We start from the raw sequence: 281,555 nt of genomic DNA on the forward strand, positions 1-281,555 counted from the left end.
CGTGCGTCTGAGCCCTGACAGTGCTCAGGACCCAGAGAGGAGCAGGACGAGTGGGTGCAGGCAGAGGAGGCAGGGGTCATTCTGGCTGGGGGTGGGGAGAGAGGATATTTCCTGGGGGGGGGGGCCCAGGAGGACAAGCAGAGACAGTGTGTAGAAGGAAGGGTATTCCTGACAGAGGTAAAGGTAAGGGCAAAGACAGGCAGGTGGGAACAAAGGGCACAGGGCAGGGAGCTGGGAGGCTCAGAGGGCAGGAGCCTGGGCTGCAGAAGGCTGGCTGGTAAGGGCACCAGATGGTGGGCAGCTTGGAGTGGACTCAGGCTTTGTCCTTAGTGCCGTGAGGCTAGACAAAACGCAGTGTTTTCAGAATTCTTTGGTCGGAGAGAGAGGTTTGGCAGAATGGACAGAGCCTGGAAAGTACAGTCAGCCTAGGGAGGAGGTGAAGGGGCCAAGCAGGCTGCTGGAGGGAGGCTCTGCTTGTCACATGCTGTCTTTGGCGTGTCACTTGTATGTCCCCAGCCTGCACAGCTTAGTCCTGCAGTGCCGGTTGGAAGAGGAGCCACACACTAGCCAGGAGGGGGCAGTGTTGCCTCACTGTTGAGTCCAGTCTTGCCCACCCACCCACCAGTTCCGACTTGGCTGTTTTTGGGCCGACAGGTGCCAGCATTTTTGCCAGTCTCTGGGGAGGTTGGGGTCTCTGGGGCTGGCATTTGTCCTCCTTAAATCTTGGCATCCGGGTCCCCCATTCCGACTTGCATCCACTCTTGGGACTGGCCCCTCTCCCAGCTCCTCTGGCCACAGGAGGTGAGAGGACTTCTATCCCTGCTGTCAGCCTGGGGCCAATGGTGGGAGGGAGGGCAGGGACTATGGAAGGCTTGGGGGAGGAGGAGAGGAGGCGGAATGTCCTCAGTCCCCATGGCAGAGGCATGTTCTGCATCACTGAGCCTAGGGAGGCAGGAAGAAAGGGCCACTCAGAACATTTCTGATGTGTCTGCTGGCTCATCCTTTCAAATCTGAGAAATATTCATGTTTTAATTGAAAACAAAAATTGAATTGAAGAACTGACTTTGGCCAGAAAGCAGCAGAGAATATCTTTGGAATAAACACACACACACACACACACACACACCCCAGTATTTTTACAAGGGGCTTGTAGAAAACTCCACTGGGGTCATACCTGACTCTGGGCCCGAAGTCCCTCCCCATCCGCCCCCATGTCTGGGGTATTGTGTCCCGTCTTCCACTCTCTCCAGCTAGGCTGGGCTGGGCATGCTCAAGAGGGAGTGAGTGAGCTGGGGACCCATCTGTCTCGCAGCAGATTAGAAAGATGTCATTTTGCTGACAATGCCGTTTATCACAGAGGCTGCAAAAATTAGTAATGCTTGGGTTGAAAGTGTTGGGTAGGGGTGGGGGCTGGCAGGTGGCAGTCGCTAATGCTGTACTGTGTCACCAGGTCAGGGGAGCTGCAGGGCAATCTCTGAATAGGGATTTTCTGATTTAGTGCTCAGCCCCTCTGAAGACCCTCCAGTGGAAAAATGAACTGGCCCAGAACCAGGGAAATAACTTTGGCCATATGACAAATTAATGCCCAGTCTCTAAAGAAAGGTCTAGGTTCAGGGCGTGACCCTGGTTGGAGTTCAGCATGTGAACGGGGTTAGGGCTCAGTGTGAGCGGGGTCAGGGCTTAGTGTGTGAGGAGGGTCGGGGTTCAGTGTGTGAGGAGGGTCGGGGTTCAGTGTGTGAGGAGGATCGGGGCTCAGTGTGTGGCAGGGTCGGGGCTCAGTGTGTGAGGAGGGTCGGGGTTCAGTGTGTGAGCAGGGTCGGGGCTCAGTGTGTGAGGAGGGTTGGGGCTCAGTGTGTGAGCAGGGTTGGGGCTCAGTGTGTGAGCAGGGTCGGGGCTCAGCGTGAGCAGGGTCAGGGCTCAGTGTGTGAGCAGGGTCGGGGCTCAGTGTGTGAGCAGGGTTGGGGCTCAGTGTGTGAGGAGGGTCGGGGCTCAGTGTGTGAGGAGGGTCGGGGCTCAGCGTGAGCAGGGTCGGGGCTCAGTGTGTGAGCAGGGTCAGGGCTCAGTGTGTGAGCAGGGTCGGAGCTCAGTGTGTGAGCAGGGTCGGGTCAGTGTGTGAGCAGGGTCGGGGTTCAGTGTGAGCAGGGTTGGGGCTCAGTGTGTGAGCAGGGTCGGGGCTCAGTGTGTGGCAGGGTCGGGGCTCAGTGTGTGAGCAGGGTCAGGGCTCAGTGTGTGAGCAGGGTCGGGGCTCAGCGTGAGCAGGGTCGGGGCTCAGTGTGTGAGCAGGGTCGGGGCTCAGTGTGTGAGCAGGGTCGGGGCTCAGTGTGTGAGCAGGGTCGGGGCTCAGTGTGTGAGGAGGGTCGGGGCTCAGCGTGAGCAGGGTCGGGGCTCAGTGTGTGAGCAGGGTCGGAGCTCAGTGTGTGAGCAGGGTCGGGTCAGTGTGTGAGCAGGGTCGAGGTTCAGTGTGTGAGCAGGGTCGGGGCTCAGTGTGAGCAGGGTTGGGGCTCAGTGTGTGAGCAGGGTCGGGGCTCAGTGTGTGGCAGGGTCGGGGCTCAGTGTGTGAGCAGGGTCGGGGCTCAGTGTGTGAGCAGGGTCGGCATACAGTCTGGGGGTGAGACACTTGACTTATATTAGGACTAAATCTTAGTTTTTGCCTCCATGACTCAGTCTGGGACAGACCTCAACTTGACCTCAGCTTCCACGTTATCTGGGTAGCGATTGGCAGTTAGTCTTAGAGTTAGAACCAACCCTTGGAGTGGGTTTGTGCTCCCAAGGGAAGGAGAGGAGGTTGGAGGGTTCAGGATGCGTCTTCAGGGGATGAAGACGTCCGAAAAAGAGATGGTTCCGCCAAGAAGGGGACGCAGCCTCCAGGGAAGATGAACGGGGCTTGCCTTGCACCTCAGCATAGGATGATGGGGTCATTTAGCTTGGGAGGGACCTTTTGACAAAGCAGTTCCCATCTCTTGGCCTTGCATCCCTGTGGAGATCACTGGATAGATGGCCAGCAGAAGGTCGGGTGGGCGTGACTTCCCAGGCCTGGCTGAGTGCTGCCACCTGGCTGGAAGCCCTGGTCTTATAGGACTTAAACCTGTTCCCTCAGGTACTTAGGCCTGGAGTCTGGCACGTGATCACACAGATAAGATCATTTATTCGTTTAGCAAACTTTTGCTGAGCTGCCCTATGCCAGGCTCTGGCTGTGACTGGGTGAACCAAAAGATGGTAAAGGCCCAGCCATGCCCTCCAGGAGTTCAGAGGCTGGCTTCCTGGGAGGGTGAGAAGCAGCTCTCTCCAACCCTGAGTAAACACTCGGGGGTGGGTGAGGCTCAGGGTATGCTAAGGTGCCCACCAGAGCTGCCCCCTTCTTTCCAGGGAGCCTAATGGATCACCCTCACCAAGGCCCTCCTGGATGCTGGCTAGTGGGCTGGTCTCTGTCATTCTGTTGTTGCTGGACAGACATGACAGACCCTGAAGGCCAGTTGTCACTCTGGCTCCCAGGACCTGCGGGATGGCGGCCCTAGGCCAGGAGCCAAAGTGGAGACCTGACTGCAGGGACACATTGACGCACCACAGACAGACATACGGGAAGGGGCTTTGCACAAACACATGTCCCTTACCCACATGTACATGGGGACAAGACAGATACACCTATAGCACATGCTCACATGTGTGTGTACACGCATGCTCAAGCACAGACACCACGTCTTACTCTGCACTCAGACCCCCCAATACCAGACACACTCAGATGCGTTTACTATACTCACAGGGAAAGTCAGATGCAGCACACACACCGCACGTGCACAGACACCACAGCATACACTATATACACCTGTCACTACTACATGCCCGTGTCTACCCAGGCTCCCTCACGCCGCCCGGTGCCCTGGAGAAGGTAGTAGAAAAACCATGAGAATGCCCCCCTCCTCCCGCCACCAGGAAGCAGTTGGGGCGTGATTCCCAGCCCTGAGGACAGAGGAGCCCCTGGGTAGCTCCCAGCCCTCCAGCCTGGGGTCCTGCCTCTGGATGGGGTGCACTTGGCTGTGGGGCCCTGCATACCAGGATAAGTCGAAGTCTTCTTGCTGCCCTAGCGCTCAGAGATGCCCATCGAGGGGCCACCAAGGACTGGTGGACTAGAGTAGGAGGTCCTGCCACCCAGCCCTCCAATTCCTGTCCTTGTCCGGGGTGGGTGTGGGGAGCTGATTGGAGGGCACAAGCCCCTAGATTCCTGGTGGGGGTTTGCAGCTGCGTCTCCAAGCTCACCAGGGCCAGAGTCCTCTTCCTTCCGGCTTCTCCTCTCTCCTCCCTCTGTGTCCATGGTCTGCCATCTGGCTCCTCTCCCTCCAAGTCTCTCTGCCTCCCTCTGGCTTTCATTTTTTTCTCCTTTTACTCTGCCTCTTGCTCCCATGTCCCTCTACCCTGTTTATCCTCTAGAGTAAATATCAGCATTTCATTACCCTGCAAATGACAGAGCTGTTCTTGGAGGCCCTGACAGGAGGGCTGTGTGGTGGCGTGGCTTGGGCACCCACAGTCTCACTGTCCTTTGTTTGCTTTTCTCTTCTGAAGCTTCATTTTTCCTCGGAGAGTGGAAGCATGTTTCCCTTCAGGGGAGGAAGGGAGACAAAACAGAAATAAAAAACTGTCATCGTTGTCTTGTAAACATAGTGTGTAGTCCAGAGTGGGGGCTCAGCAGGAGAGAGGGACCGAGGGAGAGGCAGGGACAGAGAAAAGGGAGCTGAGAGATGGGAGAAAGGTGAGCTGGGTGAGCAGCGCTCCTGCCTCAGGGCCTGGTGGGTGTGGGCACCAAGCCAGACTGCCAGAGGGAGGAGACCCATGGGATGGTGGAAAGGACTCAAGGAGAGAGCCCCTTACGCGGAGTTCCAGGCAAGGCCCAAGAGGGACAGGGCCTCCAGCTCTGGGGATGCCAAGGTGAGTAAGATAAACAAGAGTCTGCTCCTTTGGGCTGTAAAATCTACCAGAAACAAAGCTTCGTGTGTTCAGCGCTTGCCAAGGGCCAGGTACTTCCATAAGCTGAAAGAAGGTGGGTGACCTGCCCAGTGGTACTCAATCAGGGGTGGGGAACACCAGGGTTCCAGCCCGTCTATCTGCCTGCAATCCTCCCTTCACATAGCCTCTGCTGGGGAGCTGGGGCTGGGAAAGAGGGTTGGAGACTTCTCTGGGCCTCAGTGTCCTCATCTGAAAAATGGAGAGAATGTTGGCTGCTCTGCAGGGCTGTGGGAAGGATCAAATGTCTGGATGCGGGTGGTCACCCAGCTGGGGTTCCCTGGAAAGTCAGCTGAGGGTGTGGGGGAAACAAAGAACACCCGGTGTTGGGGGAGGGACTGGCCAGCAGCAGCCACATCAGCAGCTGGAAGGAGGGGGACTCCAGCTTCATTCCCTGCTGCCACCCAGTGGCGACATTTGGGTACTGCAGGTGATGGGTCTGAAGGGGAGTGCAGAAGGATCAGAGCTGGAAGATACCTCTAGGGAGTGCTGTCTGGTCTTCTCTGGCTGTGTTTTGCAGAAAGGGGAGGAAATTACCCACAAGTCACCCAGGGCAGAAGCTTGGTCTGAGATTGGCTTTCACCCAGGGCAGGGTGCTTCCCCTTAGCCCCGTGGTGCTCAGGAAGCTCCCATGGGGCCTCAGAGCAAGACAGGTGGAGCTCTGCAGCCTCCCCTGGAAGCCACTTTCTCCAGGGACTCCTCCAGGGTTTCCTCCAGCAGGAAGTGGACTCACTGATGCCCTGCAGCTCTATACATGTCCTCTCCTTGTTCCTCCTGCTCCACCTGCCCTGAACTTCTCCCCTGCCCCAAGCAAATCAGGCAGTGAGCCCCTTGAGACATTAGGGATAACGAAGGACCATCGTCACTATGCAGAGGTTACCTGACAGGGGCCCAGCTCTGTCCTGGGACTTTCCCTGCATAGTCTTATTTAGCCTCCTAATGCCTACAGGAGGTTGGGGTGATTTTTGAGCCCCAATTTTAGGGTGAGGAAATAGACACAAAATGGTGGAGCAGGGATTCAAACCCAGGTCCATCCGTCCTCGGGGGAGGGGCCCACATTTGGTGATGAGAACTATCCGCATGGCCGTCTGACAACCAGCTGTGACCAGACACTGAAATGACTGGTACAGGGTCCTGTGGGCTCAGGTCTCAGCCACAGCCCTGTACTGCTGCTGTGTGACTGGGTAATGCCCGTTGCTCTCTGGGCTTCTGGTTCCTCCTCTGTGAAACATGTGTGTGTGTATTCTGGGTTTCCTCAGAGATCCATTCTGGCTCTGGAATTTGGCATGTCCAACCTTGGCTTGGCCCTAGGATGGATGCTTCTGAAGGGTACTGGGGAGAAGGGGTGAGTGAGCTGCAGGTCTGGGAGGGCTGAGCTCTGGCTGGCCCGTCAGGTGCCACAGCTTGGGTGTCAGTGTTGGGGACTGGGGGTGTCCTGGGGATGTGTGAGCTGTGAGGGTAGGAGGGGTCCAGATTGGGACAGGTATGGGGGATGGAGGCTTTCCCTCTGCTGCCTGCTGGGGAGGGGGTTTTTCTTGGCAGGAAACAGCCTCATCAATCAGGGGCAAAGGGGGGCTGACAGGCGGCCACTCCCTGACAGCGGCTTGAGGCACACTCATAAATCCCACTCGGGGCTGAGCTGTAAATTCCTGTGATTCACGCCTGGCCTCTTGGAGGACAGAGACATTTAGTCTGTGGGACAGGCTACTCTCCTCTGGGCAGAAACAAGGCAGGAGGGGGCCCGGGGGCCGGTAGGGAGTAGTCTATTCACAGGCCTGGAGGGCTCAGCTCATAGGCTCCATGGGAGATACAGCTACTGAGCACCCCAGGACACCTCAGGCCCAGCCTGAGCCGCCCACCTCAGCCTTCAGTCTCAGCCATTCCTGTGTCCCAGCCTCAGTCACCCAGGAATCACATGTGTGGACACTTTCTATGTCCTCTGAGGTCTCACGGGGCCTGTGGCTAAGAGGGACCGCCCACTCACCCCCACTCCTCCTGCCACTCCATGTGAGTCTGTCTTGGTGATGATGAGGAAAAGGTGGGAACCAGGGCCTGGTCTGTGTATTGGTCATTCCAGGAGGCCTGGGCCCTGAACCCACTGCCTCTCAGGGAGGGAAGGGCCTCAGTGACCCTCGGGTACAAGGCTGTGGTCATGTGTCAGCTTCTACCAGGACTCTTACCATGCTCAGATGCCAGCCTTTCTTACTTACTTAAAAATTTTCTTTAATCTGGATCACTTTTAAAATTTATATGTGTGTTTTAGCCTTGTCTTAAGCAATATTTGTGAAATAAGACGTCTGATGTGCTAGTTAAACACACACACACACACACACACACACACACACACAAGAATAGATACATGAAAACAAATATATGGTTAAAATAGCAAATGCCCATCGCTGTGTATTAAAATAGTCTTGGGTCTCACCAATGATGCATATACGATTCTTCGAGAAAAGTGGTTCTAGTTTTCTTCTTTCATTTTACAGACAAGGCAACCAAGGCCCAGAGAGGTATAGGAACTTGCCCAAGGTCACACAGCACTGGGATTGTTGGCCAGCCCACCTGTAAAATGAGCTAGGCTCATACAGAAGCATGTTACATAATTGTTTGTGGAGGGGCTGGTCAGGGTGTATAGGCCTTCCTTCCCCCAAAGCACCTTTGCATCCTTTGAGGACTTTTGGAGAGTGTGCCTTAACATGGAGTACAGTGGGCATCCTGGCAGCAGAATGATGGGCAGGCAGGCAGGCAGCCACCCTGGGTCTCCTGGTGAGATGAGGCATGGCCCTCTGCTCTGACTGCCCTTCTTGGTGCCCATGGCTCCTACAGTGTCTCAATACTGGAAAGAGGTGAGGAAAGGAGTCCCAGGGGAGGTGGAGAGCAGGGCTCCTGCAGCAGCCCTTCCCTGGAGAGCTGCTTACTGAGGCGATAATTAGTGGCACCAGCTCCTGGCTCACAAGAGGAGTTGCCTCATTAGTGAGTGCCTTTCCTGTCCCACTCTCAGGCTCCTGCCACCAGCTCTACCATGGCTAACACTGTCATCACCCCAGGGACATGGCACAATGACTCTTGTTGGGGAGCCAGGAAGGAGGTGTGTGTGCAGGATGGCCAGGGTGTGTGTACACTACACACACACACACACACACACACATACACACACACACAGAATGCAGAAACACATGTGTCTAATGTAAACACACCAGCACAGTAACGTGTACGACCCGACATCCCACACACTCACAGAGTCGGTACAGAGACGGATGTGCACAGAGGTGGACCTAAACGCAGACATGCAGTGCACGCCTGCAGACACCCACGCGGAAGGTGGACACGCACCCACACCAATAGCCTCGAGGGTGTGTCCACACAGACAGCCTGACCTGTGTCTCCAGACTCAGGAGTGTGCAGAATCGTCCACAGATGTGTCCGTGCTGGGGAGCCTGCTGACGCACAGCAGCACACGGTGTGCCCTGGGGGTGCAGGGACACCCCACGCACATGCACATCAACAGCACGTGTGTTAGGCTTTTCTTGGACTCTAACCAGGTGCCAGGTGCAGGATGGTTCATTTCCTGGGGGACGTGAGGACATATTAACGAATTGTCGTCATCCCTGACAGAGGGAGAAAGGGAAGAAAGGAGGGAGAGAGGGGGGTATGTGTGTGTGTGGGGGGAGGGTGAAGGTGACCAGGGACTGGGAGTAGGTTCGAGAAACCCTCAGGGCCCAGGGCATCAACATTTTAGCTCAGGGCAGGCCCAGGGTCCCATCACTCGGCCCCAATCCCAGCACCAGATGGACCCTTCAGGGCAGGTGGTTGGGCTGGTGTGGAAATCTCTTTGCAGATCTCCCTCTGCACAGCTTTGCAGGTGGAGGACCCGCCTGGTCTTTCACTGGCTTTCGCTCAGTGGAAGTCTGTCCCCCAGAACCTCCCACTCTCAGCCCCACTTCTGCTGAGATCCACTGGCTCAGGGCGGAGGGAGCTGTTCTGTCACAGGACTAGGGTGGGGGGACATGACTGGTAAGGAGGCGTCCTGACACCAGGACAGCTCCCCTACCCTTGCCCTGATCTCCGCCCTGAGACAAAGCCCTGGAAACAGGGGTGGACAAGGACCAACCCTGAAGGAGACAAAGGTGTGAGCCAGGTGAGACGCGAGCTGGGCGGGCAGGAGTGCGACAGATATACCCAGGGACCAGAGGTGGACAGAAGGGACTGGTCTGTGAAAGCCAGACAGGCCCAGAGACACAGCGGGAGGTCCAGAGAGAGTCACAGCCGGGTTGAGACAGATCTTAAGGGAAGAGATACAAAGAAAGATCCAGAGATTGGGGGAGATAGCCCAACTCTGCCACTTTCCCTGGTTGGGGGGGAGTCACCCCACGTGAGGGGCATGGGAGGAGGAACCCTGGCCTAGAGAAAATGTGACCATTCCTGGGCCACCCAACCTCTCTGAGCCTTGGTGGCTGGTCAGTGAAGTGGGGGCTGGGCTGAACCTGCTTCTGAGGGGCCCTGAGGCTCAAGGGGAGGCTGGCCTGGCCCTGGTTCCCTCTACTTCCCCCTTGGGCACGTGAGCCTGTAGATGGGGGTGGGGCCTCTGTAGCGGTTCAGGGTGCAGGACCCACTTGGGAGCCCCAGAGTTGGCAAATTGGGTGGAGGAGGAATGTCTCGGGGCCTGTGGTGTGCGGCAACCATGGAGTACTGCGTGATGATGCGTTCACCCTCAAGATTGAAAACGCATAAATATCCACTGTCAGGCACCCAGGCAGACATAACTACAGAGTTGCGGATGCAGCCCTCAGTGATGATTTACTGGCTTGCTGCTGGCACTGGCAGGGGCACTTTTGCTTGGCTCTCAGAAGCGTTTTGGGGATGGCTGTATGACCACCAGCTGCCGCCTGTGTCCCTTCTCCTGGAGAAGTGTTCTTTGGGGATTGCTGCCTGTGCTGGAGGTGGACCAAGGTAGTTATTCCTGGGCTGCTCCATCCTGGGCTTTTGGGGCTTTTTCCACCTTCCCCTCCTCCAGCATCTCCTGGCTCAGGAGGCACCACGTCTGTGTCAGACCTGGCGTGCACCCAGCCCTGGTGCACTTGGATAAAATGAGAAGAGCTCCAACCCCACTATGAGAGCTTCCAGACTGGGCCACAGAGCAGCCACCCCAGGCCCTGCCCTCAGGAGCTCACCCCAGGGGAACTGAGGCCCAGAGAGGAGACCCACACGCTAAGGTGGCTTCCACACATTCCACCTCAGCCCAGCATGTCCACAGCCCCTTCGCAGGAAGGGTCCTTGCAGCAGGATGGCAGGAAGGCCATGGCATCCCCCGGATTGGACACAGGGCCTGCCCCATGCTGGCTTGTCACACCCTTCTCTCCAGGCTAGCGGGGAGTCATCTCCCTGTCTCTCCTCCCAGAGCCGGGGCATGCTGATGCTACGGCCTGCACAACCTGAGGGCTGTGTTTACTTTGAGCTGGGACGCCGGGCCCGTGGCTATGTTCAGGGGGCTGCGTCGTTCCTGTAGCACAGAAGCCATACCTGCATGGGTGGGCACAGTGTCCTCCACACTGCGGTCCTGCTGGGGTCCCTGAATCTCCTCTTCCCAGGAGAGGTGGGGCTGGGCTTCCCTGCCCTGGGCGAGACCTCACATGGGTCAGAAGTCGCTGAACAGGCACCTGCTGTGGGGGTTGCGTGAGCTGAGTGGACATCATGAACCTGCTGGGCACAGAGCAGGGGTGGGAGTGGGCCAGACGGGACTGGGTGGGGACTGGGGGTCTGTGGGCGGGGCTGAGGCTGAGTCTGGGACACAGAACTCATCTTTTGTTCCTTGCCTGGTTCTCATCTTTACCTCCCTAAGTATGTCATTGTCATCGAGGACCCCCAAGATGACAGCATCTCGGTGGGTGACACATGGTCCTGGCCCGTGCCGTCTAGGCCTTTCCTGCCAGAAATACCAATAGGCTTAGGGAATACCCATGTGCCTGGATAGATGGGCTGGACAACCACTGCTAAAGTCAGCTTTGGCTGGTTACTCTCACATTGACTCAGAAAGTAAGAAACGCTGCAAACAGCAGTCACCTGGTCTACTGTCACCCAGCTCTCTTCTCAGTCCTAGTTCTGGTGTCTAGTGTGTGGCATAGGCCAGAGCCGAATCTCAGAGTTTATTCCTGAGTGATTTTCATGCTGACTCTCAGTTGCACATGCCACTGCCACCTGCTCTTCTGTAGAGCCAGGAGGAAGCAGTCTGCAGCCCCACTCCTGGCCCCTTGACGTGCTGGTTCCACTTCAGCTCCTCGATGAAGAGGCACGAGCAGGATCCCGCACCTGCATAACAGGTTCCAGTGTCACAGCAGTGGACACTCCAGGGGCACAGAGGGGGCACGGGCTGTGGGCTCCAGCTCAGGGCACAGAGGGGGCACGGGCTGTGGGCTGTAGCTCAGGGCACAGAGGGGGCACGGGCTGTGGGCTGTAGCTCAGGGCACAGAGGGGGCACGGGCTGTGGGCTGTAGCTCAGGGCACAGAGGGGGCACGGGCTGTGGGCTCCAGCTCAGGGCACAGAGGGGCCACGGGCTGTGGGCTGTAGCTCAGGGCACAGAGGGGCCACGGGCTGTGGGCTGTAGCTCAGGGCACAGAGGGGCCACGGGCTGTGGGCTGTAGCTCAGGGCACAGAGGGGGCACGGGCTGTGGGCTCCAGCTCAGGGCACAGAGGGGGCACGGGCTGTGGGCTGTAGCTCAGGGCACAGAGGGGGCACGGGCTGTGGGCTGTAGCTCAGGGCACAGAGGGGCCACGGGCTGTGGGCTCCAGCTCAGGGCACAGCAGGGGGCACGGGCTGTGGGCTGTAGCTCAGGGCACAGAGGGGCCACGGGCTGTGGGCTGTAGCTCAGGGCACAGAGGGGCCACGGGCTGTGGGCTGTAGCTCAGGGCACAGCAGGGGGCACGGGCTGTGGGCTGTAGCTCAGGGCCGTGGCAGCCTTTTCACTGCTGGGTCTGCCTCCTCCTCTTCACCTCCCCTACTGCCCTAACCAGCATGGCCCAGCAGCTCCCGGGAGGCTTCTCAAAACACCTGTGAAGGCCCCTCTCCTCACTCTTCAGGATAGTGGGAAAGTGGGAAAGCTCTAGTCTCTTGTCTGGGAAAGCCCCGCCTTCCCTGGATGGAGACAGATAGGTCTCCCTGAATCCCAGCCCTCTGGGCCTCCAGCCGCAGATGCAGCAGGGGCCTGAGTGGGAGCTGCTCTCTAGTGTCTCCTCTGGTCCCTACCCCCTTCTCGGGGCTTCTTCAGCTTCCTGGGGCTCTGCTCCCCCATAATTGTGGTTGGTGTGTGCCCCTCACTGTGGCCCCAGCTCTGTACCCTGGCTCCTCTGGACACAGGCTCTTGGCTTCTGCCTTTGTTATGGACTCACTGCATGTCTTGGAAGGTCAAGTCACTCAGGGGGACAGTCTGGCCTGAGTCATGTTCCACCAGGCCAGAGGTCAGTGAACGGTCACGGGGGCGTGTCCTGTGGTCAGACATTCATGCGTGCTCCAGGGTGACCCAGAGGAGCCATGGGGCTCTGGAGTGGGGCCATCTTCTTCAAACAGGGTGGAAATGGGGGCAGTGACCACTAGTGGCTGAGAGCCTGCACTCGTCCTGGCCCCTCCACCTGGGCCCCGGCCATGCCTCCTGTATGCCAAACACTGTGTTGGGCTTGGGGGGACACATACGAACAAGACTGTCCTTGCTCTCTGGGCTTAGAGTCTCATGTGGGTGACACTGTGTCCATAAATAGCAAAACACAATGATATCAGAAGCTCAGGGTGCACAGAGAAGGAGAAGTTAGGTCTGACAGAAGGGTAGAAGTGTTTCAATGGAGGGGGTGATATTTGGTCTGAGCCATGAGCTGGGACTTTAGAACGTGGTTCTGGGGCTGCTGGAAACACCCCTCTGTGTAGCTGAGATGGTACAGCAGGAACAGTGGCTCTGTGGTGGGGTGGGGAGCTGACTACTAACCTGCCTAACTTGGTTGGTGAGAGAGCCCAGAGCAGTGAGGGTTTACCTGGCTCTGGAGGGCAAGTGTCTGGCTGAGGGTGTGGTTGTTGTTTGGCTGGCAGTGGGGGCCTAGGAGGATGCTGAGGGAGGGTGGTCTGGGTGACAACAGAAAGGCCCAGAGGGCGGTGGGTGGTGGGGCTGGCAGTGCTGGAGGGCCTGTTTAGCTGAGCTGCTCTGTCTGGGGTGGGGCCAGCCAGCCCTCTGACACCCCTGCTGGGCTCCCCGCCTGGCCTGCATTTAGAGGGGCAGACACACAGCCCTCTCCCAACACCCCTGGCCGCAGCCTTATGTCAGGGCTAAAATTAGTTTTGTGGGGGCAGCAGGAGAAACAGTCGTGGGAATCACACCTGCCTGTTCTTTCGGAGGTGGTTACAAGAGCTGCGAAAAGACAATGGCCACAGGCCTGGACCAGGCTGGAGTAGTGGTGGGGTTCCCTGGACTGCCTTCCTAACCTGGCTCTGGGAGCAGTAGCCATGGAGGGCAGATGCCTTGCCTCTCTCTCGGCCACCCTTTGCCACTGCCAGCTGCCTGGGGGAAGGGGTGGCCAGGTTCTGAACCCTGGGTGCACACAGAGGAGGCATCAGGCCAGCAGCCCCCTCCCCCCCCACCTGAGTGTGCAGGTGCTCCACTGCTTCGCTGTGCGGTTGCCATGGCAACCCCAGGTAGCTGAAGTTCGCATAAGCCTGGCTCCCTGAAGGGATGGGCAGTGGGTCAGGGCACATGGAGGAGACTGATCCCCAGCCTGCTCTCATAACTCCTCCCTTCCCCTGGGACTCAGAGCCTCTGTCTGGGCTCTGCCCGTTTAGCCCATGGCCTGGCTTCATCCTCACCGCCTCCCTCTCCTGCTCTCCCACAGTACTGCAGCCCCCTAGTCCTGACCATTCCCTCCATCCCCCACTCTCCACTCTGCCCCAGCTTCCATGCCTCTGACCCAGTCCCGTCTGCAGTCTGCTCTCCATGCGGTGAGCTCTGTGCCGTCATTTACTCCTGGCCCGAAACCCTTCAGGGGCTCCCACTACCCTCCAGACAAAGCCATGCTCCTGCCCAGCCTTTCCTTCCTCTCGCCCCCATTCCTGTGCTCCTGCTCCAGCCACCTGGGATGCTGAGCTTGAGACACTGGTACGTGTGGAGAGCCACCCTTCCAGAACAATATCTGTGGAGCAGTAGTGATGTCTCTCCAGAGTTAATGCTATACCTTGAAAATGGGTTTCGTGTGCAGCTCTTCTGAGAAGGTTGCATATGTTCTATCTCCTGGAAATTCACAAGACACTCTGTTACATCTTAAAGACTAGGACAAGTCCTAAGGTGAAAAAGTCTATTTTGCCTTACTTAACCCAGGGTCCCAGAGTCTTTGCCCATAAAAAAGGACATCCATGAACAGCTCTAGCAACTAGTTTCTCTGGAGCACTGTTTGGAAAATGCTGGATGGGCCCTAAAGTGTGGTGCCCTGTCCTCGGGGATTCTGAAACCTGCTCCCTGTTGTGGAGGGCCCTCCCAGGAGGCACATCCGGATATATGGCCAAGCAAGCATTGGGAGGCAGGGCCCCAAATCAGCACCCGATCCTGTCTCCTGGATCAAGCACGGTTCTTGATGTGTTTTATTGAAACTACACAATGTTCTTTTAAAATTTGACCTGATTGCCAACACTTAAAACACAACAGATTTTTGCATTTTAAAGTCCTCTTATAAAACTAGCAGCCCCATCAACATGGTGAGCACAAATCCCTCTGTGGAAGTGGAGAAGGCACAAACCATTTATCTGCAAAGCATAAAATTTATCTGGCTGGCTGAACCCCCTGAAAACATTTGCATTTCTGACCCCTTTCAAGGGAAGTGTGGGCCTCTTCTCAGTGGAGTTCCTCTTCATTGGGTGACCTATACCTGACCCACCCTGCTCCAGGGCGTTAAGTTCTGTAAAGGACTGAGGTAGGTGGAGCTTATGGAAGGTTTCTCACACCCCATGAAACACCAGGTACACTATGCATATTAAGTCAAGAAGTCCACTGGCCACCCCACTCTCTGCCCCTAGGCTCTCTTGACGTCAGGTGGCAGAACTGTAGAGAGGTGGGGGGAGGTCTGCCAGCAGCATCCTCTTGTGTCACCTGCCCGTGGTCTCAGTGGACAAGGAGACTCCATGCAGCCACCCAGGTCACTCTGGTAATCGGAGTGTGCTGGGTGAGAGATTCACTCCCAGCAAGAGCTAAAAGCTGAGAACAGTGTGGGGCCGACCTCACTGGCACTTCTGAGCTAGCTCGCTGCTGTGGAGAGCCAGCTGAAATAGCCTGATTCTGGGCTGACACTGGAACCTGGGGATATCCGGCTGTGGCCCAGAGGTGGGATGGGCTATTGAGGGCCCTGGCCCTGCCCTGGGAAGACAGCTGGGGAGGCTGAGCTCTGACATGACGGCTGCCGTCTTAGGGTGGCTGGGGGAGGCAGATAACTGAGGAACGGCCCTGTCGTGTTGAGACAGGGCACCAGGATGGGCTTCTGTCCTGGGTGGGCTTAGGGGGGTCCACAGGGCCTCTCCTGCACAGCTGGGCATCCAAGCTCTCTGGGCTCTGGCCCCAATCCCCACCAAAACCCTCCCTCAGGATGTCTGACTTCAGCTGTCTCCTGCTTTGCCTGAACATGTCCCGTTCTCAGCCCATCCCCTCCTCAGCCTAGTCAAACCTCCCTGCTTGAGGTTTCCACATGTATGTCTCCCCCCCCAGCCCCAAACCCCCTCCCTCCTCCCACTTGAAGTACCAGTCCCTCCTCCCCCCTGCCATCCAGGCCCCGGGGCTTCCCCTCCCTTAGAGCTGAGCCCACCGCAAGCCCTATCCCTCTCTCGGCCTCCCTGAAATCAAAATCTAGAGAAGGCCCTGAGGCGCGGCTGGCTGGAGTCCTTTGCATACCTTACTGTGCAGTCCTGTAAGTGTCACCAAGCCCCACACGGAATCCTAGATGGGGAGAGACTGAGACCTGGGCATGACTGCTGTGCAGGCCCCTCTCAGATGACTGGTGGTCCAGCCTCTGCTCACATGCCTCCCCAGGCAGCCCTGCCCTGCTGGTGTCCTGTTCCCCTGCCCCCTCTGCCGCAGTTCCCTAGGGGTGTGCTCCAGCCTGGCTGAGGGTCTCACACACTCCTGGGAGGGGAGGGGGCTAGACCTACACAAGACCTCCGAGGGCAAGTCCCAGTGGGCAAGAGCCATCCCCTGCTGAGGCAGGACTATAGGGAAATTGAGCTAAAGGTGCTGGGCTCTCCCCAGTGTCTACAGCCCCATGCTTTTCCTCAGCCTCAGATGGAGCCAAGGGCAGAGATGGAAGACAGGCCAGGGAGAAAAAAGGGCCTGGTCATTGAGGAAGGTGGGTCCCTGTCCCTGTGGTGAGTTAGCCAGGCTGGGGTGCCAGGAGCAGCTGGCTCCTGGTGGGTGGGAGGTCTCCCCTCCCCCATGCTTGCTTCAGCGATGTCCCAGATTTCCCCGACACAAACCCGCCTGCCATGGGCAGCGATCACCCAGACTTCCTACTGGGGCTGAAGGGAGCGCCTCAGAGAGTTGGGAGCACAGAGGCCCCCGCTGGCCAGTCTGTCTGCAGGACCTGGGGTGAGCCCTTCGGTGCCTGGGGGGGCCTCACTTGTCTATCTGGGCAAGTTCAATATTGGATCAGACCAGACTGGTTAGTGGTTGACACTCTGGGAACTGAGATCTCACTAACTGAGCAAGCTTCAGCCATTTGCTTAACCTCAGTCCCTACATCTGTAAAATGGGGATCGCAATAAAATGTTATCGTGAGGATTAAATAAGTGTGTATGATATAATTAAATGAGAATTAAATGAGTGCAGAGCCTAAAGTATAGTGTTATATAAATGTTAATTAATATTACCAGGTCACAGGTTCTTTTGAAAATTCAATAAAACATATAGACCCCCTTTTGGAAAAAACCTGCACTCACATGCCCATTTCGGTGCACAATTTCTGGTTATCAACTCCCTGAAGCTCACCTGCGTAAGAAGACACGCTGAGACATTGACTCTAATATGCTTTTGTTGTTGAATTTTGGGGTCAAATGAGTATATGTGTGGGGACAGAGCCCCAGAGAGTAGTTTACAGGCTCTCGGCCTCACGTGAAGGGGTACTGGCTCGGGGGTGAATGGCCGTCGGCTGTGGCTGATTGGCCGTCGGCTGTGGCCGGTTAGCCAATTGGCCGCTGGTATAACTGCTGCGACTACGGAGGATTGCCGAGGATTGCCGAGCAGAGCCGAGCAGAGCCGAGCAGAGCCGAGCAGAGCCGAAGACAGCAGAAGAGGAGCGCCAAGAGAGAGGAACAGAGGAGAGAGTGGAGAAGAGTCTTGGTCGGTTGGCGGAAAGGCGGACGGCAGGTCGGCGCCCGGTGGGCCCAGCCTCCAGTGAGACTGTAATGGTATGGCTCCCCTACCTATGGCTCCGTGGGTGTTCCTTTTCGGCCTCACCATGTCCTGTGTTCTTGTATGGGGAGCGGGAGCAGAGACCCCGCAGGCCGCCCCGCCTGAAAGATGGCGTGGCGAGCAGGGTCTCCCGCAAGACAATATGCAAATAGTTTTAAATCTCCAAAGAGAAATGGCTGTCCCGTCTCACCCCCACCTCTGGACCCAGGCTCCTCCAGAGGCCACTTACAGCCTTTCCCAGGTATTTCTCCTCCACACCCAACCTCCTTCTCCCAGCGTTGCTGGCAGGGGTGGGGAAGCCTTAGCTGTGAGCTGCGGAGCCTGGGATGGGGTAGCAGGCTTGCTCCTGTTTCCTCCCCAGAGACTGTGGAGTTGGGCTCTGCCCCTCTGACTCACTGCCAGGCTCTTGCCCAGTGCCCTCCAGCACCTCTCCCCTGCCCCAGTCTGGATGCCCTAATTTGTTGCTTCTACGGTCCCCCTCCCCACACTGGTAACCAGAGCTGCTTTCAAGTTGCAAATCCCACCACATCCTCTCCTCCTTACAACTCCCAATAGCTCCTCATTGAATGTGATGGTTTTAGCATCTAGGTTGAGGGAGGAAAATTTATGTAAGATTCATGATGCCCTGGGTACAGAAAATGCAGAATTCTTCCTGGTAGATAATGACATCAGCAAAGGGGCTTGGGGTTGGTCCAGGGGCCTGTGGAGTTACTGAGCCTGGGCCTGTAGCTCCTGGGGGTGGGGGCAGCTGGAGGAGGCTGGGATGAAACCACTTCATGCAAATATATTGAAATGAGGCTTTGGGGCAAGATTGACAAGCTGCTAAGAACAAAGGCTCTGTGATTCTGCTGTGTCCCACCTCCCAACCAGCTGGCTCAAAGGACCGTTTCCCTGCAGGGTGCTTGTGTGTGTGTGTGTGTGTGTGTGTGTGTGTGTGTGTGACGGGCTGTCGCCCTGCCCTCCCTCACACACTTTGGTGTGTGTCCCTTGCCTATAAAGTGACACATCAGCACCCTTGGGCTGGTATAGTGGCTGGGTTTCTAGCTCATATCCGAATAACACTCCCTTTTCATTTTTTCCTTTTAAATGGACCTGAGGTGCACAGAATGGGGTTAACCACCAACCCAATAATGACACACTCTCAGTATTGGCCCATGTAGGGCCGCTTTAATCGAGTGATTTGTTGATTTGCAGTGATACGTTTTCGTCTGCAGGACGTGGTGAATGTGTCGGAGCTCAGATGCACTCGTCTTGTGCCCCTCATGATAGCCACGCCTCCCCCTCAGAGTAATCACCGAATTTTGTGTTTATCAGTCCTTTGCCTTTTTAAATATAATTTTATAACAGTATCAGCCAGGACAAACTAGTTAGATGCTGGGTAACAAATAATCCCTAATCTCAGGGGTCAACCCAGCACAGGGTTATTCTTCATCCTGCTGCATGACCAGTGAGGATCGTGACCTCTGCCCACTGCACGCACGGCGGCCTGTGATGTGCTGCTCAACACTGAGTTCTGGGGTTTGCTTTGGCAGGGGAGGAGAAGAAGAACTCAGCACCACTTCTTAGATATTTCTGCCCCAAAGTGACACTAGCACTCTGGTGACCTTTCATCGGCACAGGCTCTCCCTAATTTCAGGAAGAATGTACTGAGGAGGAAGGAAGAGCAGAGGTCTTGCTGATCTTGGGGGCATTACCACAACCACACCTCTGTGGAGGCCTAAACAGTGTTTTTTTTGTTTTGTTTTTTTTAAGGCGGGTGCAGCTCACAGTGGCCCATGTGGGGATCCAACCGGCAACCTTAGTGTTATCAGCACCATGCTCCAACCAACTGAGCTAACCAGCCACCCTGCTAAACAATGTTTTTGATTTTAGTGGTTTGTGAACTTTCGGAATGGATATTGTGTAATAAATGATCTTCTGAGACTGACTTTTTCACTCCCTGTTATGTTACTAAGATCCACCTACACTGTTGTATGTCGCTGTGTTTCTCCCATTGTGTTGCTGTCCATTCGTCACAGAATGACTCTACCCCTTGTATCCATTTTCCTTTCACAGTGCTTTTCAATTGTCTGACTCTGTTCCCATATGAACCGTGCTACTGTGAACAGTCTCGAACCGTCACTAGGATTTCATCATCCCCAACTGCAGACTGTGAGCTACTCCCTTCTCAGCCTTCAAGCCCCAGAGCCCGTGCCTCTGGCCCCTCAGCCATGGAGGCTGCTTATTCTCCTGCCATCAGCCCCGCCCCACCCCGTGGACTCCCTAGCAAAAACACAGCAGCTCCAGGACACAGGGTCATCTCATAGTTTCACAGTTGAGGACAGCATGTCGGTGGTCAGGTCCTTTCTTCCTTTTTTTGAACAAGTTTTAAGCTTTGGCTGTTGAACCACAGACTGTGCAGGATGCTGGAGAAATAGAAGAACTCGATACACTACAAAGCAGACATTGATTCACTTCCTTTTATGTACAGACTCTGTTGCGCTGGGACCACGAACAAACGGACCTGTTCTCAAGGTGCTCGTAGTCTAGATGGGGAAGCGGATTTAGACACAGGACTGTACTTGCTGAAGTAGTTGTGCAGGTGTGCAAATCTCATCATGGTCATACCAGGACTTTACAAATCTAAGTGTTTTTAGTCATATATTTTTATGTCTATGTCCCTATGTATCTATGTATCTACCTACCTATTTATCTATCAAATGTGATTTGATTTATGTGAATTCAACACCCTCTATCCTAGAATAGAATAGGAAACCAGATCTTGATTGGTGGGTTATTATTTTTATAGATCATAGCGTTCCTGAGCTAATACTCTGTTTTCAGTTCTTCTAGTTGGGGCCACTTAAAAGTTCCCACAGAGAGATGGGAACAGCTTTTAGCTGCTCTTTTGATTTTCTCCAAATCCTTATCTTCTTCTTTTTCTTGGTTGCTGGTGGGCCAAAATGTCACTGCATCTCTGGGAAGTTAATATTGAGCTTGACCCTAATGCAATAGCAATGCCTGCACTGTTTTTGAGCCATGGTTACATTCACGGTGAGAATACTGGGAAAGTCACCCAAATTCCATCTCTGAACAGCGACGTGGCTTGTTGCTGCTGCTTCAATTAAGAATGCGTATGGAAGTGACAGTCTGTTGTGATGTCTTGGGCTGCCCCATTCAGCCCCCCCTCCAAGAGGGTGGCATCATCTTATGCAGACACCATTTCAGCGCAGTGTGCAGGGCACCGAAGCAGGCTTCCTCTGCATGGCCAGGGGAGGGCGGCTCTAACTCTGCTTGGGTAGGGAGCGTGGCGGGGGACAGGGAGCTTGAAGAACCAGATGGCATTAGGCAGGAGGAGAAGGGGGAGCTGGAATTCCAGCCAAAGGAGCACACATGCAAAGGCACAGAGACTGACAGGACACAGTGCTCACAGGGGCAGAGGGCAGTTCGCAGTGGCTAGAACAGAGGATCATTTAGGGGACAAGATATATGCATGTGGTGACCTTACCTGTGCTCAGCAAGACTTCTGGCTGTCTCTGCATTCTAGGTACGCGGCTCTCCTGCCGTTAGGGAAAGGTGGCAGGGGCCTTGCATGGCAGCATGTAATGGATTTTTTTATTGTATTATAGTAAAACAAATCTATATCTATATCTATATCTATATCTATATCTATATCTATATCTATCTATCAATCATGAAGTTTACCATTTTGAAGTGGATATTCAGCGGCATTAAGTACATTCACAATGTTGTGTAACCATCACCTCTATTTCAAGAATTTTTTCATTACCTCAAACAGAAACTCTTTCCCATCTAGCAGTAACTCCCCGTCTCTCATGCTTCCCTGCCCCCCAGCCCCTGGTAACCTCTCATTTACTTCTGTCTGTAAACTTGCCTATTCTATGTACCACATATAAGTGGGATCATACAGTATTTGTCCTATTGTGTCTGACTTATTTCACATAGCATAATGATTTCAAGTTTCACTCATGTTGTAGCACATATCAGAATTTAATTTCTGTTTATGACTGAATAGTATTATCATGTGATGGGATTTTGACTTTCTCCTGGAAGCGCTGGCATGCTGGGGAGACTGTCATCTAGAATGACAGCACGCTCTTGCTGCTTAGGAAGCTTTCCCATTCCTGTGTGGGAGGATGGGGGCGGGAAGGGCAGGGCCTCAGGAGCCTGTGACAATGGTTCAGGAATGGAATTCCGACCCTCCCAGCAGTGTAGCCTCACCTCTTCCGCTCTGAAACCCCCAGGGCCCTTTCTGTCTTCTGAGGATTCACAGCTGAACCACATAATCTCTGCTGTCCCTTAAACTTTTGACAGGTGAGGACTGTGCCCTAAGCACTCTCGGGGCCCTCAGGCTTCTTCTCTTTCTGTCTCCTCATGGCACAACCCATGATGGCTCAGGCCTCATTGGATACTGGAGTTGAGGCTCAGGGAAACGAGTCACCCCCAGACATCCATGGCAGGTATGGTCCTGGAGGGGTCAGTTTTTCCCATCTTGCTTCCCCTCTCCCAGCCCTTGGTGTTGGGGTGGGGTCAGGCTGCATCCCACCTGTCAGCACCCCCACCTGCTAACGTCCCTGGCAGGTTTCATCTCCAGAGTTGGGGTTGAAGGAGACAGAACAAGCCCCAGGGGTGTGGATAACAGGGTTATAATCCAGCGGGATGAGACTGAGCTCTCTGGAGTCTCATAGCATTTTTCTAGCCCTGGCCAGTTTATTACCGTATCTCTGAGTGATGGGGCTCGGGGGAGCTGTGGTTCCATCAGCTGCTCCCGCTGCCGCACTCACTTGCGATTGATCAAGCTACAATTGGAGTGAGCAAATTCCTCCTGCCCCCCAACCCGTGGTTCTGTTCCACTGTTCTCCCCAGTGTCTTCCTCTCTGGCTCAGCTGATGGGGGGAGATGCAGACTTGGGCTTCAGACTCAGGAAGCCCATTGTGTGACCTCACTGTGTGACCTTCATCCTCATTGTGTGACCTTGGGCCTCAGTGTCCTTCTGCGAACAATAAGGGCTGGAGCCGTTGTCCTCTGAGTTTCTGAAACCCCAGGCAATGAGGGCATCCTTCTTTCTCCTCCAGGGAAGCATGTGACTAGCCCGGGGCCAACAGGCTGGTGACTGTCCTCAAGGCTGCCTTAGAGTCCAACCCATTAAGCCAGAGCTGTGGGGCAATCAGATGCCATCTTGACTCAGTAAGCCCCCCTGTGGGAGAGAGTTGGCAGAACAGGCCCTGAAGAGAACCCAGCGGCCACCCCTAGCCATGTCAGATTACCGGATGTCTGTCGTTCTCCAGAAGTTCTTTGGGGAAGGACTTTTCACAGATGAGAGAATTTACCAGTCTAGGGTTTTATAACCACAATATTGGACCAAGTCATTCTAGTGAGAAGTTGTAAATGATTTACCTTCCTTCCAGGTAGGTGGAGGTATTAACTAAAGAATGGCTGGGACTCATTTTAAGCAGATCCGAAGAACGATGACTCGCTTCACGACTTTTTTTTGTCCACCTGGAAAACGGTGTCTCTGCTTTTGTAAGACTGCCAGCCCTTTTCTGCTGTCTGCCTGTCCACGTGAGCCCCACATACCAGGTGATGGAGACAGTGTCTGGCCAGCACATAGCTCTCCTGTTCGAAGATCTATCATGCTCCCCAAGGAGTGAGGGGAGCCTGGACTGCTCAGTGGTGGCCCCAGGGGCCCTGCGATTCTCTCTGGCCTCTCGATGAGGTCACATCCACAAGAATGGTTTGAATCAGCCCCAGGAAGGAGACTTCAAGGAATCATACTTTGAAATCCCTCTGCATCTTAGTGGGGTGGGGGGCTAGGGAGACATGAGGAGAATTGGGGTGATGGGGGAACAATGGATTCTATTTCTAGCTGTGCCACTAACCATTGCACACCTGTAGACAAATCTCTGCCTCTCTGCCCCTCTGTGATATCCCCACCCTTCCACTGCACTGGTGTTGAGAGGGTATAAATGAGGTAGGAATCCTTAGATATTGGCATAGATTTCTACCCTTACACCCTGGTCAGAATATTCAGGCCTTTATTACCTAAAGTCCATCAACAAACTGCCTGAAAACAAATCATATATAAGAGGACTACCCAAACAAGTTACAACTTGCAAAAATAGACAAAGTTAGAATGAAAGTTTCTGTAGCATGTAGATGAAGCTCTGTAAAGCAGACGTGAGAGATGAAATACTATTAATTGGGCTGCTACACCTCTCTGTTGCTTTTGTTTCTTAATTTAAAATTTTTTGACCTTTTCTTTATTGTTTTCTTCCTTGTACTTTTTAAAGGCTTATTCTTTTGTTCTTTTTCTTCCTTTTTGCATTAAATAACTCAGTGTGTTTATTTTAAATATTTTTTATATTTTAATAAATTCATTTAAAACTATACATTTACTTCTTTTTTTAATTAAAATTTATTGGGGTGACAATTGCTAGTAAAGTTACATTTACTTCCAAATATTGCTTTAGCTGCACCTCACAAGCTATAAATTGTATTTACAATCTTATCTGGTTACTCTTACATTTTAATATACATATTTACTTATAAGTTTTTCTAACAAAGTTCAAATATTATCCAGTATCTTTATGATCCTTCAGAACAAGTAAAGAATTTTTGAAATTGTCTAAAATCTTATGCCTTAAAAAAAATCACAATTGGGGGCAGTAGGATGGCTCAGTTGGTTAGAGCGTGGTGCTTTTAACAAGTTTGCCGGTTTGATTCCCACATGGGCCAGCGAACTGCGCCCTCCACAACTAGATTAAAAACAATGACTTGGGGGTGGCTCAGGAGGTTAGAGCTCCATGCTCCTAACTCTGAAGGCTGCCGGTTCGATTCCCACATGGGCCAGTGGGCTCTCAACCACAAGGTTGCCAGTTCAATTCCTCAAGTCCCGCAAGGGATGGTGGGCTCCGCCCCCTGCAACTAAGATTGAACACGGCACCTTGAGCTGAGCTGCCTCCCGGGTGGCTAGGTTGGAGCGCGGGCTCTCAACCAAAAGGTTGCCAGTTCAATTCCTTGAGTCCCGCAAGGGATGATGGGCAGCGCCCCCTGCAACTAAGATTGAACACGGCACCTTGAGCTGAGCTGCCACTGAGCTCCCAGATGGCTCAGTTGGTTGGAATGCGTCCTCTCAACCACAAGGTTGTTGGTTGGACTCCCGCAAGGGATGGTGGGCTGTGCCCCCTGCAACTAGAAAACGGCAACTGGACCTGGAGCTGAGCTGCGCCCTCCACAGCTAAGACTGAAAGGACAATTTGAAGCTGAACGGCACCCTCCACAACTAAGATTGAAAGGACAACAACTTGACTTGGACAAAAGGCCTGGAAGTACACACTGTTCCCAATAAAGTCCTGTTCCCTTTCCAAAAAAAAAAAAAAAGTGCACTTACTTGAAAAAAAACAATGACTTGACTTGGAGCTGAGCTGCGCCCCCCACAACTGGGTTGAAAAACAATGACTTTACATCCTGGAAAAACACTGTTCCCCAATTGAAAAAAAAAAATCACAATTGTAGCTATTATTATTATAATTATTTGGTCAATAGTTCAGTTAACTAATATTTTTAAACCAATTTCTACACTCATTGTTATTTTTAACACCCCACTTTTTCCCTTAAGTTCACTTTTCATTTTGCTGAAGTACATCCCTTAGGACTTCTTTCAGTAAAGTTCTCTTGGGTATAAACTCTCCTAGTTTTCACATGTTTGAAAAAAGTTTTATTTTATTTTTAATCTTGAGTGATTATTTAGCTGCAAATGGAATTTTACCCCCCATTCTTTTATACTCAACTTTGAAGCACTTGTTCTATGGTTTCCTGGCCTTTTTTCTTGGTGAGAGTTCTGCACATCTTGTCAATTCTTTGGTAGGTGAAAAGTCTTTTCCGTAGCTTTTCAATTTTTTATCTTTATCTTTAATGTTCTGCATAACTATGTCCAGTTATGATTAACTGTACTTATGATGCCAGGCACTTAATGTTTATTTTCACCCTGAAAACTTCCCTTTTTCTTTAATTCTAGGAAATAATCTGCTTTTATATTTTTGACTATTGCTTATTTTCCATCCCTTGATTCCCTTCTCCTGGAACTCCTATTGGGTATTTGTTGGGACCTTTCAACTTACCTTCTGTTCTTCTTAATGGATCTATCACATCTTTACCTTTCTATGCTGTGTTCTACATAAATTCCTTAGTACTAGCTTCCAATTCACTAAGTGTCTCTTTGGCCATGTGTAGTCTAGAATTTTCCCAGTTATTGAAGGTTTTATTTAATTACTTTATTTTTTCATTTTTAAGATTTGAAATTGGTTCTTTTTCATATCTATCTATTCTTGTTACATTTACGCTTATTTTTGTTTTATACATTCTCATTCCTTTTTGCAGATGCCAGTTTTTAAGGTTTCTAAACAGGCTTATGTTAAGTCATTTTAAGATTACACTATTATTTATTTTGTCTGCAATAAACTCCTCTTCTAACTGTTGATTTTGCTTTAGCATCAGTCTTCATTGTGTATTTTGAAATTGTGCTCTGTAAGCTTGTCTTGTGGGGGAGTTTTTCTCTGTTGTTTTGTCCCTACAACTATTGGTTTTACAGTTGTGCACTCAAGTCTCAAGTCTTGAGTGTAAAACCAGGTCTTAAATTCATTTTCTTATTATTGTCTAAAATTTTGGTTTTAGCCCTTTTTCTGTACCCCACTTAGGGCTCTTATCCTTTGGTGACTTTGTAAGTATTACAGATCCAGTCCCTGAAGCAGCAGGTGGCTTTGCAGGGCCAGCTTCCTCTGGCTTCCCTAGGTTCACCTTCATTTTCTTCTGGTAACATTTTCTGTCATGGTTACAGGTTTGCAGAAAAGTGGAGGGAGTAAATGGTAGGACCACAGAGCATGAATGGAGAGAAACTTCCTGACTGAAAGTCCACTGGCTTTAGCTACTGGGACTTTAGTGTCACTGTAATAACAGAAACTTATTCTCCCAGTATTGAACAGCAAGTGCCAAAGACCTTTGCGTGTTGTGACATGGTGTCAGTTCCTGCCTGTTCTGGGCTCACTGAGAGGCTTGATGCTGCAGGGTCAGCCCCACTCAGTGGCTAAGCTCTGGAGTATACTGGACGCTGCTCTGTCCTGTACCCTATCGCTAGGGTCAGCTCCATCCTGGGGCCTTAGCTTTCACCTCACACCCCTGCAAGGTGGTCCATGCCCACCTCGCTCTCTGTCCTCCTTCTATGGGTCTCTGTGGTTCTCTGCTGGAGATAAGCTCTGTCGGCCTCTGCCCAGGCCCTCGCCCTTCATCAGCTTCTCTTCTCCTGAAGCAGGGCCTTGTTCACAGGGTTCTCTGGCCATGGGATGTGGGCTTGTAGAGACCCTGGAAAACATTCAGCATTCCCTGGCCAGATGCATCCTCCTCCACCCCCATTATTTATATATACTTTTTTTTAAATATAGGTGAGTTTATAGCTGTTCTGTATCACACAGGATCTCATAAACATTTACTCGTGTCATTACAAGATCCTTACTACTTTAAAGTTCTTTACTACCATTTACTTAGTCTTTCTCTCAGTGTTATTTCCGGTTACTTGTAATTAGAGGTAACCTGATGGCATAAAGCTTTGTCTGCACTTTAGGTTGTGTCTTTAGGAAAGACCTCAGAAGGGAATGACAAAGTGGAAACTGGAGTCCTTGGCTGTTGGTACCTGTGTAGAGCAGACACATGCATCCATGTGGCGTTGGGACTTGAGCTGCTCTTCCGCCCAGCCCTACCCACCACCAGCAGCTCCCAGTGTGCTGCAAGCAGGGAGGGGCCGCACCACGCTTCGGATAGCAAGTCATTTCATTTCTTCTAGTCAAGAGCTCCTTGGTTACAAACTCTTTGATTCCTTTAAGAAACTCCTGGCTGGGCCCCAGATACAGGGAACAAGAAAGCAGAAAGTGTTGAGAAAGCAGAAGCCTCTGGGTGGCTGGGTGAAGGTCCCGAAATGCTACCAGCTGTGAGGTTTGACATCAGACAATAGAATGGCTCAGGGGGGATAAGTAGTGAACATTTTTTGAAGATTCTTGCTTTACAGTTGGCCAAACTGTTTTCATGTTCATCTTTATTATCCTTTACAAACTAAGCTGCAAGGCAGATGTTGTTATTATCCCCATTTTCTAGAGGAGAGGGCTGAGGCTCAGAGCCACTCGGCAGGGCTTCTGAAAATGTAATGTGCGTATGAATCACCGGGGATCTTATTAAAACACGAATTCAGATTCAGATGACCTAGGGAGGGGCCAAAATGCTGGCTTCCAACAGGTGATATCACTGCTGCTGGCCCGAGGACCTCACTTGAGTCAGGAGGTGCCAGGGAGCTTGGCCAAGTCACACATATCCCCAGGGATTGAAGAAACCCGTGTCTGTCTGACCCCAAAGCCTGCGCTCCGTGTCTGCTGTTCCCACCTGGCATCTTACAATCCATCCACTTCCTTTGCAGGTATCAGAGAGAGGAGGCTTCAGTTGGAGAGAGAAGAAACTTTGTTCAGGGAAGGGGGCTGCTCACGCCCCTCCTCCAGGCTTAATGAGGAAGAGATGGATGGATGGAAGGGCTGTCTCAGGGGTAGTGAAGCACCGCAGCCGGGCAGCTGTCAGTGGTTCTGTTGGAAAAAATTAATTTTTTAATTAAAAACATATTTTTCTCCCCCTCTTCTATCCCCTTTGCTTTAATGTCTCAGTCTGGAGTAATTATGAGTCGCTCTGGGGAGACTGAACCTTAGAAAAATTGTTAGTGTGACTGGCCAGGAATTTATCTGATTAACTTTGGCTCAGCCTTTGAAAGAAAGAAAAAGGGAGGAGGGAAAGCAGCAGCTCCCCACTCTCCTTCTGGCACAAACTTAATCACCGTGCCTGGAAAGACAGGTGGGTGCTGGGCTGGCTTCTCTGGGCCAGCCTGGGGCAAGGTGAGCTGGGAAGACCTGAGCTCATTCCCATTCCTGGCATTTCCTGTCCCCCAGGTTTTCTCTGAGGGGCAGGGATGTGTCATTCTGCCTGACCCAACACTGGAGATGTTGTCTTACTTAGGCTGGGTTCCTGAGAAGCAAGCTGGAAAAGGGGGTCCAAGTATTAGAGAGTTATGAAACAAGTGCTTTCAAGTGATGCTCATGAGAGAGTGAATACAGCGGAATAGGATGGGAGGGACCTAGGCAAGGATGTGGGGTCAACTGAAGTCTGGTCTCCCATCCCAGGGAGCTCTGCAGCTAGAACAGCACCAGGGTTGTCAGGGGGCGGAGAGCAGGCTTTTGTCCCTGGATCTGTCAGCTGTCGGTTGTGGGTTGTAAACCCCCAGGCATTTGCTGATAAGGTAGGTCTTTACCTGCTGAGGGTGACTTCCAGAGAAGTGGGGCAGAGTACTGGCCTGGTAAAGGGGTGTGGGTAAGGCCCCAACAGCACCTACTACAGATGGACTGGAGGGGGCCTGGAGGGGCTGGAGAGGAATGACAGGATTCATGCTAATTTAGGGGATAGAGTTGAATGAATGGGTGATAGAGGGTGAGGTGACAAGGGGGCTTCCAGGCTACTGACTGGGGCACCAGACTCTAAGATGGGCACCCAGAGGAGGGCAGACCTGCTGAGGCTGAGGGTGATTTGTTCCCCGGACGTCCCAGTGGGAGTGCCCAGCAGGCAGCTGTGTGCACCAGATTGAAGCAGAGATAGGCATGCCATCTGTGTGCAGTTGGGAGAGGGAGGGTGGGAAATGGGGAGAGAAGAGGCAAAGCAGAGCCCTGGGGACCCCCTATGCTTGGGGCTGGCAGAGAACAGGGAGCACCATGGCAGCTAAAGATGGTGCAGCCAAAACGGCAGGACCTGGTCCCTTGTGCCACCTCCCGTGCTCTGTCCGTCTCCTTATCTGTTCCCTCTGTGGGTGCATCCTTGTGGAAGGATGCTGTCATGCAGGGAGTCATGCGGGGTCTCCTGTCCCGCTCCCCACACAAGAATGCCTGACATGGTGAGGCCAAAAAGGACCACCCACGGAGCCATAGGTAGGGGAGTCATACCACTATACTCTCGCTGGCGGCTGGGTTGGAGACACAGGAGGCAGGAGCCTCACGATCCGCAACCTGCCGTCCACTTCTCTCTGCCAACCAACCTTACTTGCTGGCTGCAATCCGCCCTGCTAACCGCAATCCGCGCTTGCAGGTTCAGCCACCATCTGCTTGCTAGCCCCCATTTGCTGCGAGCGTAGCCACGGCAGTTATATTAGTGGCCAATGGCTCACTGGTTACAGCTGACTGCCAACTAGCCACAGCTGATGGCCATCTACTACCTGAGGCAGCACCTTTCCATGTGAGGGTGAGAGCCTGGAAACTGAACTCCTGGCTCTGTCCCCACATTCAGACATGTCACTGCGGCCTTTGGAGCCCCTGAGCTCAGAGGGGAACTGAGGCCATGCTTATAGGGTACAAGTAGAGAGCTGCGGTCAGACAAATCACCTCCAGTCTCAGCTCCGCCATGAAAGTGTGGCTTGGCCAAGTACCTGAGCCTCTTTGAGCCTCAGGTTCCTCATATGCAAATGGAACTAATTACACATTCCCAAGATTTTTGCGAGCATTAGAAATGCCATGAGGTGTCTGGCACACAGGGTACTCCTATAACGGCCCCACTACCACATGAAGCAGCCTCATGGCCCCATTTGTTACATTAGCACCTCTTTGCCCGTCATTGGAAATGTAACCATTGCCCTGCAGTAAGTGGAGGTCTTGTGACTAACAACTGCCTGGTGGCCATCAGGGTGTGCGGACATGCCTGGACTTGTGCAGCTGGATGGCCACTATCCGCTGGGGGGTAGAGGGGCGTGCAGCAGGGCTGGGAAGGGAGGCTGGGAGCTGGGAGTGTCCAGACTCCCCTGGGCAGGGACGTGGGAGCTGGCAGTCTTTAGTCAGCCCCCACCCATGACCACCACGAGGGGAACTGCCAAGGTGAGACTAAGGACTCCCGCAGGGTCCCTCATCGTCCAGTCAGCACACTACCCAGCTCCAGGCGCGCCACTGACACTGCAGTCTATGGGGTTGGGCTCCAGGGGACGCCGCGGATATAGAAAAGGACACGAATAATGCCCCCTGGAGGTGTGCAATGGAAACTTGTGAGCTCTTCAGGGTGGCAGTCTCAGAGCCCCACAGCTGCTGGGTATCCCTGCAGCCATGACAGCCCCTCCCAGTGTCTGCCTTCTCCTAGCTCCCTCTGGTGTTACTCCGGCTAGGGCACCGAGGCCTCTGAGGAATAGCCCTGAGCACACCGTGTCTGAAGCCTTGACGTCACACCCCTTCTGCCCTGCTCCAGTCTGGGAGCTCTCAGCGGCATGGCTGGGGCCTTTGCCTCCCTCTGTCTCCTGCCAAGCACAGGGCTGGCACATGGAGGCAAACTGTAAGATTAAAATACCAACGTCTTTCATTCTTCTACTGAAGAGGCATTCACTTCTCAGCCTCCAGTTGAGCCCTGGGTGCTGCTGGGGGGTGGAGACATGACGATAGAGCAGACTGACCCTGCCCTTGAGGGGTCCCAGCCTTGTGGGGCGACAGACAGTCAGAGTTCAGTGTGACCAGAGCTATGATACATGGCAGGCAGGCAGCCATGTGAGCCAAGTGATGGACAGAGGGGGCACCCGAGAAGGTTTCCTAGATGAAATGACCCTTGAGTTGAAAACTGAAGGGTGGGTAGTGGGGTGGGGCTTGTGTGGGGCAGAGGAAAGAGCGCTGGACAGACCGGGAGTCAGGAGACCTGCACCCAGTCTCAGTTCTATCTCTAAGTACCTGTGTGACCCTGGACAAATGCCCCCGACTTCCTCTGGGCCTCAATTTCTTTATCTCTTGTAATGGGGACTGGGTGACATCATCCCCAGAGCCCCTCTGGCTTGGAAGCTCTTGGCTTTCCTTCCAGGACCTTGTGTGGGAACACAGGTGGTGCCGGGACCCTCTGGGGCATGTTTATAGGTTGGTTATGACTAATCCAGACTTACCCCTTTGAGTGCCAGGAATGTTTGCTTTATTGTGAGTAGCTCTGCCTCCAGCAGCAGGCTGCATTTGGGCCCAGCTTTCTGGGAATGGCAAGGTCGGGGTCTGCTGGAAGTATGGCTGAAACTGGACACTTCCATGGGAGTGCTCCACTCTGGCCTGCCTGGACGGAAGGGGGATTCTGAGCGGCAGAGAAGGCCTGTTCTTCCAGCCTCCAGTGGCTCTCGGAGGACTGCCAAGCATCTCCCTTCACCCAACTTGCTTCTTCGAGGTCACTCTGCTGACTCTCCCTTTTATAAAGGAGCCAATTAGCACCAGCCAATCATCTCATGCCTTCCCTCCTGTGAGCTGGAACTGACCAATTACGCTTGGTATGGTCTGTCTGTTGTTAGGTGCTGAAAGCTACCTCCCTATTGCGGAGGGCTTGGGTTTTAAAAGTCCAGTCCTGGGTCTGGAGCTGATGTAGGAGGTTGGGTACTCCAGGAAGATGGATTTAAGATTTCCTCAGTGCAGTGTCCAGTGGGCTGTGCCCACCATCAGAGCTGTTGGAACTCAGGGGAAGGAGCGAGCACCTGGCCCAGGGCAGTCCTAGAGGACTTCCAGGAAGGGGTGTGGAAGAAGGGGTTTGAGGCCCAGCCTTGGCGCCCTTTTCTCCAGACAACGGACCCTCTCAGACCCCTGCCAACAGCCTCAGCACTGTCATCCTGGCAGCGTTAGATGTTCCCTGCCCCTCTGCCAGCCCTGGCACTGTCCTGGTCCCTGTGTGGCATCAGGCTCTAGGACCCTCCTCCTCAGCTCATGCACACCCAGGGCTCATGTGGGGTGTAGGACGTCTGCTTACCCCCAGGCCTGAGTCATGATCCACACTCCCTTCCCTGGCTCCACGGGCTAGGGATGGAGAGGACGCAAGCAGTGCCATGGAGGAGTCAGAGAGAAGGGGAGGCTGTCCTAGGTGTGAGTGAGTAAAGGTTTGGCGCTGGGTGAAAGGGTATGCATGTGTATCTGCCTGTGGATCTACCCCTCTTCAGCTGTGCAATCTTGGGAAAAACAACTTAACGTCTCTGAGCCTCAGTTTCCTCACTTGTAAAATACCTACTTCTATGGGTTGTCATAAGGATCAAATGGGGCCCAGTGTAAGGGAATTGCCTGGCACAGGTCAGGCACACTGGAGGTACTTAGTAAGTGTTTGCTGAAAGGAGGGCTTGAGAGCTCTCAAGTCTGGCAGTGGGGCCTGCATAGTTGCTCTGCCATGGAGCCGGACAGGGTCCTGTAGCTGGCTAGAGCTGGATACAACAAGAGTAACACGGGGCTTCTGCCTGAGACCTTGTCCCTTACAAGCTGGGGTAGCCGGGAAAGTGGGGGAGGGGGAAGCAAAGGGTGGAGAGGGTTAGCACCTTCTATTTCCCTATCCCCTACTCTTGTATCGGGGACACCGCCTTTTCTCTATGAGCGCGGTCCTTTCTTAAGTGGGGAGGGCCTCTGCCATCTGCAATCACTGGAATCTGGCTGCCTGGTTTCCTACTGAGATGGGGCGCCTGGGGGCCCAGAGAGGCAAGTGTGTGCAGGACCCCCAGAGCAATTGGTCCTGAAGTTACCTCATGGGGTTTCCCCATCAGGACTTGTGAATGGTGGGTGTGGGGACTGAGGAAGACCCTTAGCAGACTCTTGCTCAGTTTTAATTTGAAAGCACGGGTAAGACAAGAATATTTCAGGTCCCTCAGATTTAGGACTGAGGATTTGAGCAGCCCCTGAGGGCCCTTTTCCTCCTTGCCCAAAATGCTTCTCTCTGGCCATCTTTTGAACACAGCAGTGGAGACCACTGCCTTCTCCCCGGATGTGCATTCTGGAGCCACAAGCTGGGGGTACATATCTGGGTGTGGCTCCTGTCCCAGAGACGGAGGGCTGCCCAGGGAGGATGATGGTAATGGTGGTGATGATGGCAGCTGATGACATTTCCTGAGCCCCTGGCTGAACATCTCCTGTGGCACTCATCCCAGTTCTGGGCTACAGCCCATCTCATTGAAACACAACCTTTCCATGAACCTTCAGATGGGAATGGAGCCCCCCACAGGGAGGAGGGAGGGATGTATTAATTCACGAAGTTCACGGGATTCTCTGTGGTGGTGGTGAACCTATGCAATAGCTCCCCCTGTGTGCTCAGGGTAATAGTCCATGTCCAAATGCCAATTTACCTCCCTACTTTTAAAGAACATGTCCAGAGAACCAAGGCACTTTTGGGGTCTCCAGGCAGAAGAGGTATTTCAGGACCCTGGAGAGTACCCCAAATTCTTCAATAATGGGTGTAACAAGGAGTTGGGCTTTTCAGAACTGGTTCGTCCTGGGAATTCATCACAAAGGGTAGATCCTTGGAACCGAGGGCCCAGGGAACATGAGTTCCAAAGTCATTCATCAAATCAGTGCCTCATGTTCCACAGGGCCTGCTTGGCTGGGGCGGTGTCTTCTGGAATAGTGGCAAAAGCAAGGGCAGCCCAATTTGCTTCTCTAGTCTAAGTCTGCAAAGACACAGGTATCTCACTTTTTGCACTCTCAAGAGTGTGTGCAGGTGGGAGTGCTGTGAGCTGAGTCTGCCTGCAACACCGTCCTGGCGACTCTGGCGTGGGGGCAGTACTTGGCTGTTTTGACAGGCAGCGTGGTGCATGGTTAGTTGCAGACTCTGCAGTCTCACTGTTTGAAATTGAATCTTGGCTCTGCCTCTCCCAAGCTGTGCAAAATTGGGTACATGACTTAAGTTATGCATTATTCTACGCTTCAGTTCCCTCATCTGTAAAATGGGGATGACAAAGCTCCTACTTTACAGAGCGTTGAGACAATTAAACACATCAGGCACTTGAATCAGTTCCTGGCATTAGTTAGTGCAGTAACATAACATCATTACCTTTTAATTCCAAGCATTTCTGCCCCAGCTCTGACACCCCAGTTCTCCCCATGGTGCCCCGAGTCTTGCTTCCAGGGTTAGACTGGGAAGAGGTAGGCATTTCCTATTGGATCGCCTGTAGAGCTGTCTGAGGAAGCATTGGTTTAGGAATTGGGAGGCCCTACTGCCCTGGGACCTGAGGAGAGGTTGGGCCCTGGCACCTGCTTCCTCTCCGTTCCTTCTTCATGGTGGTTCTAAGCCAGAAAAGCCCAAGCTCACATCTTGGCTCTGAGCCTCAAAAGCAGTGACGTGGGCGAGTCATTATTAGCCTCTTGGAGTCTCATCTGTGTAAGGACAGAACAATACCCTTGACGTGGTTGTTTGGACGATGAGAGGAGGAAATGTAGGCAGAGGCCAAGTGCACGCTCTGTAAGTAAGTTGGCGCTGGAACACGCTGTCTTCCTGGCGTCTGGCTCATCTTGGGTCCTGGCCACTCCCCCACCTCCCCCTCCTGGTGGACGAGGTTCTCACCCCTTCTCCTTGACTTCCCGCTTAGTCCAATCCAGAGGATTGGGGACCTTCAGAGTTGGCCCATCCAGGCTGAAACCTCAGAGACAGAGGCTTTTAAGATAAAAGTAGGTTCTGACATCCTGTGGTCCACTTCTTGTGGCCTCGCCTCTTCTCTGTGCTTTGTCTTTGCCTTAATGCTCTGAGTTTCTAGACAGAGCTTTGTCCCATAGCTCTAGGCAGACACCCTTCTCCATCCTCAGCTTTGCCCCATTCCAATAACAAGTGGTAAAATATTTATTGTATTAACAGCTCAGATTTGACAAGCATGAACTGGGGGGTGGGTTCTAGGCCTTATCACATAAGTTATCTCATTTATAATTAGCATTTAATTAGCATCTAATTTTTATCTGGCACTGTAGGAAGCATTTTACATATCTTTTCTTATTTAATCACCCAACAGCCTCTAGAGATAGCTATTATTACTAATTTTATTTTACAGAGGAGGAAACTGAGGCCCGGAGGGTTTGAGTGATGCTTGGGTCACATGGTGGGGACCTTAGAGAGCCACAGGGAGGAAGCCTGTGAAGTCCTTAGCAGTGCCCAGCATGAGAAGGTGCTCAATAAAAGGTGACAGCCCTGTTCACCCTGGGTTCCCTCTCCAGGACCCCTAACTGAGAGGATTCCCCTTCATGCCGTCTCCCACCCTTGTCCCAGCTCTTCTGCTGGTCGGGAATACACAAATTTGCATTTGATGCAGGGGCAATGGTGGAATTTCAGGCACTGTGACCGTTCGGTGGGGGACACAGAGAATAGCCATTAGCTCTGATCATGCCTAAGGCCCCTTCCAGCTTGCTCTCGTGGCCACGTCCAGGGACTCCAGGGGCTGGGCTGTCACTAAGGGATTATTCATCTGCGTGGGGACTTGGACACAGCCATAGCCCCTCACTCATCCCCTGCAGCCTCTCTGGGCCTGGGGTGTGGAGGGAAGTGGGTTGGGACTTCTGGGGCTTCAGGTGCCCTTCTGCCACTGTCACGGGGCCTGGCCTTGACCATGACCTCTCTGAGATGCCCACATGGGCTGCAGAGGAGACCTAACTTCTCAGTGGCTCTGTTATGGGCAGTTCACCTTTGGGCCGAGGGCAGGTCTCTGTCCCTCTCTGGGCTTCAGTGTCCTCACCTGTAAAATGGGAGGGTAGGACTGGTTGGTCTCTGAAGGCTCCCCCAGCCCTGCCAGGCACCCCAGTAAATACCATGGAGAACCTCTCTCCTCCCCTGTGCCAGCTCTGCCAGAGGGTGTGTAGTGGAGGGTGGTAACAGAGGACCTGGCAGTAGGACGTGGGGAATGAGGCAGAAGAAGGAGTCCCAGGAGTTCCTAGCTCTCTGGCTTGAACAATGGTTGATTGGGGTGTTGTTTACTGAGATAGGGAAGAAAAAAAGCAAGAGTAGGTTTGGGGAGGGAAGATGAGTTCAGTTTTGGATCCAATGGATTGGAGGTGCTCAAGGGATGGGCCTACGCAGCCAGTATGGAGGTGAGGGTGGATTTGAACCAGGAATATCTGCATCAAAGGACATGTTCCCTCTGGCACACCAGCCTGTGCAGAGTGTGCAGTGTACTCAGTTGAGCTACTGAGGCCTAAGGAGGTGCCAGAGAGGGCTCATGTTCAGGGCAAGGCCAGCAGCTGGGAAGAGCAGCAGCTGGGAGAAAAGAAAGCTCTATCAGGGAAGGCTTCCTGGAGGAGGCCACTGAATGTTGCGTTCTGTAGATATCAAGAGAGGGTGAAGTCTGAAGGGGAACAGGAAGGAAACACAGTCACAAGGGTCCTTGAAGGCCATGCTCAGCAAGAATAGATGAGTTGTCCAAGGTCACACGGCTAATAAGTGGCAGAGCTGGGATGACCAGCAGGCCGGCTTCACTCCACAGTCTGTTCTCAACCCCACAGGGTAATGCTCTCGGGGCCTGAGGCCTGGTGGGAGGAGAGAGGGGGACAGGAGCTGCAGATTGCGATGGACTGAGTCTCTCCCAATTCAGACCAACTCTCCTCACCCCATATGTGGTCAAATTCCAAACCAGCAAAGAGACCACTGAGCTTTGACCCTTAAAGTCAGAGGATGTGATGCTGGGATTGTCCTAGTTTTAAGACAGCTCTGACTCCAGGTACAAGGGTGCCCACGCATGTAGGTGGCCTGGTAACGACTTAGCGCCAGTGAATGAGGTGCACCCAGGATCTCCCCTGCTCCTCAAACTGGTCTCACCATGCCCAAGAGTCTGTTAGTGCACCCTGACTTTGGAACAGACATGGTCTGACCACCCCCCTCCCAGGAGGGGTCACTTCTTTGGCTCCTCCCATTTCACACAGAGGGGACTCACCAGACACCTTCTCCTGGGCAGAAGGGGCGCAGCCCCTGCAGGGGACTCCCTCCAGGCTTTGCAGATGGCCAGTCTGCCACGTGAGGGCCTGGCTCTTCTGACAGAAGGGCAGGGAGCCACTGGGCCCAGCAAACCGCAGTGGTTCCAGCAGTGGAGATCGCCAGCAGTGCAGTGAGTTGGCAGTGTCAAATGGGGTGCACTATTCTCCATGCAAATTAAAAATTAAAATTAATCAAACACTCAAATTGATTTCCTTCCCGTCTGTTGGCTCTGCTGTGCCAGTCAGATGCCTGCCTGCCTGCCTAGCCTAGTACATCCCAGCTTCACACCAGGGCTGGGCAGCTCAGGCTGCTGCACAGGTCTCTGTGACAAGCCTGGGGTAGATGCAGGTACCTCATTCCAGTCTTGGGAAATTGGGAAGAGTGAATTAGGCTGGAAAGTGAACAGGAAGGAAGAGACACTACTCTGGTCCAAAGGAAACATCTGTGCTGGGCTGGGAGGCAGAACCCTAGGGAATACGCCTGTGGCCATCATTAATGACATTATGAGCCTGGGCACATTCTGAGCTCAGTTTCCTCATCTGTGGAATGAGGAGGGAGGCAGGTGGAGTAAGTCCCTCATGGTTCTAGCACTGGCCTATGGGTGGACTGGCTTTACCTAGGGTCTGACCGCCACCTCTCTCACCCCCACCTCACCCCAGCCAGCCAAGGGTCCTGGCCTCCTCCTGTCCCAGGCAGGCCCTGACCTGCCCCTTATCAGCTGTGCAACCATGGGCAAGACACTTAACATCCCTGAACCTCAATTTCCTTATGGGTAAAATGGGGGTCATAACACCAGTGTGTGGAAAGAGATTAGCATGCAAGAGGTTTAGTGGGAGGGATGGAGAGAGAAGCAGGATGCAGCTGAGGGAGAAGGTGGGCTGTGATGGGTTGGGACCAGAGTATCCTTTGAGGGGTTATTCTGAGTTGGGGCAAGAAGGATGGGCCTTTATCCCCTGCTTTGACTAGTCATTGGATACAGCTGCCTGTGGGGGGGCAAGGCCTTGGGCCAGGCACACCTCTCTCTTCAGTGAGGGAAGGCACTCACCTGTGACCTGGCAGACTCACCACCTCCAGCAGAGGGAGGAGTGTCCCGCCTGCAGGGTGTCTGGGCGGTGTGCCATGGTTCCCCCTACTCACTGCAGACAATCCAGGGAGGCTGGTGTGAGGGTTCTCTGGAGCAAGGTCACAAAGCCTGGTGGGGGTCAGCTCCCAGCAAACAGCAGTCACTTTGCTGAAAAGGCTTTGGGACCCTGCTTTCCAGCCTTCACACCCAGACACTCCCCAAGTCCCGCCTCTTAATTCTTTCCTTTTTTATTTATTTTTATTTTTGAAAATTTTATCGGGGAATATTGGGGGACAGTGCGTTTCTCCAGGGCCCATCCACTCCAAGTCATTGTCCTTCAATCTAGTTGTGGAGGGCGCAGCTCAGCTCCAAGTCCAGTTGCTGTTTTCAATCTTTAGTTGCACAGGGCGCAGCCCACCATCCCATGCGGGAATTGAACCGGCAGCCTTGTTGTCAAGAGCTCGCGCTCTAACCAACTGAGCCATCTGGCCGTCCTATTTATTTATCTTTTATTAATTAAAGTTTATGGGGGTGACAATTATTAGTACTACCTCTTAATTGTTATGTCTATCCTTGGACCCCTCTACCCCACTGCACCGCCTCTGCTGGGTGACCCCACAGCCTCCTCTCCAAGCGCCATCTCCAATTTCGCCCCCTCCAATCCATCCTCCTCATAGGAGCCAGACGGAGTGTCCACACATTCGGATCTAACTCTCCGCCTCCCTTAAACCCTTCAAAGTCCAATCATCTTCTGTGGTATTCATGGATCTCCGCGACCTGGACCTGACCCCCACCCCCACCCTCACCGCCCTGCTACCTTCTCCCAGTGCGCCCTGTTCACCATCCTATTTCTCCCTTCAGCGTGTGAGTGGTGACTCAGGCCAGCCCCTGCTCTTTGGCGCCTCCGTTTCCCATCTGTAAACAGGACCCATAAGCCTGTCTCTGCCTGGTGGCACCCATGAGGGTGATGCAGTCCTCTTGGGGAGGTGTGCCTTGTCTTTGAGGAGAGTGGGCAGCTGACTAAGGTTTTCCAAGAGGGAGGTTTTGTAAGGTCAGCTGGTGTATCTGTCTGGTCCAGGAGGATGCTTGACAAGGGAGCAGTACACCTGAGGTTACACCAAGAAGCCCAGTTTCCTTCATCCTGTCTCCTGCCGGGGAGACTATAGGAAGAAAGAATTATTCCCTTTCACAGATGGGAAAACCAAAGGCCCAAGGATCCAATGTAGCTCTTATAGGCCTGCAGAGACCCCACGACATCTGATGGGGAAGTAGTGAGTGAGGGTGCTGAGTGGTGGTGGGGTGTTCAGTTCAAATGCCACTGTCTTCTGCTTCAAACCTCCAGGGCCAGCCCAGAGCCACCAGACTAAATCCCCAACTCCCTGTGGGGCTCACTAAACCTGTTGTTCCGACCCCTTGCCACTGCAACCCCATCTGCAATTCCCTCTTCCTGTTCTGGCCACATGGCCTTTCCTCCTTCCTCCCACCACAGGGCGTTTGCACGTGCTAGTCCCTCTCTGGAGCTCCTCACTTCTCCAAGTTAATGTCTACCCAGACTCACGATACTACGTGAAATGGCACATCCTGCCAGAAGCCTCTCCTGACTTCCAGGAACAGAACGGACCTTGACTTAACGGCCCCACAGCTATTCATAGCACTTGTCCCAGTCGTCATTTTACATTTCTTTGAATGATGGTTGGATATCTGTTTCCTTCTTTAGACTCTGAGTCCTCTGGTGTGTATTCCCCACACCTGACACAGTGCCTCGCATGGAGTAGGTCCTCCATAAATGTTCATGAAAGAATGAAGAACAATGGCTCTCAGTTCAAATCCTGTAACCCCACACTAAACCTTGATTTTTCCCTTCTCTGAAATGGAAGCAATAACACCAGGGTTAGTGTGAGGATGAATCAATGAATGAAAACTCCTGACACATAGTAGGTTAAAAGTAAAGAGGAGGAGGAGATTGGAGTAGGCAGAGGGTAGTCAAGGAAGGCTGTTTAGGGATAAAAGGATTTGAGAGGTGAATGGGTTGTGTGGAAGCCAAGTGGTGGTGGGGGCAGGTGGGGAAAGACGTGGAGGTGGGCAGATCAGAAGAGAGACAGCAAGGAGAGCCTGGCTGGGTGGGGTGTTTCTCTGAATGCTTGGTGACCCTCTTTACTTTTCAGCCTTTCCCAGGAAGCCAGGGTTTGGCTGAGAAGACACGCAAGAAATGGCCACTGCCTCCTGGCACTCCATGTGGGCCACCCAGCCGCAGACTGGACCTGGTTTGGTGACTGGGTCTGGGACACTGCCAAGGTCTCCCCCACTGGCCTCTGGAAATGGCTGAAAATAGCAGAGGGGCCCCTGGTAGGCATCTGAAGGGGCACTGACCCAGTGCTTGAGGCAGGAAGCAGCCAGCTTTCAACTTCTGGTGAAGGGGCTCTTTCCTGGAGCTGCCCACACATACCTGGCCCCTGGCCCCCAGCCCCGCAGCAGCTGCTGCTGCTCTGCCAGTGGAGAGCGGTTCCTCCAAGTGGGCCTGTTCATTATCCATGCTTTGCCTTTGTGTAAAGCCTGCTGGGAGACAGAGGTCGTAATAGCTCCTGGCCCTAGCACAAGGGCAGGACACAAGGGGGTCTGAAGGGGACCTTTGCACATGCTTGGCTCTGTGCACAGAGGCTGGATAGCGAGCCAAGGCCTGGACCTGCTGAGGGAAAATAAATGACAGACTTCCATTCATTGCCCCTGTGGTGCAACAAGCTTGCCCCCATACTTAGAGAGGAACTTGAGGCTCAGAGAAGGTGTGCTATGTATCTGAGGTTGCACAGAAAAGCTGGGGGCATAAATTCCCAGTACAGACACGAAGGCTGTGTGGCTCCCAGAACAGGAGAGGGGGAGAAATGGACGGGATGTAGACTGGAACTGCTGCTCTGCTTGTATGTCAGAGACTCTGGGGAATGGCTGTTTGTCTCTGTTTGACTTTCCTAGGCCCCACCTGGGAGCCCTGGGAAGACTCCTCAGGAGGTGTGTTGATCCAGAACAGGCAAGAACCATGAGCTCATCTCCCTCGAGGCTCCCAGAAAGTCTGGGAGGAGGGCAGAAGAAAAATGGACAAGCAAGGAGGGAACAGGGAGATAGTAGGGGCCTTTGGGATGGCCCACAAAGCCAAACTGAGATGTGGGGAAGGAAAAGGCCATTTGCTGAATACCTACTGTGTGCTGGGTCATTCTTGTGCATTATTCCTCATGAATCCTTCACCAATTGCCTTAGTGGCTGAGTATTTCCACTGTACAAAAGAGGACACTAAAGCTGGAATTGGCCCTGATATGCTTAACAGCAAAGTCTGGGGTCTTTACAGGGCACCTGGATAGGTGGGTGCCCAAGTCTGGCCCTTGCTGCACTCATTCCCGCCACAGCCAAGGAGTGGGGGTGGGGGTGGGGCTTCTCCCACTTCCCGCTCTGGTCAGCAGGGGGAGACTGTGTGGCATCTGGCTGCAGAGACAGGGCGCTGAGGTTGGGACTGGGCCTCCGGGAGAGGGGGCTTCTCTCAAAAGCTCCTGGATTTGGGGAGCCCTTAGCTATGCCTCTGTGATGGGTGAAAGATGGAGAGGGCTTCTGCCTAGATTTGCTAAGGGGCAGCCTTGCTGCTGCCCCAGAACAAAGTGAAACTCTTCAATTCAGGGCTCTTACAGCCTCTCTTCTCCATCCTTCCGTTTCCCACTTCTAGGTCTTTGCACATATTCTTCTCTTGGCATGGGATGCCCTATATACCCCTTTCCTGTCTGGCCAACTCCTACTCACCCTTCAATCCCTGACTTCAATGTTACCTCCTCTAAGGAGCTCTCCTGGACCTCCCCCATTCCCCAATGTTCCATCATACCTCCGGCTTTCTCATTTTTCGAGGATGGGAATGTGTCCAAATCGTCTGTGTCCCCAGTACCTAGCACAGGACAGGGCACATAATAGATGCTTAGTGAATAAATGGGCAAAGGGTCTGTCTGGGGTGGGAGTAAGAATGGAGGACCAGGAAGAGGAAATGTTCATGTAGCAGCCCTATCCAGGATAAGGCTGAGCAGGAGTTTAGGGGTGCACTTTACTTCCCAGGGTTGTCATGACGATCTAGGGACATCTGGGATGTCAAAGAGTTCTGCAAACTGTAGTGTGCTGTCCCTGTAGGTCCCTGTACCTCTCAACTTTACCTTGCTCTACTGATGAGGAGAATGGAGAAGGTTATAGAATGAGGGAGCGGGCGGACCAGGCCTGGTGAGGGTGGGGTGGTGGTGGCCTCAGCACTCCGAAGCAAGGAGTGGGTGGGATTCGGGGGTCTGAGGGCCTGCCGTGGGTCTCCCTCTCCTATGGGCTCTAACCCCACATCAGAGGTGAGACATGGCCCCAGAGATGATGGAAGTCAATATCTTTTCAAGGAAGGGTAAACTGAGGCCCATAGAGAGGCAGACATTTGTCCAAGGTCACACAGCAGGACCAGCATGACAGGTGTTCTCACCCTGGGCTCAGATTCGGACAGCTGCTTCTCTGATCCCTCCTCCCCGGCCGCGCGCTCCCAGCGCCCATCGTGCACTGCCTCCACACCCCCAGTCGGCCCCTAGGCTTAGCAGCCGACAAGCACTGAGCGCCCCCTGGACGGCGTGGTCTGGGCGGCTTCCGACCGCCCTTCTCCTTGACTCACCTCCAGCTGGGAACGGCCCTGCTCAACGATTGCGGACAGGGCGCCGCCCACACAGCGCCACAGCCCCGGACTGTCCCGGCGCGACGAGGACGCCCTACTCGGTGCCTCCGGGTGGGGCAGGTCGAGCCCGGTGCATTATCCCTTTAAGCCTGGGAGAGATGGGAGCTGTCAGCGACAACCCAGGCTAGCGCGGGACGTCGCCGCCCGTCAGGCCGGAGCGAGGAGCCGCAAAGCGAGTGGAGAGCGGAGGGGACAGCGGGGCCGGGGCCCGGCGGGTACCCTCGCCGCCCACTGCGCACTCCAACCCTGGGCCCGGCGAGCCGCGGGCGGCACCAATGTAATGCGGAGAATGTGAGGCCGCGCAGGGCGGCCGGTAGCAGAGGGCGCGGGAGAGGGCGGCGGCAATGTAGCCGGAGAGACAGCGGGAGACACAGCGGACCAGAACCTGGGGGAGGGAAGGGATAGATAAGGAGAAAGGACAGGAGGTAAAGAAGGGGCAGTGACAGAAGAGGGGAAAGGAAGGAGCAGGAGAGCACGCGGCTGCGGGCGGTGGCGCGGGCGAGGAGGGATCCGGCGCCTTTGGGTGCGAGCGCCGGCAGCCCAAGTTGGGCGCCCCAGCCGGGGTTCAGGCTGGGAGCGTGACCGCGGCCCGGCGTGGCATGGTGGCGCAGCAAGGACGCCCGAGGGCTCCCCTCTGGGAGCCCCAGGGGACCTGAGACGAGGCCAGCCGGGAAGGGGGACGCAGGTTCGCTAGCGAGCACCGCGGGCCGCGTTCTGGGCTCTTTGTGGTCGCCCCAGGAGGGCGAGTGGGGCGTGCGGAGCCGGGGGTGCGGCGAAGGGGTGCACGCGCGCGCGAGTGTGAGAGCCCCGGAGGGTGGGAGCGCGCGTTAGAGATTCTGCTGGCATCGCTGCGTGGAGGGCAGGAGGCAGGAGCGGGCGCGCAGGGGAACGCGGGGGCTCTCCCGCGCACAAGCGCGCGCGCGCGCACACACGCCCTCCCTCCTCGCTGCTGCTGCCACCATCTCGGAGCCGAGCCCTGTGGAACGGGAACCGGAGCCGGAGCAGGAAGCGGAGCGGAGGCGAGCTGGGGATGCGGCCCCGGAACAGAGCTGCGCGCGGACTGCGCGCCCGGAACGGTGAGTGTGGCCAGGCCCGGACGCTGCGGCGAGGCAGGGATCGAAGGACGCAGGCCGGGAGCTAGGGTGTCTGCCCGCCGGCGCCGCGTGCGCGTCCTCTGATTGGGTGGGAGTCTCGGGGCAGGGGTGGGGGTTGGATGTTGGGTGCGCGTCCGTGGTGCGTGCACGCGCGGAGCGGGAGGGGGCGCGCCCGGCTCCCCAGTCCGTGACCGCGCTCCCACCCGCTGCGCGGCCCCGCCTAACCCTCGCCAGCCGCCGGAACCCCGCGACTTGGAGCAACTTTGTGTGCGCGATGAGCGGATGGAGGCGCGTTAATGGTGGCACTTGGACCTTTCTTTGCTGAGGAAAGAGCGCGAGGGAGGAATGGGGCGGGGCGCGGGCTGTGCCGACGGGTGGACCGAGGGATGCGTCTCTACCTCCCCGTCCGGACAACGACCGGCTCTCGGGGACATCTGTCCAGCCCTACGGCGCTGCGCTGGAGTCTCTCCGGGCGCCGGAGTCCTGTGAAGCCCTGCCAGGGTCGGGCGGGACCCCGCGGCGAGAGCTTCCAGGTCCGGGGGCCTCGAGGTCGTCTTTGCAGCCAGGCTGAGGACACGAGGCTTGAGGTGGGGGAGTGGGGAGACGTGACTAGTGTGTATGTGTGTGTCCTCGCGCCTTCTGCTCCGTGGGACAGGCGGCTAGAAGAAGGGAATTGCCCAAAATGTGCAGAGCTTCCCAGAGGCTGGGGATTGGAAGGGACACCCCTAGGCTCCCCAGGCCTGGTGCCCCGCCATCCCTGCTTCACTTGGAGCCATGCTTCTTCGTGCCTCACTCTGTGATGAGGTTGTGTCTGTGCTATGTCCCCAACCCCCATTCTGTAGTCTTCTGTCATATTCCTTTCCTGTGCTGGCTGCCTCAGGGGACTTCCTAGGACCCCCCCCCCTTCCCCCAAATGCCGGCTCCGTTCCTGCAGTACAAGATGGGATGGGGAGATGTGGTCCAGGATCCTGCCCCTGAGAGGGACAGAACCCTGTGTCCCCAGGAGTAAGAGACTCAAGGAAGGATCAGAGGTCAGGCCTCCTGCAGGCCCCTCCCCTTAACCAAATCCTTCCTGCTTCCAGGGCAGGTTCTTCCTTCTCTAGGAAGCAAGCCTTCTCTGATTGCTCTGGAATCCTTCCATCAAGCTTGGGCTTCTAGGTTGGAGCAGCTGGTTTCCTCAGCAGCCCTTGTCCATATGCCCTCTGTCCTGGCACTCAGCCTATCAGCCTGTGGGATCAGAAATCTTGTTCTAGGTGTCGGTGGAGGGATGTGATGTTGGACCATTCAGTATCTACCGAGGTCTCTAGAGTATGATAATATGTTGTTTGATCAGCTTTCAGGCTTAAAGCTTACTTCCACTTCCATGTCCCCCCTGGAGTCCCTCAGCCACCATGTCAGAACGCAGGGCCCATAGCTTCCTCTCCATTTCACAGGGGAGGGTTTTGAGGCAGAGATGGAGTTAGGAGAACTTCAGTCTCAGGGTGGCCCCTCCCTGTGAAGGTATCCTTTAACCCTGGTCTTTGGCAAGGTGGGGAGGGGGCAGGGAGGGCACCCAGCCCTCTTTATTGACCTGGCACCATGGCTCTGGGTGCCTGCAGCTGGAGGGTCCCCCCCGGGCCGCTATCCTGCTGCTTGCGACCAACACCAACCCCCCGCCCCCGATGGGCAGGGAGGTGGGCACAGCCACTCCCAGACTGATTCTCCCTGACTTGACTTCTGGTATCTCTTGATCGTGGCCTCATTAATCTCGCTTCCTGGATTTGGGGCCAGTGTCTGCCAGGGCTCTGCGTGATGGTTTGTAAATCCTCAGCACTGGGATGTCTGTGTCATTCTGGGGATCAGGGGCATTTCCCCACCCCCAGCCTGGCACTCTAGGCTAGGCTCTGGCGTTGTCCTCCTGTTTGGGCCTTGGAACCCTTCCCACTCTCCTGAGATCTCCATCCTAGAGCCAAAGAGCTCACCCTTAGGGGAATGGGTTCCACACAGAGTTCTAAATGTGCATTGAGGGGAGGGGGCCTGGTGGCTATTGAGACCACTTCCTTCCCAGGTGGCCCACGTGAGGCACAGGAGGCTAGAGTAACTATCAGCCCCAGGCAGGCCTCTGTGACCCCTCCAGTCCTGATGGCCGCCCACTCAGGCCCTTGGAGGCCTCCTCTGGGGTTGTGGAGGGACGAGCTCTTGCCCAGGAGTGACCACAACTCCTGGAGCCGTGGGATGGCGGGGCCTGCTGGGCCTGGTGGTGGCTCCTTCAGCCTCTGCTGGCTTCGTCTCAGGCAGCCTCTTGCTGACTCAATCTTTCTTAGCTGTTCCCTCTCTCCCACCCCTCACCCCTTTTGTCCCCTGTGACTTCCCGAGCTCTGGACTTTTGCCTCCTGAGTGTTGATGCTGTGTTTGACACCCAGGTGACAGGTGGTAGGAAAGTGGCCCCACCCCTGCCATCAAGGCCTGCTTGAACCCCTGGGGGGTCCTCCAGTCCAACTCCAGCAGGATGAGCCCTCTGTTTAGGGCCTCAAGCCATGGGGAGGGAGAGAGCAGGGTACCTCTTTGGCCCCTGGTCTGTGCTGTCAGGGGTGAAAATCCCAGCTAGATGCTCCCAGCCCCCACTGGCTACCTTTTTAGATTGACAGCCCCTCGCCCCTCAAACCTGACTGGTAAGGGTAGTGTCTAGGGTGACCCCCTTAATTTCCCTCTCCAGCCAGGCCCTGACCCTGCCATGTTTGTGTTTTAAATTATGAAAATATTACATTCTAACAAATTCAATGATAAGAAGCTGTTGAATGGGGTGGGCTTTAGGGTGACTTGAGGGAGGAAAGTACCCCTGACCACTCAGGTCTCCTTTTGGGGGAAATGAAGCCAGGCCACCCTGGCCAATCAGATTCTCTTCTGTGGACTTCCGGGGCCCAGACGTCTGCTCCCAAGAACCACACCTCGCTTTGCTCCTTGTTGCCTGGAGCCCCTACTTTGGGCTCACTCCACGTTTGGGGGTATCTCCTAGTTTGAGGCCTAGGCTGACTACTGGGGATACTGCTGACAAGCCTGGGTTCCTCCCTGAAAGGGGCCACAGCCACCCACTCACACCCCATATGAGGCAGAGTGGGCTGGGCAGCTACCGGGTAGGGGGAGGGGTGGGCAAAAGACTGGTTCAGACGGACTGGAGGGCAGGTGCATTGGGACCTGCACAGATGTTCTTGCACTAGGTAGATGCTCAGTAAATGTGCTGCATAAATGAATGAATGAAGAATGTGAATGAACGGGGGCTTTCCAGCAGATTGCACAGCATTAGCAAAGGCGACGGAGGTGGGAAGCAGCAGCCATGGGTGGAACGTGTTTGCAATGGAGTAGTTCACTTAGGGCCACCGCAGGCACAGAGCAGGTTGGCAGAAGACAGAGGAGGCCTTGAGTGCCCGCCTGAGGAGTGTGGGCTGATTCTGTATTCAGGGCCTGCAGGGTTGAAGTTCTGGAGGGGTGCGATCAGATTTGCAATTTAAACTGCTCCCTCTGGTGGTCGTGGGAGGGGTGACCAGGAGAGCCCGAGGGAGGGAGGCAGTCCTGAGGCTGCTCTGGGAATCCAGGTTGGATGAGGGCGGTAGCTGGGCTAGGAGCCTCGCCTGCCTTCACCAGGATGGCCAAGGGGCTGTGTGTGGCTCCCCCTCCAATGGAAGGTGGAGCAATTGGGTCCAGGTGGGGAGCCAGGTGGGGCGATGGAGGCTGTGAGTTGGGCAGGGCCTTGGGCTTCATTCACCATGCCCACTACCTGGGTGTACAGAGGTGGCAGGTAGCCTTTAGTATGGGCCTCCCAATGTTGCACTTGAGGCTGTGGTCCCTCGGGCCTCAGTTTCTATGGATAATGGATAAGCTTATTTGTTTGCCTGGAGACCTGGAGTGAGTTTGGGTGGAAGTTCGGGACCTCGGAAGTGGGATACAAAGGGAAGAGGTAGAGGGTTAGTCAGTACCCTATTGGACAGGGAAGAGTTTGAAGCGCAGAGAGATGTGGGGACTCTCACAAGGTCTGAAAACAAGTAGGGGGCAGGGCTTTCCTGGCTTCGCCTGAGGCCCGCTGGGGCAGTGGCTGGGCCTCTGCAAAGGACATCCTCAGACAGTTGCCTCGGCAGCCCAGCTGTCAGGGAGCATATGGGGCCATATGGCCACATCAGGGGAGGTGCCAGCTGCTGAAAGAGGGATAGTGGTTGCCACCCTGGCCTTCTGGATCTATGCTGGCACTGCCAGCCACCAGGGTCAGGGCGAGAGGAGGCCAAAGTGGAACCTTGGTGTCTGGGTTGCTTTGGATGTGGAGGTTGGGCCTTGGCAGGAGGCCCAGTTCCAGCACCCATCTGCCAAGGCAGCTGGACAGGCAGCTCCATGCCCAGGCCTGATCCAATTAGCTCAAGACCAGCTGTGCCAGCCATCCTCCCACTCTCCACTCAGCTCTGATGGCCTGCTGGTCCACAGGCCATGGAGTGGCACATTGCATCTGATGCCAGGGTCTTGTCCTCAGTGGAGTATGTGTATGTGACATGCAGCGTCACCCGAGCACTGATTCTGTGGCTTTCAGATTTGGGGGTATGGAAAGGGGACCTTGAATTAGCCTGTTGTGATCAAAAGGACCTGGGCTTGGATGCCATCTGGAAGTGGGTTTGAATCCTGGCTCAGCCACCTCTGAGCTTGGTGAGCTCTGGCAAGTCACTTCAGTTTTCTGAGCCTCAGTTTCCTCATCTGTATCTGGGAGAATGCTACCTACCCCGTAGGGCTGTGATTAGCATGCTTTGAAAGGGTACCTGGAAAGCACTCACTAGCCTGCTACACTGAAGAATCTTAGTAAGCGTCAGCTCACGTTGCTCTCTGCTAGGAGAGGGAGGTGAGTCCTGCTGGAGCTTCAGTGTCCATGCTGAAGTATGGAGGAGCCTTACTGTTATTTTCCAGGACAAAATTTGCTTTATAATCGTCCATAAATTTTTACAGTCCTTTCCTCCGTTAATCCTTACAGCAGTTCTGTAGAGCAGGCGGAGAACCACTGAGTTATAAAACTGGGAACTGAGTCTCCAGAGTTGCACGGGGACCTGGGCTCAGCCCTACCTTTGAACTCCGGGCCCAGGATTCTTGCTCCATGGGTATGCTCCCCAAACTCCCGGGGTGGAGGCCTGTCCAGACCAAGCTTGGGAACTCCAGAGATTCCCTGCCCAGCCCTGTCTCTGTCATAGGTGCAAAGATAGGCTGTCATGGTGACAAGCAGCCAATCCTAGCCAGGGTGGTATGGGAGACTCAGTGAACAGCCTTTGCTGCATTTCTATGGCTGCCCAGCCCTGGGTAGGGGTGGGAGGGGTGTCAGGGAGTAGGGAGAAGTGGGCAGCCCTGGGCCATGCCAAGGCGAGCAGGGCTTAGCCTTCTGGTCAGGGTGGGAGACCACTGGGCTCCACCCCTGACTAGCTGGGTGACTTTGGCCAGGCCACTGTCTGTCCCTCTTTGAGCCTTAGCATCCCTCTTTGTACGTTGGAGATAATGATCTCCCTGCCTGCCTCACAAGGCTGTTCTTGAGGCTCTACTATAAATATATGTTTTTATACAAACATGACATTCCACAGCTGGGTGTCCAGAGCCCGCGGTCCTCCATCTGATGAGCCTATAATCGCAGCGATTCACTTGTTGGGTAGTTCCTCTGGGCCGGCTGTGCTGGCTGCTGGGCGGACAGAGAGGAAGAAGAGCAACCCCCACCCTCTTGGGCTGTGCAGCCTGACATTAACTGTGGACTCCGTGGGTTTTAACTGTGCACCAAACACCGCTGGCTGTCATGCTCCTGGGCAGCACCCTGCACGGCTCTCTCCTGCCTGCAGGCTGGCGTCCGGACCCCTCGGGGCTTTGACAGTCTGACCCTGGGGCCCTCTGCCCCAGCTGGCCCCCTCCATACTCCTCTGTGCCCCCAGGCTCCAGCCAAACACCATGCACTCTCCCCTTTATCCTCCAGGGTTTGGCTGTGCCGTCCCCTCCGCCTGATTCCTTCTTCCATCTCAGCCATGTAGATCTCATCCACTTGCCAACACTTAGCCCAAATGCCATATTTAAATCCCCCCGCCCCCACCCTGTCTCCCTAGCTGGAAGTAGCTGCTCCTTCCTGAGAACTCTGAGAGCAGCGTATCTGCTTTACATTTATCAAACATTTGCTGTGCATCTGCTATGTGTGAGGCTCACTGTATTTGAGGCTTGTGACCTGTGGTGGTGTGTGTCTCTCCATGGCCTGGGGATGCCTTGGTGGCAGGGCCTGGCCTGATCCATCCTGGGTACCTGGCTCACCCAGGAACTGGGGCCGGCTGGGCTGAGTCGGGGCATGTGGCATGTCCCTCAGGGCCCCTGCGGTCACTGACACTTCCTCTTCCTCCTTGGGCCGGGGCTGTGGGCTAGGCCCAGGACATCTGTCTGAGAAGCTTCGGAGTTATGGGCGGCTTTTGTGCTGAGGTGCTCACCACAGACTGGCCCCGCCCCCGGAGCCTCGGCCAGGCCAGGGTGGGAGCGCCCAGTCTCTGGCCATTCATCTGTCTCCCTGATGAATTGCATGGCGTTCAGCAATTAGCAACTGATTATCTGGTACTGGTAGCTCTTCCATTGTCGACTGGCAGAGGCGGGCCTGGCCAGTGTCCATGGCGGTCAGCTAGACCTGGCTGGGCCATTGCAGGCGTGGCCATCTATTCCCAACCAGGAAGCTCGATAAATAGGAGCCAGAGAAAAGGAGGTGTAGTCCACCTCTCCGACACGTGCTGCCAGGGGAGGGATTGAGGGATGGGGAGTAGGGGGTTGGGGTGGCTCCCACTTTGGCTCACTCCCACTTTACTCTGTTCCCACCTTTCGTGTTCTGCTTCTAGCCTCTCCTGGTCCTGGGTCTCCGCTTTCCCATGTGTTTCAGTCTCTTTGTGGGATAACACTGTGCCTTTGAATGAGATGGCCAGGCAGTCACTGGTTTGTCGTCATTTCTGCTTAGCCAGTGGGGGCATTGGGAGGCTCAGAGAGGGTGGTCGCCACATGAGGGGGAAGCCAGCATTGCAGCCACCGGCCCAGAGCTGCTGTGCAGAAGGACAGGGAGCTGGATGCTGGGCTGCCGGGGGCGTGGGTCAGAAGACACCAGGTGTTTCACGAAAGCTCTGTGTCTGGCGTCTGAATGCGCTAAGGCTTCTGAAAGGGGAGCTCGGACTCAGTGGAATCTGTGAAAAAGCAATTTCTAGGGAAACCACATAAAGGAGATGGCGGGGGTGGGGTGGGGTGTTTAACCTACTTAGGAGACCCGCTGCCTTTCAGACGCACAAGGAGGGTGGGGCACACTGGTGCTCTGGGCTTATGTGACCAATGCTGAGTTTTTTAGAACAATTTTTTGTTGGGAACATTTTCGAACATACAGAAAGGTAGAGAGAATAGTACAAGAAACTCCATCGACCCCTCGCCTAGATTTAACAATTGTTGACATTTTGCCATATCTTTTTTTGCTGAGCTATTTTAAAGTAGATTATACACACCATGGCATTTTTACCCCTAAATATTTCAGCATCCATCTGTAAACAATAGGAGAAAATTTCTATCTAACCTCAAGTGGTCACATATTTATTTTCATTTTATCCTTGAGATTAGGAGAGTGGGCCCTGAGAGGCGGCCTGTCTTGTCCAAGGTCACGTAACAAAGAGGCCGAGGGGAGGAGAGGTGGGAGTACCGTGTTTCCCCGAAAATATGACCTAACGGGAAAATAAGCCCTACCTAGCATGATTTTTCAGGATGATATCCATCCCCTAAACATAAGCCCTACTGCGTCTTTTGGAGCAAAAATTAATATAAGACCCGGTCTTATTTTCGGGGAAACGGTCGGAGGCAGGCTACAGGTTTCCGCCCAGGACTGGCAGAGCTGGAGGAGGGAGAGCGGAAGTGCTCTGCAGCCGGGCAGGTGGCTGAGCGGAGTCCCCCTCTGGGAGGGTTTCTCTGGCTCAGGTCATGGAGGTTCCACCTGGAATCAGGAAGCGACTGTCTTTTAGGTTAATCGTCTCTTCCTTTTGTTTGCTGAGGGGAATTAATCGGGAACTGCAGCGTCAGGAAAATCTGAAACAACTTCTTGTTTATTGTTTAATTTAGGAGAATGTTATCAGGCTCTGACCATGCTGGGTGTGGGAGCCTCTTCCGGTAGGAGAATCAGGGCTGTCCCCCACCATCCACCTCCGGGGGCAGCACAGAAGGCGGGGGAGGGCTGGTCTGGTGGGAGGGCTTAGCACCCCTGTCTGCACAGCCAGGGGTCTGAGGCAGTTGGAGGTGTTGGGGGCTTGGGGCTGAGCCTGAGATCAGGACTGGGCCGAAGACTGTAGTCTCCCTGATGGGAAGTGAGGCACGGAGGCTGAGCTCCTGGGCACGTGCAGAAAGCGGGAGGCTCATGGCTGCCGCCAGCCTTACTGGGGAGCTGTCCTTTGCTCTTCTGCCCTGGCCATCCTCTCCCTGGGGAGGCTTCACAGGGCGGTGTCCACTGCCAGCCTAGGGCAGGCGAAGGTCCCCTGCACCTTCCTTGTCTCTTTGGGGTCAGGGTGATCCTGCCCCTGGCACCCACACCTGTTTGGACTCCTTATTCTGCCCTTAGTGATTTGGGGACATTTATTGACTCTGCAGGGGTCACAGGTCATGGAGCTGGGACTGGTCTTTGCTCTCATCTCTGTCCCCACAACAGAGCAGAGTTCTGATTAGTGCCAGGCTTACAGTTGAGCTTGTTTCTCTAGGACAGGATGGGGGGCAGAGGGCGGGAGAGGCCTCTGTGAGAAAGGCAACCAGAGGGAAAGCAAGAGACAGACATCGAAGAGCTTTTTGGTCCCGTCTGCCCCTGTGGAGACCCTACATCAAACCTGGTATTCTCCTCAGTTGGGGAAAGAGAGGAACACAGCCAGCCTCAGATGAGGGCGCCAAGGGGGTTGTGTGACCTGGGGCATGTCACCACCCCTCCTGGTAAACCGGGGTAGGGAGGAAATGGACCTCTTCTGCTCTCAAGTGAGGCAGGGAGGACCAGGCAGGTGGGGGCTGTTAGCCCCCTGCCCAGGGGGAAGTGGGAAGGGTCACAGGAAAGAAGGTGGGTGCTTGTTGCCACCCCCGCCCCCAGGCCTTTCCTCTGCTCTCCAGTGCTGCAGGGGGTTAGGGGGGGCTGTGCCTGAGGTCCAGGGCCAGGTGCGACAGAAGCACAGTGCACACGTGCTGGAATGTGGGCAGGGCACTGGGAGAAGCCTTGTTACCTGCGTTCGTGTGCAGATGAGGGAGCAGGCTCAGAAAGGTCACCCCGCTGGTCTGTGCTGGGAGAGGGATTTGAGGTCAGAACTGCCCCCTTTGACTTTGAGACCTGGTTTCTGCTCTCGGCTTTGAGACCTGGTTTCTGCTCTCGGAACACTGACTGCTGTTCCCTGGGCCTTGGGGTTTGCCTTCATCCCAAGGGGCTGGGAGGCTGGCTGAGGGCTGGGCTGCTGCCACAGGCTAAGCCTCCAGTCGCCAGCTCCTCCCGGCCTGGCAGGTTCTGAGCGTCGGGGCATGGTTGTTCTTGGAGAAATCATTCCTGAGCCATGCGACGTGAGAGCCATGCTGAGGGCTTAGGCTTCTGTGAATGTGCAAAGTCCTTCAGAGCCTCCCACACCCTCAGCTCTCAGCCACTGTGTGTCCTCTGTGCGTTTATCAGTTGACTACAAGGTGGCATGGGAGCCTGTGTGCGTGTGTGTGGCCCATCCTGAGAGTCACACTTGAGGCCTGAGCAAGAAGGAGGGCAGAGGTAAGTTTATTGAGCACCTACTAAGTGTTAGTCACAGTGCCACGTGCTTTACAGCATTACTTCATTTAACCCTAAACAACCCCATGACATATGTACTAGTACTATTCCCATTTCACAGATGAGGAAATGGAGGCTCAGCGAGATGGAGGGACTTGCAAGATCACACAGCTAGTGAATGGAGGAGCTGGCATTTGAATTTAGGAGTAACTGCTTCTGTGCCCCAGACAGAGGGGAGTCTGCTGCAGGAAGGAAGAAGCAAGTTGGGTTTCAGGAAGGGGCAGCTCTGTATTTGGAGAGAGGAGGCCGAGGGTCAGGTGGAAGGTCCAGGTAAGGAAGAGGTGGTGTAGCTGGAGAGACTGGTTGGGCTCAGCCTCTGGCCTAGAGCTGGTGTCCGGGCTCTGTCATGTGCTCCGGGTTTCTCCTCGAGCTCGCCGTACCCCCTGCCCGGGGCGTGATGCACACTCCTTCCAGCTCCTCATCAGGCGAGGCTCCTCAGAGCACAGTCAGTCCGGGCAGCCTCCGTGCGGGCCTCCTGCAGGTAAGATGGAGAGGGCCTCTGGCTCGCAGGCCTCGATTGCCAGCCTGCAGGCTGGGTGCTGTCCAGATTTTGAGCAGGGCCAGGTCTGTGGTTGGCACAGGTGGCCCTCTGGTGACTGTGGGTCATGGATGGTGGGGAAGGAGTGAGAGAGCAGGGGACTTCTCCCCTGCTGGCCCCAAACCCCCATGCCTGCAGGCTGAGGGGTCAGCTCACCTTTCCTGGTCTCCCATTCTCCGCCCTCCCTTTTCCTGCCTCCAGAACGTGAGGGGGGAGTGGAGCACGGGGGTCTCTGGCCCCTCCCAGGGTTCTCCCTTGGAGGCTGTAAGTATTTCATCTCTACCATCTCTGCTGCTGGAAATTGCTGCTTTTAACACTTTTTTCCCTGTTACTTGATACAAACAAATGCTGGAAAACTTCTGTGCTGGGCACTCACTCTGTCGCTTTTGCTCGTGCCCAGAGTCCCCCCACAAAACCTCTAATTGCTTTTAAGCTGCAATAGTTGGCAAAAGCAGTTTCCTTTACATTATGGAGAAAGGGGAAAATCCACCAAATTTATTCTCTCTCTTTTTTTTTTTTGACTCTACCCTTTTGTTTTGAGTTCTTCCTCATTTCTTCTAAGGTTCTGGAAGGCAAATGGTGTAGAAAGACATGTGGGCAGGGAGACAGGGCACCCTTGAACGGCATTTTGCCTCTCTGGGCCTCAGTTTCCCCATATGGTTGTGCGTCCATTCATTCATCCAACAGACATTCCCCGAGTTCATCTACTGGAAGCAACCTGAGGATGGCACCTGGCTCTGGCCTCGCGTCCCAGCCCCAGCGCCCAACACAGAGTGGGCACTTGTTGAAAATAAGGTGACTGGCTCCACGGCTCTACTGTGAGCCGGGCACTTGCCAAGCACTGGGAATGCACAGGACGAGTCAGACACATCCCGGCCACGAGAGCTCACTGATGGGAGGGGAGCCACTGCACAAATGTCAGGACTTGTTACCCAGTTGTAACACAGCTGTGTCCTGGGTACTTAGGAGCACAGAGTAGGGCGGGATGGGGGAGTCGGGAAGAACTGCGCAGAGGAGAACGTGAGCTGCATTGAGAAGAGGGGGTAGGAGTTTGACAGATGAACGGGGGGGGGGGGGGGGGGGCTAAGGAGGAGGGAATTCCAGATAGGAAATAGCTCAGTAGGCCACCCAGACGGCTTGAGTTGCCTGGGAGAGCTTTGCATGGAGGTGTGGAGTTGGGACTCTTTCCCTAGGATAACAGGGAGCTCTGGAAGGCTTCTGAGCAGAGTGCATGTGGGGGTGCTCCAGTCAGGGAGGAAGGATGCTGGCTGGGAGGCTGGTCCCAGGTGAGCCTGTGGGGGGAGGGAGGGTGGCAGTGTGAGTTTGAGACTGACAGGACAGGAGTGAGGGGATGACCCAAATCCCGGTGCTTATCTGCTCTGCTTGTGCTGTGGCTGCAGGCCTTCCCTGCACCCTGGGCTGGGGGTCCCCTCAAGATGGACAGCTCTTTACAGTGTATAAAGCCCACTTACCTCTGACCCTTAGTAGATCGTAGATATGGTCCCCTGAGGTGGGCAGAGCAGGGCGTCATTTCCCAGTGACAAGCATAGGCCAGGCATGCCCCAGGGCTCTGCAGACAGGTGGAGACTGGGTAGGATTTGAACCCAGGTCTCAGGGCCTCTAGCCAGCTGTCTGTACCACCTCTGCTGTGCCTCCTTCTGCCCCCAGTCCTCGCTTCCCCTCCCCTCCCGAACCCTGTGCTCTTTCCATGTTTGCAGAGCGTGTGGGGCTTTTCAAAAGCATTAATGATAGAAAATAAATTGGAATCGGAGAGGAATCATCGCCAGGCATTCTCGGAGGGCCGCCTCTGCCCTCCCGTCTCTCAGCCATTTTGAAGCCAGCAGCCAGACCAGAATATGAATGAGTCCAGGCCGGCATGCTCTTAGTCTGTCGGGGAGCCCTCCCTGGCCAGACGGCACTCACCAGCCCTGAAGAGCTTTGAAGCCAGGCCTCTGTGGTGCACTGACCAGGACGGGTTTCTCTGGGTGGGGGCACAGTCATGGCTTTGGAGGAGGGGTGGACGGGGCCTTGAGCCCAGGCCTCCCTCCCCCTCAAACCCCTTACTGGGGTCACAGCTCTAAGGTCAACCCTGGGTGGGGTCAGGCATCTCTGCCAGGGGAAGGGGCACATATGAAGCTGCCAGTGGCTTCAGGATCTGGATTCCTCATTTGAGCTTTCAGGCTCCTGTGTGAATTTGACCCTCTTTGTCCTGTCTCCCCCAGGAAGCCTTCCTTTATCACTATCCGGCTCACACTGGATTTTCCATTTTCAAGCCTTTCATGGCCCCTGAAGCCGGGGTGCAAACCTGGTGCCTAAAGGGGGCGGCAGGTCCTGAGTGGGGCAGGCAGTAGGGAGAGGTGAGGGCTGCAGCAACGAGGAGGCACAGGCCACACGTTTGGAGTCCGGCCAGGCGACTCCACTCACAGCTCTGCTGTCACCTTTGCTCCACGGCCACGGTTCCTAGGTATTTGCCAGCCACATGGAGCTCACTGAGGGCAGGTGGGCATGGGCTGGGCACTGGGCAGACTTCCCATAAAGCATCAGAGACTCTGGAGACCTGGGGAATCACTTAGGGCAACCTTCTCGCTTAGAGATGGGGAAACTGAGGACCAGAGATGGTGGCTGGAAAGGGCCTCGCTTTGCTCTAAGCAGACTGTATACCTGTGCTCTTAGAACCCTCACACTCGCGGAGGTGGGTGTGCCTCTGGTTTAGAGGAGGAAGCTGAGGCTCAGCGTGGCTGCATCCAGGGGGACACTGCACGCCTGCGTTTGAATCTGTCTGTTGGAGCCCCAGTGCCAGCCGCCCCTTCCTGGCAGGGGTAGGGAGTGCTGAGGCGTGCAGTCACCTGAGGGGGGAGAGTTCCCAGAGTAAGTGCAGCCAGGGTCAGGAAGCCTGGGGTCCCAGCCCAGAGCTGCCACCAGCCCCTGTGTGACCCAGGGCAGAGGGCTCTGTGCCTCGGCTTCCCCAGGCTAGGCTGGGAGAGGCCCATGGAAGGGTCGAGACTGGGGGGACCCACTGAGCTCGTGCACGTGGCCTGGCTACCAGCCTTGCTCAGGGCCTCTGTCCAGCCTGTGGGCTCCCTTGGCCCCAGCCCAGGCTCATAATGAAACCTCTCATTCCTGTGCTGTCCAGGGTCACTGTCCTATGGGAGGTGGTGACGGGGGCACCCACGCAGGCCCAGTGAACAGTGTAGAGCAGCCTGGGTAGCCTGTCCTCTATCCCAGGACGGAAGATGGCCTCAGGCCACCACCAGGTGGGAGGACGGCCCAAACGTAGGACTGTGCACTCAGCCCTGCACCCTGGAGCCTCACCCCTGCGTTGCCCAGCACTTCCTTTCACACACTCAGAATGGACCCACAGAGACTACTTTGTTTAGCCCTGGGCTGTAATATGGGGAAACTGAGGCCCTGAGAGTCCGAGTGAGGTTCAGGGTCACCCTGACATCTGCCCCGTGCAGCCTGTGCCCTTACCCCCAGATGAGGGACTCAGCACGGTGGCCGCCATCCAGGACAGCTCTCTTCCCTGCTCAGGACCAGCGTCTACTCCTTGTGACTCCACAGGGGCCACAGAACCTGTACTGGCCCCTGCCCCCAGTCACCCCTGATGTACAGGTGGACATGGGGTCCCTGAGCCTTCTTTCCTGGGGGGCTGCCTTGCTCTGTCTCGCTCCGTGGTTCTGAATCTCTTTGGTCTGGGGGCTTGTTGGGGAATCTGATGATAGCCACAGCTACACCTGAAATAGGCACCCCCACCTCGTGCATATATTTCCATCAGTGCTCACAGACCTCCTAAGTCCCTCTCCCTGGGGATCTGGGTTAGGAACGCTTGCTTCCATCATTTCTCAGGTGACGTGGCTGATGTTACCTGTTGTGTTGACCTAGGACAGGAAGCGAGGTGTTTCAATCCCCAGGCCCTGCTCTTTCTGCTTCGCTCTTTGCCTTATGAAGGCCCCACTGTGCAGCTGGCTGGGGCCAGTGCTGTGATAATCCACTCATTCTTGCCCCAAGTTTTCGTTTTCCGTGCCTCCTCTGTGCGGGGCCTGCACTGGGCTCTGGGTGCAGAGAAGGACAAGACCCACCCCTGTCCCTGCGGAGTCACACCAGTCAGCACTTGCAACTTGGGCGCTCAGGGCAGGACAGGGGTGACTCAGGGCCAGGATACCGGGGGGCTCCCGCTTCAGCCTGGAGGGACAAGTGGGGGAGTCCGAATAGGCTTCTTGAAGGACACTGGAAACTGGTCAGGGAGGGAGGGCACCCCCACAGAGAGGACAGCAAGAGGTCAGGGGCTGGTGCTGGAGGGGCGTTACTGGGGCCACTGGGCCTCTGGGATTAGCATCTGCTCCTAGCCTCTCCAGGTCTGCTGGCTGCCGGGAAGGAAGCCCTAACATACATTCTCTCTCTCTCCCTGCCCCCACATCCAGGCACGCCTCCACACTCCCCTCCACAGTTTACCTCCGCAGACCCACGTGAGCCTTCTCTCTGTGAGCGCTGACACCTGCACACACCAGGCCCCTCTTCTTGTACCCACCGTCTCTCTTTGCAGAGAAACACACCCCCAAGTTCCCCGTTACTTTTCCCTGTCCTCTTTCTCCCGCTCCTTCCCTAGCACCAGGGCCCTGCAAGAGCCCAGAGCTAAACCTCAAAGCCCCCTCCCCTGGAGTTTTCTGCAGAGGCCCCTCCCGTGTTGCCCTCACCCCTGGGCTCCCCTGAGCCTCAGCCTAGGGTTCCCCAAGACTGTGACATCCCAGGGTTTTCTGGATACCTAGGGAAACCTCCCAACCCAACTCTGAAGAGCTGGAAGCGGAGGCCCTCGCTTTAGCCCCGGCCAGTCTGGACTGCCTGTGACCTTGGGCAAACCCCTGCTGTGGGCCTTGGTTTGAGGCAGAAGAGGTTTGGCTTCACATCCTCTGGCTGAGGTTCTCTAACTGGGCCTAGAGTCCAGGTGTCCCTGAGGGGCCTGGGGGCCATGGGTCTGGGTGGGGCTCGATAGGCCCCTCCCCTTCCAACCACAACAGGGCTGTTCAGATTTGCATTTTACTGTAGGGTCTGGCAGGATTTGAAGAAAAAAATCATTAAGTCTTTATTGATTTTCCTTTTCTGATTGCAAAATAAATTCCAACAACACATTTGTGGGTGACGAGGACCATGAAAGCCCCTTTGCCCCCTCCTTGGAGGCCATCACTCTGCTGTCTGGTTGTTGCCCTCCAGCCTTGGGGGCGTGTACCAGCAAACTTATTTCTAAGAATGGGCTCATTCTGAAGTAGCCTCGTGCCGCTTGACGTGTTTCATGCCGCCTGTAGCAGTGCTTCCTTCTGTCGGGGGCTGCAGAGCTCCGTGGCGTGGGTGTGCTCTGTTCTATTTGGACATTCACTTATTGATAAACACGTAGGCCACTTCCGATTTCTGTTTTACTTGTACCAGCAATGCTGCTTGGAGCATTCATGAATATTTATATGTGAGGGCCTGTGCTACCATTTCTGCAGGAGAAGCTCCTAGAAGTGGGATCACTGGGATATAAGGTGTGTGGGTTTAAAATGTTACCCGGTATTGCCAAATTACCCTTCCGAAGGTTCAGCTTTCCCTCCAATGGGCCGTTCCTTTCCCTACATCCTTGCCAGCACCGGTTGTTATAAATCAACTTAATTTTTCCCAGTCTGATGGGCAAAAAATGGTATTGTGTCATTTTCATTTGCATTTGCCTGATTACTGGTGAGATAGAGCATCTTTTCAAATACGTTTATTGGCCAATTTAGTTCTTCCTCTGTGGATTTCTAATTCACTGCCAATTTTTCTCTTCTTTTGCCTTTTTTCTTATTGATTTGTAGGGGCTCTTTACATATTAGTGATATTTTCTTTCAGTGTCTCACTTGCCTTTTAACTTCGTTTTTAGTGTGTTTTGCTGTACAGATGTTTTATGCGTTTATGTAGTTGGATTTATCTAATTCTCTTTATGCTTTTTGGATTCAATGTCTGGCATAGAAAGGCTTCCCCCACTGCATACGATTTCATTTCAAATAAGAATTTTATTGCTGAAAAGTCTTTGCAAAGCTCTGGTTTTTAGGCTCCTCCTGGCAGCTGCAGCACGGCTCTGGGGGAGGTGGGCTGGCCATCTGTCCACCCATTTTCATGTCTGCTTCTGTCTGTCTGGCTTGGGGTCAGGTTGCTCTTTCTTGGGTGTTCTGCCCCTCCTTTCCGTGTCTCTGCTATTTTCCGTCCCCTGCTGGTTTCCCATTGGGCAGTGGTAACTAGGGATGTGAGGTGCAGCTGTGGCAGCCCTCAGTGGGTTGGGGCGAGATGGTGATCTCAGAGAATGTCCGCCTTGACCTGGCACCTTCCAGCCCCAAGTCACGTGGGCTGCCAGGCAGACCCTGGCCCAGTTCTCTCTCAGAGAAACTCATTTCCTGCTGGGAGCCTGAGAACAGGCTCTGAGCCAATCCAGGTCCCTCCTCCAACAAGAAGCCTTCCCAGACAGCTCCTTCGTCCACATCCACAGCCCTGGCCTGGCCCTTCCCTTCGGTCCTCACTGTTCTTTCTCTGTCCTGCCTTCTCAGCACTGAGTAACCGGGGGTCCACCTGTGCACAATAGGCCCTGGGAGTCTGTACCAGCCGCTGGGAGCCATGGCCCACATGGGATACAGCAGAGCTGGTGAGTCTTCCAAGCCAAGCTCTAGGAGGTGTCCCTTCTTGCCCTCTCAGTATTACCCCCCCTTTCCCCCCCAAGCAAACCAAAAAGGAGAGAATTGACGTGATGCTGACAGAGATGGGAACTTGAGTTCTATGAGGCGATGACTGATGAGCAGGGCTCCCTTCTCCCTGCCTGGCCTCGGCCAAGGGAGAGGAGAATGAACGATGCATCCGGGTGCTGAGCCTGGGGGTGGAGGGCAGTCCAGTCAGGGCAGCAACATTATTTGAACTCTCTGGGTAACAAGGCACTTGGCCCATGGTTCCTCATTTCTAGGGACGGGGGTACTACTGGGGCATACCCCTATTTCCTCCTGGAGGTGAGAGCCCCAGGTGGCCTCAGGGCTGTCCTCCACTGGCGGCCTCCATGTGGAGCCTGTTGGGGGCCTTGGGCTGGGAGAGCCGTTGGGGAAACCTGGAGGTCTCTAGAGGACGGCTCAGAAGCACATAGCTGCAATCTCTGAGGTAACTTCCCTGGGGTCCTGCAGCCCCCAGCACCCTCCCTCTCACCATGACGGCATCTTCTCTCTGAGCTCCTGGTAGGCAGGAGTGGTGTCCTTTACATCTCTTTCTCCCAATCATCAAGCACAAAGTAGGCACTTACCAAAAGTAGAATGAATGAAGGAATGGATGGAAAGCTGGAGGTGTTGGGTCGAGGGTTCAGGTCTGGGGAAGAAGAGACCTGGGTTTTGGGCCTGAATTTTTGGTTGACTTGCTGCGTGACCCCAACCCTTATTGGGCCTCAGTTTCCTCATCTATACAATGGATGTGGGTCTCTCAAGCTCTGTGATTCTGTGACTGTGTTGACCAGAGCAGGCCCACCCCTCTCTCTCTCTCTCTCTCTCTCTCTCTCTCTCTCTCTCTCACCAGTACCATCCCCTTTGATTACAGTGTTTGCTGAGTACCTACTGGGGGCCTGCCTCCCACAGTACTGAGCCCACTTTGGCAGTGTCCTGGAGTAGCTGTGTCTGTGGAAGTCTCACGCTCCTTGGGGCGCGTATTAATTCTGTCGAACACACAGACATTTGATTTCTAGAGCTCCCCGGACTCCAGTGAGGGGAAGGAGCCAGGAGGGCAGGGAGGGAGATTCCAGCTGTGCTGTGATTCCCTTCACGCCTTTGGCTGAGGGGCCTGCAGCTGGGATCTCATGTCCTTCCTGGACTTGGCACATTGGCAGGCCTGGTGTCCGGGACAGCTCCTGGCTCCTTCTGCGTCTCCTCCCTTGCTCCAAATCATTGTCATGCTCTGCCTGTGGTCCCATTTCCATAGCAACTCCTTGTGACGCTACTGAGGAGAGTGGGAGCTTCAGGAAGGTCTGGGGAGAAGGGAGCAGGGGGCCCGTTCATTATCTAGAAATATGGCAGCTGGGGGCTTGGAGTGGTGCTGTGGGGACGGCTGCCCTGCCGGCTCAGGTGGAACTAGGCTCAGGGCTACCAGCCAGGTGGTCTGGAGGCCTGCCAGGCTGGTGCCTGTGTACCGGGAGCCAGCTAGGGCAATCACTGAGGGCACCTTCCCTAGCTAGGCCTGGTCTGGAGGACCCCAGCCTGAGGAGCTGCCCAGGCCCTGGCGACCCCTCTGTCCCAGGTTGGTACCACTGTGTCCTATCTGCCCTCCAGGATCAGCAGCCAGTAGGAGGCACCTCTGCTGCCTGCTGAGAGGAGGGGCAGTAGTTTGCAGCTGGTGAAATGTGGGCTGGGCAGGCCTCTTACTGGGTCCACCCTGCTTTGTGGCTCTGTTGTCAGGACGGGATGGCCAGGGTGTGCCCTGGAACCTGCTTGCGGCCCATTGCCTCCTTCTTGGAGGAGAGGTTTGCACCTCCTGAAAAAAGGAGACTCTTGCCTCCAAAGAGTCTTCACCTGCCACGTGGCTAGAAATGCCACCATTTGGCCCTCAGACTTGGTAGAATGTTGATTTGGGGAGGGACTCAGAGACCTTAGCCGTCTTCTGCCCGCATTATGGCAACTGTCTCCGAGCCCTGCCCACCCGTGCTTCCATCTGTTCCATCTGAAGGGCTTGTGAGTGCCCTGGGGACCTAGGGCTGCACTGGAGTGCCACGGGGGGGGGGGGGGGGGGAAGGAGGCGCTGGCCTGGCCTCCCTGGGAGGGAGGGGGTGCTCACCCTCGTGTGGGCTGCCTGGAGCCAGGCCCAGGTGCCATGCCAGCTTTCCATGCTTCCCTTTCACCACCCAGGTTGTAGCCACCTCTGGGTGCCACCCACCTTTGTTTGCTTAATCCTGTCTGTACGTTGACAAAGGTTTGAGGGCGGATTACCCGCGCTCCCTGAGCTATACATCCACGAAATCACAGCGGTGACGTGCCTGCCAATTTTTTTTAATACCCAGAAAAATGAACACATACTTGTGGAACTAAAAACATTTGTATACCACCCAGGATCCCCCCAGTGATGTGTGTCCCAATCAGGAATCTCTGGGCAACATCTCAAGGGGATTTAGGTTTTTGCGACGCTGAGGAAGCTGAGGCTCCGTCCGGGAAGCTGTGCCCAGGGAGCATCTCCACAGCCAGCACGTGGGAGGTTTCCAGCCTGATGCCTGTGTTCTGGGGCCTTGCCAAGGAGACAGGACTCCCTAGTGTCCTTCCCAGTCACAGAGGCTGGGGGCGGGGTGGGCCCCAGTTACCCTTGGAGAACGCGGGGTGGAGGCATAAGCCAGAAGATGCATCGGGAGGGGTGGGGGTCGGAGCTTGGGCGTCCTGGGGAAGCAGGGGGCTGAGGCCCGGGCGCCTCTGCTGCCCTGGCTGCTCCCCTCCAGGGCCAGCCCCTGCCTGCATCCTGGTACAGGGCTGGCGAGGCCGGCAGGTGGGCCCTAGTGGTGCCTGACACCTGCTGTGCGTCAGGCTGCAAGTCCCACCTCTTGTTATCTTCCCAGTAGCCCTGGCAGGGAGGACAGTATCCCCATTTCATGGGTGAGGGAAGTGAGGCTCCGAGACTTGACTTTCTCGAGGTCACAGAGCCAGTGGCTAGGGGAGCATATTCAGACCCCCCTTTGCTTAGGGCCAGGAACCCCACCATTCCCAGAGCCTTGCTGGCCCCAGCTGGTGGCATATGAGTGCATAGGTGACAGTGAGAGCACATGTGAGTGTGTGCTTCTGTGTGTGTGTGTGTGTGTGTCAGCAAGAGAGAGTGTGTGTGAGATGTATGAGTGTTTATTGCCCTGCCAGGTGGGATCAGACCAATTGTGTGCATGCCCCCCACTTCCCAGAACTGACCCTTGCGGCCCCGCGCTGGCTGACAGCTCGTCTCCTCTTTTTCCCACAGCCTCCTGCACCCATAGGCCCTGAGGCTCTGGTGCCCACCGGCAAAGAGAGCAACTGAGTCAAGCCCAGGCTGACCCCCAGCCCAGTTGCACCCCCAAACGCCTGCCTGACGAGGTAAGAAGCCACTTGGCCACAGGGCAGAGTGCCATCCCCCAGTGAGGCCGTAGGGAGGCCATTGAGGGGTAGTCTTTTTTGGGGGGGTTCGCCCTCTCCCTCCCCACATGAAGTCCAGTCCAGGAGGTTTGAGCCTGTCGTGCCACCCCTCATAGCCCTTGCTATAACAGGGCTCTGGCAGCCAGCTCAGAAGCCTGGGTCATTCTGGGTGACATAGTTTCATGGACTCACCAGCTCATGAGTTCCTGTGTGGTGTGGGAGGTCTCTAGTGGGAGCTGAAGGACTCTGTCTTTGGTTCTGTCACTCTGTTGACCAAATGTGTGCCTGACTCCAGGTTAGGAGGGAGTGGGAACAGGTGAACTAGACAGTCAGGGTCCAAGAAACTGTCAAGAGGCTGGCACTGGCTCCAGTGTGTGGAGTTTAATGAGCCCGAGTCAGTGTGCAGGTCCAGACACTGTCAGGGCAAGGGGAGGCTCAGCCCAGGTGTGGATGTGGACATGTGACAAGCACTGGCAGCCAGGTGACCTTGGCTCTCTGTGAGCAAAGAGGATGGCTTCTTGGACTGTATCATGAGGAGCAGGACACCCAGACTGTGGGAGGTGACCGCCCCCACCATGTCCCATATGAGAGAATGTGGGGAAACTGCAGCAAGTTCTGAAGAGGCGGGGGAGGGGGAGGAGTGGGACCTGGTTGCTGCCTGTCTTGAGCCTGGTTGCCCCCTGGCTCGCTTGTGACCTTGGACAAGTGATTTCCACCCTTTATCTGGGCCAATCCCTTGTCCTTGACAGGCCTCTGTGACCCATGAGAAGGCTGCAGAGAAACTTTGCTAAACGGAAGGAATGCTGGGGGAAGACTAGGGGAGCAGGCTGGGTAGGAATGGTATCCCCATTTTTCTGGTGAAGGAGACCTAGAGGCTGAGCAGGGCTGCAGGCTTGAATCCCTCCCCCAAAAGGATCCGGTGACAGTGGTAAATGTGGCAGAGGCTCAGGCAACACTGTCCTCCCAACAGGGAAGCTGGTGGGTGGGGCAGGGGCAGACGCTGGATTTCCCTCCCGGGCAGTAGACTTCACTTGGAAGTCCACTTGTCTCCATCCAGGTAGTCCTGCTAGCCAGTCACTCCTGGGTGGGTGGGCTGAGCAGCTAATTAGCCCCTCCAGTTTGGCCTGTACTTGCTGCTGGGGGAGGGGGGAGATGATGCAGTCAGGGGTGTCTGACCAGAGTGATGGGAGGGCCAGGGGCAGGGCCTCATGGAGGCTGGGCCCTGCCCCCACCTCAGCAGGGGCTGCAGGGCCTCCCAGCTGCCCAGCTGCGGGAGACAGAGGAGAGGGGGAGTTCAGCCCTCTCAGCTGGGGGCTGGGGGCTTGGAGGACAGGACGCCTGGGCTGAACCTTGAAGGCTGTAGGATTCTTTCAAAATCTTCTATTTTTCTGATTATTAAAAAAACATGCGTGTTCTCTGTAGAAATTGTGAGCACTTGGGTGTTTTGCCTGTCAGTCTTTTACAAAATATGTGTTTATGACATAATTGGGATCAAACTGTACTTACTGTTTTCTAACCTGCCTTTTGCACTTAGTACAATACTGAGGTCGTTTTCCATCATTAAATACTTTTCTGTAATGTGATTTTTAATGGCAGTGTAACGTTCTAGCCGCTGTGTGCCATCGCACGTTTAAGCGGTTCTCTGGTGTGTATTGTCATTGCTTCCAGTGGTGTGTCACTGTGAATTCTGCCTGGGTGAACAAGGTGATGCATGTGGGGTTATGATGGGCAGAGGTGCTTAGGGGAGGCGCAGGCCCCTAAGTAAAGGCCTAGAGGCAGGGGAGTTGGGGTGTTTGGGAGTGATGTGCCAGGAGGGGGCGGGCTGGTGGGGGGGGGGCTTGGAGCCTGCTGAGGACTGCAGACCTGACTCAGCAGAGCTCTGAGCCCCCGAGGACCCCAGGTTTCCCCTTGCTGACTCCTGCTTCCACTGCCTGCTCCTCTCGTGCTCCTGTGCCTGGGGGTGGGGGGCAAAATGGAGAGAAGGGGGAGGGCAGGCAAAGTCGGGGTTCCCGATGCCCCAGCCTTGAGTCTCTGGCAGGATCACGCTTCCTCTCTCTGACAGCCCTGCCCAGGTCTTCTCGCAGGAGGACGAAGAAGCCTCTGGGAACATTCACTGACACCTGAACCAGTGTGGCTGGGCACACAGGCCTCCCTCATCCCCTTGGCTGGGAGTGGGAGGTGGCCGGGCCCTGAGAGCCAGGGAGCGGAGCTGGGCTGGGGTGTCTCCCCCGGAGCTTCCCTGCCCTCTGGGCCCTGCCTGTGCACAGGTGCCCACCCAGCACTGCTTGCAGCGAGTGGAAGTGCTCCTTGGTGTGGGTCTCTGTCCCCAGCGGCCATGGGCGCCTGGGGCAGACGCAGCCTGGTTCGCCGCTGTGTTCCCTGTGGCACGCACCAGGGCTGCACGAATGCTCGCCCAGGTCAGGCCCTGGCTCAGTGGCTCGTTCATCCTCCCCTGGCACACTTACTGAACCCCTGCTCGTGCCAGCCCTGTTCCAGGTGCCCAGATCCCATGGGGGAGTAACTTAGACAGGTCATTGTCCTCCTCAAGCTTGAACTCTAACGGAGTAGAGAGAAGAAAACATAAGTAATTCATGATATAAGGAGTAATAAGTGCCGTGGAGAAGAACAAGGCAGGAAAAGGGAGTGAGCACATGGGGAGCGGTCTTCTGTAGGGTGGTCAGGAGAAGGCCGCTCAGGGGAGATGCCCTTTGAGCAGAGACCCGAGGACGAGGGAGGTCCAGACAGGCTCTGAGCTGGGAGCGCCTGTGGAGAAGATGGAGAAGAGGGCGCAGGGTGTGAATGAAGCAACTCATGTCATAGGCTCTCCCCCCTGCCTTGTGGGGAGGTGGGGCAAGAGTAGAAGCTGGCAGCTGGTTAGCAGGCTCTGGTGGGAGGGCGTGCTTGCATGTGGGCGACTGCAGGGCGGTGAAGGATGGGCTGGGAGAGGCTGGGCTGAGAATGGGGGGGGGGGAACCTTTGAGCTGAGCAACAGGGGCCCAGGACAGGTTTGGAGGGGTAGGGAGACCTATTTGGAGGGGTTCCATTGAGATGCCCTTAGGCAGCAAGGCTGCAGCTGAGGCCGAGGGTGCTGAGCGTGTCAGGGAGGGTGTCATCAGCGTCTAGGGTGGTGGCAGAGGTCGGGTGAATCTGGCCCCTGGGGCTCCTGCCCATGGATGGGCCTGTTACTCCAGCCTTGCACGCAAGCCCTCTGGATTTGCCAGCCTAGAGAAACTGCTGCCAGCTCTCCATTTCTGCTTCTCCTCCCAAATAGCCGGATGGTTGGCACCGTCATTCTGTCACCTTCTTCAGGGCTGGTGTGGGCAGATAGTTGGGTGCTGACACTGGGCCCAATTATTGCACCCTCCGTCCCCAAAGGGAGCTTTGTTGGGTGCGTGTGCTATAGCCCAGACCCCTCTGAGCCCCGCTGGTGGTCACACCACAGGCCTCCCTTCCTGCTTGTGCCTCAAAACCCTCAGCAGTCTTGTGACCTGAGCCTGAAGTCCAAACTCCCCCTCCTGGTTATTCAGGGCCTTGCACGGTCTGGTGGAAGCCCACCTTGCCTGCCCCCCTTTCTAACAGGCGAGTCCCCCTCCGTCCCCTGCACACCCCAGGCTCCCTCTCACCTTCCCTCACCTCCCTCCGGAATGCTTCTCTCACCAGCAGCCTGATCCCACCTGCTCACCTTCTGTCCCTCACAGCCTCGCCTGCCCCCCACCCCCGCCCATTGTCAAAGCTCTTCCCCAAGAAATCCTGCTCAGCCCCCGGAGCTTTCTGTCCAGGGTGCCCAAGCCTGGCTTTGCCTCAGAACCACCAGAGATGTTATTAAAGAGAAGAATCCTCGGAGGCCCGGCAGCACCTTCTGATTCAGAGTCCTTGGGGGAATCCGGGCATCAGGATGGCTAACAGGTCCCACAGTCACCTCTGATGGTCTGCTGGCCCATCCAGACCCACGCAGGAGGAGTGCAGCTGTCCCTGAGAGCGTGGCCTCTGACCTTTTGTTGCACACTTGCAGGGATGGGGCCCTCACTCTCTTCAGGGCAGCCCAGGCCCTGGAGGCGGCTCTGATGTGCACAAAACTCTTCCTTGTGCTGACTGAGCTCGATGTGCCTGCTTGCAGCCTCCATGAAGGTCTGGGCTCCACAAGGCAGGGGCCACGCTTGGTACCCGGCAGCCCTCCTTTCCTATTCCCAGGGCCCAATGGGAGGCCTGGCATGTGGTGGGAACTCAGGCAGTATCTGTGGCTTGATGGATGGAAGACTTGCCTCCCTCTACCTCTGCCGGCCTGGAGCAACTCCCTTTATGCTCAGGCCGTGGCTGCAGCCAGACCAGCCAGCCCTCTGTGTGTCTGTGGATCCAACCATCACTTTGGGTGTCAAGGGCTTCAGCCTTTCCAGAACGTATCCCACCCTTCATCTCATCTCATCTCATCTCATCTCATCTCACCTCACCCTTATCACGGTCATGTGGAAGATGGATGCTGTTATCCCATTCATTCTTCCAATAAGCATTTATTGAGCACCTACTGTGTGCCAAGCAGTGTGCTGGGATGATGAGAGCAAGCCAAAGTGTACAGAGGGGCGAGGGCTTGTCCGATGTCACATATCTACTGAAGGCCCAAGTCAGCACTAAAACCCACGTGTGCAGATGTATTAGTTTGCTAGCTCTGCTGTAACAAAATATCACAACTTGGGAGGCTTAAACAGAAACTTACAGTCTCACAATTCTAGAGGCTCCAGTCTGAGCTCGGGGTGTGGACACGGCTGGGTTTCTGGAGGCGGTGAGGGAGGCTGGTTCCAGGCCTCTCTCCTTGACTGGTAGATGGCCATCTCCCATGTCCTCCGTTGCCCAATGGGGTTCTCCCAAGGTGCATATCTGTCCAGATTTACTCTTCTATTGTATAAGGACACCGGCCACATTATGTTAGGGCCCACCTTACTCCGGGATGATCTCCTCCTAATTAGCTGATTACATCTGCAGTGGCCCGATTTCCAGATAAGCTGACATTTGGAGGCAATGGGGGTTGGAACCTCAACATATGAACTTTGGGTGGGGGGGACACAATTCAAGTTCTCAGCGTGGAGTGTGTGTCCAGACCTGGGATTTCCGCAGCAGTGCGTGGATGGTGGGGAGCATGTCGTGCCATGGGGTGGGAAAGGGGGAGGCCAGGCGAGCCCTGCATCAGGGCCGGGCTGGGGCCCTGCGAGGGGTGCCTCAGCTGGGATGCTGACTGGGGCCCAGGAACATGGAACCTGTGTGTGAGGATCACAGCCCTGTCCCTGTGCACTCTGGTGGGAGGCAGGTCACAGGGTCAGGCCAGGAGGAGGCGCTCCTGGGCTCTGCACCCCCAACGGGGTGGCCTGGGTCCTTGCTGTCCCTTCTGGGCCTCAGTCTACCTGACTGACTTGGGACCCACCCTGCCTGCCTGGATGCTTCTGCTCATTTTCATGTCTACACAGTCTGCAGGCATTTGTCAGTGTAGCTGTTTGCTGGGTCCTGCCATCCCCAGGGACATAGAGATGAGGTGCTCAGTGCCCTGGCCCTCAAGACAGGCAACAGGCCGTGGGAGGGGCAGGCGGGTGAAAGTGGCACTTAAGGTTAGGCCCACTCTGGAGCCAGACTACCCGATCCTGTCCTCGCTTCCTTCTCCTAGTGGTGTGAATTTAGGCCATTTACTTACGGTCTCTGGGCCTCAGGATCTCCAGGGATGTTATTAGATAGAGGGCTCCGCGGGGGCCTGGCAGCACCTTCTGATTCTGAGTCCCTGGGGAAACCCAGGGGTCTGGATGGCTAACTGGTCCCACAGTCACCTCTGATGGCCTGCTGGCCCATCCAGACCCACACACGAGGAGTGCAGCCGTCCCTTCATCAGTACACTGGTAACAAAAGCAGCAACTCTCTCGTGGCTTCAGTGGGTCGGTGCACGTAAGGGGCTCAGAGCAATGGCTGACTCTAGGAAATACTAAGTCATCAGCTACAGGACAGTATGAGGGAGGGCAGCAGGGGGTCATGGGGAGTGGTCCCTGCCCTGCTGGGTGCCCTGTCAGCCTATTAACCATTTAGCCATTTGCCACCTTTGCTCCTAGGTCACTGCAGGTGTGGTGTGGTGAGAGGGTATGGAGTGGCATGCTCCAAGGGAGAGATTGGAGGCTTTCTCACAGTCGTGGGTGGGGCCTGGGTGTCTGCAGGTGGGCTGGGGCAACTCTGCACTTGGGGAAGGGGTGCCCTGGTGCAGGGCTGGGGGCTTGGCTTGTTAGCCTTTGTGTTTAGTGGGCAGGTTTGGGGAGAGGCGGTGGTGGGGAAGCAAAATTAAAATTCCTCTTTGAGAAGTTAACAACTTTCAAATTAAAGGATTCTTATTTGTGAGATGCCCCAGGGGCCTTTTCAATCAAGAGGCTCTTCTGAATAATAAACGGGCTTGAGCTGGGGTTGGAGTCCAAGCTGCAGATGAAGGGGGGGGGGGGGCACTGAAGGTGGCTCTGGGCCTTGAGAACCATGGCTGTGTGATGGGGGTTGGGCGTACCCCAGGTCCTTTCTGCTCAGGTTGGCGGGGGTGGGGTGGGGTGGGGGGTGTCGGGATGAGGAGAGCAGAGCATGGGTGTTCCCCACCCCCACTCCCAAAGCCTGTAGCCCCTCCGGCCCCAGCCTGAGCTGCGAACACCGCGTCCTCCACGAGAGACCCTCTGTCCTCCACAGCTGACCATCTGCTCTTCCACTCAAGCCAGGATGGAGTCGGGAGGAGGCTGGGGTGTGCTAACGACAGTTTGTAATGGTGGATGTGGCCTGGCTTTGGGCTCAGGACGAGCCCATCTGGACGGGAGGCAGGGTCCTTGTGGCTTCTGAGACCTCAGGCTCCTGGTGCCCATGCTGTGCCCATTGCTCTGACCCAGGTGTTCAGGTGACATCCTGGGCATGGTTTTGTTGCTGTTTGCTGGGAGTGTCCACCTGCATTTTAGCCTGGCATCTCCACCCAGTGCTGCCCAGCTGGTTTCCTGTCCTGCTTGGGGCTGAGTATCTGCTGTGTCCCAGGTAAGGTGCACCCTCAGACTTTGCCAGGGACGCTGGCCTGTGTAGCTGGGTGCCTAGAATGTGGAGGCAGCTATTACTCGAACCCCACTTACAGATAAGGGAGTAGAGGCTCAGTGAAGTGAAGTGACCCCTCAACGCAGAGAGGGATTCTTGCCAACAGGGGTGTCTTTTCCCATGTCCCCGAGGCCTTGCAGTTCACCAAGCAGAGGAGCTGGAGGCGACATGGGTCCAGGCCCTCTGCTCAACGGGCAGTCCGGCCTTTTCCCCAGCCCCCAGGCTCTGCGCCCAGGAGGTGCCAAGGTCATCTGAGGAGACCTTGCCCTAGTCCAGGCAGTGGCTCTGCTGCCCAGGTGGTGGTGGTGGTGGGAGGGGTGGCTGAGTGTTTCCAGCTCACACCCCTCAGCCCCTCCTCCCCCTGAGTGTCCTACTTTCTGGAGCCACAGGCCGTCTGTGTAAATACCCAGAGCTGTGAGAGCCTGCCCCTCCAAAAGGTCATCCGACCATGCAGGCCCTCCCAGGAGTCCTGGGGTTGGGCTGATGATTAGGAGAGGGAAGGGACAGTCCATCGGCCTGGGTGAGGGGGGCCATCAGGTGGGCAGGGTGAGGAGGCTGCCTCATCAGGTGCTCTGATCAGGCTGGAGCTTAGGGACTTGGGATTTCGGTTCCAGTCTTCACCGGTTGTCTGTGTGGCCTTGAGCAAGTGACCCCATGTCCCTGGACCTCAGTTTCCTCCTGTGGGGCTGACGTGGTGAGGGTCCCATGAAATGGCGTGTGTGCACTACCGGGCTGGCGGGTCATGGGTATGCACTGCCACTGGACAGTGCTTCACTTCTCTTAACCTCAGTGTCCCCATCTGCACAATGGGCACAATGACACCTATCTCACAGAGGTATGGACTCCATCAGTGGGAACCCTTTCCCCCTGAATTGTTTGATGAGCCTGTCCTTCCTGAGGACCCAGTGGGCTTAATGGCCACAAAATGATAGCAAGCTGAAGTGAGAGGGACCAAGGAGAAATGTGAGCACAGGAAAGGGAAGGAGATACAGGCTGGAGAGTCAGGGAGGGCTTCCTGGAGGGGGCTGAACCTTAGTGGTCAGGGGGATTGAGGGGGGCGGGTAGGAGTGTGGAGAGGGCATGCCTTGTTGGGGATCTGTAAGCAAACGCCAGGCAGGAGTAAACACAAGGTAGGGTGTGAACCCCCAGAGTGGGGCAGTGGGGGTGTGGGGTGTGGGAGGGTAGGTGGAGTCAGAGCCCAGAGAGGTCCTGGCTCTGGAGCCCTGGTGGGGTGGGGACCTAGGACTTGGGAGTGGGGCAGCTGTCTCCTGCTGTCAGGCGGAGGGTCAGCAAACGTGCAGCTGGCATGGGGCCAGCGGGGAGCCGGGGTTCAGTGCAGGCTCGATGCACACAGGACTTCCCCGGTCCAGGGCCTTGGGTGGGAGGTGTGGAGGTCTCTTGCAGGACCTGAGAGAGGCAGGTGGCGGCCGCCCACACTGCAGGACGGTCCGTGGGGAGGCTCTAGGTGGAGGGGGAGGTCAGCCTGAGAGCAGCCTCTAGACGGGATGAAGGAGGCTCTCTGACCTGGCTTCTCCAGCGCCAAGAGACAGAGAAGCAGGAGGGGCCTATGGTGGGCTACGAGGGCTGGGATTCCTGCTTATCCAGTACCCACTGTGCCAGGCCCTGAGTCAGACTCGCTCCGAACCCCTCCACTTACACAACAGCCCAGAGAGGGGGTGGCACTTGCCCTCACCCTAAGGAGTTGGAAATTAGGCTCAGAGAGGCTAATGCCTCGTCTGTCCTGGGTCATATTCCAAACCTGAACTCCAAACTTCTTGCCTTTTCAGAGACTCCACATTACTCTCCAGGGCTGTGGTTTATAGAGGCGATGGCCTCCTGTTCCTTCCTGGGTGGCTCAGTAGAGGGACACTCAAATATGCAGTCTTCTTGGCTTTGCCTATCTTGAGGAGGCTCAGAGAGGTTGAGGGTCTGACCCAGTGCCACACAGCACAGGGGTCTGCAGTCCTTGGCTCCCTGGAAAGGAGGTGCTGTGCTCCCTTCCTCCAAGGAGTATAGTCAGGTCTGAGGACAGAGGGAGTCTTTCCAGCCACAAGTCTACTCATGTCTCTTAGCCACTGAGGGAGGCTTTAAAATCTAAGCCCCTAATTAAAACCTATGAATGCTTCAAAACAATGAAAAATTTCCCTAATAAAAGAGAAGGCACACTCAGGCATGTCCTAAACGAATGGAGTGACTTCTGGGATTAATCCAGGATGTATGGGCAGATGCCCAGCTAGGGAGAGTGTGAGATGGATACTGTAACAAATCCTCTGCCTGTGCGGATTGCTGGCGGAAGTCACCTTGGCTCCCTCCTGGAAGCAGCGTTCCCTCCTTAGCTGGCCCTGAGCAGGGTCGCTGGACGTTCTGCGATGACCTTCCAACCCCAGAGGCCAGTCTGCACGGGAGTGGGCGGCCCGGAGCCTCTCCTTGGAGCCCCCGAGAGCCTTCGGAGACCCGCCACCTCCCCCGTCTGTTCTTCTGACCCAGCGGGGGGTTCGTCCTCCCATGCCATGTGGGCCACCTCTTCCTCTTGGAACTCAAGACTCAGGCCTGCCCACTCCTCCACCTCAGACCACCTGGTGAGTCTCTGCACAGACTCCCTCTCAGCTTGCCTCAGTTTACCTTGGCCAGCTGCCTCCTCCCCAGCTGCCTTACCTCATGCAGTGGCAGGAGGGGGCAGCATTGTTTCTCCCTGGCCAGTTCTCTCAGCTGCCTGAAGTGTCTGTGCTAAACCTGGGGGAAGGGAAGGCTAAGCCAGTTCTACTTGGGAACATAAGGGAACAGCACTGCTGAGGCGTAAAAAACAGAGAGAGCCCTCGGTGTTCCGTTTCCCACCCCCCTCCAGGGAGTGGCCAGGGCAGGAGCACTGGTTTCCGGAGTCACATGAGCCTGAATTTGGGTCCTTGCTCCCCACCTGCCCACTGAGGGACCCAGGCAACTCCCACAATCTTTCTTGTTTCCTTGTCTATAAGACACGGGATTTTTTTTTTTTAAAGTTTATTGGGGAACATTGAGGGAACAGTGTGTTTCTCCAGGGCCCATCAGCTCCAAGTCATTGTCCTTCAGTCTAGTTGTGGAGGGCGCAGCTCAGCTCCAAGTCCAGTTGCAGTTTTCTACCTTTAGTTGCAGGGGTGCAGCCCACCATCTCATGCGGGAATTGAACCAGCAACCTTGTTGTTCAGAGCTCGTGCTCTAACCAACCGAGCCATCCGGCCGCCTGGGATTCTCTTTATTATCATCGTAACCTCATGTTATTGAGAGCAGTATCTCATTCACCCACACGACAGTCCTAGGAGGTTGGTCTTGTTACTATCCCCCATTATACAGATAAGGAAACTGAGGTTCAGAGAGGGCCAGGACTCTGACCTGGATCTCTGATACCCTGTAACTTATTCCATGAAGCTGTTTAGAGAAAAGCACAAGATCACAGGTGCTGCTCCATAAGCTTTGTCCTCACCTGCTCCCTTCCCTTAGCTGACGAGGAGCTGAGGCCCTTCAGAGGCTGGGGCAGAGGACACTGGGGACAAGGAGCCCCGGCCCCCTTCTCACCAACCCTCTCTGCTTCAGTTGTGAGCTGTCCATTCATTCATTCATTCATTCATTCATTCATTCATTCATTCACCAAGTGTATGAAACACCCACCAAGTAAGTGCCGGGTGCTGTTCCTGCCTTCAGGTGGTTTCCGTTCTTTTGGGAGTGACAGCAGCCAAATTGCAAATAATTTGGATAACATCAGACTGTAATGAATTTGGGAGGAAGAGCATCAGGGCCATGAAATAGGGAGTGGCTGAGGTGGGCCGAGCAGCTTTGGAGGGGAAGGGTCCAGGCAGGTCTTCCGGAAGAGGTGACACTGAAGCTTAGACCTTAAGTCTGAGAAGAACTGGCCCCCTGGTGGGCTGAGCAGTGAGGCAGAGGCCTGCAGGGGGGAGAGCTGGGTGTGTTTAAAGACCAGGAGGAAGAGGGCTGGCTGGCTGCGGGTGGGGAATGAGGGAGAGAGGGAGGAGAGGGCTGGGAAACCCCACTGAGAAGCAGTGTGGGGACAGCCAGGAGTGCAGTTTCCAGGCTCTCGGCCTCACGTGGAAAGGTGCTGGCTCAGGTAGTAAATGGCCATCAGCTGTGATTGGATGGCCATCAGCTGTGGCTAGTTGGCTGTCAGCTGTAACCAGTGAGCCATTGGCCATTAATATAACTGCTGTGGCTACGCTAGCAGCAAATGGGGGCTAGCAAGAAGATGGCGGCTGGGCTGGCAAGCGCGGATTGCAGCTAGCATGGCGGGTTGCGGACAGTGTGGCTCCTGCTTCCTGTGTCTCTGGCCCAGCCTCCAGCGAGAATATAGTGGTGTGACTCCCTTACCTACGGCTCCATGGGTGTTCCTTTTTGGCCTCACCATATCCTGTATTCTTATGTGGGGAGCTTGACCAGAGGCCCCGCAGGCCACCCCGCATGACAAGCAGCTTTCATTCAGAGCTCCGTGGGAAGCTCTGGAGGTGCTAAGCAGGAGAGTGATAGGATCTGACTTGTGCTTTTGTCATGCAGGGAGGCCTGCAGGGTCTCTGGTCCCGCTCCCCACATAAGAATACAGTATATGGTGAGGCCAAAAAGGAACACCCATGGAGCCATAGGTAGGGGAGTCACACCACTATATTCTCTCTGGCGGCACTATACTCTCACTGGAGGCTGGATCCACACTGTCCGCAAACCGCCATCCACGCTTGCCAGCCCAGCGCCATCTTCTTACTAGCCCCCATCTTTTCTCTTTCACTCTCTTCTCTCTGCTAGCGTAGCCACAGCAGTTATATTAGTGGCCAATAGCTCACTGGTTACAGCTGACGGCCAACTAGCCACAGCTGATGGCCATGCAATCACAGTTGGCCATTTACTACCCGAGCCAGCACCTGTCCACGTGAGGCCGAGAGCCTGGAAACTACCCTCTGGGGCTCTGCCCCCACACTCCACCCCTACAGGCTCTCGCCTCACTATCTATGCGACAAGCGTCTTCCGCGAGGGGACCTGTGCGAGGAGCCTGGGGGTGAATGCAATATCCTGGACATAGCCAGGCTCTCTGGGCACAGCCAGGGTTTCTCAGGGCACCACCAGTGCTTCTGGGCACGGCCAGACTTCCTGGACTTCTTAGGGTACCACCTGTCTTCCCGGACACAGCCAGGGTTTCTCAGGGCACCACCAGTGCTTCTGGGCACGGCCAGACTTCCTGGACTTCTTAGGGTACCACTAGTTTCCCCGGGCACAGCTAGGATTTCTCAGGGCACTGCCACTCTCTGTGGGCACAGCCACACTTCCTGGACTCAGCCAGGGCTTTCAGGGCACTGCCACTCTCTGTGGGCACAGCCACACTTCCTGGACACAGCCAGGGCTCTCAGGGCACTGCCACTCTATGTGGGTACAACCACACTTCCTGGACTCAGCCAGGGCTCTCAGGGCACTGCCACTCTCTCTGGGAACAGCCCGACTTCCTGGGCACAGCCAGGGTATCTTCAGGGCTCAGCCAGACTTCCTGGACTCAGCCAGGGCTCTCAAGGCACTGCCACTCTCTCTGTGCCTCTCAGGGTACCCTGCTGGAACAACAGCGACTCACAATCAAGGTGCTTACATATTCTCAATGGCGGCCAGTCAAGAGACAAAAGCAAATATCCCCCAGTTCCACTAACAACAGTTCCCAAACAAACAGTCAAGCGGTCCATTAAATTAGGGATGGAAGGCAATTCCCCATAGTCCATAGTCATTCACCAGGGCTGTCCTGGGGGTGAAGGACGACCTTGACCTCACCCTTATCTCCCACGGAGGACTCAGCAAACGTTACCTCCTGGGACTACAAGTCCTGCATCCGGGCTGCCTGAGCAGGAACTTCCCCGGCCCGCAGGGCTGCAACGACCTTTGCTTTCTCCAGCCTGTGCTGGTTGGGGAACCGTCCACATCTTTCCACCTCTCCACGGGGCTCCATCTCCCCAGCAGCTGCATGGCTTTTCCTGTGCTGGTGGGAGAACCGTCCACGTCCTCCCACCCCTCCACGGGGGTCCAGCTCTCCGGCAGCTGCTCCTCCTGGTCTTCCTCAGACTGGGTGTTCATACACACAAACTGCTCCACCGCTCTTGGGAGAGCCTTGGCCGGCACCATACCCTGCTCGCTGCGCCATTTGTCATGCGGGGAGGCCTGCGGGGTCTCTGCTCCCGCTCCCCACATAAGAACGCAGGACATGGTGAGGCCAAAAAGGAACACCCACGGAGCCATAGGTAGGGGAGTCATACCACTATATTCTCTCTGGCGGCACTATACTCTCACTGGAGGCTGGATCCACACTGTCCGCAAACTGCCATCCACGCTTGCCAGCCCAGCCGCCATCTTCTTGCTAGCCCCCATCTTTTCTCTTTCACTCTCTTCTCTTTGCTAGCACAGCCACAGCAGTTATACCAGTGGCCAATAGCTCACTGGTTACAGCTGACGGCCAACTAGCCACAGTTGATGGCCATTTACTACCTGAGCCAGCACCTTTCCACGTGAGGCCGAGAGCCTGGAAACTACCCTCTGGGGCTCTGCCCCCACAGCTTTCCAAACTGTCTGGCCAGCATGGGGGAGAGAATTGGTCAGCATGAAGGCAAGGAAAGCAGGGAGCCTGGTGGCAGGGGGTGCAGGGCCTGGGGGACAGTGGTGGGGTGATGGTTGGGGTGGCTGCGGGATGCTGAGAAATAGATGATGGAGAGATTGGCCTTGGGGTGGGAAGGCTGAGAGTCCTGGTCGGGAGAGGGCATTTTGGCCTGAGTGACAAGATTCACGGTGGCACCATTTTCTGAGACGGGAGCCTGGACGAGGTGGCGGGGTGACAGTCCTTGGTGTGAGGTGCCAAGGAGCCTCCAGGGGACCCTTGTTCCCTGGCCTCCTGCATGTCTATGACTGCTCTCATCCGGTCCCTTGGGCCAAGCTCAAACATGTTGGGTCATCTCATTGCCAACTTCATTTTTCAGACGAGGCAACTGAGGGGCTCACCTCAGTCCCCGAACTGCACAGGGCCTCAGTCTGACCTCTGGCATCTAGGGGAGGCAGCAAGAACCTGAGTGACACTTGGTAGGAAGGTGGCAGGAAAACTGGAGCCCAGCTGCCGTCTCCTGCTGATGCCTGGTGCGTGTGTGTGTGTGTGTGTGTGTGGAGGGGGGAGAGAGAGTGAGAGTCTGTGTGTGTATGTGCGTGCATGCATGTGTGTGTGTGTATATGAGTGTGAGTGAACTTGCACGTGCCTTGGGCCCATTAACAAACAGAGAAATAAATTAACAAGTATTCAACCCACCAAATGTTCCTTCTGTTCTGTATAATAGAGCATAGGAACATGATTTTCCCCTGGAGCAAATTGCTGCAGCTGAACCTCTCCTCCAAAAACTGCTTGAAATTCTGGAATGCTTGTTGATTTCCGGTCCTTTTCCTTTCTGCCTTCTGTCCCCAACCCCCAGGCTGTTTCCCTCCACCTTCCCCTGCTCTGCCTCAGAGGAGACAGATTGTCACAGAGCAGGGGTCCCTACCCTGCAGATGGGGGGATCCTGGAGGGCAGCAGCTCAGTCCAGGGGTGCAGAGGGTGAGCGTGCTTTTCGTGTGCTGAGCATGAATGAAATGCCCAGGGCTGAAAGAAAAGACCCACGACCTCCCATGGAGGCTGCCACAGACTGCTGTGTGACCTTGGGCAAGTCATTGCCCTTTCTGGGCTTTAGTTTCCTCTGGCAAAGTGGGGCTGATCACGCCCACCATTCCATGTGAAGATGCCTTGTGCACAGAGCACTGTGCAACTGTGAAGCGCCTCCTTTGGTGACACCATGTACAGGAAATGGGGTGCCCTGTCACCCCACCTCTGAGGACACCGTGACCAGGGAATGGGGTGCCCCCTCACCCCACCTCCTTCTGAGGACACTGTGTATAGGGAATTTGGTGCCCTGTCACCCCACTTCTGAGGACACCGTATACAGGAAATGGGGTGCCCCCTCACCCCACCTCCTTCTGAGGACACCGTGTACAGGGAATGGGGTGCCCTGTCACCCCACTTCTGAGGACACCGTGTACAGTAATGGGGTGCCCCTCTCTCCCCACCTCCTTCTGAGGACACTGTACAGGGACTGGGGTGCCCCCTTCATCCCACCCCAGGCCCTTCTCTGGAGCCTTTGGACTCTGGGACTCTTGCCCTGCCTCTGAAGTCCTCTAGGACACTTCTAATTTTCTTAAAGCTAAGTAATTCTTATCTACTTTAATTAAACATGTCATAAAAATGTTACTTATATATAGACCTTCGCTCTCTTTGCTTGTCCTGATCATTTCTGTCACTGAGAGCCCAGCCAGGTCTCCACTTGCAGGCAACCCCCTTAGGGTGGGAGACTGCATTGTGCGGATGCCTTTGCATGCTGACTCCTGGCTGGCTGTGGCCAGGCTGTTTACTTTTGCAGGGCAGAAGAGGGAAGCTGGAATCCGGTGCTTAGGAGTCATACAATTCCAGCCCCCTACCCCTGTCTGAGGGGGCCGGCTATAGTTTGTGGAAGACCCTCAGTTCCATTAATTCTGCATCTGTCTCTGTGCTGCTCACAGAAAATCAAACCCCAAAGAAACTGCCAAGGCTTTGCAGTCTGGATGAAGGATGGACCTTAGCTGGGCCTACCGTGTGGTCACAGGTCTAGCCAGCCAAGACCTGGCCTGTCTTCTCTAGCCCTAGGACTGCCCAACACCTTGTCTCCTCCAGGAAGCTCTCCTGGGCTTTGCCGCTTGTCTTAGTTCTCCTGGCTGCTGTAACAAAATCCTATAGACTGGGTCACTTAATCAACAGCAGTTAGTTTCTCACAGTTCTGGAGGATTAGGGCTTTACCCTTATGATCTATCTAACCTTAATTACTTCCTTCAGATACAGAGGGTGCCAAAGAAAGTACACACATTTTAAGAAAGGAGAAAACTATTAAAATTGTAATACTCAATACATACCGATAACAAAAGATGAATACAAGTCACACTTGACTTCTGCAATGACAAGAGGTGCTCACAATGGTTACCATCCGCATCCAGACACTTCTGATGACGGCGAACTTTGTTTGGTAGACTCCTGTGGCGAGCGTGTAAACGGTTCCAACGCCACAGCGGAAGCCGCAGGATATGTTGCTGCGCGAGGCCTCCGGGGTCCCCCCGTGTGCACGTGACACATAGCGCAACGCGTCTCAGACTTATCACGACTGCGTGCAGTTGTTGGGTGTGTTGGAGGTTCTGATGCAAACTCACGCCTCCGTTGACGTTGTGCTTCTCGAATTTCAGACACCACTTCCAAATGGCCTTGCGCTCCTCAAATGACAGCTGTGCTTCCCCCATTTTCTTTGTCCTGCCTGTCGCATGGTGACACTACCATTCATTTGATCAACGCCATCTTTTAAGCAAACATCATACTACACATTGCTACCGTAATTTAATGCAACTTAGAAAAGTAATACATAGATTTCATCAATGAAAATGTGTATACATTGGCACCCCTGGTATAGTCCCATTGGGAGTCAGGGCTTTAGCATACGGATACGGTTTGGTCCCTAGGGCCATTCCTGCCCTCCTGTCCCCTGGCTACATTGAAGCCCACAGTCTAGCATTTGTTGCAATCTGTTGGTTTTCATTTTCCCCAGGTCTCCTCCCAGCACAGTCCTGGGCATACGGGGGCTCTAAAATGACACTGGCTTGAGCTGCTACTGGCTGAGTTTGGGGGAATTTCCAAGTGCTTACCCTGGCATGTGGTGGTGAGTTGCACACCCCAGCCTCTCCCCCTGTCCAGGCTGCCTGTTGTCCACCTGAGGTGGGCAAGCCTCCAGATGCATACATCTGCCACGTCCTCTCCTTCAGTGGCCCACCACTGCCCATGGGGAAAAGTTCAACCCCCTTGGCTTGCTCTTTAAGGCCCTTCAAGCTTAGTCTCTGCTCAGCCTCTTTAATTGCACTTCTGGCCCATTCTGTTGCCCTAAGAACATGTCTTACTATTTTATTTCCTGTTTTCATACCTACGAAAATGTCTCCTCGTTCAGCCAGTGAACCCCTACTTATCCTGCAAAGCCCCCCTCAGCATGGCCTTTCCTCTGCTGACTTGGTCCCTCCCTTCTCTGAACTTCAGTGGCATCCTGGGCTTCCCTTCCCTGGTGTTAACACCCTGGATTGTCCCTGTCAGGGGCTGTGTCTGCTTCACTGCTGGGTCATAGCACCTCCTCGGTGCCTGGCTCCGTCACTGTCTGTGCGGTGAATGGGTAGATGAATATGTATTGATTACCTACTAGCCCAGGCACAGTGTTTGGACCTGGGAGGCTGTCATCATGGAACTTACATGCTAGTAGAGGAGACAGACTTAAACAAGATGCATAAGCAAAATATGTATTGTGCTAGTGATAATGTCAAAGAGAAAAATATAAATCAGGGAAGGGAAAGAAAACGTCAGGGGTGGGGGTGCCTCACTGAGAATGTAACTTTTAGGCAAGGACCTGAGGAGGCAAGGGAGCCACGGAGATACCGGGGGAGAGCATTCCAGGCTGAGGGAACAGGTCCCCGGGTGGGAGCACACCTGGCCTGTGTGAGGAATAGGGAGGCCAGAGTGGCAGGGGTGGGGGGGGGGAGGGAGGCAGTCACTGCTCTGACGTCAGAATGCAAATGGGGCAGAACTTGCAGAGCATTGTAAGGACTTGGGCTTTTGGTGAGTGAGGTGGGAGTCGCTAGGTTTTGGCAGAGTGACATCTGTGACTTGGGTTTTAAGGGTCTCTCTGGCTGGAGTGTTGAGGACATTTGGGAGGCAGGGGCAGAAGCTGGAAGCCCAGGGAGGAGGCTGTTGCAATAATCCAGGAGAGAGTGTGGTGGCTTCGACCAGGGGGTGGCTGCGGAGGTGGTGAGAAGTGTTCGGATTCTGGATAGATTTTGAAGGTTAAACCAGCAAGACATGCTGATGGATGTGCTGTGAGGGTGAGAAAGAGACGAGGCCAGAGTTGACCCCGTGGTGTTTGGCAGCTGGGTTTATGGGAGTTCTGCCACCGGATATGGGGATGCCAGCTGGGTCTGGCTTGGGGTGAACTGAGACACTCTGCTGTGACATGTGCAATTTGATGTTTCTGTGCTGACCATCGGTAGCGGTAGGCTGACTGATGGCTCCCGAAGGGTCCATATCCTGATCCCCAAACGCTGTAACAGTCACCTGCATGGGAAACGTGTGACAAAGTCAAGGATCGTGAGATGGGGAGATTATTCTGGATGGTCTGGGTGGGCCCCACATACCATCACTAGTGTCCTTCTGAGAGGGAGGCAGAGGGACATTTGATACAGAGAGAAGGGGATGTGACCCCGGAGGCAGAGGTTAGAATGATGGGGCCATGAGCCAAGGAATGCTGGTAGCCCCTGGAAGCTGGAAGAGGTGAGGAAAGGTTCCCCCTTGGAGCCTCTGGAGGGAACCAGCCCTGCTCACACCCGGATTTTGGCCTCCTGAAACCGACTTCAGAGTCCTGGCCTCCAGAACAGGGAGAGAATACATTTCTGTTGTTTTGAGCCACCAAGTTTGTGGTAATTTGTTACAGTAGCCACAGGAAAGTAATAACAATTGTAACAGGCCTGGTAAGTTGTTACCAGTGAGTGAAGCACTGTCAGTGTACTGGGGCCATGGACAGAGGGAGTGTGTGCCCTCCTGTGGGGTGTGAGGTCAGAATGCCCACAGTGAGGGACCAGACCACTACTGTGACACAGCAGTGACAGGAGTAGCAGTACCCCGCATCCCACGTACCTGGCACTTGATGGCTGACTAAATCATGAGCGCTCGCTCCTCCTAACTCCCCTGTGATTAAGACGGGGTCTAGGAAGGCTGGAGTGAGCACCTGTAATGTGTCAGGTCCTGCGCCCGCGCTTCTCTCCTCCAGTGTTAACTCAGTGACGAGGGCCATCTCTGCAGTGTGGGCTCGAGGAAGTAGCCAAGTCTTCCCAGGCGGGGAGAACGCCTCACCTGGCCAGGCTAGAAGGCTGCGCTGAGCAGGGAGCCCTTAAGAGCTGGGCTCTGGGGCCAGCCTGCCTGGCTTTGAATCCTGGTTCCTCCACGTGCAAGCTGTGTCGCCCTGGCTGTGCCTCAGTGTCCTGTCTGTAAAATGGGTGTGTTAGTAGTGGGGGCCTCATGGAGTCGTATGAGGTTTAAGTTATTACATATAAACATGTACAATGCTCAGAACACGTCAACTTATAACCCTCAGGCCTTGGGGCCAGGACTGTGCTGGAAGGAACTTTGCAGCCTACTGTTCTGGGTTTAAGTTCCAGCTCCCACACAGGCCAGCTGTGCCATCTTAGCGGCTCTGTTTTGTCCTCTTAACACCAGGTGCCTGCGGAGCTCTTTGGGAGGGCTTGGTGGCTGATGTGTAAAGGGAGGGCCTGTCACACTGGACCCCGAGGTGGGTCTCAGCCAGGGTCAGCTCCCTTCTCTCCTTCCCACTAAAGCCATGGGCAGCTCACCCATCCTGCAGCCCGCCTCTACTGTGGGCACATTCTCTCTTAGGGCTTGCAGGGCAGCAGTGGGTGCATAGGCAAGGGGTGGACTGGGGACTCTTCAGTGGCCCTGGGCGTGCCAGGGAGGGTGGCCAGGACAGCCAGGGTGAACCTTAATGCACCAGTAACCCGCTGTGGCAGCATACTTTTGGTTTCCTCGGCCTCAGCAGCAATGTATCCAGGCCCATTGGAATCCACAGGGAAGACATGTGGTGATATTTACAGCCCAAATCCCTGTCCCCATAAAGGAAAGTGGGGGAGGGTTTGGGAGGGGGAGGGAGGGGCTGGACTGTTTGATATTGTCATAAATGAGTCTGTCTCCCTGGAAACGGTGGTGGCGATGGCAGCCACAGGCTGACAGATGTGTGCGCTGTAATATGGGCCCATGGTGGCAGTGGCGAGGACATTGGGAGGGATGGATGGGCTGTAACTCACCAAGCCTGGGGCTCAGGGACAGCTGGCTGCACTAATGAGGGCATGGCTGGGATGCTGGTGGAGGGATGAGGGCTTGGAACTGGGTATCTGGGGGACAGGGGGGTGCCTGCTCACCAGGGTTTGGGGGAGACCCTCCAGCTTCTGGCCAAGGGCAAACCTTAGAGGCAGAACAAGCCGGCAGGGAGATCTTTCAGAGTGAGGGGCCCTTCCTGACTCCTTAGTTGGGTACCCAGGACACCGATCTGCACCATGTTGTTCTGAGCACCTGAGCCCCAGGGCCGGGAGATGGGAGACCTGGGTTCTAGTGCCAGCTTGGCCCTGACTTGCGTGTGACTTCAGCTGGAGCCCTGGGCCTCTCTACGGAGCACTGAGGCTGTGGGTGGGGAGCTGCTGGGGAGGAAAAGGCAGAGCTTGCTGCTGGGTGCCGGCTCCAGCCCCTCTGACCACCTTCCTCTGCAGGCAGTTGGACCCAGTAAAGGGGAGACTAGAAATCCATGAGTGATCTCTGTGCCCAGGTGAAGGGCTCAGCTCGGGGTCAGGAGATTCTTTTCATCTGTTGCTGCTGAGTGGCAGCCAGCTGTGTGACCTCTCATTGCTGATGCCACCGGCCTGAAGCAGGTTGGCAAGTGGACTGTGTGTGTAGTGCCCATGCAGGCACCTGGCATTGCATGTGGCAGCACGCGCGCGGGTATGTGTGCGTATGTATGTATGTGTGCATGTATGTGTGTATGTATGTGCATATGCATGTATGTGTGTATGTGTATGTGTACGTGTGTATGTGTATATGTGTATGTATGTGTGTATATGTATGTATGTGTGTTTTATGTGTATGTGTGTTTATGTATGTGTGTATGTGTATATGTGTGTATGTGTATGCATATGTATGTGTGTGTATGTGTGTATGTGTGCATGTGTGTATGTGTATGTATGTGTGTATGTGTATATGTGTATGTGTGTTTATGTATGTGTGTATGTGTGTATGTATGTGTGTATGTATGCATGTGTATATGTGTAGGTGTGTGTATGTGTATGTATGTGTGTGTATGTGTGTATATGTGTATGTGTATGTGCGTGTATGTGTGTATATGTGCATGTATGTGTGTATGTGTGTTTATGTGTGTATGTGTATGTGTATATGTGTGTATGCGTGTATGTGTGTATACGTGTGCATATGTACGTGTGTATGTGTGTATGTGTGCATGTGTGTATGTATTTATGTCTATATGTGTATATGTATGTATGTGTGTATGTGTATGTGTGTATGTGTGTTTATGTATGTGTGTGTATGCGTGTGTATGTGTGTATGTGTTTATGTATGTGTGTATGTGTGTATGTATGTGTATGTGTGTATGTGTTTATGTATGTGTGTATGTGTGTATGTGTGTGTATGTGTGTCTGTGTGTATGTATGTGTATGTGTGTATGTGTTTATGTATGTGTGTATGTGTGTATGTGTGTGTATGTGTGTATGTGTTTATGTATGTGTGTATGTGTGTATGTATGTGTATGTGTGTATGTGTTTATGTATGTGTGTATGTGTGTATGCGTGTGTATGTGTGTATGTGTTTATGTATGTGTGTATGTGTGTATGTGTGTATGTATGTGTATGTGTGTATGTGTGTATGTGTGTATGTGTGTGCGTATGTATGTGTGTATGTGTGTGCATGTGTGTATGTGTGTTTATGTCTATATGTGTATATGTGTATGTATGTGTGGATGTGTGTGCGCGTATGTGTGTGTATGTGTGTATGTACGTGTGTATGTATGTGTGCATGTGTGTATGTGTATATGTGTAGGTGTGTGTGTGTATGCGTCTATGTATGTGTGTATGTGTATGTGTGTATGTGTGTATATGTATGTGTGTATGTGTATGTGTGTATGTGTGTATGTGTGTTATGTATGTGTGTATATGTGCATGTATGTGTGTATGTGTGTATGTGTATGTGTATGTGTGTATATGTGTGTATGTGTGCATGTGTGTATATGTGCATGTGTGTATGTGTGTGTATATATGTGTGTGTGTGTGTGTATATGTGTGTTTATGTGTGTGTGTGTGTGTGTGTGTGTGTGTGCACTGTACTAGGGGTTGGAGCAGGATGCCCCACAACGTCTGGCGTCCAGGGGTGTGTGGGTGGAGTTGGGTGGGGGGGCTGTTCCTGGAGTCTGAGGTGGAATCTAAACTAGAAGGTACTTGAGGGGCAGCAGGCCTGGGTGAGGTGGGCAAAGCGCTGGAGGGCTTGGCTGGGGACAGAGTGGCATTGGGCAGGGGCTAAAGACCTGTCACGCGTGGTCAGTGCAGATCAGCATTTCATGTGAGGGAAGGCCCACACTCCCTTGCTCTCTTGAGGAGCCAAGGAAACTTCCTGGGAAATTGAGCCCCTCCCTGCCCCCTGCACACTCTCACCGTCCCTTAGACTGGCCTCCATGGCATCCAGCTTCCCTCAGCCATTGTCCCCAGAGAAGGCATGGGCCAGCCTGCAGACCCCAGAGGGTCTAGTGAGGCAGGGGTCAGTGTGATCATCCTTCCCCAGGAAGCAGCTGAGAAGGGTGGTAGGTGGGGTGCAGCACCCATCTGGGGACCTTGTAACTGCTGCTCTGGTGGTCGGAGCTCAGAGCTCGGCAGCCTCACAGAACTCACAACTCAGTGACTCCTTTGGAGCACAGAGGTGTGGGATTGAGGAGGGGCATTGTGTCTGAGGGTTGGCGGGAGCCTGAGGGGTGCTCTCAGGATTTAAGGGGGGCCAGGGAGCCGAGACCCCTGAGTTAGCAGGACAGATGGGGGGCCTCTCTGCCCAGAGCGAGCAGCTACTCCTGGGGTAGGTTCCCAGGGTGAGGGTATTGCAGGGGAGCTCTGTTCTGGTGGGGCTTCTTGGGGGCTAGCTGGGCCCAGGTGAGTTTACAGGGCTGTGAAGAGGGGCCAAGAGCCCATATTCTTAAAATCCTCCCTCTCCCAGGCTGTGTGACCCCAGGCGAGAGCCGTCATTGGCCTGTATTGCTGTACAGTAACAGCTCCCATCTCTGGTGCCCAGGCTGTACAATCACGCCTTCCTTCCTGCGTGGATCTGGGCTGCAGTCAGGCTGGGCCGCATGGGCTTCCAGGGTGCTGGGGTGCGGTGGGGCTCAGGTGGCCTGCCTCAGTTCAGATCTCACCTACCAGCTGTCATCTAACTTCCCTGTGACTAGCCTCCTTATCTGCAAAGAACATGGGGAGAGACGATCTCATGGGGCTCTGTGCCCAGGTTAAATGAGTTGGTTCAGTCAATCCTGTACATAGCAGGTGCTCATTAAATGTGGGCCATCGTTGTTATAATATCAGAATTAAAGTACTCAGAGTCTAGGCAGCCCCCCCAAAACTGCCTCTCCCAGAGACAGAGCACCTAGGGCTCCATGTGTCCTCAGCAGTCATGCAGGCAGCTCCACAGCTCAGATGTGGAGAGCAAGGCCTCAAGGGAGGGTGCAGCTGCTGGGACCTGGGCTCTGAGAGCCCATTACATGCCCGTCACCCAGGTGAGGCTGAGTGGGTGGAAGACTGGGGGATGGCAGGAGGGAGAGACTGAAGCTCACTCCCCAGCTTCCAACCCCCCAGAGCAGAGGCTGGTTCCTGCCGATTAGATTCCACTAGATTAGATTAGCGTGTAAGGAACCATGCTGAGGGGCCTCCCCAGTCTGCTCCCAGACACATCAGTACAGTGATTTTTGGCTTCTGGGGGGCAGCTGGAATGTGGAGGGGACTATTCAGGCTTTTTCACTGTGTACAGGGATTTTCAAACCTACCCACTGTCTCTTCATTTGGAGAAGGGAAAAGTGTTAATGGACCTTTATCTGCAGCTGAGAAGGACAGTTTGTGATAGAGATGACAAACTTCATTTTAATGAGGCAAGTCGCACTTTATTTTAAACTTCAGATCCCCCTGCCCCTGGCTGTGGGTTTTGGGCATTGAAAGTGGAAGCTGAGGTGTCAGGTGGGGAGGACGTGAGGCTGGCTGGCTGCTCAGGGAGGCCTGGACCAAGCCCCACCAACCCCACGGTTTGCCTGCTCGCACCCCCCTCCTTTTAGGGGAGTGCCTGTGGCCTCCATTCATGGATGAGGAAACTGAGGTCGAGAGGTGTTAAAAGGCTTGCCCCAAACCACTGGAATGTTAGGGGTTAGGGGGTGACATTTGAACCGGGGTTGTCTGACACCAAACTCCATCCTGACCCCGGGGTGTGGGACTGTTCCCCCAGGTCACTCCCAAGGACAGCAGGTTAGAGAAGCCTGGCAGTCTTCCAGCCACTGGCCAGCCTGGCCCCAGAGTACCTGCGGTCACCTTCCCCAGGAGAAGGGCTGCAGGGTTTCTCTTTCTGCATAGATGATGCTGTTTGAGGGCATTCATGGCAGGCCTGGAGGTGGGCGTCCTGCCTCTCTGGTGGCCTCTGAATCAGAGGGTGGCCACTCTGAGGATTCTAACACCAGACCCAGAGCTTGGCTGGAGAGGGACGATCCAATCCATGGAACACAGGGAAACTCAAGGCCAGAGAGGGCAGGCAGCCTGCCTAATGCCCCACAGCTTTTCAGGGCCAGAGCTGGGATGGGAGCAGGTCCCCCGTGCCCAGGATGTCGAGTTGAGCCCAGAGTCTTCTTTCCTGAGTTATAGCATCTGTGGAATGGGCCCAATAGCACCCTGTTCACGTGCGTGCAGAGGGCTGGCAGTGGTTTCTGGGGTCCCTGCCAGCCTCACCCCAGCCTCCTGTCCCAGCTTCCAGGGTCCTGAGGCCAAGCCCCACCTGTCCCTCATTGGGGGTCTCCATGAATATTGGGAGCTTGGAGAGGGTCTGGGAGAGCAGGACCAGTATGGGGGTTTCCTTCCTACCCTCCGAGGACTCTGTGGAGAATCTTAGGACTGAGAAATGGCTGTCAGAACCTTGGTTTTCTAGATCAGAGGAATGTATTGCAGAATCCCCTCCCCCCACTTCCCTTCCCTGCTTAGCCTGCGACAGTGTAGCATGAGGACATGCAGGCTATGTGCTCAGGGCACAGGGCACCGACATCAGACCCCAGTCTGCCACCCGTCACTGGGACCTTGGGCAGGTCCCGTTCCCTGTGAGAAGAATAGGTTAAGTCTGCCTCCTGCTGGGCGGTGGAGAGTGTGAGTCCCGTGCTGTGTGATGTCCCCTGTGTGGCCGTGCTCATGCGTCGTGGCAGATGCATATCCCCAGAATCGTGGGATTTTAGAATCACAGACCCTTTGGAGGTCCAGGATCCTCGAATGCCAAGGAGGTTGGAAGGATCGTTCTGAGCCCCTGGCCCAACCCCTGCTCCAGAGGAGCGTGCTCTTCCTCCAGGGCTGGGATGCTCTCCTCTCACCTCTCTTTGGCCTCATTCTCTCTCTGACCCTGTCTCACCCACCCCGGTGCCTGTGGGTGAAGAGGTGTTGTGTCGGGGGATAGGGTGGGGTAAGGCTTTCTGTGTGACTTGAGTCCAGAGAAGGGCCACAGTTGTCATTCGTGGGCTGGAAGATGGGGACCAGCTGACTCCTCTGGGGCCCACCGTTCGGACTGGCCCAGGCAGGGGTGGAAGGTGATGGGTGTCTGGGTGCTCTCCCTGGCCCTGGGAGGCAGCTTGCCAGGCCAAGCTGGGAGCGCCAGCCTTCGGTGTCGCTGGCTCTGAATGCTGAGCCCTGCCCTGGCCCTTTCAGGGCTCAGAAGGGCCTGCTGAGTCTGCAAGCTGAGGATGGGGAAGGGCCCCTGGATCAGGAGTCAGGCTTGGTTCTGAACCTGCCCTTCTAGTGTGTGACTGGGAGAGTCCCTTAGCCCTTCAGAGCCCCACTTTTCCCATCTATAAATGGCAGCAATGATCTAGCTCTCCAGGCGGTGGTGAGGACTCATCCAGTGCCCAGCACTTAGTAGGTCTTCTCCCTGGAGGGAAAGTGCTGGTTTTGGGCCTGCCTCTCTGGGGGTGAGCCTGGGAGGAGTCCACTGGGGTCCCCCCACTCCAGCTGAGAGCATCACAGGTTATTTGCTTCCTGGGACTCAGGTCCCAAGTGCTATGTGCCCCCCCCCCATCTGGAGGACCCCTATCTCAGGCGGCCCCTGGGAAGAACCCAGCTCCCTAGGTCGGCATATTTGACACTAGATCCCAGCCCCACCACCTACCACAGTGTTACTGCAGCCAAGTCACTAAAACTTGCTGGGCCTCAGTTTTTCCACCTGGAAAATGGAGCCAATCAGGGTCTTAGAATTAAACAGGCGCACATGAGCAGGTAAGGAAAGGCAGGTTTTATGTAAGGTGCCTGGCATGGAGGAGGTGCTGTGATGGTGGCTATGTCAGGCCCTCCCTGGACCCCCTTCCCAGGGACTGTTTCTGCTCGTGGTGTGGGGTGGGGGTGGGGCACACGATGAGTGGATGACAGCTGTCCAGCACTGTCAGGTGTGGGTTGCTGTCCACCAGGGGTGGATGGGCGCCTGAGGAGCTGGCTGTCTTGCCTCATTCTCTCTCCGTGCCAATCCCGCTGCTTCCATCCTTGGCTCTAGTTGGCTTTGACATTGCCCAGCTCAACTTGGGGTACAGCAGGATGTGGGGGAGAGTCCTCCCGTGGGAATCTGCCCCCTTACAAGCCCTGGCGTCTCCATTGGCCAGCAGATCTCCCAGGTCACCTGCTGTGCGCTAGTGGGAGGAAAGCGGCCCAGGTCACGGGGGAGACTGAGAGAGGTCATGGAAAGCTGCTTGGAAGAGCAGTCTCAGGAGGACTTGCAGTGGGTTACCTGGGTAGGAGAACGGAGAACCCCTTGGCCAGGTGCACTCAAGAGCGAAGGCCTAGAGGTGGGAATGGGCCAGGGGGCTGCCTTCCTGTCCATGAGCTCTTGGCAGAATTCCACTATCCCCAAGGCTGGGCTTCAGCACGGTCCCTCTAGAGGGTTTTGCTGACTTTGTGGCCACTGGTCAGGGCTTCCCTCTCTGGGCTCTCCTCTGTTCCAGCCAGATGGTGCCAAGTGGTCCTCAGCTCTGGGCTCTGAGCCTGGCTGGCCTGGGTCTGGCTGCAGCTGGAACTACATGCGGGACCCATAAATTGTCCCTTAGAGCAGTGGGAGCTATGAAGGATCTTGAGTGGGAGGCCTGAATGGAAGCAGGGTTTAGGGAGGAAGGAAGGGTCAGGAAGACACCTGCTGTGACCGGGCTGCAGCAAATCCAGACCCTCCCCATGGCTGCAGCACCACTGGCCTGAGTGAGGAATGAATTAAGTGTGTAGATCTGCCTGGCCAGGTGGGCACCAGTGTCCATTAACAGGTTGGGCTGTAGGTTCCTCTCTCCTGCTGTCCTCCACAAGCCTCGCCCTGGGGTGTGATAGGTGGGGCGCAAAGGAGGGAGACAGGACAGAGCTGGGGGTGGCAGAGAGAGCCTCACCTGTTTCTTCCTTTCTCCAAGGCTGGATTCTCCTGTCAGCCCCCCACCCCCCGCCCCATACCTCAATGTCCCTGTGAAGACATCAGAATTCTGCTCCCACTGACCTGGGTCCTTTCCCTCAGGGCTGTCCCCACAATTTGTCTTTATTGCTTGAGTTGCTGAATATGCAGCTGCCTTGCTCACAGCCCTGTCCCCAGTGCCTGGGACAGAGGAGGCATTCAATAACTATTGTTACAGGACAACCCAGCCAGCTGCTGGCTTTGGGCAGACCCCCTCCTCAGGAAGCCCTGCAGCAAGGAGCAGAGGAGGAGCAAGAGGAAGCTGAGCCCCTCCCTGTCTGCCCAGAGGATCTGCTCTGCCCCTTTCAGGGCGGGGAGGGGAGGGGTCCAGCAGGAGTGGAGGCTGGAGCTGGCCAGGAGGCTAGGATGCTGATGGGTGGGGAGTGCATGGGACCCTGAACACTTACTTATGAGTCAGGAGGGGGCTGTTTAGGGCTCAGAGATGGCCACAGTGGGGCAGGGGTGGGGGGTGGGGTGGCACTGGTGTTGCTTTGCCACAAACCCTACATCCTCTGCCCTTCCCTGGGCCCTTTGCCACTCTTCTGGAGCAAACTCAACTCTTTGTGGATTGTGTGTTTACTTCCCTCCTTCTAGATAACTGGCTTATATAGCTGCATCTTGATTTTCCAGTTTCAGGCATTACCTACTGACTAACTAGAGAAGTTGAGGATTGAGCTGCATTTGACGACCGCTCCACCCCTCTTCCACCACCCTCACACAGTTTTAGTTAGCTGAGCCTCCCAGCTGAGGCAGGTAGAATACTCTGATTACTTTTCCTTTCTTGACAGCTGTTTTCCCTGGAGTTACTAATTGTCTATTTCAGGTGTGTGTGGGGGGCTTTGTTTGTTTTCGGGTTTTTTTTAAATGCTTATCACTAATTCAATTCCCAGCTCTCCCCCAGTTGGGTAAATCTCCTCTAGACATAGGTAAACACATGAAGTCCTGTATCAGTTTTATCTCCTGGAAGAACTCTGTACGTGAGTCTTCTGACCTGCTCAGTTCCATTTCTTTAGAGGCCCACCTGCATTACTCAGACTCCCTGTCATCGCTCTCTACAAGTCCTCCCCTGTGGCTCCCTTGTGGCTGGTCTGCCTGGGCTGGTTCACTGGGGAGCCCTGATGGCAGAGCCTCCTGGAGCCTAGTGGGAGAGGAAGGCTATCCGTCCGTCCATCCATCCATCCATCCATCCATCCATCCATCCATCAGCACACAAGCTTTCACCGGCTCCTGCAGTTTTCAGTGTGGTCCCCACCCTCCATCTGGCCTAGTGTCCCCATCAGCTTGACCTCCTTTCCCTTCATCCCCCGCTTCCCAAGGAAAACCCACAAAACTCCAGTCTTCTCTGGGCAGAGCTGGGATGGACACTGCTTGGAGTTCTCCTCTCTTTACACAGCCTTCCAACCAGGCCTGCGTTCCTATGTCAGGATACCTGGTGCCATAAGGTATTGAGCCTCTGGTGGGTTCTGCCAGGTAACAGGGCGGCGCCTTGGGACTTTCTCAGCTCTGCCAGATCAATTACCACTCATTTGTCTGCTTCCCAACTTCCAAAATTATGGTGCTGTTTCCTTTTCTTCCATTCTTTGTTCTTAAGGATTTTTGTACAAAAAACTCCTTTATTGTTGTAATGGGGTTTTGGAGAAAAATGAAGGTAAATGCGTATGTTCAGTTGGCCTGTTACTCTGGGCATTCTGCAGTTGGTCCATTCTCTTGCCAGTGCACACTTGCGGCGTTTCCCCTTCACTCTTACAAACGCGGCTGCCTGCCGTCAGCATTGTCCATGTTCCGGACTGTGGTGGGTATCTCGGTGTGGGGGGTGTCTTGGTGCAGAATGGTGATGGCAGGCAGGGTAGATGCATCTGCAGCTTCACAGGCCACAGCGTTTCCCCAAATGCTTGTGGCAAGGTCCACTTCGCCCAGCAATGGAGGAGAGGTCCTGTTGCCCCATAGCCCCTAAGAAGCACGGTGACTTCTTAGATGCCCACTAGCTTAATGGGCCCAGAATTGTGTCTCATACTTTTGCTTGGTGTTTCCAGGATCTCTGCTGCACGGGCCGAGTCCTGTCCTGTCTGTGGCTCTTCAGGGCTCCTCACCCTCCAGTTGCCTGTCCTATTACTTTGCCTTTTACAAAAAGTGGATGATTTGTCTTTTATAAGAAAAAGTCTTATTGATTTGCAGTTTGTTATATAGCCTGGAAATAGGTTTTTGGTTTTTGTTTGTTTGTTTGTTTGTATTTGTCAACTATACTACTGCCAGTATATTCTAGTCTGTCTATGGCCTGTCTTTTCCGTTTGTGATGTCTTGTTGCACAGATGATTTAAATTGTAACAAAGTCAAATTTTTCACTTTTATGACTGGTGCTTTTCATAGTTTGTTGGGAATGAGCATTTTTTAAGGCTCTTGATTATCTATTATCCATCCATCCATCCATCCATCCATCCATCTATCCATCTATCACCACTGAGAGAAAGCTGTCCTGATTTGCCTTTGGAACAGGCAGAGCGCACCAGCATTCCAGGTGCACGAATGCTGGGCTTGCCTGCAGTGGGAGCCAACCAAGGTGTAAGGCAGCTGACGGGAGGACAGTGCTCAGGGCTTCCTGGTGCTGTAGAGGAAATGCTGTTCCTGGTGTTCTTCCTTGCGGAATGGAGGCCTCGGCCTTGGCCCGTCACAGGTAGTGATGATTCTAGCTCAGCTCCCGCAGTGGTCACTGGGTTGGGATTTAGTTGAGGAGGCCCCCCCCCCAGGTGGTTAATTAGTGTCCAGGGGAGACGAGAAGGAGCAGCCACCTTCTCCCAGGGTAGAGGCCGCTCCTGCTGTTGCTGCCAGTGGATTGTTTGTGTTTCCAAAAGCTGCTGCCTGGGGAAGTGGGAGGGGCTTTGGGGTTACAGAGCCTCGGCTCTGTGGCTTACAGGGCCTGGACCTCGTGAGCCTCTCTCCTCCATGACGCGGTGGGAATGATGCTGACCCTGCCCTCAGGGAGCTGGGAGGGCTGAGCGAGGTGATGCAGATTAAAAGCACCAGAAACTGAAAAGATTTTCTTAGGTGGAAAGTGTGTTCCCTGCGGGGAGAGCGGGGTGGGGTGGTGTGAGCACTGAAAAGTCGGGCTGAGGTGCCGGCTGCGCAGGGAGATACTCAGGGTTGGCCCATGGGGGACGGAAAAAGCCTTGGGTGGTGGTGGGGCTAGGACTGTTTATTGACCTTTATTTTCTTGTAAACGTTCTTTTTTGAGAAACTAGGACGGTGACCCAGTGAGTGGGCTGAGGGGGAAGGGGTGGAGGCTGGGGAGCAGGTGCAGAGGTGGGGCCGGGGGAGGGGCGAGGTGGGGCCGGGGGAAGGGCGAGGTGGGGCGGGGGAGGGGCCAGGTGGGGCCGGGGGAGGGGCCAGGTGGGGCCGGGGGAGGGGCCAGGTGGGGCGGGGGAGGATCGCGTGGTTCTCCAGCCTCCGCTGGCGCGTCACCCTCCTCCCCACACCTCACCCAGTCCTCCCACCTCGGACCAGCTGGGCCTGAGGGGTTAATTTGCCGCCTGAGCAAGGCTGGCGTGACTGTATGCAAATTCATACACTTTCATAAACTGCTTAATTAGGCGAATGTTAATGAGACGTTAATTACTGTTGTGCCCGCAGATCCCACGGAAACGGAGATTATGTTTCTCTTCAAACATCCCGTCTTAATTATAACTTGTGCTTAATTCTGCTGCTCTTGCCATCCAGGGAGGGCGGGGTGGGGCGGGGCCGCCAGCCTGGCTGGTGTGTGGGGGTGGGCACCATCCTCTCTGGGCATTTCTTCCATGTCTCCTCACCTTTGGTCCTCCATTTGCTCCTTAGACGTCTATTAAGTACCTGTTGTGTGCTGTGCAGGGTCCTGAAGCTGGTACTGAGGTGACAGAACGGTGAGACCCAGGCTGGCCCTCCTGGAGCTACCAGTCCTGTGGGAGGCAGCTCTGTGAGTAGGTGTTACAGTGAACGTCCTTGAGGCCCATGCACAGTGTCCCGGGCTGCTTGGCAGCACCTCCCTGGGGTCCAGTGGACGAAGTGGAGCGTCTCTGGAGACGTGGGCCAGTCAGGGAAGGCTTTGTGGAGGAGGGGGTGCATGGACTGAGTGCTAGGAATACGAAGGTGTTCACCAGGGAGAGAACAGACCCGAATTTGGGTGGAGGGCCCTTCTTGGGCAAAGACCTGGTGATCTGAGCGTGGTCGGTGTGTAGCTTCCCCAGTGTGCTCTCCCTCTCTGGTCGTGTTTGCCCAGCCTCCAGTCCAGACCTCCTGGCTGTGACGCACAGGAGGCTGGGAGGCCCTGTGCAGAGAACCTTGGGCAGGTAATTTCTCCTCTCAGGGCCTCACTCACTCCATCTGCATCCCGAAGGTCTGGTCAGGAATTGATGTGGGCCTGTGGGGAGTGGGGTCCTAACCTAGAGAGGAAAGTAGTCAGGGTAGGCTTCCTAGAGGTCGCCTGCCCAAGGCCTGCTCCCCTGGAGCAAGCCTATGTCTTGCCCTTGCACTTGGGTCCTGAGCATAAGATGTGCTTGGTGTGTGCCACGGCCCCACATTCCATCCAGGCCTGACCAACACATCCAGGGTCCTAAAAGACTGGCTTGCACTCACTGCCCTCTTGTCACTGCCCATTACCCCTTGCCCTGCCCTGCCTTTAGCCAGCGAGGGCCACCCAGCGCCACCTCAGCCTTCTGTCCTCTTCCACCCCCAGGTACCAAGACACCTCTGGGTATTCTGGCCACAGCCAAGCCTGCCCAGGTGACTGGATCAGCAAGTTCTAGGGCTCAAAAGGCCCAATAGGGTAGAACGCCTCATTTTACAGATGGGAGAGATGAGGCCAAAGAGGGCCAGGGTCTGGCCTGGGGCCACATAGCCAGGAGTTAGTAGCGCAGCATAGCCTAGGCCTGGGTCTCCCTTTCTTGGGGGAACCAGGGAAATGGAAGCAGAGGACTTCTCCTTGAACACTGCACAGCCAGGCCTCACTGTCACTTACATCCATTTTGTAGATGGGAAAACTGAGGCTCAAAGAGGCCATGTGCCAGGGATGGAAGCTCTAAGGGCTGGGCATGCAGCAGGGCCTCCGGGAGCTCCTTTGGGTCATCTCCTCTGACACCACTCCCCTGGGAATCACCCATGGGCACAGGGGCTACAGGCAGCCAGTGAGGGGACTTGGCCCCATGGAAACTGCCCAGGCTCCCCCAGCCCTTGGTGACCTTCCTTCTGAGAACTCCTGCCAGAATTTCTCCTTCTAGCACTTCCTTGTGGTGGGAGATTATTTACCTGGAATGTACTGTACCTGACCTGGGCCAGATAAATGGTATTTCTAGAGTCTAGACATCTTAACTGGAAAGAACACAATCATAGCGGAAAAAGGCTTTTTGTTCATTATGTCTATTTGCACAATTACAACTCAACCTTTTAAACTGGTTATTACATCCCCAAATATAACAGAATGTCTGTTCCAGCTCCTGCCCTAGCAGCAAGACCACTCGGAGAGCCTTTGCTCATGTGTGGTCCTGTGTTTGGACTGGGCTGCTGTGGCCTGGTCCTTCACAGCTGTGTGGGGAGTCCCGGCACTGCCTTCCCTGTGCACTGTAGCACATGTTTGGTTTAATAGAATGGGGTGAACTAAAAATGGATACTTGTTAACAACAAAATAAAACCTTTTACAATACATTCTGTGGTTTGTATGTTCCTGGACCGTGTTCCCGACTTGGGTTGAGTTTGAATCCTTTACCCCCTTTCCTCATGTGTTCCATGTCCCCCCAGCCCCAGGTAGGGCACAGGGGCTGGGTACAGATCGAGCATTTGGAACCCCAGCACTGGAGACCCAGGGGTTACAAACTTAGATGCCCCAGAGGCCAGTCTGGGAATGGAAGTGAGTGAAGCAGGCTGGGTGGGGACTGATGGGGACTGGAGGGCCTCTGTCAGCTCTAACTGGTTGTTATCACAGGGAAATGCAGGCCTGTGTGGCCAGGTCAGACTCTCCCAGGGGACACCAGAAATCCAGATTTCTATGTGATTTGTAAAAGTTGGCAACTGATTCTTATCTTTTAAAACCACTGAGCAGGCTAAACAAAACACTCTTGCCCAGTTTGCAGACCCTGGGGGTGGTCCAACCCTGCTTTTACAGGTAAGCCCTGAAGCCTAGCGGCAGTGGGGATTGCCGGGTGGGCCCAGGGCCCGCTCTGTGGCTGGCTCACCAGCTTCCTGACCCCCCTCCGTATCCAGCCCAGGCTGTTCACTGTTCCCCACTGTGCCCCAGTGGGCGCCCCCCCACCCCCACAGGACAGGGAGTCATCTGTGCTTGGGTGACAGCACTGAGGCAGGCTGCTACAGGAAACAGGGGTGAGTCACCTCCAAGCTCTCTTCTGAGGAGGAAGAAAACCTGCCTTTAGAATTGTCATCAGGCTCGATGGGGAGGGAGTGGGCTTCTGAGACCTGGCAGTGGCGTTCTGGGGTGTGGCCACACTCAGGGCCCATTGGGGAGCAGTGGCGTCCTGGTTACAGGGTGTGACTCAGACGCCAGGCTCCTGGGGGTGTGGCCAGGGGAGAGGGTTTGTTCAGTTATGACTTAGAAATAACACAGGAACTTCTTAATAAAACGGCTTGTGTTACCAATCAAGGAGTTTTAGGAGGACTCAGAGCAAGATTCAGAGATGCAGAGGCCCCTTCCTCCCCAGTCGCTAGCTCCACTCACCACTGTCTGGTGGGGTCCCCTGCTGTAGCTGGGTGTGAGATGAATCTGCACCTCTGAAATTAGAGGGGGGCATCCAAGGATACTTGTTGAGCACCTACTGTGTGCCAGGCACTGGGCTTGGTGTTTCCATATACGGCCTCACTTAATCTTTACAACCATGGAGTGAAGTTGATGTAATTGTCTCCATTTCTTCGGGGGAGGAAACAGGTTCTGAGAGTAATTTGTGATGGCTGCTGCCCAGGGCCACCGGGGCAGACAGGTTCCTACCTGTCTTCCCGGCTGCTCTCCAGTCCTTGCTCTGGGCGGGCCTTTCCAGTCTACATCTCTCCTCCACACAACCCCACTCTTGGGTCCAAGTGTGCTGGCAGCCGCTGTGGGCTTGTAACTTCAGCTCAGAGGTGTGTGAACGGAGGGGAGGTGTGCGAAAGGTGATGTGTGAGGCTGCATGTGCACATTTCTTTTATACAGGTCACACGCTCCCCCAGGTGCCCGCTCCTTACTCACCTGCCTTGCCATCATGTACTTTCCAGGACTTCAAAGAATGCCCTGGTTTTATTTGGAGGGTGGGCTGGTTGGTTTTGCTGCCACGGTCAGGGCCTCATGGGCTCCCTATGGCTGAGCAGAGCGTTCCCCACCCTGAGACTCCTCAGATAGACGGACCGGTGCTGAGGTGGGCATGGGTAGTGGGGGGAGCCTTAGGTCCAATCAGCCTCACCTGGGTATTCCCCGCCTCTCCCCCTGGCCATCCCTGATGATGGTCATACTGGCATTGCCTGAGTACTTTTTCTGTGCCAAGTGTGGTGCCAGGGGCATTGCAAGGACAGTGGCCCCATCGGTCCTCCCAAGAACCCTGTGGGTAGGTACTGTCATCACCAGTTTTTAAATGAGGAAACTGAGGCACAGAGAGGGGAAGCAACCTGCTGAGGACACAGAAAGTGGGGATTTGAGTCCAGGAAGTTAGCTCCAGAGGCTGTGCTCCCAAAGAGCTTGAAGGTTGGCTGTTCCCCTGGCCTGAACCCGTATCTTGCCTCCTCTGTGAAGCACACCATGACTGCTCAGCCTGCTCTGAACTCCCCCAGGTGCAGTCGTCACTCCCTCGGAGGTGGCTGTTTTGGCCGTTCTCGAGGGTGCTCTGCAGCAGGGTCCAGCCCTGCTTCTCCTCTGTCTCCCCAGAACACCTGCATGGACAACAGGGGTGAGGAGATTCCCAGAAGAGGACAAAAGAACCCAGGTCTGGGAGTTCGCAGGGTCTTGGGCAGGGTCTCGTTTGCTCCAGCCTCTGCTCTACAGACAAATGGATGGAGGCTGGAAATGGGAGGGGCTTGTCGCCATGCAGTGAGCAGCAAGGCAGCGCCTCCCTCCTAGTCCAGGGCTCTTTCTTCTGCACCCACCTGTTGCATTGATTTTATTTCAGAGCTAGGGCCAGGCTGGATGATGGGGGAGAGGCCAGAAGGAAACCCAGCCAAGGTTCCTGTCATGCGGGAGACCCTGCTCGCTGCGCCATTTGTCATGTGGGAGACCCGGCGGGGTCTCTGGTCCCGCTCCCCCCATAAGAACGCAGGATATGGTGAGGCCAAAAAAGGAACACCCACGGAGCCATAGATGGGGGAGTCATACCACTATATTCTCTCTGGCGGCACTATACTCTCACTGGAGGCTGGATCCACACTGTCCGCAAACCGCCATCCACGCTTGCCAGCCCAGCCGCCATCTTCTTGCTAGCCCCCATTCTTTCTTCTCTCCTTTTGCTAGCACAGCCACAGCAGTTATATTAGTGGCCAATGGCTCACTGGTTACAGCTGACGGCCAACTAGCCACAGCTGATGGCCATGCAATCACAGTTGATGGCCATTTACTACCTGAGCCAGCACCTGTCTATGTGAGGCCGAGAGCCTGGAAACTACTTTCTGGGGCTCTGCCCCCACACTCCACCCCTACAGGCTCTCGCCTCACAATCTATGCGACAAGTGTCTTCCGCGAGGGGACCTGTGCGAGGAGCCTGGGGGTGAATGCAATATCCTGGACACAGCCAGGCTCTCTGGGCACAGCTAGGGTTTCTCAGGGCACCACCAGTGCTTCTGGGCATGGCCAGACTTCCTGGACTTCTTAGGGTACCACCTGTCTTCCCGGACACAGCCAGGGTTTCTCAGGGCACCACCAGTGCTTCTGGGCACAGCCAGACTTCCTGGACTTCTTAGGGTACCACCTGTCTTCCCGGACACAGCCAGTGTTTCTCAGGGCACCACCAGTACTTCTGGGCATGGCCAGACTTCCTGGACTTCTTAGGGTACCACTAGTTTCCCCGGGCACAGCTAGGATTTCTCAGGGCACTGCCACTCTCTGTGGGCACAGCCACACTTCCTGGACACAGCCAAGGCTCTCAGGGCACTTCCACTCTCTGTGGGCACAGCCACACTTCCTGGACTCAGCCAGGGCTTTCAGGGCACTGCCACTCTCTGTGGGCACAGCCACACTTCCTGGACACAGCCAGGGCCCTCAGGGCACTGCCGCTCTCTGTGGGCACAGCCACACTTCCTGGACACAGCCAGGGCTCTCAGGGCACTGCCACTCTCTCTGGGCCTCTCAGGGTACCCTGCTGGAACAACAGCGACTCACAATCAAGGTGCTTACATATTCTCAATGGTAGCCAGTCAAGACACAAAAGCAAATATCCCCCAGCTCCACTACATGGTGGTATGTTCCCAAACAAACAGTCAAGCGGTTCATTAAATTAGGGATGGAAGGCAATTCCCCATAGTCCATAGTCATTTGCCAGGGCTGTCCTGGGGGTGAGGGATGACCTTGACCTCACCTGCATCTCCCACGGAGGACTCAGCAAGCCTTTCCTCCTGGGACAAGTCCTGCATCCGGGCTGCCTGAGCAGGAACTTCCCGGCCCACAGGGCTGCAACGACCTTCGCTTTCTCCGGCCTGTGCTGGTTGGGGAACCGTCCACATCTTTCCACCTCTCCACGGGGCTCCATCTCTCCAGCAGCTGCATGGCTTTTCCTGTGCTGGTGGGAGAACCGTCCACGTCCTCCCACCCCTCCACGGGGGTCCAGCTCTCCGGCAGCTGCTCCTCCTGGTCTTCCAGAGACTGAGTGTTCATACACACAAACTGCTCCACCGTCCTTTGGAGAGCTTTGGCTGGCACCATACCCTGCTCGCTGCGCCATTTGTCGTGAGGGGGACCCTGCTCGCTGCGCCATTTGTCATGCGGGAGACCCGGCGGGGTCTCTGGTCCCGCTCCCCCCATAAGAACGCAGGATATGGTGAGGCCAAAAAAGGAACACCCACGGAGCCATAGATGGGGGAGTCATACCACTATATTCTCTCTGGCGGCACTATACTCTCACTGGAGGCTGGATCCACTCCGTCCGCAAACCGCCATCCACACTTGCCAGCCCAGCCGCCATCTCCTTGCTAGCCCCCATTCTTTCTTCTCTCCTTTTGCTAGCACAGCCACAGCAGTTACATTAGTGGCCAATGGCTCACTGGTTACAGCTGACGGCCAACTAGCCACAGCTGATGGCCATGCAATCACATTGATGGCCATTTACTACCTGAGCCAGCACCTGTCTATGTGAGGCCGAGAGCCTGGAAAGTACTTTCTGGGGCTCTGCCCCCACAGTTCCCTTTCCTCTCCATTGTCTCTGACCCTCAAACCGAGCAAGCCTATACATTTTTGACTTCCCTCCCCTTTCACCTTATTACCATTAAAAAAAAAAAAATTGGGAGTCAAGGGTAGGAGTGAGCCATTGACTTAAATGTTTAAATTAGCCTCACTTTGAGGAAAGCTGGGTGTCAGGATAAATCCATTCCTACAGCATCATATATCTTTTCCTGAGTGGGAAGTTGGTGAATAAATAAATGTTCTTCCTATGTTATTATGGCCTGACAGAGCCCAGGCAGAGAGAAGCGGCCCGTGGTGATTAATGAGCAGGTCTTGGCTAATCAGCTGGAGGTTGGGCTCCTTACCAGAGGCCTGAGCCAGGTCGGGGGCTGAGCTTCAGGTTCTGGGCAACTCGAGCCAGCGCTTGCTCACAGGGAGCCTGGGGCTGCCTTCCTCCTCCTCTTAATCCTTTTGTCTGTCCCTCAGGGCAACTGCTCATCCCTTGCTGGCTCACTTTACCATCTCCACACTCTCTGTCCTGTGTCTGGGGACCAAAAGTGACATGTCTGTAGCTCAGGGTCCACTGAGGACTCTGTTCCCGGAGAATAGAAGGCCTCCCTGAGAACATCCTGTAGGAAAACACCATGAGACCCTAACACCAACGTGGCATTTTCAGACCAAGTCGCCTTGACTTGGTCTTCACAGTATCCCCATTGACCAGTGAGGAAACTGAGGCACAAAGGTGGGAAGTGACCCCCATAAGGCCTGTGGGGGTCCAGCCTCCACCTTTGTGGTGCTCCCATCCCACCACTGTTTTGGTCTGGCTGACTGGACTCTTCCTCTAGAGTGAATGCCTGTGCGTTTCAGTGCCTGATGAGCCCAGCCTGGGTGAGTGGTGTAGGAACTCAAGCCTGGAAAGGAGTCCCACCTTCCCACAATCATTCTTGTTCTGGGGGCTGGAACCTCCTGTCCTGTCAGACCAGTCAGGACCCCTAGAGGGACTGCCCAAGAAGACCCTTGTCAGAGACATAGTCTCAAACATCAATCCAAGATGATACCCGGGAACCAGGGAAACTTCCTGGAGGAGGTGACCCTGAGACAGGGACACCATGGGGCAGGGAGATGGGGGGTGGCTTGCCCAAGGAGGGAGGCAGCAGGGCTCTGGGCATCTAACCTTGCCCAAGGACGGTGGGACTCCTCACAGACTTGGGTTCCCCTGACTCCCTCAGGTTGTAGGGGTTCTTGTATGGATGGGGGGACAGGCACAGCAGAGGTGGGGCCATACCCCAGGGCTGGGCTCCATGGTATCCCTGACGGCTGCGTGTGTGCACTGGGTGAGTGTGCATGGTCCATGCAGTGCTGGGTTTGTGTGCACACACGGAGTATCCAGTGCCCTCCCTGTCGGGAGGACGTGTCAGTGGGAAGAGGGGAGTGCAGGGTCAGTCCTTTAAAGTGGCACTTTTGCACCTGTCTTTCAAGTTAGTGTATCCACATAACTGTTCTTAAGAACGTGGAGAAAATGTGCAGAAGGTTTAGGTGAAGCCGGACCATTCAATGCCCAGATGGAGGGAAATAGTTCATGCCTCACGAACCAGGGCGCTGACCCGGGGCCGCCACATCAGCTGGGCCTGCTCTTCATGGTGTGTGTGTGTGAGTGTGTGTGTGTGTGTGTGTGTGTATGTGGGTTGCTTGGGTGTGTGTGTGTGTTCTGTGTGTGTGTATATGTATGTGGGTTGTGTGTGTGGGGGTTGTGTGTGTGTATATGTATGTGGGTTGTGTGTGGGGGGGTTGTGTGTGTGTATATGTATGTGGGTTGTGTGTGTGGGGGTTGTGTGTGTGTATATGTATGTGGGTTGTGTGTGTGGGGATTGTGTGTGTGTATATGTATGTGGGTTGTGTGTGTGTGTAGGTGTGTGTGTGTTGTGTGTGTTGTGTGTGTGTGTTCTGTGTGTGTGTATGTGAGTTGTGTGGGTATGTGGGTATGTGCGTGTGTGGCTTGGGTGTGTGTGGGTGTGGGTGGTTGTCACTGTGTCAGTACATGTGTTGTGTAAGGTGTGATTGTGTGAGGATGCATGTGTGACTGTGTCATGTGCTGGTGCCGTATGTAGGTGTGACTATCTTTGTGAGTGTGGGTGTCCAAGTTTCTGAGCCGCTTGGGCCCCGTGCTCCTCTTGGACCCCAGTGAGACTGTGAGCCCCACAACAGTACGTGTGTGTGGGTGTTGTCACCACACAAGGAGATCTCTATGCAGAGATCAGGGCCCTTCAGGGGAGAAGGGGCTCCTTTGGGCAGGGTGTCCTGGCCCTTGCCCTGGCGCTTCTGCGTGCTCCTTGTGGTGGACGCTCTGCGCCCAGCCCTGACCCTGAGCGGCCCAGAACACTCCTGCTAGCCTTTGTTTGGCCACACGTGGACACAGGATGAGGAGGAGACCTGGTCCTAGCCCTGGAGGAGTCCCAGGATGAGGACCCTGGGAGCAGCACGCTGAGACGATTAGAGGAGCCTCCCTGAAGGAGACAGCGCAGGAGTAGGCCTTGGCAGATTGAAAGGGAATTTAGTTTGCGGAGGGGAGGAAGGAGAGCAGTCTAGGTGGAGGAAACATCAAGGGCAAATGTTTGGCATCAGGAAAGAGGCAGGAGGGTGGAGGAGAGAGGGAGGAAGCCAGCCTGCTGGGTACAAGGTACTTACAGAGGAGAGGAGCCAGAGAGATGGGCAGCAGCATGCGTGGCACATAGTAGGTGCTCAGTGAGTGTTTATGACGTGAAACCAGGGGTCCAGGTACGGAGTTTTCCATGTGACCATGGAAAGGTGTTAAATGGAAAGTGTAACTATAGCATAGTTAGTGCAAACAGCTCCATTTGTTGAGCCCCTACGGTGTAGGCAGCACTGTTAGTCAACAGTATAGGAATAAGGAAACGAAGGCCCAGGGAGGGAGTGCCTTGTTCAAGGTGATGGCGCAAATACATGGTGCTAGGATTCCATTCCAGATGGGACCTAGAGCCCGAGTTGCTCTCCCACCCCGTGCTTCCGCTTCTGCATTTGTACTGTGAGACCCTGGAGATGATCTCAGATTTGGCTCTTCTCTGTGAGTTTGGGGAGTGCCTTGCTTTGGGGCTAATGCCTGCTGACCCCACAGGTCCCTCTTGGCCTTGATCCTGAGCCTGGCTTTCAGGGACCCAGCTTCCCTCATGTCAGACCCCTCAGTGTGGGCCAGGCCTGGTGTGGGCAGTGGGGGCAGGGCTGAGTGCCTTTTGGAGGAGGGGCCTCTCCATGCTCCTGAGGGGACTGAGTGCCCAAGCATGGTCCTAGGAGGGCCCGGCCCAGAGGGGAAGTTTGTATATCCGTCTGTGGCCGTCTGGTCCCCTTTCCCTCAGGCCTGGCTAGCACAGGGAGAAATGCACAGCCCTGGCCAGGCCTGCATGCTTCCCGCCCGTGCTGCCGGCTTTGAGCTTTACAGCCACCTTGGGAGCTGGGAAGAAACTGTAAGCTTGTGAGTTTCCTGGACGCCTGTGAACTTCCCAAGGTCCCAGTGGCTGAGGGCAGAGTTGGGGCTTGGCCGTTTCTGTGCACCTGAATCCTTGGTCTGGCTCTCTCATAAAGGCTCAGAGAGGGCGGCCCTGACCTCTGAGGGGTCAGCCTGAGGCAGGGTCCCGGGCCAGAGCGGCCCCTGTGCAGGCAGCTCTTCTTCCTCAGAGCCTCTCCCCCCAGGACACGCAACAGGTGCCATGCTAGCACTGCCACCTTTCGAGTGCCCTGGAGTCAGCTCTGCTGCCCTGGGCACAGCACCGTGCAGCCCCGGCCGGGGAGGTGGGCGTGCCTAATGAATGAGTGAATGTTGGCAAACCACTTGGAGATTGCAGGCTGGGAGGTGCGCAGTCCATGGAAATCAGAATGACTGTTATTACCCATGATTATGGTTCCTGCTGGAGAAATTATTCAGAATGGACAGGACAGGGCCAGCGCAGGGCCCTGCCAAGATCTGCTCCTAGTAGCAGTGGAATCTTCCCTTTCCCCCTTTTGTCCCCTTTTCTCTCTCCCTCGTCTCCCCCCTCCCTCCCTGCTCCCACTTTCTCTCCAAGTTCTGGGCCTGTTGCCTGCTCCTCCACAGAGAATGCCTTCTTTGTCTCATCTCTCATGCAGACAAGCACCTGGCAGTTTGGAGAAGGTGGGGATTAGGCAGCAGCCTCTCACGCTATGGAAATGAGAGGGACCCAGGAACTGAGTCTTTCTTTCCTCCTCTTTTAAATGGGTCCATAAGGGGTCCCTGTGCCTCCTCAGGTGTGGGTAGAATCAAGGGTGCTAAATCCTGGGAGGCACTCTGGGCTGGGAAACGATGCCTGCAGCTCTGCCAGACATTCTCTCCACAGACATTGGTGTGTGACTGCACTGCTGCTGTAGCCCCCACCTCTGTCAGCCCATGTTCTCAGTGTGGCTCTGGGCCTTTGGCCAGACCGCTGGTTCCCCAGTGCCTGAGGCTGAGCCTTTTCCACCAGCCTGAGCACATGGCCCCCACGCCAACAGCCCCTGGCAATGCCCAGAACCAGCAGTGCAGAGAAACTGTCTCTCAGCTGTACCTCCCTTCCCTCCCCAGCCTTCAGTCCTCTGTCTCCGTGGCTTCCTTCATCTTTTGTGCCCACCCCTCTCAGAGAGGGTCAGTCCTAGATTCCGCACCTGGATCCGCCTGGGTCACCAGCTCCTCCCAGCTGAACACAGCCTGAGGTGGTTCTGACTCAAGCCCTACGTTGTCAGATGGGACACAAAGGCCAAGAGGATGGCAGCGACTTACTCAAGAGCTCACATAAGCTTCACTTTGGAGCCGACTACAACCTGCCCCCCCTGCCAGGGTGCGCCCCATTGCAGAACATGGAGGTGTTACAAGGACTTCCCAGTGCTGTCAGCACTTATCACGCACCTCCTGTGTGCCCATCTCTGTACCAAACCCAATGACAGAGGAGAGATGGAGGCAGCCAGATACCTGTTCTCTCCACACCAGGACCCACAAATCAACAGCTGCAACCATAAGAGCTGGGCGTGGCAATCGCTACAGAACCATGTGCTTGATTGGGTGGGGACTATGGGAAGTGCTCCAGAGACATGAGTCAGAGCAGGTCCCTGCAGGATGGAACAGTTAGGAAGGCCCCTTGAAAGAGGTGGCACTAAGCCTGGAGAGACAGCAAGGAGAGGAAAAAAGCATGGTCACTGAAGAGGAGGCTGGCATGAGGCCACCTGTATGTGGGGAATGGCGAGAAGCCCATCCAATGGGCTTAGGGCAGCTGGCAGTGATTGAGTCTGGGAAGGTAGGTGGTGCCCCAGCAGAGGGGCTAGTCTCTGTCTTGTGGGCATGAGGGAAAGCTGTCCATCACCATGGACACGGCAGGATCTCTGCTCACTCTCCACTGCTAGCCTGGCCTGCTACCAGAATCCCACCCTCACCTCTCCTGCTTCCCGTCTTTACCTGGGGTTGGCTGATTTCATCTGGAAGTGACAATCGGTGTGGGTTTCTCTGGGTCCTTTGTGCTGTAGTGCTCAGTCTATAATCTTTTCCATCCAACACGACTCCTTTCTCTCCCCCAGTGTTTGTCAGGAAGATGGGACAGGGCCCCAAAGACCTGTGGGGAGGCCGGGCCAGAGCAGGCCTCTTGCTGCCCAGCGATTTGCACTGCTTTTGGCAGCTGCCTGAGCTGGTTGGCTGGACACCATAGGTCTGTGTTTGGCTCTGGACAATGAAGTCATGTCCTGACTGAGGGAAAGATGGAGTCTCTGCTATTAGCTCGGCTGCCTACCTTGAGGATAAAAGTCTTTCCCAACAGGCTCCTGGGGCTGGCTGAGTGGGGCCTCTTTGGGGACCAGACCTTGAGGGCAGCCATGGGAGGGCTAGAGGGGCTGGCAGGCAGGACCCACAGGAAGTTTTTCAGGAATACATCCCCTTGGCCCTGGGTCTTGTAGTAGGGCCTTCCTGGTTCGGGGGCAGCGTTGGGTAAGGCAAAGCCTTGGGTCAGAGAGATCTGACTTCCATCCCCAGCTCTGCCTTGCAAGATCTTGCGACGTTGGGCAAGTCGCTGCTGACATCTCTGGATTTCACCCCTTTCAGAATGGGGCCATGGTCACACTGGGGTATATGAGGGCAGCTGTTCAGCTTGAGTGACATAATGGAGGAGAGTGCCTGATGCCCAGCAGGGACTTAGAAAATGCTGACGGCCTCACAATTCACCGCTTGGGCCATGCCCTTACTCTGGTGTTGTCTCAGACCTTGTTCATCTTGGGTACCTGTGCCCTGCCTCCCGGCATCTGACCCGTCAGAAGGACAGAGTGTTCTTCTCCCACCTCTCCCAGGGCTCAGAAGGCAGTGGGGCCAGTTGAATTGCTGCAGCCAAAGGCTAAAGCTTTTGAGCCCCCTTCCCTTACAGTTCAGGCTCTGGGCTAGGGTCTTCCCAAGGCCCCATGAAAAGGGGCTGAAGATCAGGCCAAGTGAGCAGAGGAGCACTGTCCCCTCCTCCAGGAAGCCCTCCAAGGACCAGCTGGAGGTATTCCTTCCCTATGTGACCCCTCTCCCCACAGACTTTCACTGTGCTCCCCCAAGGGTTTCCCTGCCCCATTATTACAGGTCTTGTAATCCTTCTCATTTCTGTGAGGCTTTTCCTAAGTTCTCTCATATCCATGACTCACTAACTCCACAGGTGAGGTGGGTAATGGCAACAGCAGTAGTCGTAACAATGGTAACTAGAGCAGCTAACCCGTATGGAGCACGTCCTATGTGCAGGCATAGTTCAAAGTGCTCTACCTGTATTCACTCCTGTACTTCATGTAGGTAGGGTTAGGTTTACTCCCGTTTCACAGAGAAGGAAGTTGAGGCCTGAGGGAGTGAAGGGGTCTCTTGAGGGCATAGCATGAGAAGTGGCAGAGCGGGGGCTCACAGCAGCTTACTTAGGTCAGTGTACTCGCCATCAGGAATGACATGCCCACTTGGGGCCCTGCCTCTTCCCTGCACACAGAGAGATGGTGGGACGCACTCAGGCCCTGGAGGAGCTTACAGTGGGAAGAATCCCCTAGTACATCCCTCCATGCGCCCCTGTCCCACCTGACCTCCTTCTGGCCTGACAGGTGGCAGCGGCTTCTTTCCCATCGCCTGGCTTGGTCTCCAGCTCTAGGCTTTCTTCTCTGGGTGGGCGCCACAAGGGGAGAGCCTTGAGGCAGGTTGGCTGAAGCATTGCTGGCGCTTACTGGGCCCTGGCATGTAGTGGGTATTCACTCATACTTGCTTAATGGAGGAATGAGTGTCATTGCGTGGATTAAATGGGACCGTGCATGTGAACAAATATTTATTGAATGAGAAAAACATCTCTGGTGGAATAAAGGAGGCGATGCTGTCAGCTTTGTGGCTCACAGTGGGCTCAGTGCACAGCGACAGCAGCAGCAGACGTTTCTGTTCTTTTGGGAAGGGCTGGGTGGATGGGTGGGAAGCGGGGCCGGAGGGGGAGAGAGGCGGAGAAACACAGGCACCGGAACTCACTCGGAAAAACAGGCGTCAGCGGGAAGGAGGCTGGTTGGCAGCTGCGGCCCTGACACCCACTCTGTATGGAGCTGAGGATGGGAGCTCGTGCGTGTGTGCACATGTGTGGGTGGGGGTGTGTGTGTAAAACAAATAACTTGAAAATGAATTTAATTATAAGGCACTTTTAATAGCTATTTTTATTTAATCCTGCTAATTCTGTGTCTTGTGTAGCCAAACTGTAATTCTATTCTTCTTACTTATTTGCTAGCGAAAGTGGAGAGAGGGGAGATGGAGACTGGAAGGCAAAAGGCATCGTCACAGGCGGGGGCTGGCATAGGCCAACTGTGGACCCTGAGGGCAGCGAGGAAGGGATCACTGGCAAGCCTGCCCCAGAGGGATCTGGGAAATGACCCCAGGTCTGTCCCCAGGGCAGTTCATCTGCTGGTGTTTACTCAGCGCCTGGGGTCAGGGTAAGGGGAGCAACGGAGAGAGCCCAGCCTCAGAGTCAGGTAGACCCAGGTTCGAACTCAAGTTAAGCCGGTGCCTTAACCTCAAAGAGGCTCACTTTCTCCCTCTGTAAAGTGGGCATAATATAACCCTCCCCAGGGTTGTTGGGAGGATTAGAGAGAGTGGGCCTGTCCACAGCTGGTGTTTACTAAATTCGTGTTTCTGTACCCAAGCTGGCCACTTCCGAAAGCACCCAGACAACCCTCCGCTCATTGGCAAAGGGAAGGTGATTGACTAACACAATAGCAAATAAATGGCGAATAAATTTTTTGCCCCTTTTTTCAGATGACCCCTTGGTGATGGCTGGAGTTCTGGTGGTTTTGTAGCAGGACCCCAGAGATGCTGTAGCAGCCTCCTTGGGCAGCAATGAAGAGGCTTACACAGTAGGGGTGTGTGTGTGTGTGTGTGTGTGTGTGTGTGTGTGTGTGAAGAGGAGACATTCCTAAGGAGGGATCACAGACCTGGCCCACATAGGTGCATTGGAAATGGTAGGTTTGGAGGAGCAGAGACCTTTGGAGTTAGACAGCCCTGACCCAGGCTCCACTCTGTTTTCTTGTCTGGGCCACGAGGCTAGAGTGTGGGGACAGTGAGAGTACAGAGAAGAGCTCCGGTTGTGGAGGGGTGCTCACGGGCCCCACCCGGGGGTGGCGTTGTGCTTGTTCCCTGGCAGGGCTTCCTGTGCTCAGGCTAAAAGCAGGCTTCCACGTAGCCCTGGAGTGGGCAGGCAGGAGGTGCTGGGTCCAGGCCGATCTCCAGGGGCCCCAGGGGCCTTCATCATGTCCTGGAGCAGGGACCCGGACTTTCTCCACCTGGTCTGCTCACTGAGCCTGAGCCGCCTCTAATGGCAGCACCTTAGGGCTTTGGGGTCTCCCAGGGGACTGCCTCTGCAGGAAGTTAAGGTGGGTGGGCGGCAGTACCCAGAGGCAGAGGGGACTGCCCTGAGGGCCGTCCCTGGGCTGGGCCCTGCTCGGCTTCTTCCAGATGTTCTCTCATCACTTCTGCAGTGATGTTGCAAGGTGGGTGTTACTTTCTCCATTTGACAGATGGGGAAACTGAGGCTCGGAGGTTAAGAGGCATGAATAGAATTTGGGTCATCCAGTGGAGTGGGGTTGTGTGCAAAGTCCTGCCTCATTAGAAAAGCTGAGTGCCTGGTATGAGGAGGGTTTCTGAGGCCTGGTTTTCATACCCCTGGTCCCCAGCACGGCTCTGCCCTGACGCCCTGCAGGGCTGCGGTGGTGGCCACTGCTCCTCCTGCAGAGTGAGGCTCAGGGAGACGGCTGTCTGGTCGTGTGGAAGGAGAGAGCTTGGCTCTGGGCCCAGCTGCACTTGGGTCCAAACCCTGCCTCTGCCTCCCATCAGCTGAGTGACCTCTGGCCAGCCACTTGACCCGAGCCTCAGTGTTGCCACAAACATCTGGCACCTGGTAGGTGCTTGGTATGACCCATCTTTCTCCTCCCCTAGCCCACTTTCTCTGCTGACAAGGGGAGGTAGTAATGCTTGAGGGTAGATCTCTCTGTGGGATCGCCTCACTGTGCCAGGAGACTGTAATGCCTCTGAACCCCAATGGAACGATGCTTTCTTTTAATGGTGACATTTCAGCGTGGTTGCAGCTGTGGGGAGATGCCTGAGTGGGGGCTTGCCTGGCTCCTGTGTTGTGTGCAGCCCGCTTCTCTGGCCCTTCTCCCACCCACCTTCCCCCAGGGCTCCCTTGCTCTGTTCACAGGCAGGTCAGCATCTTGTTAATATGATTGAGGGATTTGTTTTGAGCATGCTTTCTCATCAGCTTGGAACTGGCGGGCGTTCTGACACAGGCACGGCCAGCCTGACCTCTGCTTTTCTAGGAAGTGAGGGGTCACCGGGCAGAAGTGATTAGCAGGTGCACAGGGGAGCAGTTAACATACAGGAGGGAACCGGGGGGTCTGGTCCTTGGCAAGAATGTCCAGGGATGAGTCTTACTTGGTCATTAATGCAGAACCCAGGACCTGTCTGTGCTCTCACTCTGACTTGTCATGTCCCCTCATCCACTTGGTCCTACCAGAAGTGCCCCTGAGCCGGGGTGCCAGCCGTGGTGTGGCTGTGTTGTCACGGCTAGCGGAGGGAGCAGAGGGACAGAGGTATCCTGGATCGGTGGTCTGGAGGAGCAGCGCTGGGTCTTGGGATGGAGTTGTCAGCAACTCTTCTTAAAGGCAGGGAGGTTTTGGAGAGGTCCCTGGAGAGTGTGCCTCCTGAGGCTGAAGGCCTGGGTTGTAGGCCAGGTTTTGCAGTTGGCTCCCTCTGTGACCGTGGGTAAGTCCCTGCTCTCGCTAGGCCTCAGTTTTTCCATCTGTGCAATTGGGGATTTGGTCTGGACCCCTTCTGCACCCTCCTTCCCTGATCCTAAGAAAGTGTGGGGAAGGGGCTGAGCCTGGGATGGTGGTTCCAGAGCACAAGGAGCTGGAGAGGAGTGGGAGGCAGACGTCTGTGTTCCCACCGCTGCAGCTGGCACACTCATTAAGCATCTCTAGATGGATCCACCCCACAGTTCACCTGGCACACGGGCCTCAGGATTTATTTCTTCCTGAATGGTGTCATCCATCATGTTAGCTTTGCTGCCAGCGGAGCGCCAGGCCCTCCCTCAGCCTACTGCAGGGTAGGGCTCCCTGTTATCCTCCCGGCAGCGCTGGCAGCGCCCCCCTCCCCCCAGCTCTACGCAGGCACCTGACTGCCACTCGTGTGGCATGGGGGCATTCTGCCTTCCAGTCTTCAGCTAGTTCTCAGCCACACTGCAAGTTCAGGGTGCTTTAAGGGGTGTTGGGGCAATCGGGGCTGACTTCTTGGAGTTGGTGGCGGTACTGGTTCTGGATCTGAAAAAAGAGCGGGGCAGGAATTGGACAAGTGGAGAAAAGAGTAGGTGCTTTCGGCATCGTGTTGGGAGAGCGATGTGAGACCATAGAGCAAAGTCGGGGAGGCCCCTCGCTCACATCCATGTTCCTTAGGGAGGGTGCCCAGGGCGTGCTCCTCAGCCGAGTGATGGATCCTGTCCCCAGTTCTTATCCTCTCCTGTCCTTTCAGGCTCAGATGCTCTGCATCCTTTTCAGGTGGCTCAGGAACCATAGGTGACCCCACACTGGCCTCCATGCACACAGTAACGCCACGTCCTTTCCTGTTAGAGGCATGTGGTATATGGCACATTCTACCCCCAGCTAGCTAAGTGACCTTGGACAAGCCACTTTGTCTTTTTTTTTTTTTTATTGGGGAAGGGGAACAGGACTTTATTGGGGAACAGTGTGTACTTCCAGGCCTTTTTTCCAAGTCAAGTAGTTGTCCTTTCAGTCTTAGTTGTGGAGGGCGCAGCTCAGCTCCAGGTCCAGTTGCCATTTTCTAGTTGCAGGGGGCACAGCCCACCATCCTTTGCGGGAGTCGAACAGGCAACCTTGTGGTTGAGAGCCCATGCTCCAATCAACTGAGCCATCCAGGAGGCAGCTCAGCGCAGGGTGCCGTGTTCAATCTTAGTTGCAGGGGGCAGAGCTCATCATCCCTTTCGGGACTCCAGGAGTTGAACCAGCAACCTTGTGGTTGAGAGCCTACTGGCCCATGTGGGAATCGAACCGGCAACCTTTGGAGTTAGGAGCATGGAGCTCTAACCACCTGAGCCACCGGGCCGGCCCTCACTTTGTCTTTTTGAGCCTTAATCCTGAGAAGGATCGGCAGGTTTCACTGCATAGAGGACATTTGACATGGGCTCCAGAGAGTCACTAGTTCAGTGGGCAGAGACATGTTAGGGTGGCAGTGATTCCAGGCTGTAGTGGACGCCTGTGCCAAGGGCTCCTGCTGGGACAGCTTCTTGACCACAGTGCAGCAGTTAAGGGCATAGGCTCTGGAGCCAGGCTGTCCCACGGTGACTCCTGGCTGCGCCATTACAGCTGTGTGACCTTGGGCAAGGCACTAAGCCTGTGTCTCCAAGGAAAGGGGGATACTGAGAGTATCTACCGCATAGTGTTGCATTGATTAAATGAGTTCATCCATGTAAAATTCCAGAGCAATGCTGCGTACATAGTAACCATTTAGTCAAAGCCAGTGGCTATTGTTATTGTTACTGAGGCTCAGAGAAGCTAGGGGACTTGCCACAGACACAGCTTGTGATGAGGTTCAGGATCTAGACCGGTGCCTGTCTAATTCCAAAGCTCTGCTCCTTCCTCTATTCCGGGCATTCCGGTATCTGCCGGAGGAGCCCAGCGCCTAACCAGAGGGGAGGCCCTCCCTCCCCACCACGCAGGTGCTGGCCCAGGGTCTGCCCACCATGTGTTCTCTTCCAAGCCCCTCTGTGGGCAGGACCTTGTGTGTCTCACTCACTTGAGGACCCTCAGGGCCTGGCACGCAGAGGTGTTCAGGAAGGTACTGGCCAAACGGCTTGCTGGGTAAATGAGGGCAGGAGAGCCACCCGGCCCCCTGCTTCCTGCACAAACTCTTCCGACTGCCCAGCTCTCACCTTGCTGGGCCTCTGCCCCGGAGCAGGCCTCAGCCTGGGGGCTCTTGTTCCCACTCTGTCCCCCGCCCCCAGTCACGGCAAATCTTCAGCCTCCCTTCTGCATTCCTCTCTCCTCCCTACTTGCTCTTTGAGATGAGAACTCTTGAACTTGTAATTTGACTGTCTAAATGTTCTTGGAGGAAAGAGAAAAGAAAATCCCTCCTGCTCTGTGTCCTGAGCAGACTCTGTCTTCAGTGGGAACAGGACAAACCCTGCCAACCCTCTTTAGACTGGAGTTCCTTAGGAAGGGCATTGGCACAGGCCTGGGCTCTGAGCGCCACCCTAGGGATCTGTGCCCTCTCAGCCCCTCGCTCCTTCACAGCAGAGGCTGTGGGCCTTGAGCTCCCCACAGGCCTCCTTACACCACCCTGTGGGCCTTGGGTGAAGGTGTACTTGAGATGGACGTGACTGATGGAGGGAAGAAATCCCCCAATGAGAACCCCCTGGCAGGGGAGGCTGGTGGAGGATGGAAGGATGGGGTTAGTCAGGAGGGCCAAGGCAGCAGGGAGGCTGGAGAGTTCTGCCCCCACCCCTCCCGCCCTTTCAGTCAAACGCTGTCTGTCCCCTTTTCCCCACTGGTGGGGTGTCCTGCCTGTGCATCCCGAGGGGCCTTTCTCTGTTCCCCTGCTGTGCCCCATGCTTTCTCCTGTGCAAATGAGCTGGCTGTGAGGGCATCCCATGTCTGAACCTCCCTGGGTTTGGTGGTCACGAGGCCCACACCCAGCCCAGACTTCTTATGCCTGCGCTGTTCTCTGCTCACCTGCAGTGTGGCAGGCCGTTTCCTCCATCTCTGCCAAGGGCGAACCATCCGTGTGTCCTGCTCTCCTCCCAGTGGCTTGTCACCTTTGGAATTTGGCTCCCTTGCTGCCTCGTGACCTCAACTCTGATGGGCTAAAGAAAAGGGACGATTTTGCAGACCATCTGGCTCTTTCTCACAGTTAGGCCAGGAGTGATGCTTTCTGTGGCTTCTTCCAAGTCTTGGTTTCCTCTCTGTGAAGGGGGACACGGATTCCTTCCCAGAGAGCTGCTGGGAGGATAGGTGGGTGAGCTGCATGCCCCCCCACCTACGGGGGGAGCTGTGCAAAGCCCTGTGTGCCGTGACTGCCCCCCAGAGGCCACAGGGAGAAGGTGCAGTGACAGGCGGGGCTGCTCTGGCTGGCCTGATGGGGAAGGCCCCTCTCACCCCGCAGGGGCTCCATACATGCCCATAACTTCTCCAGCCAACCTGAGCTGGGCTGGGGGCCTCAACCGGGACTGTCAGCTCCCCTGGAGCAGCCCCTCTGCCTAGCCCCCCGTCTGGCCAGTAACTGGCTGAAGCCCCACTGCTCTGCCTGTGAGCGCCTGAGCAGAATGAGATGCTCAGTGTTCCCATCTGCAGGACATTGAAGCCTCTGCCCACTGGCTGTGGCCCCAGCTCCTCTCTGTCCCGCTCCCCGACCAGACTCTATGCCCTCCACCTGAGCCCCGATTTCCTCCTGCACCTCTCCTCTCTGGTTCAGCAGAGGTCTTGGGGAGGCTCATGCTGGGACATTCTGGGTGAATCTTCCCTAGTCTGTGCGGGGACCAGGGCTTTGGCCCCCAGCAGCGGGGCAGGGCTGGTTACACCGAGCTTCCTGTACCTCTCACTGACATCCCAGAACCCACAGCCCCGCCCGGGGCCACAGTGGGGAAGCTGAGGCGAGAAGCCACTTGCCTGCAGAAATACAAGGTCAGGCTGGGTGGGCCCTGGGGAGAGCAGCTGGCTGTGGGGCCTGTGGGGCCGGGGGCCAGGCACCGTATCGGGGGCCAGTCGGGGTGGCTGGGCATGGGCTGAGCATCCCAGGAAGGCTTTCCTACTGGGCAAGAGCCTTTAGCCTCTGCTTGTCTTCAACCCAAGGGGCTGGGACCGGGTGGGTCCTCAGGGCCCAAAAGTGAAGGACTGAAAACCTGAGCCTGGCCAGAGCAGGTTCCAGAAGTTTCCCAGAACAGCCTCTCAGGACAATGCAGTGGGTGGGGAAGAGGTTCGTTTTCCCTTAAGGCTGAGGCTTGGATGGGCTGACACCTGTTCCCAGGACCCAGCCAGGTCAGAAGCCCTGGGGGGCACTTCTGGGCCTTGCCCAGGACTTGCCCTGCCTGATGCGTCTGCTAGGCCAGCAAACGTCTCTGTGGAGAACCACTTCAGGGGTCTCTGGCCTCCTAGCCCAGGTCTGTGCTACCCCTCCAGTGGCTACATGGTCTGGCACAGCGGCTGCCCGATTTCTGCTCCGTGGTATCTTCTGGGAGGGGTGTGGGGGTGCTGGTGGGCAATGCCTGCTGACAGGCAAGAGGGAGGCTGCAGCCACCTTTGGGTGGCATCCCTCCTTCCACTGCTGCCAGCTGCACAGCCTTGCAGAAGCAGCTGCTCTCTGTGAGCCTCAGTTTCCCCCCCACCAACTCGATTTCTTGGGGGCTGCAAGTTAGAGACCAGCCTGAGCAGGTCTCAGTCTCCGGGTCTCACCTCCTCAGGCCTTTCTGAGCCTCGGTTTCTGCTGCCCTGGGCCCCCAACCCCCCACCCCTTCTTCAAATCCTTGTTTATTCAGAGTCCCGACCCATCTCTTCAGAAAGCCTCAGGCCTCACAGAGCTGAGACTAACCCTTCTGTTGGCTCTCCAGTGCTCCCTTCTCCTTGGCACACACTCCTGGCTCCGTGTGGGGCTCCTGCTACTCAGGGTGGGCAGGGGGCCAGTGTGGTCCCTGCAGGGGTGGGAGCCCAGAGGGGGCAGTGCCTCCTGCCCACAGCTGGTGAGGTGAGACTTGTGCTGCAGCTCACAGGGGAGGCTGGGGATGAGCCCGTCTTGGGGACAGACCAGGTGAAGAAGGGCCTTGAACACCAGGTGGGGAACCCAGGGATCTGGCCTCCTTCTGTAGGCAGAGAGCATGGGGGAGAGGCCCCCTGCTGCGTGGCTGTGATCCTGAAAGCAGACATTCCACCCACACCTTCTTCCCGGTGGTCTCCCACTTGTCCACAATCTCTGCTCCAAGGATACTTCCTCAGGGCAGTGCTCCGTGACCTTTCTTGTAAGGCCATCGTCCCAGTGTGACTATTGATGCCAACCAGCTTTCAGGCCACTAAGGCATGAGCCAGAAGGGTTTGGTTGTGCCCTTTGTCTTCAGCTCCCAGCCCAGTTCCTGGCACAGAATAGGTGCTCATTAGTGTTGATTGAGTAAGTGAGTGCATGCTGGGGCACAGGGTCCATGAGCACCAGGCTGGAGGGGCTGCCAGGCTGGGGGAGGGGGCTGCCGAGGGAAGGCACGGACCTCCAGTGAGGTGAGGGCAAAGCCTGGTCCCTGTTGGAGCTCTGCTCCCTTTGTTTGTCATCAGACTGCTCTTTAAAGAGATGTTTGCTGGAACAAAAGCCACCTCTGGCAGCACCTCCGTGGGCGGGCCACCTTGCTTGCTCCCTTCAGAAATGCTTTGAGAACAGGTGGACTGAGCCAACTTGTCACCTCCAGGCTCCGGAGCGGGAGGCTGTGGGAGGCAGGGCGATTGGTGGAGCCAGCCCTGACCTCAACGGAATTATTTTTAAAACGTGCAAGAGAAAGGGGATATTTTTAACCTTTGTTCCACCAAGGCATCCCAAGGGAAAAAGAAGGGGAGGAGGCAGATGGAGAGTTGGGCGAGGGGCATGAGCAGGGGCCTCCAGGGGCGGGGGAGCAGCCCCAGAGAGCCCCAGGACAAGCTTTTTTGTCCCAGCCCTTTTAAATATTTTAGAAGCTCCAAACAGCAAGAGGGACAGTGGAGTTCATTATATCGAGTTATCTCCTCCGTTTCAGGCAAAGATCAATCTTCTGAGTCTTGAAGCTCTGAGGGGGGAGGGGAAGAGAAAGAAAATGGGAAGCGAAGGAAAATGCTCCCTGGACCAATTTCCGTGGGCTAACATGATTACTTGGCTGCCTGGCAGCAGCGCCAGCTGTTGGCAGGCATTCTGGCCCCCTGCCAGTTGCACTCAGCTGCCGGCTGCCCCCGAGACTCCTGACTGGGACAGGTTGGCAGATGTGAGAGGCCCAGACCCCCCGAGGTGGGGGCTGCTGGACTTGGCGTCCCAGGAGGCAGGGACAGCCCTGCCCCAGTGACCTCGCCCCACCCTTGTGCCACCTGTGCCCACTTATGCCCTCCCCCCTGCCTCTGCCCAGAGGGTCCTGCCCCACTGGGGGTTCCTCTGGCTCCTTCCCACTTCTTCATATGGGAGGCAGTTTGCGTAGGAAACAGGAGCATAGATTTTGGAGCCAGATAGAGCTGGCTCTGCCTGTTCATTCATTCATGCATGCATGCATTCATTCATTCACAAATCCTCACTGAGCATGTGCTGTGTGCTGAGCATGGCACGTGGCACAGAGAGGGAGGCGGAGCCAACGAGATGGACATATCGTCCCTGCCGTGTAGAGTTTCTTATGATGACGAGATGCATAGGATACAGGATGGAAGATAATGTCAGGTGGGCGTGAATACGATGAAAAATGGAGGAGATTGGGGTGCACTGAACCTAGGGAGACCAGAGCAGATGAAGGAGGTCCTGTTTGAATGGAATGATGGGAAAGTTAGAGGAGAGCATTGTGGGCAGAAGGAGCAGCCAGGACAGAGAGCCTGAGATGGGCCAGAATGTGGGGGAGGTGGCAGAAGGGGAGTTCTGAGCAGTGAGCAGGCTGAAAAGTGTGGACTTGATTCCCTCTGCTGTGGGGCCCCCTTGCTGATGGCAGGGTAGTGACAAGATCTGATCTGTACCACTAACTGGCTGCTGTGGTTGTTGGGGGCCAGGGGGAGCAGGGATCTGCTAGGCTATAGCTGCTGTCATGATCCAGGCCGGTGTTGGCGGCCGAGAAGCCGCTCGGGGGAGCAGGCAGGTGCCCGGTGTGTTTGCCGGGAGAACTGACAGGATTTGCTGATGGCTTGGGTGTGGGGTGTGAAACAGGAGTCAAGGCCGAGGGAGATGTAATTTTGGGGATAAAAATAAAGAGTCCGGTTTTGGACAGGTCTGTTAGATGAGCAGTAGGAGCGACAGGCCTCTGGACACGCACAGCTGGTGCTGAGGAGGGAGCTGGGGCTGAGAGGTCTGGGGACTTGGCTGGGACTTAAAGCCACATGTCTGCTGAAGCTGAGAGCAGCCAAGGACTGTGCAGAGCGGAGAGAGAAGAGCCCTGGGGCCTTGGAGGTTTGGATGGTGAGAGGGGAGGCAGGCTGGGAGGACGACCAGGAGACACTGAGTGCTGGGAGCCCAGAGATAAAGTGCCTGTCAGACAATGACCATCGAGTTTGGCAAAATGGGGGTTTCTGGGAAAACTTGATGAAAGCAGTACAGTGGAATGGTGGGGATGGAAGCCCAGCTGGAGAAGGGGTGTGGGAGACTGGACATTTAGTAGACACAGCTCTTGAGTTTTGCTGTAAAATGAGCAGAAAGATGGAAGGGCATGTTGAGTGGAGGAATTCCCCTTACCTGCTACCCCTTTCGTTCACAACACTGAGGCAGATTTAATATGCTTTTTAGCAGCTGTGTGAACTTGGGCAAGTAGGTTAACTTCTCTGAGCCTCAGTTCCACATCTGCAGAAATGGCGATGTTACTGGATCTGGCACATAGTAGGTACTCAGTAAATGGGAGTTGTTCTTAAGTAGGTGTTCACGTGGGGACACAGGCAGCCAGGCATTGGCACAGACACTTTTGGAGGACAATTTGGCAGTGAGTATCAAAATTTAAAATGTATATACCCCTTGACTTACCCTTCAGAAATATGCGCACAGCTGCACAGCGGCAGGATATTTTTCCAGCAATGTTTGAGATAAAAATTGGAAACCCTAAGCACTCGTCCGCGTGGGCCTGGTTAGGTAGGTCAGGGGATGCCCTGCGTGTTCCTGAGTGTGGCACTCTGCCGAGAGCACAGACACATCCCCAGCTGGTGTCCTGCAGCAGCTTACTGACTGCTGCTGTGCACTTGGTTTTCTCACCTACAAAGTTAGGTGAACACTAGCACCCATCTTAGGGGCTTGTTGTGAAAATTAAATGGGTACTCAACCCAGTATCTGGCACATAGTAGTGCTCAGTGAGTACAAGCAGCGATTATTATTATCTATGTACAGACAGGGAAAGGTCTCCAAAATCTCTTGTTAAGTGAGGAACGCAGTCACACACCGGCAGAGAGGCTATGCTCCCGGGTGTATAATGTCCTGTGTGTTTATGTGCACACATGTGTGCATTTCTCTGCATGTGTGTGCAAATGCACAGTGGCAGTTTCACAGCAGAGGGGCAGCGAGGACCTCTGGAGATGTGTGCAGGGGTGACAGTGTTGGTGCTCCAGTGAACCGTCTGTATTTGAAGCTCTTAACGAGGGAAAGCTTTCATGTTTTACTTGTATCATAATAAGACTCCAAGCAGTAGAAATGGTCATGTAGGCCTTCCCTTCCTCTAGGAAGCTTTCCATGTTTGCACCAGCCCATAGCCCACTCCTGTCAGATCTCCTTGGTGGGTAGAAGCCATGTTTCCTGCTGTGGCTGCTTTGAGTCAAATGTGCATGTGTGCAGTCCCCTCAGCCTGTGAATGTCCTGAGGGAGTGGGCTACGCAGCTTGCAGGCAGGACACAGCTAGGCCAGCGGCTCTCAAAGTGTGATTCTCAAATAGCTACATCAGCATCACCTGGGAGCTTGTTGGAAACTAGATTCTCAGGCCCCGACCTGGACCTGCTGAATCAGACACTGGGAGTGGGCCCAGGACACTGTGTTTTACAAACCCTTAGGTGACTGACGCACCACAGCAACTGATGGGAAATGAAGGCGCGTGGAAGGCAAGGGCCGGCCTCGGATCACAGGGAGAGCCAGGGACAAAGCTGAGGGGACCCAGGTCACAGTCCCAGTCAGAGGTGAGGAGAGGGCCTGGGTCCCCCTCTGGCTACACCATCCGGCCCTGGAGGGAGGCTCTGAGGTTCACGCGTGTCCTGGGCCAGAAAGCCTGCAGGGCTGAGGAGTGGCGCTGCTCTCTCTGGTGTGACACTGCTTAGGCTTGTGGAGCTGTGGGCCTGGGGCAGGGAGGCTCCCGGGAGCTCCCTCCTTCGGCCCCTGCCCAGCTTTACAGAAAGTGCATTCCAGACTCTGTGGAGTGAGTCTGGCATTCTGGGGCTGGCTGGAGCTTGCAGAGGGCAGGGTCCAGGTCTCATCTTGCTCCGTCTGTCCCAGGGCGGAGGCTTGGGTGGGATTGGCTGCAGGACGGGTCCTGGGGGCCAGGAGTCTGCAGGCCCTGTCTGACGTCATCTCACCACTTTCCCTGTCTCTCTGCAGGTGACCCTCTGAAGAGCCTGCGCCCTTGTGAGATAAACAGGTGCTTTCTGGGTTGGTGGTGAGGTGGGCAAGGAAGGTTCCAGGGGTGCTGTCTTCCTCTGCTGGGCCTTCTCTCTGCCCCCCCTCTGAGGAGGGTAGCTCCTTAGTCTGACGGGATCAGGGTTATGGTGCTGGGGGCCCCTAGGGAGCAGCTGTTGGCGTTCCTGGGGGTGCCTTGTCCAGGTACCAGTCAGAAGTGAGGCTTGGGGATCCTGGAGGCCCTTCTGTAAGCAGGGGGCAGAGATGTGGGCCACTCAGGGGAGGTGGGCCTGCCTGTGCGGGCAGGCCAGGGCATGGCTGAGGCTGTGTGTGGCGGCTCAGGGTGCTTGGGCCCCAGCCTTGGGGGCTGGCTGTGCTCTGTGAGGAGTAAGCGTGTGGGGGACGTGATTCCTGTGCCTGGAGAACACGATTCAGTGAGGGGCTGCAGGGGCAGACGCCAGCAGGCCTCAGGGGCAGACATTTTCCATTCCCTTGGCTTCTTGTGTCTCCTCAGACTTTAGTTCCAAGGAGGCTTTGCTGAGTGGATGATTTCTGGGAGGGCTTCTCGCTTTAATTCGGTGTCAGGGGTCCAAGTGTGTCTGCTGAGTCGGCCTGGCCTCCATGCAGAGGAGGGAGCAGAGGGGTGTGATGGGGGCAGAGTCTTTCACAGCAGCAGCTGGTGGCAAGCAGTGGGGGAGGGTAGTTTGAGGGCCAGGCTACGCCCTCCTCCACCGTGACAGTGAGGGCAGGGGGTAACTGAGAGGGAGCTGGAGTTCTGGGTCCACCCCTGTCTGTGGGACCCACTCCCCTGCATTTCCTCACAAGGCATCCTTCTGGGTGTTGTGTTGTGTGGACAAGGCCTAGGACAGGCCCTGGCACACAGCCTGTACTCAATGAATGTTAAAACGCACATCAGTTATTTTGCCACAGGGACTGAGTTCTGCGTGTGCCGAGCCCTGGGCCGGGCGTGGGGTGGGACTGATTACTGGGAAGTGTTTGCAGGACTCTGGGGAACAGAGAAGCACAGCCCTCAGCAGCTCAGATACCCCTGCGAAGGCCAGCGTAGCCTTCCTGCTATTGTAGCGAGGAGAAACTGCCCAGTGGACCCAATCCAGGCAGGCTGCTTGGAGGAAGGGTGTTACTTGTTACTAATTTGCTGTGGTTGGTCACCTCTTTCAAGTCTACAAGAAACCTTTTTCACACTTTAATTAGCTCATTAACCTTAACAACAACCCAGGAAAGAGAGCAGTTTCTTCCCTCCCTGAAGGACCCTAGTGGCTGAGGTAGGATTCGGCCTAGGGCCTCCCTCTAGTCCACAGTCTACCTATCACTCCCCACCCCCTGCACATTGCCTCCCAGTTTGGGGCCACCCAAGGGGAGGGGCACAGTTGGAGGCCATGCCCTTGGTCACTATGTCCCCTGACCAGTCCCCCAGGAGCTGGGGTCTGCCCTCCAAGAAGCCATAGCATGGGGAAGGGGATCTGGAGGCTGTGCCAACTCAGTGGGGATGCCCTCTAGACCAGGCCAGAGAGTTGTGAGACGGAGACACTGGGCTGGTCTCCTGGGGCACACTTCCCACTCCTGCCTGCATACTGACAGTCCCTCTGCCCAGTTTGTCCCCGTGTAGAAGCTAATCCACAGTAACTGCCCTCCCCAGCCTACCATCCCTTGGGAGGCCGAGTGGGCCCCCACCCCATTTAGTTCAGTGAGAAAAAGCTCCGGTGCTGCCCCATACCCTGTGGGGCTGAGGAAGTGTGTGTGGGGGTAGGAGGCTGGGTGGGCACTGGGGGGCTCACAGATGCAGGACCTACTGGCAGGGATGCTGTCCTAGGGCAGAGCTGGGAAGGGGTGAGTTCCAATCCACGAGGCTGAAGGGATGTCATCCAGCACAGCTGGATGTGGCTCCTGACAAGGTCGACCATTTATGACTCATGGGACGGCCCCTCGACATGTTTGGATAGAAGAAACCTGTGCTGGATCACAGCCCTTATGTGTTGGGGTTTGGGGAACTGGGGGGCATCATGCAAATCTAGGAGCCCCGGTTATTACAATACAATAGCATCACTAAGGGTAGGAGAGGACCCTCAGGTTGCCCCAGGGCTCCGTGTGCAGCCCTAGGGTCACGCCAGCCTCAGCCAGTGCTCTGCCTCAGGTGAAGCTACATGTGGGCACCAAGGGGTGGGCACTTGTCTGTGGACCAGAAGTGTGAGGACCATGCCAGCAGGGGCCTAGGCCCACCTGGCACAGCCCAGGAGGCGTGGGGACAGGCTTGCCTGGATTGGTAGGTTTGCCAGGCACCCACCCCCACCCCAACATCGCTGCCAGAGTTCACTAGCCTGACTTCCTGTAGGGTCTGAGATGCTGACCCAAGCTGGGACCTCCCTCGTTTCTCAAACAGGTGAACAATGGGGCTGGGTGTCAGGCCTGTGACCTAAATGACATCCTACTCGTAGGGACTTAATTTTCAGCTTTAAAAGGTCAGTGTCTCTGCTTCAGACATAGCTCTGTTACTCTGATTTTCACCTCAGTTAGACCAACACATGAGGTAGATCCCTTGGCCCTCTCCCCAATGCCCACCTGACCTCCATTCCTGGGCATTTTTGAGGTGCTGGGTTGGACTGAGCAGAAAAGTGCAGACTTAAGAGCTCATGTTCTGAGTGAGACCACCTGGCTTCATATTGCCGTTACCGTTAGTATGTTGTGACTCTGAGCAAGTGTCCTAATCTCTCTGTGCGTCAGTCTGCTCATCTGTGAAATGGGCACAGCAGTCGCTTCCTCATGTGGATGTCGAGAAGATGAGATGAGAAGATGCACGAGAAGCCTTTAGACATGGTCTAGCGTGTGGTGAGGGCCCCATCAAGGGAGCTGCTGGTATTGCCAGGGTTGGTAGCTGTGTGCTCAGGGCTGGGGTGGGCAGCAGAGCGGGCAGGCTGAAGCAGCCCTATGGCTGTAGTGAGGGAGGTAGTTGCAGCTTCTCTTCTGCTGCTTTTCTCCCAGTCTGGGAGCCAGTTACTGGGGGCTGCCAGGGGCACTGCTGGACGTGAGGTTGGAGGCAGCTAGTCCCAGCTTTGGTGATTGGTACTCTCAGCCACCAGGGTGGATGGAGGTGGACACAGGGGTGAAATCTCTGAGTTGTGGGGAGATAGGGTGGCTGCTTTAATGGGACACAGGGAGGCAGCAGTGGTAATGCTGGGGCTGGGCTGAAAGGCCTGGCAGGTAGAGGTAGGGTAAGGGCAGAGAGAGGGCAGAAGCAGAAGGATCTGGCACACGGCACGTGCTGAGCACCTAGCCAGGCTCTTCACACAGGTACCATCACAGGAGACGGGTGTTATTAGCTCCGTTTCCATATGAAAAGTGGAAGGTGAGTTGACCCAAGTCACAGAAGAGGCAGAGCTGGAACTGAACCCACACGTCCTTGGCCCTGGGGGTGGGGGCACTGCAGAGCCTCAGGAATGGGTTGGGCTCCAGTACCTCGACCTGGCTGTTTGGGGTGTTGGTCACGTGTGTTCCAGGGTGTGTGAGCACGTGCATGTGTGACTGATGACCCAGTCCCCACTTCAGCAGAAAGTCTTCTGGGTAACTGGGGCGGGGGCAGCTCTCTGCCACCTCCTACAATCCTGGCACCTGGGGCAGCTTCCACAGTGGAGCCCCTTCTCCTGCACATGCCTCCTGGGACTGCCCAGCTCTTCCTGCCAGAAAGGAGGGGTGCCCAGGGCTGCAAGATGCCCCGGGGTAATAAAAATAACTAGTGGCTAAGACACTGTATGCCACGCGTGGGTAAGTGACAGTTCTTCTGTTTTTCCTGTTCTGCTGCTGAAGCGATGGAGGCCAGAGGGGTAGAGCGACCTGCCAAAGGCCACACAGCTAAGCAGTTGATGGGCAGGATTCTGACCCTGCTGGCATGGACAGGCTGGTGGGCCGGCTCTGGTTTTGCTGAGTACGCAGTCCCAGGAGAGCCCTTCGTGGGCTGAGGGGCCAGGACCCTGCCCACGCCCTGCTGTGAGCCAGGCAAGTTCTTCCTGTTCCCAATTACAGACGTGGAAGCTGAGGCTTGGAACGGGCTCAGGCCGCCCGATGCCAGAGTCTGGCCTTCGTCCCCTGCCCTGTTACCTCAGAGTATCTGGCGACTCCCTTTGCCTGCTCATCCCCCGCTTGCTACTTGGGGAGTAAATGCCCACCCCACCCCTGGCCTGATACCTGCTTGTGTAGCTGGAGGGAGGGAAAGGGGAGAGCCTGGGCCCGGCCCAGGGCAGCCCCTGCACAGGCGGGTGGGGCAGGGCCCCGGGGGTCTTGTTGAGCCTCCCATCTCCATGTCCTTTGTACCACCTGAGGCAGTATGATAGTTGTTAAGAACCTGGGTGAGGGCATCACACAGCCTGGCATGAATCCCAGCTCTGGACTTACCAGCTGTGCAACCTTCAATGTGTTAAACTCTCTGTATCTCAGTTTTCTCATCTGGAAAGGGAGAGGGACCGTGGCACCCACTGCAGGGCTCTTAGAGGGTTAGCTGGAGTGCTCAGGTGCTGTGCCAGGAGTGATGCCTGGCACGTAGTAGTGGGCACTCAATCAATTTCAGTCACACTTGCCAGTGTTGTTATTGGCAGGGCTATGGAATGTTCTAGGATGAGAGCAGGGCCCTCTTGGCTCCTGTGTGCAACTAGAGGCCAGAGTCAAGGCGGGGCTGGAGCCTGCCCACCCCCCACCTTCTGCAGACCTCAGACCTTGAGTTCTCCTTTACCTGGAGAGGAGCCACGCGTGGGGCTTTTGTTTTTTTGGCTTATTTTTGTTGTATTTTACGTGTTAACTGTTTATACCCACCTTAGTCCATCAGGTATTTGTGAGGGCTTCCAAGTACGTGTGTGATGCTGAGAGACTTAATCCAGGGCCAGAAACAGGATGTAATAGGAAGAAAAGGTCCAGGGAACGTAGAGCATGGACATACAGGGCCCGATGCTGGGCTGAATATTTGGGCTGGTGCTTCCTGGTGGCCAGAGTGAAGAGGGAAACATAGTTTATGAGACTCACACTGTCCTCAGGGGCAGAGCAGCCTGGGGGCTCGAGGAGTGGTTTTGCAGGAGGAGGGGTCTTGGGGGAATGGGGCATGGAGGCTTCCCCACACTTACCAGGTTGGGTCACAGCAGCCCCTGCCCACCCACCCCCCGGCAGTCAGAACAGTGGATTCACATCGCAGCCTGGGGGAGGGGGACAGAGACCTTGGAGTCCTTGGTTGGTCCTAGGTGGAGACCCTGCAGATGGTGCAGTGTCATCTCATCCTTTGCACTTGGCACCTGGGCTGGGAGGCAGAGCTTGGTGAGCAGTGAAGTGGGTACCATAGCTGGGCCGATCCTGCTAGGACCACCCCCCAGAGATAGTGTCTGGAATGAAAGGGTTCTTACACACCATCTCTCGACCCTTCCATTTTACAGGTGGGGGAACTGAGACCCAGAGGGGAAATGAGTACATACTGTGAGCCAGAGCTTTTAAGGCCATCACCCACTTCTTCCTTACTGTGCCCTGTGTGTGCGAGTACATGAGGAAGCTGGGGCTCAGCGAGGCTGAGTAACTTGCCCAGGGCCACACAGCTGGGGAGCTGAGAAGCCAGGCTTGAACCCAGGCCTGTCTGGCCTCAGAAGATGGGAGGAGATGTGTGGTGCTCTTTCCTCTCAAGATCTTGGCTGGCTGAAGTGGGGGCTGCATCTGTACAGCCATTTCTGCACCCCACAGTTCAGGTGGGGAATGGGGGTCAGAGGCCAGATCTGGGTCAGGGGGCTGGCCAGCTTCAGGAGTGAAGACCCTCTCCCTCCCTGCACAGGTGTCGCTGGCGCACAGGGTGAAGCCTGTCTCGCCAGTGTGTGTGGGGTGGGCATTGGGCCTCAGCCCCTGCTGCTTGTGCCGCCTTCCCAAGTTCCGCAGCCCCACCCCCAGCTCTGGGTTCTCCAGTCCAGCTGGGCCTGCATGCCTGCAGGGCAGGGCCTGAGACCAGCTCTGCCTGCTCTGCTTCTCTCCTTAAGATCTCTCAGTGTCTCTCCACTTCCTGAGCCCTGGCTACAGCTCCCTGTGCCTGGCCTTCCAGCTCTCAACCCTTGGGACTCCTCCACCCCCTTCCCAGGACCCGGCTCTGCGGGTACTCATTGATCTTGGTGTGCCAACCTTGCCTCTTCCTCCTACCCACTGGTCTCTGAGCTGGACAGAGGGACCTGCCTCCCTCCCAGGGCTGCCTGGACTCTCGGGGACGTAGGGGCTCCATGAAGCCTTGTGGGGAGGGAGGGCTAAAGAGAAGGATCATTCAGCAATCACAGGGGATGGGTCTCTAGTCTGCAGAAACTTGTATCTACTCAGCCAAGTCCAGACCTCAGAACGGCCTCATGAAATAGGACACAAACATCCCAACTGCAAGCCCGGCTTATGCTTTCTCAGTGCCCGCTGCCTGCCCGGTGCCAGTCCAGGCATCTTACAAATCTTTATTTATTTATCCTCACCACAGCCCACAAGGAGCTTTCGACAGAAGAAAACACTGAAACAGAGTTTAAGTAACTTGCCCAAAGCAACATGGTCCATAAGCGGCCAAGTGGCTTCAGATTTGAAGCTGGACAGTTTGGATTCAATACTATGTTTCTCCGAAAATAAGACCTACCCGGAAAATAAGCCCTTGCATGATTTTTCAGGATGCTTGTGATATAAAGTGAGCCCTACTGTGCTTCCCCGAAAATCAGACCAGGTCTTTATTAATTTTTGCTCCAAAAGACGCATTAGGGTTTATTTTATATTATGAGCAGCCTGAAAAATCATGCTAGGGCTTATTTTCCGGGTAGGTCTTATTTTCAGGGAAACATGGTAGGAAGAGAAGGGGCCCACCATCTCTTATGCTTCTGTTATGTTCTAAGCATTTAGCATATGCTGTCTCCTTGGCTGCTCCTGAGGGCTGGTGTGGGCATAAGGTGACACCCTAATATTACAGATGAAGAAACAGGCTCAGGGAGGATGCGGCCTGAGGCCACACATCTGGGAGGGGGTGGGTGAGGCAGGTTCCCTGGAGCTGCCCTAGAGGCTGGAGGAGGGGACAGGAGTGCCCTCTTCCAGATATGGCCGTCACTTGGGGCCCAGCCTTCAGTGAATCTTGGGACTCAGGCTGGCCCTGGAGCAGCCAGTCTACCCCGGGCTGGTGGGCACATGACGTGGCTGTGATAAACGGGCTGCTGGCAGGCTGACTATTAATCACATTGCCAGGCTTTGGGAGAGGCAGCTGCCTGAACTCCCCACACAGAGGCAGATCTATCACCATCAGGCCTGGCTGGACAGGGAGGGGAGGAAGCAGCCAGGGGCCGTGTCTGCTGGCAGGTGGTCGGGGTGGGAGCCCAGTCTGAGGAAGGTGACACAGCCCTGACCTCGGGTCCCACCTGAAGAAGCGTAGTTTGAGGGGCCTCCTCTTTTTTGCTCCATTTGTGTGTCTTCTTTGGAGAAATGTCTATTCAAGTCCTTGGCCCGTTTTTGATTGGATTGTTTGGTTTTGGGTGTTGAGTTGTAGGAGTTCTTTGTGGATTTTGGATATTAACCCCTTTTAAGATGTATGGTTTACAAATATTTTCTCCCATTCCCTAAGTTTCTGTTTTACTCTATTGATTCTTTCCTTTGATGTGTAGAAGTTAATTTTGATGTAGTCCTGCTTGTCTAGTTTTGTGTTTGTTGCCTGTGCTTTTGGTGTCATGTCCAAGAAATCAGTGCTAAGTCCAATGTCTTAAAGCTTTTCCCCTGTGTTTTCTTCTAGGAGTTTCATAGTTTCAGGTCTACGTTTAGATTCGTAATACATTTTGAGTTAACTTTTGCGTATGGTGTGAGATGAAGGTCCAGCTTCATTTATTTACGTGTGGATATCCAGAAACTGAACCGAGCCTCCAGCAGCTTATCCTTGCTCATGCAGCGTCTGTTATCTGGGCCTGCGGAGAGCAGGACCCAGCCTCCTGGAGCTGGCTGTTGCCTTGGCTCCAGTCCTCCCTCCGCCCCTCTTTGGGCCCGCAGCCCCCCTGGGATGGTGTGAAGCACTGTAGGGGTTCTGGCATCGGCCCCACACATCTCCAGGGCTGCTGGGGCCTCAGGAGCTCTGTGCTGGCGTAAACTTGGGGGTCTAGTGTCAGTCCACCCAGCAGTACTCAGCCAGGACCAACAGGCCAAAGAGTCAAGACGGGTCATGGATCTGTGGGAGGAAGGCCACCAGTGAGGCACCCTAAGCCTCTGGCCTCATCCTGCCCCAATCTTCTGGTGACTTAGATGAAGATGTAGAATCCATATTTGCCAGCGAGAGGCGATTCTCACCATGGGTGCTCAGCTGATGGAAGCTCCACCAAACCAATTGGAATTTTAGAGCTGGAAAAATGAAGTTCTGCACTTGGGCACAAAAGCTCAATGACCAGGGGACGGGCACAAGGGTGAGGACAGGGAGCTGCTGCCACACATGCCCTGGCAGCGCTGAGCTGCAGCCGGCTCGCACACCTTGAGCCCACTGGCACTTGTTCAGCACAGACATCCTAGATGTCCTGGCCGGTCCAGGCCTGGTGGACACAGCCTCCACCTCTGTTGGCGCTGCCCATGGAGCCAGGGGTTGAACAGACTCTGCCACTAGCTGTGTGACCAGGAAGGCCTTGTCCCCTCCCTGGGCCTCAGTTTCTCCATCTGTAACATGACCATTGCTTCCTTGTTGTAGTGGAATTTTGAGGGTTGGACAAGATGATGGATGTGAGGCCCTCTGTGGGGAGTCATCCAGGATGTTATCATTACCTCTCTGGGCAAGACTTGTTGGCTCCTCTGGGACCCCTCAAGCGCCCCCACACTCGAGGGAGGGCAGGCACTCATCGGGACGTGTGTCTGGCTGTGGGTCTGGGTGCTGGGGTGATGGGGTGCTTGGAGGAAGCCGGTGGCTGAGCAGACACTGTGGCAATTGGGCAAGAGGAGAGCCCCTGCCCCCTCTCAGCTCCAGCTCCAGGGGCAGGGAGGGGGAGAAGGCCCAGAGATGGGTTTATGCCCACTATATATAGCCACTCAGATGCACACACCCAGCTATTTCTGTGTTCTTCCTCCTACTGAGGCAGGGGGAGGGGGAAGAAAGTAGTCCATCTAAAAATATATCCCAGGGAAAATCGCCTGGCGCCTGGGCCTGAGCCTCAGTCATCTGTCTCCTCTCACCTCCCGCCCCGCGCGCTGACTTACCTCACAGCCGCCTCCGCTCCTTTTGGAATCATCGGGACGTTGCCTCCTCCCCCTCCCATGCCCCCTCCTCCTGGTGCCCATTGCGTGGGGCTGGAGTCTTCCTGCCCCCATTTCACAGGTGAAGAAACTGAGTTCTGGAGGGCTTGCTTGGGCCGGCCCATGGGCTCCCCGACTTTCTGCTGGGGCGCCTCCAGACACCCAGTGTCTCCCACCCTGCCCTGCTGGTTCAGGACTTGGCTCTGTACTCACTTGCTGCCACATCTTCCCTTGGAGCCTCAGTTTCTTCAACTACAAGGGGGATAATGAGAGCACTTACCTGGTGGGTGGCGGTGAGGATGGGAGGAGAGGCGCAGGTGAACACCATAGGCCATAGTCAGCCCTTGTCCTCACCTGTGTTCTGGCAGTGACTCTCTTTTTTAGAGGCTGAAGTCCTCTCGGCTCCATTTTCTGAGGCTTTGCTGGGTACAGTGTCATTTAAAAAACTACTTTTCTACCCCCTTCCTTCCCCTCCTCTCCTCCTGCCCCTGCCACCACCCCCCCCAGCTTCCTGAGGGCGAGTCTGCACACACACACACACACACACACACACACACACACACGCTTAGCACGAAGGTGGCCTGCACACCACAGCCTTCAGGAGGTGTCACCTTCGCTGAGGAAGGCAGGGCCAAGTTAAGGGTGAGTGAGCCCCAGCCTCAGGCCGAGCTTCCACTCTGTGGGCAGGTGGAGTGGGACGGAGTTTGCCATCTGCACTTTAGCGATGGGAACGTGGAGCTCAGAGAGGGAAACTGGTCCCTGGGTCATACAGCTGGCCGGGGTACCTGGAACAGTGGTGACCTGACTTCTCTGGGCTCCCAAATCTCCAGGTTAGAGGGGCTCCTCGCCCGCTTGTCTCCTTCTGTGTGGACTGTGGGAGCGTCCGGGGCCCCTGTGAAGGCCCAGCCCCCCCGAACGCTCCTTCCTGGCACTGCTTGTTGCCAGCCGCCCTGTCTGAATCTTGCTAAGCAAGGGCCCGAGAGGTCCAAGGCTTTTGAGGCTGGGAGACTGCACGCTGGTGGGTGCCTGTGTGAGGGTTTGGTATGGAAGTGGGGAGACTGGTCTGTTGAACCCTAGGTTCCCATCAGTGAACATCAACTCATGACCAGACCTGTTTCCTCTATGTCCACCCACTCCCCACACCAGTGGGTTATTTTGACATCGTATAATTTTATCCTTAAATGTTTCAGTGTGTGTATCTCTAAAAGGTAAGGGCCCTTTAAAAATACATAAACGATAATGCCATTACCACACCTGAAAAGTCAAATATTACCTGCTAGTTGGTATTTATTACCTGATTCACTCTTAAAAATAGCACTGAGGTAGGAGTTAGCATTGCCATTTTGTAGATGAGGAAACTGGAGGCCCAGAGAGGTTTGGTCACTGGCCTGAGGTCACATAGCTGGTAAGTGGCCTAGAAGGGATTTGAACCTGGGCCACTTTCCTCTGCCAGGCAGGGCCCAAGTCTGCCCACCACCACTCCCTAAAGGTTGCCAAGTCTTGTGGCCCCAGTGGGGGCTCTGGACATACTTTTGTTGGGGGGTGTCTGGTTCTTGCGTGAGGTCCAGCCTGAAGCAGCAGGGGTGTGTGCTCAGAGGGCAGGCTGCACAGGGGCCAGGAGGCAGCTGGCCAACACTGAGCTTTACGGGTATTAACAAGCTGTTAAAAAGCGCTGACAGCACACTTTGCAGCTCCTATTGAAGATGTACTAAAACATAAGCGCCTTTTTTAGGGAGGAAACTGCAGCATGTCGGGGTAAAATATGCCCATGGTGTCACGGATGCATGTGTCACCCTGCCGTGCTGGTAGGGAAGCAGTGAGTGCCCAGCTCCACCTGCCCTGGGTGGCCTTGAGGGCAGCCGGTGCTGAGAGCAGGTCAGCGCCTCCAGCTCTGCAGGAGGAGGAGAAGGCAGGTCTGAGCTTTGGCGGTGTTAGATAGCAGGGTGGGTAGCGGGGGGAGGAAGTTCCTGCTCTAGGTTGCCCATTTTGCATATGGAGAAGCTGAGGCCCAGAAGGGGGGAGGCTCGTTCCAAGGTCACACATCCTGAGAGCTGTCCCCAGCAGCTCTTGGCCCCTCAAGCCCAACGGGACACTGCACCCATCGGGGGCACGCCTGTATTTCTTTCCTCCCTGCTCCTCCCACCTAGAAGCAGACATAGTCAAGACCTGGGCAGGTGCAGCCTCTGCGCTGGTTCCCTGTACTCTTAGGCACCTCCTGCCTCTCTCTGGGCCTCAGTCTCCATATCTGTAAAGTGGGGAGAGTCATGATGCCCAGATGGGGAGCACTTGTTGGATGTCCCCTCACCTCCTTGAAAGGCTATGGCGGTCTCCTGGAGAGCGCCAGGCTGGGCCTTCCTCCCTCCTTCTCCCTCCTCCCTTTCTTGTTTCTTTTCTTCCACAAATGTTTCTTGAGTGCTTACCTTCAGCCAAACACTGTGATGAACACTGGGGATGAGCATGAACAAACAAAAAATACAGTGAAATGATCAAACAAACCAACAAAAATGAAGTGTCTGGCCGTTGAGTGGAGCTTAGCTGATCGAAGGAGACTGCTCCATAAAGAATCCAGCCATGCCGGAAGGAAGGCTGCTGCATGTGCACTGCCCCAGCTGCTGTGCAGTGCCCTGAGAGCACCCAGGAGGGGACCCACCAGGCCCAGGAGGTTGACCAGGGCCTCTCTGAGGAGCCTGAGCTGAGCACTGCCAGTGAATGAATGAGCTGAGGGTGGAAGGTGGTGGCTGCAGGGACGGGCCTCAGGCCGAGGGAATGGCATGTACCAGGCGGCAGAGCTCAGCAGTGAGGAGAGGCCAGTGTGGCTGGCGTGGAGCACCTGGGGAGCTGTAGTGTGGGAGGTGTGGCTGAAGGAGGCTGGCCCAGGTCTCCATGGGCCCTGAAGGGCCTTACGCTGGGATGGGGAGGGTCAGACACTTAGATGTGTGGTGTGGACAGATTTCTGGCTGTTACATGGGAAATGGCCTGAAGGTGAGTCAGGAGCGGAGTGGGGAGGTGGTTAGGGGTGAATGTGAGCGTCCCCATTATGCCCCCTTGAGCCTCCTGACCCAGGAAAGTCCCTGCAGGTGTCCGGAAGGGACAGCACTCTGGGACTTGTCATTCTTTAGGGGGTGGAGGGATGAGTGGGGGAGAGAGGGGGCTTTCTGAGACATGCCCTTCCTTTAGGAGGCGGAGGCCAGGCCCGGGAGGGTCACTGGCCTGGGGGCGCTGCTTCTCAGAAATGCAGCTCAAGAGGCAGGTGGGGTGTGAGAGCATGAGCTCTGAGGGTGTGACATCTGTCTTGTCACACTCTGAGATCTAACCCTGGGAGGAGCTGCTGCCCGAAAGGGGAAGGAGTGAGAGAAAAAATGGCTCTTTACTTAATTATGACTGATTGTGACAGCTTGTATCTTTAGTCTGAAAAGTATCTATGGGGTAAGGACTGCTTTTCTCAATCAGGATAATTATGTTAATTAAAATGCTTTCTTTATAGCAGTTCTGATTAATAAAAACAGTTCCACTGCTCTCTTTAAACACTCTAACCTTCTGTTGCACGGGGAAGGAGGCCCTTTCTTAGCAATTTATGGATCTTCACGCAGATTCCAAGAGGAGACCTGCTGTCGGCTGGCCTGGTGGCAGGCACTTCGCTCACACACATGTGGGGATGGACACAGGGAGAGAGGGCAGGTGTGTGGACCTGGCAAGTGGCTGGACTGGGCACCAGGAATGGGGATGGAATGGAACCCCGTGCTGCTGACTCTGCTGGAGAAAAAACAATACTTGTTTCTCTAATTGCTGTTTATTTCCTCTGGAAAGCATGGGGATAATTAACGAGTTCCCAATTAAGAAAAATTACGTGAGGGAGAAAGAGGTACCCGGGCCAAGAGTGGTTCTAGAGTTGAAGGGTGAGCAGGGGGCACACCCACCCTGGCCTGGTTGGGGACAATGGGCAAGAGGCGGGTAGCTGGGAAGGTTGAGGGGGGTCCTTAATACAGTAGAGATGGTTGTTGATATGCAGGGATTAGAGATAGAGTGAGGGAGGGACATGAAGGTGGGGAGAAGGCAGGTAGGAAGGGAAAGAAAGGGGACCCCCGTCTCCCCCTCCCAGGGAAGCTGAGCTGGACGGCAGAGAGTGTAACCTCAATAGCAGAGACTGAGTCTGAGCCCGGCTCCTCCACCACCTGATGTGCTGTGTGACCAACACAGCCTCCCCGCCTTAGCCTCCGTTCCTCATCTCTGCCTGGGTCAGAGATCCCAGACACCCATAGATGTGTGTGAGCGTGGGGGAGAGTGAGTATGCAGGCAAGTGTGAGTGTGAGTACATGTATGAGGTCTGACAGTTAAGTTGAGAACTTGTTGCAACAATGTTGCTAAACTCTTTTGATATCAGAGGGATGATTCATTATGAATTTGTACCAGCGGGTCACACAGTTAACCAGGTTTACTATTTGGAAGTGCTGAAAAGGCTGCGTGAAAAAGTTAGATGAAAACAACCTGAACTTTTCATCAACAATTCATGGCTCTTGTATCATGATAACGCACCAGCTCACACGGCACTGTCTGTGAGGGAGTTTTTAGCCAGTAAACAAATAACTGTATTGGAACACCCTCCCTACTCACCTGATCTGGCCCCCAATGACTTCTTTCTTTACCTGAAGATAAAGGAAATATTGAAAGGAAGACATTTTGATGACATTCAGGACATCAAGGGTAATAAGATGACAGCTCTGATGGCCATTCCAGAAAGAGTTCCAAAACAGCTTTGAAGGGTGGACTAGGTGCTGGCGTTGGTGCATAGCTTCCCAAGGGGAGTACTTCGAAGGTGACCATAGTGATATTCAGCAATGAGGGATGTAGCACTTTTTCTAGGATGAGTTCGCAAACTTAATTGTCTGACCTCATATGTGTAAGAGTGTATATGTGATTGTGTTTATGTGTGTAAGGGAGAATATGAGTGTGTAAGTCTGAATGTATGCATACCTGTATGCGTGTGAGAGTGTGTATATTCCAGTCACAGAATGTGGTAAAAATCTCAGCCCACAGATTTTGGAAAGATTGGGTTGTTTCCTATCAAAATCAGGCTTTCTGGCATATGTTGAAAAGTCAGAAGCTGGGGACCCTCCCTGCCCGCCAGGTGCCCTGGGTGGGCAGAGCGGTGGTGCTCCCATAAGCCTCCTCCCCTCCCATCTCCATTGCAGCCCGACTTGGAGGTGTCTGAGTTTTAACTTCTGGTCCCAGAAAGCACTGACTGTGTCCTGGCCCTGTGACTCTGGGGTCAGCCAAGGACTGAGTTGGGGGGCTGGTCTTGCATGGAGAAGGATGTTTAGGCCCCATTTAGAAAGGGGTGCATCTCAGCTGACCACCATCCCCTTGTCCTGACAGGACTAAGTGCAGAGGGGGTCCCAGAAACCTCGAATGGAAGTGTCCCAGATCCTGGAGGGAGACTTTGTGGGTTTCCCCACTGTGTTCACACCCAGCCATCCCAATCCTGGGAGCACTCAGCCCTGCTCACGGTCACGGCCCTCAGACAGAGCTGGGAAGACTCTGTCAGGAGGCTGTGAGAACAAGGTAATAGGAGACGGCCCTCACAGGGAGAGCTGCTGCCATCCCCTCCTCCCTACACCCCTCCCAGGTCACTGTGGCTGCCCCCGCTGGCAACACTCATGTACTGAGGGGTTTGGCTCCTGTTCTGCTCATGCAATCCCAGGCCCCACCTGCCAAACACAACCTGGCTTTGTCTGTCTCCCCATTCCCCTCCAACCAGCTTTGTCCCGGCCTCTCTTGCTGCCAAAAAAGAAGAAATAAGCTGTGTGACTTTGGATAAGTCACTTAACCTCTCTGGGCCTCAGGTCTCCCATCTGTAAAATAGAGATAAGAATAGTGCCTCCCTCATAACTGTTGTACAAATGAAATGAGTTAGTTGCACATAAGGTGTCTGGTACATGTAAATGCAATGTGTTTGCTGTCATTATTGTAAGACACACACACACACACACACACACACACACACGCACGCAGCACACTCCCCCCCCACCTGCTGACCATGAAACACCAGAGATGCAGTAGGCACATGTGCCCATGAATATGTGCCTGGTTGAGGAAGAGGCTGTTGTAGCCCACAGAGCATGTGGGCCAGGAGGGGCAGGGGCTTATCCAAGGTCATGCAGCTTGGAGCCATGGTCTGGGGAACGGACAGAGCCCAGACTCCCTGGCCCCAGGGAGTTATGAGGGTGGACAAGGACAGGTGGCTAAGGCTTAGGGGACCCCACGGCCAGAGGAAGAGATGCTAGAGGCTCCCTACACCCCTAGACCTCTTGTGAGAACCTTACAGACTAGTTCCTGGCCCGCATCTCGGGGGCTGATGTGGGGTCCAGAGGCTTGCCTGTGCACATGGGGCAGGCACTCACGTGCGTGTGTGAGCGTGCACCTGTGCAGTGTGGGTGGACATGTGCACCGCTGAAGGTGTGTGGGCATGTACACACATGTCTGGACGCATGTGCATGTGGAGTATGCCTGGACATGCGTGCACACAGTGGGTATGTGCACCATGTGGCACACACGTGTACATGCGTGTGTGCAGTCTCCTGTGTCCACACATCCATGGGCATGGGCGTGTGCATGTGGCTGTTTCACACGTATGTGTCTGTGTTGCTGCAGTCGTTCTGCCCCTGCACGTTCACACATGTGTCATCCTGTGTAGGTCTCTGTGTGCAGCTGAGGGACCCGGCAAGGCCCCTCCTCAGGCCCTGGAAAAGGGTGGTTCTCTAGGTGGGTGGTGACAAGTGAGAGGTGTGAGCTCTGGCCCAGCTGGGAGTTGGCCCCCTCAGGAGGGGGTGTCACAGTCGCCCCAGGTGCAGTGAGTATCAGTATCCTCTTCGGGGCAGCACACCGAGCCCCAGCCTTTGAACAGAGAGCACAAGCGGTACAACCTGTCCTGGGGCTCCATGAGGATGAGCAAGGACCTCCCTGTCCACTCCCCCTGAGGTCTAGCTGGGGGCAGGCCCTTCCCCACATGGCGGTACCAAAACCCAGAATGCACTGGGGTCTGAGCAGTGAGAGGAGGGCTTGGACTTGGGCCTGTCTGCTGGGACTGACTCCCTCCTGCAGGGCAGCCTGGGCCCACACAGAAGGAGCTGCCCCGCAGGCTTCCCTGCTCCGCCTCCCTCCCACCCCCCATTATCTAACAGGCTCCTGGGCCCAGCTTATGACCCTCTGCCAAGGGGGAATCGAGTTTTCATAGACAGGGTAATTCTGCTAGAACTGCTAGGACGTGGAGTGCTAATGGAGGGGTTTCAGGCACTGTGAGTGGTACTGGGCGCCACTTCTGGGCAGGAGCATCCCCGCGCCTCCGTACACGCTGGCTCCTGCAGGTGAGGGGTGCAGAGGCTGGCTGGGACCTGGGCCTGCCACCCCCACCTCAGCCGCCTGGGGGCTGCCCCCCTTTCACCTCCACTATATTTACGTGTCTATTTTATGATTTCAATTTTTAATGCCTCTGCTCTTTGAAGACGCTTAATGCTTTCGAGTGGAACATTTCCTTCCAGGACCCGAGCGCAGATTGAGGACAGAGCAATAAATCAACTAATAACTGGAACCTCATTTTCTGCTCCACGGCAGAGCATTAACCCTTGCCTTGCTGCACTCCTCTGGTGCAGCCTTGGGCGAAGGGGCTGCTGAGCTGGTCCTGGGCCGGTGCCCTGCAGCTCACTGCTCAGACCTCCTGCTGCATCTCTCCTCTCTTCCCTTCTCCTGGCCTCTCTCCTTCTTACCTTTGTTTCCCCTCTTCTTGTTTTCCCTTCATCTGTATTTATGTCCTGCTCAAAGCAAGTGGAATAGAGATATCTGGAACTGGGGATTGTGCAGGGGACCCTGGGTGGTGTGAGGAAGCATGTGTTGGGGACTTCCTAGGCCTGGCACCAGCCCAGTTTTGCCCGGACTTGCTGTGTGACCTAAAGGACAATGTCCAACTCCTGAGCCGTCACGTCAGCCCTTGTGCAAAGGCGCCTGCCACACAAGCCTTTGGTTTTCACATCTCCGTCTGACTTGACAGCAGAGGTGGGCAGTGCCTGAGGTTTTCCTACTTTCTCCCTGCCCATGGTGGCTTGGGGAGAAAAGAGATGAGAGACTCTTAGACCGTGGGACTGGTAGCGATGGCTCGATGGCTCTATGGCTCTTTGCTCCTTTTGTGTGCATGAGTCTGTGTGTGTGTGTGTGTTTCTGCATGTGTTTCAACCGCCAGGGCCATGAGACAGTACTACTGTTCACCTAGGATGTTTCCTGACCCTCTGCAGAACTTGTGAAAAGGGCTACAGTCAGGAACATTTGCACTGAGAGGTTGAGTGGTTCAGGTTGAGGTTAGGAGCATAGACTCTGGGACCACACTGCGTGGGTGCAATACTAGCTTTGCCATTTACTGCTGTGTGACTTTGGATAAGTCACTTAACCTCTCTGGGCCTCAGGTCCCCCATCTGTAAAATAGAGATAAGAATAGTGCCTCTCTCATAACTGTTGTATAAATGAAATGAGTTAGTTGCCTATAAGGTGCTTGGTACATGTAAATGCAATGTTTGCTGTCATTGTAAGACACACACACACACACACACACACACACACACACACAACATGCCCCTCCCCTCCACCTGCTGACCATGAAACACGAGAGATGCAAGTAGACACATGTGCCCAGACCCACCAGCCTCCAGTACGTGGTGTACCAGAGCTTGCAAATGAGGAGGAGCCCAGCATCAGGATGGCTTCCTGGAGGAGGTAGCACCAGCACCAGGCCTCAGGTAGAGAGGAGGGTGGACCTGGGCCCCTGTTGGGGAAGGGCAGGAAGTGCCAAGGCCCAGATGGAGGTTTTACATTGATTCAGGTGGAGGCAGGGGACGCATGTCTAGTAGGCACCTGCTGCATGCGGACATCTTGTGTGTGTGATCTGTCTGTGGACGGGAGGACAGTGCATTTGAGCACTGATGTATGACCTGCTCAGGGCCACCCAAGCTGTCAGTGGCAGAGGTCGGATTTGAACTTGTGTCTGTTTGACCCTGAAGCTCTACTCCACTTGTGGCTCAAGTCCCAGCACTGCAAAGCTGGAGAACGACAACTCGTCCAAATCCTCCCCTCCAATGTCCTGCTCTGCCTGGACACCTGGTGAAGGATGGTTTATGCCATTTTCTTACGATCCCACATATTCAGGCTCGGCTCCAATCTGGTTGCCACAGCTCAGCCCTCATCCACGTCACATGCCCTCAGCCATGCCGTGCCCGGCCCTGCTGTTCCTGATGGGCCCACACTGAGTGGGCTGCACATTTCCTCCCAGTGCCCCCACTGAGCGCCTGCAGTGTGCAGACACGACATGCGGCATGGCTGTACCTCACATGGAACATGGTCACTACATAGAACATGCTGGGCCCAGCTCTGGTGCCCAGCGCTGGAGTTCAGTGTCCCAGCAGCCAGGTCCTTCAATCTGGAATGGTGCTCAGCCCTGGAGCCTGGATTCCCGAGTATGTAAACAGGTGACATTCTTAGGATATAATTTCAGCACATTACAGTGATGTCTTTTTGGGGCCATAAAACAGCAAACTTTTACCGCTGGAAGCACCTCCCAGCAAGACGTGGGGAAGTTGTCATGTCGACCAGTCATCTGGGTATCAGTTACTATTTGGGGTCGAGTGGAGTGTGTGGGTTTATAGACATGTGAACCCCCCCATGTGCACAGTCACGTCAGCCTCATTGGGGCAGAGAGGACGCTGTGGGGAGGACACTGGGCAGGGCCTGTTCATTTACTCAGCAAGTGTTACTGAGCACCTACTTGTACCAGGCGCTGCCTGCAAGCTCCCGCAGGCTGGCGGGCAGGCAGACACTGACAAAATCAAGGCAAACAGGGAATTTGAAACTGCTAATGGTGCAGTGATGGGAGGAATGGGGACACCTGTGAGTGACGCCCCATCCCTGGGGGGAAGAGAGGCTGTGTGGCCGGGGAGTGAGCCCCATGAGAGAACATTTGCACGGGACTCTGGGGCTGTGGGGGGAGCTGAGATGTTTTCCAAGGGCCAGTGGCCAGCTACTGAGGGGTTAAGCAGGAAGGGGGCTCATCCGATTTATGCTTTTCAAAGATCCCTCTGGCTGCTGCATATGGGGCCAGGAAGGGAAGCAGGATAAGGCTGATGTGATCGCGGCTTGGGCCCAAATGGTGGCGGTGGGGATGGAGAGAGGCAGACACATGTAGCCCTCTCATGGAGGCAGGACTGGGGTGGGGGAGGGACGTGAGGACGCAAAGAGGACCCCTCATTTCCTTACTTGAGACGGGAGGACAGTGGGGGTTGGGACTGGGAGCCTCAGGGGTTTGTTCCTGATGTCTCGGAGCAGAGATGTCCGCTGGCGTTGGGTTCACAAGCCTGGAGCTCAGGGCCAGGACCGAGCAGGCGATAGGACTGCAGGAGCCCACAGCGATAGGTGTGTATAGACATGGCACCGATAGCTCGGGAAGAGACGTGGGGGTGGTGCAGGGACAGGACCCAGGCCTGGACCCTGGGCTCACCAATGGGGAGACTCAATGGAGGAGAAAAGCCAGCACAGGAGGCTGCTGGGGCCTATCCAGGGAGAGCAAGGAGAGCCCGGGTGGTGTGGCATCTCAGAAGCCCAGAGAGGGCTCCAGAAGGAAGGGCCAAGTCACGTGGTTGCTGCCGTGAGGGGTCAGATGCGGGCAGACACCACCATTGTGTCTGACAACATGGAGGCCATGGGGCTGGGACACGAGAAATGCTGTGAAGGGGTGGACGGAATCCAGTTTAAAGTGGGCTGAGGCTAATAGGGGGAGGGGGAGGGAGAAAGGGTGGCGTTGACTCTTCCTGGAAATGGAGAAATGGATGGTGGTGGGAGCAGGGACGGTCACAGGAAATATCCAAGGGGTGTACTGGCCAGGCCTGGACCCCCACCCACCGTCCTCTGCGGGGATGTCTTGTGTGACTCGAGGACAAGGTCAGCCCCAGGTCACTGACATTGACACAGTTCACAGATCTTTCCCAGATTTCCCAGACACACCTGCTCTCGTGTGTGCACATGTGCATGTGTGCGCACAGTTCTGTGTAACTGTGTAGCTTTGTGTGCCCATCACCACAGTCCAGGGACAGAACTGTTCCGTCACCATGAGGCTCCCTGAGCTACAACCCCCACCCCCAGCTACCACTCCTTTGTCCTCTGTCTCTGAAGTTTTGTTATTTTGTGTGTGGAATCATATGGTGTAGAACCTTCTGAGGTTGAAAAACTTTTAAACTCAGTCTAATTAAGGGGGGATTTTTAGGGGATGGGAGATACCCAGTGTGATTGTTTGCTGGTGGGAAGGCTGATGGGTCCAGTAGAGAGGGCAAGATGGGTGATGCCGAAAGACAGCATGATGGGAGCCGACTCCTGGCCCAGAGGGGGTGGGTTCAGAGTCCAAGTGGCCCACCTAAGCTTTGACGTGCTTTATGACCCCTCCTCAGGCAGGAAGAGAGACACGGGCAGAGCAGGTGGGCTTCTAGGCCGCACAGGAGGCAGGTGAGGGGGGTGCCATTCCTCAGAATGGAGGGAGGTCTCAGTTGAGAGTGACACGTCAGACGGAGGTGGGAGGTATGAGGAGAGCAGACAAGTGGAGACATTGCGTCTGGGAGACCTGGAAAGTGACAGCAGCTGGGACCTGCAGCAGTGGCAGGACGCCTTGAGCTCTGGGGGGCACAGCCTTCATGTGGGCTCATTCTCTGCAACCACATTTGACTTCCCAGCTGTGGGTGCCCAGAGGGTGCTTGTTGGGCTTATCCAGCCTGGGATTTCATGAAAGTATTGCCAAGGGAAAGGGGGCAAAGCATTTGGGGGGCTAGTACACTGATGGACTGGGGGCTCTGAGCTAGAAAAGGAGTGCGACCTGGAGAGCAGTGGTGGAGAGGGAGGTGTAAGGGCCACAGTGCAGTGAGAGAACTGTAGCAGGCGGGCTGAGGAGAGGCTCCAGAGGGCCGGCTGTGCTGGAAGGCCTGGCCAGGACACCAGGCCAGGCCATGCCTGGCACAGAGGCTGCAGGGAATGGGGGCCACAGGTCTCTGGGGGCAGGAGGGCAGGGAAGGGAGAGCCTCAGTGCTGGTTGTCCCTCGCTCGGTGAACTCACCTAGAGGATGACAGAGGGAGATGCGATCCTTCTGTGGATGAGAAGTGGCCCAAAGCTGGAAGGAAGAGATGGGGAGGCGCAGCCTGATACGGTCGGCATCCAAGGGGAAGGGAAATTCTAGGTGGGAGAGATTTGGAGCTGAGGTCTGGAAGGGGCCCAGAGGAGCAGGGAACACACCAGCCTGCTCTGGCTCAGCAGAAATCATCAACAAAATGTCACTGTGTGCCCATACCTCAGATTGGAAAACAGGCCCAGAGTGGTTGAGCACGTTTCAGAAACAACAGGCTCCACCTGAGCTTAGCCAGGGCTCACTGGAGGTTAGTAGAATGGAAGAAGGCGTGAACAAAGCTAGTGCCTTGTGTGCGTTTCAGTCCTGCCTTCTCCACCTGTAAGCTGTTTTTAAAACCTTTCTGGGCTTTCTTCATGTGTGAACTGGAGCCAACGACAGCACACACTCAAGAGGGGGTCGTGATGATTGAGTCAATGCTTCCTGTGGGTCCAGGGCCAGCCCTGTATATACAGTGAAACCAAGGCTCAGAGACTGGAGTTAAGTTGACCAAGCCCCAGGGCTGCCCCGCCTGCCTGCCAGGATCGTGCCCATGCCCCATGCCCGCTGTCTTGATGTCCTAGCAGTCCCATGGACCAAACAGCACAAGGGCTTCATCCCCATTTGGCAATTGGGGAACTGAGGGCAGGATGACGTCTTCTCTCCCCGTGTCTCCCTGAGTGCCATGGGAGGTCAGAATCTTCATCAGCCAGTCTTTACTATGGGGACACAGAGGTGACACAGACGCTGTTCCTGGCCCTGTGCCACAGTCTCATAGGGGAGATAGGACAGAATAATGAGCTAAGGTAGAAACATGAAACAATGAAATATAGGTCGAGAAACAGTTGCTCAAGGTGACAGGGCCTGGGGGCTGGAAGAGCTCTGAGAAGGTGAGAAGACCCGACCACTGGGACTGCTGGTGACGGAAAGGGTAATGGTGCAGCTGGGTTTGGAAGGGTGGTGTGAGCTTAGCCAACATGAAGGGAGAGCAGGTGTTCCAGGGAAGAGGGGAGGGAGCTGTGGGGGCAAAGGTCCACAGAAGGGTTGGGGGAGATGTCCACTCCAGCTGCAGAGGCAGGCAGGCAAGGCGTGTAGGCTGGCTCCCATAATCTCTCAATCTTCCCTGGGATGGGTGAGCCAGAGGCCCCTAAGGCTTGTGAACAGATGCCAACTGTCGTGCGGGAGACCCTGCTCGCTGCGCCATTTGTCGAGCAGGCAGAGGCCTGCTCGCAGCACCATTTTTCAGGCGGGGCAGTCTGCGGGGTCTCTGCTCCCGCTCCCCACACAAGGACGCAGGACATGGTGAGGCCGAAAAGGAACACCCACGGAGCCATAGGTAGGGGAGTCATACCACTATGGTCTCACTGGAGGCTGGGCCCACCGGACGCGTGACCTGCTGTTAGCCTTTCCGCCAACCAACCGACCGACGACTCTCCTCCACTCTCTCGACTCTGTTCCTCTCCTCTCTTCCTTTCTCCTCGGCTCTGCTCGGCTCTTCGGCAGTCCTCGGCTCTCCTCCGTAGCCGCAGCAGTTATACCGGCGGCCAATCGGCTAACCGGCCACAGCCGACGGCCATCCACCACCTGAGCCAACACCTTCCCACATGAGGCCGAGAGCCTGTAAACTACTCTCTGGGGCTCTGTCCCCACACCCACTGTGGGAAATCAGCCAGTGGATTCTCCATTGCCCAGCGTGCCCAAAGCCTCCAAGAGCTGAGGCAAAGGGGCCGGCAAGCTGGGGGAGGGGTATTTGCTCAGGGTGTGATCCACCAGCTCACCTGTGACCTCAAGCCAGCCAGCTCTGCCAAATGGGCTGCCCCAGCTGCCCCTTGCCTCCTCCCAGGTGGGCAGTGTGAGGTGTTACAGCCCTGTCCTGTCTTTCTGAGTGAAATAAAAGCTCGCACCGCAGTGTTGGGGAAGGCTTAGCTCCCTGGCACAGGTGACCCGTGGAAACCCAGGGTGCGGCAGAAAGCAGAGTTCTGGGAGAAGCTTTGAGTTAGAGAACAATTTTGGCATCAAACTGAGGTCAGAGAACAGATGCAGCCCACCAGGCTGTGAAACTGAGAGCCGTAAACCTCGTTAATCTGACGCTTCTGTGTTCAGAGTGGCGCCTGATTAGAAGGAGCAGCCACTGTCCAGTGGCTGGGTGTCCCAGTGTTCCCACTGGACACGTCACACCAGGTGACTTCAAAGCCTGTCCCTCTCGCGTCCCTGGGCTGCACAGTGCCAATTAACCAGCGTTTAGAGCCAGGCTGCCTAGGCTGGCCAGCCTGGCTGCACCCGAGATCAGTCTGGTGCCTGAGCGGGGGCCTCTGAGCAGTTTTCTAGCTCCTGGGGCAGAGGGGCAGAGGGGCAGAGCTGAGTACCAGGTGCAGGTTGGGGTGGGGACTGGCCTGCAGGGCCCAGAGACCTGGAAGGAGCTGGAGAAGGCAGGAGAGGTGCTGCTCTCTCTTGGCCACTCTGTCCTCCTTCCTTCTCCTTCTAGGTCAGACTGCTCCTGGGGGGCTCCCAGGAGAGGGCCTAGGATACCCAGCCAGAGGTCACACTTGGTCTGGGGACACCCTGTGGGGTCTCACTGCGTGGTCTGATCTACATGGACTCTGGGTCCCTGAGGCGATAAATGGTCTTGCCTCCCCTTGGCTTTTACGCTCACTCCCCGCTGTGCTAAAGGGCTTTGTACGTAGTAGGTGCTCAGTAGGGTCTGTCTCTCTTAGCCGAACGCTGTCTGGGAGGCTGTTGACTGTGTCGGGACACAAACGTCAGTGACACTGGGCTGTTGGTGCTGCTAGGAAGCCTTAGGTCAGAGCTGAACAAGGCTGTCGTCAGTGTTGTCCCTGAGTCTGGAGCAGCTGGGTCCAGGGACTGCGGGCTTCCTTCCGTCTTCCAGGATGGTGCTGCGGGTCAGTCTAGAGGCAGGCAGGCCGTAGCAGGAAGGCTCAGGGCGAGCCTGAAGGAGCCCAGACTGGCCTTCGGGATCCTGGATTTCAGGCCTGCCCCTGGCACTGGCTTGTACTGACTGACGACTGTCCTGTCAGACGGGCTAAGTGGGATCCTGCACTGTAGCTGTTCCGAGTCCTGGGGGCGTGGGGCACTCTGACTTTGCTTGCATACCTCCGGAGGTCGGGTGCTCACCACCGTTTGAGGCTGCCTTTTGTATTGCTGGATAGTTGCAGTTGTTACATGGTCATTGTATTAATTTCCTAGGCCTGCTGTAACAAATGACCACACAACTGGCAGATTGAAACAACAGACATTTGTTTTCTTGTAGTTCGAGAGGCGAGCAGTCTGAAATCTTGGTGTTGGCAGGGCTGCAGTCTCTGAAGTTCTGGGGCAGGAACTTTCTTGCCTCTTCCAGCTCCCGGTGGTTCTGGTGGCTCCTGGGCATTCCTTGCCGTGTAGATGCATCGCTCCCGTTTCTACCCCCATCTTCACGGGGTATCCCTCCATGTTTGTGTGTCTGTGGCCAAATTTCCCTCTTCTTATATAGACACCAGTCCTTGGATCAAAGCCAGTATGACCTAATTGTGACTAGTTCCATCTGCAATTACTAATCACCCTGTTTCCAAATAAAGTCACACTGAGGTTCCAGGTGGACATGAATTTTGGGGACACAGTTCAACGCAGTGCCTTCATTCTCCTTCTCCCTGTGAGCTGGCCCATGGGTCGCCCGCCCAGCCCCAGCTCTGTCAGCCTCCATGTCCTCATCGCAGTTCAGGGATGTCTGCTGGTGTTGCAGAAACTCTCCTGCAGGATGTCTGCCGTACTCCCGGAGCTTGGCGTCCCTTCTCTTGCTCTTCTTGCCTTTAGACGTGGGACTCCCATTGTGCCACTCTGGGGCTCATCCTGGGCCCCACCAATTACCAGCCGCCTTGGTGCAGAACACTATAAACCCCTGCACCTCATTATAGGAAATTTCTTTTGAATGGCCTTTAAAAACCGTCTCATTACACTGGAGGAGCTGTAATTATCTTGCTAAGACAGAGGTTCTGCATGAGCTGGTGCCCAGTACTGTCAGAATCTCAGGACAGGGTTCTCTGCTGGTCTGGCTGGCAGAGCCGAGCTTCTCTCTGGCCCCTTTCTTCTGGGATTTGGGCACCCTCACCTCTATTGGTGTCCCCAGGAGGTCAGAGCCTCCACAGAGAGAAGGACAGTGGGCTCAAGGGGTAGGGGTGGCAGCCTCGGGCTTGGGCCTGCTGTCTGATGGCCAGAGCCTCCCCTGTCATTCTCAGGCTGCCCAGCCTCTTCCCAAGCCTGTCCTCCTGGATGTTGGTGGAGCTTGCCCACTGGTCCTAGAAAATCACAGCTGGGTGGAACCCTGAGGTCAATAGGTCCAGACCCTGCCCTCAGCCACTGTTCTACCCTTCTTCCCAGCAGCCTCCTGAGGAGGGACCCCAGCCCAGCTTCCCAGAATCAAGGTTCCTCTCCGACCTTTTGGGATGTTTCCTTTGTGTCTGGCTAAAAGCCTCTCAGGGGCACTCACCTCTATCTGGGGAAATGGGATGGGAACAGGGTCCTGCTTCTGTAGAGCTGGGAAGTCCAGGATTGCTTCACGTAAGAAGTGGGACTAGTCGGCGTGAAATCTGGATGGAGATATTGAGGAACAGAGGAGACAGCTTTGGCGAAGACATAATGTGACTGGATGCCCGTGGCCTGCTGGCAGGAAGACAAGACTCTGGGCGTCTGTGTGGGAGGGCCCTGTGTAGGAGAAGGTGCGAGGAAACAGGCTGAGAGGTGCTGAGGACCCCAAAAATGTCAGGAGATGGATGCCATTTGGCTCCTGGCTCTGCCAGCACTTCTAGGAGATGTCACAGTGGTTCAATTCCAAGATTCCAGCCCATGAACCCTGCGTGTGAGACAGCCCTTCCCAGCCACTCACCCACCCTGAGGTCAAGTTACCCTGAGTCGGGCCCCACAAAGGGCTGACCTGCCAGAGCCCAGCACCAGGACGGGCAGAAGCGGGTGGTGAACTGGGATTTTCCCTCTCTCTCCTGGAGCATCAGGAGGTATGGGCACGTGTTATTCCTCCCCCGTGTCCCCGGCCTGCTGACAGGGTTTGCTGGGACAGCGCCCAGCCCCCAGCATGGTCTTGGCAGCCACAGGTCCTTCCCTGCTCAGCGCCTAGTAGTGCTGTCCCCTGCAGGGGAGTTGCATGGCATCCTGGCATAGCCACAGCCCTGGGCTCTGGCAGGGAGGCAGAGCCATGCGTATCTGGGTGTCTGCGCCTGGCAAGGCCTCTTCTGAGACTGCGGATATGGCTCCTGGGACTGGCTAGGGAAGCAGCAGGGGCGGACTCTCCTGAGTGATGACTCTCAGGGAGGATTCCTGTTTGTTGAGCACCTACTGTATTCCAGGTTCTGGGGGTGCAGTGCTGAGTTGGATGGGGAGGAGTCACAGGGCTCCCAGGTTTCCGGTCTGCACAGCTGGGCCAGTGGTGGAGACATCCACAGAAGCAGGGGCACTGGAGGAGAGGAGTGGGCTTGGGGAAGACGTGGACCCTTGAGGAGTTCATGGGGCACCTGGGGGAGACGGCAAGGATGTCAGGGTGCCAGTGGTCACAGTCAGATGACTGACAGTATCTTCCCCATTTTGCTGATGAGGAATCTGACAGACCACACTGGTGGTACATGGAGCTGTCACCTCCAGAGGTGACACCCACACCTGGTCTTGTGTGTGAGAAGAGCAGTGCTTCACTGTTACCGTGCGTCTTCATCTGGGGCCACATCTGGGTTCAGTTGCAGACTCTCCCCTGCTATCACGCTCTATTGCGCTTGGTCAGCAGGCCTCCGCTGCCCCACAGATGGTGGGGACAGCTCAGCCCTGTGACCCCAGTATGCCAGGGAGGATCTAGAAACGTTCTTCAGTTGTTCAGCCAGAAAAGTCTAAAACTACCCCCGAGTTGGGGCTTTCTGAGGGCAGAGGAACCCATGACAGAGTGACTTCCTGAGTCTCTGCCACCTCCTGCTCCCTTCCTGGGCATGGGACAGGGGTTGGGGCTTGTGAGACCCACATCTACAGGGACCCATCCTCTGCTGGCTGGGTAGGGCACTGAGAAGACGGAAAGCCCCTGCAAGCCAGAGGGCTGGGTAGAGAAAGCGCTGGACCAGGAGGGGAGCCCAGCGGCTGCCATTCACCCCAGTGACTTCAGTGCCCGCATCTAGACAGTGAGCTCAGTGAATGAGTGAGGCCTGAGGCCCTCACTTCAGGCGTTCCGGAATCTCTACCTTGGGAGGCTGGGGGTGGGGTGGGGCGGGGGATGGGGGCCAGACATACCAAGAGCTTGGGTTGCAGAGTCGTGGGCAGGAGACAAAACTTGTCAGGGGGCCTAGAAAACGAGGCCAGGGTAATGGAAGTGGGGCTGGTGTGTGTGTGTGTGTGTGTGTGTGTGTGTGTGTGTGTGTGTGTGTGCTTAGCAGCCAGTGGCATAGGGGAAAGTTGTGGGAAGGGTGTGAACATGTGGGGCAAGGGGCTTAGGGCACACTCAGAGCCCACAGGCTCCCACAGCCTCCCCCTAGGGAAGAGCCAATTCATATGATAGAAGATTAACGCAGCAGCTATTCTATAAAAAGATGGGAGCCAGCAGCCCTCCTCAGAGCGACCCTGATGGGGACCAGCTGCAGTGGTTGGTGACTGGCTCAGGGCTCAGTGTGAGCAGGGTCGGGTCTCAGTGTGTGAGCAGGGTCGGGGCTCAGTGTGTGAGCAGGGTCGGGGCTCAGTGTGACCAGGGTCAGGGCTCAGTGTGTGAGCAGGGTCGGGTCTCAGTGTGTGAGCAGGGTCGGGGCTCAGTGTGTGAGGAGGGTCGGGGCTCAGTGTGACCAGGGTCAGGGCTCAGTGTGTGAGCAGGGTCGGGTCTCAGTGTGTGAGCAGGGTCGGGGCTCAGTGTGTGGCAGGGTCGGGGCTCAGCCTGGTTGTCTGAGGCAGATTTGGGGCCTGACCTCCTCACTGCCCCTTAGCTTTCAGTTTTCACCTTCCCCATGCAGCCTGTTGGTCAAGCGCTCAAGGCTGACTTCACTCCCTCTGGGCTTAATGTAAAAAGCCACAGCCCTGGCCAGGAATCTGGTCATAATGTCCACAGTTCCTCCAAAACTTGCCTCGTACCAGGCAGTGTATTGCGTGTATGTCCCCCATTTTATAGAAGGGAAACTGAATTCAAAGTGGGTGTCTTTCTGCAGTCAGCCAGGTAGGTCAGGCGGAGCCAGGAGCCAGCTGTCTTCCTTTTACCTCTTCTGGGCTCCCTCAGCAGAGCTCGTCCTGCCCAGGTCCCCCAGTGTAATTTTAGTCCCCTTCCCATGGAGATTGGGGGCCGTAAGTTCAGCTTTCCGCAGGCTGAAGCTCTCTGGGTAGGCCAGCTCTCTGGGGGCCTGAGGATGGGCTGGGAGACGCTCCTCCATGGTCTGCGGGGAGGCCCTGCCCTCACAACGGCCTGGAATAGCGAAGTCTGTCTGCAGGACCCCATGCGTCCCTCGGGGTGTATTTGCTCTTGGTTAGAGGGTGAAGGAATTGGCAGCCCCCTGGAGGCATTTGGTCATCATGGTCCTGTATTTGGGAGCTTTGGAGGGTCCTTTCCAGCACCCCTGCCATCACCTCTGTAGACATTTTCCTCCTTTGCTTCCAGGAAGTGGTGTGGAGAGGGCACGCTGCCTCCCTGGATACCTCGTGCTGCAGATGGGGCGACTGAGGGCCAGAGGACAGACACTTGTGCCAAGAAACAGTGTGTTAGTGGAGAACAGGGACCGGAACCCAGGACTGGAATGGCAGTATTCCTGGGTCTTCCTGCTCCTAGGCTCAAAACCATGGTGGAAACGGAACGCTCATGAGCACACAGAGGAATCACATTCTAATAGTGGGACTCCAAGCTGTTTTCTTGGGCCTTCCTGACCCCTCTACTAGCCTCACATGTTTCTCAGTGATAATCGGCTCATTTGTTAGTTGTTTGGTGCAGAATTTGAGTGAAGTCCCGGGAGGGAGGGTACTGAGTGCGGGTCAGCAGGAGGGCACCGCCGGAGGCTGTGCCGACAGAGCAGAGGCAGCAGCCCCTTGTCGGGCTCGTTGGCACTCTGACATGACAGGGCCTTCTCATTTCCCTGCTGGGCATCCGCTGCGTGTGGCACAGTCAGTGCAGGTGACACTGGTCCTACAGTTTTCCCGCTCAATTCCACCCACATCTGCCTGATCCAAAGCCAGTATTTCCACCCGTCCCCTGTGTGCCCAGACTGTGGCATAGGAAGGAGCGTGCGAGACAGTCCCCTGCCCTCAAGGAGCTGCCAAGAGAATGAGGTTTAAGTCAGAAGTAAAAGGGGGCAAGTGTTCCATTAGGTCTCAGTGCTATTTGCACAGATCATAGCCATGCCCAGAGCCCAGGACAGATGTGTGCAGCTGGAGCAGTCGCAGAAGCTGGTAAAGTTTAGATAGGAAGAGGGCAGTGGGAAAAGCAGGCATAGCTAAGGGTGTGTGTGTGGGGGGAGCAGGTGACTGAGTGGTGGTCAGGAGGGCAGCAGCCAGGAGCTGACCAGGGTGCTGCACAAAACAGCAGCATAAGGCTGTTGGCGTCCTCCCTCCCCCCTCCCTCCCTCCCCCCTCCCTCCCTCCCCATGTCCTCCCTCCATCCCCCCTCCCCCTGCCCTCCATCCCTCCTTCCCCCCTCCCCCTCCCTCCCTCCCCCCTCTTCCGTCCCTCCCTCCCTTGGAGTGCCCCTTCTCTCCTCTGAGCCTCAAGTTTGTGCGCCCGGAAGACAGAACATGATACCTGCATTATGGCCTGGTGAGAGGATAAAGGGAAGCCGTGGAGGGTTACGCTGGGCACCCAGCCTGTGTGCTGTCGACACACACACTGGAAGGGGTGCTTGTCTGGGGCGTCTCCACCCCCTTTAGGTGTTCCCCAGCCCTTAGGCCTGGACTGCTCACGTTGCAAATGGGGCGACTGGAGATTAGCAAGGGGAAAACACCTGTGTCAAAAACCAGTGTGTTAGAGGAGGGGTCCGATCCCAGGGCCCTGCCCCCCGTCATCAGTATCCTAGATGGCCCCTCTCCCAGGCTCAGGGCCTTGTGGAACTAAACACCTTTGAAGACTCAAAGGAAATGATATTGGAGTCCAGACACTGTGACCCCTGTTCTTTGGGCCCTCCTGGCCCCCGCCTCCCCCCGCACTCGTCTCAGCGCACGGGTGGCCGCGTCCTGGCTCTGGGCTGAGCGCTCACCCCTCTTTAACCGCAGCCTCAGCCCTGGCCCCACACAGAGGTCCTTCTCAGCCCTGTTGGCAGCGTCAGGCCTCCCAGGTGCCCCATCTCACTAGGGAGTTGGGGTGCTTTCAGGCAGGGGTGGGCTTGGGCACAGGGCTACTGGAAACCAAAGGAGAGACCTTCCTCACTCTTCCCTGACTCTTATCTCATCTTCTCAAGCTGCCTAACAACCCCCACGTCCCCCCCAGGCCCTGGAAGAGGCCACCCCCAAAAACCTTCCCAGGCCTGACGATTATGCCTGAAACGCCCTCTGACTTCAGCCCAGGAGCCCTGTCAGCCTTTGGCATCTCCGTGTCCATTAGCCAGTTCTAGGTGTGAATCCCAGCTCAGCCATGTCCATCTGTGACCTTGGGCGAGGAACACAGTGCCCTCAAGCTGGTTTCCTCGTCGCCTGCCGTGTGGTGCAGTGTCAGTGCAGGCGACATACATGGCAACGACCACTGCTGCTCTTCTTCCTCTCGGCCCTCTTCTTCCGCCCCTGAGAACTCCTGAAGCCTGGCACTGGGTGGCTTGGCCCTTGGAAGACAGGGAGGAGCAAGCGGGAGGTACAGGCCACACTCAGCACCAGTGTCTTAAACGCTGGGGGCCTAAACTGAGCTGCCAGCACAGGCATTTCATCACCTCTGCCCTTGTGCCTCTGACCTGGCTCTGGAAGTTTCCCTCCTCCGCCCCCACCCCAATCACCCATGCTCAGGAGTGGCCACTTGGAGTGATGCTGAAACACTGGGCAACTTGCAGACTTTGGCCACTACTGACACCCACCTTGCCCACCACCCTGCCTACAGCTGGCCCAACGCCCAGACCCCGTCAGCTCTCCACTAACCAGTCCAGCAGAAGGGAGTCTAGGAGGTGCAGGCTGGGCTCAGCTCCATCTCAGTCTGTCTTGGCACGAAGCGCTCTCACAGAGCTTACCGCAGAGCAAGTACCCCGATGCTTATATATTATGATTCACATTAGTAGTCATAAAGAGGGGAGGAGGAAGAGGAGGAGGAGGAGGAGGAGGAGGAGGAGGAGGAGTGTGGTCCCATTTCACAGAAGAGCAAGGTGAGGCCCAGAGCAGTTGAAAAGCCACCACTTCTGTGAAGTCTTCCAGGCTCTTCCTCCTTTTTTATTACTTTAGTGTCTCTCCTGTGCTGTAGTGTGGTCAGGGTCTGGCACACAGTAGGGTGGATTCTAGGGAGGGTGGGTTTAGGTTGGAGGAGCAGCTCACGTGACTGTGGGTGCTGTGAGGAGGCCTAGGCTCAGGATGCCCGTTTGTCCAGGGACCCTCCATGTGGTGTCCCCATACCAGCCCTGCTGGCCTGCTGAATTATCGAGCAGTGTGATGTGTGTGGTGAGAGCAGGGCCTGGTGACCTTGGTCTTCGCTGCATCCTCACACCTGCTCCCTGGGGCGTCTGCCATGCCCTTCTTCCTTGCAGCCCTTTCCCTACCAGGTCCAGTGGGCAGAATTCTGACCTCACATCACTACCAGCTGGTTAGCAGTGAAACTAAGGTCAGCAAAAGTTAATAGAACAAAAGTGTGTGTGTGTGGGGGCACTGGGGGTGCTGTGAAGACTGGACTCTAAGAGGCCACCAGGGAGGGCAGGGGACAGTCATCCGTGTACACGTGCTGTGTGCTGGGCCCGGGGCAGCGCTTTCCTGGCCTGACCACCTGAGAGGTGGGGGCTGCCCCTGAGGCCTGCGTTACAGACGGGGAGCCAGTGGAAGGGAGCGGGCTGGGCGGCTGCCGTCAGTGGCAGTGGGAGCTCGGAGGGCAGCCTGAGACCGCTGCCTGGGGCACCTGCTTGGCATGGGGCCTGCTCTTTCCTGCTGAGGCTCCCTGCTCTCTGACCCTCTCCTAGCTCAGCCCTGCACCCCCTCTCCTTGCATCCACCTCAGGGGCCCCAGTCCAGCTCAGGGTCCTCCTGCTGTGCCCACCCCGACCTCTCTCACCCCTGGCCCTGCTGTGTGCTTCTCCCTTTCCTCCCTCTCCTGCCATTCCCCACCTGTGCCCCTCGGGCCCACGGGGGAGATCCACGCCCTTTACTGTGAACTTGCCTCCTTCCACGTCACACTGTCTCTGGCTTCCTACCCCTGTCTGGGGGGAAGAGAGGCTTCCACTCCCTTCCCCTGCCCCCACCTTGACCCAGCCCCATTGCTAGGCAGTCCCTGTCTACAGTTCCTGTCTGACTTCTGCACACACCTGACACCTGTTCCCCAACTCTGGAGGATCTCTGGGTCCCCCAAGCTAGTGGCCATTCACGGTCACTCCTGCAGTTTTCTAGGCCATAGCAGAAGCCTGTGCCACCTTTCACTAACAGACTGACAGCAGCCCTGGGCTGCCACGCGGTGCAGCCCATGTGGCTGTGGAACCTCTTGGGCAGCACGTCTGGGCCTCAGTTCCCCTCCTGTTGAGTGGGCCAGACAATGCCTGGAACAGGGTGGGCACTCAGCGAGTTCTGTTGAATTAATGAACTAATGAACTGCTTCCTGGCCTCCCCGCCTCACCTGTGCAGGCCACAGTAACTGGTGGGTTTAAAGGGCTTTGCCAGCATTGGCAGTGTGGTGTGGGCATGAGCATGCCTGGTGCTCGGCGGGTATTGCTGCTGCGGTGTTGCAGCCTCTGTCCTCACTGCAGGCTCTGCCTCCTACATGCCTCCCCATCTGCCCCTCCTCCCCATCCATGTGCCCACCTCAGGCCTCATCAGCTCTCCCCTGGCCGCTGCCTCCGTCCTCACCTGGCTCCCCCACCTGTGGTCTTCTAATGTAACCTGTTCTCCACTGGTGGCAGCCAGATGTTTTATCTGAAGCACAGATGGGACCATGTCACTGTCCTCTAAAGCCTTCAGGCTCCCAGACCCCTCAGTGGAGCACACAGGCCCTCCTGTGCAGCCCACTGTTCATGCCCCTGGGCCTTGGCACAGGCGGCCCCTCTGCCTGCCCCCTCCCCAGTGCTTTCAAACCCAATTGCTCTTCCTTTGAGACCCTTCTCAAAGACCCCTTCCCCTGGAAGGCGTCCCTGGCCCCCAAGCCTGGATTGGATGCCCCACCCTGTTCCCACAGCACCCTGGGCTCCCCTCTCACACAGTCCCTGAGTGGTCATCTTGAGCTCCCTGTGCCCCACCCCCCGTTTATCCCCCTGGGCGTGAGCTCCCTGATGCAGAATCTTGGGCCTCTTCCTCCTCTAGTTCACAGAAAGCTCTAGGGAGCACTGCTGAATGACCGACCCAGTCACTAGGCTGTGGGGACTCTGGCTGGACCTTTGGGCCGCCAGTGGGAGTGGGCAGCACAGCCGCCTTCCCCCTGCCCTGGCAGCCTTCCTTTCTCAGTGTCCCGCTGGGCTGGGCGCTGTCCTGGGGTTGCCTCAGCGCAGCATTCCTGGCACAGCTGTGCCCCACAGCAGCAGTGGCTGTGCTTGCAGTGAGGGGCCCTGGTCCTGAGCCGTCCCAGGGCTTTACCACAGGCCAGCAGTGGCACGGGAGCCCTGAGGGTCTGCAGAACGTCCCCACCTGTGCCCCACCCAGCTAGAGCCTTTTGGCCGTGCCCTCCCCTGCCCACCAGTGAGCCCTGAGAGCCGCCCTGGCCCGAGCACCTACAGAATCTCAGCACTGCACCAGGAACCCATCTCCACCCTGTCAGATTTGGCCCCTGTCCCTGGCAGTCCTGCAGGTGTTCTGGGCACACTCTGCCCTCACAGACTCGGGTCCTGGGATTTCTGGCTTCCTGGCCCCGCTTCCCTGCTGCTGACAGCCGTCCCCTGAGTGTCACCCTTCAGTGCACCAAGTGGACTGCTCCAGGTTTCTGCCAGCCCTGCCTCGGAGCCTGCACACCTGGGCAAAATCCCACGTGCCCAGTCCTGGGGTGGGAGGGGCTTGGAGAGGGAATGCTGTCCTGTTCAGAGGGAACCCCTCAGGCTGAAGCACCCCAACCACCAGAGACTGGGCGGGCCTGGAAAGTGGGGTTCTGCTGTAGGAGGTACCCATGGGAGGGTTTCCTGGGGCGGTGGTGGTGCCGTGTGGGGTGAGGACAGGAGGAGGAGGTCCTCACCAGCGGGGCAGTGCAGGCAAAATTGTCCTGGGTGCCCACTCTGCTGGGCTTGGTTCTGGCCAGTTTTTACCTTCTGGCACAGCCCACGGGTGGATGTTATCAGCTCCGTCTAACAGATGGGCTTCAGCGAGGCTCAGGGACTCACCCTTTGTCCCCAAGGCAGTGTCAGGCCTCGACACCAGGGCGGGCGTCTTTTCGGGCTCCTAAGAGTAGGGAGCGAGGGGGAGGCTGGCCACGCATCCAACAGCTGCTGCCTGTGACTTCCAGGAGGGGTGTGGAAGGGTGAGGGGTGGCTTTCTGAGTGGGTCTGTTTCCCCCCGTGGGAGAGCTCTCACGATGAGAGATTCGTGCCTTGCACCCCCTCCGTGGAGAGGCTGGCCGTTGCCTTTCAGAGGATAATTCCCCATTATACAGAGATTTTAGCCTAATAGAAGCCGACAGATCATGCAGGGCAGTAACGCACTGGCGTCCAGCGTTTAGTTTCCTGGCCTGAACTCGGGGATTAAAGGCTTCTTGCCTGTGCCTGCCTCACACCCATGCCTGTGACCTTGACTGCAATGATGGGGTAGGTTTCTCCTTCCCTCCTTCCCTTCCCCTTCCCCTGTGGGATCTTCCTCCTCCCTTTCTCTCTCTTAAAAAAAAAAAGTATTTTTCTTCTTAAATATTCAGTTGAATGGCTGTTGTTTAAACTCTGCATGCTCTGGGGACAGACCGACCATGCTCCCTGCCCGTGGGCACAGGAACACCTGGCTGGCTCAACCACATGGGGCTGGTGGGTGTGGTGGGCAGTCCGGACAGCTGGACCTTGTAACTAGGCACGGGCAGGCAGAGGCTGGGCAGATGGCAGCAGAGGTGGCACTTGGTAGCTTCCATTGATCATGAGGGCAGCTTCTGGAGCTGCCTCCTGGCCCTCGCGGGTCCACCAGTCAGTCGTCTGTTTCTTTTGCACATCCTGTCTTTGCCCTGCCTTCTCCTCCCTCTCCCCGCCCCACCTCCTGTGGTCCTCAAGCTGCCTGCACTTCTGCACAGGGAGCTTGGGAAATCATCTAATCCTGGGTTCAAATCTGAGCTCCAGGACTTACAAGCTCTTTCTGTTCGATTTAACATTTTGAATTTGGGCAAGTTCCTTAATCTCTCCGAGCCTTCATTCCCTCACCTGTAAAGTGAGGTGCTGCCACTCGGCTCACAAGAGCATTCTGCTCTGCCTCAGTGGCCACAGTCTCCCCTGAGGAGACACCACCTCCTGCCACTCTCACCTCTCCTGCCCAGATACTCTGTGTGCTCCTCTGGCCAGGAAAGGGAAGGTGGTCAGGAGGGATGCTTGGCAAGGTGGGCTTTGGATCCCACTGGTCGCAGCTGCCTGTGGGTGGAGGTGTGAGGGGAAGAATGAGACTGAGTGGGAGGGGCCTTTCTCCTTGAGTTCACTTCCTGGGTGTAGCTTAATGTCTGCTGTAAAGGAGTCCACTTGAGGGAATGTGACAAGACTACCAGGAGAAGGAGAGAGAGTGGAGGAGCAGGGTCTGTAACCTGGGAGGAGAAACACTCTAGGCTGGGACTGCACCCCCAGGTACAGGAGGCGAAGGTCCCTAGGTCTGGGGCCATAGAGGTAATCTGAGGCTGATGTGCTGTGGGACCTTGGGCTGGTCCCATTCTGTCTCTGGGCCTCAGTTTCCTCATCTGGTAAATGGGGTTTTAGTTTGCCCTATCTGCCTCATGGGTTGGGCAGAAGATCCAGTTAGAGAATAGATGGGAGTGTTCTGTGATCTATAATGTAGTAACGATAATAACTATCATTATGGGCATGACTTTGCTTACCCTTCATGCTTTGTTGTGCCTGCTTTGAGCTACACAATCTAGCCCTGATTCATATGTTGATAAAATTAAAGAAACTCACAGCTGAAAGCAACCTCCTTTCCCATTTAGTGCAAACCTCAACCCAACATACATGGTCCCCAGACCTCTGCTTGCACACCCCCAGAGACAGGGAGCTCACTACTCCCAATGCTGAACAGAGATTTGTCTCCCTGAAATCTTTTCTCACTGGGCCTAGCTGTGCTCTCTGGGCCCATAAATGCCAAGTGTCTCTGTCAGGGACCTGAAGTCCCCAGGGGACACGTGTTCCAGGCCCACCTCTTTCTGACAACGCCCCTGTGAGCAGACCTCACTTCATCAAAGACCTCTGGACAGAAACAGCAATGACTGGGCATGGCTGTGAGGAGCTGCTGCACCGTCTGCAGAGCTGGAGTAGCCGGCTCACCCAGACACAGGCTCCCTCGCCACTCTGAGCAGCTGGCTCTGGGAACGACCTCAGGACTCACCCATGTTCTACTAACTCTCTCTTGTCCACTTTGGCCTATTTCTGGGGCAAGTGGAGGGCTTTGTACAGGGGACCCTGCCTCCCTAATTGACCCTCCCCCCGCCCCCCTCCCCCCCACCCCGGCTGGATCTACCTTCAAGATTCCATCCTAGTCTCTGCCAAAAAAGTTGTTGCTGGTGGGGCCAAGGAGCAGCCCTGCCGACACCAGTGAGAACCCAGCCTGGGGGCCAGCCTGACACCCGCTGGCTATTTAGCTCTCCACCGGGCCACCCAGCCCAGCTGCGGTCTCATCACAAGGGTGTGCCAAGGACCTTGCTGGAGTCGAGCAGCCAGGAGAGGACGTGTTGCTACCTGGCAAGACTTGGCTATGAGCCCCTGTGACGCGCCGCTGTCTTTCCTGCTGCTCTGTGCAGCACTTGTGGAATTCCTATTAGCATGGACGTGAAAGTCACTAGTCTAAGCCCAAGTTGGCGCTCACAGCCCTCCTTAAAGCAGAAGGGGGAGGGTGTGAATGAGCACCGGTTCTTGACGTGTTTCACTGATTCTTCATACAGCTGTGGGGGAGGGTTGTGCTCGCCACCCTACAGAGGAGGGAAGGAAGCCTTGAGAAGTGAAATAACTCACCCAAGGTCCCTGCCAGCACGGGGCAGAGCTGGGGTCACTCACGCCTGGATGTTCCTCCCCTCACACTCACGCTTTCCAGATGCTATCTCCACCCAGCCCCCACGCTTCCTCCTATAGCTTGTCACAGGTCCAGCCAGCACGCTCTCCAGCCGCACAGGCTGGGGCCCTGCTCCGAGCCAGCCCCTCCGCCCACTCCCAGCCTGCCCGGACCTGGCTTTTAGATAGCCTCGTCTCCTGTCAGCCTGAGGGTGGTACCCCATCTCTGCCCCTCTGCACACACCACCCACTGGGCCAGGGAACAGAGCAGGGGCTTGGGGAGAAAGGTGCTCCCCGGAGGCTGTGAGACTAATTGGGGGGGGGTGTGTGACAGTCTTCATGGGTGGCTCATCTGATGCGATGTTTTTAGCAGTTACGTTTGATTTGGGGGCGTCTGTGGTAAGAGCAGTGTATGTCTGGGGCAGAAGACCTGGGAGCCACCCTTGATGCCTTTTCTTACCCCTCCCTCACATCCAGCTCATCAGCCACCTGCATGGCTTCTGCGACAGCTCACGCTGAATCAGGCCAGTCCCTGCTTCCCCCTGGCTGAGCCTGGTCTCCTTGTCCTGAGACAGCCACACGCTCGCCCCTTGTTCCCACGCCTGCTCCCCTTGCATGCAGACTCCACTCAGCAGCCCTGGAACGTCACAGTGAAGAAAACATCATAGCCCATCCCTGTTAACTCCCCCACCCCATCCCAGTGACTTTTCATTGCACTTGGGATGAAATCCAAAACCTTTGCCTCCGCCCCCAGGGCCCAGCCTCCCTCTGCAGCCTCATTTCCCGCAGTTGCCCCCATTTCTGCCCACCTGTTCTAGGCACCCGGCCTGCCTGCTGCTGCTCAGAAACCTGGGCTCCTTCTCGCCTGTGCTCTTTGTCTGCTCCTCCTGCTCTAGGTGTGGCCTCCGCAGTAGGTATCAATTCAGATGTGCCCTCTGCAGAAAGCCTTCCTGACCCGCAGCTGAGGTAACCCCGAGCCCCAGCCCACGTGCTCTGTCTCACAGCACCAGGCTTGATGGTCCTAACTGCACATACCACTTTTTGGAACTACCTTGCTTATTCATTTGCTTACTATCTGTAGCCCTGTCCCCATAAGAGCATCAAAGTTGTCTGTCTTGTACCCCATGGAATCCCCACAACCTATAATACACCTGGCATATAGTAAGTGCTCAATAAGTAGTTGGTGACAGAATGAAATAACACAAAAACATGTAAAGGAGAAATAGCAGATAATACAATCGTGGATATATATAGTGGCAGTTAATAAAGTAATGTTTGTGCACGCGTGCATGCTCGCGTGAGCTGGAAATCACCTGCTTTTTTTTTTTTTTTAAGGAGGGCACAGCTCACAGTGGCCCATACGAGGATTGAACCGGCAACCTTGGTGTTATTAGCACCACGCTCTAACCAACTGAGCTAACCGCCACCCCCATCAACTGCTTTTTAATGATAGGCTTGGGGGTGCCTGGGCCTGAAGCACAGCAAGCATGGGAGACACACATATGTACGTGTGGGTCATGTGCACACACGCGTTTCCCTATTCAGTAGCAGTGTGACCTCTGGAGAGGTCTTTTAGGTTTTGGGCCTCAGTCGCTCCACCTGTGGAATGGACTGCCTGGGGCGAGAGGCAGAGGCCTGGATGCCATGGCCTCTTGACGTCAGCCCTTGCCAGTGGCAAGAGCACGCGGGCAGCTGGCCTGCTGCGCTGTGCCCAGGGAGATGGGGTGTTTCCTGAAGCCCTGCTCCACACACAGCCGCCCTCCTGCCCTCTGAAGTGAGGCTCTCACCCAGGCAGGGGGCGTGGTCCGGGGCAGGAAATTAGCAGAAAAGCCTGGAGATGGGAGCCTGGCAGCCGGGAGGAGCGTGCGGTCACATTTGAGGTGTCATATGCATCTGTCGCTTCAACTTGATACATTTTTATTTTTGTGTGTGCTTGTTTTTGTTTTCTAAAAAACTTTGACACACTTATTTTATTTCTTCAACTTTTTTTCTTTCTTTGCTACAAAAAGAATTTCCATGGAAGTTAAAAAGGGAAAACACACACACACACACACACACACACACACACACACTGCCCCTTGCCCTTTTCCTGTGAGGACAACACTAGAACCTTGCACAATGTGTGGGACAGGCAAGGTACTTTATCTCTCTGTGCCTCAGTTTCCTTATCCAAAAAAATGAGTCTAATAATTGCTCCCTCTTACGATTGTTGTGCAGAGTGCATGAGTCAGCATTTATTAAGCACTTAGAAAGGTGCCTAGCCCTTAGTGTGTGTTCATTAAATAAGATGAATAAATAACTAGAAAGGAAAGGGCACCCACAATGCCACCATCCTGGCACAAAGAGCCAGCTGTGGAATCTATCCTTAGAGCCAGCAATCAGGAGCTCAAGCCCTGACTCTGCCTTTGCTCCCCATGTAACCAGGGGTAGGTGTGTGGCCTCTTTAAGCCTCAGCCCTTCTGCCTATAGAATGGTCACATAATCCGGACCCCACAATGTTGCAGTATGTCCAGGGGTAACGGATGTGAGTGGGCTCAGTGAACACGGAGCCCTGTATACCACAGCAACCCAGCTCCCACCGCATCCATCTCCTTAGTTTTCTTGCTCAGTGTTGATAGGTAAACATTGCTGTGTGTTGCTGCCTAGCTCTGTGTTTATCACTTTAAATGGCTGTAATATTCCATCGAGCAGAGTTGTCGTGATGCACGCTGTCATCTCTATTGTGGCACGTGTAGGCAGCTTCGAACATCTTGCTATTATAAATAACCCTGCAATGAACAGCTCTGTGCCGGAGCACTTCCCCTCTGATGGATGATTTCCTCAGGCGACCTCAGGGACATTCATCGAGGCTGCTTTGCCAGGGGGCTGAGAGACAGGCCAGCACCTGCGAGAAGGAGGTCCCTTCAGAGGTGGGCTGATACCCTGCTCCAGGAGCAGCAGCAGGGTAGAGGGGCAGCAAGACACCCAGGTGATAGTGCTAAGCATGATGGGGAAAACAAGGCATCTAGCATGACAGTGCTGAGCATCATGGGAGAACAGGAGGCCACCGTGGGAAGGGCAGTGGGTGCTGTGGAGAGTTGGGACTAGATGGTGGAGGAACGAGGTTCTGGTTTTGCCTTCACTATGCTCTTGCTCTGTGACCTTGGGCAAATTCCTTCCCCTCTCTGGACCTCAGTTTTCTCCATGTACTGTGGCCAGGGGATAGGCAAGGGTTGGTCCAGAGGTGTGCTGTCCACTAGCCACATGTGGCTGTTTTTGTTGGAATATACATGAATAAAGCGGAAAGTCAGTGTCTTGGTCACACTCCCAGTTGTGGCTAGTGGTTACCACATTGGGCAGCACAGGCGTAGGACATTTCCAGCTGCAGAAAGCTCCAGTGGGCTGTGCTGGTCTAGAGACAGTTCTAGAGAGACAGCCAGACTTACTGTGCTGCGATTCGGGGGCTCTGTCGTCAGGCCTTGTGGAGCCAAGAGCAAGGCGAGCGGCCCTTAGCGCAGAGGACTCCTTAGGGGCCTCAAGGGGCGAAGCAACTTTCCAGGGGCCAGGACTCTGAAAGTGTCCTGAGTCTGAAATAGCCACATCCATTTCTCTCCCTAAATGTCCCAGGTTGGCCTCAGAGAGAAGCTGGCGAAGAGTGTGCTGGCCCCCAGTCAGGGACGGTGCCCGAGGGAGGCTGGCATGCAGGAAGAGTAGGTGGTCTCCTGCCTCCTCGACGGGCACTCGGAGGGTCTACACTGCTCTCTGCCCATGCCTGAGACACCACCATCCATTCTCTTGGGTCAGGCGTTACCCTCTCTAGGATTCCTTTAGGAGTCTAGACTAGAGATCAAAGCAGATGGCGACCTCGCTCAGCCTGCCCCACTGGCTGCCTCGGGCCTGGCCTACCTCTGGGCACTTGCTGGGAGAAGAGCTGGGAGAAGCTGTCCACATGCTGGAGGCTGACACTCCCCCTGCCTCCCCACCTCCAAACTCACACTCTGGCAGCAGCACACGGATTCCAGCCCTCCCTTTCCTTTAAGGGCAGGCCTCCTGCAGATGCTTTTGTACACCTGGAGGTTCTCTGGGAGGAGCACAGGGACCCCGGGGAAGGGGCAGTAAATGGGCGAGACAAGAAGTGGGGAGTGAGGAAGTAAAGAGGAACTTGACTGACTGGTCTCTCCTTTGTCAAGGCGTGGCCACCGTCTGCCCTGCACCGTGCCCAGATGCCTCTCTGTCCCCAGATGAATCGTGCTGCTCACTTTTGTTTCTCCTGTTTTCCAGGGATCCCATGGCCAGGTCCTGGCTGCCCTGAACCTGTGGGGCCACACTGCCTGCTGCCCGCATCCCAGGGCTCTGGCCTGATCCAGCCCCTGGACCAGCTCGTCCTCACCCAGGCCTGGCCCAAGGGGACTCAAGCCTCAGGACTCAACAAGGCACAGCAGCAGTCACGGTAGGTGGCACCCCACCCTACCCCTTCCCTGGTTCCTGGGGACACCTGAGCCGTTTTGGTCCCTGGAACAGGAAAGATACCTTTCTGAACACTATCTGTCACGATCCCTTTGGTTGCAAGTAGCAAAAAATCTATTTCAATAAAATGAAATGATCACCTCATGTAACTGAAATGTCTAGAGGTAGGATGGGCTTCAGGCAGGGCTTGATCCAGTGGTTCAAACAGAGTGAACAGGATCTGGTTTCTGTCTGTATCCTTCCGTTGCTCTTCTTCGGTGATGGCTTTACTCCTAGGCGCATTTCACAGGATGTGGTCACAAGATGTCTGCCAGCAATTTCTGGGACAACATTCTTCCAGGTTTAAATCTGGGAATGGAGAAGGATAAAATCTGCTTTCTTGACAGAACAAATAAAATCTCCTGGAGTTGATCTCTTATATCCTATTGGCAAGATTTGCATCACCTTGATCCTTAACTGTGTCCACAGGGCTTGCGAGCATGGATGGGCTGGGAGTCAGGGTCTATCAGTCCCCAACTGTGTGACCAGTAATGAAGGGAGGGCATTTCCCACAGGAAGCATAGGGTCTTGCTGCAGGAAGAAGGTGCCCCCACTGGGATCATTGGAGACAGACTGCCCCACAGTTTAGGTCTCCTTCTCCAGAAAGCCTTTGCTGGCTGCTCCAGCCAATGGTTATCTCTTTAGTCCATCCTCTAGCTCCATCCTTTTTACAGATGGAAGGACCAAGGTCCAGTGTGCATTTCCTCATGAATACTCTATTGGTTATTGATTGCATCCGTGCCAAAGTGAGCTGTTTTCTTTGCCTTGGCTGCAAGGAAGCTCATAGCTGGTTTGCGGGCCATTTCTGAGGAGTGCTCAGGGTGCTCTGGCAGGTGCGCAGTGGCCTTGCCTCTGGCTTTGTTTTCTTCTCTCTCATTTTTCCTTTGTTCCTGTTTCTTCTCTTATTTTTCAGCTTGTGCTGTTCTCAGCAGCCTCAAACTCTTTTAGAAGGAGGTGGGGTATAAATAACCAAGAGTGGTCATAAATGAAGCATTCAGTGCCAACTGCAGCCAAATGCTAGGCCTTCTGTGTCCTAGGAGCAGCTGGGGTGGGGGTCTCCCCCAGGATCAGGCCAAGTCTGTCCCCAGGGAGACACCAAAGCCTGACCATGATGGCTCTAGCACAGTGCCCCCCCTGCCCGCCGCGGGCTGGGAATGGCATCGTTCTGCTGCCCGTCTCTTCCCTTCCCCCTCCCATCTTATCAGAAGCTAATGAAAGAGGCTGGGAAACCCAATCCTCTGATAATTAAATTTACTTAACGGGTATTCAAGTGGAGTAATGAGAAGTTTAATGCAGTGATTAGATTTTTCTTTAATTAATTAAAATGAGAACCATGTGTCTTGCCAGCAAACCAACTTGACCTTCTGCTTTGAGAGTAGTAGGCAGAGACAGTGGGGGGCTTGGCTGGGTGGGTGGGGGCTGAGGGGTGGTGCAACCTTCTTCCCTGGCACTGCCATTCTCAGAAGTGAGCCCAGCTCCGATGCCCACTCAGGCCAATCTCTGGTTCAGCTCCTGTTTCTGAGCCCTGCAAGTGCCAGGCCTGGGCTCGACCCAGGATGGAGGTTTCAGAGGAGGGTCAGCAAGGGTGGCTTAGAGCACGGAACTCTAAGGAAACTTTCAGGCTCTGTGACAGGAGGAGGTATTTGGATGGCATAGGCCACACCTTCACCTGCATGTTCAGCTAGACCTGGGTTTACCTCTGCTCGCACTGGATTAGCTGGGCTAACGGAGTGAGGGCCGTGGGGTGGGTAATCAGAAAACCTGAGGTAACCCACAAACCACTTCTCCGTGGCTGGGGAATGCCTCCATAGCAGAAGGCTGACCGTTTTTGCTGTGGTTCTGAAGGCCAGTTAGGGCTGCATGGATGTACTTCCCACCGTGAGCCACCTCTGCTGGGGTCAGGCAGTGGCTGGGGCAAAGCATAGCTGTCTGGAGTGGAGCACAGGATGGGTCTCGCCAGGGTCAAGGGTGGGCATAGTGGGGAATCTCAAAGACAGGCCCTGGCACCCCATGGGCAGGATATGTTGTTTTCTAAGCAATGGGTAAGGCTGGGGAGGGTCCTGAGCCCTTCTTGGTTAAGGGGTGGCAGAAAACTTCCTTCATTGAGCCCTGATCCCAGCCCCACACTGAGCCTAGCGTTGTCATGGATATATCAACAGAGAAACAGGTGCTAGGGTGGGAGAGGACCGTTGCTAGCTCTGCAGCCTGTGGGCAGGACTCTGGAATGGAGCCCCACACTCTGGAATGGACAAGATGAATCAGACATTGTCCCTGCCCACAGGGCTGGTGGGGGAGGTGACAAGTGAGTGATCAGAGTGGAGGGACGCCCAGAGGGCTGGGGGCTGCAGATCTGCACTTAGAGCTTTCCTCTGAAGCAGGTGGGGGGAGGTGGCTGTCAGGGTCTCCGTGAGGGGAGAGATGAGGTAGAAGGCACCCAGGGAGGGGTGGGGGCCTAGGGTGAGTGATTCTCCCCCAAGAACTGGCCGTGACTCCCCCAGGCTACCCTCAGCTCCTGGTGAACCAAAGGAGGGGGAGGGTTGGTCGTGTGCCAGGAGCTAGGCTGAAATGTTACCTCACAAGAAAGGCATTTTCTCCATTTCACAGATGAGGAAACAGAGATGTAAGGACTTGTTGATGCTGCTCACCTGTAGCATCCTGGTGGGTGTCCCCGGGTCTGGCTGCCTCCAGGTCAGCGCACTGCTGTTCCTGCCAGTGAACTTGCCCTGGGAGGTGGGGCTCCTCTTCTACCGACTACTTCACCCCCACCTGGGTGAATACAGTCTGGGCACTGAGCGGGGGGCTTGAGCTTGGGGCCAGTCAGACTGGCATCTATGGCTTCCGACCCCAACTTGGAATGGGGGAATCAGGGGCCCCTGGCTGAGTAGGGGACTAGCCCCAGGAAGGAGGGTCTTCTGCTTCCTTCATCCCTACTCCTCCCCTCTCTGGATCCCACCCCTCTGGATTTCTACTCACCCGCCCCATTTCTCTCCTTCCATAGCCCAGCCCCTTTTGAATAGCCAGGCCTAGAGAAACCACCAATTGAGGCCCTGAGAAAGGCAGGGACCTCTCTATGAGGCTCTACTTCTAATATCTCTTTAAGGTGAAGAGTCTAAAATCACATTATTTTGAATTTGCGCTTTATTCCCCCCTTCTTCTGCTTCCTCCCCCCCACTCTGGTTCCAGCCGTTGTTTCTCAGCCTAGTTGTGTAGGACACAGCTCCCTGGCCCGTGCTGGTGTTATGAGCCTTGCGCTCCGCTCCCCCGGCTGAGGCAGGCGTTTGCCTGCTCACAGCAGCTCTTGCAGGCTGCTGGCTACTCACGCTGGCCACAGGCTGCTCCGCCTCCACTGCAGCTCAGGGCAGCCCAGCTCCAGGGAGAGCCGTTGTTCACAATCTTAGCTGTAGAGGGCGCGGCTCACTGGCCCATGGGGGCATGGGTGTTAGGAGCCTGAAACTCCAACCGTCTGAGCCACCGGGCTGGCCCCTTGAATTTGCACTTTAAACGCAAGGATTGTATTTGAATCCTTACCCTCCAAGGGGGGCCTGGCGGGGTGGGGGTCGGGGCATGTGCACACAGGTTCACACCACACTGGCACATGCCCTCAGGAAGCTACCCGTCTCCTCGGGCCCTGACCCCAGGTATGTTCATCTACCCTCCCTGGGTTCCAGGGGCTGCAAACAATGTCTCATTCAATCCTCTCAACACTCTGGGAAAGTGCATTATTTTCTACAAGCGAGGGAACCGAGGTCAGGAACCAGGACATAGTCACACAGCGAACTGCAAGGCAGAGTGCCAGACAAGCTCGATGGGAGGCTAGGCCCCAGCCCCAGCCTTGGATTGTCCCTGCCTTGCCTGTGGGCAGTTCCCTCCCCCAGGGCCCCCAGTACCCCTCCCCCACTGCTGCTTCCCTACTTGCCTTGTGCTGCTGCCAAAACCCCTGACTCCTCCCAGCACGCCCCACACTTCCCCACCCCCAGGCTCTTGTTCAAGCTGTTCCAGCTCCCCGGAGCGCCCCTCTCCAATTCCGTCTGCCCAGATCCTCTTGTCCTTCTAGGCTGGCCCAGTTGCCATTTCCTTCATGGAGAGCCGCTGTCTGCCCTCACCCTGGGTGGAAGCCGGGCTGTCCCCGGAGCACCATCATACAGCTCTTTGCCTGCCCCCCCTTAGGTGCTTGTGCTCGCTGTCTGACTTTGCAGCTGGGTGAAGGGCAGGGTCCTCTCCCGGTCTTGACTTCCTGGCCACTTACCCCCAGAGCCCAGCACACAGTAGGTGTGCAGGAGATTGCTGGGGTCCTTGCCTTGGGAGGGGCTGCATCTCCACAAACCCATCACTTTCCTCCGCAGTCCTGGGTCAGCTGGCCCCACCCTCACCCTCCAGCCAAACCCTTGAGGAGCCCAAGGCTTACCCTAACCTTGGCTGGGTGGAAGTGAGGGCTGGCTTCTGGCCCCAGTAGAGCTCCCTGTGCACGCTCCTCACCTGCCTAGTTTCTGAAGGCAGGGTCAAGGCAAACCCCACCCTTGGGACTCACAGTCCCGTCTTGGAGCCCAGCAGGTACAGGTACTGGGGAATCCAGCCCCGTGTACTGAGTGCTGGCGGAGGGCTGCATGGGCACTCACCTGATTCCACGTACGCTCTGCAAGTTCTCTAGCCTCTCTGTGCCTCAGTTTCCTCATCTGTTAAATGAGGTGATGACAAACCTTCCTAGGGTTGCTGTGAGGATTGATGAGTCAGTACAATGTAAAGCACACAGCACAGCCCCACCATGGACACACGTGTGCTCCCGGGAATGTGCGCTGTCACCACTGTTATGGGAGGGGCCTGGAGGCAGTGTGTGGGAGAATGCTCACGGACACTTTCCAGAAGGTGGGGACACACGTGCAATGATTTGAAACGTGTGGCACAGAAGGCAGAAAAAGATGTTCTGGGAAGAGGGAACCATGTGGGCAGAGGCCCAGAGGCAGCCTGGGGGCAGGCAAGGGAGCTGGGCACGGCTCACTTAGGGTAAGAGTGGGACGAGGAGGACCACAGGCGAGTGGCACAGAGCTCGTTCGGAGGCGCCTTGGGTGCCACCCTGAGGAGTCTGTGAGGGGCCGTGGAATGGGCTATATTTTCTTACTGTAAAAGCCATACTTGCTCATGAGAAAACATTGAAACAATATACATAGAAGTGTGTCTTGTTAAGTAGGAACGTTCCCTCCTTGCCCTTAAATCTCATTCTGCGAGGGTCCCACCGTTGTTGATCTGATGTACCTCCTTACTGAACTTTTCCTTTGCCTTTGTAAGCATACGAGGTGTGATAAAAAAAAATAAAAATGCATTGAATGTTTAAATTAAAAAATTTATTACAGTAAAAGACACATGCCATTAATCCCCCTCAAAATACTCCCCATGTCTTCAAACACACTTACCCCATCATTCTTGCCACTTTCTGAAGCAGTTCTGGAAGTCCTCTTTCATGAGTGTCTTTAGCTGTGCTGTTGTGGGTGCCTCCATGTCCTGAATCATTTTGACTTTGGGGAAGAGCCAGAAGTCACACGGCACCAGATCAAGTGAATAAGGTGGATGAGGACACACCATAATGTTTTCATTTGACAGAAATTGCTGTACCAGGAGTGATGTGTGACACGGAGCCTTTCCGTTGTGATCACGAAATATGGTGAATGCTGCTGCTTCCGAGTGCCATCCAATGGAAAGGCAGGGATCTTCAATATGGGAAGCAGCACGTCGAACCTTAGTAACAGTGTGTGACAAGTTTCAACTTGTTTGGTGCCATCGGTGTGAGCTATGGTTGAGAGAGAGTGTGTTTCAAAGTGTGCCGTAAATCATCCTCCATCATGACAGCGCTCCGTGTCACACATCGCTTCTGGTAGGGCAATTTCTGTCAAATAAAAAAATTATGTTGTGCCATTATTCACCGGATCTGGCCCTGTGGGACCTCTAGCTCTTCCCCAAAGTAAAAACGATTCAAGACATGGAGGCAGCCACAACAGCACAACTAAAGACACTCACGAAAGAGGACTTCCAGAACTGCATCAGAAAGTGGCAAGAACAATGGGATAAGTTGTTTTCAAAGCAAGGGGGAGTATTTTGAGGGGGATTAATGGCAATGTGTCTTTTACCGTAATAAATTTTTTTATTTAAACATTCACTGTGTTGTTTGATCATACCTCGTATTTATTGTATTTTATTTTTTAAAAGAAATGGAATCACATTATGCACATTACCCCAGCACTTCCATTTTTCACTCAGCAGTGTATTGGGGCATCTGTCAGTGTCATGGCACACAGATCTACTGTGTGTTTTTAATCATTGCCTAATATGCCATTGTTTGGACATAGTAACTAGTCCTGGGTTGATGGATATTTAGGTTGTCCTCCATTTTTCACTCTTGCAAATAATGCTTCAGTGAACATCCCTGTATATATATATATATATATATCTTGCTGACACGTGTAAGCCTTTCTGTGGGATAGATTTCTAGATGTGGGGTTGCCAGGGTGTAGGGTGTGCTTATTAAACTTTGGGAGGCAGTGCCACGTTGCTCTCCCAACAGGCGGGGCCATTTGAGGTTCCCGCCGTGGTGTCTGCAGTGGCATTTCCCCACACCATCCTCTGCATTGAACATTATCACACTTTTAAATCTCTGCCAATCCAGGGTGACCTCGTGCTGTGGTGTCTACCCTCACTTTCCTTCTCCCCAGCAAGGCTGAGCATTGCTTCATGCAGTTGTCGGCCATTTGTATTTCCTACTCTGTGAATGGACTACTCATATCCTTTCCCATTCTTTTTTTCTTTTTGCCCTTTTCTTACTGATACAAAGGAGCTGTTAGGAATTTAGAAATTCTGTCTGTCATGTATGTTGCAAATATTTTCCCTAGTCTGCCGTTTGTCTTTTTAACTTTGTTTATGGTGTCTTTGGCCATGTAGAAACTTTAGATCTATATTCAGTCAAATCTGTCAGACTTTTTGAGTTTCACGTCTTGCTTGGCCAGGCTTCCTGAAAGGATCTGAAGCAGAGTGGGGATGAGGTCAGATTTGTGACTGGAAAAGGTTGTCTGATTACCACTGTGCAGAGGGTAGGTGTGTGTGTGTGTGTGTGTGTGTGTGTGTGTGTGTGTGTGTGTGAGTGTGTGTGTGGCGGGGGACTGCAAGCCAGAGACCAGGAAGCAGCTGAGACTTTGTGCTGGGGTAGGTGGGGGAGAATCAGGGCGAAGGTGAGTTGGAGAAATATTCAGGAATTGGCTGCCCGTGGTGATGGGATGTGAGGGTGCGAGAGGGAAAGAGGACCCTGGAGGAAAGCCTGGGTGTTTGGCTAATGTCACCATCATCCTGAGTTGGGGTTAGGACTAGGGAAGGAAACGCATGTAGGTACACATGGGTGCACTTTGGCAGGGAACGGCGTCACGTGGGCGAGAAGTCCTGGAGACTGGCGTGTCTGTGCTGCGGCTCCATGGTGGGCTCTGCTTTTCTGCAGTTTCTGTTTTCCACCAAATACTGCGCCAGGCCCTTGCCACCCCTCCCCCCACGCACATGCTCTGTAATCTCCACTACCATATGAAGTATGTTTGACAGGTAAGGAACCAGGCTCTGAGAGTGAAGTAACTTGCTCAAGGTCACAGAGCTAGTAAGTGACAGGGGGTGTTTTTCACCATCAAAATTCCCATCAAGGGGCCTGTCATTCTTTTCTAACCTGAACAATCCAGTTTCATCAGGGACTCTTATGATGAGTGCTGGAGCCAGGCTGCCTGGGTTTGAAATGCAGCCCCATTCCTTACAAGGCAAGTTATTCACCACTCTGTGCCTCAGTTTCCTCATCCTGAAAACGTAGACGATGACAGTGTCCCCCTCGTAGGGCCTGGTAGGAACCAAGTGTGTTGGTACCTGTGAAAGGCTCACCCATGAGGGCCGAGGATCTGTGATGCCGTCTGTGCCAATCGTGATAATGACCCCGACGGCGACAGCACTCCCTCTCACCTTGGAGTCTGCACCCCTTTACCTTTCCTGGCCCCCTCCATCCTCCCTCTTCCTGTCACCTTGCTCCTGTGCCAGCTCTTCCTCAGTTCCCCACAGGAACTTCTGTCAACATTTGCCTTTGTCCTCTGTTTGTAGCCCCCAGACCCATGGTGGACTGTGAATTAAAACCCAGTCAGTCAGCAGAAACCATTCAGGGGAAAACAAGTCACATTGTGCTCCAGGAATCCTCCCCCAAGCAATTCTAATCAGGATTTTCCACGAGCTGGTGTGAGTTCACCCCAACATTGCTCAGGCCTCTGAGAACAAGACCATAATGTCCAAATCTAAAACCCTTTTCTCCCTGAGTGGGGCTGCTCAGGTGTACTCTTGAGCTGGGGTCCCAGCTGACCCCAGCCTGGCCAGCTCTCCACTCCCGTCACCAGCTGGCACTCGATCCCTGACTTGAGGACCACTAACTCTCGTCTGGGAAACTTGCCCTGGGAAACTTGCCCGTAGAAAGGAAAAGCAGGAAGCACAGCAAATCCTGGGCACACTTCCTTCCCATGAGCATCTCTGAGCAGATCCTGTGGCCATGCGTGTGGGGGCCAGGTGTCCAAACTGGGTTAAAACGTGAGGTCTGCACCCAATTTAGATGTTTTCTTATGCTTAGAAACTCACTGAAATCACCAAACTCGCCGTTACGGATTTCTCATCATCAAAATAAACTCCCAACTAAATAAATCCTCATGGTAAAAAATAGAGCAGTTTTTGCCTGTTTCTTTGTAGTATTTTGTGTGCGCTTGCCCTGTCTTAGTCACACCCTCTTATTCTTAAACACAGGACGGCAGAACTCACTTCAGTCCTTCCCAGGGACTTCCCGGGGAATTGCAGGCCCCCCACCCTAAAGCCTCTGACATAAGATGCCATCCTGGTCCCCAGGTCCCCAGGTCCAACCAAGCCTGCCTTTGTCCCAGGGGCTTCTGTAATTTAAATGACTCCCACACCTGCCTCCAGCCTCAGTCCCCTCCCCTAGCTCACCCACTACCCTGCAGGGCGCCACACAGTGCCACAGGCTCCAAAACACAAGGACTGACACCAGTGCCCCGTGCTCATACGCAGGGAGCTTCTCGAGTTTGCCCTCACAGTAGAATGGCCTCAGAGAAGCTGTATTGTACTCATTTGGGAGCTTTTAGGGGGTTGGGTGGGGGAAGGAATGTGTTCTACTGTAGACAAAGTTCACTTCTTGCAGAAAGGGAGAAGCGGCAGGGGCGTTCACAGACATGAGGCCTTTCCCCTGGGGCCTCTGTTCTCATCTTGAGGGGCTGCCTCTTTTCCTGTCCCCTGTGTTGTCCCACAGGCACACACAGCATTTAAGGTGATAATTGCCAAAGTTAAGTGCCAATAAGTTCATAATATAAACCTATAATTAAGCTTGCAGCTGGTGGGCACTTGGGTCTCCAAGGCACCCTGTCAGAGGTTTCCTCCCCACCGCCCTCCCAAGCACCCATCCAGGTCAGTTGAGTTGGGGGCCTCAGGGCCTTTCTGAGAGCTGGTCCCAGACCTGAGTCAGGCATAAAGCTCTGAAGACACCCCTGCCTTTGTTTCAAAGTCAAGTTCAAGCCTTTGAATGTAGGCCAAGGCCCCAACTGCTGTGGAGGTGCCCTCACCTGCCTCAGCTAACACCTCCCTCGTCCAGGTGGGGATTGTCTTGTTGAAAGGCCTGGAACCTCCCCCTTTTCCTTCTGAATAACAAACCCTTAAACTTGGGGGTTGAGAGTATTCCACCACCACCCCTTGAGATCCCACTTATTTAGGGGCTCCCAAATGGGGCTTAGTTCTCTCACCCAGAAAGTCATCCCAGCATGTTCTCAGACCACATATGACAGCGAGGTCATGTGCCCCAGGTGGAGAGTGGGGGCGCAGTAGGGTAGCAAGGTTGTGCTGACTGACTAGTTCTCGCTGAACTCCCGGTGATTTGGTACAAAAGCTCCCTTCTTTCTTCCTTTAGCTATTGACTCACACTACACGTCCAGTGTGGGAAGTGGTCCTTGAGTCATGCAGGGGACTGACAGAAGCTCCCCCATCTGGAACATGTGGCCTCCGTCAGTCACTGTGACAAAGCAGAAAAAGTGGTAGTCATGCACTGGCTCTTAAATGCTATGGCCCAGCGATGACACACGTCACTTTTGTTCAGAGTCCATCGGCCAGAACTTCTCATACGGCCTCAACTGACTGTAAAGCTCTGAGGAACTATGGGGGGCAGTGTGCCCGGGGGCGGGTGCAGAGGAAACGTGCCCAGACATTCAGTGAGCAATAAAATTTTCTGTACGGGTGTCATGAGACCACCCTCAGAGCAAGGGTTTCAGAAGAGCCAAGCCCATGACTTCACATTCATTCTCTCCGCCTGGGGTGGCATGGCCAGAGAGGCTGAGTGCCTGGGCAGACCAGGTGGGAAAAGCTCTAAGCAAGAGTCCCTGTAGACAAATGAGGCCCTGGCAGGCCCAGGACCCCCACCCTCCGGCTCCAGCTTTGCCTCAGCCTTTCCCTTCTTATCTTATTGATCGATTTCAATTCTAACACCATCCTACACATTGAATTTCTCAGGAGGAGAAGCAGGATTGAGTGAGGATGAATTCAGCTTTGGTGGGAGAAAATCCCGGAGGAGACATCCAGAGGCCACTGTGTCTTAGTCCATTGAGGCTGCTAGAACAAAATCCCACTGACTGGGTGGCTTATAAACAACAGCAATTAATCTCTCACAGTCCTGGAGGCTGAAGCTCCAAGATCAAGGTTACGGCAGATTTGGTGTCTAGTGAGGGCCCGCTTCCTGGTTTGCAGATGGCCGACTTTTCATGGTGTCCTCACATGGTGCACGAGGCACCCCCGTGCAGTCTCCCTGGGGTCTCTTTTATAAGAGCAGTTATCCCACTCACGAGGGCTCCACCCTCATTCCCAAAAGCCCCACCCCAAATATCATTACACTAGAGATTAGGTTTCAACATATGAAGTGGTGAGGGGGACACAAACATTCAATTCGTGGCACACTGGGTGTGATGGCCTCAAGCCCAGGAGAGCACCCCTGCTGGGACAGAAAGGGCTGTAAGCTGTTGGCTTTCTTCCACGCTTCCATTCCTCAGCAGATGTGGGTGCCACGGGCCCTGGAATGTACTGATTATGACTGCAAAGTCTGACTCCAGAACACCTAGGATTGAAATTGGCTTGGCCCCTTATTAACTGTGTGACCTTGAGCTAGTTACTTCTCTATGCCTCAGTTTTCATCTCTTTAAAACAGGGCTTTTGATAGCGTCTGTGTCTCTTAGGGTAGTTGTGAAGATTAAATGAGTTGGTACTTGTAAAGCCCTCAGAATGATGCTGGGCATATGATAAGGGCCCCATTAATGTCAGCTGTCACCACTACCACTGTCATCGTCGTCGTCGTCATCACCGTCATCCAGTTCTAGGTGTTGGGGAGTAGATGTCAAGGTCCCTGCTCTCACATATGATGGGGGAAATGGAAAATTGTACGTAGATAATTAAATTAAGATGATAATTTCAATGGTGATGGTCCTAAAACAATAAATCAGGCGCATGAAAAATCACTCATTGTCATTAGACTGGGGAAACACAAACGGAAAGCATGATGAGGTCCCACTGTGTAGCGACCACACTGACTTCTATAAAACTGACACCACCAAGTGCTGGTGAGGATACAGAGCAAACAACTCATATGTTGCTGGTGGGAATGCAAAATAGTAGAGCCACTTTGGGAAACAGTTTGGCACTTTCTTATAAAGTTAAAAATATGCTTACTGTGTAACCCAGCAATCCCGCTGCTAGGTACCCAAGAGATATAGCAACTTACGTTCATACAAAAACCCGTATGCGAATATTTACAGTGGCTTTATTCATAATAGTCCAAAACAGGAAACAATCCAAATGCCTTCAGCTGGTGAATAGATAAACAATTGAATACTACTCAGCAATAAAAAAAAAAAAAAAAAAAAGAAATTCTGATGCAAGAAACAACAGAAGTAAATCTCAAAAGCATAGTACGCTAAGTGAACAAAGCTAGACTCAAAAGGCTACATATAGATGATTCCATTTATGTGACATTGTAGAAAAGGCAAAACTGTAGGCAGAAAACATCAGTGATTGTCAGGGGCTGGGAGTGGGGGGAGCTGACTACAAAGGGACAGAATTGGGTGATAGAATTGTTCTATATCTTGATCACGGTAGTGGTTACACGGCTGTATGCAGGTGTCAAAACTCATACAAGTGTGCACTAAAAAAGGTAAATTTTACTGTACGTAAATTATACCTCAATTAACCTGACTGGAAAACAAAGCTAGCTGTGGGATTGTTGAGACAGGGAAAACCAAATGATGAATCAGTCAGTCAGGGTGTGTGACCGCGTAAGGAGGGGCTCCTGCACACAGCAGTCGGGGAAGGCTTTCTGAGGAGGTGCCTGGAGCTGAACCGAGAGCAGAAGGATCTGGGCCTGCGAGGACTGGGGGAGGGTGTGCCGGGCAGAGCAGCAAGGCGGCACAGGTGGCTGGAGCTGAGTGAAGGAGGAGAGGGCGGGAGACAGGCCAGGGGCTCTGACTCTCCTCTGGGCATGATGAGCCCCATTGGGAGCACTTGTAGAGGGAAACTGAAACATCAATGTAGGTGAGGTGGTGCAGGGAGGAGAAGGGAGGGGAGGACAGGCAACAGCAGCTTGTGATACAAGATGGGGGTGCGGTGACCTGAGGAGAGGGTGGGTCGGGGAGCCCGGCAGGCTGAGGTAGGGGCACTGGCACGGGCAGCTGGGGTCCTTTGGGACCTTGCTGAGAGTATTGCGGGGGGTAGTGGGGCAGAAGCCAGACATCTGGGTTGAGGGGTGTATGGATGAGGACATGTAAGTGAAACTTAGAGGGGACAGACTTGGTGGGAAGCAGTGGGAATCTCAGAGAGAACAGGGTGGAGCAGCCCATTATTGTGTGTGTACGTGTATATGCGTGTGTGTGCGTGCATGTGGGCGTACGTGTGTATGCATGTGTGTTATACGTGTGTGTAGGTGTGTATGTGTGTGGGTGTGTATGTATGTATGTGTGCATGTGTGTGTATGTGTGTGTATGGTATGTGTGTATGCTTGGTGTGACTACAACTTGCAGAGTGGGCCTGACTTATTGAGATGGCCAGAAGTGGGGTCTCGGACAGGGTCTTGAATGCCAGGCCAGAGAGGCCACTCGGGGGGCTGGGGGCTGGCATGGGGCTGGTGTTGCAAGGCCCATCCCTGAGGTAGGAGGTAGTGCAGAGTTCCCCTGGGCTGGGGCACCAGGACCTGTCTTGGGGAACCCGTCCTGAGGTGGGCCCACCGGGGGTGGCCGAAACCCCATCTTTGCTGGCACTAATATTCTTGCTCTTCCTCCACAGTGCATGCTGGGACCGCGACGGACAGGTTGCTGCTCGCCAGGCCCCCTGAGGCCACTCTGTTTGCCTCCTGGTGCAGTCTAACCCAGGTAGGGGGCGCGAGGTGGGCTCACTGGCTCAGGCCTCTGCGCCCAGTGGGAGGTCTCTGGGAGTGAGGCCTGAATGAGCCCCCGCCAGAGGAAAGGATGTGGGCACAGCAGAGTCATCTGGCCAAGGCTCCCAGGCTTCTGAGAAAGCGGGCCACCCCGGCAGCCATCCGTCCTCACCAGGCCACCTCCCTGGGGCACCGGGAGGCCTGGGACACACAATTCCTCCAGCGCCCGTTTGCTGTCACATGTTCACGGTGTGCAGGCTGTCCGGGACTTTCTCTGCACATACCTGCTAGTACTCTGGCTGTGGAGGTTCTGCCTCTGTGGGGCACTGCCTGCTGTCACTGTACTCACCTTGTGACTCAGGAAGGCCGGCTCTCTGCTGGACTGCCCCAGGGCAGGGCTTCCCCCCCCCTGCACCCAGCTCACTTCTCCAGTTGGTGTTTGTCTGCTGCTCCTGGACACCTCAGATGGACGCTTTCTGCTTAGCGCCAAGTGCCTCAAGGGCTGGGATGGGCTGTGGACTAGGCTTGCTAGAAAAAACACAGAATGTCCAGTTAAATCTGAACTTCAGACAGATCAATCTTTTTTATTTATTTATTTTTTTAAGCATTAGTTCATCAGAAACACTGCACAAGACGTACACTTTTACTTGCTAAATCTGGCAGCCCTAGTGGGGGCTGACGTCCCCGTCTCCCTCCTCTTCTGGCTAGTTCTCCCTGCTGGGCCACCGTGGCCCTCTCGGGTCAGTGGCAGGTATCTGGGAACCCAGGGAGGCCGAGCTTGCTCAGGCCACAGTGAGTGGCCATTTCCTAACCCCCACATCCTCTGGACCATTCCCACTGGAGGCTGGGGCAGCAGTCCTGGCTGCTGAGAGCAGTTTCAGGGTCCTGTCTCCCCGTCTGGCTCTCTGACAGCAGGGTCCAAGCTGAGGAGATCATGGGGTGGGGTTGGCTGGGCCTCTGGCCCTGTGAGCGGAGCTGTGAGACAACTCATGAATAGAAAATTATTTCGTGAGCTTGAGACCCAGAGTACTTGGGGGTACAGAGGTAGAGGTCGGGGTAACAGGGATGAGGCAGGGCCGGGATAGTGGAAGGCTTGGAATATACAATTCCTGCATCCTCGACAATGGGGAGACATGGGAGTGTTTTCACTGTAAGCTGAGTTATGTTTCTGACTATATGTTCTCTGTGGGTTCTCTACCTAGTTACCTCACAATGCAGGGTATTTTAGCATGGAGTTCAACCCTCCTCGTAATCTCTTCTTCCCCAGGGCTAGACGCTGCTAACTAGTTTGATAGATATCCTTCCAGACATTTTTCTATGCGCTTACAACCATCTTTTAAAAAGGAAAAACATGGGATCATGCAAGTTACACTGCTCTGTCACTTGACTTTTTACTTTCATTTATTGTATAGCTCATTCCAGAGTTCTTCCCTCTCCTTTTATGCCCATTGTTTGGATGGTCTTTAAATTATGTATCAATTATTAATCCTGTTGGTGGCCCTTTAGATGGCTTCCGGTGTTGGGCTATTTATAACCTTTACGGGGAATCTCCCAGGCCCCACATCTGTGTGCACTTGTGTTCTGGGACCTGCAGGGATGTTTCTGGTGGTGGATTGCCTGGGTCAGAGGGCACACACATTTCCAGATTTGCTTGTACGGCCAGACTAACCTCCGGAGGCTGTGCCGATCTACTATGCACAAGAGGCCCCTTCCCCTTGCCAGCCATGGGCATTGTCAGTCACGTAAGCCCCTGCCACTCTGACAGGTAAAACTGATTCTATTTTCTGTTTCTTTGGCCACTATGAGTTTGAGCATAACTGTGTGTGGGCCGTTTCAGTTGCTTCCTTTGTGGATGGCCGTTTCAGGCCATGTCCTCGCTTATTTTTCTACTCATCTGTCCATTCATTCAATAAGCACTTATCGAGCCCCTACTATGTGTTGGACACTGTTTGGATTAGGGACCTCACTGAACGAGACTGACAAAAAATACCTGCTCCATGACACTGATGCTCTAGTAGAGGAGAGGCAGCCAAGGAAAAGCAGATGCGTGAACTGCAGCGTGTGTGTGAGTGTTGAGTACTAAGAAGAAAAACATGAAGCAGGGAGGAACGGAAGGTGTTGGGCCACTTGGACGTGGCAGCCGGGAAGGCCCTCCTGGGAGGTGGCACTGAAGTTCAGCCCTGTAGGCAGGACAGACAATCAGGAGCGGGCCGGTCTGCTCAGGGCTCCGTGCAGCCAGGACAGGGTGTGTGAGGAGCGAGTGGGACACGCGGCCAGAGAGGATCAAGAGCCAGGTCACGCAGGGCCTGTGGGCCCCCCTAGGGACCCGCTTGTCCTTACAATGAGGCTCGGAGCCAGGGGGAGCTTCTGATTAGTGACATGACATGATCTGCATTTCGTTTTCACCAGATCCCTCTGGCTGCTGTGAAGGGGGCTAGAGTGGAAGAAGGGAGATCAATCAATACTGTTGAGGTGATCTGGGGAGGGGTTGTGGGGGCTTGGACTAGGGGTCCTGATGGAGGTGGGGCCAAGTGGATGGATTCTGGGTGCGCGCTCATGGCAGAGCCAATAGGATCTGCTGAAAGATCGGACGAGGTGGTGTGTGTGAAAGGGCGCAAGTGTTACTGCCTTAGTCGTCTTGGGCTGCCACAACCAAATACCATAGGCTGGGGGGCTTAAACAACGCAGTTTTGTTTCTCACTCTTCGGGAGACTGGGAAGTCCAAGATCAAGGTGCCGGCAGACAGACTCAGTTCTTGGCGAGGAGCCTGCTTGGCTTGCAGACGGCCTCTGTTTCCCTGTGTGCTCGCATGAGCTCTTCTGTGTGCAGGTGGAGCGAGAGCTCTGGTGTCTCTCCCTCTTATAAGGGCTCTGATCCCATCATGGGGGCCCCACCCTCATCACCTCCTCTAACCCCAATCACCTCCCAAAGGCCCACCTCCAAATACCATCACATTATGGTGAGGGTTTCAACATAGGAATTTTGGAGGCGAAACATTCAGTCCACAACAATGACACCAATGGTTTCGGCCCAAGTGGCTGGAAGGGTGGGGCTGCCAACAACAGAGAGGCAGAGAAGGGGAGTCGTGGGTTTGAGTGGGAGAGCTCTGCTGTGGCCAGGACTGGTTATGTGAGGGGTGGCGCACAGAGCAAAATGAAACTAGGTGGCCCTTTGTTTAAAAAAATTATTAGAAGTTTCCACGTGGTGACAGTAGAGCATGAAACCAAGCCGGGGCCCTGTGTGACTGCCTCGGTGGCCGCTGGTGAGCAGGCCTGTGGACTGTGACGTGCAGGCGACATCCAAGTACAGACGTGCAGCGCATGGCCGGGTACACGAGGCTGGGCTTCAGGAGGAGGTCTGGGCTGGAGATACAAACTGGGGGTCATCAGTGTAAAGATAGTATTTAAAACCATGGGCTGGATGAGTGTCAAGGGAGTGAGACTAGATAGGAAAGGGAAGGACCAAAGGGAAGGACAAAGGGGCCTCCTTCAGCCAGAAGTTGGGGAGCTGAGGAGGAACCGAAAAGGCGACTGAGTAGGAGCAACCAGCAAGGTGGAGGAGGACCAGGCAAGTGTGATGTCCTGGAAGCCAAGAGCAAGGCGTGTCACGTCCGAGGGTGAGTGAGCTGTACGCTGAGCCCTGATGGTGCGTTAGCCGTGGGGAGGTCACAGGTGACCTTGTCTCAGTGATGGGGGTGGGTGTGTGTGCATGAGTGTGTACGTGTGTGAAATGCATCTTATTGACTTGCAAGAGCAAATTCATTTATAAGAGGGTAAGTGATTTAACCCTTTATCTGTCACATGCTGTAAATGTTTTCTTTCACAGTTTTATGGTTTTTGTTTTGTTTTGTTTTTTTGTCATTTAGGTTTATGGAGTTTTTTTTAACCCCTTAAAAGTTTAAACTTGTCCTGTGGTCAAGTCTGTCACTCTTTCCTTTAGCGGTTCTGACCTCACCTACTGCAAAATTTTGAAAATGTTGCCTCATATTGTTTTCTAGTGGTTTATGATATTTAAAAATCTTCAAATATCTAGTTCATCTGGAATGTTTTTATGCGTGTGGTGTGAGGTAGGGACCTGTGTTTGTTCCCAAGTGGCCAGCCAGCCAGTTGTTTTGCTGTTGACTGAGTAAGCGGCCCTTTCTGTCCCCACTGCTCTGCATCTCCATTCCCAGCGTCGACTCAGTGTCCCCACAGTCTCCGGGGCTGTCCAGGCCTTAGTGTTTGATTCCATTCACCTTTGCCTGGGCAGAGATGTAGCAAGTAGAGAGAATGGACAGACAGTGGTGATTGATTGAGGGTAGAGGTGGGGAAGCAGACACAGCTGCCTTCCCCACCTGTACCCTCAATCAGTGAGGGAGGAGGCGCAGGGACGTTAGGGGTGAGGGGAGCACTTGGGCATTGAGGCATCACCACAGTTCTGCAAGGCTGTTCTGTGCGCTCATTTGCAGATGAGGAAACAGAGGTTCAGCCAGGTTTCATGCATGTCCCGTGGTCTCCGCTCTTGGGAGGTGGAGCTCACACTGGAGGGCAGCTTTCTCGGCTCCAGGGCCTGTGTTCTATCCACGGCTGTGAAGGGGGAGGTGGAAGGACGGGGTTCCAGGAAGGCTGGAAGGGCTCTAGGCACAAAATGACCCCCACAGCTCACTCTGCCATTGGGTAGGGTCGGGAAGGTTTTCCCATTTCCTGAGCAACCTGTTAAAACCAAAATGTTCCTGGCAGGGAATCACACTTTAAGTTTACAGCTAACATCTTAATTATCAGTTGCCACCTCTGTGGGGATGAGCGGACAGCCCGCTGAGGACACTGAATGGGGCCAGTGTGATGTGTATCTGTGTGGTACGGCCAGGAGGGAGGGGTGTGAGGGGAGGGCAGGTTTCCAACAATCCGCAGCTTTTTCTGGACCCTTGGGAAAGAGAGGGAGGGGGAACTGCATCCACTGGGAGCTCAAGGGGATGTGGCAGGAGTAAGCTGAAGGGGGGAGGGGAGTGGCAACTTCTCTGTGGAAACCTATAGCTGGGCTCAGAGAGGAGCTGCATCTATTAGACACCTGCTGTGTCCTGATACCAGAGGAGGCTTAGCACAGTCTCAGTCTTGTCCTGTCAAGAGCAGCAATCAGCCACCCAGGAGCGACCTTGGGACAGCTGCAGGGTCGGGCTCAGTGTGTGACCCAGGTCAGGAGGGCCTAACCCTAGAGGTCACCCAGAGGGGTGGCTGAACTCCTTAGGCTGAAGGAAGATACAGCAAGAGGCCCCACATGGTACCAGGCCGCTTCCCACCGCACTGGTGCCTGGGGGCAGGGGACTAGAAAGGAGATGTGGCTGCTTGTCTAGAGCTGGTGTTTCTCTCCCAGAGGGGCTTCCCTCCCGCTTTGTGTCCGTCTGCACAAGGGGGCTGACCTGTGTCTTTGGGGGATATCATGTGTCTAAAAAGGTGCCAGGTGCCCAGTCACTTCGACACTGTGCTGGAGCCTGGCTTAGCCTTCCTGGGACTCGGGCTAGAGCAGCCCCTCCGTCATCACCCCTTTCCTCTCCCGTCTTGTCCATCCTCTCCCCTGTCCTTTCCTCCTCCCTTCTCCCTCCCTTCCCTTCCCCTCTCCTACTCTGCCGCCAACTGTAGTCTTGCACCCAGCTGTGGTGGTCAGACCCTGAGACACCCAGACACCTTTTCAGGTCAAAGCTGGCCCAGGTCCTGGGTGACCTGCAGCCAGGCACACCTCCAGCTCTTCCCTCATTTTCACTTGCACACCCTCCTAAACTTGCTGCCAGGGCTCAGCCAGGTAGAAGCAAAGTGAGATGGGAGGGGAGGAGCGGCCCAGAGCACTCCAGGGGGGGCACCTACGTGAGCAAAGGCCTGGGTCTCTGGAGGTGCTGGGAGTGGGGCCTGGCATGAGGAGGGGAAGCGGGGAGGGGGAGGGGTCAGATAGAGGATGCCTCCGCGGCTGGCTGAGGACTTCAGAACTTATTCCTGAGGCCAGTAGTTTTCAAACTCTGTTTTTCTTCAGCATTTCAAACCTATCATAGGGAAGCCTGAAGTGGAAAATGGACTCGATCATTCATTTAGCAAATATTTACTGGGCACCTAGCTTTCTAGACCCAGAGGCACAGCTGTGAACCAAGCAGAAACTAGCTCCCTGCGCTCCGGGAGCTGACACCCTGTAGGGAAGTGTGGCTGAACGAGTGATGGCCTCACCCTGCGTCCTGCGTCCTGAGTCCTGCGTCCTGCCTGCTTCCTCTGTCTCCTGGCCCCGGGCATCTCCACAGACATGGGGACTCAAGGGGCTGGTTCTGGAAATCTGCTTTCCTTGAGGGACCTGAAAGAGAAGCTAAAGGAGAGGATTCCTTTCTGCTCATGGAAGGTTCTGGGAGGAAGGGTGGCCAAGACAAAGAGGAGGTGAGCAGAGAGGAAAGGAGAGAAGGGCTCAGGACAGGCGCCCACCCGCCGTGGCTCACCCTCTAGGCCAGGGGCAGGGCTGGGGCTTTCCCAGGCGTGGTGGCCACCTGTCCTGTCCCAGTTTTAGCAACTCAGTCCCAGGATGGCTGGTCACCATACCAGAAAGCCTGTCTGTCCCTGAGGCTGATTGGCCTTTGTCCCTGGCCAACCCAGAAGGTCCAGTCAAGCTGTGCTGGGCCTCTGAGCAACCAAATGTTTAGGTCAAGGTGCTGGCTGTACCGGAGACTGTGAGCCGCTGCTGCTCCCTGGGGTGAGTGGAGGCGGGTGGGGCAGGCCCCAGAGGCCAGGTCTGACCGAGGCCAGATCAGGACTTGACTCTGAGGCCTGCGTAGGGCCTGGGGCTCGAGGCAGAGCTGCCTACACTGCTGAGTCCGCCTGCCTCTGCCATCAGAGTCTGGCCGCCGACTCAGGAGTTCTGGCTTCCCTTCTCAGTTCCGCCTCCGGCTTGCCATGTGACCTTCGGAAGGCGACTGTGAGCCTGGCCCCAGTGGCCTTGCCTGGGACACGGCTGTGACTGTGGACCAGAGCCATCTGTGGGAGGCTTTGCAGAGCACAAAATGTGTCCTGGAGTAATGTGCTGCCGTGGTCACTGCTGTGGCTCAGATGCCTGGCCTTGGAGTGCCCACTGTGGGCACCGTGGAGAAGGGGGAGTATTCAAGGGTGAGATCGCCAGTGGACTTTAGCCCCTGGGAGAGAGTCCGAGGCAGGTGGACAAAAGGTTGAGGGACTTTGGCCTTCCTTAGCTGGGGGCAGAGTCACCTCCTAGGGCAGAGGTGACCCAGAGCCTGAACACTCCACGTCCCAAAGTGACATCCGATTTTTCCCTCTCTCGGGGGCAGATAAGAGGTGGGTGGTCCAGGCCCAAGCCTGGGGCTGCACGCACAGCCTCCTGCCTTCTGCCCCTCTACCTAATGGCTAATTACACCCTGACATGCAGGCAGGCAAAGAAGGGATTTTCTGTGAAGCAAAATCTCCCGTAAAATGTTCGGGCCACGCTGGGCTCTGCTTCCAGCCTCCTCATCACCACTGCTTGGCTGAGCCACGGCCTGGGAGGCCACCTGGGGCTCCTTAGTTTCTTTCTGACAGGGAGACGTTTCCATGGCCTGGGCTTGGCTTTGGGCCCAGGATGCTGCGTGCGTGCGAGTGTGTGAATGTGCGTGCGTGTGTGCACCTGTGTGCTGGCTTGTGTCCAGCCCATGCACCTTCATTTATGAACTTGGCGATGTGTGTGTGTTCTGAGTGCGTGTTTTATGTGCCTGTGGCTGTGACACACCAGCAGGCACGCCGCAGCTCATAACGGCTGCCGGAGCCATCTCGGCCGGTGCTTCTCTACTGTGCGGTTTCTCAGATTCCTGGGGGCTGCCTATGAGAGCCTCTCAGTGGCTAAAGGGCCACTCTGTGTGTGAGTCCCACCTGTGATTGGCACGGCATGCTGGTTTTGGGTGTGGGTTGAAAGCCTCGAAGTCCCCACAGGCTCAGGGGCTCGGGGATACCAGATGGCAGCTGGATGGCTCACATTTGAGTCAAACTTTGCCTCTCTTCTTTGTCTTGAGTGCTTATTTGATTCTACCAAGTTTTGAGTGCTTGATGAGGGCCAGGAGAGGGCAGGGTATTTGTTTCTGAGAGTTCGTGGAGCCGGGACATGTCCGTCCCTCTGTCAGTGCCTTCGGCCACACTGCCTGTTCCAGCCATAGAGCCGCTGTATGTGCACTGAGGTCGCCTCCTAAAGCTGGTGTTTGAACTTTATTCACATCTCCACATTGTGCAACATATGGGACTATTGTAGCCATTTGGCAGTTGAGGAAACAGGTCCAGAGAGGCAGAGCCAGGTTTGAAGTCACTCGGTAAGCCAGGGCTTTCAGCAGGGTCACCAGCTCCTCCTCCCGGCTCACGGACCCCTTGCACTGAGCCCCAGTCCTGGGCCCCTGGACCCAGGGAGAACAGGCTCCCGTTTCATGAATGAATCCAACTGGAGGCACTGCCTTCTCCGAGTGGAGCTCTCCTTTCCTGTCATCACTCGGCATTGTCCTAGAGAGATGGCCCCAAGTCAACAGGCAGGGAACCACAGGAGGTAATAGCATTGATGTCCATCATTGATATTTCCTTACTGTGGCTGTAATTAGCAATTCTCCCACGGCTGAGGCCCGATCCGGCAGACAAGTAGAGGAGTGCTGGCTTATTAATGTCAGCCTGTTAATGTCACACTGACAAGGCTGACGGGGGGGTGGCTTTAGGGAGGGAGGAGGAGAAGCAGGCTGGGCAGAAGGGTCAGCCCCCCCTCCTCCACCAGGCGCTTGTTCTCCTTGAGCACAGCCCTCCTGTCCCACGTGTCCCAAGGGAGTTCACGTTCCAGGTTGCCTCCGTCACCCCACGGCCCCTCGCTGCTCCCTGTTCTGACAGGATGGCTAGGATTAAAGAGTGGCCTCCATGTCCCTGTCAAGCACGCAGGCATGAGCCTGCGGGCCCCCCCTCCCAGGAAGGTTCATGGGAACCGTCCCAGGTAGCCAGAGGAGGGAGAGGCACTCCTTAGCCCTCGCCCTTCTCCAGAGGGGAGAGTGCCAGCCCTGCGTCCTGATCACCTCCACAGCCACGCGAGGCAGCCCCATCCTGCACATGTCCCCTCTCCACGTACTGCTCCAGAGAGGGGCTAAGACGAGCACTCCAGACCCCTGGGAACCTCCTGTCCACTACTTCAGGCTTTCCTTCCCCTCTCCCCCCAGGGAATTCTCGGGGCAGCATACCCCGCACCTCTGCTCCAACCCGATTGCTTGCTTCAGTGTCCTGCCCAGATCTCTTTAGATTCTTTGGTCCCTTTAGCGGGGAGAGCCAAGCCAACCATCATCTGGAGAGGCTGTGACCCAGCCCTTGACAGCTCCCACCTTCCTTGCCTCCAGGTGGCCTCTTTGCTGCATGCCTGGTCTAGGGCTGTTCCGAACTACTGATTAGGGGGGAAAAAAAAAAGTAGTGGTAGCACTTGTTTCTTGAGTGTTTTTTTCTGCGCCAGCTTCTGTTGAAAGCATCTTATGAGCATTTGATCCTTATAACAACACTAAGGGGTAAATATGCTTATTCCTATTTTACAGATGAGGAAGACTGAGAGGCAAGGAAATTAAGTTAGCCACCCAAGATCACAGGGCTGCTGAGTCGTGGGCCCAGTGAGCTGGGCCCTATGTCTGGCTGAGCAGCCCCCTCCTCTACCTCACGTCTATTCCTGCATCTGCCTCTCTCTTCCAGGAGCTCCAAGGGCAGGCAGGGGCCATATCTTCTTGAGCCCCCAGCCCAAGGCTGGCCCCCACACAGAGAGGGGAGTAGGGGAAGCCACACATGCTCTAAGCTCTGATTTCCGCAGCAGGCCCTCCTGCGCCTCAGGTGTGTGCCTGCTGACCCCACAGCGCTGCGTGCTCCCTGCCCACAAGGGCCTTACCCACCGTGTGCCCCGCTGGTGCTGGTTGCTGAATGAGGGACCAGTGCTGCCTGCAAGGCCCCCGGAGGCAGAGAGAGGCAGCCCTGCCTGCCGAGCTGCCTCCTCGAGGACCTTCAGAGCACGTGCCTCAGCTCATGCTGGGTCTTGGCGAGGATGTCCATACAGTCACATCATGGATTTGTCCATTTGTTCATTTATTCAGTCATTCAACAAACACTTGCTAGATGCTGTGTGCTCAGTGCCAAGCCCTGTGGAGGGTCTTAAGTGTGCTGAGACCATCAGGTCCTGCCATGCCCTGGGGAGCCCGCAGCCTCGTCCAGACCTGAGCAGTGCGGGTAAAATGGGCCCAGTGGAGGCAGTACCAAAGCATCGGTGTGCGTGGTGGGTGGGGGAGGGAGGCAGCACAGAAGAGGAAACCTGAATGGTTTTTTAAGGAGAGGGAGGTGTTTTCAGGCTGCCGGAGAGGGAGGGCACCACAGGCAAAGGGAGCAGCTTGTGCAAAGGCTCCGAGTCTGGGAGAGCAGGTCAGAGTTAGGAAGAGGTAGAGTTCAATTACAAAATACCCAGGTGGGTGAGCCCGGTTATAGAGACGGGGTAGGGGTAGCTGTGGAAGCTCTTGGGAGGATAGGTGCCCCCACCCCCGCTGCTGGGGACCCCTGGAGGGACATATGAGGACAATCCCTGAAGACTAGGTCTTCTACAAATGGCTACAGGCCCAAGACACATTGCAGGGAGGTCACACTTCTCCTTTCTTGCCCAGCGTGGGGTGAGGTGTGGGCAGGTCAGCATCCGTGGGGGGGCTGTCCCCAGCATGGGGACTGAGCCAGCTGTGGAGGAGTGTGTTAGGACAGAGATGCCCTGACTATACCAGGAGGCTCCTTGGGCTTAGGGACCAGATGTCCTGTGCTGCGCTGGCCTGGAGGGCACCCATGACTAGATTCTCCCACCTGTGCCACGCCTCCCAGCCCTCGCAGCTCTGGGCAGAAGGGAGACTGAGGCCTGCCAGTGGCAAGGCCCTGACCAGGGCCACACACCAGTAGTCGGGGAGATAGGGTTCCTCCCAAGCTTCAGGGGGATGTTGGGGTCCTCCGTAAGGACAAGACCCCCAGCTCTCAGGGTCCAAGGCAGAGCCAGGGCGGACACCCTGTGTGGCACAGAGAAGGCCTGGCAGGACCCACCAAGGTCAGAGGTCAGACAAGGAGCCTGGCATGTTGGCAGAGGAAGAGGCTTCCCTGTGGAGTCTTAGTGCTGGAAGCTTTTCCAGGATTTGACTGGAGCACCTAGTGGCTGGTCTCTGGGGAAAATGTCATGCGCCTCATGAAGCCCAGAGCAGCCCCAGTGGGAGCCAAGCTCTGCCTGGCCATCCTCCTCCCGTGTGCGCAGGCGCGTACCTGCAAGTGCCCACCTGTGTGTCAAGCTCACACTCAGGCGTGTTCAGACCTGCTTCTGTTCGTACTTGCAGACCTCTGTGTGTGTGTCATGTGTCCAGCTGTGTGCCCACATGTCCCGTATCCGTATGTGTATAGGCCACGCCAGCAGCCCCCCAGGGCACAACTTTTTCTTCCCACCCTAGACAGAAAGCTCCCAAACTTGCCGCTGACCAGTTTGGGTCTAGCTCTGCCCTGCCCCTCGCATGGCCCTCTGAGTCCTGAGGTCTGGCCTCCTGGGGACGGGGACAGGCACTGTGGGTGGAGATAGGCATGAGGAGGCTGGCTCAGGCTGAGAGGCGTCAGCCAGCTCTTTTTCATGCTGATCCTCTCCCCACCCACACTAAGTGCCCTCCATGGGGTCCTGACAGGTAGGTGCCCTCCCCTGCCACTTGTGCAGTCCCCGTGATGGGGAGCTCCCTGCCTCCCAGGGCAGCAGCAGGGACGTGGGGGACCCTGCCCAGAAAGGAGAGGTCAGGAAGGGAGGGAGTGGTGTCAGCGCCCGGGGCTCTCCCCCAATAGCCAGGCGGGGGCTTCAGCTCCTGGCGGCAAGGTCAGGCCGGAGGACTCACCTTGTTGTCAAAAACTATTAGTGGCAGCAGCAAGGGATCCGGGGAGGATTTCTCTCATTTCCCAGAGCTTTCAGCAAGCCTCCTCCCTTCCCACCCCTCCGCCTGCCAGGGCTGGGAACACACACACACACACACACACACACACACACACACACACACACACACGCACGCGCGCGCCAGCTCCTGTGTGGCTGAGAGAGGGAGAGAAATCTAGGTTAGTCTCCCAGGGAGGACTCCGTGGCTCTCCCCACCTCCTCCCCGCACATCTCAGCATTGCCAGTGCCGCCTCAGTCCTGCCCAGCCTGTCAGAGGTGCCTTGCGCTGGGACCCCAGGCTCAACACTCCCTGTTCCTTGCTGGGCCTCCCTGTCTAGGTGACCTCATGCCAGGCCAGCAGCAGAAGCTCCCCGACCCCCCACAGCCCTCCAGCTTCAGCCCTTGGGGTCGGGGATGACGGGAGGAGTGGTTGGGGACATCTGTCTCTGGAGCTGGGACCGTTTAATAGCAACCCCACGCAGAGAATGTAGACACAGACGGGGACCCCTAGGGTGGAATTTCAGGCAACCTGACCACATGGCAGGGGCTCGGGTCTGGGTAGGATGCCTCAGGAGTGGCAAGGGGTTTCTGAGAGAGAAGGTGGACAGAGAGGCAGCTAAAGATAGTACTGCCATTTCAGGATGGAGCTTGGAGTAGGACTTCAGCTCAGCTAAGCCGGTGCCTGAGATGGGACCCAAGTCCAGATGGGGAGCCTGCCACACCCACTGAGCTCAGGGAGCCCTTCATTGGACTGGGTGGCAGAGGGAGGTGGTGGTGTTTCCTGCGTCGCTGGGGGGAATTGCAACGGTCTGAGTCATCCAGGGACACTGGAAGCCTGCCCCTGCCTCCACCCCAGGAGACACCAAAGCCACTTCCTTCTACTGCCCTGGCACACAGTTCTCAGGCACCCAGCAGGGTGTGACGCAGGGTCCTCAGTGCCTGCCTAAGCGTGTCTGTTGGGTGAAGGGATAGGAAAGTGATTTGATTGAAGCTAGCTAGAAAGAACAACTTCCTGATGCCACTGGGACAGCCTGGCCTCAGGACTTGATGCATATAGAGGTGAGACAGATCCTTAAAAGGGCTGTCAGGTGGAGGGCACCCAGGCACCCACAGCTCCCCCTGCCTGCCAAGTGTGGGGAGGCACCAGCTGCCTGCCTGCACAGGCTTCAGCCTGATCCAGAACCGCCAGGCCCAGAGCCCACCGGGATGTGTGTCTTTATTCAAGCATTGGGTATGTGGGTCCCGTGTAGGGGTTGGCTGTTGAACTATTGGTGTCACTTGTGTGTATGTGTGTGCACATATGGTGCTGTTTAAAGGATCTAGAGGGATTGTAGTTAAGGCCATGGAGAGGGTGGCTGCACCAGCCTGTTCGGGAGTGGAGACTCCCCGGCCAGGCATGTGGGGAAACACTGGCTAGGGGAGCTGGTCTTTAACCTTGAGGCCTGGCTGTGAGAGGGGCGAAAGAAGGCCAGGGAACGCCCTGAAGAGGGGGTGCAGAGTGTTTGGGTTTGAGAGGCGGAGGTGAGGCAGGCTCATGTTCTCCTTGGATGGGGTCCCAGGGCAGGGCCGGTCTCCCCACTCAGATTGGGGCTCCTGTGGCTTTATCGGCTCCTGGACCGCCTGCCTCCTCCTTGAGAACCTATAGAAGGAAGTTTCCTGCCTTCTTGTCCTCAAGGCCCCCAGCCAGCCACATCCCTACCACTCTGACCATGCCTGGCCCATCCTTCCCTTGTTCCCTGTGGCCCCCACCAGGAAGCTGCAACCCCACATTCAGGGACACCTCTTGCAGGAGCTGGGACAGCTGGGGCTCCCCTGGGAGGATTGGGGCCGCCACACATCATCCCGCTCTTAACCTGCCTGAGTCAGCACATGCACGGGACCCCATGGGCTGGGGACACATGTCACATGTGCACAGCCTCCCTGAGCAACAGGGCAAGGAACCGGAAAGGACAGCTGGCTCTTACTTTGCCGGGGTGGCTTGCTCAGCCCACCTCTTTCTCCTCTGGCCTCCATTCAGAGGGCCCCGCGGGACTCCTGGCAGGTGCTGGGCAGGTGTAGTGTGGGCAGTGTCCCAGGCGGGAATGGCCCATGAAGATTGGGGTGGAATCTGAGACGACCTCTCCCCTCCCGGAGCCATTGGGCCTTGGAGGGTCTGCAAGACCCTGTGGGTCAGCATAGCCCCTGTGCAGACAGGGAAACTGAGGCTCAGTGAAGTGGGAAACTGAGGCCTTGTGCAGGGTGTGGTTAGGGCCACCTGTCCCAGCTTGCTCAGCCCCTCTAGGAAGGGCAGAGGGTAGGAAAGTCAGAAGGCACAGGGGTGCAGAATCTAGGGTGGAGTGAGGATGTGACCAACTAGTCACCCAGCAAATGGTGTCTGAGCCCCTGGACCAGAGAAGGGCTCATATTAACCCTGCCCTCAAGTGGGCAATGGACAGTGACCTGTACTGTGTCTCATATGGCCTGGCAAGGTAGGCACTGTTATCCCCATTTCATAGATGCACAAACTGAGGCCCTAAATGAGGCTCGTGAATAGAGAGGGACAGTGCCTATTCATAGGGGAACAAACGTGCTCCTGGTGCAGGGGGCTCTTCCACACTGAACACTCTCAGCAAGGAGGCTGTGCTCGCTGCCTTGAGACAGAGCTGGCATCAGCTCCTCTGAGAGGCAGACACTTCTCTGTAGGACTCCGAACTTCCCCGTTTGTTCCCAGTGTTGGCCAAGAATTTCTCCTGCAAGTCTGGCCATAGTCCCTAATGCTTTAACTTCACTCACCACTCTTGGGGGGATGTTGTCAATCCACAGCCACCCCCCCCCCTCTCCTCTCCTCCTCTGCTTTCTTGGTTCCGGGTCTGAGCATTTGGGCATTGGCCCCTGCCCCCTGCAGCCTAGCTAGCCCCTGCAGGCAAAGCTGACCCACTCCAGCCTTCCCACCCAGGCCTGAGGGTCAGCTCGCCTTTGCCCAGCAGTGCTGTTCTCACCACAGCCCTGCTCATCTCATTTCTGTTAAACGCACTTGCCATCTGAAGGGCTTTGTTTCCTGAAGGGTTTCGTTTGTCTGCCCATAACCACTCTCCCAGCCCGTTCCCATCTCTGCAACCTCTCCCTGCCGTGCCCAGCATGGTGGCGAGTGGGCAGCCAGAGCCCTTCCTCCCTCCCTCCTGCCTGTCTTGGGAAGAGGTCTGTTCCCCAGGCAGCTGTCTCATCCCTGCCTCTGTGGGTTTCCCTGGTCCCAAACCAGACACCTGGCTTGACTGAGAACTAGGGCAAACTCTCAAGTCCCTAAAGACTTTGCAGCTCCCACTCCCCACCTTCCCCACCCTGGCTAGGAAGACCTGGGCGTCACCCGGGAGCGTCGTCTGACGCCTGGGGGCCTGGCCTTGCTTATCATGCTCCATACAGAGCAAGCCCCAAGTTTACCATCATCCCAAGAGAAGCTGCCCTTAGATTAAGATGAGCAGGAAAGCAAGGTGGCTTTAACTACTACAAAGGTGTGAGTGATTGATAGCAGTTATGTTATTGGGGTTTGGACAGAGGAGCATTAGAGCAGGAGTATTAATAAGAGTAACAGTAATAACCACTACCTCAGTTTCTAGTGTGTCAGGCATTGTTAACACTGTGAATGTATTAAATCCTTTAATTAACCCACTAGCCTAAATGAATTTCTAATTGGCAGGAAGATAAGGGGAAAATGTTGAGAATAGGAGCTCCTAAACCTGCACCCCAGCTCCCAGCTGGTACAGGGCAGAGCGTCCAGTTGTTTGCACAGCAAACCATGTCAGGCGTTTGCTTGAGGTCACCTGGGGAGGGCAGAGGAGGCTCTGCTCATCCTGGGGGCTCACAGTTCTCCCATGAGACGCTGGGTGGGTGCAGTCTCCCCAGGGTCTCAGAGCTTGGAGCTAAGGGTCATCACCCTTAGCTCCCCCTGAGCTAAGCAGGCCCCCTGAGGAGACAAAGCCAGTGTCCTCCATGGTCCCTGAACTGTCCCCACCTCCAGCAGCTGAGCAGCTGCCTGGCCCTCGGGTACACCTTTGACTGCACTCCAGGCTGCACGTGCCCCAGAGCCTGCCTAGAAACGCAGTTTCACGTGAGTCAGCTGGGCGCCTGTTGGGTGAGTGGAGCTGGGAGCTGGGGGCTGGGATGAGGGTCCCATTCTGCAGGTGGGGAGCCCAAGGCTCAGTGAAGAGAAGTAACTGTACTGAACCCTCCTCTCCAGAAGGACGGCCTAATGAGCTCCTGAAGTGAGAAGGGGCCTGCTGCATTCTAACAGGGACTCACCACGTCATGCAGACAAATGGGAGCTAATGCTGGCATTTCAGATCCCACCTCTTTCCCTCCCCTCCAGGCAGTCTCCTGGTTGCCCAGGGCACCCCCTGTGGGAGGAGGCCAAGCAGCTGCTCCCAGGCAGTCCTCCCTACGCCTCCCCCCCGCCCCCCCAGCCTCTCCTAACCTGCCAGCTTTCAAGGTCAGGCCGCTTGCTAACTCAGTAATTGATCTGGGAGATTTCCATTATAAATCTCTCAGCTGTGGCCAACTTCTCCCATACAGCTAGCAGCCACAACCCACAGCCCATTCCATCCAACCTACCCTGGCAATGACCCCTCATCCATCCCTCCTGGGAAGGTAGCTGGCCACTCCCTGTCCTCCCACCTCCGCATCAGGGCTCCAGAGACTTTGAGAAGTAACTTGGTTCTGAATTGACCTCAACCACCAACTACGGAGTGATCTCAAGCAAACCACTTTCCCTCTCTGAGCCTCTGTGTCCACACCTGGCCCGTGGATCTAATCAGATGGCCTTGAGGATCCAGTAGGAGAAAGTATGGGAGCTGGAAGGGTGGCCACTGTGCTGAGGGCTCCTGTGGGACCCATGCCTGGGGGTCCTCAGGATGGAAGAGCCCAGGGTAGGGCATGACAACACCTGCTTTTCTTAGCAAGTTGGGAAGCCTTCTCAGAGGAGGTGGCATTTAGGCTGGGCCCTGAAGGATGAGCAGACTCCCCCACATTTGGGGGTGGGAACAGTGGTAGATGGCATTCTGGGGCGTAAAGAAGGGGCCCCACAGGGAGGCATGACAAGCAGGGGTCCTAGGTTTTCTCACTTGTAAACCTGAGCACGTCCAGCCCCTGCTTACACAGTGGTTCCTCGATGCCCTTGGGCTGTAGTCCCCACGCCCCGGGGGAGTTTCCGAGGCACCAGAGGCACTGCCCTGCCCCAGGCCTCCAGCCGGGATGAATTTCCTCAGTTTTCTATACAGGCTCTAGCCTTTGCACCAGCTGCTCCCTAATTTGGCTCTATGACCACAATACAATTGTACTCTGCAACCAAATAAAACCCCCACTCCTTCCCAAGGCCCCCCAGGCCCTATGTGATCTGCCTCCCGCTCCCTCAGAGCCCACCCTTCTCTCGGTTCCAGATCCTGGCATTGGGTCTCCAGTTCAGGACTCAACTCAAATGTGCCCAGCTTACGTAGCCAGCAGGGGGCCAGCCATGCCACTGTGCAGGACCGACGTGTGTCCAGGATGCAGAACTTGTAGTGCGAAAACCAGGGTGTCCCAGACACTTCTTGGTGGCCAGCCACCCTGCTCTCCCAGCCCCTGTGGCAGGCCACCTGTTTTCTTGTCCTTGCCGCTCTTCATTCGGAAGACTGGTTTGTCTGTGTGCTTTTCCTCGTTGACCGTCGTCGATGGGCTGTGTCCACCACCGGCCTCGGACCTGACCTGTGTCCAGCTCTGAATCCCTCATGGCCGGAGCAGTGCCGGCCAGTGCCTGAAGACGCCCAGTGTTTGTTATGAGTGAGTGAGGGGCGTGGACTCACACCTGCATCAGCCTCTCGTCTCTGGCCTCAGTTTCCCATCTGTACCCTGAGGTGGGCTCTGGGTGTCTCAGGAAGGGCTCTCCCAGTCCCAGTGCCCACACAAGCAGCACGTTGGAGAGGAGGGGCAGTGCCCAGCTCAGTGAGGTGGCCCAGCAGCCGGGTGGGGACAGCGCAGCTAGGGGAGAGCACGGTGTCACAGCCCTCACCTTCCTAGATGCTCACCATCACCTGGTGGCCATTACTGGGCCAGACCCAGGGTGGGGGTGTCCAAGTGATGGTACCGGCTGTCAAGCCCCACTCCCCTCCCGCCCCCTGGGAACAGATGGCCTAAGCTTGGGCGAGTGGTAGAGATGGGGACTGGCATTTGTGTATAAGTGTGGTTTTTAAAAATCTGACACATTTTTGTCACGTCTTGGTGCATCAGAACAGTGAAGGAGGCGGGAGTGTGAAGAATGTTTTAACTTGCAACTTTGTAACAGTTCCAGTTTCCCTGGGCCTCCTCCCCCTCCCCCAAGCCTCCACGGAGGAGCCTCCAAGCCCATCTGTTCCTGAATCCCTGCTCTCCGCAACCCCAAATCCATCCATCCTCCCTCCCTTCCTTCCTTCCTTCCTTCCTTCCTTCCTTCCTTCCTTCCTTCCTTCCTTCCTTCCTTCCATCCGTTGTCTTTTTAGTCAGTTGACAGGGAGAGAGAATCAGAGGAAGCAGCTCCGGACCCCAGGACCCTGGGCAGGCCTGTCCCTTTGGAGTCAGTTAGTTCTCTGACCCTGGCGCTCATGGAAATGTCCGGGGGAGAGGGATTAGAAATGGGGAGGATACAGGAGGGATCTCGACAGGGAGCATCCAGGGAGGTGACCCCAAGCTGGCAGAGGGAGCCGTTCCTGAAGCCAGACTGAGTGGGTCCCAGCCTTCACTCCCCTCAGGTTTGGGGCTTGGGTCACCCTGCTCCCATTCAGCCTGCATTCCACCTAGCCCACCCGGAAAGATCTTTGAAGGTGACCCAGGGCTGGCTGAGGTCTAGGGCAGCTGCTCCAGGGTCAGGTGGAGTGACGAGGAGCCAGGACCAGGCACCTAGGCGTCCATCCACCACCCTGCTGTGCTTGTCAGCCCTGCAGTGCCCTGGGAGAGGAAGCAGGGTGGATGCCAGGCCCTAGAAGATTTGTGTCTCAGCCGCCAGCCCTGCTGTCCCCAGGCCTGCCTGACACTAGCTTCCATTTCATTAGTCTAGGAAATGCCAACTGGCCTGGAAAACCAGGAGTCCGCACAGCAGGCTGGTAGGAGCTGCCCTGGGCATGGGAAGCAGTTAGTGGCTCGAAGGGGCAGTGCCTGGGCCAGCAGGGCTGCTGGGCTCCTGTGCTCATGTTTGCAGTGGGGTGGGGGGCAGGGAGTTGGTGTTTCGCTGCCAGGGGCAAAGAAACCAGCCATAGCTCCATCCTGTTCCCAGCCTCTCTCACACCTGACAGAACCGCCAGCGTCCAGGTCATGTACTAGGGGCAAAGGCAGGGGGCCGGGGGGTGGGGGGCGGCGGGGGAGGCAGAAGGAGCCCCCTCCCCCACGTGACAGGCCCACTCTGTTCTGCCTTTAGGAGCTGAGAACAGGGTTCAAAGGCTGCACCAGATCACTGCTGACCACAGAAAGCCCCACCTCCCTGCACCCTGGGTGGGGCTTAGGACTGCCGGGCTCCCCACCCTACAAGAGTCTGCAGGAGGTGGTGTCCCTTGCTCAGGAGGGTGAGCTCTCGTTAGGGCAGCCAAATGAACCGACATCGCCCATTGCAGCCTGGGCTCAGAATCCAGGGCACAGCTGAGTGACTGCCAGGCGAGGCTCACCATATGGGCGCAGGGCGCTGCGGGGGGGAGGAGCTGGGGTTGCCATGAGAACCCGCACACTGGCATTTCCTCTTTTGGGGAGGCTGAACCATACTTCGCAGGCGGTGTAGGCTTCTGAATCCCATTTCTCTGTGTTTTTTAGGGAAGGAAAAAGGGCAGGGGAAGGGGGTGGGAGAGACGAGGAGGGAGCACAGGAATGGTGTGGCTCTCGGGGCTGCTGAGGGTTGGTCAGGGCCTATGCTCCCAGAGCTCAGCCCGGGGCTGAAGCAGCACCTGGTGTCCCCTCTGACCCCTGTCCAGACCTTTTCCTTAAAATACACGACCCTGTGTCCTGCCTGAGCTTTCAGCTCAACTCTTTGGTCCCTTTCTGGGTTCCTTGTCCTCATCCTGTTCCTTGAGTGTCCACTCTGACAGTGACACTGGAGTGGAGACGGCAGACCCTTGGGCCTGCTCCCGGGGTCTCAGTCAGGGCAGGCATCCATTCTGACCTGAGGCGGGCGTCCCAGAGTCCTTCAGCAGCTGGGCAGTGGCCCTCCACACGGCTGCAGCAGATATGGAAGGCTGTCTGGACGGAGGGCAGGGAACCGTGCAAGGGTGGGAGGTGGGAGGTGAGCTCGGGGGACGTGGGGTGCTGAAAGGAGAGGGCTGTTCCCACCTATCCATCCGGTCAGGGTGTGGGGGGTGGGTATCGTGAGAATCCAGGCTTCGGGTGGGGACAGGCCTGGTGTGAACCCAGCTCCAGCTCTTCATAGGTGTGACACCTCTAGCAAACGAACCTCCGTGAGCCCCGGTTTCTTTGTTCTATAAATGAGTTTGACAGAATCTCCACTGCAGGTTTCCTGTGGCGTACGCACAGTGGAGGCACTGGAGTAGATCTCATTAAATGGCAGCTGCCACTGTCTGACCTTCAGGACATGGTCCCTGGCATTAGCTGGGGCCGTTGCGATGAGTTTATGTGGTCCTGAGCCTGGAAGGGTGCCCACCTGGGCAAAGGTGTGGTGGGACGCAGCACAGCATGCGCTGGGTAATAAGCACAGCCGTCCTGACAGGAAGGGAGTGGAAGGGCAGGAAGAAGGCTGAGCGTGACAGCTAGGGAGCTTGGACCTGGGCACAGACAGGCCTGGCCCCTCCAGGCCCTGGGCAGGCCCAGGCCACATGGGCAGCTTGAAAGCAGAGCCTTGCCTCCATTGAATCTCTGGCTCTCCCCCAGCTCCTCTTCCCAGAACCTGGCCTGTCATGTGTGGGGCAGCCAGACTTCCTCCTTGGAAAGTACCCCAGACCTTGGAAAACGGCTATGGAGTAAGGAGACCAGCACTGTGACATGTGACCCTGGGAAAGCCCTGCTCTCTGGACAGCCATTCCTGACTGTAAATGGGGTTTGACTGCTGACTTTCCCTCCTCCGGGGCTTAGGAGGGTCCAGGAAACGATGGGGCAAGTTTCCTCTAGCACGTGTCTATAGAAAACAGGAGGGAAGTCTGGCCCTTTTCCTGTGGAGCAAGTAGGGAGGGCAGGGTGGAGAGTGGGGCCACTGCACCCTGGGTATTGCCTTCAATGATAACAGAGCCCACGTGTCAAGTCCTCCTGTGTACCAAGACCTTCATATCTCCTTTCACTCTCATAATAACAGGGGAGTAGCATCATTCCTATTTGACACCTGAGAAGATGGAGGCTCAGAGGAGTGTAACCTGCCCAGGGTCACCCAGCTAGAGGAATAGAGGCAGGACTAGCCAGGTCTGCTTAGCTCAGGAACCCTGCCCATTACTTCTCCAGGCCTCTCCTCTGACTTCCTCCAGCTCCCACAGACAGGCCCCAATCCAGCCATTCCAATGGGCCACTGTGGAGGGCTGCAGGGAGAATGGGGAGAAAGGCCCTGGGCACAAGGCCCCAGGGATGCAGGAGCCCAGCTTGGGAATCAGGCATATTGAAACTGATTCTGCACTTTGCTGCTTCCTCACTCTGGTCTCAGCCCGAACCTTTCTGAGCCTCCATGTCCTCATCCAGAACATGGGACTGGGGCAGACTGGTATCAGTCAGACTGAACAGGTTTTGCTGCCGTCACAACCTTAGGCACCTCAGAGATTTAAGACGGCTTAGGTGCATCGCCTGCCCTGACTGCGAAGCGGGAGGATGGCCTGTTCCTCCTGTGACTCAGGACCCCAGACTGAAGGAGCTGCTACCACCTGGACATGTGCACACACAACACCCTGGCCAGGAGGAGGCAGGGCCAAGGCCACTCTGGCTCCTGCAGCTCCACCCTGTGAGTGACGCAGGTAACTCCCACTTATAGCTCATTGGCCAGAGCAAGTCACATGGCCGTGCCCAACTTCAAAGGGGACAGGGAGTGCCATCCCTCACATGTGCCTGACAGGAAGAAGACTGGGGCCTTACAAACATTTCTGACTGATGACCACCGGACCTGCCCAGGAGCACGCAGTGTGCGGAGTGACAGGGTGGAGACCCCAGCACACAGGAAGTGCTTAGTAAGCATTAGCTCTCTGCCCTTCCCTCCCAACAACTAGGAGATCCAACCCCCTATCCTTTCTGGCCATCTGCCCTGATGGGTCATCAGGGTGGATGGACAGTCCCCACCTTGAAGATGAAGACTTTTCTGGGACGGAGAGGGGTGGTGTCTTTGCCAGGGGCACACATCGTGGTGGCAGCAGAACCAGGATAAGCAGACATATGTCCTCACTCCCAGCTGAGTACCTGCCCCCCATCCGCCACCAGTACCTCTGTTAACAAATGAAAAAAAGCAGCAGAGACCAGTAGTACCTTTACTTTATTAAGGGCTTCATAAGACCCAGATCAAATTCCATCTTCTGTAATCGACCAGGAAATTCAATTCTGTTCCACAAATGTTGCATTCGACACTGAGAAGGCCCGGGGTGGTCTGCGTGGCCCACAGGTGGGGACCCTCCTCTCACGCAGGAAGATGCTATCCTCTCTGGCTGGAGGCCACAGTCTACCCTAGAGTCCAAGATGAGTAACCAAGGCCTGTGGGGTGGGGGAGTGGGGGAAGGGACAGTGCGCAGGGAAAGCAGCTTAGGACTTGGGCCGCCGGAGTCCACAGTCACACAAGGCTGTGTGACCTTGGGCAAGTCCCTTTGCCTCTTTGGTTCTCAGTCTCCCCCAATTAAGGGATTGGCCTAGGTTCCCATCCTCACCTCTGACATCAGGGTTCTGAGAGCTTCTTTACGAACCAGCATTTCCCCCTCCCGAAAGTGAGGTGGCTAGAGTGGGAGAGAGGCCTTATCCATTCACCCTATCTCTCGCTCTACACTCACTGGGACCCTGCTCTCCACCTCAGTAGCTCATAGTCAGAGCAGGAGACAGACAGGTAACCAGCAGAGACCAGGTGGTATGACAGAGGCACACCCCTCCTGGGAAGCTCACTGGTTACCAGCCGTGGCACGAACCACTTTCCTGCCCTCTTGCCTCTGGTCCTGCTACTGACCACTATTGGACTGGAGAAATCCAGGAGGACTCCCTGGTGACGGGAATGGGAGCTGGACCCTGAACCACTTGGCTGCGTAAGCAAGCAGGGCAGGTTCGCGGTAGAGAGCAGCAGGAACCATGGCTTGGAGGCTCCGTGCATCTGGAGTGGGAGTGAGTGACAGATGTCACCTGGAGGATATATTGACATGGGGAAGAGTGATTTCTGTGTTCCAGCAAAAGCCTCTGTCCTTCTCTCCCTTCCTTTCTGCCCCACCCCCAGCTGCAGCCACAGGCAAGAGATACTGGGGTTGTTCAGGAAGACAGAAGAGCTGTCAGCCAAGATTTTATAGTGCAGAGAAGGGATGCTGTTGGAAGGCCCAGAGAGGCTTCTGAGTCCCCAAGGACTGTGGGAGGGACCCCCTTATACCCAGTGAATCAATAACGGCAACAAGAATAGTAGTAACTCTTTTTGGCAGTTCACCATTAATGAAACACTGGATCTGTCATCTTATTTGATCCTCACAATGCCCTGTGAGTGGGACTCTGTCCCATTGATTCTCTGTTTCACAAAGAAGGAAGAGACGTGCCCAAAGCCAGTGGGTGTGTGATGTGTGCTCACACCATTTGACTCCACGATGTATCCCTGCCTGCTTGTAGGAGTCACAGGGGTCTTCGTGAGGGGTCATCTCCTTGGTGAGCAGATGGAGCAGGGTCTGGCATGGATGAGAAATGGATTCTGTTCCCCGTTCTGTGGCTTTCCTGACTTCTCAAGTCTGAGAGGTCTCCCAAGGTCACTCTTGTTGAGCCTTCGGCCCAGGGTCCCCGAGGGCCTGGCCAAACCCAGAGACCCTAAGCCCCCGAGCCCCAAATTACTGCAGAGCCTTCTTCCAGTGAAACAAGACTGTGGCAACAGCACCAGTCTGCCGGGGAAGCCGTTTGGAAAGTGTGACTCCAGGACTTGAAGCTGTGAGACTAGCATGTGTGTCAGAACCATGGCTTATGAAGTCAGGGCATGACTAAAGGAGTCTAAGCACCTAGGGACGGTGTGCTACTTTCTTGGTAGAAATGGACATTAGCAGTCACTACTTGATACAAATTTGGGCTTTTGTCATTGGCCTGAAGAAGGACTTGCTAGCACTTCCCCCGGATGTGGGCTGCCAGAAGCTCTGGGCTGCATGCGGTTAATATTCCTCAGGCTTCCTAGGAAGTGACTTTCTCATTAGCAATTTTAGGTTGTATTGGTTTCTTTAGCTGCTTAGCCCTTTCACTACCAACCTGCAGATTATCAGAGAAGGTGTCAGCTGCCTCCTTAGTGCCTACGTAGCTTCCTGAACACTATTCATTCAGTCCTCCATCATTTACGCAAAACAATATTTGAGTGTCAGCACTAGTGATACGCAATGAAAGGCCAGCTCCTTTCCCATAAATGAAGGATTCTCTCTTCCCCCAGTTCAGTCATCCTTCCAGAGTGGCCTCTGTGTCTGTACGCGTGTACCCGGCTCTGTCACGGCCTTTGTCCAATCAGGATTTCCCTTCTCCATGCCCCTCCTGCTTGACCCCTACCTCTGACTCAGCCTCTGAAAGGTCTGCTTGCCCTCCACTAGCACAGGCTCAGAGTCAGCTGGGGAGGGCCACCAGCTTCCTCACCGCGCCCTGTCCCCTCCAGCACCTGGGCGCTCCCACTGCTCACCCCATGTCCCAGTCCCGTGTTAGCCATGCACAGCCTCTCCTCTCTGACCGTCTCACAGGACTCCTTTGCTGCCTGGGACAACCTTTCTGCCCCACCTTACCTCGTCCCTGTCCTGAGACTTCTCCGTCTTCAGATGCAGCTCCAGTCCCAGCCTGGCTTGGCCCCACCACTAGGCAACTCCAGCCTGTCCTCTTCCCACTGGGGCTTCTAGAACAGGAGGGACTGGATGCGCAGGACAGAGGGTACTGGACTGGACCCAGCTCTGACCTCTGGTGTCTGCTGGGCGACTCACCCTCCTCAGCTCAGACAAAACTTCGGGGTCCAGGCTGCCCCCTGCCAGATGTCCGCAGTTGCTATGGCGACCCTCTGCCTGTTTTCCCTGCATGGAGACAATTGAAAAATAACAGCAAAGACTGTTTTATTCTGTATCCCACCTGGGAGCCATTTAAGCTTCCCCACTCCTTTTGACATGTAATAATTTTTTTTCACTTTTAAAATTGTCCTGAAGTCTAACTTCCTCCTCTTCCCCCTCAATACAAACCTCCATGGCAAGGGTCTGAGAGCCTCGGGTTTTAAAAACATACATGCACACGCGTGCACACACATGCACATGCTTACACGCCATGTGGGCATTAGATTGGCCTCCCTGGTGCAGGACTCCTCCTTCTCACATTGCACACCGCTTTACAGTTTACAAAGCCCTTTCATCTCCTGTGGGAACAACACAGTGGTATTAACACCTCTCCCATTTTTCATGTGAGAAGACTGAGGCTTGGGATTTTAGGTGCATTGACTAATGTTGCCTGGTGTCTGACGGGGCTGAAACTAAGGCTTCCTGACTCTAGTTCTGTGTTCCACAGTCGACCCCCTGCAATGATAGAGTTGTGGGGGAGTAGAGCAATCCCCACTGTTTCATCCTCCCCGGTCTCCCCTAGCAGGGTGTCACTCGCCTGGTCACCAGTAGTGCTGGGAACTGCTCACTCAGGTTGGCCTGCGGAAACCCAGCATAAGTAGCGGGTCCAGCCGGTCACACTGGATCCCCAGATACCCTAATAGCCCTCGGGGGGTCCCTTGGTTTCTGTCCTCCAGCTAGAGACCTTCCCCAGCCACCTCTGGACACCAGCTGACCAGGTTCTCTACCTGAGCCAGCAGCTAGTCGCCTGACCCTAGCTGCCTCCGGTGCCTCCTCTCCACTCAGTCCTTTGTCCTTCCTAATGTGCCCCTGGGCCTTTGCTCTCCCTGTGCCTGGCGGGAGCCGGCCCCACTCTTCCTCCACTGGGATTTCTTCCATCTCAGATGGTCAGCCCCCTATTACAGATTCCCATGGGTATTTGCCTCAAACCTTACATTTGTAGTAAACACATGCATTGCCACTGGCCAGACGCATCGACCAGAAATGTTTTCATGAAGTCCTCGGTCTCACCAAACAGAGAGCACGCCACCAAACACAGGCGTCACCACCCACTGCGCTTACTTTCAGTTCATGGGCACTCACACAGACCACGGATGAGCTTGGAACATTCCCCTCGATCTGAACATGTGTGTTGCTATTACATAGTCAGCCAAGAAGTGCTCTGGGTTTGCAGATAATCCAGCTGCTATCCTACAGAACACCCATGTCTGATCCAAATGACCTCCCAGCTCACAGGGTTGGAGGTCAATCCTTGGATGTGTCTTAAAGGCACCTCCTGACATTTGGACTTGGGGGTACACAGATCAACACCCACAATAACCATGCAGAGCTGAGAGCCTCTGGCCTTACAGGGGTGCCCCAGGGTGTGTGCAGGATTCCTGGGGCCACTGCTTTGTGTAACAGCAGGTTTGAGGCTGGGTTCCTATTGTCCCCCTCGGGTCCTCTGGCAGCAGGCAGCAGACTGGGTTCCCAGAGGAACAAAGGCCTGAAGTCTCCAGCTCTGGAGAACAGGGTGACCCTTGGGAGGGGGGGCATGGGTTGCTCAGCATGGTCCTGGGGTGCGGGGCTTGATTCTACCCAGGGCTTGGCCTGTCCAGTCTTTCCCTTTTTTAGCTGGGGGGCCCAGAGAGGGCAGGTCAGAGGCTGAGCCTAGAGCTTTGTACCCATTGGCGTTGGAATGAGGTTGGTGTCAGGTGTAGGCCATGTCATCCTGTGTTAGAACTCAGTTCACTGTTCTCCTGGCAATAGCAAGCAACAGTCTTGGAGTGAGAAAGTACACAAATGTGGGTTCAAATCTGGGTTCTCCTGCTCAAAGCCAGCGGAGTGTGGGGAGGGGCAGCAGCAGGGTGGCCATGTGCATGGTTGCATGGGTGGATATTCCAGCTCTGCCTGCCTGGTTATGTGGCCTTGGGCTAGTGACGGCCCTTCTTTGAGCCTCAGTTTTCCCCTCTGTAAAATGGAGCCAGTAATGCATTTGCCTCAGAGGTTCATTGCATTTGAAGTGTCCAGCCCAGCGCCTAGCATGCAGCAAGTGCTCCTTAAATGCTAGCTCTATGGCTAGTGTTAGTATCATAACTATAATCGTATCTGGTGATCTTGGGACTCAGTATCCTCACCTGTAAAATGGGGTTAGTGATGCTACTAAGGACCCCAAAGTCCTCCCCACTTACCACCCCCTCCCCCAGCTGCCCTCCGACTGCCCTGTCTTCCCAGATACCCCAGAACAGAGCCCAGAGAGAAGGAGGAAAGAAGGAGGAAAGGAAATAAATACCTCACCGTTCGTCAGTCAGTTAGCAAGGGTGGTGTCAGTTTTCATCGAGATGGGGAATCTGCAAAGTAGTCAAAAAATATTTCCTCTGTGACTCCAGCAGCCCAGCTGCTCTCTTTCAGTAAAAGTGCTGAGGGCTGAAAATAAAATAAAGGAACAATGATAGAAAGACACGGAAAGAAGGAGGAAGGGAAGGGAGGGAAGGGCAAAGCAGACAGGGTAGAGAGGGGCACAGGGTGGGGCAGCCGAGGGTGGGGCAAGCCTTCGCTAGGGCCTGTTCCGCTGCCTAGAAGAGCATAGAAGAGCATTCAGTAGGGCTGCCCTGGACCAGCAGTGCTCTGAGCTGCCAGCCGCAGCATGCCCCCCCACACCCGGGTACGTAGACAGTGCTGCCGGTGTAGCCAAGCCTTCCTGCTCAACCTTGGGGACCCTCATGCCCTTGGCCTTTAGCAATGGTGGCATCTCAGCACTGAGTTAAACGCTGGCCTCAGTGCTGGGGAGGGAGACCTTGGCGAGGAATTTCCGGGGTCCTTCTTGGCCTCTGGCTATATTCTGACTCTGACCCCCACTGGGCAGTTGTGGCCACTCTGTGGGCCTTGTACAGACACCCCACTCTGTCCAACCTCCACATCTTTGCACTACTGTTCCTTTCTCTTAGAATGTCTGTCCCCGCCTCTGCATGGCAGGATCCTACCACTGTTGCAAGACTGCCTCCTCCAGGGAGACCCCTGGGATTGCCTCCCTCCCCCAGGGCTCATCTCTCCTCCCTTCCCTCTCTGATTGCTGTCGACCTAGTGTCAGACCCTCTTGTGAGCTGGGCCTACCTCTCCCCTGTTCTGTGTTCTGGTAGATGGACTGTGGCCCTTTCAGCTCTGGCTTCCTGTCAGGGGCAGGACATCCTGGGGGCCACAGCAGGTTCTGGTCTGAGAGCCCCTGGGGGCCTTGGGTTCTCAGAAGGCAACCCATCCATCACTAGACTCCCACTAGGGAGGCCACTAGAGAAACTGCCCTCGGTGCTCCAGCATCAGTGCCTGTCAAATAGTGCAAAGCGTTCTAGGCCCCAGAACACAGAGCCACCCAGCCTGGAGCCCTCCCACACGCCACACTTTTCAGCTAGAGGGTACCCAGGGTGCCAGTCCCAGCTCTGTCGCTTACTTCTCTACCTTGGGTAGGTTACTGTGTTTCCTCACCTGTAAGATGGGGGTATTTCCTCACTCTCATAGAGCTGCTGAGAGTGTAAAACAAATTAAGGCCTAGGTTATAGGAGGCCCTGGTGTCTGGCTCAGAGTAAATGCTCAGCAAGAGTCAGCCATTTTTATCTTCCCCCAGGGTCTGTGGCAGGGCCTGCCTCTTTCTTTACCCAGTTTAGAGGAACACACCCTCTCTGGCTGTCATGTCAGCTCATCTCGGCCCAGTCACTTATGGGGACAGAGGTGCCTCAGGCCCAGTGGAGGCCCCTGCTGGGACTTCAGGCCATGGGGGTGGAGATGGGAGAATATCTCACAGGGGAGACATCTGGGCCAGGGGCTGGCCTCCAGCCTCGCCCTGAATGTGGGTTTATACTCTGCCACGTCTGTTCCCAGGACGGGCAGGGGGCTGGCCAGCCTCTTCTCTGGCCCTCTGGGAAGTGGAGAACCCCAGGTTCCTGCCCAGGTTCCTCCTGATCATAGATTGGTGACCTATATTCAGGGTACAAAGAGGAGGGAAGGAGAGCTTAGCCCTCTCCATGAGTTATGAGTCACAGCCCCATCCCCTCACCCCTCTCCTTCCCCATCTCCCCCCTCCCACTCAGCTCTCTTGGTTGCCATGACAGCAGGGTGCTGGGAAGCAGGACTCCTTATGGGGACAGAACCAGAGTGTGCCAGCATGTGTGCTCATGGTGGGCGAGGTTCCTCCGTGTGCACCCAGGTCTTCCTGCAGGCTGGCGTGTGGCGGGGTGGGGACGGGGGCTGCGTGTTTGGGTGGTGTCCTTCAGGGCAGCAGGCCTGGGCCACACTCCCCTGACATGCCTCTTTTCTGTGTCCCCAGCACAGCCCCGCCAGGCTCATGTAAAGGACCCTTCACTACCCTTTGCTTGTCGCTGGCCCCCGCATGGAGCAGGCAGGAGAGGCAGGGCTGTCCCAGTTTGTAGATGGGGAAACAGGCCTGTTCACACACTCGCTCATTCACTGGACTCATGCTGGACTGCCAGCCTGGCTTAGGCTCTTCTGGGGCCTCCTCAGCAGTGGCGGTGTCTGAGGACCCTTTGGAGCTTATGCTCTTGGCCTGTCTCCTCTGAGTGAGGCCAGCTAATGTCCAGTACAGGGGAGAATTCCCAGCAAGTTGATTAACTGCTCTCTTTATTCTTCAGTTTCGGAGACAACCGCTGGCTTAAGGGAAGGCCGCCAGCCTTTCTAAAGTGGGTCTTGAGCCAGCTCTCTAGTGGGACCAGTAAGACGTGTGCAGCACAAAGTGAGTTCAGGGCTATAACTGAGGGCCCTGAGGAAGCAGCCCTGTGGGTTAGGGACCAGCCTGCCTGGGGAGGGGCCACCCCAGGAAGCCTGCATTTGTCCATGACGCTTCCCACACTTCAGATGTTAGCTGGCATTTATCTTAGCCGTGAGATGTGCAGCCCCGCCACCAGCATGTTGACTAATAAAAATGGCCCTGCCAGTTCGGGCCTGGAGGAGAGCTGGGTACTGGGACAATGGGTGGTGATGAGGTCCGCCCCTCTGCCTCCTGCTTGAGCTGCTCTAGGGAGAGAGATGGCAGAGTCAGCCCCTCTTTCACCCCATCCTCCCCACCCCCCTGTGTGCCCTGGGGGCCTTCCCTGGCCCTGCTTCCTGATCTGTGAGGAAGTCTTTACAAGCTGGCTGGCCAGGGCCCCCTCCTCCCGGACCACTGGGCTCTTTGATTTGCAGAGTGGCTAGGTGGTCTTCTTGGCCCTGCTCTCTTTGGGGGAGCATGGAGGCTCCTGGATAGACCAGTCTGGGGGGTGAGTGTGTGTGGGAGGAGTGTCTGGGTGTGCAGACAGGTCTCCACCAGGCTGTGAGTTACTGGGAAATCTCCTGAGGGCACACCAGTCCCTTTCCCCACTTGCCTAATGAGCTATCGTGACAGGGCAAGTATTTATGGCTCATTTTCAGACCCCAGCAGGTGATGTGAACACTGCGTCTGAGTGTATGAACCTATGTGTTGGTCCTCAAGTGTGGGGGCTCTCCCATTGTCTGGGCCCTTCCAGGTCTCTCCACCTTGGGCTGCCAGCCTAAGCCACATCATTTCCACCATGGAGAGGATTACCCCGGGCGGTCCTCCATCTAACCATAAACCTCTGTGACTGTCACCAGGGCCAGACCTGGCTGCTGGTCCTGGCATTACCAGGGAAAGTCACCGCCCCTCTCTGAGCCTCAGCTTTTCATCTGTGAAATGGGTACAGTAGCCCCATCTGCACGGGTTGCTGGAGGGATTGTGGGAGCCAGCCCAGTGCCATGCTCATCAGCTCTGGAAGTGGCCAGTGAGAAGTCAGCCAGGGCTAAGTCATGCCCCAGCCTGTCCCTGGTGCAGCCCTGCTCTCTGGCCCATTTCCTGTCATCTCAGGGGCACGTGTTGGTTCTCCCTTGCCCTCTTGGTGTCACTCACACTTCAACCCATGCCAAGTTCGTTTCCCAGGTAACAGAACTGCCACAAGCAGATGGAAAGCCCAGAAGGAGCAGGTAGATGCGCAGGTCTGCCCTTGGAACCCTTGGAACCAGGGCACCCCCTCACCCACCTGTCCTCCAGGCTCCAGTTAGTCAGTTGTAGGGGGTGGATTTCCAGAACAACGTGGGCAGAGAAGGGACAGAGAGGGATGGCAGCACCCAGGTGCAGACCACAGCTGCTGCTCCTCTGCAGCATAGCCAGGAGGCCCCGAATGGGGGCTTGGGTTTTCTGTCTGTGGATGGAAGGGCATTGGAGAATGGGGAGGTGCAGAGATGCAGAGAAGTCCTGCTCAGGAAGCCTAACCCAGACACACACAACAGAGACGACACCTCACATTCCACAGTGATACAGCACACATCTGCCTCACGACACAGTTCTATTAAAAAACATAACCCACTAACTCAGCAAACTGGGAAGCAGCTACCACTGCCCCCCTCAGACTCCACAACTGCGGTCACCCTCCTGAGGGCTGACTGTGTGCTTGGCCCTGTGCCTAGGCCCTGAATGGATTATGTCATTTAATCCCCACCTCCCTTTGGAGCAGCTGAAGGGCCTGGGGTGGGTTACAGAGGGTGGTCTGGCTGCCTCCTCAGGGCCAGGCTGGGGTGAGGGCACTGCCTCCTTTTGTCTCGTGTGGCTGAGCACACCAGGGGCACCCAAGCATGCAAACCAGGCTGCCTGGCTCTACCTCCCAGAAGGGAGCGTCTCAGAGACTGCAGACCCCCAGCCTGGGAGACAGTGGGATTCAAGCTCCTCAGGATCAAGGAGCCAAAACACCAGCACTCCCACCTCTCCGCCCTCCCCCAGGCCTCTCTGTGTTGGCAGCTCTGGCTCTGGAGCCCTGCATCTGCCTTCCTCCTCTGCTCCGGGGCTGGGGGCGCCTATATGTGGTGTAGCTGGGGGTGAGGCAAGCACGGGCAGTGGAACCTCCCCCTTCCTACCATGTCCTGGATGCAGGCTTTAATGGCATGTAAACGGTCTGGCAGAGGGAGCTTCATTAGGCCCCATCTAATCAGGAGCCCGTGAAACGAGGGTGGATGAGAGGGAGTGCGGATGCCTTATGCATAGGGCCCCCCACACCAGGGGCCTCACATCTGTGCTCTGCCATGGACCCTCCCCACGCTCCTCTCCCCAAGAAGTGGGAATGGAAAGCGACTCAGAGGGTGGGTGACTTGCCCAAGGTCATACAGCCAGCAGAGGCTTCCCTGGGATGTGACTGCTTCTGGCCCATGTCCACTTCTCCCCAGCATCCCAACCTGCCTCAGCTCGGCAGGCCGGGCAGGCCCTCAGCGTTCTCAGTCCCCGCTAGCCTCCTCTGTGGCAGGTCTGCCCAGCCTCTGCTCACACACTGCCATGATGGGGAGCTCGTGGCTGGGTTTTGGCTCTTCGTGTCCCTGCACCTTCTGTCTCCCAGCACCACCTGACTGCATAGTGGGTCAGGAGGGTGACGGGGGCAGGGAGTGGGGCCGCCAGGCTCAGGCTCTGTCTACACCTACCTCTCACCCATGTCCCTGTGCAATCAGAGAGGGTGTGGGAGCCCGTGCAACGCCAAGTGCCCACCGCCCCTTAGCTAACAAGCTGTTCATGGGTGCCACATGATACCTGCTTTCTTCTTTATAATTTCAATAATTTATGGGCATATTAGTGGCCAGGCAGCTTTGCTGGGTCCCAGCCAGACGGGACGGGGTGATGCAACCCGTGCCTCTGCCGATATGTACTCTCTCCCACCATCAATTATTAAGGAGCTCTCCTTCATTTTTGTACATAACTACACGTGCTGTTATGGTTTGAGCTCCCCTGCTCTTAATCCCTCTGGAAAGAGCCCAGCCTGCCTAACATGGCTGAGCAGGTCTGGGGACTAGCTGCCTAGAGAATGCAGCAGGCTGACACCCTACCTGGAAGAGCAGTGGTGGCAGCCTCAGCCCCCAACCCTCCGCTCACCTCAGCTGGAAGCACCCTTGGGGCCGGCTGTCCCTCCTCACGTCTTAGGGCCGGGCCCTTGCACCTGCTGTTCTCTCTGCTCAGGGCACCATCCCCACCTTCCACACAGCTGGTTGGCTCCTACGCACCCTTTTTGCCAGCCACCGTTACCACCTCCTGGTTATCTGTCCTCACTCCTCAGTGCCTGCCCTGTGTGTGCACCACTCTCCATGCTTCCCTCACCTCGGCCGGGTCTCATTGTCGTGAACCTTGCATGTTAGACCATGGATTCCTTGGGACACAGAGAAAGCTGTAGTGAATTTTGTTGAGTGAATGAATGAGTAGATCGGGATGGAGGAATGCCTCCCCCTGCCTCAGCACTGGTGAGCCCACTAGAGCCCCTGCCCTACCCCTTCCAGGAAACATGTTCTGATTGCTGCAGCCACACACGTCTCCTCCCAACTCCGTCAGACCCTCCTGCTCTGGGCTTGGGTCCCCAAAGGGCAGCAAGGCCTAGACCTCCATCTGTGCTCCCAGGACTAAACAGGGCAGGTCAGGGTGCAAGGAGGGCCAGTTCTGACAATCTCAGCTCTGCTGTGTGACTTGGGGAAGTTGCTCACCCTCCCTGATCCTGTTCCCTCATTGGTTACATGGGGATATTAACAGTTCCTACTTTACTGGGTTGTGGTTGAGGCTTACATGAGATAATTTACAAAAGCACCTAATACAGGGCCCAGTATTGTTATAGGTGCTCAAGCAATATTCCTTAACCTCAACTCTTTTCTGTCTGTGACCTGAATCAAAGTAAAATTGAACCGAACTGGATTGTGTTAAATTGAATCATTCTGTTCACACCTCTTGTCCGTACCTTTTTGTTTTTAGTCTTCCCGTCTTCCCTGCAATGTAGCTAGCACCAGGCGTGGCTACTGGGGCTCTGTGCACACATTACAGTTATTTATCAAGACTTTGTCATCGTCTGCACCCACACCTATGAAGGGAGAAGCCATCAGTCTCTCCTGCGCTACAGAAGAGACTAAGGCCAGGCGGGTGATGTTGCCTCACCTGGGTTAGTGGCGAACTGAGGAACCAAGCCCTGGCCTTCAAAGCCCCAGAATATCTCCCTGGAGACTGTGTGCCTCAGTTTCTCCCTCTGTAAGAAGATATAATAATAGAATGGACCCCATGGGGTTGTTGGAAGGATGAGCTAGAACCACTATGCCTGCTGTGGTGACCACTCTGGAGGTGTCGGGTTCGGGAGAGGCCCAACTCTATCACTCCCTTCCTCTCTCTCCGGAGGCAACTCTGCCCTGGAATTGGTGTTGATCATTCTCGTGCATGTTTTTATACTTTTCCTATATATGTAGGTAGCCGGATGTAGTCTAGGGGTTGGGGCTTGTTTCTAAACCTTATATAAATGGCACCATCTTGTACATATCTTTGGTTTGTTCATCAGCATTGTGTGTGGGCTCAGCCACACTGACGCAGGAGCCCCAGCGTCCCTGTTCTCAGGGCTTCACTGCATCCCTCTGTGTGGCTGTACTGCATTCTGTTCATGCCTTCCCCCAGCAGTGGGCTTCCAGGGCATTCCAAACACCATCCCTGTGAACGTTCCCGTACTTGTCTTCCATAAACACGTTTCTCCACAGTCTGTGCGTCTTCTCAACTTTACTAGATAACCAGCTAGTTGCTGTGCCCTCACCCTGGCCGGCAGCGGGCACTCTGTCTGCGTTATCTCAATGCCTCCAGCCATGTTGGGAGAAAGGAATTTTTATGCCCATTTCACAGATGGAGCAGGTATTAGTTGTCTTTATAATAGATCACCCCAGAACTCAGTGGCTTAAAAGAACAAATACTATCTCGCAGTTTCTGTAGGTCAGGAATCCGGGTGAGGCTTCACTTGGGCATCTCTGGCTCAAGGTCTCTCACAAGGCTGCACTCAGGGGGTCAGCAGCATGTCAGTCATGTCCAGGCTGGAGGGAGGGTCTGCTTCTAAACTTGCTCGTGTGGCTGTTGGCAGATCTCAGTTCATCACTGGGTATTAGTTAGAGACATCAGTACCTTTCCATGCGGGCTTCTCAACAGAGCAGCTGTTAACAAAGCAGCTGGCCTCTGTCATAGTGAACAAGCAAGTGACAGAGAGAGGGCACCCAAGATGGAAGCCACAATCTTTTTGTAACCTGATCTCAGAAGTGATATTCCATCACTTCTATAAAATTCTATCCACGCGCCCTCCTTAAAAAAAAAAAAAAATTCTATCCATCACAACTGAGTCAATTAGTTTAGCCCACACTCAAGGAAAGGAGGGGATTGCACAAGGTGGGGGACACCAAAAGGTAGGGACTGGTTGGGGTCATCTTAGGGGCTTCCTATCACAGGGCACCTGAGGCTCAGAGAGGTGAAGTGACTTGCCTAGGGTCACACAGTGGTTAGAGACAGAGCCAAGGCTGGGACTGCAGACGGCTTGGCAATGTGGCTGGACACCTGGGCCATGCACTGCCTTTGACTTAAGTTAATAAACAAGTCTTCTGCACAACAGAACTCAGGACAAGCGCTTAATGAATGGATTTGCTGATGACACTGCCTGTTTGCACACGTTAGCTCAAGTTTTCCCTGACGTGATCCATGGGGCAGCTGAGCCCAGTCTCTTGGGAGAAGCTGCTCTGCCAAGCCTGGGGCCCAGATTCCCAGTGAGCCCGGGAGCGGCCCTTTCACACAACTGTCTTTTTTGTGTTAGTTCCCAGTCATTTAGGTGTGTGTGTTGCGGGAGGGTGGGGTGGGGTGCACAGTTCCCTGTGTTCTTAAGGAGCGTTAACTGTGGGGTCAGGAACGTCACGTAGTCCCCAGAGGGACTTTAGGGTGGGCAGGGCCACTGAGCCCCTTCACTGACTGGCCCCACACAAATTTCCTGCTTCTTAGCTCAGCAGGGCTGTGTGGCCTGTGTGGCCAGGCTGAGCAGGGACCAGCCCCTGGACCTCGGCTGTCTGCAGGGCTTCTGCCCTGGGGCTTACCACAGCCCGATTCTCAGTGTGATTCCCAGTAGTGGAGGCTGCTGCCTACATTGCTTCTAGTAGATAAGTGGGTGTCACTGATGCTGGGATATTTCCAATGGAGGCATGGATGACCAAGCCCTGGGATGAGGGGAAGTGAGAATTGAGGATTCAGGATTACTCCTGAAGCATACCTTGGCCCCTTCCACAGGGGAATCCATTGCACTGATTAGTGGACTTCAGTCAAGTTTGATTTGCACACATCAGACCCTCCGGAATCAGGGTTCTGGGCTGTCTGCGGAAACTGGGGGCAACACACGATCAGTCCCTGCCTTCAGGGTGTGCAGATTCTCAGAGAAGAAGTTGGTCAAGGCCTCGCCTAGTGGGAATGCTGCAAGGGACCTTTACAGAGGAGGGGCTGCAGGCTCAGGGGCAGAGAGCAGCCATAATAGTAAGTATAATAACCATGAAAATACCTGCATTTATCAAGCACCTACTGTGTGACAGGCCCAGCATCAAGTACATTAAGTCATGAGATCCTCACACCAACCCTCTGAAATGGGTTCTACTGATATTCCCATCTCACAGAGGAGGAAACTGAGGCTCAAAGAGGTGCCCAAGGACACAAAGGCCAGCGCAGAACAGGAGACTGAGGTGCTTAGAGCAGGCTTCTGAAAGGAGAGGGCCACATAGGGCCCTACTTTTGAAGGGGAGGAAGGGAAAGTATATGAGGAAGTGGGTCTAGGGTCTGAGAAAGCTGTTGATGTTAAGATATTGCAGTAGTGGGGGCTGCTAGGAAAGGGGATGCCCCAAGGAAGTGGGGGCGGGCTTTCCAGCCCTGCCCTTGGAGTCTTGGCTTCAGCCTGAACCCATATGGCTGTCCATCATGTCAATCAGCATATTACCACATCCAGGTGGACCAGCCACCATGCAGACAAGTCCCCTTTAGCTGAGCCTCTGTCCATCTCTGTGCCGGCTGCCCCATGCAGGACGTAGAGGACCTGGACAAGTGCCCTTAAGTAAGACCTTTCCCTTTTAGGTACGTTGGCCTGACCCTCTGTAACATGCCTATGTGGGACCCTGGTGTTCCCGAGTCCCTTCTGGCTCTTGGGGAGCCAGGAAGCAGGAAGCAGGAAGGCCCTAACCCTGGTCACAGATCCAGGCCCACTTCCTAGTAGGGACTTTCCTGCCACCTCCCTTAGGTGCCCCCATCCCTGCCCCTCTCCATAGCTGCACCAGCACGGGGCTCTGACCTATGGATTTTCTGCCATTTCCTGATCCACTTGACTCTCGCCTGAGTCTCTGGGACTTCATTATACCAGCGGCCCCTACGACCCCAGCATGGAGGGTTGCGAGAGCCATGGGTGAGTGCAGGGCTTCTACTGTGGTTCCCAGAGGCTACAGGGCCCCCAGCTTCTGGGCTTCAGCCTTCTAGGGACTCAAGGTCCTTCAAGGAGCCCCCACTTGAGGCCTCACCCCACTTTCCCTGGTGTTTAGGCAGGGCAACCTAGCTCTGAGGTTAGAAGACTCCCAAGCCAACACCTCACTGCATAGCTGGGGAAACTTTCACCCAGGGAGGGGCAGTGACCCCCTCAAGGTCCCACAGCAAGTTACTAAGAGAGCTCAGATTCAAATGTATGGCCTAAAGTGGGACATGGGGACCTCCAGCTGCATGCTGGTTCCAGTCCACTTCCCCAACCTTGCTCCATGCCCAGCGCGCTTGCCCAGCCCCCACCCGCCTCATCAGGCTCCTGGTCTCCGTTTTGCTTGCTAATTAGAGGTTTCAGCCATGACTCCACTGTCCCAACCATTTTAGAGCTGTCATTAATTTCAAGTGCCTTCAGAAATAATCATCGTAAAACCCCACAAGCTGCTGGTATGCAAGTGCGTAGGACCAGCACAGAGTGGGCATGCAGGCAGGTCACTGTGTGCCACCCATTCCTTCTTGTGCTCTGGGGGGGCCTGGCCCCGCCGCCTGCATCCTTGGCCCCCAGAGAGGGGAGAGCAGGGCTTGGGTTCTGACATCAGAGACACACAGAGTGAACTCAAGCAGTCAACAGCTCTCCCAGAGCCTCAGCTTTTTCATCTGCACAATGGGGATAGCAGTACCACTCTTGAGAAGGAGTACGTGAAGTATGACTCAGACCCTGGCTTACCACAGGGCCTGAGTAAATGTTGGAGGGCCCTGTCCCCTCCTCCAGCGTCCCCTGGCAAACTCATCCCAGCTCCTCTGCTTGACTCAGCCATCGGCCCTTGCTTGACTTGAGTTTTTACCCCAAAGCCAGGATCTGCTATTGCTGCGTGCCTACTTGTATGGCACACAGTCTCAGACCTACTCTTGGAAGCTCCTGGCCCAAGGACAGAGGGAGGAGACTGAAGCCTTGCCTCTAAGCCCATTTCATTCTGGGGAGGGGAGATGGGAGTAGAAGAGGATGGTCTCAATTTGGTGTTAAAGCACAGGAGGAGACAGCGAGAGGGCATGCCGACAGGTGGACCAGCAGGGACGCAGGCTGGGGAGTGTGGCTGAGCATTTGTCTCTAGCTCCTGGGTATCCTTCCCGGTTGTCAGTGAAGTCCTGGCTGGGCTATGCCCATGTGTCCCCATGGCCCTGGACCCCTGAGAGGTTGGGGACCACTCTACTGGACAGCAGTGGACAGATACCTGACCGCAGCTCCTGCAGAGGCTCTGACTGGGAGAGGTCCTGGTAACAGGCCCCCCTTTTATGGGATCTCTTGGGACAAGGCCAGGAGACTGCACTTTCACCAGGCCCAGGCTGGACCCTCAAAAAGACCTTTTCTCCAAGTTTTTTCCCCCAAAACTTCCCCCTCTCCATTATTTCCATTGGTAAAATAAGACGGGATGCTTGGACTGGTCATTTCTTTAGGAGAAACCGGTGACGGAAGTGGCTTGGATGCTGTTTATAATGTAGAACTAAGGCTGCGGGGCAGTTCCTCCCAGACACAGCTCTGCCGTCATCTCTGCTGACTTCAAGGAGCGGAGGGATAATTGGCGGACCCAGAAGACCCCACCCTGGGACGCCAACTTCCTCAGCCAGCATCTGAGGGCTGGGGGCGCTGAGCTTTCTCCCATTTCTCTGCGGAGATTACTGAGGCAGGGAGCAGGTGAGTCGGGGGTGGAGATAGGCCGCGCAGTGTCTGCGTCAGTCGCCGCACCAGGAATAGCCCCCGCCCCCGCCCCAGCGGGTCTGCGCTCCAGCCCGGCGGAGCCTCCACGCAGGAGCAAGAGCTCGTCTATTCCTGCCGGGCTGGTGGGAGGAGGTGGCGCGGGAGGCGGGAGCTCACGGCTAAATCACAAACAGCCGGGGCGGGGGAGCCGGGGATCCTGGGAAGGGGTCCAGGCAGCACAGAGTTGAGCGGCCAGGGAGCTGCCTTCCCTGGGCCTTTGAAAGGAGGAGGACTCCTGTGCCGCCTCCCTGCTTTCTCTCCCACCTATAAGTCCCTCTGCCAAGCCTGCCCCCTACTGGTTTTCTCAGCCCTGGAAGGCGATTCGAATTCCCTTCCCAGGCGTTACTACCTACCAGCTACGTGACCACAGGCAAGTCAAGTAACCCCTCTGAGCCTGGGGTTCCTTCTGTCACAGCGGGAAGGAACAGCGTCTCCTCCCAGGGTTGTGGGAGCATGAATATAGAGTGCACGGCACAGCATCCGCTCCTGCTGGGAGGGGGCGCCAGCCTGACCTAGGATGAGGATGGACGCAGACATAGAAGACAGGAGATAGCTCTCCAGGACTGTCCCTAGCAATGGTGTGGCAGTGAGACTGAGAGGTGCCCAGAATCTGTTTGACTGGAACAAAAGGTTTGTGCAACGCTTTGGGCTGAGTGTGGGGGGCTGAACAGTGGAGAAGCAAGATGGGGCTGGGGTGGGGGGAGATGCTGGCCCCACCATGCCAGCCAGGTATCTGCAGTGAATGTCAGGCAGGCTCCATAGGGGGCGGAGCACTGGGAGCAGGATCCTGGAGTCTGTTCTGAGACTGAGAGGCCTTGGGCCAGCCTCCTCCCGCTAGCCTCAGCTTCTTGTCTGCCTGCCACACCCCTACCCGTGAGCTCTAGGTGTCAGAAGCACTAGTGTGCTAAAGGGATGCACTCCCAGCTGTGGAGAAGGGGTGAGTGTCCACATTAATGGTTATTCTAATCAAACTAGCTTAGTGTTAAAGTGCATCTGGCTTCAAGGAGACGCAACAGTGGAAGGAGGTGAGGTCCCAAGAGTAGTAGCTCTGTCTGCAGGCTTTGCCAAGACACCCCCGCCAGCCGATTCTCTGTATGTGCTGGTCAAGGAGGATCTGGACGTCTGAGGACAGGTCCCATTCCCTGGTCCCATCTGAGTTTGTGGCCCCAGCACAGGACGCCCTGGACCGTGGGGGTGCAAGGTGAGGACAGCCATAGCCCAAACGGAGGTTTTATGCTGCCCTCTGCTGGCCGGAGCCGGCCACAGCAGCCTGCTGCCCTCTGCTGGACAGGAAGCCCGGCTGGGCGGGGACCCGGGGTGAAAGAGGGGAGCAAGACCGGATTTGGGGTAGAGCCGCCCAGCTGGCGCGTCTTCCCCTCTGTCGCTGGGAGATTCCCTGTCTACCCGCCTGGCCCGAGGGCGGCCAGCCTGTGGGCCCTCTAGCGATGCGCAGACATTTCCGAGAAGAGGGGACAAAGCGTAGGACAGAGGCTCTGGGCCTGATCCTTCCCACGCCGTCCTCCAAACAACCCTGACCGGATGGGGAGCTTTGCCCGTTCACATGCGTGTGTCCGTTCAGACGGTAGTGTGTATGACCCTAGTTAACACGTGTGAAACACACTCGGGCTCACATGCACACGCATATGGCCACACAAGAGGGTGTGCGCAACACACTCAGGGAGGACCGCAGTCCCGGCTCTCCGAGGCCGGTTTGGCCCAGGACGCGCCCGGAGCCGGGACTCGGAGGGGCGCGGCCGTGTGCAGGGCTGGAGCAGCCCGGTGCCGGCTCGGACGCGAAGAGGGTGCGCCCCTCGCCAGTTTCGCCGCTCCATCGGTGCAGGGCAGTGGTTGGGGTGCCGCTCGCTCTCCGCCCCCTTCGCGGAAAGGAGACGAGCCCCCAACCTCGCCTCCCCTCACCCCCTTGGTTGTGCGACCGCGCCTTCTCCCCCGCCCCGCTCCGACCGCTCGCTCGCTCCCTCCCTCCCTCCTTCGGCCCCTCCTCCCTCCCAGGCTCGCTCCTCGATCCTTGCGCTCCCTCCCCGAGCCGCGGCAGAGCGCGGAGCCCGGGCGGGAGCCGGAGCGGGAGCCGGAGCGGGCACTCGGCGACAGCGCAAGCGGCGGCGGCGGGTCCCGGCCCTGGAGCGTGCGGAGTCCCCACCCGCGCCGCTCCGGCCCCTCTCCTCACGCGGGGCTCCGAGCAGCATGCGCGGCCGCTGCCTGCCGGCCTCAGCCCTGGCCCCGGCCCCGCTGCGGAGCGCGCGCGGCCTCGACCCCGGCCCCAGCGGCAGAGGCGGCGGCGGCGGCAGCGGTGGCGGCGCCAGGCCGGCTGGGTGCGCAGAACTAGGCTCGTGGAGCCCCCGTCGTGCGTCCTGAGCGCGCCCGCCCCTCCGCCCGCCGGGGCCGCGGCCCCGGCCCGGTCTCCGGCTGGGCTCCCGCCCGCCTGGGGAGGACAGACAGACGGCCAGCCCCTCCCGGGCTCACGGACCGACGGGCGGAGGTGTCGAAGAGGAGGAGACGGAGGAGGGGGCTGGGCAGGGGCTGTGGCCCGGCGGGGGAGACATGCGATTGGTGACTGAGCCGAGCGGACGGACAGTGTGCCCGAGATGCAGGTGAGCCCGGCGGCCACGGCCCAGCTCAGAGCGGGCAGCCCCGCAGCGAGAGCCCCTGGGGGCCACCTGGGCCCTCCTGGGGCTGCGGGGCACCCCAGTGCGACCCAGACCCCCCTTTGGGGTCACAGCTCTGACTCCTCAAGCCTCACAAACGAAGGTTCTTCCTTTCCTGTTTCCCCACCCTAACAAATTCCAGGTTGGCTAGCTGGGACCTCAGAGCTATGGAGGAGCCCCTACCGGCGTCTGAGTCCTGCCCATCCTCCTTCCCCCCTCCTATTCTGAGCACTGTTCACCCTGGAGGGTAGGCCCCCTGTTCAGCGCTGGGTGGTTGTCTCTTTCCATAGACCCCAGATGTCCCCAGGCAGGTGGATGCAGGTCAGGGGCCAGGTTTGTCCACAGGCTTCAGCCTAGGCGTCGATCTCCCTCCCCACACAGGGAGCAGCCCCTTTCCAGCTGCAGCCCAGGAAGTGTGTGTGGGGAGGAGGGAGAAAAGGGGAAATGGGGGGAGGGAGAGTGGAAGTGAGGGAGTTGGGTCTGTGGAGGCCCCAGGAACCCTTTAGGGGCCTCCCCTTTGTCTGCCTTCAGCCCAGGTTTCTCACCTCCTCCTGCCCCACTTTTTATTTTGAGGCAGAGTGGGTGGGAGGTGGGAGCCCGCTATGAAGAAGGTGAGGAGGGAGCCTCCAATTCTGCCACCTGCCCCTCCCCCAGGTAGCTAAGGGACCCCCAGGAGATGTGTTCCTTCTGGTGGCTGCCACTGGAGGAGGGGTGGGGCCAGGCCCAGTGAGCAGTCCCAGCCCAGCCCTGTCCAGCCCTGGCTGTGCCAGCAGCACCTCCTCTTTGTTCTTAGAGGTCCTGGGCTTGGGGTAGGTGAGAAGGATGGGAACAACTCTGCCCTGGTGGGTGGCAGTGGAGGAGGCCCTGAGGTGGGGGGCAGTACCATCTGGGTAAGCCCCTTCCCTGCCAGCCCAGCCCTCCCTCAGCCTTCCTCTGCTTGGCTTGGGCAGCCAGAGGGCATGCAGCCCAGCCTGGTCCTTGCTCTGGGCTCAGCCCTGCTGGTCATTATGCTAACAGCCCCAGCACCAGTGCCTCCCATGCCCAGGGTGCAATGAGCCCTGGGCTTCCCCTCATCCAGCAAGGAGTGCCAGTGAGGGAAGAGACCATCAGCTGTCCCAGACTCTTTGTCCTTGTGTGAGCCAGGGGGCCCTCTGAGTCCTCACACCTCTGGGGTGAGGACTCACCCTCACACCTCTGAGTCCTCACATCTCTGCCAGCCCCTGGTCTGCTGGGGCAGCTTGCTTGGCCTTTCTGCCACCTCAAACCCTTGACCTGAGGCAGGAAAGAGAAGATAAGGTGGCAGAAGGGAGGAGGGAAAAATTCCTGGGAACCCAGATGGGGGCTCCAGGCAGCACCCAGCTGCCCTTCCTGGAAGGGGCTTAGCAAAGGCCAAGGCAGGCCCTCTGCTGTGTTCTTGTTGTCCTGGCCTCCTCTCCCACCCCCTGCCTATTTAAGTGTGAGAGGGGCTGGGTCAAGGCTGCAGTGCTCCCCAGAGGCTGGAGTTAGAGTGGGTCCCAAATCCAAAGGGCCACGTTTTAGGGGACGGGAATATGCTCCAAGTCCAGACATCACGGCTTGTGGGTGAGGCCCCCGTGTGCTGCAGGGCGGTGGAAAGACTACTCTACCCTTGTAATACTCCCTTTTGATCCCAGCGCTCAGCTCCTCCATCCCTGCCTCCGAACACCCATTTTTCCTGTACTAGATATTGTTTTTTAAAACCCAGGATTCCAGAGGGACACACACACACACACACACACACACACACACACACACACGCACATGCGCACCCTCTCAGGAGGGTGGGTGGGTGTTCAGCATAAGGCCAGACAGGACCGCTGGTACCAGTGATGGCTCGTCTGGGCTGCTCTCCAGGCGCCTACCACAGCAAATGGCTGCAGGATCACGGTTGGGGCTGGGGGTACATTCCGTTGAGAAGAGAGGCAGTGCAGTCATTTGCACAGGGTCCCATGGAGGCACGAGGCAGTGTCGGGTAAGGAAGTGGGTTATGTGGGGCTGGGTAAGAGCCTGGGAGGGGAAGTTGGAGGTGGTGGTGGTGATTTCAGCGTCAGAGCCTTGGTTGGCTGGTCAGGGTCTCTTGGTGTAGCTGTCCTGTGTATGACACTCTATGGAAGGATGGTGGCCTTCCAGCCCCAGGGTCCCCTCCTCCCTGTGGTTGCCCACTGATGGCTCTGTGTTCTGTTCCGTCCAGTCAGTCCCCCTGCAGGTGCTCCCATCAGCTGGCTTGGTTCAGCATCCCTACCGAGAGGCCCTCGCCTCTCCGTTCCTTCTCCTGGCCCCTCCTCCAGGAAGCCTTCCTGACTGCTCCAAGTCACTGATCCTCATCCAGGTGCCTGTAGTATAGAGCCACATTGATTTTCACCTAATATCATACCAGCCCATTCATTCATGTGTTCATTGTACACATCCTGGCTGAGCTGCCTGCTCAGCTCTGGGCTAGGCCCTTTCATAGCTCCTGTGGATTGCCTTGAACGCCCTGGGCAATCTTGTGCCCATCCCCTGAGCTCCCCTGCCCAGCCGCTGGAATAGGGAAGACATTAGGAGGCACCAGGGAGCCTGTGGCTGGTAGCAAGGACTGCCTGGAGGGGCCACAGTTCCTCAGGCTGTGGATGGACAGAGCTGGGTGACATCAGGATGCCCCAGGCAGGGGTGAGGACAGCCAGAGCAGGGTGCTCTCACACAGGCACTCAGAGGAAGAGAGGATTCATTCCTGGGGGCGGAGATGGTCAGGGGTCCTCCAAAAAGAGAGAGACTGGGTGGGTCCTGAGGTAGTAGCAGACTTTGCAGAGGCACAGAAAGCAGGGCATTCCAGAATCAGGGACAGTTCTTTTAGAAAGTGTGTGGGAGGGCAAGTTCATTTCCAAATGCATTCGAGGCGTTCTTGATGCTGACCTGTGTTCATATGTGGAATGAATGAGTGAATGAATATCCTCAGGTACTGTGGGCCTGATAGAGCTGAGCTGACAACAGTCTCCTGCTCATGTGTGTTCAGTTCCTTCCAGGTCACTTTACAGTGAAGTTGTTGAGTGTGGACCCTGGAGCCAGATGCCCTGGTTTAAATCTCAGCTCCACACTGCCTAGCTCTGTGACTTTTAGCAAGTTACTTCTGCTCTTTGGGTCTCAGGCTCCTTAGCCATACAGTGAGGATAACAGTGGGATTTGCCTCTAGGGTCATCATGTTAATGTATGCAGAGCATTTAGAGCTGTACCTGATACACGGTGAGCTCTCAGGAAATGCTGGCCACTCGAGTTTCCATCAGTGATGTCCTCTCAGTCTTACCCTGGTAGGTGGTGCAGAGATGTGATTGTAGAGCTAGAAAACAGAACCAGAGAGGGGAACGACTTGTTTCAAGTCCCCACTAAATGCCTTCCTGCTGGCCTCTGCTCTGGGTCTCTTGCTCACTGGTCTGGGCCTGACCTGCTAATCAATGACCCAGTGTATTTAGTATTAATAATAATAATATAATGAGCACCGTGACCCTTCTTCCCAACCTGAACCCAGGTGCTTCTCCTCACCTTATCCCTTGGCCTATTTCTCTGAGGCAACCACTACCCTAAATTATCTATTTAGCATTTCCTTGCCTTTTAAAAATCATATACTTTAATACCTAGAAATTGTTCAGTTCTAGTTATTTTTGAACTTTGTAAAAAGAACATGAAACCATAGGTAGTCCTCTGGAATTTGCACTGTTCTCCTACATCTACATTGTTGCAAGCGATAGTAGATGTAGTTCATTTCCACTGATGCACAGTGGTCTGTCGTCTGGACACAACACACTGTATGCCCTGTTCTTTTGTTGGTGGGCATGTGGGTTGTCTTCTTTGTTGCTCTTACAAACAATGCTGCCGTGAACCTGCCTGTCCAGTGTCCTCGGGCAACGTGCACAGCCTCTCTGGAGCACAGAGCTGGGAGCGGAATTGCTGGCTTATGGGGCATGTTCCTGTTCACCTTTACTAGGAAATTTCCCAAGCGTTTTCTAAACTGATTGGACCATTTATGCTTTCCCAGCAAGAGCTGATGTCTCCATTGCTCCTCACCCTCGGCACAGTGTACTCAGATATCTTCATTGCTACTGATTGAATGAGTGTCAGACGGTATTACATTGGGGTCTTGGTTTGCATTTCTGGAATTCAAAGTTTCTGGTGTGTGGGGTTGAGATGGGCAGCAGCCAGTGTGTAACACATGCTCACTAAGTGACTGTCCCCTTTGCACCTCAGTTTCCCCCAGTTGTGGGGCTGTTGTCCATACAAGCCCTGAACTGAGGGATGGGCAAGAACAGTCAGGGAGGACTCCCCAGTGAATGAAGAGGGAGCAAGGAGAGCTTGAGCTCCTGTGCAGTTAGAGCCAAAGGAACCTCGGTGGTTCTGGTCTGCCCCAGGGTGGGCAGGGGCAGTCCTAGCTTGGGCAGTGGAGGGAGCCTGTGCTTCGTTCGTTCAGTAATGCACAGGGCCCCAAGAACCCTGTCTCTGTACCCTGGCACCCATCGTGGGGCTGCGCATTGGTGAATGCTTAGTAAGACTTTGGTGACCTGGATGGAATAAGTGTATATTTGTTCTTCCTTCATTCCCACCTCCTGTGGGAGTCCTCCCTGATTGCTCTTACCATTTGTGACTGAGTAGAGGCTGAGCAAGGTGGCTCCTGGGCATTCGCTAAGCCCTCCCACGAGGCCCTCAAGCTCCCTGCCTACCCACAGGGGCTGAGAAGCCCGGTGCTGGCAAGGTAATTTGGATTGGCTCCCTCTGCCAGCCTGGTGCATTTCCCTGCCCAGGCTAGGGTCCCTGGAGCTGGTTAGAGACAAGCGACGGGGCTGGTGGAATAATTATACCTATTTCATGTGACACCCAAATTGATTGCCGCCAGGGTGACATTACCAGGGCATTGTTCCTCATCTCCAACCTCTTATTACATGTTATTAGGGTGTGTGGTGTGTGTGTTTTTCTATTTTTTCCCATTTTGGAGAATTAATCTCTCTCTGCTACCTCCTCTGCTTCTGTCTGCTGAGAACCTGCTGGCAGCTCCGGGAAAGGGTGGGGCCTGGCCAGCAGGCTTCCCTGGCCTGACCCAGTGCAGGGCTGCAGACGTACTTGGGGGCTGGCCATCTCAAGTCCCTTTACTTGGGTGCAAGATAGGGAGCTAAGAGCTAAGAGAGCTAAGAAAGGCTGCTGAGCTGTGAGTCCCAGCAGAAGTCTTCCTGCAGTGTCCCTGATCCATGGTCTCTGCTTGGATACCTCTCACGACAGGCTGCTTACTCACTATCTCCCAAGGCAGGTCTACTTAAGCCATCTGCTCTTGCATTTGATTCCTGGCACCAAACAGAACGGGACCCCCGTAACTACCCATGCATCTGGGCTATGCTCTCTTGGCCTGCACTGGACTCTTGGCTCCGTCTGTCTTGGGACACTGCCTGGAGATTTGCCGAGGTTCCGGTGCCCTCCCCCAAGCCCGGGCTTCTCAGGAACAGCCAGCCAGCCAGGGGATGGCATCCATTGTGCCTGAGCAGAGGAGTTAGTCACCTCTTCGTACTGAGCTCAGTTAACCAGGTTGGAAAAATGGGCTTAGGCTTGTCGAAGATTCAGTTGAACAGAGAGGGCTTTGAAGAGTCAGGGCCAGGAGACGGGCAAGTGTTTTTATTTATAGTTAGCCTGTCTATGCTATAAATAACTCACTAGACCTTGGTTTGTGATGTATTGGGGGATTCTTTTGAAATCTTTTTTCCCTTTTGAGGCAGAAATAACCCAAAGCTTCACCTGTCCCTGATCTAGCCCCACCATGTTACCCTATAACATGCTGGGGCAAGTGTCTGCAGTCAGGAAGCAGGGGTTCTTCCAGGCCTGCGCCTCCTCACCTGTGCAGTGATCTCTAGAGTTTTCATGCCTGTGGGTCAGACAAGCTCAGTGATCTTGGGCAGGTGAACTAATGGTTCGGAGCCTCAGTTTCCTCATCAGTAAAATGGGGTTAATGGGACCTCTCACACAGGGTACGTGGTGAGGGTTGGTGGGGTCATTCGGCAAAACTCTGAATATAATGTCTCTTCCCTTCCCGCTCCTTGAACTCTCTGCCCCCAGCCTGTGAGGGCAGTGTGAAGACAGCCATTCCTTCTTCTGAATGAGGAGTTTAGGGCCTGAGATATAAAACCACTTGCCCACAATCATGCAGGTCAGCAGGCCCTTGAACCTGAATCAGGGAGAAGCACTATGCAAGAGTGGTCAGGACAACCTTGAATCTGACTGCCTCAGGCCTAATCCCAGCTCTGTCACTTGTCACTGTGTGATTTGGGGCAAGTTGTATCACCTCTCTGTGCCTCAGTTCTCTAATCTGTAAAATGGGGATAATATACCAACCTAATAGGATTGCAGTGAGGATTAAACAAGTTCATGTTTGAGTTTGTATCATGCTGCCCGTGTGACCTTAAGCAAGTTACAGAACCTCTTTGTTCTTCTGTGTGTTTTTTTCCATCTGCAAAAGGGGATAATAACAGGACCTACCTCAGTGAGCTGTGGCAGGATTAAATGAATTTTTATATGTAAAGTGCTTAGAATTGTGCCTGGCACACTGAAAACCCTCCACAAGGGCTTTTTCGGTTATCGTCCTCACTGTTCATTAGGTCTCTGGCCTTTGGATCTCAGGCTAGTTCACCACTCCCCTCAGCTCCACTCTGTCCTCAGCTCCCCCATCCCTGCTCTGTGTCTCTGAGGCTGCGACCCCGCCTGTCCTGTGCCCTCCCAGGTGGGGGGTGACTGGTTCTAGGACTCCAAGTCCTGAGATGGGTCAACCTGAGCTGTTCCCAGGTGGAGGAGCCCTAAAGGCTGCGGGAGGGCCCCTAAGGCCCCAGGAAGGTGTGAAAGGATGAGTGGATGAGTGGAGATGAGGCAGGTGTTTCTGCCAGGCACTTCCCACTAGCCACTGGCCTGGGAGGGGGATGGGGCCAGAGGCCTGCAGGGGTACCTTTCTGTCCCTTAGAGAATGTGTTGGTATCTCAGACCTGCAGAGAGATGGGAAGGGAAATATGGGGGTACAGGACCTGGGTTTTCCTTGAGCCCCCTCAGGTCACCATTTGGGTGCTTGCCTACCCCTCTTTAGTCTGACACAGCTCCAACTCAAGTAAGGGTGCCATCTGCTCAGATGGGCCCAGCACAGACAGCAGGGAAGCTTCCCAGAAACAGTGGCCCCTCCCAGCTTCCGCAGGCCAGCTCCTAGCTTCCTGGCTGGTCTCTCACCTCAGACAAGGCTGGAAGGGGCAAGCAGGGCCCACAACGGTCCAGCACTCCCTTAAGGTCACACAGCAGGGCAGGGGTGCCCTGGCTGGAGCCCAGACCTGGGACCTGTGCCCTTTCCTCACCCAGAAGTGGCCTCCTCTAGGCCTTGCCCAGTGCCGCTCCTCCCACCAAGCTGGCCACTCCTGGAGGACAGAGCCTATATGTAGAAACCTTGAAACACTAAGACGCTTTGACAATTAAAATTCATAATTCATCCCACAGATGGACTGGGGCTGCACGCTGGCCGGAAGGCTGGCAGCTCCTGAGATGGGCTGGGATCTGGTGGGCTGGGCAGGGGCATTCCTCCCTCAAGTGCAGGGGCCCAGGTGCTTGCCCAGGGCCACACAGGGGAACCGCAGCAGTTAGTGGGGCCTGGCAGCTGCCCTAGGAGACCATCAGACAGCCACACGTGCCCAGTCAGCACCCTCCAGCCCGGCCCCGGCCAAGAGGCCAGGCGAGCACCTTTGGGAGAGGATTGAGTTTCCAAGTCCACGTAGGAGATGGGGCTGGTGGCTCTGGGCCAGGGAGGGCAGGGAGTGGTGGGAGGAGGGGCAATGGGCACCCCCCCCCCCGGCTCCCCCCCAACCCCCCCCACCCCGGCTCCCTGCCCCCCCTCCCACACACACACACACACACACACACACACACACACACACACACTCTGGGTGCTCCGCAGCTCTTTGCCAGAACCAAGAGCGAGAGGCAAATAAAGAATTATACACAACAAAGGACATGACCTCAATTTTCTTCCAGGTTAATGTTTCTCTCCCTGTGGGGGGCTGCTGGAGGAGAAGGGAGGAGGAGAGGGCAGGCAAAGGCTGGCCAGCCAGCCCAGGAGGAGACAGCAGAGGCTCCCAGCTGCCCTCCTGCTGGAGCCAAGCAGCCCTCAGCCTGGGCCCTGGCCCCTCCTCTCAGGGTCCCCTGTGCCCTCGGGACTGAGCTCCCATTAGCAGCTCACACTTTAAACCATTATCAGCCATTCACACCTCAGCGGGGATTAGCCCTAGAAAGCTAGAACGTGGTGTCCTGAAAAGTGGTCCTGGTACCTGAGGCAGGACTTAGGGGGGGAGAGAACAACTGTGAGTCCCCGGATGCTATCACAGGGACCCAGCCAGTTGCGTCCCCCCCCCACATGTTTGCTCTCACTGTTTCGTCTGTCAGAATGCCTCCTCCTGCCCCTTACTTGGCCTGTGGAAATGTATTTGTATTTCATCCTGAGCTCCCGTGACACCTCCTCCACGAAGCCTCCGTGAAGAGCCTAGGCTGGCATCAGACAGAACTGGGGAGCTGTCCCAGCAGTTGTTTGGGCCTAGGGGTGCTGAGCTGTATCAGCCCCAGCCCTGTCCTGGGGGCTTTCCATCTGAGGGACACAGAATGGGGGGCTGCAGAAGCTCTAAGTGATGGAGGAAGGGAGAGAGGTACACATCCCAGCAGTGCTGGCAGAGGGCTACCAGAGATCTAGAGGGGACGCCCAGGGGAGTGAGAAGAGCTGCGTGGGGTGGGCGAAGCCCTTGAGCTCAATTCTGAAGGCCAAGTGGTAGATCTCCAGGTATGGATGTGACCACTGCCATTGGAGAAAGGCCCACTGAGGCGCTTTGCCACAGGCCTCACCCACCTCCGCTCCACTCCCGGCCTCGTGGCCACTGCTGCCTGTGAGTGGACACACTTTCTATGACCGCACTTTACCATTCATGAAATGGATCCAGCTGCTCCGTGCCCTGGAGCTGCGGGCAAAGAAGGGACCTCCGACAGGCAGGGGCTTGGGGACAGGGCAAATCACGAGAATTGCCTCTGTTCTTTCCTCTTGCTTGCTCTTCTGTCTGCTGGCTGTGTCTCTGCCCCATCACCTTTCCCCTCCCCTGCTCTTCCTGTCATTTCCTGGTGACAGAGCTGGGCAGGGCCCAAGGCTGACTGTGGAAGCCCCCAGCCCCGTTTCCCAGGTCTGCCATCCCTCCTCATCAATCCTCCTCCTGCTGCTGCAAACCCAGTCATGGAACTTAGGTCGGGGCAAGAAGAGGTTGTGCATACCTGCCTTATTTCCCCGGCTGAGAACCCAGAGGCCCTGGCATCTTGAGGCCCCCAGCAAGGGCAGCAACACCTCCATGCCAAGGAGCTCATGCTGCGTGTGCGGGGGGTCCCTGCAGTCCCCGAGGAGCACTGAGTGGGAACACCATGAAATGCTGATACTGGAAACCTAAGATAACTACGCCTACCAACCTGTGCTGCAGCTGACCCCAAATTAGGTGAGAGTCTAGCACAGACAACGCAGCAGGTGCAAGAGAAGGGTATGGCAGAAAAACACTGGAAAAATTCAGTGTGCTCAACATACAGTTTTCTGACAGCTGGGAAAGGCCTTCGTCAGGTTTGGCGGGCAGGGTGCCTACTTGCAGCTACCTAAGGCCTAGGGCTTTCCTTCAGCCCTGGGGCCTTACCTAGCACGGCCCTAACATGCCTGCCCCACGCGGGTCTGGCCTGAGTGTCTGAAAGAATTCCCACTTTGCACCAGGCAGCTCCTGGGGAAGCCACCTAACCAGGAGGAGCACAGCTCTGTTGCCTCCGAACTTTGTGGCCTAGGCCTAAGGTAGATCAATTCCATTTGGGAGCTGCAGTTATTCCCATGTAACACCTCTTTGGAATGCTGGTTGAAGGGTTCTGAGACTGTGCAGAAAGCCCCAGACCTGGCCTGTGGCAGGTGCTCTGCAAACGTTAGTCCAACCCATTTTCCAGGAGCTGGTGTCTGACTGGCTTGTGTGGGCCGGCTGGGTGCGTGGAGGAGACACACCCTATCCTCAGGAGCCCCCAGGCCCTGCTCCATGATGGAACCACCCTTAGCCCCCTCAGTAGACTTCCCAGGTACACCCACAGGCAGTCCCATGCCCCTTCTGAGCCATCAGTTGCCCCTTCCCACCCTGAGCCCCAGAGGGGTAGCCCTAATGTGAGGCCCCTCAAACGTCCTCTGGCCCTGGAAGCTACAGTGTGGGGCCTGAGCCCCCACTCCTCTTTGTCCTCCAATCACATTTGAGGATGCTGATTTTCCAGCTGGAGAAAGTCCAGTGTCTATTGTGGGCTCTCTCGGGGACCCTGGAATCCTGCCCCTCACTGCACAGTGGGGGAAATAGACCAGAGAGGACAGGCGTGGCCCCATGTCACACAGTGGAGCAGTGGCATGGGAGCAGCTGACCAGACCATGTCTGCCCTGGGACATGAGTGAGGGTGTGATGGTGGCCGTGCAGGTCTGCTGGGCTGACAGGCAGTGTCAGCGCTCTGGCAGTGGGACTCAGGCTGCTGTGGGTTCTGAGCACTGTGCCCCGGGCACTGCCTGCCCACTTGCCTGCCTTTAGTGTTTCTCTCCTTTGTATTTATTGGTCCGGTTTTTAAACTCTTGCCCTTGTGGGAAGCCTTTCAGGGGACAAGGACCCAAAATAAAACACTGATTAAAATTCATAAAACACTTCTTCTTGGCAATTGCAGGAGGAACCTGTAGGGTTAATGGGGCTGGGATGACAGGAGCAGCCCATTGCCGCTCTGCAGTTTTGGTGGCCTTACACACTACCCTGCCAGCATCCCTGGGTGACAAGACACCATGGGTGTGTTAGACCAGGAGATTAGGTCCAGCCTGCTGAGCTACTGCTGTGTCAGCTTGGGCAGGCACCTTAGCCTCTCCAGGCCTCAGTTTCCCCATATTTTAGGATAGCCACATGTAAAAGGTGAGGGATGAGGCAGTTCAGAGGCTGTGCCCTTCTGGACCTATCCTGGTCCTGCAGAGCATGGCGCATGGCTCGGAGTGTCTCACTGCCAGGGTGCAGCCACGCAGGGCAGTGCTGACCAGCTTTCCCATCAATGTGTTGGAATTCCCCAGGTCTCATTGCTCAGCTGCCTGCTCCAGAATCAGCCCCATCAGAGGCGTTTCAGCTCCTGCAGAAACTCAAAGAACATTCACTGGGGTCTGTATGTGCCAGTCCTTGGTCTGAGACTGCACCATCTCTTTGGCCCTTAAGCATCTCACCCTCCAGCAGGTGAGATGCACCCATGACTGTTTGACCCATTATTAAACATAAGGAACAGGGAAGGGTCAAGTGCTGAGGCTTTGGAGCATATTTCCTTCTTTGCTCAGGTCACTAGGAAGCTCTTAGCTTTAGTCATTAGTCAGGGTTTTGCAGCACTCTTTTCATATATATATATATATATATATATATATATATATATATATATAAAGATTTTATTGGACTTTATTGGGGAGCAGTGTGTACTTCCAGACTTTTTTCCAAGTCAAGTTGTCCTTTCAATCTTAGTTGTGGAGGGTGCCGTTTAGCTTCAAGTTGTTGTCCTTTCAGTCTTAGTTGTGGAGGGTGCAGCTCAGCTCCAGGTCCAGTTGCCGTTGTTAGTTGCAGGGGGTGCAGCCCACCATCCCTTGCGGGAGTCGAACCAGCAACCTTGTTGTTGAGAGGACACGCTCCAACCAACTGAGCCATCCGGGAGCTCAGCGGCAGCTCAGCTCAAGGTGCTGTGTTCAATCTTAGTTGCAAGGGGCGGAGCCCACCATCCCTTGCGGGACTCGAGGAATTGAACCGGCAACCTTGTGGTTGAGAGCCCACTGGCCCATCGAATCGAACCGGCAGCCTTCAGAGTTAGGAGCACGGAGCTCCAACCGCCTGAGCCACCGGGCCGGCCCCTGTAGCACTCTTTTTTGACTGGCTTCTTTAGTTTTATCTTTTTACCATCTGGTAGCATAACTTTTCTGGCAACTGGCTCAAGTCATTTTTAGAATGATGTGTGCTATACGCGTTACATAATATCACTGCTAATAAGGTATTTCATTGTTGTGAACAAGAGGTGATTTCTGACCGAGTAGGTCAAGGGTGGCTTCGTGGAGGAAGTGGCCTTTGGGGTGGAAATCCACAAAGGCTGCTGGGGCAGGAGACTGGGGGAGTTTTCCAAAAGGAGACGGCTTCAGGGCCGGAATGTGAGGACAAGGTGAGTGGTGGGAGAGGAGGTAGATGGGTAGGTTGAGGCAAGGTGGTGGAGGATTCGACTGCCAGATTCTTGTCTGAGTGAGGGGCTTACCAACATCTCAGGTGGCCTGTGTCCTTGCTAACCCCCTCTCATCTCTCAGCCCCCACCCGACCCAACCCAGCTCCAAACTCGGTGCTGAAAGTCCTATTTACCGCTCCAGGCGCCCAGCTGCCGGCCCAATTACTTATTGATTGCCTGTCAGGATGTTTGCTTTTTCTGGTGGGTCATTGGAGCATGTGTGACTGTGGAAGATGGCCTGATGGGGGTGGGGCGGCGGAGGACGAACCACAGAAGTCTGGACAGAGGATGAGAGGGGCTGAGGGGTGGGGGTAGACAAAGCCCTTGGAGATAACAAAACCTTGCAATTCCATAACATGTCAGTGACAGCCAGACCCCTTTCTGGTTAATCAGTCATTTAGTCGATCAACAACCAGGGAGCACCTGTCAGTCCTGGGAGACAGCTGGAGAATTGAAAAGTGTGTGGCTCCACTGGAGTCTGACAGACTAGAGCTCTGGTCTGAAATCTGCCCCCTCTACGGACTGTGTGTCCTTGGGCAGCCACAAGCCTCCCGAGCCCCAGTTGCCTTCAGGATTGACGTGTGGATGACAAGACCTGGGCCTTGAAGCAGAGTCTGTGGGCAGGCATGGGGGGTGCCCTGGGAGGGGTGGGCGAAGCCGAGCTAGGGCAGAGAGGTAGGCCCTCCCAGCCTGGGCTTCCCCTTCCTGCAGTGAGCCCCACTTGGGACCACGATGTGGGGTGTGTGGACAGGCTGTGGGGCCCCATGGGTGCCAGGCCAGGGTAGAATGGTTCTTCACCCCACCAGCAGCCCGAGGGCTGCAGCTGGCCACCAGAGCCATCTGGTCCACCCTGGAGTTTGGAGAAGTCCAGACTAGACCTCCCAGCCCCCTCCTTAGCTGGGCCAGTTTCCCATGGTGTGGAACCGAGGATGGAAGGAGGAGATGGGGAGACCATCTGGGTACAAGTGTGAGCAAGTGGCCCCTGAACATAGTCTGGGAGAGAGGAATGGGGGGCGAGCTCCACACACCTCTTGCTCACTCCACCTACAGCCTGTGCTCAATTCTGACCCCCCTCCTGGCGCTGTCACCCTTATCACTACCACCCAAATGCTGCATGTTCCTCAGGGCCCAGCTGGAACAAGCCTCACACCCTCAGTGCTGCAGTGTGGACCAGCGCCTCCATGCTGCCCGGGTCCTCCTGGGCTTGGGGGCCTGGCCGCCCCTCGCAGACGAGCAGACCCTGGCCCTAGCATGAGGGCAACTGAAACCCTGCGAGACAAAGTGATGGAGGTTTGGGGGTCTTTGGAGAGGAGCATACTTTTTCCTGGGGAGCCGAAAAAGCTTTTCAGAGCAGTGGACGTGAAATTAGGCCCAGACAAAGGGGTTTCACAGGCAGGTGTGTGACATTCCAGGAGGACAGAACTACAGGAGCCAAGGCCAGAAAAACTTGTCCCCTGGGCCCTGCACCCAGGAGACTGGGTGGGTCATTGTGAGGACCCAATGGACGGGGAGAGTTGGAGAGACTCTGAGGGGAGGCATCAGGCCTCAGTCCTGGCTTTCTGGGTGGGGGTGCCCTCCACTGATCTCAAAACTCCACTGGGGAGTAGACAGGAACCACTGGGTTTGGTGATTGCCCAAGACTTGGGCTGTGGGCTCAGCTGCAGTGCTGTGAGGAGGGGGCCGTGGTATCTGCACCTGAGGCAGCTCAAGCTAAAGGCGGTGAGAGGGGCCCCCAGCAGCTCCAGAAGCCCTTGCCTGCAGGCTGGGGACCAGACGTGCTTCTCTGCAGGCTGTTCTCAGAGGCCTCAGCCAGGGGAAGCAGGGATGGGGGTGTGGGCCGCAGCCTGGAGCCACACTGCCTGTAAAACATAAAACATAAAGGAGGTGGACCACAGCCCAGGGACCAACACCAGGCTACTCTGAGGTGGCCCCGCCCCTTCCACCCAGGAGATGCTGCCAAGGTCCGTTAGGAGGGCTCTGGGCAGGGTAGGGGGCAAGGAGGAAGCAGCATAGGGTGGCAGGAGGCCTCCTGGGCATCTGGACCTTACTGTGGGGTCCCAGGTAGGTGTCATATGCCACTCTGGCCCCCACCTCTCTGTGTCAGGGACGTCCTGACGGGGCATGAGGGCATGGGGGCACAGAAGACTCGGGGTGGGGGCCAGGCAAACACTGTCCTCTAAGTTCCTCTTCTGGCCTGTGCTTACTCCCGGCTGCAGGTAAGCAAGAGGATGCTGGCTGGGGGCGTCAGGAGCATGCCCAGCCCCCTCCTGGCCTGCTGGCAGCCCATCCTCCTGCTGGTGCTGGGCTCCGTGCTGTCAGGCTCGGCTACGGGCTGCCCGCCCCGCTGCGAGTGCTCCGCCCAGGACCGCGCGGTGCTGTGCCACCGGAAGCGCTTTGTGGCCGTGCCAGAGGGCATCCCCACTGAGACCCGCCTGCTGGACCTGGGCAAGAATCGCATCAAAACACTGAACCAGGACGAGTTTGCCAGCTTCCCCCACCTGGAGGAGCTGGAGCTGAACGAGAACATCGTGAGCGCCGTGGAGCCGGGCGCCTTCAACAACCTCTTCAGCCTCCGGACGCTGGGGCTCCGCAGCAACCGCCTGAAGCTCATCCCCCTGGGTGTGTTCACCGGCCTCAGTAACCTGACCAAGCTGGACATCAGTGAGAACAAGATCGTCATCCTGCTGGACTACATGTTCCAGGACCTGTACAACCTCAAGTCGCTGGAGGTCGGCGACAACGACCTGGTCTACATTTCCCACCGAGCCTTCAGCGGCCTCAACAGCTTGGAGCAGCTGACGCTGGAGAAATGCAACCTGACCTCCATCCCCACCGAGGCGCTGTCGCACCTGCACGGCCTCATCGTCCTGCGGCTCCGGCACCTCAACATCAACGCCATCCGGGACTATTCTTTCAAGAGGCTATACAGGCTCAAGGTCTTAGAGATCTCCCATTGGCCCTACTTGGACACCATGACGCCCAACTGCCTGTACGGCCTCAACCTGACGTCCCTGTCCGTCACGCACTGCAACCTGACTGCGGTGCCCTACCTGGCTGTGCGCCACCTGGTCTATCTCCGCTTCCTCAACCTCTCCTACAACCCCATCGCCACCATCGAGGGCTCCATGCTGCACGAGCTGCTGCGGCTGCAGGAGATCCAGCTGGTGGGGGGCCAGCTGGCGGTGGTGGAGCCCTACGCCTTCCGAGGCCTCAACTACCTGCGCGTGCTCAACGTGTCCGGCAACCAGCTGACCACACTGGAGGAGTCAGCCTTCCACTCCGTGGGCAACCTCGAGACCCTCATCCTGGACTCCAACCCGCTGGCCTGTGACTGCCGTCTCCTGTGGGTGTTCCGCCGCCGCTGGCGGCTCAACTTCAACCGCCAGCAGCCCACCTGTGCTACGCCCGAGTTCGTCCAGGGCAAGGAGTTCAAGGACTTCCCCGACGTGCTCCTGCCCAACTACTTCACCTGCCGCCGCGCCCGCATCCGGGACCGCAAAGCCCAGCAGGTGTTTGTGGATGAGGGGCACACGGTGCAGTTCGTGTGCCGCGCGGATGGAGACCCGCCGCCCACCATCCTCTGGCTCTCGCCCCGCAAGCACCTGGTCTCCGCCAAGAGCAACGGGCGGCTCACAGTCTTCCCCGACGGCACGCTGGAGGTGCGCTACGCCCAGGTACAGGACAACGGCACGTACCTGTGCATCGCGGCCAACGCGGGCGGCAACGACTCCATGCCTGCCCACCTGCACGTGCGCAGCTACTCACCCGACTGGCCCCATCAGCCCAACAAGACCTTCGCCTTCATCTCCAACCAGCCGGGCGAGGGAGAGGCCAACAGCACCCGCGCCACCGTGCCTTTCCCGTTCGACATCAAGACCCTGATCATCGCCACCACCATGGGCTTCATCTCCTTCCTGGGCGTCGTGCTCTTCTGTCTGGTGCTGCTGTTCCTCTGGAGCCGGGGCAAGGGCAACACGAAGCATAACATCGAGATCGAGTACGTGCCCCGCAAGTCCGACGCCGGCCTCAGCTCCGCCGCCGACGCGCCCCGCAAGTTCAACATGAAGATGATCTGAGCACAGGGCGGGCCCGCTTTCCGGTCCTGCCCGCCCCCACCCCGGCCATGTCCTTGGCTGCCCCACTGGCCCTCACCACGTGCCCTCCCTCTACCAGGACCTCAGATGTGCAGCCTGGGGACCCCGCTGCACACGGGCACGCGTGGACAGACTGGAGTCGAAGCTGACTGACCGACACAGAGAAGTCAATAATTCAATTTAAAAAGTTACGAACTTCCTCTGTAACTTGGGTTTCAATAATTATGGATTTTTATGAAAACTTGAAATAATAAAAAGAGAAAAAAAAAAACTATTTCCTTTAGCTAGTCGGAATGCAAACTTTTGACGTCCTGATTGCTCCAGGGCCCTCTTCCAACTCAGTTTCTTGTTTATCTCCTCCTCCTCTTCCTCCCCTTCCTCCTTTCTCTCCTCTTCCCCTGTGGGGAGGGATCACTCAGGAAAACAGGAAAGGAGGTTCCAGCCCCCCCCCCCCCCCTGCCAGGGCAGCCTACACTAACAGGCAGAGTGGTGGGTGTGGGCCCACCTCCCAGCTGGCTGCTTGTTGGGAGCAAGTGGAGGGGACAGGTCTGCCAAGTGGGGGCAGGGCTGTCTGCTGAGCTGCCAGGCAACACTGCTGCCAGTGTTTGGGGGCCTGGTCTGATGTGGCTGAGACTCTGGATAGAGGCTAGGGTCCTCCTGGAGGACAGCATAGTCAGCAGAGAGAGCCAGGGGCCAGAGGCAGGGGACAAGGCCTAACTTCTGGTCCCAGTTGTGCCGCCAACTTGCTGTGTGGCCTGAAACAGGTCATTGACCCTTTCTGGGCCTCAGTCTCCACATCTGTACAGATGGAAGCGTTACCCCCTGCCCTGCCTACCTCACAGGGCTGTTGTGAGGAATTGATGAGATGATGTATGTGAAACACTTTGTAACCTGTAAAGCGCTGTGCACACATGTGGGTGACTGTTCTCATTATGCTCATTATTATCATGGTGGGGGGCGGGCCTCCTGAAGGGCTCTCCCTGTGGTCAGGTTGTGACGTGTCTGGGCGGGGTGGCTGGCTCAGGGACAGCAGTCTGGGCAGTGGCCAAAAGCATGGGCTGGATGAACTGGGCTTTAGACCCACAGGGACATCCTGAGGCCCGTGAGCTTCCTGGCTTCACCCACCTCTGTTCAGTGGTCCCCTCAGGCAGAATACCCCTGCAGCTTTGGCCTGGACCTTTCCAGGGATTGGGAACATCAGCTCTCTCCAAGCCTTCTTTCCACAAGTTTTTATAAAGTTCCTACTCTGTGCTACTTCCCATGTAGGGTGCACAGTCTTTGGGGCTGGGGGAGGCTGTTCTGGGGCTGCCCTTGGGACTGCCCAGACCCACGTCACCACTCCAGCCTTGCCCCGGCCTCCCCCAGGCCACACTCTGAGCCTCCTCTGGGCTGTGAAGGGTTCTGGATTGGAATCCACTCGCTCATGAACTGACCAGGAAGGCTAGGAGTGGCCCCTCCCATTCACATCAAACCTACACGCTCCAAACTCAGCCCTGGAAAGGGATGCCCAGATGACAGACGTGCAAAGAGCCACTCAGGTCACCTTATCACTCCCCAAATCCATGGGCCCTGGCTCCAGAAACGGGCAGTAGCTCAGCCAGCAGACCATGTGCTTGACCCATCTCTGCCGGGCAAGGAAGGATACCAGAGTCAGGGCAGCCTGGCTTCTCCCCTTGACCTCCAAGTGTCCTCTTTCTCCTCAGGGACTCCTTGGACTCAGGCCCACGGTGGGCCGAGGGCGCCCTGCTGCCCACTGGCTAGGGGAGGATCCAGCAGTGCAGGAACCCACGGGGTCAGATTTAGCTGAACTTGGAGACGGAGCAATAGGAGACTCACCCCTCTTCAGTAAGAAACTTCCAAAGTGCAGCTGCTCCAGTCCGGGCTCTCCCTGGGGCTCCTCCTCCCACCCAGGTGGGCATGGACTAGGTAGCTGCATGCCTAGCACCTCCTAGACCAAGCCTCTTGTGGGTGAGCGTCTGGCATGGCGTTGGCTCACCGTTCACTCATGCTGTCGCTCACTCAATCTACAGATGTGCCTGAGAGCCACTCTACTCCTGGTTTCCGGCTCCTGGCTGATGCAGTTTGTAGCCAGTGGCTGGGTCAGCCTGTCTCCCAACCAGCACCCCAGGACTGTCCTTGGTTCTGGGGGAGGTTCTCTGAACGGTGCCTTTATCCCTGGGAAGAAACAGGATCCTCCCCATTGGATCTGGAATGTGGTAGGGAAAAGGGTGATGGTCTCTTGGGGGGCAGCTGAGACATGATTGTGTCTCTCAGGTTCAAGGTCAGTCTGAGGGAGTTCCTATTCTAACACTTACTAGCTGTTCAGGATTGTTACTTAACCTCTCAGAGCCTCAGTCTTCCCATCTGTAACATAAAGGTGGTCCTACTACTCTCGGTCATTGGGAGGTTAAATGAGGGAGTGTAGGTACATTTGTTGATTGGTGGCATGCCTGGCACTCAGGAAGTCCTCTGCCAGTGGTGGTGGTGATGATTGCCATGTGGTACAGATGCAGAGATGGAGGACCAGGCAGGCCAGTAGCTTATCCCCGGTCAAACAGCTACTAAGTGACAGGACCAGAGCCACAGACTTCTAAGCCTGCTTTGGGGCTTCTCAGAGCCAGGCCTTGGGACCCACCTGGCAGGAGACCACTTTGGGGAGCACAAGAAACAAGGAGAGGGCTTCTTGGGCATGGGGGTGGTCTGTATGCAACAAGAGCCCAGTGGGATGTGAGGCCTCAAGAATCCGACAGGCCTGCCCACCTCCTGGGAGACCAGAGCAGTCTTTCTGCTGCCCCGCTCCGGATATCCTGGCTGTCCTCCCACAGGAGGCAGCCACTGGTTCCTTCACTCTCTGTGATGCCTGAGTTTCTGGGGCTCCACAGGGTTCTGGTAAGAGCAGGGGATGTATGGGGCCAATTTATTCCCGCCTTCTGTGAGGGAACTGGACCCCTGAGGATACTCTGGGATACGAGAATTGTGAGGTTGTTTGCAGATGGGGGAAAGGTTCAGTTTGGGGGACGTGAGTACCCAGGCTCAGGGAGCTGGTTTGGCTCAAGCAAAGGAGCCTGAGGATGGCAAAGCCTGGCTCGGAGCTAGGTGGCCTGGGTTTCAGTACCATCCTTTCCTACCTGTGGTAACTTCATCTGTAGAAGAAGGTAATGGACTCAACTGCTAAGAGCCCTGCCAGATACAGGGGAATGGCCTGGTAAGTCAGGCTGGAGAGGCCACTTTCTCCATGGCCTGTCAGCCTCTGAGGGGGATAGAGGGGAAGCAAGTCTCCCCTCCCCCTCCACACACACCCTACTCTGGCACACACACACTGGGAGCCTGAACCCCGAGGTGGTCTGGAGATGGAGCCAAAGCTTTTTTGGGCCACCCACATTCCACACAGCCCAGTGGCCCCCGTGTGCCTTAGACCCAGTGGGGTTGTCGTGTCAGCATGTCCTGCCACCTCCAGCTCTGTAGGGAGCTGGCTGTTCTGCTTACCCTTCAGCCTGGATCCAAGCTACTGGGGAAAAGGCAAGAGGCTGACTGAATCCTCAGAGTTCAGCCTGCTTTCCATGAGGCCAAGACCAGAGGCAGCCTCCAGCCCTGTTCTTCCGTGAGACAGCACGCCCTAAAGAGACAGGGCGAGAAGACTGTGATCCTACCCTGGATATGCACGTAGACTCAGCCAAAGGTGGACCCAGCAGGGAGTACTAGAGGGAGGGGCACACACTAGGATCCCCACCCTGGCTTACCCCTTACAGTGAGAACCTGAAGCTCAGAGAGGGGAGGTAACCCGCTTAGAGTCAAACAGCAGCATGGTGATAGGGCATGGACGTTGGAGAGACCTCGGGCAGAGTGGGCAGAACCTAGGGCAAACCTCGGTTCAAATCCCACCTGAGGTGTGCAGTAATGACCGCCCTTAACAGCATGCCTTCGTTATGGACAAAAGGGGAGGGTGGTTGACCTCAGGAACTGCAGGGTAAGGAACTCAATGGAGGATCCAAAGGGTACAGTGGGGACCCCACAGAGCTGGGACTGCAATGGGGCTGCGGTAGCAACCAAGCCAGATCATGCCCTCAGTCTGGCCACGGAAAGCTCGGGGCTGTGGGGAGGCCGGGAGCTGAGGGCCACCGCTCCTGTCTGCCCACGACAGAGAGACAGCCTTGGCGTGGGGTCCTGGAGGACAAAGCCACAGCCCGTGTGTTTGGAGTATGGAGGTCTCAGAGAACAAGGAAGAATGGGTGAGAGGAGACGTGCAGCCCGCTGGCTGGTGTTGGGAGTTCTGGGGACCTTGAGCCTTTTAGGGCCTGCAGTCAGGGCCCAGGAGGCATAAGGGGTGGAGCAGCACAGACCAGCTGGAGTTAAGTGATTTATTGGGGTCCCCACAGAACCTGGTTCCAAGGGCTATCGCCCTAACTGCGTCTCTCCCCAATTTGGTGTCCTCTAATGACAGGATGGCCTGCCCACAACTGAAAAGTCACCCCCAGCTCCCATTCCCAAAGCCCGGTTCCAGCCTCCTTCACGGTCAGGCTTTCTAAAATCTCTGATCTCTTCATTCCTATTCTCCAGCGGAAAAAAATCTGATTGACTCCCTTCCAGCCAATAGATATCGGCTGCTCATTCCCCTTTCCAATCAGCTGAGGCCAAGGAACTCGACCTTATCCAAGCCAAGTTTGGGTGAGGATGGGGCAGAAAGTGCTATGGCACTGTATCAGTTATCTATTGCTGCATGACAGCCAACCCCAAGCTCAGTGGTTTAAAGCAACAACCATTTATTTGGTCCCAGTTTTAAAACCTGGGCAGGACTTGGTAAGGACAGCTCATCTCTGCTTTGCATGGTATTGACTCGGGAGACTGACTGGGGCTGAAAGATCCAAGGGGACTTCTGGCCACAACCACACCTGTCACCTTAGCTGGGGAGGCTGGAAGGGCTGGAGGCCAACTGGCTTCTCTGTGTCCACATGGTCTCTCCAGCAGGCTAGCTGGACTTTATGGTGGCTCAGTGCTCCAAGATGGTGACATGGAAGCTACCAGTTCGCTTGAGACCAGGAAGTCCCACGGCTTCATGTTCACTGGTCAGGGCTAGTCACAGCCCCACCCCCACCCCCAGTTTCAAGGAGGGGGGACAGATCCCAGCTCCTGGTGGGAGGAGCTGCAAAGTCACACAGGCAAAGGGACATGCAGGATGTGAGGCCATTGCAGACACCAGCCCCAGGGACCCCATGGTGCCTGTTCCTTTCAGGAACTGCATTGGTGCCTCCACAGTTTACCCAAGAGTAGGGGCCTTAGAAAGTGATGGTGACTGGCCTACTGCTGGTGAGTAAAGAGCCAGGACTTGACCTCCAGGTTGCTGCCCCTGGTGCAGTGTCCTTTTGAGCAGAAGCAGGAGGTGGAGCTGGGGGCAGGGTGATATAGCAATAGCAGTAGCTGCTGCCTGTCAGGGGCTATGCCAGACACTTTACCTGTGTTCTCTTATTTAATCCTGCCGTGCGGAGATTCTCATATGCTCCCTTTCAGACGAGAACACTGAAGCTCAGGAAGTGACTGCCTAGGGCTCACCACCAGGTAGCAAATGAAGCCAGAACTCTTACTCAGGACACCAGTACTTCACGGCACAGAAAGCTCCACACTGGTCCCCTCATTCTGACCCACTCACTCCAGACTCAGGCTTCTCCTCTGTGCAGTGGGTCTAGTCCCATCCCCTCTGTCGGCCTCCTGCCTTTGTGGGGTAGAATGAGCTGGTGGTGGAGAGTGCTGTGGCAGGGGTGGCTGAGAACTTAGGTTGGGGTCCTGGAATTGGAGTGTGATACATAAGGCCCAGCTGCCTGTTCTGAGGACATGGCAATCTGGCACTGGGACCTGCTGGGCCACTGGGGACTACTGGACAGGGGTCTGAGAGCAATGGCCATAGAGCGCGGCCCTGGCTCCGACTGCCTGAGGAAGCTGACTGCTCAGCCTATAAAGGGATTTACAGCTCCCCCATTAACCTATTATGGCTCATCCTGCACCCCCAGCCCAGGCTTTGTCATCATGCCAGGTGACTGCTGGTGTCTGAGAAGGCTGGGCTGGGGTCTTTGTGGGACACGGAGACTGAGGGACGCCCAGGGTCTCAGCTCCAGCCCCCTCATCTCCCAGTTACTTTACACCTCAGGCCTCAGGCCACCCCATGCCCCCAGCAGCTCCATTCCCATCCCCCACCCCCTCACTCCCTGTCTGGGGTGAGACACCCGCCATAAATTCTGGGGGTGGAGAAGCAGGGTGCTCCAGAGTAACAGAAGGACAACACTGGAGAAAGAGAATGCAGGCAGGAGAGAGGGTCGGTGGGCCCTTCCCATGAGCCACCCCTCCTGGCTCCCAGCACCCAGAGCTCAGCCAAGGGCAGTGGTCAGCATGGTTATCTCCCCATTTCGATGAGGAGAAACAAGAGTCTCAGAGAGGCAACCTTGCATAATGGTTCAGCCTCTCTGAGACTCTTGTTTCACAGCTAAGTCATGGCACCTCAGAAAGAACAAAATGCTCATTGTTTGCTCCCATTCTGCAGATGAGGAGATGGAGATTCAGAGAGGGAAACTGACAGGTCCAAGACCGCAAAATGAGTGAGTCAGTCGTAGCCCCAGCTCCGTCTCAGCTGAACTGGAGGGTGGCGATAGGGAGGTAACCATTGTGGCATCCAGAAAACCTTTCCACGGGAAACATAAGTCTGGCTGGCCCAAGGGGACACCCAGTCCCGGAGGAGGAGCTCACTGGAGGCCCTGACTTTGCTCTCTGACTAGCAGACATTTACATAGCTCATTAAAAAATATGGCATTGTAAAGAGGAGAGACAAAGCACAGTAAAGCTCTTCCCCTCCACTGCCTGCCAGGCCCAGAGCTTCTTTCAGGACACTCCAAGGGCGCAGGGAGCAGGCCTGGGCGGGAAGGGGGTTATGGCAGCCCCTTGGCAGCACCCAGAGCTGGGGGGAGGGGTGAAGCGTTCCAAGAGTGTTTCTCCTGGGCTCTGTCCAGCACTCAGTCCCGAGAGGTGGGGACACTTCCTTGTGTGACCTCGCACCAATCCCTGACCATTTCTGGACCGACCCTTCCCAAGGGCTTGAGAAAAGGCTGGACTAACTGGTTCTCTCCCTCTTTTCCAGCTTCAGGCTTCACCCAGACCTCAGTGGTGTCCCCAGTCTCACTTCCCTGGCCCCACACTTCTGCTGAAGTGAAGCAGAGTTACAGCATCGCTGGCAGACGACATTTACTGCCCAGCCCTGCACCTGGACCTGTCAATCCCCCTTGCCATGCTCAGTGCTGACCATGCAGTCACCTGGACCAGAGACCCATCGCCTGCCCCAGGCCTGGTCCCCTCAGCCACCTCTTGCCCATCCCCCAACCTCCCTCAGGTGCTGCCCAGTCTGTAGCGAGGACAGTCAAAGCCCCCAGAGGCCCAGCCGTCAGAGCAGCCCACTCCCCACACACAGCCTGTAGTTTACCTTTCTGGAGTCTTCCTGTGTCCTCCTCAGGGGGCCTGCCAATCTTCAACCACATGGGGTGAGTCCCTGCCCCCTGCCTCACTTTTCCTCTCTGTACATCTGGGTTGGACCACATTGGCTCCAAAAACTCAGCTAGACAAAATGGCCCATGAGGAGTGGAGTGAGAGCCTGTGCCCCGTCGTGAGCCAAGGGAAGCCACCGGCAGTGAAGGAAGTCTGGTGGAAGGGCCTGTAGCCAGAGACGTGGAGCGCACTGCCTGACCGTGGGCTGGCACCGGGCTGACCAGGAGCCAGGAGAACATCTGGTCCCTTCCTACTGCAGGGCAGCTGGAAGGGACAGGGACACTGCAAGGTTGATGGGCCCCTGCAGCTGCCCAGAGGTGTGGGGTAGATAGGAGGACTTCTGTGGTGTGGTGAGGAAAAGAGTTGGAGAGGCCAGGGTTCCCAGCCCCAGTTGGGCCCTCCAGCTGGCCTTCAGCCCTCCCCCACGGAAAAGAGTTTTCCAAACACACTGTCGGAAGGGGAACATGGGGTGGGGATGCACCTGAGGGAATAACACCTGGTAAGCACCCCATAGCTGTGGAGCGCATGTTCCACAGGCAGTGGAGGCTAAGGGAAGGTTACCTTTCACGTAGAGAGAACAGATAGGGGAGGTCAAAGGCAGATGCCAGCTTTTCAAGGGTCCCCAGACCCTGAGGTCCAGTTCCCTTGGCTTAGGACGAAGAAAATCTGCTTTGAATCTCTGCCCTTGAAGTCTCACCTGTGCCAGGGGCAGAACTACCCCTCCTGTTGGCTCTCACACTCCTGCAGGAGGGAGGGCAGATGTGCATGTGGGAGGCTGGTGAGGCTGAGGCAGGTGTTCTGCAGAGCACCATCCAGGCATTGGGGAGCTATGGTGGGTGCCTGAGCATAGGAGGGACACATCTCAGAGTCTAAGGAGGAAAGATTTGAGGTGTGGGTGCAGAGGAGGCAGAGGCAGGGTAGCCATACGTGAGTATGTACACCCCTCTGCTCACACACACATCCCGACTCCAGTGGGCACACATGTGCACACAGAAGAGCTCACATTTGCACAGCCTCACACATTCTCTTACACAGACGCGCACCGGTTCATTACGTCCACACACAAACCTTTTCACGCACCCGCGTAAGCAAGCACCATCAGTGTACACCGATGTACCAGCCGTTCGCATTGGCACACCACACTCTCACTGGTGCATGCAACTACAGTACAGATCCACGGAACAGTCCCCGTCCCCCACCCCATCCAGAGGTCAGGACACCCTCACGCCCAGACCAAGCTCCCGCCCTGTGGGTCCTCCCAGAGGTCCAGCCCCGCCTCCCATCCTGCGGCCTCCCTTCTTCCTGGGTTCAAAGCGTGACCAGGCCGCCCCTGTGAGTAGTGCTCACGCACCCTGCGTACACTCGTGAGCCCATGCGCACGCGTGCACACTTTGACAGCAGCCAGGAGCCTCGTTCCCGCCCCCGGAGCCACGACTGGCCAATGAGAGCGAACCGGAGCTGTTTCCTAGGCGACCAGCCCGGCTGCCGGGCTACCGGCTGCGAGAGGCCGGTGGGGGCGTGGCCACGGGGACCTCCTCCTCCTCCCGGACCCTTGCGCCTCCTTGGGCCCACGTCCTTACCGGGTTAGAAGGCAGGGCTACGCGGAGGGCAAGGGTGGTAAGGGTGCCTCAGAGATGTGCAGATATTGAGCCCGAAATGGATCCCAGCGATGCTGCGCCCCTGGATGGGCCAGGGACAGGTGAGCATCCCAGCCAAAGACGCCTTGTGTGGCTGACTCCGGGAGGCCTGTGAGAGATCCCGGCTCAGTGACTCCAGGGGAGTCTCTATGACCAGCGTGGTTTCCTCTCTCTAGAAGATTCTGAAGAGCTTGCATCGGCCTCCTTTCTTTTCCTCGAATGCCAGAGGTCCTTCTCCTCCAGGCCTTCCCACATGTCCTTCCCTCTGCTTCCGATGGGCCCTCCTTTCCTCTCTCCAACCATGCACTCACACACACATGCTCACTTATTGTTTTCTGACAACCTTCAGCACATGGTGCAGGTCACTCCTCCAAATGTTTCTTTCTTCAGCACCACTGCCCCTGCCCCCCAATTCTGAATCAATTCCCTGGTTTAGGGCCTTCCAGCTTGGGAGTACACAAGGCCGTACCTTGAGGGTTTTAATCATATGGAAGCACAAAGCATGCCAAGAGGTGAGGCTGGTCAAAGGGGCCAAATGTAGGGGTGTAAGAGCGTGGGATCTGGAGCCAGATGGCGGATCTAACGCCTGGCTCTGCCATGTACCAGCTGTGTGACTTTGGGCAAGTTGCCCGTGTAACTGATGAGGATTAAATTAGACCATGCTTGCAAAGCACTTGGAACAGTGTGTGCCCTGGAACAAGTGACCAGTAGAGCTTTGCTTCTACTATTCTCATTCTTAGGGACTCCCGTTATATATAATGCCACCTTCCCTGCACAGCTTCCTGTCCCCAGCTTTCACTCACAACAATCATGGGGCCCTGGACCAGGTGAGCGATGGACGGTTTGTCCCTGATGCACAGCCAGACCCATTGCAATACCACCAGTGCCCTCTCCAAAAGACAGATTTTTCCCATCAGGGTGACAACCAATAAAAATTGTCTTTTATTATATTGAATAGACCAGCTGATCTGTCTTTCCCCGTAGGAACATGAAAAGCAAGCATGATGTCTAACAGGCCGCAGTGAGGTTCTCAGCTCGTGGCCCACCTTTTGTGCACTCCGGTGAAGGCCTCTGGTTCTGAGCCTTGGAGACAGCCACCATCACCTGCTCCCACTGGAAGGGGTGGTTGTTCCCGGCCACAGAGAGGGGTCATGGCCACAGGAAGGGATTTTGCTCAGGGTCTTCTTGCCAGTCTCATCCACACTCAGTTTGAAGCTATACATTTCTCCAGGATTGCGTATGCCTACGGCCATCCTGAAATCTTTTGTCTTCTGGGTCAGGGACTATCCCAGCTCAGCGTCACACCCTGTTTGACTCTGGCCAATTGGCTTCCCCTCGCTGAGTTTCACTTCCCCCATTTGTAAAATGTAGTAATAATTCTTGCTCTGCAGCACCCCCTCCCTCCCTGGCTCCCTCCTTCCCACATATTCATTGAGCACCTCCTCTCACTGGGCACTGGGGTGGGCACAGGGGATACGAGGAGTGAGACGGCAGAGGTCCTGCCCGCTCATAGTTCACAGTCTGGTGGGGTGCCAGCCATTCAAATACTACACATTTAAAACTGTGGTCAGATGTTTTGAGAACTCACATGGGGTGGGATAGCGTGGGCCCTGCCGTTCACAAAGTCTGTAGCCTATATAACAAGTGACGGTGAACATGAGAGTAACCACAGCTCACTGCTTCTGAGCATGCCTGGAGGGCCGCTGGCGCCCAGCCCTCAGGGCCTGGACAGAGTGCAGTTGTCTTCATATGGTCAGCCCCCTCCTCTCATGCCCTGTCCCTGCTCTAGGGGACAGGCAAGCAGCAGCACCCACCCTCTGAACACAGTGAGTCTTCCACTCTGCCCTGCTCTGCATAGCTGGCTTCCGGGGAGATTCACCGAAAGAGATTTGGCACAGCCTGGCTACTGTCTCTGCTCCACACTAATCAGCCAGGTGTCCCGGGGCACAGATGCACTTCTCTGTAATACCCGGTACTCAATCCCACCTTCCAGGGTCTTGGGGAAGCTTGCACACAGTGCCCACGGAAAGCACTTGGCTTGTGGGACGTGCCCAGTAGGTGCCAGTTGCTGCCCTTCACTGGGCCCTCCAGGGCAAATCAATGGAGGCTGCAGGGTGTGTGTGGGGCTCTTGGGCTGGGATAAGTTTTAGCTTTTAGTGCTATCTGCACCCAAAATGATTTGACTGTAAGGAACAGAAGCCCATTTAACGATGTTCTCTAACAAGGGATTTCTGTAAGGATATAATCTCAGGGAAGCCTGTCACAGGAAGCTTCCCTCTGTCTCTGCTCAGCTTCTGGCTTCACAGTGGCTCAGGTCACTTTTCCCTCTCTGCAAAGAGAGTGGCTTCCTCTGCTGCCCCATCAGGGGATGGCTCAGCAGCACAGCTACCCTAAGAGGGCAGCCTCAGCTATCTGCTGCAACTCAACCTCAGAGTTCAATGCCAAATCCCCAAGAGAAATGGTGATGGGTGGGTATGAGGTCAAGTGTCTATACTGAGGCAGGGCCAGGTTGCCTCTTCCAGGCTGTGGGAGGGGTGTGGTCTCCAAGTAGGAGTGTGAGTGAAGTAAAACCATGGCTTTCTCTAGACCAGTGTTTCTCGGCCTGGCTCCACACTGGAATCACCAGGGAAGCTTTAAAAAGCACTGCTAACTCCCACTCCCAGGGATTCTGATTTCACCAGTTCTGGGTGCCACCTGGGCAATGGGAGTTTCAGAAGTCCCCCAGGTGATTCCATAGTAATATGCAGCCAAGGTACAGATCAGCACTTTAAAGACTTCCTGGTGGCTGAGTCCACCCTGCAGGTGTCATCCATTCCTCTAGTTTTGTCTTGTTTCAGGCCAGGTGAGAGGTTCACCCTTCAAGGCCTAAATCAGTGATTCCCAAGGCAGCCCCAAGATAAGACGTGGTTCTGACTCTCAGCCCTGCTGAATCTGGGAGGAGCTCTGCTGGTTCTTGTCATCAAGCAAGATGGGAACATTGGGCTAAATGATCGCTTTACCCACAATCCATGTACCTGACATGCACTCACAGAAGAAATCAGCGTAAGGGCAATCGACAATTCCATGTCGCAAAGGGGGAAGGAGAAATAAGCTTTCTGCCCAGCACTGCACAACTGTCATTAGTAGAAGGCAAGTGGTTTCCTCTGGAGAGAAGTAGGTGATGGGAACAGGCCCGGCACCCAAGATCTCTGTGCCTGAAGAACAGAGCGGGCATCGATTGTTCTGTCTGCTTTGTGTGAGGGTCTCCCCCCTGCCAACCATGTGGTATGATAGGCACGCCATCTTCTTATGGCACCCACTGCCTTGGACCTGGTTCACTCTAGAATGAGGGCACCTGACCCAAGCTGGGCCAGTCCGTACCCATGTCTCCTCATTGCTGGGGGTGGACAAGAAATTGACATCTGCCCAAGTGCAGCTTATCAGAACCCTTCCCTAGGATGTTTGAACTTGAAGCCAGAGAATACCAAAACCAGTTTTTCTCTGGAGTTGGGTCTAGGAAAGGTCTGCTTGGGAACTCCCAGGAGCCGCATTTCTAGTTCACAGAGGATAGAAGAAAGGGCAGAAGTGAGCTCTGGGACTGTCCCTGATTCTGCTTTTCTCTGTGGTCCTTGAGCCTGGCTTTTAGTGGGCTCAGGTCTGAGTCCCAACAACCATGGACACAGCATAATTAGCAGCTTTGCCACAAAATACCAGGGCCACTGACTACGTCTTCATGCCTTCCTCATTAATTCCACATTTTATCTGAGGGTCTGTTTCTTGTCATTTCAGTCCAAGGGTAGGTCTCTGTCTTAGGGCCAGTTTCAGTGGATGGTTGCCCTTTTCCAAAAAAGTTCCCCTTGAATGTAAGGTTACAGAGACATGTGAAGAAACCCAATTGCAAAATGAACTGCCAGGCTCCCCTGGGCCACACTGAAAACCACGCATCTGTGTCTGTCTACCGGGAGCTGGAATGTCTCCCACCTTTGCTCCCCTCTGCGTGTCTGCTCCATTCCCCCCGTCTCTGCAGCCAAGGTTCTCCCTCGCGTGCACTTAGTTGAACTTGACCAGCCCAAGATGGCAACCCCTGCCCGGGGCCAGCACAACCTTGAACCTCAGCTGCCTGCACCTGACCTAAGCTCTGTGCCCTGACTCAACTTCCCATGAGACATACTGACTGGCAGATCAAGTGTCCTCAACCTGGCCTGGTAAGCTGGGGCTAGGGGACCTACACTGTTCACCAGATCCTGGACACCAATCACTGGAACTCGGGGACAGGAAGGAGACAACTTTTGGCTAAAGATAAATGAAGCTGTGCTTCCTCCATGAGGGCTCATTCCTCAGCCGTCAAGGAGAGAGAGTGGGAGTCTTAACCAGGGGGTTGGCTGATTCCGCTAGCAGGGCCCAGTAGCTGATGAGAAAGGACAGGCAGGGGCCCTCGCCCTCATCCCCGGAAGCAGTGTCTGCAGGCCTGCTTTGCATCCTGTCCGGATATTTCCAGTAAATAAACATTGACGCTTTCGATATCATGTTAATTTCACAGGCGGCTGCTCTGCTGACAGTTCCCACACTCTGCCAGTACCTCTTGTCAGTTTTATACTCACAGGCCTCCTGACTACAGACCTAAAAACAAATGGCCCAGAAACCGGGGTGAAGAGACAGGGAACAGCATGGATATCTGGGCTGGGGAGAAGCAGCCCTGTCCTCGGTCTGAAAGTCAACCAGGGCAAGGAGCAGCCTCAGGGCTCAGCATCCACCGGTGTAATCACTGCGAAGTCTCTCTACCTTTCTGGGCTACAGTTTTCATGTTTGTGAAATGAAGTTAATATTCGTCACTGCTTTTTGTAGGTACATTGAGAGTCTGGGGCAACCCAAGAAAATCCAGTCCAAGTGATGGCTGTTGCCTGGCTTTGACCTTCAGCACAGACCCCAGAGGCATTTAAGCAGAGACTTATGCTCATTGCGCAGATGGGGAAGCTGAGGCTTAATGCAGGGCTGTGATGTGCTCAGTCTCTCAGTGGGAGACAGGAGCAGAACCAGGGTCAGGAACTAGGGTTTTGGCTCTGGCTGCTTTGACAATGGTCAGCCACATAAGCTAGGGTCTCAGGACCACAGGGATAGTGGGGCCAAAGACCAGTGCCTTGTCCCAAGCCCAGCCCTTTGGAGCATTAGGCTTCTTCCCGATATGCATAGTCATGAGATCTCATGTATATGTATGATTATTCCTCTCACCGGCTGAGCTGAGTCAGCACTTGCCTCCTATGCTCTAGGACCCTCCCTGTCAGCCCGTGTTCCTAGGTCTCTTATGGGCAACGCACCAACAGCCCCACCTTACCCCTCACCAGCCCACATGGGCACTCCTTCTGGGTGCCATGCCGACTCCTTCTTCTTCTGGCTGCTGCTGTTGTTGCTTCTGCGGCCTTCCTCCAGGTGGGAAGAAACACTTGCATCAGCTGGGCTGGTCCTGCCATCCTCCCCCCAACACCGCATCCCCAAGGCCTAAGTTGGACCCCAGAGGGTCCAGGCTGACGCTAGGTCACAAGCGACTGCAGTGATGGCCCACCTTCTTGTCTGCCATCTACTCCATGAATGAAGGCTTCCCTAGCTAGGAAGGACATCTGGCAGGCACTTGCAGCCCAGAGGTGGTGACAGGGGGCAAGGGGAGATACCTTGGCCTCCCAGGTTGCTTTCCAGGGAGACTCAAATGGCCATCCTCTCTGGGGACAAGGTTCTGGAGTGCCCACACTCCCGGTGCCCACTTCTCCTCAGTAAAGACTTGCTAATGGAATAAAATGAATTAGAGCCTTTGGCACTGTCATCAGAGGCAGGCCGAGGGGGCACCTCCCTGCAGACCCAGCCCTCAGGTGGGGGACTTCACATCTCTGAGCCTCAGGGCCCTCACCTGTAAAACGTTTTTCCTCTCAGGTGGCTTCCATCACCTGCAGACCAAGATGCCCAAGCCCCTGAGGCAGCATTTAAGGCCGCTTGACCTGGCCCATTCTGTCTCTCTAGTGCCCCTGCCCCCCTGCCCCCCACACAGAGCCCCATACTCACACGCAGCAGGAGCCCCTGTTTCCTTACACACCAAGCACCAGCCCATCTCCAGCGTTTGCACATGCTGTCTCTCTGACTAGAAATCCAACTCTGCTTTCTCCCTCATCCTGCCCCAGACAGCTAAACTCCTGAGCAGACTTCAAAACCCTGTGCCAATGTTACGTCCTCCAGGAAGTCTTCCCTTTCCACCCCACACCCAGGCTGGATGCGGTGGTCTTTCTCTCTGGGGCCTCCTAAGTGAATGATTCACAAGGGAGCTTATGTTTTGGACAAATTAAAAGAAGCCCCACTTGCCCCATGAATAATTGCACAGGAGGGCTTGTTCCTCAGCACGTCCAGAAGAGAGCAGAGGTCTGGCTCAGGGGTCCAGCTTCCCTCTGTCATCAGGAGTGTAGCTGTCTATTTAGGTGTCTGTCTCCCCCAGGACTTGGCACATTCCCAGCTGGGTTTCCAGACCAGGCAGTGAGCGGGAACTACCAGGTGCTTCTTCCAGCTGGCCTCACCAAGCAGCAGCACACAGCCTCCCTCCAGTCCCGGCTCAGCACCTGTAGAATCACTTAATTTTTACAGATTCTTCCTCCTTAATTACAGCCCATGTAACAAATAACAAATAAATGAGGGAAGGAAGGAGGGAGGAGAGATGGAGGGAGGGAGGCAGGGAGGGAGGGAGGGCAGGCTTGGAAGCTCCCAGTCTCTTGCTGCCACATCCCAGGAACTTTGAGCCAGGACGAAGGTTAAGGTTGTGGTGAGCAGAGGGGGATAGAGGGAGGGAGGGAGACTTCAGACTAGAGAATGGCTCTCACACTGGTACTCAGTGAACCCCCGTCTCCCTGGCTCCAAGATGTGCTGCCCTGGGGCTTGTCCAGGCCTGAGAATTTCTTGGCCACACCAAACAAGTAAGGGCTATCTGGACCTCTCCCTGCTCTGGCCCCCAGTGGGGGATTGTCTCCTAAATAAAGAATGAGTGATAACTCCCTTTATTGAGGACCTCTGTATGCCAGGCACTCTGCTCAACCACTACTCCTATCCTCACAGTGACCCTTACCCTAAGCCAGTCTAAGCCACAGAGGGGGAAACTGAGGCCCAGAAAGATAAAGTGTTCCCCGCGCTAGGAGGTAGGTCTGATTTCAGTCTGCAAATTCTATGAAAACATACTGCCTTCCATATGAACAGCCCACCCCCTCTGGGTTTCTCTGAATTAAGGGTTGAATTTTGTCCACCGTCCCTGCTCCTAAGGCTGTTGGCAGCAGGAATGGACAGTGGTGGCTTTGACCTCTAAAGGGTGAGAGGAGGCAGGACACTGCCTGAATGTGTCATTCCTGTCCCCTCCCCAACCATGGGCCCATGTTTAGTTGTGTAGTGAGGTATATGGGAAAAGGTGCATCCCTGCTCTTGGTGGCAGCCAGGCCAGCTTGGAGGCAGCACCCAGGGTAGGAACCAAAAGCAGCCACATAAGGGTTGGCAATGCAATCGTTTATTCGTTCATTCGTTCATTCACTCATTCATTTATTCATCTAATGTGTACTGAATACCTACTGTGTGCCCGGCAATGCTCCTACTGTTGTAGGTGCTGGGAACACAGTGGAAAACAAAACCGACAAAACGCCTGCCTTTGTCAATCTTATAGTATAGTGTAAACATTTTCTGTGAAGGGCTAGAAGTCATTATTTTATGCTTTGTGGCCACATACAGCCTCTGTTGCATATTTGTCTTTGTTTTCTTACAACCCTTTAAGAACGTGATGATTCTTAGTTCATGAGCTGCACAAAACAGTTTGCTGACTGAGTCTGGCCTATGGGCCATAGTTTGCCAACTCCAGGTCTAGTCCGTCACCACTGTCCAATGGAAAAATAATGTGAGTCACATGAGTAATTTAAAATTTTTTGTATTTAAAAGTATTAAAAAAAAAGTAAATTGAAACAGGTGAAATTAATTTTAGTAATATACTTTATTGAAGCCAATACATCCATAATATTATCACTTCAACATATAACCAATATTTTTTAATTAATGAGATATTTTACATTCTTTTTTTATACTAAATCTTCAAATTCTGGTGTGTATTTTATACTTAGAGCATACCTCAATTCACAGCAGCCACATTGCCGTGACCAGACAGCCACATGTGGCTAGTGGCCACACTGGACAGCACAAGTCTAGTGACAGAAACACAATAAACAAAGTAAAAGTAAAATAGCCAAATATTTTAAAGTGATAGTGTGATGGAGGAAAATGCAGCAGGGAAGGGGATGGGGGGGTGGGGTTAAGTGTTCCTCGGCTTCTGGGCAGCTGCTGGCTCTGGGGGTTTCACTCGGGCCAAGGGTCTTGTCGTTCCCAGGGAGGCAGGGAGGCAGGAAGCAGTTGCTTATCACTGTGCAAGAGCTGTGGATGTCATCACGCTCAAGTCCTGCCCAGGGCAGGGGAGCGCCTGTGGCAGACGGCGGGCAGTCCAGCCCCTACTTATTCAGTACCCTAGTGGGGATCTCACTGCTGTCCAAGCAGCCAGCTCCTCCCAGCCCACCTCTGATTTCACTCCTCCCTCCTTCTTGGCTTTGTTTTGTCCCTGAGTGATATTTTTTCTTAATTAAAAAAAAATTCAATCACAGTTGGCATTCAATATTATATTAGTTTCAGGTGCACGGTAGAGTGGTTAGACATTTGTATAACTTACGAAGTGATCCCCTGACTTGTCTAGTACCCAACTGACACCTTACATACGAGTAGTTATTACCATATCACTGGCTATATTCCCTATGCTCTACTTTATATCCCCAGGACTATTTTGTAACTACCAATTTGTACTTCTTAATCCCTTCACCTTTCTCACCCAGCCCCCAACCACCCCTCCCATCTGGCAACCATCAATTTGTTCTATGTACCTACGAGTCTTTTTTTGTTTTGTTTGTTCATTTTGTTTTTTAGATTCCACATATAAGTGAAATTATATGGTGTTTGTCTATCTGACTTATTTTGTTTAGTATAATACTGCCCAGATCCATCCGTGTTGTTGTAAGATTTCCTTCTTTTTTATGGCCGAGTAATATTCCACATCTTCTGTATCCAATTGTATATCGATGGACACTTAGGTTGCTTCCATACCTTGGATGTTGTATATGAAATGTCCTTCTTTGTCTCTTTTTCTAAAGTCTATTTTGTCTGATATATGTATTGCTACTCCATATTTTTAAATTTCCATTTGCCTGAAATATCTTTTTTCATCTCTTTGCTTTCAGTCTGTGTGTGTCTTTTTTTTTTTTTTTAAGATTTTATTATTGGGGAAGGGGAACAGGACTTTCTTGGGGACAGTGTGTACTTTCAGGACTGTTTTTTCCAAGTCAAGTTGTTGTCCTTTCAATCTTAGTTGTGGAGGGTGCCATTCAGCTTCAAATTGTTGAACTTTCAGTCTTAGTTGTGGAGGGCGCAGCTCAGCTCCAGGGCCAGTTGCCATTGTTAGTTTCAGGGGGCACAGCCCACCATCCCTTGCAGGAGTCAAACCAGCAATCTTGTGGTTGAGAGGATGCGCTCCAACCAACTGAGCCATCTGGGGGCTCAGCGGCAGCTCAGCTCAAGGTGCTGTGTTCAATTTTAGTTGCAGGGGGCGCAGCCCACCCTCCCTTGCGGGACTCGAGGAATCAAACTGGCAACTTTGTGGTTGAGAGCCTACTGGCCCATGTGGGAATCGAACCAGCAGCCTTCAGAGTTAGGAGCACGGAGCTCTAACCGCCTGAGCCACCGGGGCGGCCCCCTTTGTGTGTCTTTTGATCTGAAGTCTTTTGTAGGCAGCATATGTAATGGATACTGTTTTCTTATCCATTCAGCCATCCTATCTTTTAATTGGAGCATTTAATCCATTTACATGAAAGTAATTATTGATAGATATGTAGTATTGCCATTTTTTATTCCTATTTTTATCTTTCCTTCTCCTCCTCCTCCTCCTCATTAAAGAAGTCCCTTTAATACTCTTTTTAATACTGGTTTGGTGGTGATGGACTCCTTCAGCTTTTTCTTGTCTGGGAAGCTCTTTATCTGTCCTTCAATTTTAAATGACAGTCTTTGTGGGTAGAGTACTCTTGGTTGTAGGTCCTGGCTTTTCATCACTTTAAATATTTCCTGCCAATCCCCTCTGGCCTGCAGAGTCTCTGTTGAGAAATCAGTTGACAGTCTTATAGGAGCTCCCTTGTAGGTAACTAACTGCTTTTCTTGTGCTGCTTTTCAGATTCTCTCTTTGACTTTGACCTTTAATCTTTGGCATTTTAATTTTGATGTGTCTTAGTGCTGGCCTCTCTGGGTTCATCTTGTTTGGGACTCTCTGTGCTTCCTGGACTTGTATGTCTCTTTCCTTCACCAGGTTAAGGAAGTTTGCCATCATTATTTCTTCAAATAGGTTTTCAATCCCTTGCTTTCTCTCTTCTCCTTCTGGTACCCCTATGATGTGAATGTTGGTACACTTGGTGTTGTCCCTTAAACTCTCCTCATTTTTCTTTTTTTGGATTCTTTTTTCTTTTTGCTATTCTGACTGAGTGTTTTCTGCCACCTTATCTTACAAATTCCTAATTCAAACCTCTGTTTCATCTAATCTACAGTTGATTCCCTCTAATGTATTCTTTATTTAAGTTATTGTATTCTTCATTTATGACTCGTTCCTTTTTATGGTTTCCATCTCTTTGTTTAAATTCTCACTGACTTCATCTATTCTTACCCTATGTTCATTGAGCATCCTTACAACCAGTGTTTGGAACTCTGTATCTGTAGATGGCTTGCCTCCATTTTTGTTTAGTTCTTTTTCTGGGGGTTTGTCCTGTTCTTTCATTTGGGACATGTTTCTTTGTTTTCTCAGTTTGGCTGCCTCCCTGTGTTTGTTTCTATATGTTAGATAGATCTAGGTCTCCCAGTCTTGGCAGGGTGGACTTATGCAGTAGGTGCCCTATGGGGCCCAGTGGCACAGTCTCCCTGGTCACCTGAGCTGGGTGCTCCAAATGTGTCCCTGTTTGGGTTGTGTGTGCCCTCCTGTTGTAGTTGAGCCTGGATTGCTGTTGGCACATCAGTTGGAGGGATTGACCCTCAGGCTGATTAGTTGTGAGGACTGGCTGTGACTACAGTGGAGGAGCTGCTGTGCAGGGGCTGACCCCATATTCATTATATCAAGACTCTGGTGTCTCCTGAGTCCACCTTTTTGGTCTGTCGTTTGTGGAGCTAACTGGGTGATGCTCTGGTGTGGTCTGAAGCTGGCCACTGGGTGTGTTGGCTCTGGGACTTCTTAGGAGGGTCTCTGGTGCAGGCCAACGTCAGCCACTGCCTGTGATCGGCCATAGACTACCTGGTATGAGCTACAAAGTGATCTGCCATTAGTTGTCTGTGCTGGACTTGGATGCACCTGGGAGAGGCTATGCTGTGAACCGAGGCTGGCTGCCACTAGTGACGGGCTCAGGGCCACTTAGCAAGAGGTGCAGGGCATGTCAAGACCTGTCACTGCTTGTTTGGGGTTGGTGGACCTTTGAGGGATTTTAAGAAAGTATATAGCATGGGCTGAGGTCGGCAGCTTATCAGGAATAGCTGCTGAAAGAAGTTCAGTCTGGTGTGTGGATTGGGTGGGGCTGGTTCTCAGGAAATCACCAGGGTATGAAAAAAGTAAAGATTTGTGTGTTAAAATTCTGAAGTGGCTCCCCACTGTTCTTAAGATGAAGTCCAAAGTCCTTACCATGGTTTGCTTGGATAGATGCAGGATGCTTTTTAGGGCAAATAGCAAAATATCAAGCTACTATTGGCTTAAACCATAAAGAAATGTACTGGCTCATAAAATATGAAGTCTAGAAATGCGTGGGCCTCCTCCCACTCTCATTGGCCAGAATTGGGTTACCTACCCACCCCTGAGCCAATCACTCATTAGTAAGGAAATAGAATGACAGCTCCATTTTCTTGAGATGATGTCAATTCCCCAAACCGCATTGCTTGGAGAAGGGTGGGGTGTATATTGTTGCGCCCCACTGTCTACCACAGGCCTCCCATGATGGTCCAGCTCGGCCCTATGTGCCCTGCCTTACACTCATGATCCAACCTTTGCTGGCCCACAAAGTGCCCCCTCTGCCTCTGAGACTTCACACATGCTATTCCTTCTCCTTGAGACACGTTTCCCATTCTCTGCCTCTGTCCCCACCTTTGCCTGGCTACTTCTGCTTGTCCTCTAAGTTCAGGCCACATGCTATCTCTGTAGGAAGACCAAGCTTGGTCCCCCAGATTAGGTCCGATTAGGCTGAAGACTCCCTGAAGAATGACAGAGCCCAGCCGGCCAGGTGGCTCAGGTGGTTGGAGCGCCGTGCACCTAATGCCGAGGTCGCTGGTTCAATTCCCACATGGGCCAGTGAGCTGCGCCCTCTACAGCTAAGATTGTGAACAACAGCTCTCCCGGGAGATGGGCTGCGGTGCGCTGCTGTGTGCCGCCATGAGTGTCTAGCAGCCAGCGTGAGTAACCGGCAGCCAGTGTGAGTGGCCGGCAGCCGGCAAGAGCTGCCGTGAGCTGCTGTGAGCGGCCGACTGGCAACTGGCAACCGACTGCCTCAGCCGTAATACCACATGGGCCAGGGAGCTGTGTCCTACACAACTAGACTGAGAAACAACGGCTCGAATGACGGGAGAGTGTGGGGGGTTGTGGAGCGGTGGGGGTAGGGCCAGAAGAAAGGGGGGGGAAATGACAGGGCCCACAGCAGACTCACTTCCCAGCATGGAATCTGCACAATAAAACCTGTTGAATAGGATGATTATCTTCAGGTGTGGACCTGTGGCGAGCCTGGCAGATGGAGTGGGTCCTCAGGCCACTCAGGGGCCTTCCAGAGATAGCGCCCTTTGCAGGGAGAGGCCAGGTCGGGAGACCCAGGGTCAAGTGCCATATCTGCCTCTGGCCTCAGGTGTGACCTTCAGGGTTTGGGGGTGGCAGGTAGATGGGAGTGCAAGCAGCTAAGGCAGGGATGTGAGCCCAGCATTGTGTATATTCAAGGACCACCTGCTGCCCTTGTGTTTGAGGCAGGTTCTGTGATGACTGCAGAGCTGTGGGGCCTGGCCTTCTCAGTGGGGAGAGCTCCGAGCCTCTCAGGGAGTGGGAGGCAGGGAAAAAGCAGGATTGAAATGCTCCCTGGAGCCCCATGCCTTTGTTCCACTTCATCAATATGTAATTACACTGAAATCTCAGCTTAAGAATTTCCAGCGGCATTGAGGCCAGGCTTTCCAAGGGGCTGGCAGAGTGGAGGTTCCTGGGTCCTCCATCTGTTGGCCTCTCACCAGCCTGGCCTGCCCCACCCGACCTGGCCTCAAGGGCACCTTCCCCAGCCAGCCAGGCCAGAGGGGGTCTTCCACACAGCTCCCTGGGGGTGGGGAGGGGGTGGCGCGGCATCTGAGGGGTAAGAGAATCAGAAGGAAGGAACCTGCTCACTGGACCCCAACACTACCTTGGGCCAGCGGGGTTCTGATTGCCCTCCTATGATGGGGAAACTGGGGCAAGTGAGGCCATGGCAGAGCTGGGACTCAAGCCTGGCTGCCCCCTCCGCCCGCCTCCTCCTCCTCCCTCCTCTGAGTGGCCCAGACCAGGGCACCAACACCATTGGCTTCTGGGTGCTGGGTGCTTACTGTGTACGTGTGCTGTTCTGACTCCTTTACACACAGTGACCCACTTAATCCTCAAATAACCCCAATAGGAGTATAAATACTACTTCCAGATGAGGAAACAGGCACGGAGTGCCCAGCGTCACCAGCTAGTTGATGGTGGAACTAGGATTTGAACCCGGCAGTGCTTGCTCCAGACCCCTGAAGCACTAAGAGCCCTGGTGTGGGTCCTTGCTGCTAAGGGCTGCTTCAGTGGGCATGGCCTCCGGGACCCCACTATCAGGAGCCAGCAGAGCTCTGAGCCCCATCCTGGGCAGACCCCACGCCGGCCCCCACAATAGTCCTCACAAACCCAGAACCAGCTCTCAGCAGGGCCTCACAGGACCAGCACCTGGACTGCCCTGTCTTCTGGGCAGACAGAACAGATTGGGGGCATCGGTAAACCCTGCCCTTACACTAGCTGGCCAACAGAAATGTCACCTGAGCCATAAACACAAGGCACACGTGGAATTTAAAGTTTCTAGTAACCACATTAAAAAAGAAACAGGTAAAATGAATTAAAAATATATTTAATCCAATACATCTGAAATACTATTATTTCAACATGTAATCAGTATTAAAAATGATTGAACTACTTTTCATTCCTTTATTGTTCTAAGTCTCTGAAAGCCAGTGTGTGGTTCCCACTTACAGTACCTTTCAGTTGAGGTGAGCCACATCTCAAGAGCTCAGTGGCCACCTGTGTTGGGGGCTCCCATTTTGGACAGTACGGCCTTGGATAGTCACACCCTGTGTTCACTTAAAGTGCTACAAGAAAGAAGATGGGATTCCTGCTTTGAGGACACTTGGAACCCATTCAGGCAAGGGGACCCTTGGAAGAAAAGCCTCAGGGAGGAATGTAAGGTAACAGGTGCATTCCCCACCTTAGGGGTTATCTGCAGGGTGGGGGAGAGGAGCCAGACTCTGGGAAATTGGACCTGTGGGTCCAAGCAGGGAAGGGAAGCGAGGTAGCATTACCCAGCAAGAGAATCCAGACTCAGCCCCAACCCATCGTCTTCAATCCTGGTGTGCTCCAATTCCGCAGGGCAGGAAGGCTCTGGGAATTCTCCTTGTCACCCTGACATCACGCAGGGCTGTTCCAGAACACCCCAGAAATTTCACATCTTGTCTCCCAGCTTCCCAGAGGGAGAGGGCTGGAGAGCAGTGAGGCCCTTCAGTCGGTCCCCGTAAGAAACAGGTAACCCATGGGCCCAGCTCTTCAAGAGAGAATAGGGCACAGCTGGCAGGACAACCTTTGACCCTCTCTTCCCCACCCAGCCTCATAAGTCCGATTCTGGTTCCATGAAGGAACAGTGCTCCCCTCCCAATCTAGCTGACAAAATCTGGGTAGCCATCTGAGACCTCTCAGTAAGCAGCTAAGATGGCCCCAGCCCCTGTGTAACAGCTGGTAAGGACCCCATGGGCATCAGGGGAGGGTGTGGAGAGGCTGGGGCTGCTGAGGCAGGGAAGAGTCTAGATGAAGGAACAAGGTGGCTGAGGCCAGGCCAGCCAATCATGGAGTTTCTGAGCTGGCACATCTGTCTAATGTCCATCCCCACTCCTCACACCCCCAATCCATGTAGTAAGCTGATGGCAGAGGCGGGGCTGGAATGTCCTGGCTGGAGGCGTAAGTATGTGGGGGACCCACAAACCTGGGTAGGAGCCAAAGGGAGGCACCTGGGCAGGAGGCTGGGTGGGCGAAGTGCTGAGTAGAGGCAGGTGGACATGCTCCTGGTCCTTCCTGGAGGTAGACATCCAGTGAGACTGGTCAGGGGCTCTGAGAGCCTGAACACCACGCTGGGACCATGCAGGCGGGGCCTAGGCCCAGGGGCGGCAACCAGGACTGCAGGGTAGGCAGGTAGCGGTGGTCTGGCCAGGCCACATTGTTCTTCTCTAGCCGAAATTCCAGTGAAGGTGCCAAAATGGCCCTGGAATCCTACAAGCACCAGACTCTTGCTTGAAGCATAGGAAAGGATTCAGCACACTCGTTCTGAATCGTAATCTTTCAGCCATAGGGACCCAGCGTAAGAGTGTGAGCAGGAGAATGGCCAGAATGGGAGCCCAGCTGTGACAATGACACTGCTCAAATGACCAGCCCAGGCTACGCTGGCCTGGCCTGGATATACTTGTTCTGGGCAGGGCGAGAAGGCCCCAGCCAGCCTCGGGGCTGAGAGGGTGGCTGTCCAGACCCATCCTTCTTGACTAACGCCACACCGGGGCCGAAACCCGCCTCCTCCCTGGGGCCATCCCCACAGGCTGCTCCCATGCTTGCCTACCTCCCTTCTAGATGTGCCAACCTGTAAGGATGAGCGATGGCCCACACGTGGAGAAAAGGCAAGCTGAGATTAAAGAGAAAGTTAAGAAGATGTGACGGGAGGCTGGCCCAGGGGAGTGACCATCTCGGTGATTCAAGTCTCCCCAGCCTCCTCCCTCAGGTCCTCGAGCCTCACACCAAAGCCTTGTCCCTCCAAGGATCCTTCCTTGGAGGAGGTGGCTACTGTCCTCCAGGGCTAGCAGGAGGATTCGGTCCCCACTGCTTGACTCAGCTCTGCTCTGCATGGCACCCCGTCTCCCAGCTCTTAACCCACGGCCTCGGTCCACCTCCCCTCACCAGAGCGGGATGAGAGGGGCCGAGAGAGCCACGGGGCCTTAGCATGTCAGTCTGGGGACTGTACCAAAGTGCAGTCATTCAGGTGCCACCCCACAGCTTTTGTTGAACCTTTATACTGTCTGTGTCATTCTCCTAATATTCTTCAAGCCAACTTAGTTTTTTACTTAGATAAATTTATTTTAAAAGAAACCTTTCTATTAGTAACTTAAGAGAAAATCCAGTCTCAATTTTCACAAATAGATAGTAAGTGTAAAACCAAATACAATAAAAACAAAACCACATTCTAAAATATTAACTCACTACATGTATGACTATCTCAGGCTGAGTTTCCCCAGAAACAGACAAAGCTCTGAGCGTGAATAGTTTATTTGGAGAAATGATCCCAAGAAATACTGGAGGGAGGTGGGGGTGGGGCAGAGAGGGGACGTGAGATGGGGAAGGGAAGGGAGGGAAGCCGGTACAGGTGACTGCTGTGGGCAATAGGGGTCTAGTTCTCCGGGGACCCCTGAGGGACCACGTAGAGCACACCTCAGACTTGTCCTATGATGGGGTGTGGAGCTGGAGTGTTCACCTCCCGCCCCCGTGTGCCATGGTTGAGGTGCTGCTGGCACCACTGGACATACATAGGCAGACACTGCCCAGGCCTGAGGCCCACAGAGAGCAGGCCCTGCCCCCGCCCCATCCCGGACCCTGATTGTTGGGGAGGCACTGTCAGGGCCCAGGAGCCTAAGGAGGAGCGGAGGTGGGTGTTCAAGACATTGAGCAATCCTGGGCCCTGACCGCAGAACAGACACCCCACAGGAGGCTGAGGGGATGGAGCGGGGTCACAGCCTCGGTGAGGGAGAGGATTGGCTCCAGGGAGTGGGAGCCTCCCCTGTCCTTGGGGCTCTATTTTAGTTCCCCTCTCCACCTTGCCCCTCCCCATCAGCCTGGGGGGGGCAGGGGCTCGAGACTCCTGACCCTGGGGGCCCAAGGACAAGGTCAGGCTGAGCAGCTCGTAGACTGCCCTGCTAGCCCAGATGGAGTCTCAGGTGCCATCTGGAAGGAGAGGAGGCATGGGCTTCTGTAAATGTCAGAGGGGTAAACAGCTTCCTGGATTCTGGCCAGGAGAAGTGGGCAGGGCTGGAGAAGGGAGGGAAAGGGATTCTCCTCTGTCCTCACCCTACTCACATCCGAGATGCTGCCTCCTGTAACGGTCCCAGGAACCCTCGAGTGGCCAGTGTCACTGCCCCATTTTGTGGGTGGGGAAATGAATCAGAGCAAGGCTGTGCGTTCCCTTGGTTGTATTCAGGACTCTCCTCCCAGCAGCAGGGCTGTGGGCACCAGTGGGTTGGTGGATTTTTCTTCCAGAATCAGTAACACTGAGGGTTGCTGGCAGCCTGGGTCATCCTTAGAGCAGAGCTCTGTAAGAACCCACGAAACATTCACCAGGGCGGTGACAGGTCCTCCCGCAGGGGCAGCTGCCCTGACCCTCCCTCTCCTGTCCCCCATGTGAGTGCCGCGCTGGCTGTCCCTCTCCATTTATGTCCCCATGGTCAGCTTCCACTCGCATCCCTGAATGAGGAAGCTCCCCACAGCGGGCAGATGTCGAGAACATGTCAGTAGTGCCCAGGGTCTCCCTGGCATGCCCTTTAACTGCTGTGCCCAGACACGGAGGGAGCCTCTGGAAGGCAGCGTGGGGAATGAGGGGCCTGAGGGCAGGGCCGGGAATGACCCCTTCTTCTCCTTCCACTCTTACCCACGCTGGGGAAAATGGTCAGCATCCCTCTACACCCAGGGAAGAAGGGCTCCTGCCCTGAGCCCTGCACGTGACGGGCCCTGCTCAGCTCTGGGCTTCTGCCACCAGTGGCTTCTTCCAGGTCCACACTCAAGGCCTGAGGGGTGCCCAAGGGGCGAGGTGTGGACAGTTTGCCTTTGCAGGCGGGGTGTCTATCCCCATGCATGTGAGCAAAGGCCTTATCGCATACAAGGGTGGGACAGAGCCAGGGTCAGAGGCGGAGGGCCGGGCAGGCCAGGCCCCGGCCTGGAGTCGGGCCAGCTCTTCCCAAGACTTCTAGATTGGAACCATGCTTTCCAGGTTGCTGTGAAGATCTGTTTGTCACGGTAGGAGCTTAGAACGTGTTTTATTTAAGTTTGTTAGCTTGATTTATACTCTAAATATTTAGATGTATGGTATGTGAGCTTCTCCTTGTGGGTCTATGCCCTAGACCCCACAAATATTCGGGGTGAGCCTCAGAGAGAGCTGGGGCATGAGACTCAAGTCTCTATGCTCCGAGAAGGCATCTGTCCACAGTATGGAGCACAGCGACCACCCCACCAGGTGACACGCCCGCTGACACAGCTGCAAGCAGGCACCAGACTATGGCGTCTCCCAGCTGGTAGGAATTTGAGTTCAGCAGTCCAGGCCCCATTGTGCAGATGGAAAAACTGAGGCCCAGAGGGTGCCAGGGATTTGCCAGTGATGCACAAGCACACGCGTGTGTGCGCAAGGCAGGGTGAGTGTGCAAGGCAGGGTACGTGTGCAAGGCAGGCTGCGTGTGCAAGGCAGTGTGAGTGTGCAAGGCAGGGTGCGGGTGCAAGGCAGGCTGCGTGTGCAAGGCAGTGTGCGTGTGTGTTGGTGGGGGGTGTGCCCACACAGATGTGGGTGCACACAAGGGCTGGTCCTGCTGGGTTCTTTCTTCCCCACATTTTATCTGCACCAAGAGAGATCCATCATCTCCTTTACGTGTAATGACATTGTCCTGATTAAAATTTTTATTGGATTTCACAAAATAATTTCATATCCCATATTCCCTGGGGGTCTTGCTGGAGGAGGTGATGGCAGAGAATGGTGGGGAATGAGGGGCTGGGGGCTGATGTAAGAAGAGTGAGTGCCCAGTAGATTTACAAAGAGTTCGAGTGAGAAAGAATTTCATGTGCTGTGGAAAGGAGTGGGGGCAGGCAGGGGACGGTCAAGGCTGGGCCTTTGAGATCACTTCTTGGGCTGCCTGTGGGACATCGATGAGGGCCAGCCACAGGAGAATGTCACATCGCCTGGGACCGTGAAGGGACCTGGCAGGGTTCCCTTAGGCTGTCGGTGCTCGTATACCCTTTCCCCTCGCCTCCCCAGCCTGAGGCTCTGGGCCCTTGCTGGGTCTGCAATGTCAGGGTCTGCAGGGACACTGGGACACCAAGGCCAAAGCCAAATGAGCCTCTGGATGGAGTAGCCCAGGACAGGCCTAGGGCAGCTCCTCCCAGCTGTGGTGGCTACACTGAGGGTACACGAGGGACCTGTGGCCTGGGGGAAGTCATTGAACCTCTGAGTCTCAGTTTTCTCACTATATGGTGTGGAGTGTGGAGAAGACTCAAGGAGATGATGGGTACAAAGGGCTGACCCAAGTGCATGCCCACACATGGCAGCTGTTTTGTTTGTTTTCCTTTTTCCACCTCCCTCTGCTCCAACTCCAAGTCAAGCCGTTGTACTCAGTCTAGTTGCAGAGAACACAGCTCACTGGCCCATGTGGGAATCAACCCGGCGACCTTGGTATTATAAACATTGTGCTCTAAGCAGCTGAGCCAGTCGGCCGCCTCCCGGCCACTCACGGCAGCTCAGCCCCAAGTCAAGCCGTTGTTTTCAATCTAGTTGTGGAGGGTGCAGCTCACTGGCCCATGTGGGGATCGAACCGGCAACCTCAGTGTTATGAGCTCTGTGCTCCAACAACTTGAGCCACCCAGCTGCCCCTGGCAGCTGCTATTTTTATCACTTTTGTAATTTATTCATTCTTTTGTTTCTTCTATAAACTCTCATTCATTCTACCCACCCTCTGCCAGGCACTGGGGATAGAGCAGTGCAAAGTGCCTGACCTCAAGGAGCTTACATCCCAGAGGGGAGACCAACACTAAACCAAATAAGAATGCAAAATAAATTACACTTTAGATGGTGATAGGTGCTATCGGAAAAAACTGAGCAGGAACTGGGGGGTTCTGGGGAGGGGCTGCAGTTTAAACCCCTCAGTGAGGGACGGCCTCACTGAGGAGGTAGCTCTTGAGTATAGATGCAGAGGGTTTGAGGATGGAGTCCTGTGGGTCCTGAGCTAGGAGTCTCTGAGCTGCAGGGGTCAGCAAGTGCAAAGGCCCTGAGGTGCGGCATGTCTGGCATGCAGGAGGGACATCAAAGAGGCCAGCCTGGTGGAAGCACAATGAGCTGGGGAGGGTGGGAAACATGAGGTCAGAGGGGGAGGGGCCGAAATAAGAAGAGCACATAGGCCACTGTGAGGCTTTGGCTTTTTCTCTGAGTGATGAGAGCCATTGCAGGGTCTTCTTTCTCCCCGTCAGATGCTCGAGAAATGAGTGCAAGGTTTGCTGTCCTTTTCCCTGCCCCAGTGAGCTGGGCACATGCTCCCCTCACAAGGCAGGATAGTTGGGCCAGAGTCATTGACTTCTCAGGGGACCACACTCACACACTCCTGACAGGGAAGGACGGGGGTCGGGGGAGGCTGAATGGGGCCCCAGACCCTGGCACCTCTGCAGGCTCCTCTGCCTCAGGTCAGCACCTTGGGCCCCAGGGCTGGCGCCAGGGACTGCCTCTCCCTTCCCTGGGTTCCAGCCCTCTCCTCCCTCCCATTCCCAATGCCCTCCTTCTCTTGAGCACCCACCTGCCAGCTCCAGCTGTGGTTTCTGTTTGGACAGTCTCAACAAGAACAGGAATGGACTAGATTGAATCTATGAGAACGAGCATCTATGAGAATGCAGGTGGACAGAGTGCCAGACAGACCCAGGTGAGAGCCCCACTGTGGCATGTGCAGGAGAAGCTCCTGAGACCAGCCAGGGCAGACCAGCCAGGAGGAAAACATAACCCCTGGACCAGCCAGGGCAGAAGGCTGGAGACACGGGCCCCTGTGACAGACATACCACACTCCAGCTCAACTCAACCTGCTTTCCCTGAGCACCCACACTGGGCTGGCCCTGGGGACGCAGCCAGGACTAGGCAGGGTCACAATGCCAGCTGGGGAAGGGAGAAGGGCCCACATCCAGCCCCTGCTCCACTTGCCAAGACCTGCTCCCTAGTGTGGAGCTGTGTCCACCCTGAGGCAGGACATTTTTCCTAATTCACACAAAGGCACTGCCTGGGCGAGCTGTGGCTCTACCTTAGTCCCTGCCCCAAAGTGCTACCCATGCAGCATGGACAGGACCAGGGTGGGGGGAGGGGGGCGATCAGTGAAGAAAAAGTCACTGCTCAGACTTTCTTGGCAGGTGTCAGGCCAGAAAGGTCAGAGGAGCCAGCCCAATCAGAGCATCCTCCAGAAGGCACCAGAAGTGGCCAGGTGGACACTGGGAGGGTGGGGAGGAGTGGGCGGGGTGGTACCCCAGGAACAGCCCTGACAAAGGCCTGCAGGCAGGAAGAAGCGTGGCTTAGACAACAGCAAATTGCTTGAGCAGAGGGACTTGCAGGGGAGTGGGGAGAGGAGGCAGAGCAGCTGTGCAGGGCACAGGTACCCAGCCAGGGGTTCCCACCAGCCCTGAGCAGTATCTTATGAAGGAATCAGCTTTGCATTGCAGTGCACTGTCTGGTTCCAGGGCAGAGGCTGAGTTGGAGGGGTCAGCTGGACCAGTGAGGCATCCAGGAGAGAGTGGGGTTCCCGAGTGGGGTGAGAGTGGGGCCACAACATGAGAGCCACTGAGAGGAGCCAGGTTTAGCTGAGCAGATCAGCTGGGGGTGCTGCAGGCCAGGGGCTGGGTGGGGAGCCGATCTAAGGGAGGGGGGACTCTGTTCATTCCCCACCACCACCAACAGTCCAGGAGCCAGGTTTATACCCAGGCCTTCTAAGCCCAAAGCCTAGCTTCCTCTTTCCACGGCTGTGTGCTGCCTTCTCATCTATCTCCTCTGTATCTCTGCAGTCCCCCCACTTACCCACCCAGGCCCCCAAATAGAAAGCCCTGGAGAAGGGGTCAGGAGAAAGGCTGTGCCAAGTGGGAGTTATTTTTACTAAGTGCTCAGATATTTTAAAAAATACATGTAGGCAAAGCCCATGGGGCTGCATGCCTTCCGAGGTCTCAGTAAATCCGGGATGAGGGGCACAGACCAGCCTGGCTGGCCTAAATATTTGCTGCGTTGCCGAGGTAACCACCAGCTGGCCCTGCGAGTTGGCATCTGTGGAACTGAGGACCGGGGAGGAAAGTCACACAGCCGCTGAGGGCCTGGAATCAGAAACCACCAGTGAAGTCTAGAGCACCCCAAATGTCTCCCATGTGGGGGGTGCTGATACTCCGGAAGCTGCCTCCAGGAGACAGGAGATGTGACAGGAGATGAGTCTAGTGCCGCCCAGGGATAGCCATGCAGCTTGCAATGCTGGGGAGGGGAGGCCAGCTCGTCCTGTGCGCCCTGGCCTCTCTCTGCCTCTTCTGCTCTGGGCAGCTGCCCTGGGCACGCACAGAGTGTAGTGGCTGTTTCTATGAGGTTCTGCCCATCTTATGTCCAGGGAAAACTTGGAGCAGAGACAGGCATTCACAGAAAAAGAGGAAGCAACCCCTATGCAGTGAAATTGGAGGGGTTCTGGGAGGACCACACACACACACACTCCTGTCAACTGGCTTGCAGCAATTCCACCATTAGGAGTATGGGACTTCCCGAAGAGTTGGGAAGGACACTGAAGGTGGGCCATGACCCTCCAAGGCAGGGTAGCAATTCCACCTGCAATAGCCCAGACGCAGGCCGAATGCCGCCCCTGCTTGCAGACACTGAGGAATGGGGAGCTCACCACCTTGAGAAGCTGTTTGTCACCTTGGAGACCACAGTGACTGGAAGAAAATTCCTGAACCTGAGCCTGGCTCTTCCTGTGGGGGAGGCGGGGGCTGTGTGAGGCTGTGATAGTCCCAAGTGGGCTTCTTCCTGCTCTGAGTGCTCCTGAGACCTTGAAGGAGGGTTCGATGCTGAAGCTCCAGGAAAGCAGTGTGACAGTGTGCAAAACTCAGCTGCTCTGTGTCCCAAAGCACAGCGAGCAGAAGCCAGCTCTGTCCTGTGTGGATTCCAGGCCCAGCACTCCCCGCTGGGAGACCCATCAGGGCTGTGTCCTCTGACCTGTTTCCTTGCCCATGGCTGGGTATGGCACCAGTGCTGCAGGGACATGCTGAGGAGGTAGTGGTTAATGGAGCCCCTGGCAGGCACTCTGCAACCAGGAGGTGAGGTACTTGTTCCCTTCTTTCTCCAGAGGGCCCCTGCTCTGACCCAAGCACGCTGTTTTGTGTGCTGCAGAAAGCCCTCTCCTAGCTTTGCCCCACCCTCCCTCTTCCTTTTTCCCTTCCAGCTAGACTCCTCCACAGGTGGTTGGTGTGAGCCAGCTCTCTTGGGCCTGGGCAGCCGCCCCCCACCCACTTTCATTGCTCAGCTAAGGCCCACTCTTCACCCTGAAGATCCCCTCCTCCTCTGCCATGGGAGACACAGCTGACAGACTTCCCTCAAACATTGGTCCATTCAGGTCTTCTGGGGCGGCAGCTTCCCGCTCACCCTCCAGGGCAGTGAGGACAGGCTCCGGCTGAGAGGATGCTTTCTTAAGCCCCGCCTTCTAAACTCTTATTTGGTCATCCTGATACCTCTGGCAGCATGGGTGGTATTCTTACCATTGTACACACGCGGGGTCTGAAGTACAGAGAGGAAGGGATGCAATACTAAGAAGACTCAGCTCCTGCTGCTGATTGCAGGTGGTGCCACCTGGAGCAAGAGGCTTAACCTCCCTGGGTCTGAGGATCCTCATTTGTGGAACAGGGAGGAAGCTGCTGGGATCATCGTACTTTCCGTGGGTTGTTGATGCAATGAGTAAGAGCATGGAGCCTGCTGCCAGGCTCGTCGTGATTGCTTGGCCAGTGCCAGTCCTTCCCCGGGGCAGCGACCCCATGAGGAGGAGGCTGGGCTCTGCCAGACCCCCAGCAAAGCTGGTAGGGTGTACTCGGCTGCGGCCTGCTGGGCAGCACAGGGTGGCCAGGATGGAGCTGCAGGCTGCACCCCAGCCCCCATCCTGGCCCTGGCAGCTCAGGGACCCGAGTGAGCAGGGAAAGTGCTGAGCTTGTCTGAGGTGGGAGGGCACGCTCAGCAGATCTGGCCTAGGGACAGGGCTGCTGCTGATAAGGGGTAGTAAAATGGAAGCTACTCTGTCTGCAATTACTCTCTTCCTTTAGCTTTAAAGGGCCAGCGCTCACCCACCGTTTGTTGGCAAGAAATCCAGGCTCTTCCCTGACTACCTCCTGTCAGAGCTAACTGACAGGGCCTCCCATTCCTCACCCCGACGGCCACTGCAGGCCCTTCTCTCCACAAAGCTCCCTGTCTTTGTTTCTCAGAGACCAGTGGCTCAGGGCTCTGTGGTCACTGGGTGTCATGGCTTCCCTACCAAGTGCCTAGGCATCAGTGGGGCTGCGTTCAAATCCTGCCCCCGTCCTGCCTTAGCTCATGAAGGGAAGGAAATTGATGCTACCAGGTACCCCCCACCCCATGCACACCCTACCCATGGCCTCAGCTGGTCCTCACAAGCCTTCCCTTTCCCAGTCTCCAACTCCCTGCACGTCAGGTTGACATCTACACGTTCATCCACAGAAAACACTATGTGCCCAGCTGGAGTCACCCTGCCTAGCACCCCCACCTCCCCGTCTTCTAGGAATGGTCCTTCATTTTCCCCAGGGGAACCTCCCCATTGAAGTGGGGCTGACTCTTCCCCAGTCCCAGGTGGCCATGTGACCTGCACCTGGCCAATGAGAGGGCCACATGCTTCTGATCACCGTGGGTTGGCTTTGGGCCCATGACCCAAGCCCCAAGCTAAACCAGTAAGACTGCGTTGTAGAATGTCTGGAACCTCTGGGAAGAAGCTTGGGTTCTCCTGGACTTGGAGCTGGTAGGATATGACACTGGAGCTTCCAGGGGCCATGACAGCAAAGGAGCCAGATGAAGCTCACAGCAAGGAAAGCAGAGCAGACAGTGTCCTCCTGGTGGCATTTGAACCTCTAGAGCCAGCTGTGGCTGAAGTCCATGTACCATGGGATTTCTCAGTTATATTAGCTCTTAAATGCTCTCTCTTTTTTTTTCTTTTGCTTAAGCCAATTGGAGTTGAATTAGTGTCATTTGTACCCAAAAGAAACTTGAGTAAATCAAAAATAAAAACGTTGAAAAGACAGGGATGGAGCCCTGTGGTACAGCTGTAGGGACATCCATCTGGGCCACCAGTAAATCCATGAGTCAGTTCCCTTGGGGAGAGCCGTTTGATTAGTCATTCATAGTCCATCCCCTGTGGGACACCATCCAGGCCTCTCCGACTTCAGGTGCAAAGCCTCACAGGAACCCAGACACCCTGCACCCTCGTGCCCTGTCAGGAAAAGGGGCTTGGCAGCTTTGGCCAGACGCATTCTGAGTGCAACACCTAGAGCTTTCTCAGGATCCTCAAATCTCCTTTGTGAAGGCCTCTTGGATGGACAGAAAAGAACCAATGTCAAATTCGCAGGCAACTATACTTAGTAGCTGCAGAGGGGCTCTCTCTGGGGACCCACGGGAGCCCATCCTCCAACCCTGGAAAGATGGGCAGAGGCAGTGGGACCTGACAAGCCAGACTAAGAAAAGGGAAGCAGGAGGGAATGTGGGCAGGAGAAGAAAACACTACTTCAAAGCTCATAAAATCACAGCAAGTTGAACTACCCAAGATGAGCACTGGCTGCTTCCTAAATTATGCAGATTTGTGCAAATTTTATGCAAATTAACCACACAAAGGTGGCAAGGGGCACTTGCTGACAGCCTGGCCCCAGAGCCTCCTTGTCAGTCAGCCTCAGCCTCCCTTCGGGAATGGAGGAACTGTCACTCGCAGGGCAGCAAGGAAGGAGGGGCGAGGTCTGCCCTATCCCAGCTTCCTGCCACATCTTCCCTCTGGGGGACTCTCCCCAAGGTCAGACCCTTCAAGCAACCCCTCACACCTGGCTTCTGCCTGGACTGCCAGCTCAGAGACAGCCACTGACAGCTCAGCCTTTCTTGGCACCTGGTCCAGCTGCCCCCTTCCCATTGTACAGATGAGGAAATAGAGGCCCAGACCAGGAAAGAGACTTGCCCTGTCCCTTGAGAAGCTGTTCACTGACTCAGTCTGAGGCACCCACCCACCCACCACCTCCCGGAAGAGCTGATCTGCATGGTCAAAGTAGGCAGCCATCCTCTTCTTTCCTGCCTGTCCTCAGGGTCCAGATATTGTCTCTAACCATCACTGTACCACTGTTCGTGCTCTGGGTCTCTGGGATGGGGTCAATTATCATAGAATCGGGGACTAAAAGCCCACAAAGTTTGGTCAAAGCTTGGCTTGGGTGCTGGAGCCAGGAACTAGCGAAAGCTTGAAAACCTGTGCTGGGCCCCTGTTCCCAAAAAGATGGGTCCTGCTCCATGACCACCCCCTGGCCTGCCATAGCTCCTTTACCTTCTCTCATTCTTTCTGTCCTCTAAACATGTGTGTGAAAATACACAGAGTGAAAATACTCATCTTGTTGAGTAGCGGCTTTGGGCCAGGTACAATTATGAACAACTGGGATCCTCACAAGAGCCCTCTGCGTGAGGATGTATTAGTGTTCCCGTTTCATAGACAAGGGGGCTGTGGCACAGAGGCAAGTCAGCTGCTCACGGTCGCACATCTAATAAGTGATGAGCTGGGAGACTTTCCCGGGGTGTCTGGCGCCAAAGCGTCTGCCTAGGAGACCAGCTCAGTGCAGTCTTTCTCATCTCCCTCCACCTCCTCCAGGAAGCCTGCCCTGACTGTGCAAGGCTCAAATTGTCTGCCAATGTCAGGGTCTCATTCATTGATGGATCCAGGCCTTGGAGCTGCTTCTTTCCTGCATCCCCATAGTCTAAACCCTGCGGCTCGGCCTAGAATATGTCCACCAGGCCTGGCAAGAGCTCTCCGAGGGCAGGGCAGGGCTCCCTTGTCTGTCCCTTGTTGGAATCCTTCCCCAGTATGGACCAGCACAGAGCTGGGTCCCCACATCACCTGGGCAGCAGAGGCATCCAGCATCTGACACACAGAGCCCTGACTCTCCACGTAGATGCTCCCTCCCTGACAAGTACCACTGGAGGAGCAAGAGTGAGAGAGACTTATCCTTGTACGACACTCCACTTCTCTCAGCACCTCCTGCTCCCCGAGGTAGGGCCAGCTCTCCTGTTCTTTGTCCCCTGGAGCCCAGGAACCCTCAGAGAGCACCCCTACCTGGGCCTCCCAGAATGCCTTGCTCTCTCCTGGGACTGGAAGGGGAGTCCAGCTGGAGGCGCTGGGAAGAACTTTGGGAGGCTCAGGCCCAGCCATAACGTGGATGGGATACTAAGTTGGGGAGAGGGTTCTAACTAGGGCACCACGCTTCTTCCCCCACACCAGGGACTCTCTGGAGATTGTGTTTTAATCCACAGAGGTGGAACCTCTTTGGGGATCACAGAGACTTTTGACAATATGAAGAAAGCCCTACACAGAGGAATGAAGGGACACATAGCCAACAGGGCACCGGCCATTTTGTTCATCCTTTGACCCCAAATCTGGTCTCAGGCCCACTGGCCTGACCATACCTGAGCCCTGCTACACTCTGTCAATGCCCGTCCAAATCCCAGGGCTGCTTCTCACTGAAGCAGGTGATCCCAGGATGGGATGAGCATGGGTGGCCCCTGTTAGCCCCATGGTGACCCTACTCTCCCGGGAGAGGCCTCTAGTCCCTCTGTCACCACTGACCCCTGCCTGACTGCTCCGGGGTGGCAGGAAGCTATGGGGCTCCCGAACTGGCATCTGCAGGCTGGGAGCCAAAAGGCCGAAGGGAGGGAGCGAGGGAAGGTGGAAGGACTTGGGCTGTGCAGTCCGGCAGAGTGGCTGTGTGACCTGGGGTGATCCACCCCACCTGGGCCTCAATATCTAGAAACAGAATCACTGCTACCCCACAGGACTGAAGCAAAATGACGTCCAACCCCCTAGCCCAGTGCCTGGCACACAGTAAGCACTCAGAGGACGTGGACGCCCAATGCCTTACCCTGGCTTGTGACCTTGAATAGTGCACCCATCGAGGCCCAGCCAAGGCCCAAGACCCTGCTGAGCATTCTGTTTCACAGCCACCAGTGATAGCTCCACTCGCAGCCTCCACCCACAGAGCCTCTCAGACTTCCCCTCTGGAGAGTGGGGGTAGGACAGCAGGGTAGGATTAGCCTCACCACGCCATCCCACTGCCTGAAATGCCACCACATGTGCCTCCGCCCCTGGGCTCAGCATCCTGTTCTCCCACAGGAGGAGCAGCCTCAGCCCTCCTATCGGGGCCATTGGGATCAGACAGCTCCCTCTGGCGTCTGGGGACTGAGGGAAACTCTGAGCCAGGCCAAGAGAGCAGGTCAGCAGGGGTGATGTCAGCAACATTGCAGTAGCAAGAAACTGCAGACGCCGGGAATGCCCATCGACAGGGGATTATTACGACCCCACCTTTGCAGGAAGCACCTGGATACAGTTAAAAAGAGTAGAGCAGATCTCCATCCAGTTACATGAAAAGGCCCCCTAAGCTACGGGGGAGGTAAATTCCAGAATAAAGTCTATCTAGTGGGACCCTAATTGTGTTACTATCTGTGCACATGTAGACCCTTGTGTGTAAATACAGTATGTAGGGGAAAGTGTGCAAGCCGCATAGCTGCCTTAACGATGGTAAATAGTGGAGGGTGCTCGGGGAGAAGAAACTCCTGTGTGACATGCTTGTGTATTGTTAGTTTTTGTGGTGAAAATTAGTCCTATATTCATATTACTTGACTATATGTTGAAATAGTTTTAAGAACATAAGACCATACAATTAAATATTCACATACACATATATATTTCAAAAGGTTGGACAGGGTTCAGAAGGTCCTGCTCCACCTCCCCTGGAGACAGGTGGGCCCTACCTGGCTCCATTCTGGCTGCACACACACACACACACACACCCTCCTCCCCCAGCAGTCCTAACTCCCCTCACCCCACCCCATCACAGCCAAGCTCATTAGCTCTCTGTGCTGCCCTTGGTTCTGACCTCAGGGTTGTGGAAACCTCTGCTTTGTTTTCACAACTTCCCATCATCCATGCTCTGACTTGGACCCTAGCAGCTTTTTAACAACTGTTCCCTCCCCCTCCCCACCAGCCCAGCCTTTGAAAAAGAAGCCGAATTTGGGGCAAGTTCAGATGAGACCCAGGGTTCCTGACCCCCTTGGTCCCATGGAAACAGCCATTCCCAGGATAACAGAACCTTGATTCGGCTGTAATATGAGGAAGAAAGAGCCCAAACCCAAGCTTTTTCCTGTGTCTGGAGATACAAGGGGGTGGGGGTAGGAGAGAATAAAGGAAGAACAGCAAACTGGCACTGCACTTGGGGGTCCCAGTTTGGGACCCTTGGAGGGTCTCCTAGGGCATGGAGCAGCAGTGGAACTCAGTCGTTAGCTGCACTTCTCATTTTTCAGGTGGGGTAACTGAGGCTCAGGGGGAAATGGACTTGCACACACCCCCGAGGGAGTCTTCGCAGAACTGCCCAGCTCTGAGGCTCGGCTGCTGCGACCTTCTGCACCGACTCCCTCTGGAGGCAGCAAAGCCCAGAGCTGCCGGCAAGAAGCTGACAGGGAAGGAGCAGCCAGACCCACAGGACCTGGGCATGACAGCAATGCGTGCATCTCGACGGTGGCACAGGGAAAATATCAACTTTCTGGCCAATCGAGCCAAATTCCGTGAAAGCTGCAACTCCAGACTGAGAAAATCCATCAGTGTTTCATAAATATTTGAAAGTGCCCAATTGATTATCATTGTGTGATGGTTGCTGCTTTGGGCTTGAGCGAGGGGCAGGGACAGACAGCCCAGCCCTCACCACTCCACGAAAGCCCCACATTGTTTAGTCATCCATTCAGAAGCTGCTCATGTTGGCATTTGCAGATGAAAACCTGAATGGACACACAGGAAACTGAAACCAGGCTTTACAGAGTGGGGAGCAGAGGGAAGATTTTTACTCTATACCACAGTTTTTTGATACTTGAAACATGTGAAGGTACTCCCTTTTCAACAAAATAAATACAGATTTTAAGCGGCTCCTGGGGCCACTGTCTCCCTAGGCCTGTTAGGCGCAGCAGAGAAGCTAGGAAGCTGTAAAGGTGGACCCTGCCTGGGGATGACAGGCTGCGGCTGGGCAGAGCCGGTTGTCCACACCAGCTGGACGAACAGCTCTTGGCTGGAGATTGCGTAGCACCTGTCTCCCCTGGGCCTGTGAGGGAGTGTGGAAAGACACAGAGTTCGTGAGTGAGGCTGAATGTTGTAGGGAGGGGCTCTGCACGCTGAAGTCGTGCCCGTGCATTCGTGGTGGGCAGGACCCTAGGACGGCTTCTGGATTTCCTGCCCCCACCCAGGCCATGGGCTGGTCTTCAGCGGCCAGGCTGCTTGCCTCAGCCTCAGCTATGTGACAAAGCATGGGAGCTGAACAGACCCTGAGGTAGCACCCCGCCTCCCCGCCCCCACAACCCAGTTTTGTAGATGAGCACACGGAGGTTCTGGGAGGAGGGGGGCTGAGCAGCATGAGAGGTGCGGCACGTCAGTCAGTGGCAGGACTGCACCTGGGACCTGGGCAGGTTACGGTACACAAGCCAAACTCCATCCAACAGTGAATGGACACCTCCTTTATGCAGGTGTCCTTGCTTATGACAAGGATACTTGGCGTGCAGCCTCTCCTTCCCGGAGTTCTGCCAAGAGGCAAGCGGGCTGCAGCCAGACCCCGTCCAGGCCCCCAGGGTCCAGCCAGGTGTTGCTGAAGTGCACAGCTCCCTCTGCAGCCCCAGCCCAGTGTGCACACTTGTCCCAGAGCACAAGTAGCCTTCTCTCTTCAGTCCCCAGACCCTCAGGCCTCTACCCCCAGCACAGCCCACCAGCCTGACAAAGACAAGGGGAGTCCCCACCTCTCCCAGGGCAGTGAGTCTCATGCCTCCAGAGAAGACCATGGCCCAACCCCAGGAGAGTGGGACGCAATTCCAGCTGCAGGAGCAGGGGGCAGAGGAGTCCTACAATGGGGGGAGGGGAAGATGGATGGGAACTCCCTGGGGAAGGAGGCTGAGCTGGGCTGAGGAAGTGGCCACTCACTGCAGCTGCACATGTACACGCATGTGCACACACAGGTTGCAGCCCAAGGAGCACATGCATACATGTTGTGCATGCTTTGTACGCACTCATGTACACACAGGAATATGAAAATAAGTCCCCACACACAGGAGGGTAAGCAGTGGCTCACAGTGGAGCTTGTGGCTAGGCCAGTGGTGATCTGGGGCCCAAAGGCCTGGCAGGGCCTCCATCAGCACCCACAGGGGACTTGAGTCCTCAGAAAGGGACCCTGGGGACCATGCAGAGTCTGGGACTCTGGCAAATGAAGGCCGCCTGCTTCTGAGCTCAGGTGCCCCCCACTCTGTTTCTCAAGAGAAGAGGGGCGAGGGAAGGGGGGACCGGCATCCGTGCCTCTAGGAAAGCTCCCGTGCTCTCGATGACGTACACTCCTGGTGTGGGGTGTGGGCTGCGCTGCAGTCAGAGGGCCGCCTTGGGCATTGTTCTGCGCTGGTTAGTTCCTGCAGCCCAGGCCTGCCTGCTGGAGATGCCCCTCGCTGCCCCACTCAACTCCTGCCTGCATTTTGTCTCTCTGTCCTCCCTGCCCAGGCCACCGTCTTCTCCTCTGCTTCCCCTTCTGCTCTCACTGCTCTCAGCCTCCAGCTCCCCCATCTCTGCCATGAGCTCCATGGGTTTCCCTGGGTTCCCACCTGTGGGATGGCGTGCCCCCCACCCACTGCCCTACAAACATCCTAGGCAATAAACTCGTGGCTTTGAGCAGGTCCCAGGGCTGGGATTGGGTAGGTGAGGTTGCCTCTGGTGTTACTGGGCTGATGTTTGACTCTCCTCCTTGTTTAATCCTCTCAACAGACTGTGGTTGGGACTTCCTTTCTTACTTTCTTAGCTAGAGGGGGAGGGGCATTTGGTCACGGAAAGTCCAAACTGAGAGTCACACGTGTCCACACCCCTTCTCTCTCTTCTCACTTCTCTCTCCCTAAGCAAGCTTTTCCATCACGATGCCCTAAGTGCCATCTCTGTGTACCTCAGGTACATGTCCCAAACCTGCCCCTCCTGCAGTGTCCCTGTCTCAGGGGAAACGGGCCTCCATTCACCAGCCCCTTTTGACTCCTCCCTCATTCCAGAAATCCAAGTCCAGTCTGCCTTTGGGATCTCTCTCACTCCCTCCCTTTCTCCCTGTCCACACTGCCACAGTCTTTTCCCAAGCCATTGTCATCTCTCTCTAGGATGACTGCAACAGCTTCCTCCAGCTGCTGGTATCCCTTCTCATTGCTCTGCAAGCCTCCCTCAGCCAAACACAAATCACACCCCATTCCCTACTTTCTTAGAATCTTATACCCTTCCCAGTCCACACCTGTAGTCTCCAGGTGGCTTCACGTCACAATCCCCCTGCTCCTCCACCCCTGCCACTGGTCGCCCTGCCCCAGGGCCTTTGCACATGCTGCTATCTCCCCCTGGACTTCTTTACTCCCCACTCTACACCCAGGAGACTCCCACTTCCAGGCCTCCACTCAAATAAGCATTTCCCTCCCCACAACAGAAGCCTTTCCTGAACCCTTCACCTGAAGCAGATCTTCCGTTTTCATCTCCTATTCCACACTGTTCTTTTCTTTTAGAGCATTATCCTAGCTGGTTATTATACATTTATTCATGCATTTTGTTGTGTAATATCTGTCCCTTCCAGCAGATGAAAAAGAACCCATGTCTGGGGGCGCCCAGTTGGCTCAGTGGTTAGAGCGCAGTGCTCATAACACCAAGGTTGCTGGTTCGATTCCCACATGGGCCAGTGAGCTGCGCCCTCCACAACTAGATAGAAAACAACAGCTTGACTTGGAGCTGATGGGTCCTGGAAAAACACACTGTTCTCCAATATTCTGCCCCCCTTGCAAAAAAAAGAACCTATGTCTGTATTTTCTCACCACTAGAGCACAGTGCCTGGCATGAAGTATGTGCGAAAGGAAACACATGTTGAATAAATGAATGAATGAATTGTGAGCTGGTCGTCAGAACCCCTTCGCTAGGGGAGAAAGGAAGGTGGGCACCGCACAGAGGAAGGGAGGCAGGACAAGGGAGTAGCCTGAATCTGTGAAACAGGGACCTGGCCCAGCCCCAGCTTAGAGTTGAGGTAACAGCCCCATCAAGTGGCCCAGCAGGGCCTGGGAAAGCGGGGCTTGGGTCGCTGTGCGTTTGCGAGAGCGTGGGGGGCGTGCGGTGTGCCTGGGTGTTGCATGGGGAAGGGCTGTCAGCCTCACTGCTGCAGATTTGTATTCCTGCCGACTTTTATTTCAGGCCTTGTTTATTTCTCTTTAAAACGCAGCTGCTATGCCAAGAGTCATACCCGAATTAGTTGCAAGTGTGTAATTTTACAGCTATTACAGGGTTGTTTCTGTGACTTGGGTAGTAACGAGGGAACTATAAACAAACAGCGCCAAAGGCACTTTCGCAAGGAGGCCTCTGAGCTCTGTGTCATTCCCATGCCTTCCCTGTCCTCATCCCCACCACGCCCCTGAGAGTCAGGTTAGGCCCAGGGGCTGGGGTGTGGGACACCAGGGGTCCTGGAGCCTCAGCCCCAGTCCTCCTGTCATTGGCCCCTCCCCTGCCTTAGTAAACAGGCCCAACCCCCGGTCACAGCTCCCCCTATAACCAGAACCCCCTCATACTCCCCTCCACAAAGGCAAACAAAAGCCAGCCTAATTATGTGATATTTTCCTCCTCTGGTAGCTAATGGCACCAGAACGTGTGTGACATTTTGCTCTCTTTCCTCTATTATTCTTGCTTATTATCTGGCTGCTGCCACAGGCCCTGGGCTGAGGCTGGCACCGAGGCCCACTGCCACCTTCTCCCTCCCTGTCATTGGCTCTGTCCCTCTTCCTCTCCCTCATGGCCCCTTCTCACATCTACCAAGGAGCCGCTTGTCCCTGATCCTTGAGGCTGCCTCTGAGGGAAGTGGGACCCAGCAGAGGTCTGGGCTGGGGAAGCTCTGGGCTCCTTGATGTGGGTAGGTCCTCAGGAAACCTGTGTCTTGCCTCAGCTCAGCTGCAATCTCTCAAAGAGGCCTCTGCCATGTCCCTGCCCCTCTGTGCCTCAATTTCCCTCTATCTGTACCACGAAGGTGGGACTTGACCTCCAAAGGATCTCCCTGCTCTAATATTTGAAGGTAAATACATAAAGGAGTGAGGGATACGTAGTGAATGCCTGAGTAATCGAGGGGTGAATAAGGGATTGAGGTGGGGAGGTGTTGGAAATGTGGGTTTTCGCTGCAGGTGGGGTGGGCGTGGATCAGGAGCAGAGGCAGAACAGGAGAGCCAGGCAGAAGAGAAAAAGCTGGAGAATCCGTATGAGGACAGCTGGGCCCCAGTTTCAACAAATGCAGTCACTGAAAACACCAACTATTTTTTCTTACAAATAATCTTCACTTAAAAAAAAAAAAAAACTACAAGAAAGAAAACAAAAAATATAAAACTCTGCCCTATCTCCTCTACAGGCAACCTTTATAAATTGTTTGCTGTGTGTCATTGCTGACTTTTTCCTAGGCATATCTATTCTATATATTTTTATACATGAACATTTCTAAAATCAAAAATGAGCCATGGCACACATATTGATTAGACATTTGCTTTTTCCCTCACCAGTATCTTGCAGGCATCTGCCAGGTCAGAGCGTATAGTTTGACCTTGGCTCTCACGGGCCACAGGCGCTGCATTGTATGGCTGTGTCACCATTTATACCTCCAACCCGCATCGATGGACAGCTTGGCTTGCTTCCAGTTTGGGGCTGTATCAGTTTTTCGGTGCTATAAATAATGGCTAACTGGCAACCCCAAAGTTTAATGGTTTACAAAAAACATTTATTATGCTCACGAGTCTGGAAGTCAGCTGGTCTGAGCCAGCCTAGGCTGCTTCCCAGGTGGGTCCATTCAGCTGGAGGATCGGCCAGGGGCTGGCTGATCCAAGATGGCCTCACATGAGGCAATTCTGTTCTCTTCCATGTGGTCTCTGATCCTGCTGCAAACTAGCCTGGGCTCCTCCTCATGTTGATAGCAGGCTTCTAAGAGAGCAAGTGGGAGAATATAAGGGTTCTTGAGACCAACATTTAGAACTGGCACATGCTCACTTCTGCCATATTCCATTGGCCAAAGCTAGTTAGATGCCACTCCAGCTTGAAGGGGTGGAGAAACCAGCTCCACGTCTTCTTGAAAAAAGCTGCAAAGTGACACTGGAAAGGGATACAGGAAAGTATGGGGGATTGGGATCTACCACAGAGGCCCGTACAAACAATGCTGTGATGGACACTTTTGTGTCCTACTCTTTGCTCCACTAGGCAGGTGTTTCTGCAGATTGTGGGCTGGTAAAGCTCTCACGTTCTTGGGAGAGAATGTCAATAACTGCAAAGTTGTCCTCAAAAGGGTTGCACAGTGTCCACTCCCACCCACTTTCAAAGCAGATAAATTGGAGGAGAGAAGAAAACCCTTTACAGATCCTTTCTTTCTCTGCTGATCCACCTCAAGATCTGTTACTGACCCTTGTCAACCTCTAAATTCCAGGGCAATGATAACAATAATACTGATTATCGTAGAAGACTCAGAGGGCCTGCTGAGGTGGTAATATAACTCAGCTGCCTCTAGCCCCAACATGCTGGCCTTTCCCAGTCTCCAACCCTGACACTTAGGTCTTTAATCCATGTTGAGTTAATTCTTATGTATGGTATGAGGGTGGGGTCCAACTTCATTCTTTTACATGTGGCTATTCAGTTGTCCCAGCATCATTTGTTGAAAAGATTCTTTTCTCCATTGAACTGTTCTGGATCCCTTGTTAAAAATCAACTGACCAGGGGGCCGGCCCGGTGGCTCAGGCGGTTATAGCTCCATGCTCCTAACTCCGAAGGCTGCCGGTTCAATTCCCACATGGGCCAGTGAGCTCTCAACCACAAGGCTGCCGGTTCAATTCCCACATGGGCCAGTGAGCTCTCAACCACAAGGTTGCTGGTTCAACTCCCACAAGGGATGGTGCACTGTGCCCCCTGCAACTAGAAAACGGCAACTGGACCTGGAGCTGAGCTGCACCCTCCACAACTAAGACTGAAAAGACAACAACTTGAAGCTGAATGGCACCCTCCACAACTAAGATTGAAAGGACAACAACTTGACTTGGAAAAAAGTCCTGGAAGTACACACTGTTCCCCGAAAAAGTCCTGTTCCCCTT

At 55.4% G+C, this 281,555-nt stretch overlaps 1 protein-coding gene and 2 long non-coding RNA genes across 18 annotated transcripts; 2 read left to right on the forward strand and 1 right to left on the reverse strand.

Annotated features, from left to right (window-relative positions):
• Positions 1-16,890: 16,890 nt before the first annotated feature.
• On the forward strand, positions 16,891-21,327 carry LOC141570642 (uncharacterized). 3 transcript variants are annotated; one of them, XR_012494883.1, is made up of 2 exons: positions 16,891-17,656; positions 19,168-21,327. It is a non-coding gene; the product is annotated as an uncharacterized LOC141570642 (long non-coding RNA). The 3 variants fall into 3 exon arrangements; XR_012494885.1 differs by having other exon boundaries at positions 19,471-21,327; XR_012494884.1 differs by having other exon boundaries at positions 16,891-17,411.
• A 541-nt stretch (positions 21,328-21,868) lies between these two features.
• LOC109457813 (uncharacterized) lies at positions 21,869-43,048 on the reverse strand. Of its 6 annotated transcripts, none has more exons than XR_012494881.1 (7): positions 42,909-43,042; positions 42,102-42,161; positions 41,434-41,507; positions 40,613-40,795; positions 37,139-37,337; positions 31,391-36,734; positions 21,869-28,034 (listed from the first exon to the last, which is right to left on the reverse strand). It is a non-coding gene; the product is annotated as an uncharacterized LOC109457813 (long non-coding RNA). The 6 variants fall into 6 exon arrangements; XR_002139107.2 differs by having other exon boundaries at positions 40,613-40,798; XR_002139106.2 differs by having other exon boundaries at positions 41,434-42,161.
• Positions 43,049-43,904: 856 nt separating this feature from the next.
• LINGO1 (leucine rich repeat and Ig domain containing 1) lies at positions 43,905-236,778 on the forward strand. Of its 9 annotated transcripts, none has more exons than XM_074328307.1 (6): positions 43,908-44,044; positions 60,966-61,060; positions 64,369-64,481; positions 163,997-164,165; positions 177,590-177,675; positions 233,987-236,778. In XM_074328307.1, exon 6 carries the CDS (start codon positions 233,999-234,001, stop codon positions 235,844-235,846), a length of 1,848 nt encoding a protein of 615 aa, XP_074184408.1. In that variant the 5' UTR covers positions 43,908-44,044; positions 60,966-61,060; positions 64,369-64,481; positions 163,997-164,165; positions 177,590-177,675; positions 233,987-233,998; the 3' UTR covers positions 235,847-236,778. The 9 variants fall into 9 exon arrangements, with proteins under 9 accessions (XP_074184407.1, XP_074184408.1, XP_074184411.1 ...); XM_074328308.1 differs by lacking the exon at positions 43,908-44,044 and adding an exon at positions 44,255-44,649; XM_074328306.1 differs by lacking the exon at positions 60,966-61,060 and having other exon boundaries at positions 43,905-44,044.
• The last annotated feature ends 44,777 nt before the right edge of the window (positions 236,779-281,555 follow it).

This window comes from Rhinolophus sinicus, linkage group LG03, assembly GCF_036562045.2.
Source record: "Rhinolophus sinicus isolate RSC01 linkage group LG03, ASM3656204v1, whole genome shotgun sequence".
In the NCBI taxonomy this organism is placed as follows: Eukaryota; Metazoa; Chordata; class Mammalia; order Chiroptera; family Rhinolophidae; genus Rhinolophus; species Rhinolophus sinicus.

Coding starts and splice junctions, on each gene's coding strand:
- LINGO1 (XM_019750979.2), top strand. CDS start 221,353: ATGGCTGCAGGATCACGGTTGGGGCTGGGGGTACATTCCGTTGAGAAG. Junction 221,455..233,986: donor GAGGCACGAGGCAGTGTCGG/GTAAGGAAGTGG, acceptor TCCCGGCTGCAG/GTAAGCAAGAGGATGCTGGC.